This window comes from Raphanus sativus, chromosome 9 (genome assembly GCF_000801105.2).
Source record: "Raphanus sativus cultivar WK10039 chromosome 9, ASM80110v3, whole genome shotgun sequence".
NCBI lineage: Eukaryota > Viridiplantae > Streptophyta > Magnoliopsida > Brassicales > Brassicaceae > Raphanus > Raphanus sativus.
This window is the reverse complement of record NC_079519.1, coordinates 5,718,541-6,000,483: the sequence shown is the minus strand read 5'-3', so window position 1 is coordinate 6,000,483 and position 281,943 is coordinate 5,718,541. Positions and strand designations below refer to the sequence as shown.

At 33.5% G+C, this 281,943-nt stretch overlaps 43 protein-coding genes, 2 long non-coding RNA genes, 3 other non-coding genes and 1 pseudogene across 58 annotated transcripts; 29 read left to right on the top strand and 20 right to left on the bottom strand.

Annotated features, from left to right (window-relative positions):
* Positions 1–7,714: 7,714 nt before the first annotated feature.
* On the bottom strand, positions 7,715–10,624 carry LOC130499637 (uncharacterized). Of its 2 annotated transcripts, XR_008938529.1 has the most exons (5): positions 10,464–10,624; positions 10,124–10,218; positions 9,958–10,011; positions 9,744–9,880; positions 7,715–8,368 (listed from the first exon to the last, which is right to left on the bottom strand). It is a non-coding gene; the product is annotated as an uncharacterized LOC130499637 (long non-coding RNA). The 2 variants fall into 2 exon arrangements; XR_008938528.1 differs by having other exon boundaries at positions 10,124–10,624.
* Positions 10,625–14,037: 3,413 nt separating this feature from the next.
* LOC108826453 (subtilisin-like protease SBT4.13) lies at positions 14,038–17,371 on the top strand. The gene is made up of 10 exons (XM_018599836.2): positions 14,038–14,220; positions 14,331–14,425; positions 14,529–14,620; positions 14,704–14,956; positions 15,080–15,566; positions 15,647–15,744; positions 15,838–16,053; positions 16,146–16,257; positions 16,336–16,543; positions 16,646–17,371. The coding sequence occupies exons 1-10, from the start codon at positions 14,119–14,121 to the stop codon at positions 17,191–17,193; spliced, it is 2,211 nt and encodes a 736-aa protein (XP_018455338.2). The 5' UTR covers positions 14,038–14,118; the 3' UTR covers positions 17,194–17,371.
* A 5,313-nt stretch (positions 17,372–22,684) lies between these two features.
* Positions 22,685–24,184, top strand: LOC130499785 (uncharacterized). Of its 2 annotated transcripts, none has more exons than XM_056994181.1 (4): positions 22,685–23,214; positions 23,307–23,349; positions 23,451–23,575; positions 23,716–24,184. In XM_056994181.1, exons 1-4 carry the CDS (start codon positions 23,083–23,085, stop codon positions 23,797–23,799), a joined length of 384 nt encoding a protein of 127 aa, XP_056850161.1. In that variant the 5' UTR covers positions 22,685–23,082; the 3' UTR covers positions 23,800–24,184. The 2 variants fall into 2 exon arrangements, with proteins under 2 accessions (XP_056850161.1, XP_056850160.1); XM_056994180.1 differs by having other exon boundaries at positions 22,703–23,214; positions 23,820–24,184.
* A 1,021-nt stretch (positions 24,185–25,205) lies between these two features.
* On the top strand, positions 25,206–26,178 carry LOC130499713 (uncharacterized protein At1g65710-like). The gene has a single exon (XM_056994058.1). It carries the CDS (start codon positions 25,712–25,714, stop codon positions 26,123–26,125), a length of 414 nt encoding a protein of 137 aa, XP_056850038.1. The 5' UTR covers positions 25,206–25,711; the 3' UTR covers positions 26,126–26,178.
* Positions 26,179–27,483: 1,305 nt separating this feature from the next.
* Positions 27,484–29,458, bottom strand: LOC108851457 (60S ribosomal protein L18-2-like). Of its 4 annotated transcripts, XM_018624892.2 has the most exons (7): positions 29,156–29,458; positions 29,051–29,088; positions 28,802–28,891; positions 28,566–28,709; positions 28,304–28,486; positions 28,064–28,216; positions 27,484–27,821 (listed from the first exon to the last, which is right to left on the bottom strand). In XM_018624892.2, the coding sequence occupies exons 2-7, from the start codon at positions 29,051–29,053 to the stop codon at positions 27,735–27,737; spliced, it is 660 nt and encodes a 219-aa protein (XP_018480394.1). In that variant the 5' UTR covers positions 29,054–29,088; positions 29,156–29,458; the 3' UTR covers positions 27,484–27,734. The 4 variants fall into 4 exon arrangements, with proteins under 4 accessions (XP_018480394.1, XP_018480391.1, XP_056851378.1 ...); XM_018624889.2 differs by having other exon boundaries at positions 29,051–29,457; XM_056995398.1 differs by having other exon boundaries at positions 28,581–28,709; positions 29,051–29,456.
* Positions 29,459–30,850: 1,392 nt separating this feature from the next.
* Positions 30,851–34,940, top strand: LOC108851176 (protein disulfide-isomerase 2-3-like). The gene is made up of 5 exons (XM_018624591.2): positions 30,851–30,992; positions 31,168–31,304; positions 31,439–31,501; positions 31,798–31,957; positions 34,921–34,940. The coding sequence occupies exons 1-5, from the start codon at positions 30,851–30,853 to the stop codon at positions 34,938–34,940; spliced, it is 522 nt and encodes a 173-aa protein (XP_018480093.2).
* A 1,255-nt stretch (positions 34,941–36,195) lies between these two features.
* On the top strand, positions 36,196–39,407 carry LOC108848856 (uncharacterized). The gene is made up of 5 exons (XM_018622308.2): positions 36,196–36,552; positions 36,637–36,849; positions 37,019–37,229; positions 38,566–38,673; positions 38,927–39,407. The coding sequence occupies exons 1-5, from the start codon at positions 36,325–36,327 to the stop codon at positions 39,070–39,072; spliced, it is 906 nt and encodes a 301-aa protein (XP_018477810.1). The 5' UTR covers positions 36,196–36,324; the 3' UTR covers positions 39,073–39,407.
* Positions 39,408–43,040: 3,633 nt separating this feature from the next.
* On the bottom strand, positions 43,041–45,220 carry LOC108815183 (uncharacterized). The gene is made up of 3 exons (XM_056993859.1): positions 44,304–45,220; positions 43,360–43,580; positions 43,041–43,292 (listed from the first exon to the last, which is right to left on the bottom strand). The coding sequence occupies exons 2-3, from the start codon at positions 43,474–43,476 to the stop codon at positions 43,053–43,055; spliced, it is 357 nt and encodes a 118-aa protein (XP_056849839.1). The 5' UTR covers positions 43,477–43,580; positions 44,304–45,220; the 3' UTR covers positions 43,041–43,052.
* Positions 45,221–47,568: 2,348 nt separating this feature from the next.
* LOC108855380 (copper transporter 1) lies at positions 47,569–50,010 on the top strand. Its single transcript, XM_018629187.2, has 2 exons — positions 47,569–48,132; positions 49,732–50,010. The coding sequence occupies exons 1-2, from the start codon at positions 47,658–47,660 to the stop codon at positions 49,788–49,790; spliced, it is 534 nt and encodes a 177-aa protein (XP_018484689.2). The 5' UTR covers positions 47,569–47,657; the 3' UTR covers positions 49,791–50,010.
* Positions 50,011–59,272: 9,262 nt separating this feature from the next.
* LOC108826730 (protein TOC75-3, chloroplastic-like) lies at positions 59,273–62,281 on the top strand. Its single transcript, XM_018600103.2, has 6 exons — positions 59,273–60,505; positions 60,587–60,808; positions 60,890–60,997; positions 61,076–61,270; positions 61,351–61,854; positions 61,935–62,281. The coding sequence occupies exons 1-6, from the start codon at positions 59,381–59,383 to the stop codon at positions 62,172–62,174; spliced, it is 2,394 nt and encodes a 797-aa protein (XP_018455605.2). The 5' UTR covers positions 59,273–59,380; the 3' UTR covers positions 62,175–62,281.
* LOC108826063 (pumilio homolog 18) lies at positions 62,239–63,579 on the bottom strand. Its single transcript, XM_018599436.2, has one exon. The coding sequence runs from the start codon at positions 63,433–63,435 to the stop codon at positions 62,371–62,373; it is 1,065 nt and encodes a 354-aa protein (XP_018454938.2). The 5' UTR covers positions 63,436–63,579; the 3' UTR covers positions 62,239–62,370.
* A 628-nt stretch (positions 63,580–64,207) lies between these two features.
* On the bottom strand, positions 64,208–65,536 carry LOC108824244 (ubiquitin-conjugating enzyme E2 7). The gene is made up of 6 exons (XM_018597625.2): positions 65,378–65,536; positions 65,191–65,293; positions 64,978–65,075; positions 64,804–64,904; positions 64,640–64,717; positions 64,208–64,549 (listed from the first exon to the last, which is right to left on the bottom strand). Exons 1-6 carry the CDS (start codon positions 65,517–65,519, stop codon positions 64,472–64,474), a joined length of 600 nt encoding a protein of 199 aa, XP_018453127.2. The 5' UTR covers positions 65,520–65,536; the 3' UTR covers positions 64,208–64,471.
* Positions 65,537–71,402: 5,866 nt separating this feature from the next.
* On the top strand, positions 71,403–72,161 carry LOC108826060 (CLAVATA3/ESR (CLE)-related protein 46). The gene is given in 4 exon segments (XM_018599433.2): positions 71,403–71,439; positions 71,442–71,537; positions 71,677–71,744; positions 71,827–72,161. Coding segments are annotated over 4 exon segments (270 nt in total). The 5' UTR covers positions 71,403–71,417; the 3' UTR covers positions 71,911–72,161.
* Positions 72,162–85,906: 13,745 nt separating this feature from the next.
* On the bottom strand, positions 85,907–87,196 carry LOC130499639 (WUSCHEL-related homeobox 2). Its single transcript, XM_056993905.1, has 2 exons — positions 86,845–87,196; positions 85,907–86,361 (listed from the first exon to the last, which is right to left on the bottom strand). Exons 1-2 carry the CDS (start codon positions 87,143–87,145, stop codon positions 85,907–85,909), a joined length of 756 nt encoding a protein of 251 aa, XP_056849885.1. The 5' UTR covers positions 87,146–87,196.
* An 8,862-nt stretch (positions 87,197–96,058) lies between these two features.
* On the top strand, positions 96,059–97,292 carry LOC108826246 (uncharacterized). Its single transcript, XM_018599633.2, has one exon. It carries the CDS (start codon positions 96,351–96,353, stop codon positions 97,209–97,211), a length of 861 nt encoding a protein of 286 aa, XP_018455135.2. The 5' UTR covers positions 96,059–96,350; the 3' UTR covers positions 97,212–97,292.
* Positions 97,293–109,268: 11,976 nt separating this feature from the next.
* On the bottom strand, positions 109,269–110,264 carry LOC108826195 (cyclin-dependent protein kinase inhibitor SMR14). The gene has a single exon (XM_056994367.1). The coding sequence runs from the start codon at positions 110,092–110,094 to the stop codon at positions 109,636–109,638; it is 459 nt and encodes a 152-aa protein (XP_056850347.1). The 5' UTR covers positions 110,095–110,264; the 3' UTR covers positions 109,269–109,635.
* A 1,364-nt stretch (positions 110,265–111,628) lies between these two features.
* LOC108824595 (uncharacterized) lies at positions 111,629–112,327 on the bottom strand. The gene has a single exon (XM_056994678.1). The coding sequence runs from the start codon at positions 112,325–112,327 to the stop codon at positions 111,629–111,631; it is 699 nt and encodes a 232-aa protein (XP_056850658.1).
* A 9,927-nt stretch (positions 112,328–122,254) lies between these two features.
* Positions 122,255–122,972, top strand: LOC130499501 (actin-4). The gene is given in 6 exon segments (XM_056993621.1): positions 122,255–122,408; positions 122,411–122,622; positions 122,624–122,702; positions 122,705–122,786; positions 122,788–122,843; positions 122,917–122,972. Coding segments are annotated over 6 exon segments (606 nt in total). The 5' UTR covers positions 122,255–122,287.
* Positions 122,973–124,550: 1,578 nt separating this feature from the next.
* LOC108827237 (methyl-CpG-binding domain-containing protein 6) lies at positions 124,551–125,664 on the top strand. The gene is made up of 3 exons (XM_018600597.2): positions 124,551–124,819; positions 124,949–125,074; positions 125,155–125,664. The coding sequence occupies exons 1-3, from the start codon at positions 124,691–124,693 to the stop codon at positions 125,428–125,430; spliced, it is 531 nt and encodes a 176-aa protein (XP_018456099.1). The 5' UTR covers positions 124,551–124,690; the 3' UTR covers positions 125,431–125,664.
* A 363-nt stretch (positions 125,665–126,027) lies between these two features.
* Positions 126,028–126,100, top strand: TRNAG-UCC (transfer RNA glycine (anticodon UCC)). The gene has a single exon. It is a non-coding gene; the product is annotated as a tRNA-Gly (tRNA).
* Positions 126,101–126,506: 406 nt separating this feature from the next.
* Positions 126,507–129,310, top strand: LOC108827239 (protein INVOLVED IN DE NOVO 2). Its single transcript, XM_018600598.2, has 8 exons — positions 126,507–126,654; positions 127,049–127,400; positions 127,464–127,754; positions 127,832–128,001; positions 128,079–128,147; positions 128,223–128,504; positions 128,593–128,820; positions 128,892–129,310. The coding sequence occupies exons 2-8, from the start codon at positions 127,049–127,051 to the stop codon at positions 129,135–129,137; spliced, it is 1,638 nt and encodes a 545-aa protein (XP_018456100.2). The 5' UTR covers positions 126,507–126,654; the 3' UTR covers positions 129,138–129,310.
* A 108-nt stretch (positions 129,311–129,418) lies between these two features.
* On the top strand, positions 129,419–129,490 carry TRNAG-UCC (transfer RNA glycine (anticodon UCC)). The gene has a single exon. It is a non-coding gene; the product is annotated as a tRNA-Gly (tRNA).
* A 150-nt stretch (positions 129,491–129,640) lies between these two features.
* On the top strand, positions 129,641–131,508 carry LOC108825683 (uncharacterized). Its single transcript, XM_018599013.2, has 7 exons — positions 129,641–130,038; positions 130,129–130,191; positions 130,262–130,348; positions 130,590–130,830; positions 130,913–130,986; positions 131,062–131,160; positions 131,249–131,508. Exons 1-7 carry the CDS (start codon positions 129,802–129,804, stop codon positions 131,339–131,341), a joined length of 894 nt encoding a protein of 297 aa, XP_018454515.2. The 5' UTR covers positions 129,641–129,801; the 3' UTR covers positions 131,342–131,508.
* A 598-nt stretch (positions 131,509–132,106) lies between these two features.
* LOC108824596 (oxysterol-binding protein-related protein 3C) lies at positions 132,107–136,280 on the top strand. Its single transcript, XM_056994443.1, has 10 exons — positions 132,107–132,315; positions 132,668–132,761; positions 132,851–132,967; positions 133,047–133,119; positions 133,191–133,309; positions 133,412–133,533; positions 133,718–133,894; positions 133,977–134,121; positions 134,204–134,382; positions 135,780–136,280. Exons 1-10 carry the CDS (start codon positions 132,218–132,220, stop codon positions 136,018–136,020), a joined length of 1,365 nt encoding a protein of 454 aa, XP_056850423.1. The 5' UTR covers positions 132,107–132,217; the 3' UTR covers positions 136,021–136,280.
* Positions 136,281–139,347: 3,067 nt separating this feature from the next.
* On the bottom strand, positions 139,348–140,688 carry LOC108819735 (uncharacterized). The gene has a single exon (XM_056994677.1). The coding sequence runs from the start codon at positions 140,686–140,688 to the stop codon at positions 139,348–139,350; it is 1,341 nt and encodes a 446-aa protein (XP_056850657.1).
* A 178-nt stretch (positions 140,689–140,866) lies between these two features.
* On the bottom strand, positions 140,867–143,663 carry LOC130499438 (spermidine synthase 1-like; annotated as a pseudogene).
* Positions 141,258–142,172, bottom strand: LOC130499996 (glutathione S-transferase T3-like). Its single transcript, XM_056994676.1, has one exon. It carries the CDS (start codon positions 142,170–142,172, stop codon positions 141,258–141,260), a length of 915 nt encoding a protein of 304 aa, XP_056850656.1.
* Positions 143,664–152,046: 8,383 nt separating the features above from the next.
* On the top strand, positions 152,047–155,529 carry LOC108838768 (telomere repeat-binding protein 1). 3 transcript variants are annotated; one of them, XM_056995040.1, is made up of 10 exons: positions 152,047–152,283; positions 152,883–153,038; positions 153,114–153,666; positions 153,748–153,876; positions 153,957–154,019; positions 154,105–154,184; positions 154,273–154,463; positions 154,554–154,865; positions 154,954–155,017; positions 155,088–155,529. In XM_056995040.1, exons 2-10 carry the CDS (start codon positions 152,964–152,966, stop codon positions 155,259–155,261), a joined length of 1,641 nt encoding a protein of 546 aa, XP_056851020.1. In that variant the 5' UTR covers positions 152,047–152,283; positions 152,883–152,963; the 3' UTR covers positions 155,262–155,529. The 3 variants fall into 3 exon arrangements, with proteins under 3 accessions (XP_056851020.1, XP_056851018.1, XP_056851019.1); XM_056995038.1 differs by having other exon boundaries at positions 153,111–153,666; XM_056995039.1 differs by lacking the exon at positions 152,047–152,283 and adding an exon at positions 152,290–152,427 and having other exon boundaries at positions 153,111–153,666.
* A 7,361-nt stretch (positions 155,530–162,890) lies between these two features.
* Positions 162,891–164,217, top strand: LOC108824073 (thymidylate kinase). 2 transcript variants are annotated; one of them, XM_018597415.2, is made up of 4 exons: positions 162,891–163,035; positions 163,200–163,538; positions 163,625–163,901; positions 163,983–164,217. In XM_018597415.2, the coding sequence occupies exons 1-4, from the start codon at positions 163,010–163,012 to the stop codon at positions 164,097–164,099; spliced, it is 759 nt and encodes a 252-aa protein (XP_018452917.2). In that variant the 5' UTR covers positions 162,891–163,009; the 3' UTR covers positions 164,100–164,217. The 2 variants fall into 2 exon arrangements, with proteins under 2 accessions (XP_018452917.2, XP_018452915.2); XM_018597413.2 differs by having other exon boundaries at positions 162,894–163,035; positions 163,194–163,538.
* A 5,858-nt stretch (positions 164,218–170,075) lies between these two features.
* On the top strand, positions 170,076–172,095 carry LOC108827320 (scarecrow-like protein 11). Its single transcript, XM_018600693.2, has one exon. It carries the CDS (start codon positions 170,217–170,219, stop codon positions 171,984–171,986), a length of 1,770 nt encoding a protein of 589 aa, XP_018456195.2. The 5' UTR covers positions 170,076–170,216; the 3' UTR covers positions 171,987–172,095.
* Positions 171,954–173,496, bottom strand: LOC108827324 (uncharacterized). 2 transcript variants are annotated; one of them, XR_008938789.1, is made up of 6 exons: positions 173,312–173,496; positions 172,972–173,072; positions 172,777–172,858; positions 172,596–172,681; positions 172,262–172,515; positions 171,954–172,089 (listed from the first exon to the last, which is right to left on the bottom strand). XR_008938789.1 is itself a non-coding variant. In XM_018600697.2 (5 exons), exons 1-5 carry the CDS (start codon positions 173,351–173,353, stop codon positions 172,338–172,340), a joined length of 489 nt encoding a protein of 162 aa, XP_018456199.1. In that variant the 5' UTR covers positions 173,354–173,496; the 3' UTR covers positions 172,147–172,337. The 2 variants fall into 2 exon arrangements, 1 of the variants encoding a protein (XP_018456199.1); XM_018600697.2 differs by lacking the exon at positions 171,954–172,089 and having other exon boundaries at positions 172,147–172,515.
* Positions 173,497–175,649: 2,153 nt separating this feature from the next.
* LOC108824597 (uncharacterized) lies at positions 175,650–179,984 on the bottom strand. The gene is made up of 3 exons (XR_008938367.1): positions 179,887–179,984; positions 176,374–176,471; positions 175,650–176,287 (listed from the first exon to the last, which is right to left on the bottom strand). It is a non-coding gene; the product is annotated as an uncharacterized LOC108824597 (transcript).
* Positions 179,985–180,778: 794 nt separating this feature from the next.
* Positions 180,779–182,519, bottom strand: LOC108833117 (suppressor of disruption of TFIIS). The gene is made up of 7 exons (XM_018606556.2): positions 182,360–182,519; positions 182,196–182,261; positions 181,997–182,094; positions 181,747–181,872; positions 181,430–181,654; positions 181,277–181,342; positions 180,779–181,138 (listed from the first exon to the last, which is right to left on the bottom strand). The coding sequence occupies exons 1-7, from the start codon at positions 182,406–182,408 to the stop codon at positions 180,977–180,979; spliced, it is 792 nt and encodes a 263-aa protein (XP_018462058.1). The 5' UTR covers positions 182,409–182,519; the 3' UTR covers positions 180,779–180,976.
* Positions 182,520–185,159: 2,640 nt separating this feature from the next.
* On the top strand, positions 185,160–186,632 carry LOC108833112 (uncharacterized). The gene has a single exon (XM_018606552.2). It carries the CDS (start codon positions 185,282–185,284, stop codon positions 186,455–186,457), a length of 1,176 nt encoding a protein of 391 aa, XP_018462054.1. The 5' UTR covers positions 185,160–185,281; the 3' UTR covers positions 186,458–186,632.
* Positions 186,633–187,039: 407 nt separating this feature from the next.
* LOC108827326 (small polypeptide DEVIL 18) lies at positions 187,040–192,094 on the top strand. The gene has a single exon (XM_056994493.1). It carries the CDS (start codon positions 191,420–191,422, stop codon positions 191,843–191,845), a length of 426 nt encoding a protein of 141 aa, XP_056850473.1. The 5' UTR covers positions 187,040–191,419; the 3' UTR covers positions 191,846–192,094.
* A 2,059-nt stretch (positions 192,095–194,153) lies between these two features.
* On the bottom strand, positions 194,154–195,644 carry LOC108827322 (E3 ubiquitin-protein ligase RDUF2-like). Its single transcript, XM_018600695.2, has one exon. The coding sequence runs from the start codon at positions 195,460–195,462 to the stop codon at positions 194,260–194,262; it is 1,203 nt and encodes a 400-aa protein (XP_018456197.2). The 5' UTR covers positions 195,463–195,644; the 3' UTR covers positions 194,154–194,259.
* Positions 195,645–200,788: 5,144 nt separating this feature from the next.
* LOC108857251 (uncharacterized) lies at positions 200,789–201,678 on the bottom strand. The gene is made up of 2 exons (XR_001950328.2): positions 201,197–201,678; positions 200,789–201,125 (listed from the first exon to the last, which is right to left on the bottom strand). It is a non-coding gene; the product is annotated as an uncharacterized LOC108857251 (long non-coding RNA).
* A 9,235-nt stretch (positions 201,679–210,913) lies between these two features.
* Positions 210,914–211,435, top strand: LOC108824598 (uncharacterized). The gene has a single exon (XM_018598022.1). It carries the CDS (start codon positions 210,914–210,916, stop codon positions 211,433–211,435), a length of 522 nt encoding a protein of 173 aa, XP_018453524.1.
* Positions 211,436–212,814: 1,379 nt separating this feature from the next.
* LOC108823697 (UDP-glycosyltransferase 76E2) lies at positions 212,815–214,498 on the bottom strand. The gene is made up of 2 exons (XM_018596964.2): positions 213,911–214,498; positions 212,815–213,841 (listed from the first exon to the last, which is right to left on the bottom strand). The coding sequence occupies exons 1-2, from the start codon at positions 214,398–214,400 to the stop codon at positions 212,958–212,960; spliced, it is 1,374 nt and encodes a 457-aa protein (XP_018452466.2). The 5' UTR covers positions 214,401–214,498; the 3' UTR covers positions 212,815–212,957.
* Positions 214,499–216,178: 1,680 nt separating this feature from the next.
* Positions 216,179–217,984, bottom strand: LOC108823696 (pentatricopeptide repeat-containing protein At5g59600). Its single transcript, XM_018596963.2, has one exon. The coding sequence runs from the start codon at positions 217,937–217,939 to the stop codon at positions 216,335–216,337; it is 1,605 nt and encodes a 534-aa protein (XP_018452465.2). The 5' UTR covers positions 217,940–217,984; the 3' UTR covers positions 216,179–216,334.
* A 182-nt stretch (positions 217,985–218,166) lies between these two features.
* Positions 218,167–219,403, bottom strand: LOC108824599 (putative pumilio homolog 20). Its single transcript, XM_018598023.2, has one exon. It carries the CDS (start codon positions 219,370–219,372, stop codon positions 218,338–218,340), a length of 1,035 nt encoding a protein of 344 aa, XP_018453525.2. The 5' UTR covers positions 219,373–219,403; the 3' UTR covers positions 218,167–218,337.
* Positions 219,404–220,684: 1,281 nt separating this feature from the next.
* Positions 220,685–221,802, top strand: LOC108823700 (pumilio homolog 18-like). The gene has a single exon (XM_056995254.1). The coding sequence runs from the start codon at positions 220,685–220,687 to the stop codon at positions 221,771–221,773; it is 1,089 nt and encodes a 362-aa protein (XP_056851234.1). The 3' UTR covers positions 221,774–221,802.
* A 781-nt stretch (positions 221,803–222,583) lies between these two features.
* On the top strand, positions 222,584–223,648 carry LOC108823698 (pumilio homolog 18-like). The gene has a single exon (XM_018596965.2). The coding sequence runs from the start codon at positions 222,584–222,586 to the stop codon at positions 223,646–223,648; it is 1,065 nt and encodes a 354-aa protein (XP_018452467.1).
* Positions 223,649–229,888: 6,240 nt separating this feature from the next.
* LOC108834691 (uncharacterized) lies at positions 229,889–232,504 on the top strand. The gene has a single exon (XM_018608017.1). It carries the CDS (start codon positions 229,889–229,891, stop codon positions 232,502–232,504), a length of 2,616 nt encoding a protein of 871 aa, XP_018463519.1.
* Positions 232,505–236,339: 3,835 nt separating this feature from the next.
* On the bottom strand, positions 236,340–238,086 carry LOC108834690 (DNA repair protein recA homolog 3, mitochondrial). 2 transcript variants are annotated; one of them, XM_056995538.1, is made up of 7 exons: positions 238,029–238,086; positions 237,697–237,914; positions 237,447–237,534; positions 237,178–237,359; positions 236,939–237,085; positions 236,728–236,862; positions 236,340–236,648 (listed from the first exon to the last, which is right to left on the bottom strand). In XM_056995538.1, the coding sequence occupies exons 2-7, from the start codon at positions 237,865–237,867 to the stop codon at positions 236,361–236,363; spliced, it is 1,011 nt and encodes a 336-aa protein (XP_056851518.1). In that variant the 5' UTR covers positions 237,868–237,914; positions 238,029–238,086; the 3' UTR covers positions 236,340–236,360. The 2 variants fall into 2 exon arrangements, with proteins under 2 accessions (XP_056851518.1, XP_018463517.2); XM_018608015.2 differs by having other exon boundaries at positions 236,345–236,648; positions 237,187–237,359.
* A 15,192-nt stretch (positions 238,087–253,278) lies between these two features.
* LOC108850728 (probable LRR receptor-like serine/threonine-protein kinase At5g59680) lies at positions 253,279–255,160 on the top strand. The gene is made up of 2 exons (XM_056993744.1): positions 253,279–253,486; positions 253,796–255,160. Exons 1-2 carry the CDS (start codon positions 253,308–253,310, stop codon positions 254,235–254,237), a joined length of 621 nt encoding a protein of 206 aa, XP_056849724.1. The 5' UTR covers positions 253,279–253,307; the 3' UTR covers positions 254,238–255,160.
* A 1,143-nt stretch (positions 255,161–256,303) lies between these two features.
* LOC108848989 (probable LRR receptor-like serine/threonine-protein kinase At5g59680) lies at positions 256,304–260,586 on the top strand. The gene is made up of 13 exons (XM_018622470.2): positions 256,304–256,446; positions 256,559–257,099; positions 257,455–257,930; positions 258,049–258,193; positions 258,294–258,365; positions 258,454–258,525; positions 258,617–258,685; positions 258,769–258,935; positions 259,003–259,253; positions 259,354–259,480; positions 259,559–259,624; positions 259,705–259,894; positions 259,997–260,586. The coding sequence occupies exons 1-13, from the start codon at positions 256,368–256,370 to the stop codon at positions 260,409–260,411; spliced, it is 2,670 nt and encodes an 889-aa protein (XP_018477972.1). The 5' UTR covers positions 256,304–256,367; the 3' UTR covers positions 260,412–260,586.
* Positions 260,587–263,863: 3,277 nt separating this feature from the next.
* On the top strand, positions 263,864–267,976 carry LOC108853864 (probable LRR receptor-like serine/threonine-protein kinase At5g59680). Its single transcript, XM_018627314.2, has 13 exons — positions 263,864–263,971; positions 264,114–264,642; positions 264,859–265,337; positions 265,445–265,589; positions 265,696–265,767; positions 265,872–265,943; positions 266,010–266,078; positions 266,170–266,333; positions 266,441–266,661; positions 266,767–266,893; positions 266,968–267,033; positions 267,125–267,314; positions 267,415–267,976. Exons 1-13 carry the CDS (start codon positions 263,890–263,892, stop codon positions 267,758–267,760), a joined length of 2,562 nt encoding a protein of 853 aa, XP_018482816.1. The 5' UTR covers positions 263,864–263,889; the 3' UTR covers positions 267,761–267,976.
* An 8,180-nt stretch (positions 267,977–276,156) lies between these two features.
* Positions 276,157–280,095, top strand: LOC108850106 (uncharacterized). Its single transcript, XM_056994675.1, has one exon. The coding sequence runs from the start codon at positions 276,157–276,159 to the stop codon at positions 280,093–280,095; it is 3,939 nt and encodes a 1,312-aa protein (XP_056850655.1).
* Positions 280,096–281,943: the final 1,848 nt, after the last annotated feature.

The window sequence follows — 281,943 nt, the reverse complement described above, 5'->3', positions numbered from 1 at the left end:
TTATGATATATTTGACATTTTTAACAGCAGCACACTATGAATTTTGTTTTACAAAGATCATTTTCTATACATTATTTGTGAAGTGATTTGATACATGTCATTACCACGTCCAATTTCAACAAAAAAAAAAGATGACATAATTTACAAAAAATATGATATGACATTAACTTAATTGTGACATTGCAATTTTCCTTATAAAACTTTAAAATCTTGGTAAGATTTTTTTAAACATGGCAATTGCTATTAAATATTAATTCATATATCATCATTAATATTAACTTTCTATATAAATATTCTTTTTTGCATAATTATGAAAATATATTAATAACTAATATATTTATTTTTAATATTAAAAATTATAAATATATTTATTCTGAATATTACAATTTTAGAAATATTATTAGATTTATGTTTTGAAAATTATATATCTAACAAAGCTTTCTCTTAAATTTTATAGAATTTGATTTAAATTAAAAATTAAATAAAAATTTATTCATTGTATCTTAATTTCTACATATAATTAAAATTAAAATTTATTTTAACTATAATTTAAATTTTAAAAAATTTATTTCTGCACATGGTGCATGAAAACACCTAGTCAAATATTAAAGTATTCCAAATAAATTTTAATGTGAATTGCAAAATTAAGAATAGCATTCGTCATATTAAGATATTTTCATAACTTTTTGTTTGTTAATTCATGAGTTTAAATCTTGGGTAACAAACAAAATCAATAAAAATGGCCAATAAAATCGTAAATATCAATTTTAATTTCTTTAATACTAGGTGATTTGCCCGCACATGTGGACATAATCGTTTTACTAATATTTTTAACATATTTATTATGATTTGAACACCATGATAACTTATTTTCTATATTATTAATCATTTTAGTTTTCTTTGATTTTTGTTTTGGTCTACGTCTCCTAATCACAAAGGAAAACTATAAAACTATGAGAGCATAATTACATATAAAATATTTTACACAATAAAGTAAAGTAAGAATGTGTTGGTATTTCTTAATCTACTTTGTATTTTGAATCAGAAATATGTATTAAATTATCAAAACAAAACACTAAAATACATAAAATCCAAGTAAGAAAAAAATTAATAAAAAAATAAAATGAAGTTCGATGATAATTTAGAAGAATTAAAAAAAAATGAATTGAGATGATGACAATATTTCATTGGTTTACTTGATCAATACATACATTGATTTATCTTAATATTTCATAAGTTTACTTTTAATAAAAGAAAAAACATATAATGATAGTTTTATTATTTAAGTTAATTTATGGTTAATTATATAATGATAAATCTAATTATTCATTAAAAATATATGTATTTTAGCCATTTGAAAACTAAAGCATTAAACACATGTTCATAACATGATTACATAGACAATTCTCTAAACTTAATATCAAAACATATTTTCTTATAGATTAAACAGTAGTAAAACATACACGTGAAATAACTACCGATATAATTCAGAATGCCTAATTCATAATTTGAAACTCCATGTAATAAAACCGATTTGTTCATAGTTTTTCAAACTCAAAAAAAAAATGAGAAAATAAAACTATAAAGTTTAAAACATCTTACATCATATGAAAATAATAATTGGTGCTAACTTGTTTAAAATAATTATAATTGTAATTTCAATTAGAAGTTTAAAATATTTATATTATCTAAACTAATAAATTAATGATTTAAGCGAAAAACTAATAAGAATATTGTGAAAGTTAAAATAATTATAATCATAATTCCAATTAGAAGTTTTGAAATATTTTTACTATTTAAATTAATAAATTAATTAAAATTTCGAAACATTTTTATTATTTAAATTAATAAATTGATGATTTAATCTAAAACTAATATGAATATGACAAATAATCAAATTAGCTAAAATTATAGAGAATGTGACAAATCAGTATAATCACTTTATAAATAATAGTATAGATTTGCACACTCCGAAAATTCTTGCGAGTTTAACTTAATTAACTTGGCCAACCATCTGAGACGTATTTAGAACAAAAACTCCGAATGTATAAAAATATTTAATATATGTTACCAAAATATCTCACCCAATTTGTTCATTATTAATATATGATCCGCAAAATATGAATCTTAATAATAATACTAACAATATTTTGATTCAGAAAATCTGTTAAATATATATTTTAAATATTTTGCACCAGTTTCCCCAAATACACTTTTAACCTAAACACCTAGAGTCTAACGGGGAGCCATCACAGAAACACTGAGAATAAATAGAGAAAATAGTGAGTAAGAATAAAATCATAGGAATGATCAGAAATAATAATTCCTTATCAAAATTAATGATAATTTTTTTCTATTAATCATCTACAATAAAAGAAATGAGATGAAATATAAAATAAAAAGTATTCCTTATGTATAGTAAACTAGGGCCGGCCCGCCCTACGGGCGGGATTATAATTTGAAAATAATTTAAATAGTTAGAGTAAATATTTTGTTTTTTGTTTAATATTTTTTTATTTTAAAATGTTATATTAATATAAATTAATTTTTATTAAATGAATTATGATTACTTTCTTTGATTTTATGATAAAAATGACAAAAAAAATTGTAATCAATTATTCATATATATATATATATATATATAACACTTCACTTTTATTAATAAAATCAAGAGTTGACATAATCTTCCTTTGAAGATTTGTTATAATCTGCGAACTGAAATTATAGTATTTATAAAGAGTTGAATGAATTGTTGTAGCCTTGGCTAGGAAGATGTGTTCCTAACCAATAACCTGATTTAACTTAGTAAATATTATTCATATATAGCTTTTAAAAAAATAGGCTGGCAGCATAAAATTTGATATTGTTTTTTTATTGTTTAATATTTACAAATATATGTTAGGTTATATATTTATGTATTATTATCTTTGAGAAAAGTATATTCATGTTGTTTTTTTATGTTTCTTCAAACCCACATTAACAAAATTTTGAAAATAATGAATTCTGTAAATTTTTTTTTTTATTACCAAAGTTTAGGCTAAACCAAAAAGATAACAAACAATCAACTATATGATGTATTGTTAGTTATAAAGACTATATGATGTATTGTTAGCTATAAAAATTATTTATGGAGCATTCGCTGTATTGTTAATATATGTGGTTCAATATTCAAATGTTAAAAATGTGAATTTTATTATACATTTTAAAATTTTACACTGATGTATCATGTTTTCTTTTCTCATTTGTTGAGATGGTGGGAAAAGTTGTTCGAACTTATAATATTACTTATTTTATCATGATTAATGATTTAATTAAGTTTGGACTTATCCAAGATATTTTTTCGTATTATATTATTCTTACTATCTTTTTTTACAATTTTTACTATCTATTATATTATCATTGTTAGAAATCATTTAGTAAACTTACCACCAATTTATAATTATTTTATATTGTCATCAATATTTTTATTTTTGACCTTTTTAAAAATGTTAGTCAACTGTACTTTTTCATACATTTTTCTGAGTTTTATATGCATATTTTAGTTCATAATGATCATTTTAGGTTGCATTTAGATGCATAATTGCATATTACAGGGTTTTAAAGTGCACAATTGGAAGTTTTGGGGGGCATTGCAAGGTTATTTCAGCAAATCAGAAACATCTGAGGTCTAAACGAAATAAGATGAAACCACACGACCAGTGTTGCAAATTCTGGATACTCGTTGGGTCTAGATTGCATGATCAGAAATGTTTGGGGCGGCATCAATAGGACGTTTCTGCACGTGTTAAAAGTTCAGGGGCCTAACTTAAAGAAGCCAGAAGACGAAGAGCCAGATGTGCAAAAGAGGAAGAAATAGCCATTAACGTTGCTCGATCTTCTTCTCGCCGGATCTGTTGACAACGACGATCCTTACCAGAGCAGAGCACGACTCCGGAACTTCAAGATGCCTTATCCATGGGATCGAGATGAGGATTAGTGACGGCTTGGGCGGTGCTATCACAATGGCGTGGAGCTTTGATTCCGGTGGGTTGTGTGGAGGAGATGCTTGGGAAGGAGAGGATCTTCGAACGCGAGCTGAGATCCCACGACAATCCACACGATGCGGAGGAGCATTGGGCCAGACACAGCCAAAAACACAACACATAAACAAAACTCAATAGAAATGATGCGCAGCGTTTAAATAAATGAGGACACGTGTTGTCCTGTGGTCGAACAACTTAGTGACGTGTCATCCTATGTGTCAGCAGGAGAGAACACACTGTACTTTATATATATAGATTTGTTAAAGTCTGACCAAAAACAAAACTCAATCAACACGAAGCCCAAAAGCATTTTGTTTTAATTCATTTAGTCATCATTTAAAATCTAAATTTTAGTATTTTAGTCTGACCAAAAACAAAACCCAATCAACACGAAGCCCAAAAGCATTTTGTTTTAATAAACACTAAACCTATCTTAAACCCATAATTAGTGATTTTTAATAAAATTTAATTTTTATGTATTAATTAAAATATCTAGAATGATAAACATAAATGTTTATTAAATCTGTAATATAATAGTTTATTGATAAATTAAATTTAAAATATAATTATATTTATTGATCAAATCTTTTTAAAAAATTAATTAGTATTTTGGAAACATAAACAATATATATAAAATAATAAAATAAAAGAGGACAATTTTATTGAAATTGGATATAAACAAACATAAAATATACGCAAAACAATAATAGTAAAGAAAGAAGACAATTTATTGAAATTGACAATAAACAAAAATAAAATCTACGAAATATTAATTTAAACAAATCTAGTTACAACATTAATTGAGCATCATTAAAACATGTGAACTGTGTTATCATTATAATAGTTTTAATCTAAATCTATACTATGTTTTATTAAATAATAATAAATTAATTAATAATTCAAAAAAAAATAATTATTTTTAAAATAAAAGTTAATTATCTAATGTGATTAAAATAAATATGATATATTACTTAGTAATTTTAAATGATTAAAATTTAATATCAATTGGTCTATTCTCTGTTATTTTCTTTAATTATATATTATTCAAATAAAAAAAATATTTTTTTAAAAAAAAAATCTGTTATATTTTGAATTTTAAAAACGATTATAAATTATTGAAACTGTTAAAAGTCACATTCAAAATTTCTGATCAACAATTTAATTTTTGTTTCGTTATAACAAGATACAAATGATTATAAAATTATACGAATAGAAGTTTCATTTAATATATATTGAGATCAAAAGTATATTTTTATTTTACTATTGTTTTTATTGAATTACATATCATATAAAATATTTTAATTTTGAAATAATACCATATTTGAATTGATAAAAATTATATATTTTAGAATTTTAATTTGATCAAATCATTTAATACATTTTTTCATTTTTTACTATTAACAAAAACATTTTCTAAACATTTCTTAAAAGATAAATGTTTTAAAATTAAATTTTGTTTGAAAAAGATGCATGTTTTAAGTTTTTGATGTAATTTTTATTAGTTGAAATGATGAATTTTAAATTAAAAAAATAATTGTACTTTTAAAATTACTATTAGTTTAGAATTATGATAAATAAGAAAAGTATTTTATAAAACAACACATTCGGCAGAGAGGGTAGATTATTGAGAAATTGCCAAAAATACCATTTTCATAGTACCACTTTTCATGTTTACACTAACCACTTTTACCACTACTTTTAATGAAGAGTTTAGATTTGAACGTTTAGGATTTAGGGTTTAGATTTTATGTTTTAGGGTTTAGATTTGATGTTTTAGGGTTTAGGGTATAAAGTTTAAGGTTTAGAGTTGAGGATTTAGGGTTTATAGTTGAGGTTTCAGGGTTTAGGGTTTAGGATATTGAATTTATGGTATATAGTTTAGGGTTTAGGGTTTAGAGTTGAAGATTTAGGGTTTAGGGTGTAGAATTGGGGGTTTAGGATTTAGAATTTGGGATTAAAATTTTGAAAAGCATATAAAAACAAAGATATAAGAGTCTTTAACATTTTAATAAATAAGATATTTTTGAAAATGTGTACTTAGTGGTGGTAAAGATGAATAATGGTACCTTCAAAATGGTATTTTTGAAAATTCCCCTAGATTATTACCTAATTCATTTTAATTCAAAATAATTTACTACCTCGTTTCTACCGTACTAAATAACATTATTTCCATTATGTTAACAATTTCGTCGCAGAATATCCCAAAAAGCATTAAAAGTTTTGGACACATTTAACAGCGAAACAAAATTTGCTAAATTTGAGTGATTTGATTGATATAGATTGTAACAATTTTGTTCAATTTTGCTGTTATATGTTTTACTGCTTTTACCCTTACTTTTTTTTGGAATACAAGCAAATTTAAAATTAAAATAATTTTAATTTTAAATGCCTGATGTACTGTCACTATGATCTCTTTCACAAAAAAAAAAATTGATGTATGGTTTCAGGAATAATTTTCACAAAAAAACATGTACGGTTTCTTTTTTGATAACCTATGATTTAGTCCCCGGAAGCTGGGAGGTCCATGTGAATATCCCAGTGACCATGCACTGTGATAATATGAATTTACATGGATTCGAACTCAGGTTCCGTAGACTCTATAGAATGCCATGCTAACACCCGACTATTAACGTGTAGTTAATAACATTTACGTTACCATCTATGTTTTCACAAAATGCATTAAACAACATTTTTACATAATTAATTACAATAAATCACATCAACATTTTATTCTCAAAATTTCCTTAACCAAAATTTTCATAAACAGTATGCAGTCGCAGTACATTTTCCATATATATATATATATATATATATATAGTTTAAAGAATAAAACTATATCTAATATAAAATAGATATGAATCACTACAATCGCCCAACATTTTATTTCATAACTATTATAGTTTTAGACGTAACCAAACATAACTATAACAATTTTGAGATGTATAAATAAGCATTTGTAGAAATCCTTTGGAAAAAAAAACTATAAAATACACCTGCCTACATATAGTTTATGTTAATTATAGTGATCTTTTAATCACTAACTGTCTATTTAATTTGAACGTATATTGTTTTTATTTATAATTTATTGAAAAATTTATAATAAGAAGAGAATTTTTTTGCTTAGTAATCATATTTCGAAATTTATGAATACATGTCATCATTGCAAATAATAGAAAAAGTCATCTATGTTTATTTAAATTTTACATCCATCATTTTGAACGGATTGTATTTTAAAAACATAATCTAAACTGATTTAGTCTAAACCAAAATCAATATTCATAATTGTGTTTCCTTGTGTATGTTAATTAATAGAGAAAATATTTAAATTCCATAAGCAAGCTTGGAGAATTTGGGACCTATGTTGCACCGGGACGGATACGGGCACAGATACGGGGACGGGAGCGGAGACGGGAAACGGTTAAACTTAAAATTTATGGATACGGGTACGGCATGGATACACCTATATACATATATATAATATATATATTCATAAATATTTAAACCAAATCATAGTCATCATATAAAAATAAAACATCACTATGTCATAATATAAAAATAAAACATCACTATAATATCTTATGTACGTATGATTTGAAAAACCATGAAACAACACACATACGTAACTGACAAACCAAAAAACAGAGTTTGTTATAGTACTTACTGTGTTTCTCTAAGAGATGATGAGAATCTAATCTATTAAAACTGAAGTACAAAAATAAAATTACCATTAGTTTTCCTCAAAATTTACCAATCTATGCCACTAAGTTTAAAACACAGTGTTTTGTCTTTTTTTTTAAACCGAGAGTTAATCTATTGAACCCTGCGTGATTACTAAACCATAAAACAAACATTTACTAAACCATATAATGTTATCTACTGAAAATCGATAGTCTATTGAAGCCTATGTAATTACAAAACCATAAAATAACAAACCAATTATAAACCACATGAGTTGACTTTGCTGCTGTTTATAATTATGAAATCAAAAAATTTGAAACCATTACTAAACCACATGAGTTGACTTTGATATCTATCGCTGTTTATAATTATGAAATAAAAAAATTACAAAACTATTACCGAACCATTACTAAGCCATAACATTACAATTCCAATTACCAACATATTGTTGAATAACATTCCCAAAAACATAAACATCTAATCTAAATTGTTAAATGATCTTAGTTTATCTTCGTCTACTGAATCAAATGTGTCAATACAGACACTCCTACGTAGCTTTTCATTATCAAACTTTAAAAATCCACTTACATTGTGGTAATACTGAATTGGTTACTCTCGGTTTGCTGAAAATATAACCAAGTCCATCTCATTGCAGTTGTCAATAAACCCTGAAAATGTAAACATTAATACCATAAATTATATTATTATATATCAAAATTCTTTATTTCTCGAAATACTTTATTTCGAACTGTTATCACTAATAATAATTTAAATTTTAAAAAAATTCTAATAATTTATTAATTTCCTAAACGATTTTATCTTCCAAAATCTATTCCTATATTTAATCAATCAGCATATCAATTAGAATCGAAATTCTGTAATTAAAAATAACAACTCTACCTATAGAAATTCGATCCTATCATTATGAATAATTGATTTCAAAATCAAATCTAATAATTTTTTAATTTCCTAAACGATCTTTACCTTCCTAAATATATTCCTACATTTAAGCAATCACCATAACAATTACATTCGAAATTATTTAGTTTTAAAAAACAACTCTAAATACAGAAATACAATATTATCATTACGAATCAATTAATTCAAAATATATGCTGCAAATCACGTTTAATATCTAATCATTAAATACAAATATTCATGTTATGTTGTTAACTGTCTAACAAACAAATCAGAAAAGAATATTCGCTTTAAATTTAAAGAAATTCCGACTACGTAATTATTAAATATTTATATTGAATTTACCCTACTCTAAACTAACTACCTATATATACATCTTACCCAATAACGTGAAAGCCATATCACTCTACACATATCCTCTTAAAATGTCTGAAATTACTACTTTTCATCCTCTCACAAAACTCAGGCCTTACAAGAATAATTGGCCATCACTATCTAAAGTAGATCTTTATTTGCCAAGACATGTCTTCTCACATGGTCAGTTATATGTGGTTGTGTCTAGAATGACTTAAAAAAAAGATTAAAAATTTTGATACTAGATGAAGATGGCAAACCTCAGAAAAAAACTATGAATGTAGTTTTTGACAACCCTAAACAGTTAAGATCATAAGGTATGTGTTTTTGACAGTTTAGCTTTCATAGTTTACGTTTGGATGTGCTATTTAAAAAAAAAATTTGATGTGTTTATTGATCTTTGCAGATTTCGAACTGCTTTGGATGTTTACTCTGCTTGAAGAATGCTTGCTGGTTCAGAATGTTGAGATTTAATTTATGCAAAGGATGTTTGGTTTTTTTTTTCCAGAGATTCATGAAAATAAGATTGCAATTTTGTTGATTTCTACAAATCTACGCTCTCTCTACTGTCATTTCAAACCATCTCGAATTTACTTGGTGTTATATTAGACTATCATCAACATAAATTGATTTATGCATCACTGAGGCAAGTAAAACTCAAACATCTAAACTATAGTCCGGGTTCTTCAATCTAATAACTTTTTCCTACACTGCACTTTCCTGACACATTACATAATACATATTAGTTATAGACAGAGATGTTAAACTAACCTTATTATAAGTCTGTTGTCCCGTCAAGGTAGTTGTCTTCTTTTGCAACTTGATTACATGTACTTGTGATGCAATAACACTTCAACAGCGTTTGTAGCTGATGCAAACTGTCCAGTCTGGATACTCTGCTTCACAACCTATAGAAGACACACATGGGAATGTCACTTGATGAGATTCTATTACACGACAGGATCAGAGAGGGAGCTATTTTTACCTCACTAGGCACGCGAATCAGAGAGGCAGGAAATCCACATATGGCCCCTGCAGTCTGTGGAATTTGATACAAGAGACAAGATTATTGTTCTTCTTCACTTAAATCAACGATTTTAAAAAGCAGAGTTGCTTAATAATTATATGAAGAAAAATGCAGTCTCTCTCACCAAGTGAGCAACTGCGCTTAAATTAAAAAGAAAGGTCTTCAGCAGTTTCTACACTGTCTGTGAATTCATAAACTCCCACAAATAAAGCAGAAGCCCTATGATGAAACATTTTCAAAATAACCAGAATCAAGACAAGCCAATTATAGAATATGATAACATATAAAAGGGACAAGGAAAATAAACTATTTGACATCGCCATTGATCCTTCACTGAGTTGTAACATGCAACAAGGCTCTGTCTAACCTATTAAATGTTCTTTTCCTGACCTTACATGATGTTTAAGCAAATCAAAACACAGAATATATATTGAAAAAAACTATTCATAAATAAACATCATCACCTGAATTGAGATTCTCGAACCTGGATCCCAAATTCTGCGTAATAGAGCTATCAATAGATCTTTCTTCAGTCATCCCTTCAGTCTAAACGTACCTTTAATTGATTCTGGTCAAAACACGAACGGACACTAAATTAGAGGATAAAGGAGATAGAAAAACTGTACTTTCATTAGAAAGGGAAAATGTTTTTTTTTAGGTAGACGTCGAAGGAAGCGTTTTTTGTTGTTACCTTCGCGGAAAAAAATATTAATGGGCTTCAAGATTTGTTTTCAGTTTAACGTTTTTCTAAAAAGTTATATAGCCAATTATAATTGAAAAAGATCTGGCCCAAATGTATATATCTTACTGGGCTTGCTGGCAATTTCTATTTTTTTTTTGTTTTTTTCTGAATTTTTATTTGTTTATGTAATTACTGTTTAAAAACTCTACATTTATAACTTTAGAATGTAAATAAAATCCCAAAAAATTAGTCTCATTTTACAAAATAACTAACAACCTATTTTTCTATTAAAAGTAGATTATTTACACATATTAATGTTTATGTTAGCAAGTCAAATGAAAGGTTGTACAAAAGCAAAATAATACATCCTCATTGTTAGACAATGCACACTGAACAAAGTGCCCAAGATAAATCAATCTCAAAATAAATTAACAGATAATACTAATTTTTAACATAAGGTCAAATAGAACATTCACCCGCGCGGGCGCGCGGGTCCAAAATCTAGTTGACAATTAAGATAGAAGATGAAGACAATAAAAAAAAAAAAAGAAGATGAAGACAAAAAGAGTTTGTTTAAGATTAAAATCAAAAAATGGTTTAGAACTTTGTAACCCTGATTGTTTAACTAAATGACGTATTTCCTTTTTTGTTTTCCAAAAAAATATACTGAGTTTACATAAGAAACGTTTCAAAAACGTTTCCAAAACTTAACTACGCCGTTTCCACAAATCTTTGCCGTCTCCACCGACTCTGAAACGTTTCGGAAACGTTCCCACGCCGTCCCCACCACGTCCCCGTCCCGGAAACGCCGCTGGTACGTGAGACGGCAGTGAATTGCCGTCCCCGTGCTTCATAGTTTGGGACAAACCGGAGTCACTAGTAACGCATATCCTGAAGCATCGGTACTTTAGAAGAACTGATTTCCTGGACAGTGTAGCAGGATCACGTCCATCTTATGCATGGCGGAGTATACTACATGGTAGAGATCTACTAAAGCAAGGCTTAGTGAAGGTGGTGAATTCTGGAGAAAATACTAAGGTATGGCTTGATAACTGGATCATTAATCCTCTCCCAAGGCCACCTTGTTACAACCCAGACGCAATGGTTAACTTGACGTTGAGGGTTTGTGATTTAATGGAGGAGGGTACAAACAGCTGGAACCTTCGGAAGCTAAGGGAGCTTTTTGTTGAAGATGACGTGCAAAAGGTTCTGCAAGTGAAACTGCAGAGAAATAAAGAAGATTCTCATCGATGGGGTTTCTCAAAGAATGGCATATATAACGCCAAGAGTGGATATCAACTGCTGGAAAGCATTGTCGATATGAACTCAGATCAACCTACCATCATGGCTCCATTGGAAAAACAGTTGTGGCGTGACCTGTGGAAGACAAAAACTTCTCCTAAGCTGAGACACTTTCTGTGGCGTATCATGTCAGGAGCACTTGCAGTTAAACAACAGCTGTACTCTCGCGGGATTCCGGTGGAAACAAGATGCCCTCAATGCCGTCAAGGTCCAGAGACAATCTGTCACATGCTCTTCACCTGTCCAAAAGCGAAAGAAGTGTGGGAGCGGTCGTCGTTGCCTCTACCTCCAGCGGGGTTCTCATCCTCCTCGGTGTTTTTGAACATCCACTACCTCCTGGCACTTGGGAAAAAGAAATCAGTGGAGCCTAGAATCCGCTTGATGTTCCCTTGGTTACTGTGGAATATATGGAAAAATAGAAACTTGTTCTGTTTTGAACATCGAAGTGTTGATGCAGATACCACAGTGTTCAAAGCTCAAGATGAATCATCGGTATGGCTTCAGATAAATGGTTTCATCCCCGCTGATGCTCCAGCAGTAGTAGTGGAAGTGAGTCAAAAGAGATCATGGGAGAAGCCACCACTCAATACCGTTAAATGTAACATAGGCTCTGCTTGGTCAGCAAGTAATGGGAAAGCAGGGGCGGCATGGATCCTACGGAACTCGGAAGGACGCGCAATGCTTCACAGCAGAAGGTCATTTGTTGGTATACGGTCCCAACTAGAAGCTGATCTAACTACCATGGTATGGGCTGCAGAAGCTCTATGTGACATAAAGGCGAATAGGGTTCTTATGGAAACATCAATGCTTCACTGGCGAGGTGAATTTTCTCCATCTATGCTTCATTATACCCTCCAGCCCCTATGGAGAAGGTTGAGAAGAGCTCTGGATCATCTAGAGATAAACATAATTACAGTGATCCACAAAGAGTGCAATATGGTGGCCATGTCAATCGCTACTAGTGCCCTGCAAGTTCAATGGCAACAGTCTTATGTGGCGAATAATGGGCCTATTTGGCTGCAATCTCTTATCACGAAGGAAGCAGCAAGTACTGCCTAATGAGTTTGCTATGAAGTATCTCGGAGCTCATGATAGCCACCGAGCAAGAAGATCTTGAATCTTTTTCCCTGTGTGTTAGGGAAGTCGATGCCTATTGGTATCTTATTTATTTGCCTTGTTTTGTTTTGTTCCCCAAACTACTTTGGTTGGTGGTTGCAGAAGTTTATCGTAATGACAAAAAAAAAACTGATTTAGTCTAAACCAAAATCAATATTCATAATTGTGTTTCCTTGTGTATGTTAATTAATAGAGAAAATATTTAAATTCCATAATTACATAGTCAAATATCCATACAAAGTTTTATCTTTGACCAAGTTCATCTAATTAAACTGTTTTATTATAAGGATCTTCTGCAAAAAAATTCTTCAATGTAACTTTTTAAAAATTAATTCACGAACTTAAACGGGTCTCAGTTAAATTGCAATATAAAATACCCATGTATTAGTGACATGACTGGAACGTAGAGATATTGACATGTGAATTTTTTAGCTCGTGGATTAATTTGCAAAAAAACTATATTGAAAGTATGTAAAGTCGATGACAAAAAAAAATATATTGAGAGTATTATTTTGCCAAAACCCTTCTTATAATAAACTCCAATTAATATATTTGACTACGTGGTAAAAGATGTATCTAGTCTCACTTATGTTTAGTAATTGAAACTACAAAAATAAATTGTAATTTTATTTTAGCATTTTCCATTTACTATATTATATTTTAGCAAATGGAAAATGCTAAAATAAAGATAAACTGAGAACTCAATTATTTAGGATAGGGAACTATGATATCCTGAACTAGTTTAGTTTTTTTTTATTGGCTGAGTGCAATTTAGCCGATGGAGACCCCATCCTAAAAGTGTGAACAAAATGTCACAATTTAATTGATACAGATACCAATATAATCATTTATGGTAAGACTATTAAAGGCACAAAATCAGAGGATTGAATTGAATTAGATTCTTTTAATTTGATACCATGCATGTATTATCTCTCGTATATATGTACATCATTTCATCTTGATCTCAACAGAAAGTAAAAGAAAAAACTGCAGTGACCTTTAATTCAATTTAGAAGAAAATGGGAAAATTACGAGCACCTTCCTCTTCCCTCCTCTCCTGTCTCCTTGTCCTATTCTTGAGTTCAGTTTCAGCAGTTACAGATGATCCTCAAGATAGACAGGTATTATTATTATTAGGACAGAATGTTTGTCCCTATATATAACATGACCATCCGTTATGACATGAACGTTGTGCTGATGAATTATATGATTATATTGATTATGAATAAAGGTGTATATCGTCTACATGGGTTCACTTCCCTCTCGAGCGGACTACACACCAATGTCCGATCACATGAGTATTCTTCAAGAGATCACAGGAGAAAGGTGTGATTTCTCTTTAATATATGATTCTATAATCATAATGCGTTATCATCAATTTAATTTTATGATTTATGAAGATGCTAACACGTGATAAGATAAACTCTAGTTCGACCGAAGGTCGTTTGGTGAGAAGTTACAAGAGGAGTTTTAACGGATTCGCTGCCCGACTCACTGCATCGGAGCTCGAACGAGTAGCCGGTGAGTGTTCTAGAAACTAGACAGATTTAATGATATAAAAGGTTAGACAACTAATTTTTTATTTATTTTTATGAATTACTTAGAAATGGAGGGAGTTGTGTCTGTATTCCCGAACAAAATGTTACAACTCCAAACTACTGCGTCATGGGACTTCATGGGTTTAAAGCAAGGCACGAGAACGAAGAGGAACCCAACCGTGGAAAGTGATACCATTATTGGAGTCATCGACAGTGGGATCACACCGGAATCTGAGAGCTTTTCCGGCAAAGGCTTTGGTCCTCCTCCTACGAAATGGAAAGGTGTTTGTTCTGGCGGTGAAAACTTCAGATGCAACAAGTAATTCTCATAAGCTATTCTCTCTTTAGAAATTAGTACTATTGGTTTTAATTTCTGCATAAAATCAATTAGTTACAGAATAAAAGTTAATATTGTGGATCTGTTTATTATTATTTATTTCAGTAAGTTAATTGGGGCAAGAGACTACACAAGCGAAGGTGCTAGGGACACTGAAGGCCATGGTACACACACAGCGTCCACTGCGGCTGGAAACGCAGTCGCGGACACAAGCTTCTTTGGGATCGGCAATGGAACCGTAAGGGGAGGCGTTCCAGCCTCTAGAATAGCAGCTTACAAAGTCTGTATCCCGACAGGATGTAGCTCGGAAGCTCTCTTGTCTGCATTCGATGATGCGATTGCTGACGGTGTGGACCTCATCACCATCTCTATCGGCGGTAAAAAGGCGTCCATGTTCGAAAATGACCCGATCGCCATAGGGGCTTTTCACGCTATGGCCAAAGGAATTCTCACTGTCACTGCTGCTGGTAATAGCGGTCCGGATGATAGTACAACCTCTGCTGTGGCGCCGTGGATGTTAACTGTTGCAGCCGGTACCACAAACCGTGGGTTTGTCACCAAAGTTGTTCTAGGAAACAATAAGACGCTTGTCGTGAGTACCACGTAACACTCTTATTTTTTAGCATCGAAGTATCTTTTTACGTTTTAGTTACCAATGATTGTTATTAACAGGGGAAGTCAGTGAATGCTTTTGATATGAAAGGAAAAATGTATTCACTGGTGTACGGAAAATCTGCTGCTTCCTCTTCTTGCGATGCAGAAACCGCAGAGTAATGTCTTTCCTGAAAACACTAAATTGTGATTTTTTTTTGTTTTTTTTTTGCAAATTTCTAATGTGGTTTAGATCAATTTGTTTTTTTCAGGCTTTGTAAGCCAGAGTGTCTAAAAAAATCACTTGTGAAGGGAAAGATCTTAGTGTGTAGTAGTCCGAGTGGTTTGAAAGTGGTTGGATCACTTGGAGCTATTGCAATCATTTACAAAAGCCCTAAGCCAGATGTGGCCTTTGTTCACCCTTTACCTGCTTCTGGTTTGCCAGAAAAAGAATTTGAATCTCTAGTCTCTTACATTGAGTCCGAAGAGTAAACACAATCATCTTCTCTATGCTTTATACATTTTACTCCCAAGATTCTTCATCTATATTTTAACATGTCTTTTATTTGTTTTCTCTTAGTTCTCCACAAGCGGCTGTTTTAAAAACAGAATCAATCTTCAATCGTACATCTCCTCTAATTGGTTCCTTCTCTTCTCGTGGTCCAAACACCATCGCTGTGGATATTCTCAAGGTAAATTTACATAATATTTATAACAATGGTTATGTTTAATTCTCCGGTTTGAGAGAAATAAGGTGGATTACTTTGCAGCCGGATATTACAGCACCAGGAGTTGAGATCCTTGCGGCATATTCACCTGATGGTGAACCATCTCAATATGACAATAGACATGTGAAGTACTCTGTTCTCTCAGGAACTTCTATGGCTTGTCCGCACGTTGCAGGTGTGGCTGCATATATCAAAACCTTTTACCCTAAATGGTCTCCCTCCATGATTCAATCTGCTATCATGACAACCGGTAAGAAGAAATATCATCTGAAATTTTGTACTTTCTTGTCCCACAAGTAACGTTTTATTTTGTTACGCTGCTCTTATATGGTCTCTTAACTAATCTTTGCAGCATGGCCGGTCAATGCTACTGGAACTGGCATCGCATCGACTGAGTTTGCTTATGGATCTGGACATGTCGACCCAATAGCCTCTCTGAACCCTGGACTTGTCTACGAATTAAACAAAGTAGACCACATCGCCTTTCTATGCGGCATGAACTACACTTCCAATGTCCTTAAAATCATCTCTGGTGAAACTGTCACTTGCTCCAAAGAAAAACAATTTTCAGCCAGAAACCTCAACTATCCTTCAATGTCGGCTCGGTTGTCAAGTTCTGATAACTCCTTCACCGTCACTTTCAACAGAACCGTCACTAATGTTGGTAAACCGAATTCAACATACAATTCAAAAGTGGTCCCTGGTCATGGATCTAAGCTCAGCGTGGTGGTCACTCCTAGTGTTGTGACTTTTAAGACGGTCAACGAGAAGCAATCGTTCAAGGTAACTGTAACCGGCAGGGATCTTGACTCAGAACTGCCTTCGTCTGCAAATCTAATCTGGTCTGATGGGACACATAACGTTAGAAGTCCTATTGTTGTTTATACTGACGCTTACTAAATGAGGCATCATCAGTTCGCCAGAGTCATAACAAATAAATCTTTCTGGTTGTTGCTATGCTTCTTTATTTTATTTTCAGCTATCTTGTTGCTCTATATTGTCTCGGCTTCAGTTGAGTTCTTTAAAATATAAAAATGGAAGACGACGTGGCGTGAATTACGGTTCACATATTTTACCCATTTGTTACATTTTATGAGTATATCTAAAGGATATTTGTTTCTTTGCTCGCTATCAATTTGGTTTGAGTTGAAACTTATTGAGTTGGAGAAGTCATCCAAAATAGATAAAATACATAAGTTACTTACCTAACTTTTAATTTAACAATCATAACTTCTCCTTTTACAAAAAAAACATCATAACTTCTTAATTCTTTGTTTGGGCATTTGTAGCTTATATATACGTTATGAAAGGCTTATATTAATTTCTTATATAAATAACTCTTTATATTCATTAAATAAACGTCAATATGTAAATACTGTCCGTTGCTTACGTTTTGTTTTGGTCTATATAAGTCCACTCGCTTCCTATCCTCCAGAATGATAAACACGAAAACATCAAATTTGTTATTGAAAAAAAAAACAATAAGAGAAGAAAACAATGAACAAGGTTAATATCTTCTTGTGTTTGTTTATGTTTTTTATGATCACCTCCGCCCAACCCAGGCACGATGGAAGAAAGGTATTATTTATCGAAATACGTAATATATTAAAAAGATATATATAACAGCGTACGTAAGATGGTAATCAAGGGTGGATACTGGATAACGCAGGTCTACATCGTTTACATGGGAGCATTACCGTCAATCAACGACTACGTCGCTATTAACGATTACCATTTCTCATTGGTTCGAAGTGTCACCGGGAAAAGGTAAACTATTTTCATATCAAGGTCCGGTGTGGGGTCAGGGTCTCTCGATTGAACAGGCTCATATTTTTTTAAAGAACCGGCTCATCATAATATATAATATTCTTTGTTTCTGCTACACACAATCTAACTAGTTGAGGTGTTTACATTTACTAATCAGTTACACACCAAGCCTAATTGTCTCCAACTACGGGGCGTCCTTCGACGGGTTCGCTGCATTGCTCACTGAGGAAGAAAGCAAGAAGCTTTCAGGTAGAAAAGTTTCCAACCTTTTTTGAAAAAAACAAACAAAATCAAAGAGGATTAACAAAGAGGGTTTAATGTGGAAAAATAATATTGTAGATTTTTAGTCACTGACACATTACTTAGATTGAGCATTTTAGTTGAGCACAAATTATAATACTGAAATTCATGTTAAACGAATCAAACTAAATCTGAAATAGAAACCGAATATGTTCAACCAGATCGAATTTTGATCGAATAACCGTAATTTTTTTTTTTTGAATCAATACTATTAAAACATGAACATGACCTATTAATATAGATTTGGTCTAACAATTATTTTCACATGTTATCTATTTAAAAAGTTAAATAATATAAATATAACTATCTTTTACTATACATATCTAAACGTAACATTCATTCTAATCCCAAATTTTTAGTAGTTCACTTCTCTAAATACATTTTTAAATTACAGTTATATAAATAACAAAGTAAAGTGAATAGTTATATCGTATTTGATATTAACAGATATAATACTTTTTAAATACGGTCAGAATCTATTAGTATAACTAAAATTTCACCAATTAACACACGAGTCAGACCAATTTTTTTTAATGAATTTCCATATGTTAAATAAAGCAGCTTTGTCTGGTTTTTAGTTTACATAACTACATTCGTTACCCAAAATTTTGAATAGGCAATCTGTCATAGAGTAAAATGTATAGCTTGTGTATCTATAACTAATGGTAATTTATTTTGTATTATGTTCCTCTCTGCTTAAAATTGTTTTATAGTCATGCCGGATGTGGTTTCGGTTTTTCCGGACAAGATGCTATATCTGGGCGTGATCAATGACGATGGCATACACTAGAGACTATGGACTCGACATTTGTAAACTGTAGCCATTGATTTTTTGTACTAATCATACATACTTTGTATGAAACTTCATACGATTACTGAATCTTTAGAAGAAAAATGAGTATTTCAAGAAAAGAAAAAGAGTATTTCTATTTCATAAGAAGGGGCCGTGACTATTTAATGTCGTTGTCAGACCATCTCCAAAAAAAACATTCTATTTTGAAGTTTTAAGCTAGTTTTCTGCAAAAGTAAAACTTCAACCTTAACTTCAAAAAAATTTACTAATTTAAATTCATAAACTTTATAAATAAATAATACATATATAAAAACATTATAGAAATATTAATTAACAAAATCATACAGTAAAATATATAATTTTACATAGAAATACATAATTAAAAATTAAATTACAAGTAAAATACTACATTATTCTATAAATGTATTTTCATAAATGATCAATTAGTGCATTTGTTAAGTTTTGTTTTTAATATTGTTGTTATCTAAATCTATTTTTGAAAATAAAAACTTAATTTAAAGTTTTTATTTAGTTTTATTTGTAAAAATTAAAATTATAAAAGAAAATTTTAAATATTTATGAGTTATAAAATTTTGAAAGATTAAAAAATTAGAAAACAAAATATTTAAGAATTATAAATTGTAAAGACCAAAATGCAATAAAAATATTAAACTTCAAATTTAAAGTTTTGAATAGTGACATTTTATATTTGAAGTTTCACTACTCAAAATTTCAAATTTGAAGTTTTGAAATTCCTTTTAGAGAGAAAAAATCATATTTGAAATTATAAAGTATCTTTGGAGGTACTCTTATAACGTGTTTGCGTTATTATTTAAACTAGACTTTGACCCGCGCTTTGGAAGCGCGGAATATTTTACGATGAAAAATTTCATTAATAACTTAACAAATATTTTGATAACTTTTAAAGAGTGTGTATTTAAAATATTTTTGCATTTAAATCAGTGTTTTTAAATTCAACATGATTGTGATTATACCGGTTAATCCGGAGATCTGACAATTCAATTTAGGTTTCTAAAATATTCATATTAAAAAAAAATCAGTAAAACCTGAGACTAACCGATTGAACTGATGGATGACCGATATGTAATCTAATTGGATTTAAATTGTAATAGTTTCATAATTTGTAATCTTATAATCCAAATTTTAAAGTTCATTATTTTGCAATTTATGAAATTATGACATTTCTACAAAATTTTAAAGAAAAAACGATAGATATAAAATAAATAAGATTAATTATTGTATTGTTTGGAAACATTAATAGTAGTATAAAAAATATATTGTTTGGAAACATTGATAGTAGTATAAAGAAATAAGTATATTGTTTGGAAACATGGATAGTAGTACAAAGAAAGAAACATTAGTGATTTAATGTAGGTTTAACTATAAAGTATAAAGGTGTATTTAATTTAAAAATTTACAAAATAAATGTTAGGTCCAACAGAATGTTTGTGTTTTAATAAGATAGATTCATTGACCCACACTTGCTCAAAAAGAAAAGTGCACATATTAATACTTCTTAAAGTTCATCAGTTGAAAACGTAACCACCTGGTTATGCTACATTGGAAGCATTTCTTATTAAGATCCACGAGAAGAGATTTTTGTCACATTCTGGTATTCAAGATGTTAAATGGAGACCTAGTTATCTTCAGTGATGGAGTTATTTTTTTATTACGTGAACTTGAGTGATTGTGCAACTCGGAAGAATATCAAGTGGGGAGGCTCTGACTTTGATCATTCAAGACAGAATGCGCTTTGAAGCTCTGGTAATTGTTACATCACAAGAAGACTTGTAAAATGTCTTCTTTTTTTATTCCTTTAGTTTTGATGCTTCACAATTGTCAGAAGAGACCACATTCTTTGATTCTTGTGAGAAGAGTATCTAGTGGGGAAGTCTCTGACTTCATAATTGGCAGAAGAGACCACAGTCTTTAAATCCTTTTAGGATTCACACTGTGCGAATGTATCAATTGACAAATGTCAATGCGTATTAATGTAGCACATATATACACGAATATTTTGGTGAAATAAATGTATATATTATACAATGTCAATTTTATTTATGTAAATATATACACGAATATTTAGGTGAAAATTTATGTAAATGTTTTGCAAATGTCAATGCTTATTTATGTAAATATATTTAGGTGAAAATATATTTATATATTTATACAAATGCCAATGCTTTTTTTGGTAAAAAACAAATGCCAATGCTCATTTATGTAAAATATATACATGAATTTTTAGGTGAAAATCTATGTGTATATTTTTAAAAATATTGGTAATTTTATGATGCGTTGAAATCTACCGGAAAGGACCATATGTACAAAAATTTTAAGGCATTACCTTTTATCTCCAATTTGAGGTAATTGTTGTAGACTTGTAGTATATGATGAGATATTCTTTTGCATCTTATTCCCCGAAGCGGGATATCTCTTCCCAACAACGTGTAAACAACGAGTATAATTCGAGGTAATTTTAAGAACATAACCAAATATATTTTTTTGGTAAAAACCAAATAAACTGTTCATTCTTTCATACTGTTTTCTCTTGTTTTATTTGCTCTCGTTTCTATGTACATGATTTCTAGTACTTTGGGATTTTTTGCCAATGTGTATATGTATTTATATGTTATGATCGCGTACTAAATATTTAGAGGACATTATTTCTTATGATTTTTTCCAGGAATTATCATACTTTGATAAAGAGTTCAAACTACTAGTACAAAACAATTTTTGAAATGTAATACCAAGCTATAGTAATAAATAATTGCATTATTAATTAAGCAATATAATAAATTCTCTACAATGAAGAGAACTAAGACTTAATATGCATGGAACTAAAACAAATTTACATTATAAACTACTTTTATTGTTAAATAAACTTCGAGATCAACTATTTCAATATTGTTACAAAAAAACTATTTCAATCTTTGTAATTTCTTTTTGAATTGGATATTTGTATTTTTTTCTCCAAAGAGTTATTGATTAATATGTGTGAGCCTTCAGCATAAAGAAGAAGAAAACGAATAAACTTCACTGAGTGGAGAATTTTTGTGGACCTCGTCTCCCCGTCTTTGATCATATGTTCTTTTCTTAACCAACTGAAGATATTAAGTTGCATATTTAACCAATATTAATAATTTTGTTTTGGGCATATTACCTTTTTAATTATTTTAAAACATAAAAAGGTGACTATTTCATATCCAAGAAACGGATCAGATGAACATGCGTGGAATTTGAAGAAGATCAAGTTCATCTTCTGTTCTCTTTTCCACTTTGGCCCTATGTCATCAAGAAGGGTCGGCTACTTATCCTCTTTAAGATATCGTTTTGGTTATTACAAGGGGAATATTGAACACTGAATCAGTTCAAAAAAAAAAATATTAAACATTGAATATTGAAATTTTTCAAAAAAAAAATATTGAACATTGAAGTCTTTGAAAAATCTCACTGTTTGTGTTATCCAGAAGAGAGAAGAATCCAAATGTGTCCATAGGCTTTACAACAAAATATACAAATCGTTACAAGTTGAAAAATAAGCAGTAACCAATAAGAATGGCAAAGAATAAAAGATAGCGAAGCTTCTAATTTTCTCTAACAAGGAAAGTAAAATTGAAATAATTTATAAGCAATAGTCTTTTCAGCATCAAGAAGAGAGAACATTACCCATAATAAACTTCTTTTTCTTGACGGATGGTGACCATGATAATGATCATGATGGCTCCACTTTCTCCATAACCTAATCCCTTGTAGCATTATGTTATATATAGCCCCATTGCGATCTTTCTTCTAAATACACAAACCTTACAGAACTCCTCTTCTTCACTCTAGTTCTCTTACATAAGAAGAATCACAAAGAGCTAGAATCTGTTTCAAAGTGATTAGAGTATAAGCTTTGCAGTTTATTAATGGAAGGTAAAGGACGAGTCGGATCATCAACTTCTTCTTCTTTAACCACAGAACTCTTCGGCTCCAGGGATCCTTCACCGCCGTCTTCTTCCTCCGGAATCTTCTCCTCCATTTTCCCTCATCCCTCTAAGGTCATATTACCTTTCTTTTTTTTCTTTTTTGAGTGACCTCACCATAATGATTCTTGAAGCTTAACCTTCGGTTTCTTGATTTGATTTCTCAGGGTGTAGCAAGAGATGGGCCAAACTCCAAACATAGCTCACAAGGTCAGTGAATAAAAACATCCTTCTTCGTCTTAATTTGCTCAATTTTTCGTTTAAAGTTGGTTCTGTTTTTTTTTGTAATGAATATGTTTTCTTTTACATAGCTCAACGTAGAGAATATTCAACTGGGCAAGAAGACAGAGTTGAGCCATGTCATCTAAGCTCTTCTCTTTACTACGGTGGTCAAGACGTATACTCTCGATCCACCAACAACCAAACTTACCCTACAGTGAGTCTTCATAATTTACCTACACTTTGCTAATCGCAATAAATAAATAAATAAATAAATAAATAAATAAAACTATTAAACTAAGCACTTAAACTGATTTTTTTTTTTTTGTCAACTGGTCACTTTTGAACTGAGGTAAGTGGGGGTCGAACCCCCGACGTCAGGGCCCGAAGGCAGAGCTCAGCAGCCACTTGGCTACGAACAACCCGACGCACTTAAACTGATTCAAGAAACCATTTTTCAGGTAAGAAACGAGCGTCCAAGAAGCGGAGAAAGCGATGCTAATGGACAGAACTCACAAGATGTTTCAAGGGGAAACTGGTGGCAAGGTTCTCTTTATTACTAAAGAACCAGTTCCTTTTAGTTTCTTTGTAAATCTCTCCAGAAACCCATGAAGCTCAAGCCACGTACTGATTATCTACCGAGCCAATACTTTGTATAAATAAAGTGTATGCAGAAAAGGGATAATTTATTAGGAGATTTTGAAGATTAAAATTGATATCCTAGCCAAATTGTATTGAATAGTACCAAACGCAAACATTGCCAAAAATGTTTTTAGTCGTTACTCCATAGTAAACCTGAGACCAAAGCATGTTGGACAATCTTATTTTTACGAAAAAAAAAAAATCTATCGCGTTTGCCACATACAAGGAATAAGAGGGATGATGAATTGGTGGCGGGATTGATGAGCTTCACGAAATGAGCTTCGTGCCAGTGTTTGATTTCAGGTATACATTTGAATTGCGTGGCGTCTCAAGCGAAGAAAAACGGCGAGATGTTGACCTGTGAGATTATGCTTCAAACGACGACGTTTTCATGGAAGGGTAAGAAAACATAAAATTTTACGCCGTTGCCGGGATCGAACCCGGGTCACCCGCGTGACAGGCGGGAATACTTACCACTATACTACAACGACATTTTTGTCTGTGTAAAATATTATAAACTAGATATTATTAAGATAACTGCTTGAAGACAATGTCTCAGGTATATACGTACAGCCGTACAGGCGCTGATCTACTCTATGGAGTGCACCCACTCATAATTTAATGGTCGATGTAATTTTGTTAAATTTCATTTTAATGCACCCACGCTAGAAGAGAATATTGCACCTGTTGTTTTTCTTTTTCCTTACAATCAAAATTTAGAGTTTATTTTATAATGGATATTTGATTATAAGCATAGTTCTGATTAACTCCATGTATTTAATGTCACACATAGATGTATAATTTACGTCCGGAATATATTTCTTGTAATTTAAGTATTGATTAATGGTATGAATTTAGAAATAGAAAAACAAAAATACTTGAAAAGGTTAAATAACTAATTTTCTAAGAAAATATTTTCTACATGCATACCTGATTATTAAATTTAAAATTTGGTTTAGAAAATTTAATTTAGTTTTATATGATGTACATAAAAATTAATATTTAAAAATAAATAAATTATATTTTTAATTTAATATTAAAATTAATAATTAATATTTTGCACCCAATCAAAAAATTCCTAGATCTGCCATTGATTTGTATTGATGTACAATTTATGTTTTCTACGGCATGCCTGAAAAATTCTAATTAAAAAGGTTTTCATTATTTCAGCCATAAGAAATATGTCTTTCAGCCATAAGAAATATGTCAGCGTTAGAAGTTTGATTATCCTGTACTCAAAGGCTAATTTATGTGGTTAATGGTTGTTAGATAAAGGCTTTACCATAAGGGGAAATTTTATTTGTACACTTTTCTTGGTACCACTTTTCATATATACACTAAGAAGGAGAACATTTTCAAAAATACCTAAATCATTAATTGATAAAAGACAAGAACACCCCTCTCACAATCTAACCTAATTTCTTATCATTTTCTTTGCCGAGAGAAATCTTCGTCGAGCTCAACGACAGAGACGACAACGCGACGAGATTGAGTGATGACGATGGCGACGCGACAAGACCGAGTGACGACGATGAGATCGAGCGACGACGGCGAGGATGAGATCGAGCATCGACGGCGAGGATGAGATCGAGCGAAGACGGCGGCGGTGAGGACGAGATCGAGAAAGCCATTGGAGGAAATAAATCAGAACGCGACTAAAGGAGACAACAAGTAGAAGATGATAAAAAGAGAAAATGAATCTGCTTAAGTCATGAAACCTCAAGTGATAAGCAGAAGCAGATCGTTGAGGAAATCACGGGACTTCCATTTCAGTCTAGAACTATTGTTGTTGCAATCAAAGGAAGAAGACGACAAGAGCAGTTACACAGCGCTGTTGCTGAAAGATATCAAGAATTTCCATGGGGGGAAGAGTAGTCACGATGATGAGGAGGAGGATCTGTTTAGTCTTCTTCCGTCTTGTGTTACAAAAGCTTGCTCCATTGTTGAAGCAGTCGCCGATCTTAACTCCACCAGCTCAGATTTGAACCAGTTTAGATTCACTTCTACGGCGGTGAAGAAAGCAGATTTGATGGAACCGAGCTTTGAAAAGTATGTGACTGTGAAGAGAGGAGGTTGTTTGTTGGAGTTGCAAGAGTCGTCATGTGCTAGCAACAATCTTACCTGACCAGGCAGAGTTCGATTTCTCAGGCAGACAACTCTCTGTGTTATCGCATTTCAACTTTAGTCTAATTGTTTCTGTTTATTGTATTCCTTCATGTTTTCTATTCAATTCAATTCAATTGAATCTACTCCTCAAAGTTATGTTACTTTTGTTGAGATACTAACATGCATAAATTACATGTTGTATTGAAAAGAAATCAGTAGAAGATCTTTAAATCCGTTATAAGAGCTTATAACCATTTAGAAAGGCTTATAAGACAATTTATAAGGTTTGTAAAGGTATGCAAATAATTTATAAGGGTTTATAAAACATTTAAAAAATTCATATAAGTTTTTATAAAGTTTAGAAACCATTTAACCATTTAGAAAGGTTTGTATAATAATTTATAAGAATTTATTAGGGTTTATAAAAATAATTTATAAAATTTATACACCATTATAAAATATTCTAAAACTATTTATAAGGGTATTTAAAATTTTTACCTTATAAGGGTATGTAAAATTACTTGTAAAAGTATATAAACCATTAATAAATGCATATAAAACAAGTTAAACAAATATATAAACCATTTATAAATGTTTATAAGAAAGTTTATAAATAATTTATAAGGGGTATGTATACTATTAATAATGGTTTATAAAAACTTTATGAAAGATTATATTCAGTTTATAATGGGTATTATAAGAGTTGTATATGTTTATAAATTATAAAGTTAATACACCATTATGAAGGATTATAAAAAAATTATAAGGGTATGTAAAATCAATGGTAAGAGTATATAAACCATTTATAAAGGCATATAAAACATGTTATAAAATCTATAAACCATTTATAAATGTTTATAATAAAGTTATGAAAGTTTATAAATAATTTATAAAGGGTATGTATACTACTAATAAGGGTTTATAAAAACTTTATGAAAGCTTATATTCAATTTATAAAGAATATTATAAGAGTTGTATAAGTTTATAAATCAACTAAAAGAATCTATAACAATTTAAAAAGACTTATAAAATTATTTATAATTGTTTGTATAATAATTTATAAAGGTTTATAAAAGTATGTAAATAATTTATAAGGGTTTGTAAAATTAATTTATAAAGTTTATACACCATTATAAATGATTATAAAACAATTTTGTTTGCTAGATTGTGTTAGCAATGAGATATCTGCAGATACAGCAACCACAGTAGCACCAAACAAGATCAGATTCAAGGTTTATAAAGGTATGTAAATTATTTATAATAGTTTATAAACTATTTATAAGGTGTACAGATGATTTATAAATATTTATAAAGTCACTATAAATGATTTATAGTCTTTTATAAGGCTTTATATATTACAAAGGTTATTTTTAAAAGGGTTTATAAAACTATTTACAAGAACTTATAAGTTATTTATAAGAGTTTATACATTTGATGTAAAAAAAAAAGAGTTTATACATTTATTTATTGCAGATGTATACATTTATTTCAGGGTTAAAGAGTACTTTGACGGTGGTGAATTTGCTGCAGATGTTCTACATCTTCTAGAGGTTGTTGTAATTGAAGATGCTGGTCACTTCGTTAACCAAGAGAAACTCAAGAGGTCACTGCGCACATCAGTGACTTCTTCACCAAGCTTCAGGACAACAACAAAAGCTTCTAGGGTTCTTGGCTGTTGCGTTGCCTCTCAAATAACATTCTTGTTCTTGAAAGTGCTGTACTTCGAGCAGATTATGAATAAGATTTTGATATTATAAAAGCTTAATGTAAGTGACTCAACACACGATGAATCCAGTAGAAACAAAACCTAAACATATTGTCTGAAACAAGCACACGAGAAGCAACAATTCACTAATGAGAAGCAAATGAGAAGCAACGAGAATAGAGATTTAAGTAAAGAAGCAAACAAACACTCTGAGAATCAAGTTCAAAGACGCAGAGATAATGTTTCTTAAACCTTGAAACCACAGCTCTTCCTCTTTCCTCTGGCCTTCTCAAACTTCCTTCCCTTGGACCGAACATACGGCTTGGAGTGACTGTGTGGCACACCAGGAGCAGGGCCGAAATGCTTCACTGCCTCATGTGAGTTCTCAGGTCCCCTAAGAAGAACCTACACACAAGAAAAAGTTAACTATTAGATGACGTGGATTTTGATAAAATGAAGAAGATCAGTTTTGGTTGAGAGAGATATTATTACAGTGTTCTGTCCCAAAGGAGCTCTGATAGCAAGCTGGTAAAAGGTTAAGCATTCACCACCAGCTTTCTCAATGCGAGCTCTGGCTCTCTCAGTGAACCTCAAGGCAGTAACTTTGATAGCTGGGATCTCGTGTACCCTCAGATCATCGGTTATGGTTCCAACCAAGACAGCAATCTTATCTTCCTACGATATCACAAGCATCCGAGATCACACTCAAAAACTCATAGCTAGTAGATAATCAAGACCAAACTTTGATCCAAACATGAAAAAATGGAACTTTGCCGGTCATAAACTCGACGAGCCTGGAAAGAGAAAGAGGAGCCTTGTTGACTTTGCTCATGAAAAGCCTCTTCAAGATCACTGCATTGAACTTGCTCTGTGTTCTCCTTACCAGAAACCTGTAAAGCTGCAATTTTTTCAATTACAAAAATGTCAACAAGATTCACTCAAAATAAAAATCTAAAAGAAAATATTCGTTGTTGTTTCAAAGTTTGGGACCTTGACGGTAAGCTTGAGGTAGACATCGTCCGACTTAGGAGCTTTCCTTTTGCTCTTCTTACTCTTACCTCCTGCGATCAAATCAATTCCCTGCAAAACACATGCCCAAACTGTCAATCAAATGTCGCAATCAAAGATACCTGAAACACAAAATCCATACTCGACACAAACTCTAGAACAAAATTCAAAGCTACAAGAGAGAGAGAGATACTCCGACACAAAGTGATACAGAGAGTGGGATTGTAGTACCATTGTAGCGTCCGGGGATGTGGTGCCGCTGCCGTTACCTGAAATGAGAGGCGTACTCAATTGCGATTGCGATCTCACAGTCACCGATCAGATCGGAAACGATACCTCCAGCGAGAGAAACCTGTCGTGGCGGAGAACAGAATCTGATACTAAACGGAATAGCTCATGAACGGATTGATCGACGACGGTGATAGATTCGGAAAATCGTTTGAGGCTGTAGTCCTCGTCAATTCTCGTCGGAGAACTAGCCAGGAACTTGTCAATGTCGTCAAAAGTTGCATAGAACTCTCTAACATCGTCGAATCTCGCCGGAGTACTCGTCAGAATTGGTCAATTTCGTCGGATTTGATCATCGGATATATTCAATTTTATCGATCTGAGATCTGAAGACGTCGCAGGTAAAAGAAAAAAATGTAGTTTAGTTTCAAGTTGTTAAGGGTATAATAGTATTTTGTCTATTAAATTTTTAGTGGTAAAATTGGTTAGTGTAAAGATGAAAAGTGGTAATTTGAAAATGGTATTAGTGGCAATTTCTCTTACCATAAAGGGATATTAGACCTGCTTTTTTTTGAGAAAGATATTAGACCTGCTTTCTTATAATAAAAATAATAATTAGCGAGTAAAACGTCCGTTCAAAAAAAAAGCGAGTGAAACGTTGCAAAATCCGAAAAGAAATTAATATATTTTCTCATATAAAATGTGAATTCTAAAAGCAATTAGCTAGTGGTAGCAGGTACTATTTATAGTAGTTATACAGTTATACCAAGAAAAAGTATGTATGCATACTTACGTTTGGTCAGGTCTTTAAGGGTGAACCTAATCTTCCCTAACATTTGTTACTTCAAAACATCGCATAGAAAAAAGAAACATATACTATATCTTGTCTCTGAATCAAACATCTCAACCTGCATTTGTTTTTTTGATAATCCAGTATCCGACCACTAAACGTGATCGATTAATCTACCGGGCTTATGCCCATGCCATTACAGAATTTTTAAGCCTTCACTTAAGGGCTCCTGGTTACGCGAAGTGGTCTGAAAGGCGAGAGAAGTCTATGTAAATTCTCTCGTGGCCAACGCGGATCGAACTCAGGACGGGCACTCCAACCGGAGATCTTTTAACATTAGGCCAACACGCGTTGGTTAAACCCCAACCTGCATTTGTTGACTTAATTAAACCACATTATCCCAAATAAATCACTTAAAACGGTTAAACTAATATGATATGTTACTCTGTATGGCTAGCGATCATGATATATGTATATATCATAGATGGAGTTTCTGTTTCTATTAAAAAAAGAAATAATTACATACTATGTCACTTTTCTAGTTATAAATATCAAGATAAGTCACTTGCTTATACTAAAGCACTTTTTTTAAAGATCAGTTAGAAATCGAATGAACCAGCTTTTGTAGTTAACTCTCAACCAATGAGAATCTCTAACTAAACAAGACAATTGGCGGGCTCTTATCTCAGCCATTGATCTTTAAAAACTAATAGATATCCCAGATTAACTTTCCCAAATTTACCTAATTAAAATTCTTTTTTTTTTAAGATTCATCCATGCGCCTCCAAAGTCGTTGCCTTTTTCAATTTTATTTTTTTGAATCTCAAAAAACCAAAAAAAAACTTTTCCATTGATCTATTGATTTTAGTTCTCTCCTCTCTCGTATTTCAGACAGATCGGAAAAATTAATGGTGAGAAAGAGCGCTTGACTTACAGAGAGCAAGGAAGAAGATGATTTGTGCTCAGTCCGAAATTGAGAACGAAGAAGCGTTACCGCATACTCTGTTTGCGCCATGGCTCTCAATAACACCAGATCTGCTTTAAACATTGCTCACCCTCCTCTCTCTGTTATTCAGATTCCTCTCTCTGTTATTCGGATTCCTCAATCTCACCAACACTCTTTACGGATCTTCCTCTCCTGTGGTTCAGCTCACTGTTTCTAACTTCAAATCCAAGGTAAAACATCCATTTTTTACAGTGATCTATGAACTGTGGTTTACAGATCCAGTCTAGTTTTTTAATGATTTAACAAATTGTTATTTGGGTAAACCAGGATGAGGAAATTTATGTTGTTAAAATGATTGTCATGTACTTAATTCAAATGGAGTAGTGTTGGTAGAGTTCTTTGCACCATGGTGTGGTCATTGCAAATCTCTTACACCAACATGGGAGAAAGTGGCTTCTGTTTTGAAAGGTGTTGCTACCGTTGCAGCCATTGATGCTGACGTTCACCAGTTTGTTGCTCAGGTTTGTTGTCTTGTGAACTAGTCATCTTCCAAAGCTTCTAACTTTCTTTCACTCAACACAATGTACTCTACTACTATGTACATGATTATGGTATTCAAGGATTCCCAACCATTAAAGTATTTGTTCCTGGAAAGCCTCATGTTGATTACCAAGGAGTTAGAGATGCTAAATCCATTGCTAATTTTGCTTACAAGCAGGTTTTTGTTCCTTTCTTGATTCTTATTTACTTATTTTTTTTCTATTTATTAAGAGATGATTGAGTGAATTTCAAGTTACATAAGGTACTAGTTGATGATCTAAATGGGTTCAACATCTTTAAATGCAGAACATTTTCATATTTTCTCATGGTTTTGTAGCTGTTTTAGTAAATATAAATTGAAGACCCATAAGTGGCATTGTGTCAGTTTAATTTGCTTTGCACATATAACATTTCTATACCAAACTCGTATGTCCTTGCACTCAGGAATGCTGATTGATGTTAACTTTTTCTCAGATTAAGGCTCTTCTGAGTGACCGTTTGGAAGGAAAAAGTAAGCCAACTGGAGGAGGATCTAGCGAAAAGAAGTCAGAGCCTAGTGCATCAGTGGAACTGAACTCAAACAGTTTTGATGAGTTAGTCATCAGAAGTCGTACATGCTTCTACGAGTACACTTGTACATATGGACATCAGCATTTTTGTGTACACACATATGAATTTATGTTTGTGGTCTACATGTACACAAACTTATAAGATGCTAACACCATAATTGTTTGCCGTATTCATGGACACTATCATTTTTGTGTATATATGTACAATGTCTTGTTTGTTGTCCACATGTCTACAAACTTATAAGATAATTATGTACAAGTCTACACTTAATTTCATGTACACATGTACAATGTCATGTTTGTTTACATATACAATGTCATTTTTGTGTATACATGTACAATGTCATGTTTGTTTACATTTCCCAAGCGTCTGACCAAAAACATATAAATTCAAATCAGCAGTATACAAACGAAACACACAAAAACACTATTGTTTGAAGGAATCACTTTGTTTATATTTCTCAAGTGTTTCACATTAGGCCAGCCTCCTCTAATACAACTTAACTACAACTATCTTGCCTAGCTACAACGCTAAATCCGCGTATCAATTTGGCCAATGGAATATATCCTTTTTTTCGGTCTACAGTTGTACAAAAGTACGACTCGATATAGTTGTACATTTGTACGATTCGACGTAGCTGTACATATGGACGCCAGGATAGAGTTGTACATAGGTACGCCTCGACATTATTGTACATTATAGCATGAACCCAGCAGCCTCTTCATATCAGGGGTACCTCCAAGTACATCCCTCATAACCAGCAGGTTCTCCAGCGACGAGTAAACATTCAAGCGCCCACTTGGGTAATGATTAGTAGCAAATAACCTCCTAGGGAGTTTTGAATCCGGTTCATCAGAGTGGTTTTCCTCCTCTGCAGAATAAAAAAAACTGGTTCATCATCCATACAACACAGAAAAAAGCATGCCAGTCTTGATCCCAAAACACCTCAATAACCCCAAAATCAAACCCCGACAAAAACCCTAGCTCGAAAATTAGAGTGACCAGGATCCCTCTCCGCAAAGGAACACAAAACATCCAAAATAAATCCAAATCCGTTAAAAAATAAAAACCTAGCGATTCAAATTTGTGAATTTCGAGAAACCAACACAAGTAAATGGGCAACAGACGATGCAACAGACAACCAAAAACAGGGGAAGGAGCAAAACGAAACACTAAACCAACGATTGCAACAAACCTTTGTCGTGGCGGCGCGCACTCCTCCTCATGGTGGTCTGTGAACGGAATAAGCCAAACGGAACCCTAAAACAAAGTCTCTTTCTTTCTATACGGTTTATCGGCGATTAATGGGGGAACAAAGCCTCCGCCTCTGGAATTATGAATAGAGATAATATCGATGCTGGTGGGGAGGAAAACTAAAAATATCTCACGCCTTTTCAGTTTTTTAATATTAAAAATAAAAAAAATAAAAAATTTGAAATTCAAAACAGAAACGAGACCTAACTGCTCTTTCTAACCAGAACGAAATTCCGAAACTAGTTGGGCCTTTGCTTAGAGGAAAGTGTCTTAGTATAGGAAAGTGACTTATTGTCGTGGTTAAAGTCAAAAAGTGACTCAGAGTGTAAATATCTCTTAAAAAAATCAGTGCGAATCTTACACATCTACTTGTTTCAAAAACTGTTTTTTTTTGTTTGCTAAAACACTTGTTTTAAGAACTGTATTGAGATATAAAATCGTATTTTTATATGGCTGACAATCATAAAAATATGTATGTCTGAAATGGATGATAATGGAACCTTACTTTAATTGGTGTTAATCTGGTTATAGTTAGCAGTTCTTCAATAATTAGATGCTAGAATAAGAATAATATCGTGTGTCCTACCTACCAGAATGTGAGGGATACACGACACATAACTTATAGAAGTTAGACTGCGCAATTGTTTTTTAGAATTAATTTAATTTCATTAGAAATAGATAAACTTAGTATTTTCAGTCGATCTGATCATGACAAGTTTTTTTTTTCAATGTGTCCTTTAGTTAGTTTCATCTGAATTCTTACATTTTGTAGTTTCCCTTGTAGTTAAATGGATATGATTAGTGAAATAAAAATGTAATAGATTTTAACAAAATTAGATAGTATATACGTTGTGCAGATGGACTAATAGACCATAAATATATGAAATATCTCTTCAGAATGACATATTGAGGATTTACCATGGTCGTTGAAAAACATGGTTCGATTTTTCCACTTCGAATTCAATAATGATTAGAACATATAGATGCCTTGATTAGCAAGAAATCCCTACTTTCACAGGCTCTATATTTAAGCTGAGAATTTCTCAAATTAACCACAAGAAACTATAACTTTATATAGCTGAGGACATGATCTTATCAAGAAATACACGTATGTAAACTAGTTCAGAAATGAGCTCTATAGTTCTTCACTTGAAGATCAAAGTATTATACAAGGTTAAGCGTGGCAAGAATCGTTATTTCTTCGACGCTCGATAACTGGTTAAGTCTAAGAAAGCATAGCTTTCTTCCTTCCTTTTGCTGCGATTCAGTTTGTATACTATTTTGAGTAATTGTAAGAATTTTATTTTGAGGTTAGCGAAAAATGTGTAAGTCCTCACTTCCAAGACGTATATTACTGGCTTGGCTATCGAACTCGTGAGATTGGTCGAATTGTTTTTAACAGTTTTTAGTTGTTGTTCACTCGTGAAAAATGTTGAAGAAAAAAGGTTATTCAGAAGCACCCAACGTCAACAGTGGTTAGATAATTGTGTACATTAATTTTGAAAATTTGTTTACTAGTTCACCAACTTTAAAAAGAAAAAAAAAGAAGCTAATTTGTATAAACAACCCAATAATATCAGAGATCCAAAAACTTCCAAAGGTTTCTATAAAGTTAATTTGGTACATATCATCATCATAATAAATTTGAACACTAAACATGGAATATAGACTTTAAAACATCGTTTGAAAAATTTTGTAAACTATAAAAAGCTAATTTATAACATTATTACTATGAACTATCTAAAACTTTCACATATTTGCTGTAAATGGCAGGGGAAGTCATTTTAGGTTGATTCCAATGTCATAAATAAATGGGTGTTTCAAAAAAAAAATGCATTCATATTTCACCCAAAGAAAAAAAAAGAAAAAGAGAAAATTACATATGTATATATTTTTAATATAGCTTTCCTTAATCCTTAATCTCTCGTGACTCGCAACAATTGGCAGGTGATCGCAACGCCTTCCGCTTAAAGCTGTCCATCTGTACGGTCTTCTTCTTCTTCCTTTTTTTTTTTTCCCACAAAGTTTTATATTGATAAAGGGCCAAGCCCATAACACGGCCGAAGCCCACGGATTACATCAAAAAGCTAAAGCCCAAAACACTACAGGCTAGCATTCAAACTACAAATCGGCCCATAGGCCCAACCCACAGAAACCGGTCGGTTTTGACCGATCCACACGTCAGAGAGGGGAGACACGTGGGTGAATCCTCACCGTCAGCACGCCAAAGCGTTGTCCTTGCCTCGATCTGACTGTGTCCGCCACAAACCGCCGCCGGAGCACCACGAACCACCTACGAACTCGATCGCCAGATCTCAGAACCGCCAAGCCTCCAAACGACCCAACACCGTTCTTTACCGTTGTCTTCACGCCGGAGAGGTCAATCGAACATCGAGATCTCCTCCGGCTTTTCACCACATCACACCCTAGACACGCGGATCTAGAACCCTGCTTACTCTCCTTTAAACTCGTCACCTCACCGAAGCGTTTCCTCGTCTCACGAGACCTCCTCCGCCGTGACCAAACCCAAACTACACGGCATAAACGCCGACCTTTACCCAAAACGAAACCTAGAAACTTTCACCCAAACGAAGACTGGGTTCCAAAGCGGCAGCGCGGAGCTTTTGGTAGCCTCCGCTCTCCGTAACCAAAAGCCGACGAAGGTGGATCTGACGAAGACCCCTTCCCGGAAGCTAGATCCGGCGACTGTGGAGCTAGATGAGCCTCCATATCCCGGAAGAAAACAAAACCGACATGCAGACCACTCTCTCTCCACCGAAGACCTCCAGACGACAGCGTCTTTGTTCCAAAACCGAACCGACGAAAGAGGTGAGATCGGAATCAGAACTTGGACAAGGCGATCGTTGAACGGACGGTAGTGAGAGAGCGGAAGGGACCAAGAACAACTTGCTTAGGAACCGACTCCGGCGCCGGTACGGCACTCACGCACCGACCGCGCCGGAATCAAAAGAAAATCTCACTTCTCTCTCTTCTCTCTCTCTTCTCTCTCTGAGGCGCCCTCCTCCTTCTTTATATATCTCTTAACTCAAACCTTTTCTGTCTACTTGCTCTCTCTCTCTCTCTCTCTCTCTCTCTCTGGTTCAAGTTCTTTTGTTCTGTCTGTATCTATCCAAAGATATTTTCTCTGTTCTTCTAGACAAATTAAGATTCATCAACATGGAATCTACTGAACTACAAGACATGGATTTCTTTAGCTCCTTTTCCGACCACAACAGCCCAACTTTCTTCACTCCAACAACAAGCTCCCTCCGATCCTATACCGTATCCGAAGACCCGGATTCACCAAGGCCACAAAACAAGGAAGAAGAAGAAAACGAGTATGTCGAAGAGTTGACTCGCCGGATGACTAACTATATGCTTCAAGATGACGAAAAGCATCAGAAGGTACACAACTCTTTTCTTTTGTAACCAAAAAGATTCAATTCTTCTTTCTTTTTTTATTTAATTATTTTTCTACTTTTTGATCAGTCTGGTAGTGGTGGTGGTAGTGGTTGCTCTGGCTCGCCCCAGTCAACTCTTTGGTCACCTTTCGCCTCCGGTTACAGCAGCCCAATCGGTCCTTCCCGAGAGCCATCGCCGCCGCTAACTCCGGCAAAGGCGGTGGAGACAAAGCCTGTTATGATTCCTCTTCAGTCAAAACAGGCTTTAATCGATGACCAGATCCGATCTATTCAAGCTAACGTGAGCTCATGTGTAGTCATATCTTCATTTTAAAAAGAAATATCCGTCGGTTATAAAATTCACGGTTGAAAATTAACCTTAACGAAAACAGAGTTTGATAGCCACCGTCCGATGCATCATCTTTTATTTATTAATAAAGAGATTGATGTTAATTTTCTTTTCTATATAGTTCCATAAAATCAAAAAGGAGAAAGATAAGCAACGAAACGATGACGTGTTAGGACACAAAGCAAAGAGCTACCACCACCTCCAACAGAGACCAAGGTCAGGCGTGAAGGCGGTGTTCGTTGAAGGGTCAGGTTCCAGAAGCGGGTCGGGTGGAACTGGAGTGTTCTTACCGCGTAGTCATGGTACTGTCGTGGAGACACGCAAGAAATCCGGTTAGAGCCAATAGTAACTCTAATTTCATTGGTTTTTAAAAAGGTTACGTATGATAAAGGACAAAGAAAATAATTAAAGATTGAATGACGTCGTCTTAGTACTTTGAGATTCCTACTTTGTTTTTTAGGGGTTGACAAAGTGGGAATCTTGCGTATATGCATTAGATAATTTCATAATTCGTATATGCATTAAATTAAGACTGTGTAATTCTTTTTCTGTGGTAGAAGAGATGGATAGGATTTCATATCCCTGCCATGAACTTTCAGAATCGACATTTGGTGTACCATAAATTCCATTCGTTCTAATTTTGATAAAGTTCTTATCATTTACTCAAAACAGTTTTGTTTGTTCGAGTAATTATAGGTAAAGTGAAAGCGCTAGAAGGATTCAAAAGTTGTCATAGTTTTAACTGAAATGGTTAAGAATTTAAGATTAGGTTGGGTTAGTTTAGCAATCATCTCAAGCTCAGACTCAATTATTTGGGAAAAATATATAATAACCTTTCTCTTACATTATTACATTGTTTGACTGAGTAGATTCCAAAGATTCCTTCTCACCTATTAATCTCTTTTTATTTTTAAGATTTTGTGTGGATGTAGAGTTGACAGATATGCCCTCCTTAAATAGAATCTTGCCTCAAGTTGTTGGCCCCCATTGTTAGTCCATTTCAATTTCACCAAAAATAAAATCATATAGGTTCAAAAATCATTATCATTAAGTTTTTCTAGTGACCCCCACTTGTTTCATTCAATAAGTGGATTATAATCTAAGATAACCGTAGATATTTTATTCATCTCATGATTCTTTCTAATGTCACCGTTCGATCATTAACACCCAAGGCTATAACCGAACCACATAGTGTAAACTTTTTTTCTTTCTAAATATATTATTATATTCGTTTTCGAATTGAATATATACTTAAAAGTCTCATACCCACGTGAAACGTTAACCAAGGTTGTATGTTCTTAGAACACAAAGACTTGTACATAACATACCAACGTTAAGAATCCCTGATTGTTTATTTTCAGCTCTTAACCGTTACCCAATCTAGGAGTCGGTGTTTGTCAACAAATATCATCGACCTTTTTTTATAAAAAAATGTTATATGCATCATTTGATTTAATCTGGCTTTAGATATCGGTGGAGTTGAGACCATTCACTATCTATTATACTGTTGTTATTAAGATTTGTTGTCGTTCTATGAAACTGATGTCTCAACCAAACAGTTTTTTGAAGTTATGACTCAGGATTAAGTACAAGTTCGATTTAGTTTGGTTTAGATGTGAGTTTAGTTTGGTTCTGACTTTGTGGCTGAATTTTTTTTTTTTGTTACAGGATGTTCAACAGTAATAATACCAGCAAGAGTAGTTGAAGCCTTGAAAGTTCACTTTGACAAATTGGGTGTTCCTTCTACATTCTCTTCTGATATCCCTCCTTTTCATGGTACCAAGCCCACTTATCTTTTTCCTTACTCACTCTTTTTCTTTTTTTACTATTCAATTTTCTGTCTACTATACTTCTGAATAAAGTAATGATTTTACAATAAGTAAAAACCCTCTCAAATTGAATCATTAAAGTCGATCTGTGAGAAATTCATTACCGAAGTACTTTAACACATATGTTAAAGTATTATTTTAATTGATATTTTTTTAAAAAAATATTTAATTGATATTTCTTGATTTTTTTTACCATATAGATGCTTTGTTGGTGTCCATGAAGAACAAAAACAACAAAAGTAGTTCATCAACTCGGCCCCAAAGTGGACCACCGTACATGGCGGAGACGTCGGCAGAGAGCCACCAAGAACCACCGGCGGATCTGCCACATGAATGGACGTACTGATCAAAACATTGGCACATGCCCTTGGTTGCTGAAGTTATAGGTTTCCAATATAGTGGGGTCAAAATATAAAATAAATAAAAAGCTTTAAATAATCATTATTTTTGGAAATATGTAGATTTTAATCGGGGGTGAATTTGTTCTTTTATTATTGATAGTTCTATTAGCTGGTTCAGGTAAAATAAATAGTTCTTGTGATAAAAGAACAATGAAATATGCATGCGTATGTTTATATATTTGCATGTCTATTGTATAAAGGTGATGTGTTGTTTTTGGTAGGATTCCTTGTAATAAAAGCATCGCCAGTGTTATAAAAATAAAATTTGATTTTAGTATTACGCCTTAGTTCTTACATCTAGTTCGCTTGCTTAAACTCTCTTATTTACAAATTGCGCTTACAGAATTGCAGCCATGGTTTTCTGAATAAAACAGTATTAGTTTTGTATGAATGCATGTTTCAAAAATGTTATCTAAAACAGTATTAGTTTTGTATGAATGCATGTTTCAAAAATATTATCTACGGAACGCGTTTAGATGTGCGGAAATGTGAAAAGATATGACATGCTCGTGGCCTCGTGAATGGTCTTAAATCCGCCGACTTATCGTAATGTGCAAGAATGTCGTTGACTTATTCTTCGTACTTTATAAGGTTCATGTGCACTCACGGTTTGTCATTTATTCATATTAATTCTGAGCCAGTGACGGTGTACACAATACATTTCTCCACTCGAGTGATGTGACTTCTCTTTCCAATTTGGGTTTTAGGTATTCGTGCTACAGCATACACCTTTACAAAACTAAAATGATATAGCATTAGTTAGGAAGAACCGACTTTGATTGAACTACGAATATTAAAATTTTGACCGAGCTGTAGTCTAGCAAAGTAGCAATATATACACTAGTGCTGTTATCGTGTTAAAAATCATGTCACTTTGTTGATTTCCAAAATCTAGTTATCATCTTTGTTGGACTCTGTTATATGTTCTACTAAAACGCAATACATTAGTAAGAAGTAAGATATTGGTTCTAATTGGTAACGTTGTGGAACGGCAAAATTGCATTTTTACACGATTCTACAAGTATTTTACTAATCAAGAAAAGTTGCGGAATGAAAAAAATAGGTTTGCATTTTTGCTAACAGAATTATAAAAAAAAAAGTTTCATCAAGTGGAATAATAAGTTTTAGTAGATTATGGTGGAAAAGATTATAAATTCAACACTTTCATATTATTAAATTATATGTTAATACCATTTTAAAATTTTAAATAATTTTATGATAAATATTTATGTTAAAAATAAATGTTATATTATAATATGTTTTATAAAACGTCAATCTGTTATTAAATCATATTAAAAGAGAAGTTAAATATTTATAGTAAGAGCTAAAATTATTTTAATAAATTTTAGTTACTTTTATATTATGTAATAGTTATTTTTATTATTAATATTTATTTTTCTTATAAAAAGTGAATACTATCTAAAATATTTTAATCAATAAAACATTTATTCCATCATTCCACAAACTTTAAAGTTTTCCCTAGTTTAATTAATTTTTCCGAAGCGGAAACTATTTTTTCCGCGATCCCACCATAAACAATAGTTGCCGATGGGAGCCATTATTCCTTTTAGGTCAATTGGTCAAGTCCGTTTAGACTTTTTTTTGCACCATCTTAAAAGAACCTTATACTAATTGATTTTGACTTGATTTGTATATCAAACGATGATTGTTTGCATTTTCTGATATGGAACTCAGAATAATATCAGAGCCCAACAATTTGTTTACCTAGTCTAGTTAAGTAGGTTAAAGGTTTGTTAAGTTCCGGTTAAAGGTTATCACTTATCAGTTTCAGTTTATCTTTTTCACATAGTAACAAACTTGTTCCCTGTAGCCATCTGTTAATATATCTTCTTTTTCACATTGGTGATCCAGGTTAAGTAATCCATTCGCTAAATCGTCATGTAAAATAACCTAGAATTTCATGGTCTAAATTTGTGGAGGTTCCGGATTCAATTCCTGTCTTTGTATTTCGGGTTACCAAAGCCCACAACACCAAACATGGGTTTTGTATAATCTCTAGTAAACAAAAAAGAAACTGAAACTCCAATGTCCATGTGTTAATAAGTCTGATCGCTACTCAGCGTAAATGCGTATGCAACGAATATGGAAACAGTATGGAACACCTTTTAAATAATACAGACAATTTATGTATGTATATATAACTTCGATATAACAGGATCCACAAATCTTTTTTTAACGCCAAATATTATAAAGAAGACAAAGCCAACCAAGCTAGTTGGAAGGAGCAGAGTATAATACAGACTTGGCAAAGAAATCTACCAAAGAGTTCAAATTGCTCGAAATAAAGTTAAAAGAAATGCAAGAAAAACAAGATGACAGAGCTTCTATGTCCCGAGAGATTCCGTAGAGATCATTTCAAGGAAATAGCAGCAATAAGTGCTTGACAATATGATTTTATACAGATTTTCTGAAATTCCAGCTTGGAGAGCTTTCGGATTTCACGAATCTATTCTTCTTATTTTTTCCTTTTAGTTTTACACACAGTCACTTCTTTTCTTCTATAAATTTAGCTTTTACAGATGAGATTTCTCTAACTAATGAAAATAGGTAAATATAACAATGTCCGTTTTTACAAGGTACTCTTTTGGTTATCAATGAGATGGGTGATTGGGAGTTGGGACGAACACAATCTTTTTATAGACCCACGGGTAGATACATAAACACAATCTTCTTAATGCAAGCGATTCCAACCACTCCTTTACGTCCAGCTAGTAACCAAAAAAAAGTTACCAATTTGCTAGTCTCCTCCTATATGCGCATTCAACCTCAAAATAAAAAGAAATTCCTTATATATTTGTATACTTATCTTTACCTTAAGTATTTTGCTCGAATAAAATATTACCTTAATATATTTCCATCTAAGAAAACAACTACACCTTTGCTGTTCGTAGTCCAGAACCGTTGGTAAAAAAAACTTGTCATACTATCAGGTTCGGGTTCTTTCCAGGACTTTTTATAGAAAAAGTCATCTCACGTATCTCCTCATCATGAGGAATTCTAAGTAACGCTGGTTCATTTTCTCATTCACCGATGCGGCAATGTGCCGGATTGTATCATCGATGGTGATTGGGTTCGATGCGGTGAAAGCTGTTGAAAGTAGGACGTAGCTACCTCTTTGATACCCTCTTTCGTTTCCACCCACTGGTTCATCGAGTTTTTTAGCCTAGTTATCCAATTATTGGCTCTTCTTTGCTTAGTCTTTGTATGAAAGTATCTTGTATTTCAATCTCCTTCTCTAAACCATGCATACAACTTTTTTGTTTCCAAAAAAATCCTCCTCTCTATAGGCAGTACAAAGCTTTCGTTTGAGCACTACAAGAAAACATGGGGATACTGACGGACAAATTCGTCAGAATGTCGTCGGAATAGGCATATTTTGACGAATTTCTGACGAAACCGTCCGTCGGTATCATTTCGTCGGTATTTTCAATTTCGTCGGAATTTTGTCAGACATACCGACGAACTTCTGACGAATACCGAGAAACCATATACTGACGAACTTGCGACCACATTCCGAGAGCATTTTCGACAACATGTTTCATCGGAAATCAGAACGAACCGACGAACCAAGTCCTCAGAAAATACCGACGACACTTGGTTCGTCAGAAAATACTGACGGACTAAATCCTTGGAAAATACCGACGAACTTGGTTCGTCAGTATTTTCTGACGAACCATATGTCGTCGGTATTTTCAATTAAATAAATAATTAAATTTTTCATTTTTAAATTATTTTTATTAGAATTAAATTTTGCAATTTAAAAAAAAATAATTAAAACAAATCTAAAAGTGAAAATTAATAATATTATAGAGTTCAAAATTCATACAAACCGAAATAGAAAAAAAACATTCAGAAAGTTTTAAATTCAGAAAAAACTAAGAACTGATCGAAGGAAACAAACGGTTTAGCTTCTCCATGATCTCTGCGTGGTCTTCTTTTGCGATGCCAGCTCAGCAAGGATGGTTTGGTTCTCGGTAAGGATAGTGGCGTTCTGCTGCTCCAATGCCACAATCCGTTCATCTTTGTCATGCAGCTCCTCGAGAATCATGGGAACGGCATACGGAGCTTGCGAAGAAGATGTCGGATACGAAGAAGCACGGCGGGCCAGCCCAACTAAACGGTCTCCTTTCCTTTTAGGAATGGCCTACAAAAATATTTAAAGTTAGTTATAAACTACCTTATAAAATAAACTTATTAATTTTGAAATTTACCTTTTCAACCATCTCATTGATTTGCAATCGAGACAAGTTGGTTGACGCTCCTGTAGAATCGCCGTCATCAGAGAGAGGCTGAGACTGAGACTGAGATGCTATTTCAGTTTCCACCATCTCAACGACACCTTTGATGACAACGTCTTGGATTTGACCCGTCTTCTTGTTAGTGTGAGCCACCTTGATGAGTTGGAGATTATCAACGGGATTACCCTCATTTGCTTCGATCAAAAAACCGCCATTATTAGACATGATTTATACATATATATGTATAAAAATTATAAAATATTAAAATTTATATATATATATGTGTATAAGAATTATAAATATTAAAATTTTATATATATATATATATGTATAAAATTATAAAAAATTGTTAAATTTTTTATTATACATGATTTATACATATATATGTATAAAACTTTATAAAATATTAAAAAATATATATATATATATATATATTATATATATATATATATGTGTGTGTATAAAAATTATAAAGAATTCTATATATACTGTAAACTTGAAAAACGTTTTGAAAAAATCATAAAAACATTTTTAAAAATCATATACACGTTTTTAAAAATAAAAATATATTAAAAAATCAAAAAACGTTTGAAAAAAATCAAAAAACGTTTGAAAAAATCATAAAACGTTTTTATAAATCATATACACGTTTTTAAAAATAAAAAAACGTTTAAAAAATCAAAAAACATTTTAAAACTTGAAAAACGTTTTGAATTTTAACCAAAACACCAAAAAAAATCCAAAAAAATAAACAACAAACCAAACAACAATCCAAACATATATATCCTAAACTATCCATTCAATCCTAGAATTTACAATCAAACAACCCAAAATTCAGGTTTACAATCAAACAACCTAAAATCTAAAAACCAAAACCCTAAAAACTTGAGATTAGATGAGGAGGGGATGATTCTTACATGATTAGGGGTTTGGAGAAGAGATATGAGGATGAGGAGGTGATTCACCGGTGAAGGGAGCTTGAGTTTGGCCGGAATCGCCGTCAGAAGGAGAGGAATCGCGGAGAGGTTTGAGAGAGAGGCGGTGATAACGAAGAAGAAGAAGAAGAAGAAGGGTTTTTTATATTTAATAATTCTGACGGACGAAGTTCGTCAGTATTCCGTCAGAATCATTAAATATATACGAAAAGGCGGTTCGCGAAAATTTTCACGCGGTTTGGTTTTCCCGGGGAAATTAGAATACCGACGGATATATTGTCCGTCAGTATTTTTCGACGGAATACTGACGACCCATTCTGACGGAATTCCGAAGACTTAGTGTTTAGGGGTTGGTTTCAAGTTTTTAAATGTAAAATCCAAATCTTTGATAAGAAATATAGTATTTGCATAAAGATTTAACAATAAATATATTTTTATAACATGATTTAACACAACAACATTTTTTTGTAGTGTAAGATTATAAATATGATTGTATAAGTATATGAATGTTAAGATGAGATGTTGTGAAAACAATGATATGCATACATAAATATTTAAATAAGTTGTTATATTTGAACGGTTGCGATCTAATACTATACTAAAGACTTATTATGTGTTATTTTCATACTTTTGGCATATAAATTTGTAGATTTTTATGTTTAAAATTTTGTAGAAACACATGTCCTCGGTAATCCGTCAGAAAATACCGACGACATTCTGACGGACTGGACATGTCCGTCGGAATGTCGTCGGTATTTTCTGACGGATTACCGAGGACATATCGAAAATTCAATGAAACCATATGTCCTCGGTAATCCGTCAGAAAATTCTGACGGAATTCCGACGACTTAGTGTTTAGGGGTTGGTTTCAAGTTTCTAAATGCAAAATCCAAATCTTTGATAAGAAATATAGTATTTGCATAAAGATTTAACAATAAATATATTTTTTATAACATGATTTAACACAACAACATTTTTTTGTAGTGTAAGATTATATATATGATTGTATAAGTATATGAATGTTAAGATGAGATGTTGTGAAAATAATGATATGCATACATAAATATTTAAATGAGTTGTTATATTTGAACGGTTGCGATCTAATACTATACTAAAGACTTATCATGTGTTATTTTCATACTTTTGACATATAAATTTGTAGATTTTCATGTTTGAAATTTTGTAGAAACACATGTCCTCGGTAATCCGTCAGAAAATACCGACGACATTCCGACGGACTGGACTCTGACGGATTACCGAGGACATATCGAAAATTCAATGAAACCATATGTCCTTGGTAATCCGTCAGAAAATACTGACGACATTCCGACGGACATGTCCAGTCCATCAGAATGTCGTCAGTATTTTCTGACGGATTACCGAGGACATATCAAAACTTTTATGAAATCTTATGTCGTCGGTATTCCGTCAGAATACACCGACGAATTTCCGACGACCCCAACGGTTATATATGTTGATCGAAATATCGTCGGTATTCCGTCAGTATATTCTGACGGAATACCGACGAACCATGTTTTATCAGAATGTCGTCGTAATATCGTCGGAATATACCGACAGACCTCTTTTCCTCGGTATTCCGTCAGAATATATTGACGGAATACCGACGACTTCATATTTTTCGTTTTCGTCGGAAATCGGTCTGAAAGTCGTCAAAAACATCCGACGACTTTTGTGTCCGTCGGAACCGCCGTCGGAATTCCGGGTGTTTTCTTGTAGTGGAGCTCCAATTGCTCCTCGCTTAAGATTGATTCATCAGCTTGTGCCTTGTCCAATTTTTCTTTCAGCTCTGCTTTGAGGATCTCATAATTGGAAGGCTTATGTCTTTTCCATCGTGAGATAGTACCCCTTGTCCTACTGATCTTCTCATACATGCTCGCATGACTATCCCTCGCTGGTGATTCCCAATTGGCCGTTACTACTTCTCTAAAGCCTTATTTCCTCATCCATCGTTTATCAAATTTAAAGTTTCTTCTCTTCTGTTTTTCATTGGAAAAGAAACGCACAAGTATGGGTCTACATTAACAAAATCTCCGGTGAACGTACCGAAAATCTTTTGCATCTTAGCTAAATAAATCAAATCATCAAAATTTGTCTTCATATATCTGAGATTTGATAGGCTAAAATGTGTACCAATTCAATTAGCAAAAGTAAGGGATAGGCCCATAATACACTCGCTCTCGGCCCAGACTCAAGATTGGAGCCCAGGTCATCGGTTGAGAGACCCAGAATACAGAAAGTGAATATGGCCTCACCAGAATAGCCAGGACATACGTGAAATATGACAGAAAAGAAGTAGATCCGACGGTAGTGCAACAGTTCTCGCCAAGACAGTTAGTGGTAACGATGTGAAAAGTCGCTCGTCCTAATTACACAAGCTCGAGCTTTCACGAACTTGAAATTCCACAGACAAATGTCGTCGGAACATTAGGAACTTTTTTTTTTTTTTTTTTTTTGTAAACTACATTCTTAAATTAAATAAAAGACCCAAAATGTTTTACAAAAGCTCTTGGCTTTAGTGTCCTAACAAGTCCATTAAAATTTCCAGCCCAAAGTAGAATTTCACATAGTCAAGCCCAGTTGAGTGTTAATAGTCTATTCCAGAGAATTTCTACCAAGTCCATACCCTTGGTTGGAGACAGAAGGAAGTAAGAAGCGGAGTAGAAGTATTAAAAACTTTAATCAAACTACTGGATTAGGGACTTATACAGTGACTGATTAACAACTCATGCCAATAATATTTTAGAAGATAGTAATACAAAAGTGGCTTCCTTGAAAAATGTAAATTAGTTATGCGAATAACCCCGAAGCGGTTTTTAGACGTCACCGTCTGCATCAGTGAGTTTCGTCAACGTAATGTTTACAATGCATTAACTGAAAAGGTCCATACGGTTCTCTTTTATATGAGTCTCGCATCACACTACTATCTTCTTTTGTATGGTTGGTTACTTGTTTACGTGTACGCTATAGCCTATAATATCCGAATCACAAAATTGATTTAGCAAATTCTGAGAATTCCAAGAATGGTAAAATATTTATAAAAGATTATGATACACTCCCTGTAATTCCAAACCAAATATAGTAATTATAATTAAAATTAAATTTTGTACTATCAATATATTCCCCTTTTTGTACGTTACAAAGTTTGAAAAGTCAAAAAACAAGTTGTACTGTAGTACTATAACATCGTTACTCTTATCTCCACACAAACCCAAACAAAAGAGGAATCTCAATAAACGCGTCAATCAATAAATATCAAGCCAGTGCCCTTCTAAGTTCTAACATTGTTATTCATTCTCCTCTCAAAGCAAAGAAATCATGGATCATGGTAACATGCATGACATGCCTCCACCATCAACACCATCCATGATGAATAATGGATCCATGAACGGAGGAGGACATCACAAGATGATGATGATGCACATGACTTTCTTTTGGGGCAAGAACACGGAAGTTCTCTTTTCCGGTTGGCCGGGAACAAGCTCCGGCATGTATGCTCTTTGTCTCATCTTTGTCTTCTTCCTCGCCGTCATCACCGAATGGCTTGCTCACTCATCTCTCCTCCGTGGCACCGCCGGAGATTCCGCTAACCTCACCTCCGGGCTCGTCCAAACCGCCGTGTACACCCTCCGTACTGGCCTCGCTTACCTAGTCATGCTCGCCGTCATGTCATTCAACGCCGGCGTGTTTCTAGCCGCCCTCGCTGGTCATGCCATCGGCTACATGTTGTTCGGAAGCCGAGCTTTCAGAAATCCCTCCGGCGACCGGAAAACTAACGATCCTCCGGCCTCAGGTTGTGCTTGTTAATTGTCATATATGCACCGACTGAGATGCGTACTTATATTTTTAATCAAAGATCTAGGGGTTGTAGTTTTCTTTATTGTTCTTGAGGTTAATGTGAGGAGGAATATTTGATATTTTCTATTTGTTTTGCTTAAAAGAAATTATTTCCTTCTTGTTAATATGATTAATGGCGACAGCTGAATACATCGATTTGCTAAATTTGGACACCGGTTTGTTTTCTCTGAGATTTCATATACAACTTTCTTATCTTACTATAACACTGCTATGGACAAAAAAAAACACTGCTATGGACAGTACTATATGTACTAGACTTGCTTATGCAGCGCGACTATAATCATTTTGAAAAATAATATAGTTTTATCTTGAGGTCACACTTGTGTTTATATACATGGGTTTATCTCCCTCGTACAATAATCAGATTCGTATTCATCTGCAACTTTAGATTAGCATACTGTATTTCATCATCTTACTTTAAAATCTTTTGATCTTTTTTACTAATTATCTCTATTGTAATGTGTCTGAATCCTTATAAATTCTAACCCACAATATTAAAAAGCCTTTGAGTGGCGAGTCTATATCACGCGCTTCTCTCTTCTCTCTCCTCTGTTCATCTCGCGTTGGGTGGAGACGCCTCAGATCCGGTGACTTCGTCGACGGTATCGCGCTCTCCCACCCCCCCCCCCCTTTTTCGGCTTCTGAGCTTAAGTGTTGGTGACGCTTCAGTTTCGGAGCTCCGGATGGCACCTCTCCTTCTCCACGGCGAATCGGAAAGGCTTCTTGAAGCGGAGGCCTCTAAGACAGACTCTGGTTTCTGGTGGTTCGTCGAGATCCATGGCTCTGAAGCTTCGTTTGAGAACCGCGGAGCCGGAGCCAAGTCTCGCTAGTCAGCCATCGGGATCCAGATCTCGTACCGGTTTTGTGGAGGAACCGTCGGAGTCAGATCTAAGCTCGGGGATGGCGGTTTCTCGGGTGGTGTTTCTCCTCCAGCGTTCTTCTTCTCTGCCGCCGTGTCGGAAACAAGCGGTGTGTGGCTCCTCGGACTTGTGAGATGGCGGCGACACGAGGTGAGTTTTGCGGCGTTTAGGGTTTCAGTTGTCGGATCTTCTCCTGTTTCGGCGTTTGTGGCCGCGGGACTGCTCCGTCGGAGAGCTTATCGTGACGGCGAGTGTCGATGGTCCCAAAACCAGCTTGGACACCTGGTTCAGGGAACGTCGCGACTGTTCAGATGGTGTCTCTTCGGTGTTCAACGGAGAGGGTAGCTCCGCTATCCTAAGTCTTCTCACCCACGCTGAACTCTTTCTCTGTAATAAAACCTGTTGTATGTTGTTACTTAGATCCATGTAACCTAGGGCTTTCTGTTTTGTCCGGTTAACCGGAATTGTAAAAGTCACCGGATCCCCCTTTCGAGGGAAGATTAATATAATATAAGAAAAAAATGTCAAAAAAAAAAAAAAAAAAAAATTCTAACCCACTTTGAATTTATCTCTGTTAGTTATAATAAGTTTTTGATTTCCTCTTCTCATAGTTATGTGGTAGGCCATAACTTGCAGATGTAGTAATTTGCTTCTTCTTTTTTCCACTCTTTCAGAAAGAAGTAAAAACGGATCGGTTTCGTCCCGTCAAAACTATAGCAAAATTAGAATCTGAGTTGATGATTGGGCCAAGTGAATATGGTCATCGACAAAGTCGTTCTTTACTCCAAGTGTTGTTTGGCTTTAGAAGAGTTTTTACATCCCTCGTTGTCCATCAAAGTTCTTCGAAACAATCCACTATTCGTACTCTTATAACTCTCCTACATCCCACAAATCTTCTAACAAATTAGATCTAGATATAATATTTATCTTTAATTTAAATAAAGAGTTGTCTATGCATCTTGGGTGAAAAACTCAGACTTTGTTGGGGGTGGTTGTATTATTGAAACCGAACCAGAGATTATCATCTATGGTTCTTTCGGGATAGACCAAGTTCTATCCTCCTTGCATGCCGAGTTTAATATCTTGCTGTGTGTAATGGAAACTGCGATGCAGTTGGGATATACATCAATATCCTTTCAATCGGACTGTCTACAGCGTGTCAAACTGTTAAATGAGGAAGAAGAATGACCGATATTGGCATCAGAGTGGAATGAATTCGATCCAAAAGAGCTATGTTCACTGATTTTTCTATTTCTTTTATTGCAAGAAAGCATAATGTAAGGGCCGATCTCCTTGCCAAAAGAGCTCGATCCAAGAATTCTCTATTTTCTCATGTAAATCCTGTAATTTCGAGTTGGCTAGTTTCACAGGCTAACCGTTTCGCTTTGAATTAATAATACGTGGTGTTCGAGTAAAAAAAATAAAATAAAGAATTGTCTACATATTTGTCTTTATCACATAAACACAACGCTTGACAAGTCAAGTTGTTCTGTAGATTCACAGTCCCCAAGTTAACTAAGACGACTTTTGAAAAATTATATGTCAACAGATAGGGATGGACAAAATATCCGTAAATTTTGATTCGATTCGTTATTCGTTTCGATTCGATCCGAAAATTTCGAATATCCGTAACTTAACAAATCGAAGCAAATACTAAAATCCAATATCCGTCAAAGACGAAGCAAATCACAAATACTAATATTTTTAGAAACGGATATCCGATCCGATCCGTTATATAAATATATATGTATACATGTTTATAAAATTATATAATATATATACTTTTATATCTCTATATAAGTTTTATAATGTTTTTATTCACTAAATTAATTATTTAGTTATTAATTTTTTTGAAAGTATATGGTTTTTTTGGAAAATTATGATGATATATTATTATTTTATTATATTTTCTTCTTTTTCTTTTATTTTTATTTATTTTTTTAATTTTTATTATTTTTTTACGGATCGAATCGGATAACCGGCAAAAATTCGGATATTCGCGGATATCCGGTGCACCGGATATCCGAAGAGTTACGGATCGGATCGAATCGAAAAATCGAATATTCGTAAGGAACGGATCGGATCACGGATATCCTTAAAAATCCGGATATCCGCTCCGTGCCCACCCCTATCAACAGATACTACCAAATAACCATTTCCTATATTTTCCCTACCTCCAAAAATGCATTGATCATGATCACATGCTGTGAGAAAACTCAGACTATGTAAAATAGTTTTTTTTTCTTTTTTTTTGGAACTATGTAAAATAGTTTTCCTGTCTGTTTCTGTGATAATAGAGTGCGAATGCTCGCCGTTATGTTGTTTAACGCCATCGGTTTTATGATTTTTGGAAGTTAAACCTTCTGAAATTCCTCTGCTAACCGGAAACTAAAGCATCTCTAAATCTCTAATGTGGTATTCTAGTTTCTACTTCATAAAGCAATAATTCCTAAATTTTATATCATTAACTTGTTTTTTATCTAGTCCCCTAGACATTATTTGCGAAGTGATTTGCCACATGTCCTCTCTACAATCGTTTTCGCAAAAAAAAAATGTGACGTGGCTATTAAAATTGATGACATGTCATATGGTTAAATATGACATGGACAATTACAATTAATGCTGATATATATATTTTTGGAAAACTTTTTAAAATATGGCAGGAACTCATATATTACATTTAATCTTGATTTATATTTTTGGTAATTTTTTAGAATATGGTAATAATTCATAAATCATCGCTAAAATAAATATATTCAAATATGACATTTTCAATTTCGAAATATTATTTAATTTTACTTTTATAAATATAAAGTTTTTATTATCTAAAATTTTCTGCATTTAAAAAAAATATAAATTTTAATCGTAATATCATTAGCTTTTTAAGATATCTAAATTTTTTATATATATATTTTTAGTTTTAGTCTTTGCTAACTATACAATTTTTCTATGATTTTCAGTAATTTTGTACAAGTTGATATAATACATTTAACCAAAAGAAATAGATAAAAAGATTATCTAAGATTCTAATTTTAAATATATAAATTGACAATAAATTGAATGAAATCATGACTAAACATATATTTGATTTTTACATACCCCTTATTAAAGGCACAACTCAATATATGACCATTAATGAATTAGAAAATCATCACGTAACATATATTCTTTTCACGTAATACTAAAATTCATATTTAGTTATGGATGATCATAATTTATTTTAATTTATTTACTTAAAGACTAGAATATAAAATTATGATTGATGAATCTCTCTAATATTATTTGAAAAACTATTTTTTAGGTATTAGTGCTCACGATGATTATTGCGACAGTTAATTACAAAATTATCATTAATGAATTAAAAGTATCATACTTAATTTTTAACAATATATAAAAAATTAGTTTCCGTTTTTCTATATATCTTTTCAATAATGAAAAAGTGTTAAAAAGAAAATTATAAATTAAAAAAAAAAGCGAAAAATAAATACCATACATAATTTGGTTATATAAAAAAGGAAAGTTAACAAAAAATAATCTTGATATTAAAAAAATATTCCATTTTAAACATTATCATAAAATAATAGTAAATATTATAACAGTAATAACAATATTTTATTTATATTGATCTATTTTATTAGATGATTAAAGATAATATTTTTCAATTAATATTACTGGGTTATTTACTTATTTTCTTGCAAATTTTTTTTTATTAAATTACAAAGTTTCTTTTACAGTTTCTTTATATTTTTATTAAACTATACAAATTTAAAAATATATGAATTCTCAAAGTAACTTAATATTTTATTTATATAAAATGATTTCTCAAAAGTAATTCACAATAAATGTTTTGGGTATTTATTTTTTAACATTTGAAAAATAACTTAACAACCATTTAAATGCAAATGACAAAACTTAATCTATTAATAACAAAAAAAAATTATAGTTGAAATTTGAGAAGTAGATCCAATCCAATAGATCCAAACAATAACCAAATTGACTGGACATTATATATGTAGAATCATAAGTTTAATTAAAATAATATAATATTATTTATAACAAATCATATATATAACATAAAATTATTTTAAAATAATATAAATCAGTTATTATGATATTATTTTTAACACTTATACCCGTGTATGAGCACGGAAGAATCACCTAGTTGACAAAATAAAAATTGTTTTTATCTAAAAAAAAAATAAAAGTTAAGCATGATTGAGTTGTCGGTAAAAGATAAGTAACTTGTAGAAAAAATGACTTTTGTTGCCATAGAAGTGAGAATAAACACACACCAAGATGCTAATTGCAAAACTAGTAAACATGTCTTTCCACCTTCCTGTCCTGATCAATACATACATTGATACCTTTTACTAAAACATGCATCAACACATAATATATTCAAATTTCATACATTAATTAACAAAAATTGGTTTTTACATACATTGACCGTTTATCCGTTAATCAAAAAAACGGAGTCTAAATTATCCGTTAAATATTGATTACGTGGCTTTTTATATTTTAAATAATTAATAATTAATAAAAATAAATTCTAACTAAAATGGAGGATAAGGGGATTCAAACCTGGGTACCAAAAATATATTAACATGTCCTTTAACCACTGTGATCGAGTGTATGTACTGATCGGGACCGCGGTCTTCTGTTGATGTATGAATTGACCGATTTTCATAACATGGATCATCGGGCGGAGGTGGTTCCCACATGCTGAGAGACAGCAGAGGTGAAGCCCACGGGCCTGGATCAACAATAAAAAAACTATAAATAAGTATGTTATATGCATCTATACTATTAAAGTAGAAGCACATTTGGATTTTTACTCTGTTTATCCCTATTAAAGAGGCTTTCTTTTGTATTCATTAATGACATTTTGGACATTTTGCATTGGTTTCTTTTTTAATTGTTTTTGGTTTGTCATTAACCACCGGTTTCCTAATTCAATTTTGGTATGTGATTATTCCGTGTTTGATACTGCATCATTTTAATATTTTTCCAACCGGACATGTTTGAAACTACATCGTTTTTTCTCAAACTATTTAATGGTTTGGTTTTAAACCGCTTTTTCCTAAATATAATCCCAACTATCTAACAAAATTTATTTATAAAAAATAAAAATTGTTTATTGGTTCAACCAGTGGTTCAACCAGTAACTGAATTTCGATTTTAGTAGTTTTTATTAGATTTTTAAATTTTTTTTTTCAAACCCGAACTGAATTTATCTTTGATCAACCGGTAATCTGTTCAACCGCAGGTCTCAATCGAATTTCAAAACACCGATCAAAACTATAAAATTGTTATATTGATTTATATTTAAAATATCTAATTCAAAATTAAAAACCTAAAAATACATGTATAATATAATTTTACCGAACATAAATCTGGATATAAAATACATATATGAGACGGATTATATAAATACATATACAAGACGGATTATATAAATGTGATTATATAAAATTTTCACCAAACATAAACCCGCGCTTTGAAAGCGCGGGTCAAAATCTAGTTTCTTAATTAAATCGTCCAACCGGAGAGAGATCGTAAATACGCTGAGAAAGCATCGGCCCATCAAGAAAAAAGAACAAAAATTAACGAAATATTATAGAATTAAAAGTATATTATTGATTTCTATTGTTGAGATGGTGATAAACTTCAAGAGAAAGTGGATAGAGAAACAAAAATAATAACAAAGATATATATCCAATTGAGAATGTTGTTACTGTGGTTGATAATTCTAACTCCTCTCCGTCTTTGATACCATTTGTTCATGACAATTTATTTTGCGGTATTAGATAGTACTGATGCCAAAGAACCATCGAATGTCCCACCAGCCAAGGAACTTTTCTTCTAAAATTTTCCATTACCATTCACTTTTGTCTTCATGATACTTCCACAACACATCTCCTAGACCCGTTTGTAGATGATGAATCAACACTAAGGTCACGAGGTGGTAGACCCTTAAAGCCATGTCAAAAGCTCAAGGAGATGGAATGGTTTACTGTTACAGGGAAAGAAAAGAGAGGTCAAGGAAGAGGTTCTCATCCCTAGGTTCACATCAAAATTTTGTTAAGTGCTGCCTCTATTCTACTAAGTTGCTTGTTTGTTTCATCTAATCTATTAAAGCTGGACTGATTTTTTCTATTTATTTACATACTCATGTCATTGGCCCTATCATCTGTCGTTTCATTAAGTTCCTTATCCAACTTTTTTCGGTGAAATCACTAAACCGGCGACATATAAAATTAACGTAAACAGACAGAACTTCACTAAACCAGCGCAAACAAATTAAACGTAAAACCAAATGGACCAAGTTTAATTTAACTCTTCCCCTGCGTCGCTTTACCTTGCTCTGCAAACTAAACATCTATACTATTAATTATTCAGTATGACCAGTTGATATTAGTTGTGCCCATTTTTTAAATTTTACTTTTTAATAACTAACTACCATTAATCACATATAAATATACTCCAATACCTACACGTAATTTTTCAGTTTATTAAAACTTCTCCTTCCTATATTCTAGGGAAATATTTTTTATTCAATTTATAACCCACGTTTTTAAATAACAACCGCCAGTGTTTGGCATGTAATTATCTATAACTATTCTTTGATTCCCCATGCCTCATACCATTATGTATATATATATATATATAATATCAATAACAATTAATAGCATTTATATTACTATGTTTACATATAAATAAATAAATATGCCAACTTTTATTTTAAATTTATGGATAAAAATATTTGGGTAATTTGATTAATAAATAGTATTTTAGTATATATAGTTATTTAGAAACTAAATATAATTAATATTTGTGGGTATATAATTTTATTTTAAAAATTTGGATGTATTTGGTTTACGGTTTAGTTCCGGTTCAAAAGGCGGGTATATTTGAAAAAATCGATTTGCGGATACGGATTATGAATATTTTATTTGGAAGGGTGCGGGTTGGTAGATTTTGGATTGCAGGTACCCGCCAACCCGAAAAATATTTTAAAGAATGAAAAGAAAAGTAATTTTTTTAAAAAAAATATGGTAATTTGAAAAAAAAAAAATTAAAAATATATAATTTTTATTATAAATATATAGTTTATAATAATTAAATTAAATAATTATTTTATAAAAATTTATAACCCGCTGATAACTGCCAAATTAAATGGGCGGGTGCCAATACAAATTATTTGTTTGCAGGTTGTTCAGGTCATATTTTTGACCAAAACAAAATTGAAATCCGCGGGTTGGCGGGTTCGACCGACAACCCAACCCTAAAAGAGCGTATACCGGATCTGCCAAATTAAATAGGAGGGTTCCAGTAAAAATTATTTGTTTGCGGGTTGTGCGAGTCATATTTTTTGACTAAAACAAAACTAAAACCTGCGGGTTAGCGGGTTTGACCGGCAACCAGCCCTAACAGAGCATATACATGATCAATTTTTAAATTTCTATTATTTAATAAAATATATTTTGATTAATATTTATACACAAATATGACTACAAATAGAAAAAATAAATATTTAATCACAAAAACACACAAATATAAAAATTAAATTAAAACAAAAAATATACCCGCCCTTTAAAGGGCGGGTCAAAATCTAGTCAATATTATTAATTCTCCAACATGTCCAATTGATATGGGTTAAGTCCAATTTAAAAAAGTAGCATCCAAATATAACTAACTAAAGTAACCATATAATAATAATAAGAAAACTGCATAACTTAATATATAGTCAACCTCCATAACCACTAAATCCTATTTTTAAAGGCTACAAATATTGCAACATAAATGTACGAATATATATATTTTTGTTTCATTTTCCTTACTCTTTTACTTCACCTATTAATTATCCTATATCTAATTCCAAAATCATAGTATTTATTTAACAACCAAAAATATTCAGGAATCAAAATATAACCGCCTTCTACATATATGATATAATTTATGTATTTTTTCCTTACTCCTATTTTATAAAATATAGAAAGTGGATATGTATGTATACGGATAGGTTTTCTATGAAAGGCTCATATGCTTGAACTAAATTTTACAAAATATTAATAACTTTTTAAGTATTTAAATGTCTATTGTAAATAATAAAATTAAATTTTAAATCTAAAATAATCTAAAAGTAAAACATAAAATTATAATTGATAATTGATAACAAAAATAAACTAATACCAAATCACAACAATTAGATTTGTTAATAGATTCATAATCCACAAGATCATATATATATATTTTTTATATAAAAACCAAAAATCTAATTTCCTAATTAGAATACAAACATATTCTAATAATATAATTAAAAATCTAAAAGTTAATAATTAAAAATTACGTATTGGTTTAACCAGTGGTTCAACTGGTAACCGAGTTTTGAGTTTTAGCGGATTTCCATGGGTTTTACCGGGTTTCCGTGGGTTTTACCGAGTTTCGTGGGTTTTACCAGATTATTAAACAATGATGTTTTTCCTAAAACTCAAACTGAATTACATACCAGATCCACGGGTTTGCCGGTTTAATCGCGAATCCGGATCGGTTTCAAAATATTGTGTACAAGTGTATAGTTATATAACATCACAAATTCAATATAATTATCAAAACTTTTAACTAATAATTTTTAAATATAGTAAATATGATTATAAATAAAACACAAATAAAAAATTATAAACAAAAAATATACCCGCCCTCTGAAGGGCGGGTCAGAATCTAGTAAAATATATAAATCATTAGCCACGTAATTAAATTCAAAATATACAATTCTTAAGACTGATGGTGTAATATACATTTTTCTACTATCATGTAATTTTTTTTAAGTCGAATACATTTTGGAAGATGAGAAAAACTATAAAATCATTTTTTAAAAAAATTCAAAATATACAATTCCTAACATTTTTACTAAAATATTTTCTAACAACCATTATTAAATAAATGTTTTCAATATATATAAGAAAAATACAAATAAACAGTTTCATATACCAATTTAAATTATGGTTTTGTATTTCATATTCAAATTTTAAAATATAATATATACGATGATACATATAAAATATTATTAATTATATGGTTAACTTATATGATGACACATATAAAATACGATTAATTATATGATGACATATATGATATATAATAGTTACTAAGGGTAGGCGTTTAGGTATCCATTCGGATTTGGTTCGGATCTGTTTGGGTTTCGAGTTTCCGAGATCAAATATTTCAGCCTCATTTAGATATTTCTAAATTTTGTTCATGTTCGATTCAGATCTTTGCGGGTTCGTATAACCCATTTAAATTATTTTAAAAATTCATTTTATACTTTAATTTCTAAAACTCGATAAACAAAATAAAATATTACATATAAATTTGAATAACATATGTTAGAATACCTAAACTTAACATATAAATTGGTTTGATTTAATATTTGGATAGAAAATCAATTATTATTTTAAATATTTTTGATGTTTTGAATATATTTTAACTATTTTAGAAATTTACTTTTAACTATTTGTATATATCTTCAAGTTTTTAAACCAACTTAAAAGTATCATATATATTTTGGATGTTTTATATACTTTAAATCTAAAAATAATTAATATATATATATATATATATATATATATATATATTTAAATCTATTTCGAATACATTCGTGTACCCAAAATACTTTCGTTCAGATCATATTCGGTTATCTAAATAACAAAATTTTAAATAATTCGAATATCTAATCAATTTCAGTTTGAGTTTGGTACTAACTTTCGGATCGGGTTCGGTTCGGTTCTTCGGATTTTTTGTTGAACCCTAATATTGACATAAAAACAAATAACAACATTTTTGAAAAAACAAATCTACGCAGACGCGCAGATCAAAATCTGGTTAACTTTAAAACTGTTTATACTATTTTATCTTTGAATTCTAAGGTCCTTAAACCTTATCTATATATCTTTCTAGTATTTAAATTGAAAACTTTTTTTCAAAAAAAAAGATATATATCCAATGGTTTTGGTAAGTAATTTTATTATAAGTAATCTTTAAATTGAATAATATATTTTCGAGAAAAAGAACCTATTCTATTTTTTTGACATAAAAAGAACCTATTCTGGTTACACATTTTCTAATAATTAACACAATTAAATAAAAATAAAATTGTTAATATACATAAATAAATTCTAATACATAACTTTTATGACCTAAATAACTTTTGTCTGATCCAAGATATATGCTAAAGTGCTAACAATAATTTTAATACACAACTGTTTCACCAAGAGGTCAATAGCTTTCCCCGCAAGTCAAAACCTTCTCTCTCTCCTCTCCGCCATGTCAAAATTCGCCATCAACGGGCAGCTTATCTTGCTACCGGAGGTTTCAACCACCAACTCTCATCTCCCCACTCCCCGCAAACACTCAGCTCCTTCTTCCTCTCACGAACTCCTCAACAACGCTCCTTCCCCTCGCTTCCCATCTCTTATATGTTGCTGCAGCTCACCTAACCGGAACACGGAGCCTTCCTCTAGCGGCCATCTCCTCAAATCGCTGGGAAAGTCTCTTTTCTTCGGCTCGATTTCGCCCGCCGCGTCTCAGTTCTCCTCGACTTTCAGCGGCGGAGGAGGAGGAGGAGATGGTGGCTTATGGAGGGACTTGTTCTCTCTGGCGACTCCAGTGGCCGTCGCAGACGAGAAACACTCACCGGACTGGGATTCTCACGGGTTACCGGCGAACATTGTGGTTCAGCTGAACAAGCTCAGTGGTTTAAAAAAGTACAAAATCTCCGACGTTCTCTTCTTCGACCGGCGGAGCAAAACCACCGCCCCCGCGGAAGACTCACTCTCCGAGATGGTACCGATTCATCCAGGAGAAATCCACACAAAAGCTCAACTTCAGAACGACCTAGAAACCCTAACTTCTTCAGGTATGTTCGAAAAAGTCGATCTCTTGGGGAACACGAAACCTGACGGAACCCTAGGTCTCACATTCTCTTTCGTGGAGAGCACGTGGAAATCCGCGGAGAGGTTCCGTTGCATCAACGTCGGGCTAATGACACAACCTAAGCCCGTACCCACTGACTCGGATATGACGGATAGAGAGATGATTGAGTATTATAGGAACCAGGAGAAGGATTACAAACGGAGGATCGACAAGGCGAGGCCTTGTATGCTTCCAGGACCGGTTCAAAGAGAGATGATGCTTATGCTTAGGGATCAGAAGAACGTTAGTGCCAGCCTTCTGCGGAGGATCGGTGATAGAGTTGTGAAATGGTATCGAGACAATGGGTACGCGTATGCAAACGTTACCAACTTTGGGAGCTTGAACTCTAAGGAACTTGTCTGTGAAGTCTCTGAAGGAGACATAACAAGGGTTGTTATCCAGTTTCAAGACAAGCTTGGTAATGTGGTTGAAGGTCACACACAGATTCCTATCATCCACAGGGAAATTCCCAAACAGGTATTGTATCTACTTTACTCAATTCTTGGAAGTTTAAACATTTTTGGTTAATGGTATATTGTGTTTGTTTTTGGTTGACAGCTACGTCCAGGTCATGTGCTCAACATGAAAGCTGCGAACCAAGCTGTGAAGAACATTTTTTCTTTGAACTTGTTCTCTAACGTCGAGATCATTCCCCGGGCCGATGAGAAAAACGAAGGAGGTGTTATTGTTGAGATCAACCTTAGGGAGGCAGATAAGAAATCAGCAGAAGTCAGTACAGAATGGAATATTGTACCTGGACCTGGAGGAGCTCCTTCATTGGTATTCATTTATTGCATTGTCTAGTTATAATTTGGAACCTTATAAAGTTTTCCAATGAGGTTTTCTATGTCCATTGTTTAGGAGTCGTTCCAGCCAGGAGGATCTGTTAGTTTCGAACACAAAAACATCCACGGTCTTAACCGAACCTTCATGGGTTCAGTGACCACTAGCAACCTCTTAAATCCTGAGGTACGTACACTCGGTTTCTATATGATTTTATTCTGATACATATCTGGTCTGTTCAAATTGTACATTGTTTTCTCTCAGGATGATCTTGCGTTTAAGCTCGAGTATGTACACCCACATCTGGACGGTGTTTACAATTCTCGAAACCGTATCTTCAAAACAAGCGCCTTCAACAGCAGAAAACTTAGCCCAGTGTTCACTGGGGGCCCCGGATTTGAGGAACTAGTGCCTCCATTGGTGGTGGACCGAGTTGGACTGAAAGCTAATATTACCGAGGTAAAACTAGGTCTCCTATGGTCAACTTGTTTTTCTTGTCTTACAAGCAACTTAATAAATCACTGTTTTTTTTTGTGCAGAACTTCACCCGTCAGAGTAAATCCACTTATGGACTTGTGTTGGAAGAGATAACAACCAGAGATGGAAACATTCAAATCTGTAAAAGTGGTATGAGGTTATTACCTGATGGAGGAACCAGTGATGATGGACCTCCAACAACTCTAAGTGGCACCGGTGTTGACCGTGTAGCGTTTCTACAAGCCAACGTAACCAGAGACAACACCAAGTTTGTGAATGGTGCCATTGTTGGAGATAGGACTGTCTTTCAGGTGGATCAAGGATTGGGTATAGGAAGCAAGTGCCCTTTCTTCAACCGCCACCAACTAAGTTTGACAAAATTCATTCAGCTGAAACGTGTTAAAGAAGGATCCGGTATACCACAACCGCCTGTGCTAGTCCTCCATGGCCATTACGGTAGCTGTGTAGGTGATCTTCCAAGCTACGAATCTTTTGCTATTGGTGGACCTAACTCTGTTCGTGGCTACACCATGGGAGAGCTAGGTGCGGCGAGAAACATTCTCGAGGTAAGCAAATACTAACAAACTCAAATACATTAATCATTTATATCTTTTATTCCCTAAATTTCTGATTGGTGGTGTTATAGTTGAGTGCTGAGATTAGAGTCCCTGTGAAGAACACACACGTGTATGCATTTGCTGAGCATGGCAACGATTTAGGGAGCTCAAAGGACGTGAAGGGGAATCCAACGGCGGCTTACAGGAGAATGGGACATGGCTCATCGTATGGTTTGGGTGTGAAACTAGGCCAAGTACGTGCTGAGTATGCTGTAGATCACAATCGTGGAACCGGCGCTTTCTTTCTCCGGTTTGGAGAGAGGTATTGAAGTTAAACCCAAAAATAATAAACCTTATGTAATCTGAACTTAGCCGTATGAGGAGCTTAAACTATAGTTTTTGAACGATTTTACTGAAAACAAATCAGACTATTCATTACACAAAACAGTAGCTGAAAACTTCAAAACACACAAAAAAACTTCTACGAGATTTCGTTAACTACTTTAAGACAAAAGCTAAGCTACTTCAGTTTTCACGAACCGACTCCAAGAAGTCTGCAATGTTGCTTCCACGAGATTTGCGCAAGAAAGTGAGAAAAGGCATGAGCTTCTGCACCAAATCACGAAACAGTTCAACCCTAGCCATCCTCTTCTGCGTGACTCTCAATGCCTTGGCAATCACGTAATTCCCAAACTCACTCCTCGCCAGCCTCATCAGCCTGTCTCCATCGCTCTCCACAAGCTCCATCACCACCACAGCCACCGACTCGTTCGCGTCCAAAAGCCGCTCCACTATGTAGCTCCCATACTTCTTAAACGACAGATCGATACAGTGGCCACGTAGACTGAGCGCGACGTTGCGCGTGGTTCGCGGATCGTTTAGTTTAAGCGCGTGCTGTATCACAAAGTTGCCCGAGGCATCGTGGCTTAGCGAGAGAGCGTCGTGCGCGACCACGTCCAGCAGCTGGTTCCTGTAGTAAGGATGGTCCAAGTCGGTTAGCATCTCGTTGAGCGCGACGCAGCCGTGTCGGTCACGCGCGATGAGAAGCGCGTTGCGGATGAGTTCCTCGCACAAGAACTCTTTCTTCTTCCCGGCGAACACTCGCAACCCCCGCGTCGCCACGTAGGACGGGTGCTTGTCCGTCATGACGTGGAGGAAACGGTACAAGATAGCGGCGCAGATTAGCTCGTCCACGTCGTCCGATTTTCCGATGAGTCTCTGAAGGCGGTTGGAGCCGTTCTTGTTTCTTGCGATGGCCAAGAAGTAGTCGGGGTCTGACGTCAGCAAAGACGCGATCCCTTGAAGATCTGTTTTGCTCAGCTTCGAGATGAACTCCTTGAACGGATACGCAGCGTCTTCTTCTTCGCTCCTGGTCATCAAACGGAACATCCACTGCGAAGGCGTCTCGTCGCAGAATCCGCAAGGGCATGGATGATAGGTCGGTGGAGGTGGAGCGTATCCCGGAGGAGTGGCGAGGGTGACGACGCCATACGGCGGAGGAGGAGGAGGAACCGCCGGATTCTTCTTCTCGGTGTCTTGTAAAGAATTGAGCATTGTTGACATTGAAAACGGATTGTTGTTGTTTGCCATTGATTCTTCCGAATGAGATTTTACTCTTTGTGTGATATCTTGAGAAGGTGTTGAGATCTGTGGGTGTAACGATGTGTATTTATAGGGTCTTGTTTTCCTAGTTACAGCTTACAAAGCAAGTAATACTAAGGCTAGTACATTTGAGAAAAGGAAATTTATCATGGTTATCCTTTTTTTTCGTTTACAGAGTTTCCTTATCTGCAATTGTTTTTTTTGTTATCTAGTAATTTATTCAGTTAATTAAAGTGTGATATTGTATACTACTCAGTCATATGAGATGGTCCAGAAGATGCCAAACTATTTAAACCGGTATTATTTTTAGTTCCTTGAACCTATTGATATATTTTGGTATAACAAACCCAACACAGTTTCATAAATCGGTATTCTTTTTAGTTCCTTGAACTTCAAGAACTCATTATGCAAAAAGAAATAAGCATTGTTGCCGGGTGTAGACTGTTCGGGCTGGTTAGGTGACGTACTTAACTGAAATTCAGCTATATATTGTTTAAAATCAGTATTAAGTAATTATCCCAATGGAAAGGTCACACTCTCCAATATGCTAGTTATGGAGAACTGGCAAAGCTTGGATGGAGGATGTATCTATAGTAAGGCTGTTGTCCCCACTTAAGATTCCTTATAAAGATGCATCTCAAGATCACTTGGAGCGAAGGCATAAGATTCTACAAAAATAAAACGCTACTGTCTGAAGCACATAACACCGATGTAGTTCAACGTTGGGAAGAACAAAAATGTGAACGGCAGCCGTGCAAAATGAGAGCGCAAATGAGTCTGTGACGTTTAAAGGTTAAGAGCAAAGAAGCATTATTCTTAACGAATACAAGTTTTTATCATTATGATAACCAGTTACTCAAGAATTCAACAACACATTTCAGAAAGCTCTGCGCAAGAAAAATAAAAATGTAAAACCAGGTTGTGTTTGGGCAGTTTTTTTGAAGGGTTTCAGATAAGGGGAACATGAAGAACTTTGATGAAACTCCAGAGAGATATCATAATTGTGGAAAAGTTCGTAGTTTGTTCATAACATTTCTTGAGACTTTCTCACACACCGGCTCACTTTCTTCTTGAACTCGTCTCTCTTCTCACGCCATTCTTTCTACGCAAGACCAACAACAAAACATGAGCTAAAACCTGCTCTTAATTTTTCCAAGCTAAGTAAAGAGGTAAATCAAATCGAAATACTCACAGCAGCTTCAACGTTTGCAGGAGACTCGTCGTTTGGACCAGAAAGCATAGATATAATACTCAACATAATACTCTCAACCTGAAACACCACAAATTTAAAAACACCACTCTTAAAATCATCTACTACAATCTGAAGCAACGATCTCAAGTTATTGATAAACATACAGTGTGAACAGGGGTCCAGCGCTCGCTAGCAAGCTCATAACCACTTGGATCATCACCAGGAGGGTGCAGGATCGAAATGCAAACACGACCATCAGAATAAACTGCGTAAATGAAAAGCATCAAACAGAGTCTCTTCCGATTCATACTGTCCTCAAGAGAAGAAACAAAACTAACCATTAGGATGCCACATATCTGAAGTAAACCTCACGGTTGGTGGACTATTAGGATAATTCTGAGGGAAGCTCATTATAGCGTTAAAGAATCCTCCTTCACTGCACCAATAAACACAGACCAAATAATAATGATTCCATTCTCTTAAAAATCTAATTCAAAAATCAATTCGATTACTGTTTGATCTACAAATGTTTTCAAATCTCAAAAGCGTACTAGAGAGTATCTGGAGGTCCGATGATGGTAACGTTCCACTCGAATATATTCTTCTCGTCGACGAGCCCAGCGGAGAATCCATCAACAGGATGCTTACACAGATCTGAAATCAAAAAGAGAAATCAAAATTAAGAAACTAAGCAATCAGAAGAGAGAACCATGGATTTGTGCGTGCGTGCGTGCATGCCTTTCAGTTGTTTCTGAAGGAGAAGGATAGCTTGCGAATTCGAGGCCATGGACGATGATGATAGAGAAGATCGAGCTTGAAACTCTAGAGATTTGAGAGAGAGAGAGATTTGAGATAGAAGAAAGGTTATGAAGATCATCATGAGAACAGATTGAAGGAGATGGGATCAGCTACGGACAGTCTATTGTGTACTTTACCTTTCTAGCCAATAGGCTTTCGGTACTTTCTATTACCTTCGGTTTACTTTTCTAAATTCTATTTAGACCGGTTTTGATTTGGTTTGATAGATTTTTGGTTCCTGCTTCGTTTTTAGTCTAATTTACTGGGCAAATAAACCGAACCCGAAAATCCGAACCGAATCCGATCCGGTAAAAATGAATCCGAACCGATTCGAACCCGACATAAATCCGAATAGATTTTGTTTTTTGGTATTTCGAATTATGAGTATTATCCGAACCGAACCCAAATCTAAATAGATATCCGATAGAACCCGAAACATTCAAAACTCCGGAAAGATTTTATACCCAACATAATCTCAATTTATAATATGTATTCAAAATACATTAAGATATATTGAACATCTGAAATATTTATCTATTATATAAAGGTTAGTGGTTCTAATACATGAAGATTGATGATTAAAGGTAAGATGTTGAATTTTGAAATATTTAGATTTAGATTTAGATTTCGTTTTCAGTAAAAAATGTTTCTCATTTCATAAGGTCGTAATTTTTGTTTTATGATTTTCCTTTCGTTTGATTTTGAATGATCATGGTTGAAGTTCATTTCTTATTTATAAATCGATTTTATTTATATTTTGATTACAAAAAAGTACAAATTAGGTATTCGAAACCAAAACAAATCAATTTTACTTATGTTTTGGTTATAAAGTAGGTATAAATCAGATATTTTTAAACCGAAGAACCGATTGGGACTCGAACCCGAAAGTACATTGAGTTGTACTGATTCTTTGAAGATTTACTAACCCCGACCCGAACCCGATAGAATCCGAACCGGTACCGAACCGAACTTTTAAATAATCCAAATGGGCTGATTTTGATAAACCCGAAAAACCGAAACTCGATTGGATAAAATCGAAACTCGATTGAGACCCTGAATACCCACACCTAGTCTAAATCGGAAGAACGATTTGACTGGACTAAATAAATTCAAGATTTAATAGATTTTTGATACTTATCTTTTTTTTTATACTAAATTCAACCGAATCAGAATGAAAAATTTATATCAAATCGAATTAAACTAATACCAAAATAGATTATTAGGTTCTTATTGGGTTGGTATATTTCGAAAATCGAATATTTACCCTTAATACGGATCAGGTTCTTTTTCATATATCTAAATTTGCATTGATTTAAGGTTTTTGTAGTTTTTTCTTAGCAAAAGCCATCAATAGATTATTTTTATAAGTTTAATTCCTTTTGATAATTTTCGATATATCAAATCAAGTTGTCATCATGAATGATCTGGACTTTATGTATGCAGGGTCCGTGACTAAAGATACGTTAATCATCTTCAAAATTGTCGTGATCAATAAATTACAAACGCACAATATTAAAAATAAATTTATTAATCAATTGATTCGCATCGACAAATGCAAATCAACCACACGAAAGTTAAACACACAAGTGGTAATAGTCTTACATATTGTAGAGTTAGTTCTAGGAGCTTGTAGTTACACCAAATCGCTATCCACGACACAAGATTAAACCAGGAAGAGTTGCTAGATTTTGTTGTCTTTTTGTTGGTCCATATTAAAATGAGACTCTTTCAGTGGAAAATGCTGATTAAGATCTACCCAAGACGGACTGACCGACAAAATACAAAAATCTACTTGATGATAGCTGAACGTAACATCGGTAATCTTTGAAACATTTTTTTTTGCAAGAATGGAAATATATTTCATGAAATGAAAGTTGAGATTTTACATAGTGGGATAAACAAAAATGTAGAACTATTATTCTTGGTGCCACGGCAAAAGAAAAAAGATAAAAAATACTTGACAAAATATGGAATTGATATAAAAAATATATATATATGGAGTTGCTACGCAAGGCAAAAGAATGAAGCCTACAAGCTGGTCTGAATAGTATAAACCAATTAAGATATGTGAAATAAGCGATAATATTTTTCTTATTTGCAAGTGAGAAGTGTGGTTGCATAGGATTCCAACGAATGACATTTAACCAGGGAATCTTACCTGGTTTTTTCAAATGAAGTAATCATTACGATTCTCCAAGGAGAGTACCAACTAGATGTGACAAATTTGTTTCATCGCCCTCTGTTACACATAGCCCTGGGCATTCGGATCCTCGGGTCGGGTTCGAGTCGGGTCTACTCGGGTCCGGGTCCTTCGGGTCTTCGAATTTAGGACCCAATCGGGTAATTTGAATTTATCGGTTCGGGGTCGGTTCGGGTCTTGTCAGGGTCGGGTCGAGTCGGGTCAATGTTTCAAAGAACCGTAAAAAACCCGTTATTTTCGGTTCCTATCGGTTCCTTTCGGTTTCGGGTCGGTTTCGGGTAAAAATCATCATTTTCGGGTAAAATTTAAAAATATCGGGTCGGGTCCTACGGGTTACCCGAAACTTACAGCACTAAACCTTGACAATGTTGACATAACCTACTTTAAAACCTACAAATTTAACCACAGAACAAAACTCAAGAACCTAAAATATAAATAAACGTTCAAACACATCAAATTAAAGCTTCTATGTTCCACAATCCAACAAACAACCAACATGAAAAAAGCAAAAGTCAAACAAAAACCGAAGTACCGAACAATGTCATCACAACTGAAAACACAAAATCACAAACGAAACTGAGACTGAAACTGACAACTTCTCCAACTCGAACTCAAGACTCCAACTCCAACTCTCTAGTCTCTAATCATCTGAAACACAGACACAGTAAGCAGTGAGAATGTTGAGAACATTGAGAACTCAAGAAGTAAGAACCTACTTTCAGATTAAAGAGTTCCAAAAATCAAACTTACCATAGCTATTTCTTCACTCATTCGTAAATCTCAAACTCAAAGACTTCTGAAGTTAAAACCAGGTTCAAATTCTAATAAAAATGAAACAACTAAAGGTTAGTAATCACAAGTAGCAAGCTTAAATAAAACTTTGAAAAAAGTAATAGAGATTTGAAATTACCTCTCATCAGTTCATCTTCTGCCTCCACCTCCTTGAGTAATTGTTCTTGTCTTATGATACCTCTGCCAGATGCTTTAATTTCACATTTGAGCCATTGCTCAGTGCACATTAACACTTCTATTATGTAATATGTCAAGCAGCTTCTACTTGGATCCAAAACTCGACCACTTGTGCTAAAAGCAGACTCAGATGCAACAGAACTCACTTGCATTGCAAATGCATCCCTAGCTAGTAGTGATAGAACCGGATACTTACCAGTATTTACCTTCCACCAAGAGAGTACATCATACTCTGTACCATTCATCACATGATGATTCTCCACATTCTCTTTCAAATAGAGATCCAACTCGTTTGTTGTTTCCTGAAAACCAGCTTCTTGGCCAAGCTCATCATAGATGTCATTCATGCTTTCATATGCAACACCATTCCCGAGTACTGTTCTCTGAGATACTTCTTCAACAGACTGATCTTGAGACTGAGAAGAGTAAGCTTGAGACTGACTATGAACAGACGCAGAATTAGACCCTGACCCACCATTCTTGTTAGCATTGTAACTGTTGTTGTACTCATTGAACAAACTCCTCAAAATGTCTTCAGTTTGCTTACTTAACTGAGTCGCCTTAACACTCTCCTTTCCATACAAATTTTCAAAATATTTATTTATAAACTTCATCTTCTTGGTTGGGTCAAGAACACCAGCTACAATGATGAGTTTATTCATCTCTACTTCTTCCCCGAATGGATCCTAATACTTGCCTAATTTTCCTAACATAGATGCAGCTTTAGATCTTAATATTGCATCAGGACCAGGAGCAGTGCTTAATCCACTAATATTTCTCGTGACTGTGTATATTGCATGATAAAACTTGTGCGCACAGACTGAAGTAGAAGCTGACAGAACCAATGTAGCTTGGTAGAAAATGATTAAGAATTGGACTAACCTGTCAACAGCTTCCCAATCCTCTTTAACTGGTGGTCCAATTCGTTTCACTCCTTGCACAAACTCATTGAAATAGTCATTATATGGCTTGTCTTTAACTTCCATCTTATTAAAAGCCACTCTGAACTTCATTGCCTGTTCTAGCATCAGATATGTAGCGTTCCATCTTGTGCAGACATCCAGAGGCAAACTTCCTCTCTGAATTCTTCCTGACTCAACACGCTGTTCAAAAGATATATGTCTCTGCGTTGAAGACCTCACGAACATAATGCCATTTCGAATTGCATTTATACTGTGGTCAGCTTCCCGCAAACCATCCTTGACAATAAGATTGAGAATGTGAGTAGCACAGCGGATATGTAGAAACCGACCTTCTAAAACCATGGCATCATCTCCAACCTCCTTGAAAGCTTCCTTAAATCTTGTCATAGCTGAGCTATTAGCTGTAGCATTATCAACAGTGATGCAAAACACTCTTTTGATACCCCAATCTTCCAAACAATCAAAAAGAACCTTTGAGATTGTGGATCCTTTGTGATCAACAACGTTCTTGAATCCAATAATGAGCTTCCTTAACTTCCACCCAGCATCTATGAAGTGAGCTGTGATTACCATGTAGCTTGCTCTTGTACAAGGAGCCGTCCAAATATCTGTAGTTAATGAGAGCCGTTGCTTGTTCTCTCCAAGTATCTTCTTCATCGCCTCTTTCTTTTTCACATACATCTCTACTATATCTCGCCTGGCAGATCTCCTAGAATGAGGGGTGTAGAGTTTCGTTTTATCACAGAAATGTCTCCATGCTAAGCTGTCTACCCAAGACAAAGCTAACTCTCCCAAGACCATCATCTCGTTTGTAGCTTCTCTGAAGACTGATTTAGAGACCTTACCCACCCTTAGATTACCATCTTCACCACTTGGAGATAACACACCTTGTGTACCAAACTTATTCGCTGCTTGCCAGACCTGGTAACTCTTGCAGGCGAGATTCAGATGCTTTGACAAGCTAGTTGTTCCAGACTTGCTCGCACTTGCCATCTCTTTCCCACAGTGGTTGCAGTTAGCTCTGTCCTTGTCTTCTTTCATTTTGGTGAAATGCTCCCAAACCCATGATCTACCCTTCTTTGAACTACCGGCTTCGGCTTCATCTGTTTCTTTACGCTTGTTTTTTCGAGAACTTGGAGTCTGAACTTCATCTCCGGAACCATTACAATCATCATCAGACATTGGATCAACTCTCTCCTCTGGTTCTTCACAAGACGCCATCTATATGATTCACAAACAACAAAACATAATTACAGAGTTATTAGCGCTAAGAGTTATGGTGAAAGTTTCAAACAAACCAAACTAAAAGTTGAACACTTGAAGTCTTGAACTTTAAAAAAAATATAGAAGAGATTAGAGAAACATGCTTCAAATCAAAATGACAAAGTCATAAACTATCAAACTAAATCAAACCGAAACAGAAACTATCAAGCAAAGAAGTCAACCTGTGATCGCGATCGAGTACGAGACCGAGACGCCTCTGATGGAGGAGACGATGTTGAGCTTCGAAATTGATCCCGTGTTTCCAGTTTGTGGTTGAATTAAGAGATAGACGAGATTTAATTGAGAATCGCTATAATTTTGGGAAGTGGAATCGCAAAAGTAGGGAAGTGGAAACGATTTGTGAGAGTAAATGGGAAGTACAATATTCAAGAATCAAATTAGGGTGACATACTTTCGGTTCTTAAAAAACCCGACCGGGTATCGGGTAAGAACCGGACCCGAACCGGTACCCACGGGTCTTCTATATCAATACCCAATAGGGTAATTTCGACGGGTCGGGTATGGAACCGAACCGGTTTTTTCGGGCCGGTATCGGGTCGGGTCGTCGGGTCCGGTTATAATGCCCAGGGCTAGTTACACAGTGTATATATGATGATGATCCTACATGAAGAAAATAAGCTTTCTCTACCTAAAAATATGAGAAGACACGCTGTATTAATCATCAAGTTTCTCCTTCTTACCTGCCTTTTTCTCGGCATAATTGTGACTCAGGAATGCCAAGAAGGTATTTCATAACTCGTTCTCTGTGTTTGGTTATGCATGAATTACGGTAAAGAGACAAGAAATTTTAATTAACACGTTAACATTAGATCATAATACTTTGGGACTCTAACATGCTAACCTCTGCTGTCTGCCTGTTTCAGTCCATTTTAAGAGTGAATCAGAAATGATCAGCACAAAAAAGAATTACGAAGGAGTGATGCCAATTTGGGTAAGGAGATCAAATTTTGCTTTTGATGTAACCATTAGAGAAGGGAGAGCATAAAGGTGTGACATCTATCTTATGGAAACAGGTTGAAGAAAAGACGGGGCATAAGCACCCATCAGGACCTAACCCAACAGGAAATCGCCACCCACCGGTCAAAGTCAAGCCCTGAGTCGATAACAGTTTAACTATTGCAATACAGCGGATCTATGTCAATCTCTTTGATATATATCTAGTATAATACATAGGGAACCGACGTATGATGATGGAGATTCCTTAAAGTTATAGTTCCAATGTAAGTGTAAAACATATGTACTCTGATCAGTTATATCAGTTCCAATGAAAATAAATTCCATAGAAGAGTGGATGGGCATAAAAGATGGAACTATTTGTGAGGAGTTGAATGATACTTTTGTTACCTTACCTATATTCATGAAGACTATACGCTTTACAGTTTAAGGTGGGAACATATTTGTTTTTACACTTTATGCAGAGATAAATATGTTCTATACAACCGATTTCATCTTATCCAAAATGAATGAAAGAAACCTAAACACAAAGCACAGATGCACTCTGATCAATTATATCTCTCTGTTATTATTGGTTATAGTAGTCTAATTGACTGTATAACTAGTATCTACGAAGGAATTGGAGAAATATATAAAGAGAAGATGATCAATAAGATACTATTATCATATCTTAAACATAATTAAAATTAAGATATGATGCAGATAAATATTTGGAATATTTTCAAATATATAAATATTTATTTAATTAAATTTTTAGATAATTATTTTAATGTTTTAATGTTTTATGGTTTTATTATATATAGTTTTTTAGACTCTATGGTGGTATTCAGTTTTTGATGATTTAATAAAAGGAGTTTTTCCAGAAAAGGTTTTGATAAACCACTGAGAAGAGTATTCTCAAACCTTAAAAGCTTTTAATTAAGCACTGTGAAGAGTATTCACAAACCCTAAGAGCTTTTAATTAAGCACTGTGAAGAGTATTCACAAACCCTAGATTCGTGTATTCATTGAGCACTAACATAAGATGATGGTCAAAGAATTTAGAACCTCTTTTGTCTCCGTTTTTCTAGATAATGAAGATTTTATAATGCTAATTCCACTAATCTTGACAGTATATAAAATTTTAGTAAACTAAATATTAAAAAATTAGAATGGTTTCTAAATACCATGAAAGATAGTTTAGAATACATTAATTCAAATGTAAAATGCGGTTTGAAATTTTTAAACTAAAGTGAAGAGTATAAACTTCAGTATATAGAGCATTTACCGAATACTCAATATTTTTGAAAGGGTTAACCCACAGATTTTGAAAAAATTCACAAATATGAAAATCCAGTTTTAGTGTATAGTTTCATCGAGCACTGACATAAGATGCTGGTCAAAGAGTTTAGATACTTTGTAGTCTCCATTTCTCTAGATAATGAAGATTTTATAATGGTAATTTCATTGATCTAGGCAATATATGAAATTTTACTAAACTAAATATTAAAAAACCCAGAATGATTCCTATATACCATGAAAGATAGTTTAGAATACATTAATTCAAATGTCGAATGTGGTTTTAAAATTTTAAACAAAATTGAAGAGTATAAACTTCAGTATATAGAACATTTACCGAAAATTACCCCACGGATTTTGAAAAAAATTCAAAAATTTGAAAATCTGGTTTTAGTGCATAATTTCATCGAGCACTGACATAAAATGATGGTCAAAGAGCTTAGAACTTTTGTAGTCTCCGTTTCTCTAGATAATGAAGATTTTATAATGCTAATTCCATTGATATAGGCAGTATATTAAATTTTAGTAAATATAAAAAAATTAGAATGATTTCTATATACCATGAAAGATAGTTTAGAATACATTAATTTAAATGTCGAATGTGGTTTGAAAATTTTAAACAATATTGAAGAGTATAAACTTCAGTATATAGAGGATTTACTGAAAACTTATCATTTTGGAAGGGGTTAACCCAAATATTTTGGAAAAAATTCGGAAAAATGAAAATCTGATTTTAGTGTATAGTTTCATTGAGCAGTAACATAAAATAATGGTCAAAGAATTTAAAACCTCTGTTGTCTTCATTTTTCTAGATAATAAAGATTTTATAATGCTAATTCCACTAATTTAGGTAGTACATGAAATTTTAGTAAATTAAATATTAAAAAATAAACTAAATATAAAAAATTTACTAAATATTCCTATATACCATGAAAGATGGTTTAGAAGACATTAATTCAAATGTCGAATGTGGTTTGAAATTTGTAAACAAAAGTGAAGAGTATGAACTTCATTATATAGAGTATTTACCAAAAACTCAATATTTTTGAAGGGGTTAACCCAGAGATTTTGAAAGGTTAACCCAGAGATTTTGAAAAAAAATCAAAAATATAAAAATCTGGTTTTAGTGTATAGTTTCATCGAGCACTGACATAAGATGATGGTCAAAGATTTTATAACCTTTGTAGTCTCCGTTTATCTAGATAATGAAGATTTTATAATGCTAATTCCACTGATCTATGCATTATATGAAATTTTACTAAACTAAATATTACAAAACTCAGAATGATTCGTATATACCATGAAATATAGTTTAGAATACATTAATTCAAATGTCGATTATGGTTTGAAAGTTCTAGACAAAAGTGAAGAGTATAAATTTCAGCATATAAAGTATTTACCGAAAACTCATTATTTTTGAAAGTGTTAACCCACAATTTTTGGAAAAAAAGAATATATATTAAAATCTAATTTTAGTGTATAGTTTCATCGAGCCTAACATAAGATAATTGTCAAAGAGTTTAAAACCTCTGTTGTCTCCGTTTTTCTAGATAATGAAGATTTTATAATGCTAATTCCACTAATTTTGACAGTATATAAAATTTTAGTAAACTAAATATTAAAAAATTAGAATTGTTCGTAAATACCATGAAAGATAGTTTAGAATACATTAATTCAAATGTAAAATGCGGTTTGAAAATTTTAAACTAAAGTGAAGAGTATAAACTTCAGTATATAGAGCATTTACCAAAAACTCAATATTTTTGAAAGGGTTAACCCACGGATTTTGAAAAAAATTCAAAAATATGAAAATCTGGTTTTAGTGTATATTTTCATCGAGCACTGACATAAGATGATGATCTAAGAGTTTAGAACTTTTGTAGTCCCTGTTTCTCTAGATAATGAAGATTTTATAATGTTAATTCCATTGATCTAGGCAGTATATGAAATTTTACTAAAATAAATATTAAAATATTAGAATGATTTCTATATACCATGAAAGATAGTTTAAAATACATTAATTCAAATGTAGAATGGGGTTTGAATATTTTAAACAAAAGTGAAGAGTTTAGTATATAGAGCATTTACCGAAAACTCATTATTTTAAAAGAGGTTAACCCACAGATTTTGGAAAAATTTCAAAAATATGAAAATCTAGTTTTAGTGTATAGTTTCAGCGAGCACTAACATAAGATGATGGTCAAAGAGTTTAGAATATATGTTGTCTCCGTTTCTCTAGATAATAAAGATTTATAATGTTAATTCCATTAATCTAGACAGTATATAAAATATTAGTAAACTAAATATTAAAAAATTAGTATGGTTCCTAAATACCATGAAATATAGTTTAGAATAAATTAATTCAAATAAATTAATTCAAACGTAAAATGCGGTTTGAAAATTTTAAACTAAAGTGAAGAGTATAAACTTCAGTATATAGAACATTTACCAAAAACTCAATATTTTTAAAGGGGCTAACCTACAGATTTGTAAGAAGTTCCAAATATATAAAAATCTGGTTTTAGTATATAATTTCATCGAGAACTGACATAAGATGCTCAAAGAGTTTAGAACCTTTATAGTATCTATTTCTCTAGATAATGAAGATTTTATAATTTTAATTCCACTAATCTTGCCAGTATATAAAATTTTAGTAAATTAAATATTAAAAAATTAGAATGGTCAAAGAGTTTAGAACCTTGGTAGTCTCCGTTTCTCTAGATAATGAAGATTTTATAATGTTAATTCTATTGATCTAAGGCAGTATATGAAATTTTACTAAATTAAATATTTAAAAACTCAGAATGATTCCTATATACCATGAGTGATAGTTTAGAATACATTAATTCAAATGTCGAATGTGGTTTGAAAATTCTAAACAAAAGTGAAGAGTATAAATTTCAGTATATAGAGCATTTACCGAAAACTCATTATTTTTGAAGGGGTTAACCCACCGATTTTGGAAAAATTTCAAAAATATGAAAAGCTGGTTTTAGTGTATAGTTTCATCGAGCACTAACATAGATGATGTTCAAAGAGTTTAGAACATCTGTTGTCTCCGTTTCTCTAGATAATGAGATTTATAATGCTAATTCCATTAATTTAGACAGTATATAAAATTTAAGTAAACTAAATATTAAAAATTAGTGTGGTTCCTAAATAACAAATATAGTTTTGAATACATTAACTCAAATATAAAATGTGGTTTGAAAATTTTAAACTAAATTGAAGAGCATTTACCAAAAACTCAATATTTTTAAAGGGGATAACCTACAGATTTTTAAAAAGTTCCAAATATATGAAAATCTGGTTTTATTATATAGTTTTATCGAGAACTGACATAAAATGATGGTCAAAGAGTTTAGAACCTTTGTAGTATCTATTTCTCTAGATAATGAAGATTTTATAATTCTTTTTTTTTGTCATCGACTTTACAGACTCAAGAGGACTCTGTAAACCAAGCTGGTAACTCTGCGTCCATATGCACGACAAAGGTCGGTTGCTGCCTAGCACATTTTGACAAAGGTCCATAATTCTAATTCCACTAATCTTAGCAGTATATGAAATTTTAGTAAACTAAATATTAAAAAATTAGAATGGTTCCTATATGCCATGAAAGATAGTTTAGAATACATTAATTCAAATCTCGAATGTGGTATGAAAATTTTAAACTATAGTGAAGAGTATAAACTTCAGTATATAGAGCATTTACCGAAAACTCATTATTTTTAAAGGAGTTAACCCACGGATTTTGAAAAAAAATCAAAAATATGAAAATCTGGTTTTAGTGTATAGTTTCATCGAGCACTGAAATAAGATGATGATCAAAGAGTTTATAACCTTTGTAGTCTCCGTTTCTCTAGATAATGAAGATTTTATAATGCTAATTTCATTGATCTAGGCAGTATATGAAATTTTAGTAAACTAAGTATTAAAAAATCAGAATGATTCCTATATACCATGAAAAATAGTTTAGAATACATTAATTCAAATGTCGAATGTGGTTTGAAAATTCAAACAAAAGTGAAAAGTATAAATTTCTGTAAATAGAGCATTTACTGAAAACTCATTATTTTAGAAGGGGGGGTTAACCCACGGATTTTTGGAAAATTTTCAAAAATATGAAAATCTGGTTTTAGCACTAACATAAGATGTGGGTCAAAGAGTTTAGAACATCTGTTGTCTCCGTTTCTCTAAATAATGAAGATTTATAATGTCAATTCCATTAATCTATACAGTATATAAAATTTTAGTAAACTAAATATTAAAAAATTAGAATGGTTCCTAAATACCATGAAGTACACTCTAGAATACATTAATTCAAATATAAAATGTGGTTTGAAAATTTTAAACTAAAAGGAAGAATATAAACTTCAGTATATAGAGAATTTACCAAAAACTCAAAATTTTTGAAGGGATTAACCCACATATTTTGAGAAAAAATCAATATATGAAAATCTGGTTTTAGTGTATAGTTTTATCGAGCACATACATAAGATGATGGTCAAAGAGTTTAGAATCTTGGTAGTCTCCGTTTCTCTAGATAATGAAGATTTTATAATGCTAATTGTATTGATCTAGGCAGTATATGAAATTTTACTAAACTAAATATTAAAAAACTCAGAATGATTCCTATATACCATGAAAGATAGTTTATAATACATTAATTCAAATGTCGAATGTGGTTTGAAAATTCTAAACAAAATTGAAGAGTATAAATTTCGGTATATAGTGCATTTACCGAAAATTCATTATTTTGAAGGGGTTAACCCACGGATTTTGGAAATTTTTCAAAAATAAGAAAATCTGGTTTTAGTGTATAGTTTCATCGAGCACTAACATAAGATAATGGTCAAAGAGTTTAGAACATCTATTGTCTCCGTTTCTCTAGATAATGTAGATTTATAATGCTAATTCCATTAATCAAGACAGTATATAAAATTTTAGTAAACTAAATATTAAAAAATTAGAATAGTTCCTAAATACCATGAAATATAGTTTAGAATACATTAATTCAAATGTAAAATGTGGTTTGAAAATTTTAAACTAAGTGAAGAATATAAACTTCAGTATATAGAGCATTTACCAAAAACTCAATATTTTTAAAGTGGTTAACCTACGGATTTTTAAAAAGTTCCAAATATATGAAAATCTGGTTTTAGTATATAGTTTCATCGAGAACTGATATAAGATGATGGTCAAAGAGTTTAGAACCTTTACATTATCTATTTCTCTAGATAATGAAGATTTTATAATTCTAACTCGACTAATCTTGGCAGTATATGAAATTTTAGTAAACTAAATATTAAAAATTATAATGGTTCCTATATAACATGAAAGATAGTTTAGAATACATTAATTCAAATGTCGAATGTGGTTTGAAATTTGTAAACTAAAGTGAAGAGTATAAACTTCAATATATAGAGCATTTACCGAAAACTCAATATTTTTGAAGGGGTTAACCCACGGATTTTGAAAATATTTCAAAAATTTGAAAATCTGGTTTTAGTGTATAAGTAAATCGAGCACAAACATAAGATGATGGTCAAAGAGTTTAGAACTTTTGTAGTCTCCGTTTCTCTAGATAATAAAGATTTTATAATGCTAATTCCATTGATTTAGGCATTATATCAAATTTTTATAAACTAAATATTAAAAAATTAGAATGATTCATATATACCATGAAAGATAGTTTAGAATAAACTAATTCAAATGTCGAATGTGGTTTGACATTTTTAAACAAAATTGAAGAGTATAAACTTCAGTATATAGAGCATTTACCGAAAACTCATTATTTTTGAAGGGGTTAACCCACAGATTTTGAAAAAATTTCAAAAATTAGAAAATCTGGTTTTAGAGTATAGTTTCATCGAGCACTGACAGAAGATGATGATCAAAGAGTTTAGAACCTTGGTAGTCTCCGTCTCTCTAGATAATGAAGATTTTATAATGCTAATTCTATTGATTTAGGCAGTATATGAAATTTTAGTAAACTAAATATTAAAAAACTCAGAATGATTCCTATATACCATGAAAATAGTTTATAATACATTAATTCAAATGTCGAATGTGGTTTGAAAATTCTAAACTAAAGTGAAGAGTATAAATTTCAGTGTATAAAGCATTTACCGAAAACTCAATATTTTTGAAGGGATTAACCCACAGATTTTTTAAAAAATCAAAAATATGAAAATCTAGTTTTAGTGTATATTTTTATCGAGCACTGACATAAGATGATGGTCAAAGAGTTTAGAACCTTGGTAGTCTCCGTTTCTCTAGATAATGAAGATTTTATAATGCTAATTTCATTGATTTAGGCAGTATATGAAATTTTACTAAACTAAATATTAAAAAACTCAGAATGATTCCTATATACCATGAAAGATACTTTAGAATACATTAATTTAAAAATTTCGAATGTGGTTTGAAAATTCAAACAAAAGTGAAGAGTATAAATTTCAGTATATAGAGCATTTACTGAAAACTCATTATTTTAGAAGGGGTTAACCCACGGATTTTAAAAAAAATTCAAAAAAATGAAAATCTGGTTTTAGTGTATAGTTTCATCGAGCACTGACATAAGATGTTACTCAAAGAGTTTAGAACCTTTGTAGTCTCTGTTTCTCTTGATAATGAAGATTTTATAATGCTAATTTTATTGATCTAGGCAGTATATGAAATTTTACTGAACTAAATTAAAAAATTCAGAATGATTCCTATATACAATGAAAGATAGTTTAGAATACATTAATGCAAATTTCTAATGTGGTTTGAAAATTCAAACAAAAGTGAAGAGTATAAATTTCAGTATATATAACATTTACCGAACTCATTATTTTAGAAGGGATTAACCCACGGATTTTAGAAAAATTTCAAAAATATGAAAATTTGGTTTTAGTGTATAGTTTCATCGAGCACTAACATAAGATTGGTGTCAAAGTGTTTAGAACCTCTTTTATCTCCGTTTCTCTAGATAATGAAGATTTTATAATGCTAATTCCACTAATCTTAGCAGTATATGAAATTTTAGTAAACTAAATATTAAAAATTAGAATGGTTCTTATATACCATGAAAAATAGTTTAGAATACATTCAAATATCGAATATGGTTTGAATATTTTAAAGAGTATAAACTTTAGTATATAGAGCATTTACCGAAAACTCAATATTTTTGAAGGGGTTAACCCACGGATTTTGAAAAAAATTTCAAAAATTTGAAAATCTGGTTTTAGTGTCTAATTTAATCAAGCATTGACATAAGATGATGGTCAAAGAGTTTAGAACTTTTGTCGTCTCCGTTTCTCTAGATAATAAAGATTTTATAATGCTAATTCCATTGATTTAGGCACTATATCAAATTTTACTAAACTAAATATTAAAAAATTAGAATGATTCATATATACCATGAAAGATAGTTTAGAATACATTAATTCAAATGTCGAATGTGGTTTGAAATGTTTAAACAAAATTGAAGAGTATAAACTTCAGTATATAGAGTATTTACTTAAAACTCATTATTTTAGAAGGGGGTTAACCTACAGATTTTGGAAAACTTTTGAAAATATGAAAATCTGGTTTTAGTTATAATTTCATTGAGCAGTAACATAAAATAATGGTCAAAGAGTTTTGAACTTCTGTTGTCTTCGTTTTATAATGTTGATTCCACTAATCTAAGCAGTATATGAAATTTTAGTAAACTAAATATTAAAAAATTAACCAAATACTAAAAACATTAGAATGATTCCTATATACTATGAAAGATAGTTTAGAATACATTAATTAAAATTTCGAATGTGGTTTGAAATTTGTAAAGAATAGTGAAGAGTATAAACTTTAGTATATAGAGCATTTACCGAAAACTCATTAATTTTGAAGGGGTTAACCCACAGATTTTGAAAAAAATTCAAAAATATGAAAATCTGGTTTTAGTGTATAGTTTCATCGAGCACTAACATAAGATGATGGTCAAAGAGTTTAGAACCTTTGTAGTCTATGTTTCTCAAGATAATGAAGATTTTATAATGATAATTCCATTGATCTTATTTTTTTCAAAAAAAAAAAAAAGTCAATTGATCTAGGCAGTAAATGAAATTTTACTAAATTAAATATTAAAAAAATAAAATTTATTCTATTTACCATGAATGATAGTTTAGAATACTTTCATTCAAATGTAGAACTTGTTTTGAAAATTTTAAACAAATTTGAAGAGTATAAACTTTAGTATATAGAGCATTTACCAAAAACTCATTATTTTAAAAGGGGTTAAACCACAGATTTTGGAAAAAAAATTCAAATATATGAAAATCTTGTTTTAGTGTATAGTTTCATCGAGCACTGACATAAGATGATGGTCAAAGAGTTTAGAACCTCTTTTGTCTCCGTTTCTCTAGATAATGAAGATTTTATAATGTTAGTTCCACTAATCTAGGTAGTATATGAAATTTTAGTAAATTAAATATTACAAATTAGAATGATTCCTTTATACCATGAAAGATAGTTTAGAATAAACTAATTCAAATGTCGAATGTGGTTTGAAATTTTTAAACAAAATTAACGAGTATAAACTTAAGTATATAGAGAATTTACCGAAAACTCATTATTTTAGGAGTTAACCCACGGATTTTGGAAAAATTTCAAAAATATGAAAATATTGTTTTAGTGTATAGTTTCATCGAGAACTGACATAAGATGATGGTCGAAGAGTTTATAACCTCTGTTGTCTTTGTTTCTCAAGATAATGAAGATATTATAATGCTAATTCCATTAATCTAGGCAGTATATGAAATTTTAGTAAACTAAATATTAATTTTTTGAATGGATCCTATATACCATGAAAGATATTTTAGAATACATTAATTCAAATGTAGAATGTGGTTTGAAATTTTTAAACAAAAGTGAAGAGTATATAAAGCATTTACCGAAAACTCATTATTTTAGAAAGTGTTAACCCACGTATTTTGGAAATTTTTCAAATATATGAAAATTTGGTTTTATTGTATAGTTTCATCGAGTACTAACATAAGATGATTGTCAAAGAGTTTAGAACCTCTTTTGTCTCCGTTTCTCTAGATAATGAAGAATTTATAATGCTAATTCCACTAATCTAGGCAGTATATAAAATTTTAGAAAACTAAATATTAAAAAATTAGAATGGTTCCTATATACCATGAAATATAGTTTAGAATACATTAATTCAAATGTCGAATGTGGTTTGAAATTTTAAAACTAAAGTGAAGAGTATAAACTTCAGTATATAGAGCATTTACCAAAAAAACTCATTATTTTAGAAGGGGTTAACCCACAGATTGTGAAAAAATTTCAAAATATTAAAATCTGTTTTTAGTGTATAGTTTCATCGAGCACTGACGTAAGATGATGGTCAAAGAGTTTAAAACCTTTGTAGTCTCCGTTTCTCTAGATAATGAAGATTTTATAATGTTAATTCCATTTATCTAGGTAGTATATGAAATTTTACTAAACTAAATATTAAAAATTAGAATGATTTCTATATACCATGAAAGATAGTTTAGTACTCTTCATTTTTGGTTAAAATTTTCTAACCACATTCTACAATGACCGCTTAACAATGACAAAACTAAAAAAAATCTTTAGCAAAATAGTAACAGTACTAAAACCTAAGATGCTACACTTACTCAATACCGTTTCTAATCTATACAATATTCATATAATTTATGGTACAATTAAATCATAAACATAAAAGAAATATAAACCAATTACAATAAGACACATTGCAAAGGAGTCCATCATCTCTTCCTTAGAGCATCAATATTGGGCAGACCTTAGCAAAACCCTTAAGAGAAATAACGCGGGGACCGAGAAGAAAGAGAGTGAGAAAACGTTTATTTAAGGGCGTGCCCTTACTCTCTACCGAACAAAAAAAAAAAGAGAAGAAAGCCCTTAGTTAAGGGAGAGAGAGTGGACACCAATAATGATGGTCTTAAAACTCTCTTCTACCATAAACTTAACTCTACCTTTCTGTTTTTTTTCTCCCTCTCTCCCATTTTACTCTATTTTTCCAATATAATAATCAAAAAGACTTGTTGACATATCTTTGTTGCCGATGTTCTAAGTGGGGTTATTGATAGACAAATTTTTGATTTGTAAAATTTTAAAATTTCATAATTATTGGTTCAAATCTTAAATACATTGTTATTGATTTGAGAATTTTTAAATTCCATTCAAATTCTTTGTTATTCAAAAAGTCTAGATTCATTGATTTTGTAATTCTATTGTTATTAGATGTAAATTCTCTATAGTTTTACTCATAAGATTATATTTGGAAAATATCATGTTTACACACAAGATTTTAAATATCCATCGTGATAAAAACATAACCACATACAAACAAATCTTCCGCTCATCTCTTCTCATCTTTCATTCATACATCAACAATGATACATTATATCAATTTTGAGAATTGTTTTTTACATTATGAAGTTGTTTTCCTTTGTCTACTTTTGTTAATTTTTGAATGTGTTTCTTAATTATGAAACCTAAAGGAAGAAGATGCTGGTGATGTTCTTGTGTGTGTGTGGGTGTGTTTTGTGGGTATGTTTTATATTAAACAATTTTGGAAATTTTATAAAAAAACTTGTATATATTATCTTAGAAGGAATTCTTTTGAGAAAGATATATAAAAAATATTTGATTGTCAATGACAATCAATGATAGTCAATAAAAATATTTGATAAATTTGATACAAAATCTGTTAAATTTACATGGTTTTTTAATTATATCAACTTTTAGAATTATCAAACTCCACATAAATATTGGTTCCAATAACCTAAAAAAATAATCCGCTGTATAATTAAATCAAAAGCGTGGCTAGAATATATTTTATGAATAATACAATCTCCTCTACTAAAAAGAAGTACAAAAAATATATTATACAATAGTAATTGAAAAACCATTTCATTAATTTATAAATATGATATATTTTATTATTTACATTAATCAGTTAAATACTATTATTTCTTCAAATTAATAATCAATAAAGTTATTAATGATAAATAAATTTTGACTATTTAAATTTTATTTATAATTATAACAAAGTCTTTAGAGAAAAAGTCTAACAGGATATTACCATATTTTTTTTAAAAAAATTGTGAAATAATATAATAATTAATTGTTATGAATATAATGTTATAATATTATTATCAATTCATTATAATAAAAATAATAATTATATGCTATATTTTATAATTGTAGACTATACTATATTAAAATAGAAATATCGTATGAAATAAATATAATTTTAATTAAAATGGTAAATTAGCATATTTTATTTTAAATTTTCATTTAAATTAATAAATATGTAAATAAATAAATATCATTCACTGTTAGAACATATTAAAATTCGTAAATCATCTAATATTTTATATTTTCTAAAAACAGTTATATATTCTTATTTTTATTTATTTGTCGACAAAAAAAAAATCTTAATTTTATTTATTTTGAAACTCACAACAATATATTATCTAAATATAATAATATAAAAGTAAATATTATACAGATAACCTTTAACTCATGTTTTATTAAAAGTATGCTACTAGAAAACTTTGAAATTTTAATATTCATTAAAAATATTAATAACAAATTATTTTAACATTACATTTATTGTTTATTTAACATTATAACAACATCTGTTGAAATATATAAAATAATTTACCTAAAATTTCAAATAATGTGTTTATAATATAATGCATTAATTTAGTAATAAAAAATTTCAAAGTCATATAATCTTCTAAACTCAAAAATAGATGTGTAGTGTTTCAAATTTTTATTGACCATGCTTTTGTCTTACGGATGTGTAGAAGAAGGTATGTATGTTGACAAGGGGCAGAATTGAGAAAAGTAATCAGTCAAAGGGAAGAACTGGGAACAGAAGTAATTCAAGACTAAAAGGAAATAAAAAGAGCTTACTGGATATGTTGAAGCGAGGTTCATCTGAAAAGAGACAGTCCAAAACGAGGAAATGCAAGTTCAAGTCATTTTTAGAAGTGACAAAACAGAGGCAAGGGTGGGGAAAGCACAATGGTCTGAACAATTGATGCTAACAGCTTCTGAGGCATCTACGAGTGTGTATAAGATTCAGGATATTCATATCATTTTAATTATCATTCTGGAACAATCTAATGTTTGATGAAGAAGAAGTAAATGGCGGAACTTTTTAATGGGAAATGATACATATTGTGAAATCACTGCCATTGGGAAAAATCAATGGCAAAATCAGGATATACTAATCCTACTGCCAAAAGGAATTTGATTTAATTGGGAAAGCCATAATTTCTTTTATTGTTGTTGGTGGTCTTGTTATCGTTTTTGTTGGAAGAAGAGATTGTATAGTTGATTTTTTTTTTGTAGAGTTGATATTGTTTCATACCTAGATGAATAAAATTCGAGAGAGACAGAATACTAAAACTAATGTAACAAAACTAAACCACCGAAAAATAAATAAGAGAGGATGGGTGCAAGATGAAGGGTATGTATGTAGTCCTTTCTTTTGTTCTTCTTTCAAGCAAAGGTCTATGTTAAACTATAACAAAACAAAATCCAGATTACTTGACTACTCATATCTACGAACAAAAAAGGAGCTTCACAAAAAAGTTGTGACGTGAGTTGCACCCAACAAAACAAATTTAATATATGGGCCAACCAAAATTTTGGATACTCTTTGAAGTTTTTAGATTCGTTAAAATGACTTAGATTCGATCAGTTAGTTTTTCATCTCGTTTCAAATTAATGTCCATCGTTTTCCAAAACCTTTTGTTTAATAAATGATAAAAGAAAACGTTTATTTCATCAGTTCAAAAAAAAAACGTTTATTTTCATTTAAAACCCTTACAGCCCGTTTCCAAAATTATCGAACCTACTAGAACCACCAGAGAAGAAGTCAATAAACGACGGCCCTCGTCCACCATCATCGCCACAATAAGTCACCGGAGAATCATGACAAGGGGAAAAACTGGAATTTCCAGCAACATCGTCATTACTCGCATCCAGAGGCTGAAGTGGAAAAAGCGGAAGCGTCTTCAGTCCGTTGGTATTGACGTTGATGCCCTCGCCAAAATAACCGTGATCACCAAGGGAAAATCGATCAAATCTGAGTGAACTCGAAGACATTGATATTCTAGCTGTCGTTATGTCTGAAACATGTTTCTTATGATCTGTGATTGTGCGTTTCTCGTAGCCACCACTTGGGAGCATCACTTTGTTACTGTGAAGATCTTGTCTGTGTGAGCTTCCATGTTGATTATCGCTTACTTGATGTAAATAGTTCGGACTAACGCAGCCCACTTCATAACAACAACAAAAATATTACAATTAACACTTAGTAACATTTCAAAACGTAGAACACAAATGGAAAAAAATGCTTCTATATTTCAAAATGTATCATAGTTTGAGTAAATACACAAGAATTTTAATACGTATCATTGAAAACATAAAGTAAAAGTCACTAATTACCAGGAAAGCAATTGTTAAATAAAATTGATTAAACAGTTTTTAATAGAGTTATAATTAATTTAAATCAACAAACATTCTCTAAAACATCATAAAGTTTGAAACTGAAGATGTCTTATCTTGTGCTGAACAAAAATATACATGATCATCAAGAACCCTATTATATCGTCGTTGTAAGTTTTTTTTTTTTGTATAAGTATATCGTTGTAAGTTCTAAACCTTTTTTAATAAAGCTGTATTTTGTGATCAAGTAAGTACTTATAATATTTATCAATGTGTATTTATACAAACAAGAGTAGGGATGAGAAACTACGTGCCGTTTGAGCAAGGAATAGGTTGGAAGAAACGGGATGTTTTGTGCAGGAGACGACTGAAGGAAGCGATGCGGTCTTGTTTCTGCTTTTGGCGTTGTCTAGCCTTATGGTTCTGGAACCAGTAAAAGACGTTTTTACCCTCTATATGGCCGAACGCACGGAGCCTACCGGTGATCTGCTGTATCTGATCGGCGCTCGGTGTTCGTATCCCTTGCTTGTAAAGATTCTCAAGCAGCGTTATCTGTTCTTTCGTTGGGTTCCACCTTGGACTGCTTGTTGTTACTGCGCTGCGTTCGTTTTCCATTTATTTTATTTACTATTTTTTGTGAGAAAATTAGGGTTTTTAAGGTGAATTTCTGCATGTACTTGATGCATATATGAAAGTCATGGGGTGGCTCTCATATTTATATAAGAATTTAGTGAGGGAGTGGAACAGAGTCAGATTAAATGGAGAGAGAGAGAGAGAGAGAGAGAGAGAGAGAGAGAGAGAGAGAGAGAGAGAGAGAGAGAGAGAGAGAGAGAGAGAGAGAGAGAGAGAGAGAGAGAGAGAGAGAGAGAGAGAGAGAGAGTGTCTGTGTGTGTGCTGGAGACTCTGAAAACATGGCGTGGAGCGGCTGAGATGGTAAAAAAGAGGCTTACTTTTAATGAGAAAACAAATAGGAAGAAAACAATTAGGATTTTCTTTCTGTAAAATCAATCATTAGTTCAAAGATTGACAACATCGCTAATTATTTTATTATATGTATGTATAGAAAAGGATAACTCAGTTCTTGTTAATGTCAAAATGCTCTAAATTAGATATTTCCCCACGTGAAATTTGATATATGGTGGATATAGTTATTGGATTGGATTATGTGATTTTATTAACCTTTTTCCTATTCTTTATGGGGATTACGGATGTTTTTTCGAAAGGGCTTTAATGAAGGAGAGCCATAAGTCTTGGAAATGAAAGAAACAGTAAGGATAAATACGAACGTTAATATAATAGGGCGGCAAAAGATAGCTGGTTGGATTGTGTTATTTGTAGGTCATGAGAAGCCTATACATCTAGTTTGCTTCGGAAATTGACATATCTTGTTTTATGTCATAACTGAAATTATATAATTTATTTTTAGAACACGACAATTTGAAGTTCAGTTGCTTGGCTCTTCGATTTCTTAACGAGCAAATTTTTTTTCAGGAAGTTCGAGCAAAGAAACAAAATGTTAATCACATTTGGTAAACCGTCAGAAAAGCTGGAAAACTCTAGTTGTCTTGGTTGTTTTGCGTCGTGATGTTCGATCCTACTTTGCTTACTATGGAAGGTGATCAAAAGAGATGGGGAATTCAAGTGGGAGTATTATTGATATATGCAAGTGATACGACCAAGACATGTGTTTAGCTGTTTGTGTTAATGCTTGTTCATCTATATCTGGATCAAAACACTATGATATTGACAAATATATACTTATATGGCACGCTGTTATAAAATATAAGCCTTAAAATTAGAAAATAGTTTTTCAAAGATATTAAAAACTGATGAAAAATAATATGCTAACAGAATATTTAATCACAAATAATTTTATCATTTTTGATGGGTAAAACAGTTTTCATCTTTTAGGATTAAGTATTTAAATTTTAGCATCAAGATACTTCTTCGTTTTAAAATATAATATACTTTTTACCAAAACACACAAAAATTACTAAAGATCTCTTAAATATCTAATTTATTAATTTATGGTTTTTTTGGTCAAATTAATTTATGGTTTTATTTTGACTTATTTATAACAATCCTTTTAATATGCAGTTATGCACTATCGCCCTCCTTATACTTGATATAGACCAAAAATAATTAACTTAAACCAACTTTGATTAAGCCAAACATCATTTATCATTTTCATTTATTTCTTTTTTGTCACCTACTTCCTATTATTCCTATCACTAGCCTTTAAACCACGTTTCATTTAATTTACATAACATGGCATGTAAAGTTCAAACATAATGAATTTGGTTATGTAATACATAGAGTATGTTAAAGCAGATTCATATGTTAACTGACCATTTTCAGATTTTTGGTTATTTTGGTATAGGGATTCGCTATGGTATTTCTGTATTTCGAGCCGGGTTAAGATATTTTTAGTTCGGGTTCGATTATTTCGGATCGGTTTGGATAAATATATCTATATTATATGATCTTAAAATATGTTTAGCATAAATATAAATACTTTAAATAAAATAAGAGATTTAAAATAGAAATATAAAGTTAATTATATCTATGTTCGGTTATATTCAAATATCTATTCAGGTTCGGGTATTACCCGTTCGGATTCGTATATTCAATCTCTGCTAATTCAATTCCCGTTCGAATATTTTGTTACTTCAATTTAAATTTCAGATCAGGTTTTTCGTGTCAGGTTCGGATACGAGTTCAGATATCGAACAAAATGCCCAAGCCTAATTTCAGACTTGCAGGTTCATGCAGATTATTTATATTTATATTTACAACTATATTAAATATATTAAAAACTCATTCAACTTTCTCATTAATTGACAACACTATTCTAAATCCATTTTCTTATAAATAATTCCGACAATTACCAATATATATCAACATTTACCAGAAGGATAGTTACCTAATTTTTATTTAGACTAAAAATATTTACTATTTCAAAATGATATCTAATATATTCTGATCACAACTGTTGAATATATAGTTTATTTTTATTACACAAAAGTACAAATTAGCTTATATTTTTAATTTGGTATATAGCTTTCAGATATACTGATTCCTAAAAATATTTAAAATATAGAAATTCAATAACAAAAAAATAAAAACCAGAAAATGTAGCAAAAATATAGCTATCTAAATCAGAATCAAGATCAAAATTCCATATCCATATCAGGTTCATGTATTCAAATTAAACTTAAAATTTTATCAGGTTTCTAACATTGTTCTTTGAACCAAATCAAGAATCAAAATAACAAAACCCAAATTCGTAAATAACCAAACTATTACTATATTTCATGAACTGAAATCCAAAATCCACAATCGAACCGAAACCGAAAAAACAACAAAATATGGACACGAACCAAAATTTAAATATATAAAATAATTTTTGAAACTATAGTAGATTTCAAATGAAATGAATACTATTTAACATCCCAACTTTATACAAAATTAAAATAGTAATATCTTCTAGTGCAGTTTAGCTTCAAAAACTGAAATCTATACTAATCAATGAAAAAAATAAGAATTAAAATTTATCTTCTAGTGCAATTTACCATCCCAACTTTTGGTACAAAAATGTGTGAAAAATGAACAATATGTATATACTTGGATAGTAAGATTCTGTGAGAAATTGGCACTCGGAATGATAAAATGTGAAAGCAAAAGACATGCATTGCTTCAATTCGAGTCTTTTAGACACCTAGGAATCTATAGGAACAGAGATTTGTCTCGTGAAAGAGAGTGAGAGAGACATATTACAGTCCTCAATCTCTTCGCCAGTTCATTGACTTTCATGTTCTACTGAATTTGAGCCATTTGATTCGAAATCTCTTGTTTTCGTTAAATTCCAGATAAATTCGTGGTCACCATGGCATTTTTTTTTTACTATTTCTAAATACCACCATTCTATCTTTCATAAATAACACCATTTAAAATAATAGTTAACATTATTCAACACCCTGTTTTACATTTTTAATATTACACATCATCTTTTAAATTTATTAATTTAGTATTTATGAATTTTGACATTTACAATCATTTTAACAAAACTCAACATCTTACTCAATTATTTTAACTCATTTTTTTTTTCATTTTTTATATTTTGTATATGTAGTTTTAAAACAAAAGGTATTTTTTATATTTTATATATGTAGTAAAAATATATGTGGGTATATATATGCAAATATTCGAAAAAGATAAACAATTTACACTGCAATAAATTATTTTATGGTATTTGCATTCCCTACTCAAACTTTTTAGTGTATTTAGCTGTATATCCAAAACTACCATGTTCCACTATTTAGTAAATGTGTTTTGCTCTGCTATCTCTAAATGCTATTATATCCCACTATCTGGTGAATGCTATTAAACCAAATAAGAAAAAATTTGACATTTTCATTCTACTTTTTCAATTAGAAGCTCCACATAGTCTGTGTAGTAGTTTCTTAATTTCCACTCTGTTTTAGGATTTTCACCTTATTCACTCTATTTTATTTGGTTGTATTCTATTTAGAAATCGTATAACAAAAACATGACTTTATATAAATAAACAAGTGTTATATTTTGGTATTGTATCATTGCTATATATCGTTTTGGTCTATACTTATTGATCAAAATAGGTGATGGTTACAAGGTGTTTAATACTATAACCATCTACAACTTCAACAAAAATCTTTACTCCATTTTACTTTATAACCTCTCCAAAGCATCTCCAATATATTACTCCATTTTATAAAATGAAATTGTGCATTATTTCATTTTTACTCCAAAATATTTTCTAATGATTCTCCTTTTGTTTAGTTAATAATTATTGTTAAGACCTTCAACTTATAAAAATTAACAATTAACCCAACTATTTTATGTTTATAAAAATTTCCACAAGAATATATTTTATTTAAATAAAAATGTATTATTAAAAATATAAAAAATATATAAAATATATAAAATCCATATTTTATTTTAGTAATAAGCATTAAAATATTTTTCACAAATGATCAACTAATGTATTTCGTAATAAACAATGGCATTCTTTATCTTTGATTTTCTAAATTCAACCAAGAAAATTTTGAAATCTAACAGTTTCATCTTCTACAATTTCAATAACTACGGATGATACTTCTGTTCCAACTTCAGTTATACAATTTTTATCATATGCAATTCCTAATTCAAAAACAAAATTATAATTTTTACCTACAGAAAACAAAGTTTTATTTGTATTTTGAATTTCCTACATGATCCAAATGTTTATGCATATATCAAGCTCAACAAAGTAAAAATAGTGTCATATGAAAATGTTGACCGACAAAATAAACAAACTTATCTATTCCGTTTGAACAATAGTTCACCAAACTTAGTAGTTTCAAAAGCAATTTATCAGATCTTTAAATCATTTATGTTTATTTTTATTTTTATTAGTTTATGCCACTTTTATGTAAGATCTGATAAATTGCTTTTATTTTGTATATGCATATATCAAGCTCAACAAAGTAAAAATAGTGTCATATGAAAATGTTGACCGACAAGATAAACAAACTTATCTATTCCGTTTGAATAATAGTTCACCAAACTTAATAGTTTCAAAAGCAATTTATCAGATCTTTAAATCATTTATGTTTATTTTTATTAGTTTATGCCACTTTCATAAATCCTTAGAGTTTAGGGTTTAGTGTTATTCATATTTAGTTTTTAATGTTTATGATTTAAAGTTTATGATTTATCTAAAGATTTATGGTTTAGGATTTAGGGTCACCTAAGGGTTTAGATTTATGATTTAGAGTTTAGGTTTTAGTGTTTTGCTGACGTCGTTAACAATATTAATTTTTTGATAATTATTAATATTTCCTTATTTATTTTAAAGACATAAATAATTTGAATTTTCTTTATTATTTTCATTTTGTTTTCTTTTTGAAAAGATATTAAATCTAAAATAACTAATTTCTATTGGTTGGTGAATCTACTTGTTTACCCTAAAGGGTGAACCCAAGAAATTCTCTAAAATGATTACGCGATCTTTTTGAATATCATATTTGTATTTATGTTATTATATCATTTTAAATATTATTTGTATGAAATAAAAATATTCAAGATTAAAAGATTTTTTTATAATAAGTAAAATTCAACTCCAAAATAGAATAATATGTAGGATTACTCTATAAATGAAATAACTTTTAACTATTATTATATTTTGGAGTTGAATATGGAGTGGGATCGAGAATTATTTTACTCCAAATAGAATTTAGAGTCAAAAAATGAAATAAGGTTTGAGATCTATCCCCATTCCAAAACTATAAAACAGAGTAATTTTTTTTTGTTCATACTCTGTTTTCCACTCTTTTTAAAAATAATTTATAGAATGAGGACAAATATGCTATAATGCGTATACCACTAATTTACCTATAATGTTATAATTGAAAGACATGAACCTCTGATTAGGATCAACAAAACAATTTAGACTATAACTTTTTTTTGTCATAACTCAAGAGCATTACTAACAGTGATCTACATAGTCCTCTGCAATACTTCGTATTTATTAGGTTTTTATTTAGTATGACATCACCTCAAAATCAATTCCTCTGCCATTTCGTTATGTATGTTCATGTGCAAAAAGACGTATATGTATAACTGTCGTAAAAAGGCAATTTGTCTCTGTTGTGTGGTGTCGTCGTGTCTGGCCGACACTTGTAGCCAAAATTTTACACGTACATATCAGTTCATATTCTACATCTGTACACGTATCGTATTCATCTCTTTTGTTTGTATATGTTGTTTCCTTCGTGTGCTAGCTATGTTTACTATTTTATGTTGTTTCCTTCGTGTGCTAGCTATGTTTTCTATTTTTAGCATTCCGCCAAACTAGAGTTGTAACCCGTTGGCATTTCCGTGGTCCTTGTTCCTTTATCACACGGAGGTAAGATTTAAACTCTTTAGTAGGAATACAATTAAATGATATTAAAACGAAAAGTTCTGAAAAGGTACAGCCTGGAAGAGGTGGAGCCGTTCCTAGAATTTAGGAGAGCCGAGAGCTAACAAGATTTTTGTACTAATTTAGATTTCATCACATTATCTCTCGATCCAAAACCCTCTAAAGCGACAACCTTCTCTTCCCCCATCCCCATGGTATGTAAAAAATTACTTCTTTTTTTTTGCCATCTAAAGGTATTTTATTAAAGGGCCGTAGCCCAAAAACGAAGTACAAACAACCAAGGCCTAAAAACCCAACCGAAAAAGACCCAAACAAAAGAAAATCCGGGTCCAAACATTAACACCCGACAAACCATGGATCTAAAGCGAACACGAATCACCACGTATTAAATCCTCAACAGCGAGAAATAACATGTGTCACCAAGCCGAAGAGCTCACCGCTCCGAGTGATTTCACCGGAAAACGAACAATTACGCCCCGGAGACAAACGAAGCTTCCCAAATCTCCACCATCGGAGAGTCGAACCACGAAGAGAATCTATGAGCCTAGCTAAGATCTCATCCGGTTCCCCAAATCCACACGGGATAACATCCCGACACTACCACCGCCGTCCTCATCGCTGTAACACCATTAATGGAGAGCTTCATCGCCTGTCGAGATCTCATCCAACAGGAGCTACATCGTCGAAACGAAGACCAGACGATTTCATCCCTTTGCTTTCTTCAACGGAGAGTAACCATCAAACCATCGATATCTCTCCCTGAAGCAAAATTGCAAACCACCGACCAATACAACAAACAGATCGTCGGATTATCACCGGACCGTCACCGTACAGAGACCAAGCGACACAAGAAATCAAAGCCGACCATCCACCCTTATCGAAGCGATGCAATGCCGGAGTCAAAGCCGGACGTCCACCACGAGAAGGGCGCGGCGCCGGAAGCAGAGTCGCCGCCAGAAGACGACGAGTAGGAAGAGGAACGGGGACCACCGCGAGTCTCTCTCTCTCTTTTTAGAGAGAAGAGAGAGCTTCTACCATCCCTTTTTGTTGACCGACCCATGTAAAAAATTACTTAGATCTTTAACAGTTATTCTTTAAATTTTGAGGGCAGAAATCAAAAATGAAATATTTAAAAAAAAAAATTAAACCCCGTTTTAAGAATTGTATGGTGAGAAGAAAAATTAATATTATTGATAACTAATGATATTCCGGCGCGTACGTTATATTCTTATATGAATTTATAATTTATTATATGATTTTAGTAACTAAAAATATTCTAAAAATATGAAAATGAAAATATGTTTAAAATTTGATATTTTCTGATTTTTTTTATAGTTAGCGACCATAATATATTACTTTGTTTGAAATTGTTTATTTCAAAGTAGAATAGTATAAGTGGTTGTTACTTCCTGACTTGAAACATGGGAGAAGATTCCATAGATCACAATGGATCCTCTTTAGAGGCCTAGACACACGAGACTGAAAATGAAAAAAATTGTAATTTATTTGCTCTTCCCTACCTGACAAGTGATTGGTAGATAGGCTCCATTGCCAACCATCACTGAAGCATTTCCTTCATGAGGATGAATACCTTGCAGGTTAGTGGTAGACGATGTAACATGAGTTGTTGCTCCCAAATCAGGATATCAGTCCTTTGACTTCAGACACACGTAAAGAGGTGAAGGCTTCAGCAGCTTGATAATTGTTATTAAACCTGTTGTAACATTTGATTGCAGTATGGCCAACCCTTTCACATATCTGACAAGTTGGCCTCTCATTCTGAATGTTAATGTTAGATTGATGTTGTGAGAAGCCATGTTCCCTGCTGTAGAAACCACCACGACCACTGTAAGACCCAGATCTGCCTCTTCTTTTGTAGTTCGGGTTAGGGCTGGGCAAAAAAAATTCGAACCAAATCCGATACAAAAATTAGTATCAAAACAAATCCGATTCGGAAAAAATAGTATCGAAACCGAACTGAATTTGGTTAAATATCCGATCGGTTTCAAAATTTTGATATCTAAAAAACCGAAACTGAATTCGTTCCAAATTGGAATATTTTAGGTATTCAAATATATCTGAATCAGATTTATATACCTGAATATGTTAACTATTTTTAGATTTAATATCCAAAATGTATAATATATTTTAAAGTTGTCCAAATTATTTGAAAATATATGTGAATAGTCAAAAGTAAATATCTAAAATAGCTAAACAATACTAAAAAGCAAAAGTACTTAAAGAGCTATTAATTATCCATTCAAATATTCAGATCAAACCAATTTTGTATTAAGTTTAGGTATTTTATCATACATTATTCAAATTTATATGTTATATATTATTTTTTTATTTTTTTAGATTTTCAGAAATTTAAATTATGTATATATGAATTTAAATGGATTATCCGAACTCAAACCGAACCAACAAAAGTCCGAACCAAAATTTCTAAATATCCGAATGAATCTAAATTTTTAATCCCAAAAATCCGAAACCTAAATAGAGTCGAGTCAAACTAGAGTGTATACCTGAATGTCCGGTCGTACTCAAAATTTTGCGATAAAGGCCCAATGGTCCTTTTGTGCCAAGTATTACAAGGAACCTAACTTGTGAATCTAAATTGATTTTAGAGAGAAGTTTCTCTATCTATATCACACACACACACTCACACAAATCTATATTTATCTTTCAATGGTAACGTCTGCTCACCATCTAGGCAAATTTCTATATTGTGCTCCTCTAAAAATATCTCTTATTTGAACAGGTTTCTTACACATTTAGGTTTTCCTCAAACTTTGAAAAAGGGTAACCGAATCTGTACTTTCACACAACTTACCCATTTCTTTTTTCATGTCATGTGAGAATTTTGGATGAGAGAAGAAGATGAAGACTATAAGTGGTTTAGGGATAGGGTTGAGTTTGGTGTGTGGGTTTCTTCTATTAGCACTTGTTGCAGAAGTCTATTACCTTCTGAGAAGGAAGAAGAAGATCATAAGCCAAGAAAGCGAAGAAGAGAAAGAAGAAGACGAACAGGTTGGGTACGCTAAGGAACTTATCCAGCTGTTCTGTTTCAAAGAGCCTGAGGCCAACAAAGGCGAAAGAGAAGTGGAAATCTCGAGGAATCAAGATTTAGAACTAGGGTTTGAAGCAGAGCTAATGAAACTTCATAACCAAAGGTTTCTCTTCACAATCATAGAAGAGACAAAAGCAGATTTGGAATCTGATGATGGAAAATCAAGACTAGGCTCAAGGTCAAGAAGAAGGAGCTTGAGTAATCTTCCGCTGGGAGTAAATGACTGTACTACCCCTGGTTTCACTCCATTGACTTCTCCTACTACACTAACGTCCTCTCCCTTGGAGTCTTACTCACGCCACGGATACAATCCTCTGTTCGAGTCAGACGGGGAGCTTGAGTTTAATAAGTTTTTCAGGTCTTCTTCTTCTTCTTCTTCTCCTCCGCCTAAGTTCAAGTTCTTGAGGGATGCTGAAGAGAAGCTGAGGAGGAGACTGATCGAAGAGAAGCTGAGGAGGAGACTGATCGAAGAAGCCGAAGTAGGAGAGCAAAAACAAGAACTTTCGATTATATCGGAGGGTTCGTTTCTGAAGTTCATGAATCCTGCGATGGTGAACAGAGAAGAGAAACAGAGTAGTCAAGAATCTGATGAGACGGTCTCGTTTTCTCATTCTTCTTCTTCATGTACAAATCTTAGAACGTTAGACCAGAGGTCCACACTGGTTGTTTAGTAGTTAGACATCTCTTGCTCTACTCCTTACTTTTTTTGTTTGTTGAAATTTTTATAAGAATTTCAATTTTATTTGTGTGAATTATCTTTTCTTTCTCTCATTCTTATTCGTTGGGAATATTTTCTTTTTGAATGTGTTAAATTTTTATTCATCAAAAAAAAAAACTCTTTTACATCAAGTGCAAATTTTTTTTTTTGATCAACTGTACCATATTTAAGGCACCTGAAATCTATTGAATATTCACAATCTTGTACCAAACCAAAACTGTAAACCTCCCTCCATGCTTCTTATTCTCTTTGATCTCATCAAGCCCAGTTTGTTTCTCACACCTTTGTCCATCATCTTCTTCAATACTTCCATGGGCATAAGCTTCTCCCCATGTTTCAGCTTATTTCTTTCACGCCACAGAGCGTACATAGCTGCTTGAAACGTATATCTGATACAGAACAATCTCTTTTTTTTCCATTTTCTCATCAGAAATCAAAATCGGAATAGCATTCCACTCATTTGTATAAGAATCAAGCAGTAGCCCTTTAACGAGATACTCCCAAACCTGAGAGGAATATGAACACTCGAAAAATAGATGATCCTTTTGACTCTTGAGCAGTTTTGCATAAAGCACATATTGTGTCAAACTCCTTGCAGATGCTTGTTGTAGATAATCTGAAAAAAATTGCAGATGCTTGTTTTTATATACGTATTAATCTGAAAAAAAATTGCAGATGCTTGTTGTAATTTCCTTTGAGAAAAAAAAATTAAGCAAGAAAATTGGCTATGAAAATTTGTAATCATAAAGCTTTTGAAAAAATAACTTTAAATAAGTATATTAGGTTTTGGAAGTTGGAGTTAATAATTCAAATCTTTACGGCGCCACCAAGTTTGAAATTTTCAGCCTCCTTAAGTTTTTATAATCTACCAAGTCCTATCAAAATATTACTATTTCTTACACCAAAAAAAATATTACTATTTCAAGTAAACGATAAAAAGTGCAATGTTCTTTTCTTTTCATATAAATTGTGTAAATGCTATCAAGCCCGCAAATTACGGCACCATATAACATCATGCCTAAAGCTTTTTCATACACTTGTGATATATTTAAAAGGGAGGCAAACTTGAGAGAAAAAAATATATCGTTTTAGTATATGTTTAAACTAATTACAAACTTGGGAGAAAAAAAAATACCTTTTGTGTTGTCTGAACTAGAAAAGCTCATGGCATCACGCGATGCATCGCCGAAAGGGTTTGGTTTAATTTAGCTTGCCTTTTTCACACTTTTCCTTCAGGAATATACCAATATACAGGTGTGTCTGATTCCATATGGAAGCAACCAAAAATATAAGATAAAGGATCTCATTAATTGAACTATGTGCGGTTACTGTATATAACATCATTATCGAGTCGAACAGCAAAAAATACAAAATTTAAATTTGTAAAGTATCCAGATTGAAAGACTATACTTTTAGCATGAAAAGGTTAAATCAATATCATAATCTGAACCTGTAATAATTTTCATCTAAAGGATTGTTTATACCAAAAAGTGTTATTGGACCACGTAACTACTGATCGAAGTGTTGTTGAATTGGCAATGCGGCAAAGATACTGTAAAGTATAAATGTAAACCATATGTATAAAATGGAAATCAAAATGTATTTCTGTAAAGCGCACATATATATATATATATACTAATGCGCTGATATGGAACGTACAATATAGTAGTCTACACTATTCAGTAATCATGCTGTTCATACGTATTTATGTACATATTTGATGACGAATGTGAACATGGCGGCACGTGAAAGAACCGAGCTCAAAGGGGGTCCAAGAACACACGTCAACATCGTGTGGCCTACTTTTATTGTTAACTAGATCCAGATCCGCGCTATGCGGATATTAGTTGATCAAATCTTCATACAAATTATCGAGATTAGATTATATGTGTTTTTTTATTATATAACTTCTTTTATTATTTACTTTTGTTTTGTTTTGTAGATGTTATTTTTGATTTAGGATTAGTTTGACTGGATGGCAAACTATATATATTTTATTTTCGATCAAAACATGATGATCAGAAGCATGTCGTTTGATTCAAAACATCTCTTAGGTTCATAGAATAAAGTAGAGTTGATTGTTTCAGGTAAATAGATAAATAAAATGAATTTATTTTAGACTTCACGTACGAAATTCTATGAAAAATCAAATCAAAGGTAGTCAAACCAAAACAAAACAGTAGCACTCTACAAAGTAATAAAAAAAAAACTCGCTTTAACACACTTTCATCACTCCTCTCTTTTTTCAAAATTACTGAAAACTTTTTTGAAAACAACATTAGTAGTTTTCATTTGCGGCTTCCCATTTCTATCCACGATCAACACTTAACCATAGTCATTTGCGTCTCTTATTTTCTCGTTTGAGGTGTAGAAAGTATTAGGTAATGGAATATATTTTTTTAGTGATATCATTAGGATATTCTGATATCCGTATTTTATGAGATCAAAAGCAACTTTCGGTTCCCATATTTTGAGGAGCTGTTTTATGAAGTTAAGATGCAATCTTAAAAATTCTGGATAGGAAGATTATAAGTACGGTGCTTGGAATATTAGGAAGAATATTTTCAGAATTAAAAGGAACTAAGTTGTTAGAGATTTTTATTGTTAGCACGGCACGTTAATTAGTTAAGATTAGATTTATATATTCTTATTGAGGTTAGAATATTCTATCATATTAGATTATATGTATATAATTAATAGAAATATTAATAATTTGAATTTCAAAATTGATATGAACTGAAGTTTGGATTTATAATCTCTGCCGATTTATGTAATGTCAATGATGAACATGATCTAAAAACTATGTGATTGAAGCTTATATGCAGACTATATTTGTGTTCATAGTGTTTCGTATGGTTGAAGTTGAACAAAATTTTAAACAATTTGATTTCTTTCTGTGAACAGGTAGTGATCGGAGAAGACACATAAATGATCATGTATATAAACACTGCAGAGACGATCATGTATAGTCACATGAAGTCCAATTGAAGTTATTGTATTATTATTCAAATAGTTAGATAACGTACGTAGTTACGACGACCAGGAAGGAACCACGCTCTTTCAAAGACCTCGTATCTGTAGCTCTCTATCATACTTTCATAAACAACGTAGGTTCCAAAAACAATTTCCCAATTTGGTATGTACTAGGTGATTTTCTCGTGCTCATGCACGGATACAAATATTTATAAATTAAATATGTTACAATAGTTGATTGTTATTTAATTTTAATTTTGAATTAATTTATAATTTGTATGCATAATTTATACTAATAGTTATTATATTATTTTAATCAGACATGTGATTTTAAATAAGTTATCATTTGGGTATATTGGATTGCATCAATCAATTTCTCTAAATTCAACTAATATTTTTTATTTTAAATATATGAAAATTATGATTATTTGCTTTTACTTTGGTTGTTATCTTAGATATGTAAATATATTTGAGGAAGATTATGTATAACTTAAGATATATTTTGCTTAGAAAGAAGTAAAAATAAACTAAATATTTGATTCCAAATTACAAAAATTAAACTATATGTTGATTTTTAAAATAAAATATTAGAAAATAAAACGATAATCAATTGAAAGTTACTTACATAAGTAACTAATACTTTTTGGAAGCTCATGAACACATATCAATATTTACAATAACTAAAATATTTATAAATTCTAAATAATTTTATGTCTTATATATATTAAATGGTAAACTGAAATTTATGCAAATAATCCTAAAAATGAGAATTCAGATTTGCGTTGGTATTTTGATTATAGTTATATTAACTTTGACAAACATAAAACATAAAATTTAATATTAAAAAACATTTTTAATAATGATAATATATAATATATCTACCTTGTTAAATTATATAGTGTTATGTTAATTTAAAATATTTTAATTATTTGATCAAAAGTTAATTTTACTTTATTTTTAATATCTCTTTAAAATAAACAGTTTAATTTTTTGTGATTGTATTTTAGAAATCATATTATATAAGTAAAATATAATTTATATATTACGAAATCACATTATATACAAATATATATTTTCATCTAAGAAAATATAGATATAAATAAATATTTTATTACTTCAAAAGTATATTTTATGTTATTTAAAATAGTCTTAAATAGAATATTTCTATTTTGTGAAATTTCCTTTTTTTAATGAAATCATATTATATAAACATATATTTTCGTTTTTATTTTTTTAAAAAAACTTTATAAATGTTTCCTTTTTATTATATATGTTATTTGGAAATTTTTAAAAGAAACTAAATAAAATTTTCAATAATCTCTATAATATTATTTGAGAAGTCAGTTTCCTATGTGTCGCGATCATATTAACTCTCACGATGGTTAATTACATTGATACCCTTAATAAATTAAAAAAAATTACATTTAAATACTATTATTGAAATTTTTATTTAGTTTTTTTAAAAAAATTTCCAAATAACATATATAATAAAAAGGAAACATTTATCAAGTTAAAAGATAAAAAATAAAAACGAAAATATATGTTTATATAATACTAGATATGGACCCGTGCGTTGCACGGGTTTATTTGATGTTTTAATTTACGAACACATAAAAAGATTAGAAATATTTTTCTCACGTTAGTTCTTGGATTTTCAGTATATATTGGTGATATTTTAATAACAATAATCTGTTTTCTTACATAATTTTTTTGATTGATATTCTATTTCAATAATAATGGTGTTTTAGTACATTGATATTTTTATTTTTTAATAAATACTTCACTTTTTATTATTTTTCAAATTAGCTATAGTTAATTGAAATATATAGAACTGTGAACTCTCTATATTGTTTATATTGTGTAAGACAAACTAAAAGCGACACAATTAAAAATATTAATATTACATAACACCAGTTAATATGTTTTATCGATAGTCAGCTAAATATTGAATATATTTCTAGATAAAACATCAAATTTATTTACTTTAACATTCATGGTGTGACTTTAACATCTTTTCTGTATACAATATTTTGTAAAACACTATTGTTGCTATGTTTTAAAAATTTGAAGTTCTCCGGTTGTAGTAACTCTTGATAGTGCAACATATAATTGTAAGACTGGACTTGACAAATAGACCAACTTTTTAAGCTTTGACCTTAACTCTGGTTGATAGTCATTTCATAGAACACTCTTATAGAAAATTGAAATCTTTTCATTTTGAAAGGTCATCTTGCATACGTCGGTATGAGACTTATTCTAGGAATACAAATCTGTTTTTCCACATAACTTCCGGTTAGGATTTCGGCTTCAATATTCATGTTGTATAGGCGAGTTATTCATAACATTATTCTATTGGAAAGTCTTCCTTTTTTATTTAAATTCCTTAATATCATGACCTACAACAATCCATTGGAAAGTCGTTCTCTTTGATTTAAATTTCATAGTAGCATGATCTACAACAACATAACCAATTTTTATATGTTGATAAGAATAAACACACATAATCATAATCACATTAACTTAGTCACAATAGCATAACAGCTGGACCAAATATCCGTAAATTTTGATTTTATCTGTTTCGATTTGAACCAAAATTCCAAATATATGTAACTCTACGAAGCAAAGAAAATACTTATATGCAATATCTGTAAGAAACGAAGCAAATCACAAAATACTAATATTATTAAGAATGAATATCTGATATGATCCGTTATATGAATACATATACATGTATGTAAAGACGTATATATACATAATTTATATAAATATTATATTGTATATAAGTTTTATAGTACTTTTTAATAAATTTATTAAGTTATTTATTAGAAATTTAAAAGTAATAAATATTTATTTTTGTAATAAAATGTTATTATTATTTTATCTTATTTTTGGAATTTATGATTTATTTACTAATTTTAATTTATTTTTGCGGATCGAATCGGATATCCTGTCGAAAATCTAAAATTATCTGAATATCCGGAGTACCGAATATCCGTGTGGCTACAGATCGAATTGGATCAAATAATTGATTATTATAACAAAATGGATCGGATCAGAATATCTCCAAAAATTCGGATATCTGATTCATGTTCACCACTACATCTATATGTACAAACGGCTAAGTATAATTGTAACAATAACTAATGTATAAAAACATGACAATTATATTCTTTTTAGAAAAATTTCAACATCAGTTTAATGTGAAGATCATGATATCTAGTTATTTCCTCATGTGACACCAAAAAAAAGATAACACGCGAAGATGTGAAAGAACATACAAAAAAACTGACCAGATATTTTTCTTACTTAATCCTGCAAAAAATTACTTTTTAAAACACAAATTGTTTTTATTATCTTCCTATATAATTTATTAATCATAAGATATTTTAACAAATGTCAAAATTTTATAAGGAAAATTAATATCAAATAATATTTTACAATTATCTTTTTTTGGATTTTGGAAAAGGAAATTAGTATTAAATAAGTTATTTTACAATCTTCTCTTCTTTAAGATTTGTAAAAAGGAAAATTTCTAAATATTACTATTAAATAAATTTTAAAATTAAATTTTACAATTTAATATTTTTTAAAACTAAATTTTACTATTAAATTTACGAAATTTATTTATTCAATTTCTTTTAATTTGATTAGTATATATATTTTTAATCATGAGATATTCTAAGACAACTTCAAAATATTAAAAGAAAAATTACTATCAAATAATATTTCTAGAAGAATATTATTAAGTAATTTTTAAATTTTCTTTTTTACTATTAAATAATTTCAAAATTCGTTTTTTGTTTTTATTCTTAGTATATATTGTTTTAATCATGATATATTCTAAAACATGTCGCATTATTAAAAACGAAATTACTATTAAATAATATTTTGTTTAAAATTTTTAAAATGGAAATTTACTATATAATTAATTTCACCAAAAATTGTTTTTATTATCTTATATATTTATTTTAAATGATGAAGTAGTTTAACACATATCACAATTTTAAATATATAAATGTCATATGTCACAATCATGTTAATTAACAACTTTGAAGAACCAAGTTTCCTATTAAGTAATTTTAGAATATTATTAAGTATTTTTAAAAATTTCCTTTTTACTATTAAATCAATTTTAAAGTTAATTTATTTCAAAATTCGTTTTTTGTTATCTTAGTATATATATTTTATATCATTATAAATTTTAACCTCTTTTAAAATATTAAAAGGAAAATTACTATCAAATAATTATTTACAACTATGTTTTGTTTAGGATTTTAAAATGGAAAATTACTATTAGATATACTTACAATTACTTTTTAACAAAATTTGTTTTCGTTATTATCTTAATATATATTTTTAGTTATAATATAGATTAACACATGTCCCAATCTTAAAAAATTAATGACACGTGTCGCGATCATGTTAATTAGTAACTTTGAAGAACCAAGCTTTAAGATTTTTAAAATGGAAATTTACTATATAATTAATTTCACCAAAAATCGTTTTTATTATCTTATATATTTATTTTGAATGATGAAGTAGTTTAACACATATCACAATTTTAAATATATAACTGTCATGTGTCACAAACATGTTAATTAACAACTTTGAACAACCAAGTTTCCTATTAAGTAATTTTAAAATATTATTAAGTATTTTTTAAAATTTCCTTTTTACTATTAAATCAATTTTAAAATTAATTTATTTCAAAATTCGTTTTTTGTTATCTTAGTATATATATTTTATATCATTATAACTTTCAACCTCTTTTAAAATATTAAAAGGAAAATTACTATCAAATAATTATTTGCAACTATGTTTTGTTTAGGATTTTAAAATGGAAAATTACTATTAGATATACTTACAATTACTTTTTTAACAAAATTTGTTTTTGTTATTATCTTAATATATATTTTTAGTTATAATATAGATTAACACATGTCACAATCTTAAAATTATAATTGCCACGTGTCGCGATCATGTTAATTAGTAACTTTGAAGAACCAAGCTTTATATAATACTAGATATGAATTTGTGTGTTGCAAGGGTTTTCAATTTTAAATTTTAAATTAGAAAACAAAATTAGTATTAAATAAATTATTTGTTAAAACATAATTTTAAAAAGAGAAAAGTAGAGAAAAATACTATCAGATAATCTTTTACAATTGTCTTATCTTTAGGATTTTAGAAAAGGAAAATTAGTATTAAATAAATTATTTTTCTAATATTTTTTTCTTTCAAATTTTTGAAAAGGAAATGTTATAAAATTTACTATTACATAATTTTAAAAATTAAAATTTTCAAGTACACCCGTTAGCTCTTCATTTAGGCAAGATCAAAAAGGAAACTTTTTCTGAGGGAGAATTCTTTACACACCTTGAGGATATTTAAAAAGGAAAAATACTATCAGATAATAATTATAACTACTTTTTTGACAAACTTTATTATCTTAGTATATTTATTTTTAATTATGAGATGGATTCACAAAAAGTGGAAAGTTACTATTAGATAATAATTATAATAACTTTTTAACAAAATTCGTTTTTGTTATTATCTTAAATATATAATGGATTTACACATATCACAATATTAAATATATAATTGCCATGTGTCGCGATAATGTTTATTAGTAACTTTGAAGAACCAAGCTTTATATAATAAGATGATTTCATTAAAAAGGAAATTTCACAAAATAGAAATATTCCATTTAAAACTATTTTAAATAACATAAAATATACTTTTGAAGTAATAAAATATTTCTTTATATCTATATTTTCTTAGATGAAAATATATATTTGTATATAACGTGATTTCGTAATCTATAAATTATATTTTACTTATATAATATGATTTCTAAAATACAATCACAAAAATTAAACTGTTTATTTTAAAGAGAGATTAAAAATAAAGTAAAATTAACTTTTGATCAGATAATTAATATATTTTAAATTAACATAACACTATATAATTTAACAACGTAGATATATTATATATTATCATTATTAATTTTTTAATATTAAATTTTATGTTTTATGTTTGTCAAATTTAATATAACCATAATCAAAATACCAACGCAAATCTAAATTTTCATTTTTAAAATTATTTACATAAATTTCAGTTTACCATTTAATATATATATAAGACATAAAATTATTTAGAATTTATAAATATTTTAGTTATTGTAAATATTGATATGTGTTCATGAGCTTCCAAAAATGTATTAGTTACTTATGAAATTAACCTTCTATTGATTATCTTTTTACTTTCTAATAATTTATTTTAAAAATCAACATATAATTTAATTTTTGTAATTTGGAATCAAATATTTAGTTTATTTTTACTTCATTCTAAGCATAATATATCTTAGTTATAAATAACTTCTTAAAATGTATTTACATATCTAAGATAACAACAAACGTAAATGCAAATAATTATAATTTTCATATATTTAAAATAAAAATATTAGTTGAATTTAGAGAAATTGATTGATGCAATCCAATATACCCAAATGATAACTTATTTAAAATCATGTCTGATTACAATAATATTATATTATTAGTATAAATTATCCATACAATTTATAAATTAATCCAAAATTAAAATTAAATAACAATCAACTATTGTAACATATTTAATTTATAAATATTCGTATTCGTGTAAGATCAACTATTGTAACATCAAGCTGTATTTTAGATTTTAATTAATGTGAGAAATGGCGATTGAGAGACTTGTTTTGAATTATCAACAAACGATTTTATGTTGAAAACTTGGACTCTATACTACAATAACATCACATGTCATGTACTATCTTATAGTTGACAGGCCGAACACGAGCTTCCTAGAACGGCCTAACTCGGGCCTCCAAATCAAGTGAAGATACAGTAATTTTCTTGAATGCTTTTACCATATGACAACTTGTCTATCAAAATGACGACTTTTATAAAATGTTAGAAAACTTTTCTCAACTAATTCTACATCAAATTTAAAGTAACGGTGGAATCTTTAGAGGCATAACTAATGATAGAAATATGTAACATGTAAATTTTTTACTTCATTAAGGGTATCAGCGTAATCAACCATCGTGAGAATTAACGTGAGCACGACACATAGAAAACTGACTTCTCAAATAATATTATAGAGATTGGTTTCTCAAGCAAATAGTTGTATATTTACGAGTTTAGAACTTGTAGGCGTAAGCAAGGACACATCTCAACCTTCCTTGAAACAAAATAACAAACGATAACAAAAAGACTCTAGAGAAAAGAATTATTAGAGAACAATTCAGTCATGAGGTGTTAGAGAATAAGTTTCGCTCATAAGCCCAATCTGAGCTCATCTCATTGGGCCTATGCCTGTTCTAACTCTCAGTGTTCAAGTCCCGGATCTTTGGATCTTTCGACATCATTGTAAAATTAGGAAGTTAAAATTAGGAAAAGTGTTTTTTTTATACATGAAATGTTCGGATAGCTCCACATAAAATTCTCTCGTGTGATTATAGAATAGTCACTAGGATATAACTTTGCAATTGAATCTTTGAGTAATCAGTGACTCATCACCGTTGTAACTTGGGAATTTAGAAACCTACAGACATCTTTTGATCAAAAAAAAAAAAAAAAGAAACCTACAGACATCTAAGTTGTAGTTGACATCTTTTGATCTTATTGATGTATTAGTTAGGAAATAAAGATTTAATGGTACTATATAGTATTAGTGTACTAGTCGATGATAACTGTTCTAATCAAGATTGTTGTTGATGATGTATATAATTAGTGTCTATACAACAGTTCTGTTTCTCACCTCTACTGTCATACCGATACAACGTATCTTCAGGTTAAGCTTCTTATATACAAATGTACATATATTATACAGCTGGTTTAGATAAATAATAGTAACAAATTACACTGAGCATGTGCACTTCAATTATATATAAAAAGTAACAATACATAATATTATATAAACTATAAAGTGTAATTTACCTCGAGAGAGGAATATTTTCATAAGAATAAGATAACTATGGGTAGGAGTTAGGGATGATCAGTTGACAAAAAAAAACTATGGGGATGATCAACACGGACGCATGTTTGCTTTTGTGGGAGAAGGGGGACAAAAGTCAAATTACACTGAAAATTTCAAGATTCAATATTAAAGTTCACTAACCCCCAAGACATTCAATAAGTCAACTTCTTGATTGAGATAGATTAACCATATCCATGGTTTTGTAGACACTAATTAGCTTAGGATCCTCCATTTATCCAAAAAGTAAGTAGGAAACGTGTACGGGCAAACATGGGTTTTGGACTCTTGGATAGAAGAAAAACATCTTACTCCCCTTTGATGTTAACTGGAATTTAGTATAAAGTATTTTCAAATGAACTAGACTACATAATTTTGTTTTTTTATAAAAAAATTTTTGCTATACTGATTTAATATTTGAAAGTAGGAATTGGAAATAAATTTGGCCTAAGAAGTAGTAAAATATCATTTATATGATACGATATTTTTAAAATTATATGATAGATAGAGTAGTTTCTGTCTACAATTGCGTATTTGTTCTTTCAATAATGTACAGATGATTTTGGTCGCCAATTTTAATAAAAGAACTCATGTGTATTATAGTTCGTTATTAATGTGCTAATTTAAACGTATATGATTCTTTTTTGATGAAAACATATATGAAATATTATGAGACAATATTAGAGATTATTTTGGCAGATCAATTGGAGAATCCGACGAACGAGGGTATAGAAAGAAATCCTATATGCAAAGGGTTCAATTAATATACAAATCACTACTGCAGATTACAGTTCAAAAATAAAAATTAATCTACCAATACTTTAGACAATAATGACTGCTATTCGAACTCAAACGTTGCGTTTACGTTGCATTTACAACTTACAAGTACGGTCGAACTCTGTTTTAAGTATTTTAAAAACTAGCACAAATTTTCATCATATATTTTGCACAAGGTAGGCGCAAAATAGTTTCATATTCTTCCCTTTACGTTTGGTTAATAAAAATTTAACTTCAGAAAGCAAGCTATGACAACATAAATGTATACAAACAATTAGATCCCAAATATTAACGTCAAATACTTACCCATCATTATCCAAATCATATACTGCAAACAATGTATTGCATACATATGGACACATGCTGCCGTAAATTAACAAAATCCTATTAGACAAAAGCGTATAGAACATGGATCAAGAATAGTTCTCTCAATATTCCAAAAGAAGTCTTCAACACCAACGGAGTTTGATTTCATAAGTTCAATGAAAACACTAAACTTTTGCTTTTTGTGGGGGGTTTGTAACACAATAATATATCATATAAACTTATAGGTAATGCAAACAGACAAAAAAAAAATCAAACTATGGATATATAGAGTATCTAAAGAAAATTGATCAATATCTAGCTTTTTTGATCTTCTTACCGAAATCTTGAAGAACAGACGGAGGAAACATAGATTCGACCTCTCTTGATACGTCCAATAAAACCACGGATCTCTTTAACCACATGGGTCTCCCTTTCATGGCCGGACTAGCTTTTGGCTTTCTTGGCGGCCGAGGAGGACAATGAGACCTTATGTTTGAATTCCTCGGCGTCTCTAGAATCTCTACCCGAGAAGTTTCGTCATTATATTCCCATTTTCGTTTACTTCTTGATTCATACTGGAGCTTTTCTTGTTCTTGATCTTGTTGCTTGTTGTTTCCATCACTTCTAGAGTTATATTCTTGAAGACTTGGAGATAATGATGATTTTGGAGGCTGAGGTTTTGATGGAACTAGGAGACTATCAGTACTTTGCATGGCTGCGATATCTTTGTCATCAGGCAACAACTGAAATATCTTTGTGTCTGGCATCTTATCACAACCAGGGAGAGGAATAGAAAAAGAAGGGTGAAATTTAAAGACAACCTAATGACTTTGATATCAGAGACATCGATAAAGCCTCGGTATATATATTTATATTAATGTATACAGTGTGTGTGTGTGTGTGTGTGTGTGTGTGTGTGTGTGTGTGTGTGTGTGTGTGTGTGTGTGTGTGTGTGTGTGTGTGTGTGTGTGTGTGTGTGTGTGTGTGTGTGTGTGTGTGTGTGTGTGTGTGTGTGTGTTTTGTAAATTAATAAGGAGGAAAATAAATTGTCACTAAGATACTTGTCTGTGTGTGTTTGATATGTGTGTGTGCGCTTGATATATAGCAAAGAGTGACACCTCCAAATCGACGATGCAGCAAGGCATGCAGACCGTAAAAAGAGAAAGGACTTTTCTTATTTATATTTTTGCTTGTAAAAGTTACACAAGCAGAAAGAGAAAAAAACTACTACTCACCGAGATATAATAAATAGTGTATTATGTATAAATTCTATTTAACCCCAGAACTCTCAGACTAATTTAGAATGAGAAAACGAGCATAACCAACATAATCCATTATTTTTTCAAAAATAAAACATAATCCATGACAAATATTCAAAAGTATGATCTTTAAATCAATTATCACAAAGAATAAATGTCCAAGCTAGCGTTTTGCTAATCCTAATAAAAATTTGCCTAAATTAAATGTTTTGGTATCATTTGATGAACTATAGGATCAAGATTAAAGATATAATAGCTTGAATGCAAACCTAAGCAATCAAAGTTTTGGAAACTCCAAATTTCAAATGGATCTAGGGTTTGTATAATATGAATGAACGCTCGTAATTAATGAGATATTTATTGAAAGCATAGTTTATCATTAACAAGAAAACATTATTTACGAGTAGGGTTTGAATACTTTTTAAGTAATATCAAGTTCGATCCACTCTACACTGATATATTATGGACATCTCTTGAGCTTATATATGAGCATCAGTATAATTTTATATAAAATTATGTGGGTCCTAACTCCTGACCACAAAGAAATTGAAATGGAAACGCACTTTGTGCGAGGGATCCAATGTATATGCTTCATATATTTCTGCTTTCTTTTTTGAAACTATTATTTATTTTTTTGCATTTACATACAAGCCACACAAATATAAATTAATCACTGTCTCTTAGCTCTTAGTATAAGTAATTATTAAAACTTTAGCGATAAAGGAAACCCTCCCGTGTTTCAAAAAAAAAAAGCAACCCTCCTTTCTCCATACTCAGATTCATGTCTTTTCATTCTTTTACCTCCAAGAATATCAACATAAAAAAATAGCGAATGCTCAACGACAATATTTATAACTTATTTCTTTTAGATTTTAGCAACTTTTGTATCTATTAAATTACTAATCAAATAAAACTAAATGATTTTATTTTCTCTATATATGTATATAAGGTATGTTCTTATATATTCTAGTTTGTTTATTGTATTTGTAGCGGGCTTTTTTTTTTTGATCAAACCAAGCTTTCCATTACTTTTAAAACACAATCAGTCTATAGAGTTTCCAACCACAGAGGGGTTGTTTGACAAAAGGAACAAAGCGTTCTTCGCTAACAGGTCAGCCGGACCATTACATTTGCGAGAAATAAACTTAAAGGAGATAGAGGAGAAGGAGTTACTCAACACGCCGAGGTCATGGAGTATCCCTCTAATAACGGTCACGTTCTTGTTTCCTGTGATCGCGTCAATAAGAACCTTAGAATCTGAACAACAGATTACGTCTTTGATGTTGGAGGAGATGGCCTTTGAGAGACCGGCTTTCAACGCTAGTGCCTCTGCTGTTAGAGCTGAGGATACATAGCGTCGGGACTCGGTTCCTTGGAAGGTAACTGTGTTTGCAGCATCCTTACAGATCCAAGCTAAGCCCCCTTGAAAAGAAGACCCGTTCCAGGCAGCATCTGAGCACATGAGGTGACAATGTGCTGGAACCTGAGGTAAAGAGTTCGATGGGTGACAGTCTTTAGGTGAATCAGAGACAAATTTGCGGTCCGGGAGTGAGGCCTGCCATTCCTTAGCCGCTTTGATAGCTTTTGCCACCATCTCTGTTTCCGAGAAAAACTTATCTTCGAACAGCAATTGATTCCTGCTAGTCCACAAAACCCAAAAAATCCAAGGGTATAGGAGAATTGTCAGGCCCGTGGAAGGTAAGTTGATCATTCGAGCGCTGGCCTTTAACAGGTCTTCCATCGTCTGTCCCACGCTACTGGTTGGCTTCAGGTGAGCTGGAACCAGATTCCAAACTCTTTGCGGGCTAATCGACCTAAAATATCCATTCCAGAACGTACAATGCATGTCAGATCATCTCAATTGCGGGACTCCATATTCATATATATCCAATTGGTAGTTAGCCAAACAACGCCTGAATAGACCAATAATTTATTAAATATAAGATAATATACTAATTCAACACGAATTGTAGCGGAAAAAATAGTTACAATGTATACTTCTTGAAAAATTTGTATACTTTTTTTTTTTTGTAACTAAAAATTTGTATACTTGGGTTATGAAAGGTCTACATATATACACAACCTAATTTGGGTGTAAATTTTCATAATAACGCTCATGTGACTCGTATACTTAGTTTTTATTCTTCAAAATCAGATCACGTGATTATATAACTAACATCTGCTGCATCTTCGTTTGTTAAAGTATCTGCTGCATCTTTTGTGGAATCTTTTCTCTTTTTAGCTTTATAATCACTTTTACATTCTTAATCCTATTAATTACTTGAAGCTTTCATGTGATCGCGATGCCACTTGGTATATTTTTATCCAATATTCACGGTTAACAGAATAAAAAGTTAATGCAATATTTCATACTACTTGTATATATATTAACAAGCATCAATTGGGTTTTTAGTTATGTAACTTTATATGTATGACATACATATTATATTAATAATGATCACCAATGATAGAATATACTATCTATGTTTCATAATAAGTGTCATTCTAATCTTTTTTGTCACACAAGAAGTGTTTTTTTTAATTCCAATGCAAATTATACTTACTAAAAATGAATTGCAAATTGCATTGATTTTATAAATAACTTTATTTATTTCAAATACTATTGGTCATAAAAATGTAATTAATAACAACATATATATATATATATATATATATATATATATATTTCTGTCACTTTTTAATGTGTAAAAATATCAAAGTGACATTTATTCATAAACGGAATGAGTACATAATATTGCTGCTTCTGGCATATAGTCCAAGGTCTCTTGTAAGTGGTAAGAGTGACTCCTAGGATTCCTTCGGTTCGAAGAGTTGTAGATTTGATACTACTTGTTTGTTATTTACTCAGTTTCATGATATTTCCCAGACCGGAAATTCTATAGATAATACATGCTTTTCTTTTATCCAAATTTAATCATTTTAAATGGTTGCAAAAATAAAATTTTGTTTCTAGTCTTATCGAAATCTGTTTTTAAATTGGTTACAAAACAATCTATCTTATTAAAACAGAAACATTCTGTTGGACCTAACATTTATTTTGTAAGTTTTTAAATTAAATACACCTTTATACTTTATAGTTAAACATACATTAAATCACTAATGTTCCTTTTTTATACTACTATCCATGTTCCCAAACAATATACTTATTTCTTTATACTACTATCAACGTTTCCAAACAATACACTTATTTATTTATACTACTATCAATGTTTCCAAACAATATATTTTTTATACTACTATCAATGTTTCCAAAATAATACAATAATTAATCTTAATTTAAATTTTTGTAAAAACGTCATAATTTCATAAATTTCAAAATAGTGAACTTTAAAATTTCGATTATAAGATTACAAATTATGAAACTATTACAATTTAAATCCAATTAGATTATATATCGTCATCCATCAGTTCAATCGGTTAGTTTCAGGTTTTAGTGATTTTTTAATATGAATATTTTAGAAACATAAATTGAACTAGATCTCCGGATTAACCGGTATAATCACAATCGGGTTGAATTTAAAAATACTGATTTAAATGCAAATATTTTAAATACACACTCTTTAAAAATTACCAAAATTTTGTTAAATTATTAGTGAAATTTTTCATCGTAAAATATCCCGCGCTTCAAAAGCGCGGGTCAAAATCTAGTCTAAATTGAATTAGAATAGATATATTTGAAGTCGTTCCAGTACTAGTATCACAAATCATTATCTATATAAAAATGTGGGTGGATAATACCGAACTTTTCAGAAAAATATGGTGTACGTACAACCATAGAATATCAAAATCAGCATGGTATATATAGAAAATTATTGAACCCGCGCTACGTATTTTCAAACAATTTGTCCTTACAGTGATCATTTGGATATAGAAATTCATGACTATGCAACAAAATTATGTAATGAAAAGAAAAAAATTCTGTAGTGAAAGGTGGAGAAAAAAACTATTTTGGAATTCTTTGGAAAAATAATAATTCAAAAGATGACAATATGTCACCACGCTGGGACCCATTCGAGATTGCTTGGGTTTCACCGCATCCTAAGTTTATTATTGTTGACATTTGTTTCACAAATCACAACTCCTATTTTTCATTTTATTTTTGAATCCAGCGCCCATGATTTATGATGCGACAACATAAAATAAACTATATTCATAAACAAAAGGCAGAATTTACTAGAAGAAATATAAAAGTCTTGAGCAATTAATTACACATCCTTATATATATTATTCCCTCTGTTTTTAAAAGATGCATGTTCTGGAAAAAAAAAATTGTTTCAAAAAGATGTATTTTTTATGTTTTCTATATAAAAATTGCAAATTTCAATAAAATTAATTGAATTTATTGAAAGACTATTGGTTAAAATGCATTGAAATTTGATAATTTCTAAAAACAATGCATGATTAATGTGTTTTCTTAATATGTGTAAAAACTCTAAAACATACATCTTTAAAAAACAGAGGGAGTACAATTTTCATAGATTAGTCTCATTTTTGGGTTAAATTTTTGATTGATATGTTATTTTTTTTGGTGTAATTGATATGTTATATTCTTACTGAAAGAGGATAAGAGAGTATTTTGTAAGCAGTGGTCACGGTATTATAAATATGGTGTGATGGGTAAACATTATCTAGAAGTTGCAATCATTTTTTGAGTAAATTAGTTTCTTTTCCTATATATATTTTCAATGGGTTAATCGTAATTCCAGTATCTCCAAATACAGAAGAACAGTTAGAATTGGTACAAATTCATAAATGTTCCAGTATTAGTTTCTCTATTACTAGTTGGTCAATATTCTTAGTATAGCTTTAGTATTTAAGTCTCTATAGTATTACCGATCCTGGTCTTCATGTCACTACATTTAATTGTTTTTAAGTGCACTATTTTTAACCATCACTTGGATTTTCATAGTACACCACTGTTATTAGCGGCATGTTATACTACTATTTCTTATGTCTAAATAGAAGTCTGTATAAAAAAAAATCTTTTGTTTTTAATTTATTTCAGTGAAATGGCATAGAGATACAAGCTTCCTTGAATCTAAATCTGCTTAAGCAAGCAACTACCTATTCAAGGATCCCCAAAAAAAGATAAAAAGATCCTTAAATACATAATTATGTCTAGTCTTGCAAAAAAAAAACTATGTCTAATCTTATTCTAGTGAATGAAGATTAAAGCTACAAAGAGAGATCTTTCGGACAACTACATAACTAGGTGTAAACTATTTCTGACGTATAATATAACTGTACTGTAATGTAGTTCAACGCAAATATAACTATATTTTATTTTACATATATATATACCAAAATAAAACCAGCACTTTGCGCAGAGTGAACTTATATAGTAAAAATTAAAAATATATATTATTGACAAATTAAATATGTATATGTGTTTGAGTTTTTTTTAATATGCATATAGTTATGTTTTTTATATAATTATCTATATAAATGCATGCAGTTATGTTTTCTTTGCGTAGGATGAGCTTTTTTTTTTTTTGAAACACGCGTAGGATGAGCTTATATTGTAAAAATTAAAAATATATAGTACTGATAAATTAAATATGTATATGTGTTTGAATTTTTTAATATGCATACAATAATGTTTTCTTTATATAATCATCTATATATTGAGCTAGGTATTTGTAATCGTAGTTGTGGAACAAAATCTATCTTGAATTTATTTATGATGAACCTAATCGATTTGAGTTTAAAACTTTTATCTACCCCTATAAAAATTGTAATGTAGTCATCAAATGAATTTTTAATACAAAAAGGTTTTACAATTTTTTTAATAACTTACTTTGACATCATTGAAAACCATTTTAATGATTTTATCACCATGTTTCCAAAATCGAATTACCTTGACCTTAGTCTTCTACATAGTTTTGAAGAGTTTCGACTGGACAACTAAATTTATGCAACTCATTTTCTTGCTTTAAGTCGTTAGATGAATATATTATTTAATTTGAATATTTATTAAATAAAAATCCATATTAATACAATTTTATGATCATTTGTATCTTGTTATTACAAAAAAAATTAAGTTATTGATCACAAAATTTTCAAAGTGGTATTTTAAAATTTCTAATAATTTATAGTCGTTTAAAAAAATCAAAATATAACATAAAATAAAAAATCTAATTTTTTATTATATGGTTAATGTGATTGTTTAATATCTTTAATAATATAAAATCAAATAAAAAAAAACTAAGATACAAAATTTTTAATCAAATATTTACTATTCATAATCATTAATTGTCATAAATACGTTAATCATATTAGGTAAAAATGCAGTTTTTATTTAAGGAAAATACGATAATATTTTTTTGTATACTATTTATCGATTTAATAGTTAGTTTAATAAAATGCATAATATAAATTAAGATGGATGAATCAACCTATTTTTCTAATGGTGACACGTGTCTATAAAACAATGTTGTATTGTTTCTTGATTAATATAATATACGAAAACAGACGACACACTCTCATACCAAATAATTACATCTCATGCTCATGCTTAATTATGCTGCTTCCCCACATTCAATCATCATTACACCATTTTCTCAATCTCCGTCAACTTTTTCAGCAAATACCCTACTTTGTTACAAGTTTTATAATCTTACCTTTTTCTCTATGTAGAGCTTTTAAGTCCCTTGGGGATTGGGTATGATACTCCGGTCGGCGTTTCATTAATAGCCCCAAAAAGTAGACATAATTTTCTGGAGTGGGGTTAAAAGTAGGCCTGGGCACGGATCGGATATCCGGGTTTTTGAAGGTATTTGTGATTTGCTTCGAATGTTACGGATATCTAATTTTCCGATTTGCTTTGATTCGGAAAAATACGGATATTCGGAAAAACGGATATCCGGAAAATAAATAGATATTTGCGGATATTTGCGGATATTTACGGATATCTCATTTGTTTTGATTAATACAAATAATCTTAAAAATTTGATACAAATTTGTTTTGTAAAATATTTTTTCACATGGTATAAAAGATAAAAAATTAAAAGATATAGTGAATCTACATATTTTGTAAATTTTTAAACTTAGTTAACAATTATAATAACACAAAACTTAAGAAAAATAATAATTGTCATAAATGTTTTTTTTTCTTTTATGTAATACTTTTATATAAGTAATAATGTGAATAGAATCTGTCAAATCATATGTTAGAATAATAATTATATAATTTTATACATTTAAAATTTTAAATATAATCAAAATATACATATATTTATATATTGACGGATCGGATCGGATATTCGCTTTCCAAAATTTTAATATTTGTGATTTGCTTCGATATTAACGGATATTGAATTTTAGTATTTGCTTTGCTTCGAAAGCTTACGGATATTCGGAATTTTCGGATCGAATAGTAACGGATAACAAATCAAATCAAATTTCACGGATAAAATGCCCACCCCTAGTTAAAAGGTCTTCAGGCCACTCACCTTTGCAAAAAAAAAAAGTTAATCGTAAAAAAGGTACATATAAAATAAGGTTACAAATCCTAATATCAGCAGGAACAAAGGATGTTAATAGTTGTTTCAGTCATATGTTGTCGCAGAAACTTGGTTATTAATAATGCTTATTTACCTACCACATATGCATCGCTAAGTACATGATTGTAGAAGGCATGCAATCTAAAATAGATCAAATGGTACATATTTACTTTATAGATTAGTCGTTTTTGGGAAATTTACATAATCGAATAAAAAATAACAACTTCAGAGTCGTGAAGCAAACAAAAATATGCGTACATTCACCAGTAAGAATGCAAGATGAATTGTTTTGTTTGTGTTTCATGTTTCACGTTTTAATTCGTAAGATTATATAACATTTCAAATATGTGAACCCATTCATAATAATGAAATACGTCACATGACATATGAAGGTAGTTGAAAGGATGTCACCATTATCATCTCTAAAATACTCTCGTTACTCAATGACCCATATTTTGAAAAGCCCAATTTAATAACAAAGTTTTCACTGACCCGATTCTTCCGGAAACCGTAGTTTTCGTTCAGGTGGGCCTGTAATGTATCATTTGCCCAAAAATAGGTGGCCATGTGTCGTCACAATCATAGAGCATCTCCAATATAAAACACCATTTTTTCCTACAAAATAGAGTAAAAGTGATTATGAAGTAAAAATGCTTCAACCACACTTCATTTTTCACTCCATAATAAAGTGATGAACAAAAAAAATTTAGATTACTCCATTTATGGAGTAAACTCTATTATAGAGTAAGAAATATAGTGGAGTTGGAACATTTTCTACTCCAAACTCACTTTTACTCTATTCTGGAGGAAAAAATAGAGTTAGATTGGAGATAGTCTTAAATATACGTCCAGCGAAAAACTAACGGCCAAGATCTGTTTGGACTCGAGCGATATAAAGGAAAGTTTTTGTAAAGAAAAAAAGAAAGATAATAATTGGAGCATGGCACCGTTAACAATTGAGATGACATGGAGAAGATTTGGCATCACACTCTTACAACGAGCTTCGTGTCGCTCCTGAAGATGACTCATATTATGTTTGAGACATTCAACACTCCTGCTATGTATGTTGCCATTCAAGCTGTTCTATCACCATACACTTTAATTCTTTTTCGAACATTTGTAATGGTTCATTAGAGCAGCTCTATCAGCCATACTCATATAGTTTCTTAACTATAAAAGAAAAAAAATAATAATTACAGAAATTAAGAAATAGACACAATCCTATCTTAAACAACTTATTTTTAGAACCTCAAAGCATCATCAACCGTGAGTTGTTTAAATGAGGGTGCTTAGGAATTCTTTTTAATATTTTTTCCGGAAAAAAAAAATAAAAAATTGAACCAATCGCGGACTGCCACGTGATCAGTGGAGCCCGCATACAGTTGAAACAACACAGCCTTTTGACGTTTAATTAGGCGCTCCTTGTGTGACAAAAAAAATTAGGCGCTCCTTCTTTATCTACTTCTTCCTTTTTCTTTTTTTTTTAATTAAAATATTACCCCTTAACCAATTGGGTTAATGGTGCTCTCACAAATACTTTTTATACCATATGTACGATGGTAGTGGTTAAACTTTTAAACAATTAACTAGATTTCGACCCGCCCTTAAAAGGGCGGGTATATTTTTTGTTTTAAATTTAATTTTTGATATTTGTTTTTCTTTTTCTGATTATATTTGTATGTTTTTAATCATATTTGTCTATAAATTTTAATAAAATATACTTTATTAAGTAATAGAAATTTAAAATTGATATGGTATACTCACGGTTAAGGCTGGATTGCGAGTCAAATTCACCCCGCTGACCCGCCAATCCGCGGGTTTTCAATTTTGCTTTGGTTAGAAAATATGACCCGCTTTGGTATATTTTTAAATGCTATTTAAATTTGACCCTCCCTCAATACTTTTTGTTTTACATATTTTTAAGATATTTAATTTTCATATTTGTGTCTTTCTTTGTAATTATATTTTTATTTTTTTATAAACATATTGTGTTTTTCTTTGTAATTATATATGTGTAAAATATTTTTTTAATCATTACTAAGAATTTCGATAATTATATTAAATTAGTGATGTTACATAACTATATACATATGCCATAGCCATTTCATATTTTAACATTTCATCTAAAAATCAATATCTGAATAATCGGAATCGAATCCGAATTTTTATATCTATAATTTGAATAGAATAATATATGGCTATATCTTCCGTTTTAAACATACTTAATTGAGTCTGTTTTGTTGATGACAAAAAAAAATATTCATAGCATGATTAATTGAACAGTGTTAATTCTTTTAAACCTATACTATTTAATTAAGCATGCACTTAACATCAAACAGTCATATAACACATAATAATCACTGAAATACAGGAACAATAAAAAAGTTGGGTGGTCTAGAGAAACACCACACGTTAATACGTTATAATAGGAAATTATTAGGTATCCCTTTCTATTTGTATATTAAATTAACTTCCGTTCAATGTTTGATTAAATTAGATTTTTTTGATGCAGTTACAGAAAGTAGCCGACAATTATGCATCAGTTTAATTGGTGGTTACATTAAGAAAATATATTCCGTTGCTTTTATATTAAAAAGTGTGTATTATTAAAATTTTGAATTGGACATAAACTTTATCAACTGGTCATACATGAGAATTAATAGAATAGATGACCAAAATTATTTATGTAAAATTATTTCTATAAATACTATAGAAAATATAGCAAGTGTGTATAATTAAAACAAAATAACTGTGAGTAAGGAAAAAATGATTTTGGTTTCCTATTACAAACGACTAAAATCAGGAACTAATCAAGAAATATCGTTTATGGTAATTATTAAGAATCAAAACTAATCTATTATGCTTGGAATTGGTTGAACCGCGTTTTGTAATTAATAAACTTGGGAAATATTAAATTCCTTTGGCCTGGTGGCGAATTTCCCGGATTCTATACGTATTGCATTTTTGTTTAATTTGTCTTTTTTAATCAGTGGCATAGTTGTAATTCTTTCATCATCTTCCCCCAAATTCTTTTTAGGGTTTCGACTCTGTAACTCTATTTTTATGGCGGTCATCAACTATTTACCTGTAAATTATCAGATTGTTGTGTGATTAGGTATTATTTATGTCTTAAATACATAGATATGCCATAAAACATTAGTTCTAAACATTCAAAACTCAAAAAAAAATTGCGACCTCCGATTTGCTTGCCGCCTCTGAAGAAATCGCCACGCCCAAGCATCGTCCAACGTCTCGCAGGAACTTAATCGTATGCCTTACCCGCGTTTTCAAACAGGGCCTTTGTCTTAATTTTTGGAGTCTCAGACCAGTCAGTGGAATAAAGGAAAGCAGCTACAAAGTAATTTCAGAAACCACAAATGGATCTAGATCGATTGTAACTTGGACTCTGTATTTGTGCTTTGTTCTTTACGATTGTAATTTGGACTCTGTATTTAGGAACAAAGTGGAAGTTACAACTTACAATACCAATATCCGTAATAGGTTTGATTAGTGGCAGTTAATATTTTTAAAATAGGTTTAGTAATATTTTAAAGAGTAATAGGATTAAATAATTGGACATAACTTCATATCAATTGGACATGTTGAAGAATTAATAGAATAGATAAAACAAAATTTAATAAGTCAGTTACACTTAAATATTAATATTATTTGGATAAAACCTCTTTTTAACATACTCACCCGAGAAGGGTGCTCTTAGCTTTGAAATCGATTGATTAGTTGGTTATATGTTTTTATATTTTTTTGTCATCATTTGTTTCATATGTTTAGTGAAACCTTTGTTTAAGCTAAAACCAAATACTGTATGTTTTTGGATTTGGATTGCATAAACAAAATGAAAAATATTGTATTGATAGTTATTATTATTTTTTTGCTAGGAACGTATAAAATAATTGGTTTCTTATTATATGTTGATTTATATATCTTTGGATGCTCATCTATCTTCAGGATACTTAAATGTATTTTAATATATACTTAACCAGGAAGTATATTTGTAATGAATTGTTGTGGTTTATTTAATTTGGTTTAAAAAAATTTACTATTAGGTTTAAACAAAATTCAGTATGGTTTTAATTTAGAAAGAATTTCATCATCTTTTTGTAATTGTTGGTTTAGATATTGTTCTGGACTCTGGAGATGGTGTGAGTCACACTGTACCAATGTATTATGTTCTTCCACATGCAATCTTACGTGTTGACCTAGCGGGGCATGACCTAACATACCACCTCATGAAAATACTGACAGAGTGTAGCCATTCCTTCACCATAACTGCAGAGCGTGAGATGTTAGGGACATGAAAGAAAAGCTCTCTTAAATTGCTCTTGACTGTGAACAAGAGCTGGAGACTTCCAATACAAGCTCATCTGTTGAGAAAAGCTTCGAGCTTTCTGACGAAACCATAGGAGCAGAGAGGTTCTGGTGCCCAGAAGTTCTGTTTCAGACATCAATGATTGGAAAGGAAAATCTAGGAATCCATGAAGTCACATATAACTCTTCTCATGAAATGTGATGTGGATATTAGGAAAGATTTGTATGGAAACATTGTGCTAAGTGGTGGAACCACAATGTTTGGTGGATACGTGATAGAATGAGCAAAGAGATCACAGCTTTAGCACCTAGTAACATGAAGATTAAGGTCGTGGTTCCACCCGAGCGAAAGTAGTGTTTGGATTGGTAGTTCTATATTGACTTCGCTCAGCACTTTCCAGGTGGAATTTGGAAACATAAATAACATTTTTCTAATTTTAGTATATACACTTATCACGTTTTGATTTACGTATTTTAATGCGGATTGTGAAATCGGAGTACAATGACTATGGACCGTTAATTGTACCGAGGAAATAGAAAAAAAATGACCTATTTCAAATCCAAATTTTCGGGTAGTTCCTATTCCATTGTAACTTTAGTATAGTGACTATTACATCATGAATTCAACAAAATATACGAATAAAAAGCTTCAACTTATCTGCCACGTGGATTCGAAGTGAGTTTTATTCGCTAGGACATGGGTTCGAAATCTATAAGATTCAAAATTTTAATTTTGTGATATTTACAAATCATATCGTTTTAACGAAAAATATCATATCAGCTATCTACTCATCCATTGACTAACCAACATTATAGTCAATATATATATATGCACATTTGTGAAAGTTCGTGCAGACATTTTAAAATGTTGTTGAGTTCATGATGGAATATGCATTATGATAAAGTTTATGATGGAATAGGTACGATTCTGAAAGTTGAGTTTGAAATATGCCATTTTCCTTAAGAAATGCTTCTAATCACAGTTTATGAAAATGAAGATCATGGAAGTAATGTCCCTACTCAGAGAAAATTTGGAGATGACTTATCCAGCGACTACTGCCTATACAAATCAATGGAATGGTATCCTTTTCCACTGTTAACGGCCCAACATCTGAGCAAAACTCAACCTTCTTCTTCCGCTATGGTTTCCAAGCTTCACTATACGCTTTGTGGAGAGAACGCAACTCCGAAAGCATATCAAGCCTCCACTTCCACCACCGAAGTTGATTACACTTGTAGACAAGAACGTCCGTAATCGCATCTCCTCCTTCTGGGAAATGGTATTCACGCATATAATGATGCTATGAGTCTTTGATTCACAGGATGAAGGCCTCGAAAACTTTCTAGTATGATTCATGCGGTACACTATGCTTCAAAGATACTTTTATTGTACACAGTGGCGGAGCCACATGGAACAAGCTGGGGTCATTGAACCCAACAAGATTTAAGAAATTAGTGCAAATTATTAAGCCTGATTTTTTTTCCAGTGTAAATATTTAGTTTGATATAGATGTCCCCAACAAAATTATATTTTGCCTCCGCCACTGATTGTACAATGGTTTTTTTTTTGTTCGACTATATATAACATTCTTTCAAATTTTTTTTTAACTAAACTAAATTGAATCGAACCAGCAAACCCAAACCAAGTATATGTTTCAACTATTCAATTTAAAGTTATATCAATCCAGATAATTTGGTTCGTTCAGTTATAAAATAAACCAAACCGAAAACTAATATGTTTATTTGGTTAGATTAATTAAATATACTAACAATATTAAGTTTTAAGATATTTATCCATAATAATCTAAACAACTAACCATAATTTTATACATTTTATTTTAAAATAATAGAAAAACATAATTAACAATAAAATAAAAAACATCAAAACCGAAAAAACTATATATGATATTTTATTGGATTGTATCTTTATATCCTTTTAAAAATAGTGTTTTTTTTTAATACTACGTGAAATAATAATACGGGATAAGGTCGTAAATAATAACCGAAATAAATTCTCTAATTTTATGTCGAATTTGGTTTTTACAAAGGAAAAAGGATTACTTAATTTCGGTTTACCTTAAACCGAATGGAAACCCATAAACAGAAAAAAAAAAAAACAACAATTTTGAAGCATCACAAAGATCCTTCCTCGAGATCGCTGCCGACAAAATCTGCAAATCTCATTACTGACGAGCAAGACTCCCTTACTTCAGGGGAACAAATTGACTGAGGGGGAGAGAGCCGTACGAATCGGGATGTCGTCGAACGGTACGGATCAGTCGCGGAAGCGTGCGGCGCCGGGAGACAACAATTGGTTGCCTCCTGGTTGGAGAGTTGAAGATAAAGTTCGAACCTCCGGTGCTACTGCTGGTTCCGTTGATAAGGTCTTTAACAATCTCATCTCTTTTACTGCTACAGTGTTTCGTAGTTAAGAAAGATGTTGCCCTTTAGATATGTTTAGAAGGAAGAGAATCGATTGGTATATGAGTTTAGATATGTTTTTGTTATTGCAGTACTATTACGAACCAATCACAGGACGTAAGTTTCGATCCAGGACCGAAGTGCTCTACTACTTGGAACATGGGACAGAAAAAAAGAAAGGAAGCAAGAAACCAGACAACACTGATTCCAATTCAGACGTGAGTTCAAGTTTGAACCTTTCTTTCCACCGTTTTGTGTTCAAACTCGTGATACAATATGGGAATCTTGTGTTTTGTAGAATTTCGAAGGGCAAGGAAGCAATAAATCCAGCAGAAAAGCTAATAAAGAGCAGCCTCCTCCGCCGCCGCGGCCACCATCGCCGCCGTTGAAGTTTGATTTTGAGAATCCGCCGGAGAAGGTAAGCTGGTCTGCTGCGGCGAAAGCAGGAGAGGAAGCTTGGACACCTTTTGTTGGGGACGACAAGGTTCAAGATTCGTTGAGAAGAGAATGGTGCACTGCTTTTAACGTTATCACGACCAAGAACCCAACTAAACTGTCGTCGTTGAGACGATGATGATGATAAACAAGGTGGCGTTTTTTTTTTTGGTTGTTGCATCTGTTGTAACGTAGACGGGGATGGATGGTAGGAGTTTATTTAACCAGGTGATGTTTGCTTGGTGTTCACTTAAGTTATAGTTAGTTTTGCACTCTAATTTTTCCTAGCTTGTTTTTGAGGAATGTGATAATGGGATACACATATCTGCGTTTGCGTTTGACACTCTATGGACATCGCTTTTTTTTTTGCTAAGACGGACATAGCTTTTTGACACATATTGATAAGCAAAATGTGTAAGCTTGAAGTCAGAGTACTACGGTTGAAGAAGTTGTACATGGAAGTGGTAAGACTAGAGATAGATGATGTAAAGCAAAAGGCAAAGATGGAGGAAACAAATGAGCTTTGATGATGAAGCTACTATTTAGTAACAAAAGAGGTGTTGACTGTTTCACTTGAATGATACGCGAGAATGGTTTTGCTTGCTCTTTCTACAACAAAATCTCCACATATGAGAGAGGATTTACTCCAAAAAAAGTGTGTATAAGGAAAATGAACGTCAATTCAATAGCCAATACGACATAACAGAAACTTTACAGTTTACATGTAACACAAGAAGCGTCTGTAGTCCAACAGTTTAGGATAATTGCCTTCCAAGCAATAGACCCGGGTTCGACTCCCGGCAGACGCAGTTAAATTTTTGCCAATTCTTTGAATAAGTTTTCCAAAGTTTGAACAGTGCCACGGAGGATTTTTATATATCCTTTTAGTAACGAAAAACAGTCAGAAATGTGTGTTTTCGTGGGTGTAAGCAATAAAAATCTGGTGGAAGTTAAGCTTAAATTTGAATGGTTACAACTTTTTCTTTTCTGACCTTTAAAGCTGTATAATAAATTAGTACAGAGACAGGTGAATACCAAATTAGTAATTTTTTGGGTCTCTAAAACCTTCTCAACGCCCTAGAGGCTTCCGTTTTTGTCTTGTGCAACAAGCTTTTTATAAAAGTTAAAAACAAAGGTTTTGTACGTCGTGTTGGTGTTGTCAATCTCTTACCCTCTCTGTTTATCCAAAACCACAGGACTGCCACTGAGGTAACTTGCAATATAATTGCACTGTCTTCTTCTTCTCTATCTTCAACGTCCCAACAATTTACTGAGGGGGGAAGAGAGAAAAAGACTTTGAGAGAGAAAAATACACACAGTTTCTGTGATTTCACTAGCAAAGAAGCACATCGGAGAAAAAAAGGTGTTTGCTTTCTATTTTAGTATGCCCTTCTCTTTCACATCCTCAAGTGTTTTTTTTGTTTCCTCCATTCTGATAAAATCTAGAAAATAGTCTCTTCACAACAAGTCATCTCCTTTTGTTTTCTACTCGCTTTCATGTTCGTAGATGTGTTAAAAGATCAAACATTTCTTCATTTTTCTTTGTCCTGATACAGAGTATAAGAAAGGTTGTTGCTTTAGGTCTTTGTTGCTTTGGATTATCTGTTTCTGCAAAGCTTTTTCATAATAAAACCCAAAAGTTTTGTCCTTTACTCATAGTTCATGCAAAAAAATCAAAACTTTGATCTTCTAAAAACATGAAAGTAACAAAGTCTTTTCATTTTGAAATGAAATCTCTTTTGTTGAACCTCTCTTAGATGGAGAAGCAGAAACTTTCACTCGGAGATTCGTCAGGAGAGACCTCGGAGGTGAAGAGAAGCGTGTGTACGGAAGAGAAGTTTGTGTGGCCATGGGTTGGTCTCGTGGCCAACATACAAACGGAGGTTGATAAAACTGGTCGGAGAGTTGGCAGAAGCGGTTCAACGTTACGTGACGAGCTCATCCAAAAGGGGTTTAATCCAACGAGAGTCCAGCCCATCTGGAACTTCAAGGGACACTCTGGTTTCGCCTTGGTGGAGTTCACCAAAGACATCAAAGGGTTCGAGAACGCCATGAACTTCGAGAGGAGTTACAAATCAGACGGCCACGGCAAGAAAGACTGGGAGAAAGGTAACAACTTGTTGTTTAGTTTTGCTATGACAATTAAAAAAGTTTCTTTCTTTTTTTGGAAAGGTGTTCACTTGAGAGATGATAAGCCCTACGGATGGGTTTGTAGAGAGGACGACTACAACCGGAGTGGGATTGTTGGCAAGAACGTTAAGAAGAAGAGAGACTTGAAGAGTGTGTCACAGCTTCAAGAAGAGGAGGAAAGAAAAATGGTTCAGCTTGTCGAGAACATGTCTCAGTCGATTGAGATGAAGATGATAAGCAAGCAAGAGCTCGAACACAAAGTAGATGAGACTTCTCGTGTTCTGCAGAGTGTGGAGTTTCATAACTATCAGCTAAACCAAACCTACAAACAAGGTATGATGATGATGAAAAACACATCAGAATGTATATGTTTTTGTTGTTGACATTTCTTTGGTTGTGTGTCTTCTAAGAGGTTGAGAAGATGCAGACGAACTTGCATGATCTGTATCAGCAGATTATAATAGGACATGAAAAATCTATGTCTGACCTGGAGACAGAGAGGGAGAAGCTGGAGAATCGTGCAAGGCAGATCTGCATAGACGAAGCTGAGATGGAAAAATCCAGACTTGAAATAGAAATGGTGAGATGATTCTTTCCTTACAAATTAGAACAAAAAGATCATAAAACACAATCTGTTACCTTTTTGTTTTTTTGCAGAATCAAAAGGCTATGCTGGAGCAGAATGAAGCGAATATGGAAGCTATGAAGCTTGCAGAGAAGCACCAGGCAAGTAGTTCTTTTAGGTGGACTGAACATATCCTAATACCTTTTGAGTGTCTCAAAACATGACAACATTTGCAGAAAGAGAAGGAGAAGCTACATGAGAAGATAATGGAAATGGAAGCGAAGCTAAATGAAACGCAAGAGCTGGAGTTGGAGATAGAGAAGCTGAAAGGCAGCAGCAATGTGATGAAGCATATGGCGGATGGAGATGTAGATGTAGAGTTAATGGAGAAGATGGCCAAGACTCAGATGGAGCTGGAGGCTAGAGAAGCGGCTCTATATGATAAGATAAAGTCTGTGACACAGAAAGAACGCATGGCCAACGACGAGTTTCAAGAAGCTAGGAAAGAGATGATTCAGGTTACAAAACCAAAAAAAAAAAACAATATATAAATCTGTGTACTGTATGTCATTTTTAACTAAATCATATTTACTTTTTGATGAGCAGTTCTGGAATGAGAATGAGGATTTGGTGAGTGGAGAGAAGATAAGAGTGAAGAGGATGGGTCAGTTAGACACGAAGCCGTTTGTGGTAGCAGTGAAGAAGAAACTTAGAGGAGGTTCAAGAGCAAAAGCAGAGCTAAAAGCTATGGAGTTGTGTTCATTTTGGGAAGGACAAGTTGGAGATGTGCATTGGTATCCATTTAAAGTGGATGAATCTGATGGAATCGCAAAGGTATGGATTTTGAACATTTTCCTTTTTATTACAAAGTATCTCAAGATCTCTCTTACATGTGAGATATGTAGATTGTGGTTGATAACAAGGATGAGAAGCTGATTAAGCTGAAGGATGCCTACGGTGAGGAACTTTACAAGGAAGTGGTGAGAGCAAAAAGGGAGATAGTGGAATACAACCCGAGCGGTGGCTACGTGGTTTCAGAGCTGTGGAACTTTGAGAAGAACCGAAAGGCCACAATGGAGGAAGTGACGGATGTGATGTTGAAGATAAGGAAGACGGTCGTGGCTATGAAGAACAAGCGAAAGAGGCGTTGAGATTTTGATGCGCAAATAATAAGATAGAACTTTAAAGAAACAACGTGAAGTGGTTTTTGCCTTTAGACATTGCTATGCTCCTTTTTTCTTACAGACAAGTTTAAATTAATTTTGCTAGTACTGTGACTGATGTTGGCAGTTTCTTTAATGGTTTATCTCCCAATTATTTTTGCGTTGTTCTCTCTGTTTATAACTTGAGGCACAAGAATTGTTTGGTTAATGCGAGCTCGTTCCTTTTATTCATTTAATAAATTAAGAACTTAAATTACGATAAACAACAAGCGTCTGTAGTCCAACGGTTAGGATAATTGCCTTCCAAGCAATAGACCCGGGTTCGACTCCCGGCAGACGCATTTTTTAATTTTAATAACCATTGATTGACGTCAAACGAAACGCTGTCGTATTACCCGTCAAAATCGAATCACACCGTTCCAAGGGTATAATGGTCAAATTAGATATTTATCCATCGTTATGATAGACTCGACTCACAGGCCGCACATATTAGTAAACGCATGTTGCGTGCACGCGCCAAATCGTATCGTGTGGCCACCATTTCTCGAACCGAACAGCCTTCCCACCACACGCTTTCTTCTTCTACTGTTTGTCTTTTCAATAGTGTTTTTTTTCCGGCGAGGGTGTAGATATTTTTTTTGTTGTCTATCTCATGGCTGGCACTTGCAGCTCGGTTAGGCCTCGCATCATTGGTGCTTCTTCGTCGACTGTTAGGTTGATTAACGGAGCAGGAGTTCCTTTCTCCGTTAGGATCTCTACCAGAACAAGAAGCCACGGAGGTGGTTTCACCGCATCTGTTTCGTCGTCACGTGAGGAAGGTCCTTCTTGTATCTTCGTCGGTCCGATTGATTCCGCAAGAAAAGAAACTCTTGAAGCTCTTTACCGCCAAGTAGGCCTTACTTACTCAACTCTGTTTCTTTCTTGATATTCGTCTCTATGGTTGTGTAGTAAAGTGAGTTGTTTTTTGTAAATAAATTAGGCGAAGAATGCTTACTACAATGGTAAGCCGTTGATAGTTGATGACATGTTTGACAGAGTCGAGGTATGATAATTAACAGTTTGGTGTTTATATAGTTTCTAGCAAAGATAACTGTTATTAATTTTTCTTGCAGCTGAAGCTTCGGTGGTATGGTTCGAAGTCTGTTGTCAAGTACCCTCGTTGCAGCCTCCTGCGACAGTCAACTTATGCTGATGCAGAGGTACACTTTGGGTAGTTCATGTTTCACTTCACTTCTCTTGAAACATATATATATATATATTAAGAAACAATTGATATCTCCTTGTGTTCATGTACCATTTGTTATTATAGTGTGAAAGGCATCAATCAACTTCATTGTTTGCTAGGATTAGTATTATGATAAAAAAAAAATTTTTTTTGGTGTGGTGAAAAATGCTTTTTGGCAAGGGTTGATATTAAGTTGAATCCTTTTTTTAGGACAGGATGATGCATCACAAGTTCTCCTGTTAGCTACCATATGGATCTTGATTCTCTTGTTTGGTAGCTCAGCATGCGTTTTCCCCTCCATGTATGGCCTCGGCTTAGTCTATGGAGGAGATCCGTTTGACTCGGGGCTTGTCTATAGCAGCAGCTCCTCTTCTGTGCCTCTTCTGACAAAGCTGAACGGCATCCTCCTCACCGTGCTAGGACCTGCTTTTGGATATCCGATTGCATCTTCTGCAGGTATACCTTAATAAAGTTTGCAGTTTCTATTCAAATATGGTAAAATAGCTTTTTATTTATTTGTACTGAATGTTGTTCTCAGTAAGGGTTCTTAAAGGGCTATGGAGAAATGACTTAACGGCTCTAAAGGGAGACTGCCCGAACTGTGGGGAAGAGGTTCAAATCTTTGCAGCAACAAATATTTCGAAACCGTCTTCTTTTCTTTATCAGTTCTCTCCACATTTTGTGTAGGTTTTTGCGTTTGTGAGATCGGATCAATCAAACAGATCAGCTCACAAAGCCGACTGTCATGTCTGTGAGTGCACCCTGGAGTTCCGTACCAAAGTGGAGGTAAAGAATGACATGGAACCAATCACTGCCTTGCTTGGATAGCTTTGTTTCTAACAGTAATGACTGGTTTTGGGTTTTGATGCTTCAGAAATCTGCGTCGCTATTGGGTAGAAAATGGGTGTACGGCAGGATATACCTTGTTTCACGGCCTAGGAGAGGTCGGCGTTCCAAGTATCCATAGCTCTGACAAAGACAGAGAAATTTTGGGGAATGGTTTCTACTCAATTGTCTATTTATTTCTAAAAGAAGGTTACTAGAAGCTAGAAAGCTTTTGTAACATTCAAAAATCTCATAAAACTGTAACTATAAACTTTTCTACACACTTGAAAGTATAGTATTTTTAGAGAATTTCTTGGATATAAAAAAGTATTGCTTTTAGAGAAACAAAAAAAAGTATTGCTTTTAAGTTCAATCATAATTTTTGGGATGAGCTGTATAACACATTTTAGATCTGATGCCTTACTCAAAATTATTGTTTTTATATTGTGAACTTTTTTGTATAATTAGAAAGCTTCAGTTCAAAAAAAAATCTTTTTTTGTAGAAAATTCAAAAAGCTTTCCTTACTATTCAAAAAGAAAGAAAAGAAAAAGAAGGGTCAGTGTTTCACCAAAAAAAAAAAGAAGGGTCCAATCTGGCGACTAAAAGCTAATTCTAATTTTTTTTTGTAAGCAAAGCTAATTCTAATTTAACTCAGTGATCCCTAACATTAATGATTATGATAATAAGATTTGTGTTGTAAATAAGGTGTTTTATCCATTGGTAAGCTTTTTTTTGTTCTATGTATCCATTGGTAAGCTTAAGAAAATAAAATAATTGCCATCTCGCTCCCTCCTAAATTAATAAGCCTAAAGTCTTAAGCCAGGAGATTAATTAACTCCAAACAATTACAGCATTAAATCCCCCATATTTACTTTAAATTACAGATCAAACCCGTTTCTCCTTCTTCTTTTAAGTCTCCCCCTTCCTCTAAAGCTTCCAAAGCTTCTTTTTATGTCATAGAATTCTCTGGAAATCAAAACGCGTCAGGGATCGGATTTGAGAAAGAAAGAAAAAAAAATGGGGAGTCCAAAGAAGAACGAGAACAAGGGCTTCTTCGCCGCCATGACCTCCGGTTTCTCCATGTTCGGCAACGCCATGTCTAGATCCGTCAACGGGTCAGTTTCCTTTATTAACAACTCTTGTTTCCTTATCTCTTTCACAGTTCTGCATGATATGTAGAATCTGTGGCTATAACTATTTGTGATTCTTCAGGTGTTTAATTTTGTTGACTTTTTTTAATATTACAAAACATGGAGATATGTAATGAATACTATAATTAATTCTTTCACAAGTCAACAAAACAGATCATGTTTTGTTAACTTTTCTTGTCTGAATAATTTTCTGCATATTCTCCTTACTGAATTATGTGTTATGGAACTGAAGATCCTTCTGATTGAGTGTTTCAATTCATATTATTGGCTTTTGGCTAATGGATGTTTTGATTCATTTAATTTTTTTCCTTCTCAGGTTGATTGCTTATGAAGGAGTTGAGGTCATAAATCCAGAAGGTGGTAAAGAAGATGCAGAAGAGGAAGCTCAGAGAGGAAGGTGGAAAGACGAGGTTTTTACACACTTAAATACTTTTTTGTTCTTTTCTTTGATTGAAACTTTTGCGGAAACTTATCTTTTATCATTTTGTGAGTTTAACAGGAACGTGATAGTTACTGGAAGATGATGCAGAAGTATATAGGTTCGGATATTACCTCAATGGTCACACTTCCTGTTATTATTTTCGAGCCCATGACTATGCTCCAGAAGATGGCTGAGGTTAGTACTGTTTGTAAGTTTTCTTCTTTCTTTCTCGTAGCAACGTGTAAAGATTTCTATAAACATTTCTTGCATGCAGTTAATGGAGTATTCCTATTTGCTGGATCAAGCCGATGAATGCGAGGATCCGTACTTGCGTTTAGTATATGCTTGTAAGTATATACACTCCTCTACATCTTGTTTTCACTTCCAACTCTTTTAAGACTTCTTTTTCTCTGTTCAGCATCATGGGCTATATCTGTTTACTTTGCCTACCAACGAACCTGGAAGCCTTTCAATCCTATTCTTGGTGAGACGTATGAGATGGCCAACCATGGTGGTATTTCCTTTCTTTCCGAGCAGGTGCATCATCTATACGCTTCATTGCTATCAGCATACAAGCTAGTGTGCAATTAAGTTGTCTATCTTGACATAGTTATTATATAAGTTACTTTTTTATTTCAGGTTAGCCATCATCCCCCAATGAGTGCTGGTCACGCCGAGAACGAGCACTTCACTTACAACGTCACCTCAAAGTTGAAAACTAAGCTTTTGGGTAACTCTGTTGATGTTTACCCTGTTGGCAGGTAATTTTTGTTCCTCTCTCTCTCTCTCTCTCTCTCTCTCTCTCTCTCTCTCTCTCTCTCACACACACACACACACTTTGTTAAGAGGCTCTCTGTATCATGAACGAGACTTCTTGCTGCACAATACTCTGTCTATTATGTTTTCATCTAAAGCTCATGATGCAGCCTGTCTATCGTCTTGCAGAACGCGTGTAACCCTCAAAAAAGATGGTGTGGTTCTGGATTTGGTGCCGCCTCTCACTAAGGTCCACAATCTAATATTTGGACGAACTTGGGTTGACTCACCCGGAGAAATGGTCATGACTAATTTAACCACCGGAGACAAAGTTGTTCTTTATTTCCAGCCATGTGGTTGGTTCGGGTAAATTGACGACACATAATACTCTATTCACGTGATCCGGACATGCTTATTGATTAAAAGTGTGTACTTCCTTTGATCTCAGTTCTGGTCGCTATGAAGTGGATGGATACGTTTACAGCGCAGACGAAGAACCTAAGATCATGATGACGGGAAAATGGAATGAGAAAATCAGCTACCAGCCTTGTGATACTGAGGGTGAACCCCTTCCTGGCACTGAGCTTAAAGAGGTCTCTCTCTCTCGTTTATTTCCCTTTTAGACTTTAGTACCATTTCTTATACTCTTTTTCTAATCTTTATTGCATCCTTCAGGTATGGCATGTGGCTGATGTTCCCAAGAATGACAAGTTTCAGTACACGCACTTTGCTCACAAGATAAACAGCTTCGACACAGCTCCTTCTAAGCTCTTGGCTTCAGACTCACGTCTCCGTCCCGATAGATATGCCCTTGAGCAGGGTGACCTTTCTAAAGCTGGTTCCGAGAAGCACAGGTTCTTCATCTTCACTTCCTTCTTACTCGCTTGTTTTGTTTAATTGTCATCAATGAATCCTTGTTAGAGCACACAAGACCATGATTAACCCCAGTCTTTTAATTGGGGTTCTTAGCTTCGGCTAAAAGGCTTCGGCTAAAAGACGGTTCTTAACTTTTTTTAGATTTTAACTAAAAACTAGATCTTGACCCGTGCGACCGCACGGGTATTAATTTTCAGTTTTAGTTTTTTTTATACTAAATAATATATTTATAATATTTAATCGTTTTATATTGACTAAGTTAGGGGTGGGTATTTGGGTATCCACTCGGATTCGGTTAAAATCTATTCGGATTTGAGTTTTTTGAGTTTAAAGATTCTACCTTTATTCGGGTATTTATAAACTTTGGTTCCGGTTTGATTCGGATCTTTGCGGGTTTGATAACCCGTTTAAACTATTTTTGAATTTTCAAAATTTATATATCTTTAAATTTCCCTAAATCTAAAAATAAAAATAATATAACATGTAAATTTGAGTAATGTAAGCCAAAGTACCTAAATTAAAAATTAAAATAGGTTTAACTTGAATATTTGGATGAAGAATAAATATATATTTTAAATATTTTTGGAGTTTTGATTATTATTTATCTACTTTAAAATGTTTACTTTTGATTATTTTTTATATTTCAAATATTTTAACCAACTTAAAATAGCTTATATCTTGGATATTAATTCGAAAAATAGCTAACATATTGAAGTATATAAATATGATTTAAATACATTTGAATATCCAAAATATTTCGTTCGGATGAAGTTTGGTTATGGTTCTCTAGATACCAAAATGGTAAATCCGATTGGATATTATCTAGTTTCGGTTCAAATATGCTAATACTTTTTCGTTCAAATTTTTTAAATGAAGAGTTGATATTATAATTTCCAGAATCGTTTGTCTAATAAAAATGTATTTTTTTTAATTTGACATTGATTTAATGGAAAAGTTAATGAAGTGTATTTAATTTAAATTTAATTTGGAAAACACATTAATTGAAGTGGAAAAGACATCATTAGAATAAGAAATATTATTTAATGTCAGTGGCATACCATTGTAAATAAAAGTGAAAACTAAAGGGTATTTTATATGGGTACTTCTCTTTTAATAATATAGATTGGGGTTCTTAGCTTCGGCTAAAAGGCTTCGGTTAAAAGACGGTTCTTAACTTTTTTTAGATTTTAACTAAAAAAGGCTAAGAGCAGTCTCTTAAATAAGAGATACAAGAGCCGTTTTTTAGACGAAAAATATAAAAAAATAAAAAAATGTCAAATTATGAGTTAACAACACCGGCTAAGAGACCGGGTTAATCATTCCCTTATACTCTCTGCTTACTGAGGTTCTTCGTGTTGTCTTTTTTTTATCACAGCCTTGAGGAGAGACAAAGGGCAGAAAAGAGGACACGAGAGACAAAGGGACAGAAGTTCACACCAAGATGGTTCGATCTAACGGATGAGATCACATCTACGCCATGGGGAGATATTGAGATATACCAATACAACGGGAAGTACAATGAACACCGAGATACAGCACCGAGCTCGAGCAGTGAAGTGGACCTCAAATCGATCGAGTTTAATCCTTGGCAATATGGAAATGTATCAAGCGAATGAGGCAGCAGCGGTTCATAATTTAAATATATGACAACATCGACATACTCGATGGATGGTGTGGTTCCATGGACTCGTGAAGATGAGTTCAAAGTTGTTTTATACTTTTGATTACGTAGTTTGAGTGGTGAAACATAAGATTGTGTTTATGTCTTATTGTATGTATCTTTGTTCCATCTCGATTCAAAAGTAATCATGTTTGTTATGCTTATACTTTTTTTTATAGATATGTTGTCTTTTATTTATTCCATTTAAAGTTTCCATTTCGAGCAGATTAGTATTTTCTTATCTCCATATTGATTAGATTTTTTACAAAATTCTCTGATAAATAAACATAATTTGGAGGTGTTTTTGAAACATTTGATGATCGATTTTAAATTAATAAATTATCAATACGTTAGGAGGTAGGTGGCTTTAGTCTAGAGCGATCATGTTTAGTGGAAACTTCATAACATAGATTTTAAATGTGATATTGTAACGAAATTCAACGTATTGAATCGACTACTGATCAGTGGTATGCTTTCACTAAAAATAATATATATAGATGGATAACATCATGTGATGATGATAGACGAATAAATAGCTTTAACAGAAAAAAAAAACATTAACTATGAAGCCTTAGACGTTTTAGAAAGAGATTTATTCTTTCGTTTTCTCTTATCAATGAACATAAATACAAAGAATACATAACTAATTAATATGATTACATCATGTGCTATGTTTGTTATAAGAAAAAAAAAGGTTTTTCCGAGTTTTTCATTTATGACACTGGTCATGAGTTTTAATCGGAGGAGGGTGTATTGTTATGAGCCGCCTTGTGAGCATGCCGTCATATTTGATAGTTACGTAAAACATATTCCCTCCGTTTCATAATACTTGATGTTTTACCTAATGCACAAAGATTAAAAAAATTATATTTTTTTAATAAAAATATTTTAAAGATATAATTTTAAAATCAATTAACCAATAGTAAAAAAGACTGTAAAACCTAATTGGTTGAACAGTTTCCAATAAAATTAAAGTAATCTTAAAATCTCAAAACTTTATCTAATTTGAAACAAAATTATCCTTCTAAAACATCATCTATTATGAAACGGAGGGAGTATGTAGAAGTGATGTGAATCATGTCTTCTATGTCGACCATGTCCTCCTAAAGTCCCTTTTTCTTCATACGTCAAATGGAATTATCCTAACTTTTGTGGTCTTAATTTCTCTAAGCCAAGACAAAATTCACAACCCAAATTGCTAACGGCGGTTTTGCTGCCTTTTATAAAACGGAAGATTACTAACATTGAATCGTCTATATTACAAAATTACTGTACTATACGTCGCTTCTATTTTTTCGATATTCAACTACCATATATCAGCTATTTTGTAAAAAAAAAGCTTAGGTTTAGAAGTATCACCGGGATCCAGCTACACAATTAGTTTAGTTTAGTTTAGTTTTTTTACACAATTAGTTAAGAAGATATAAAACAAGGATACCAAATTATTTATATATGTAAGAAAAGAAGCTAAACATAATAATATACGATAGTATGAGCAATGAAAAGATTCTTATTAGGTTCAAATTCAGTAATATTCTCATGTATTTTCAATGTGTTAAAGTCTCAACGTAAGTCATGCAAACTCTACAGAACATTTTTGTAAACAAAAGAATTTGGTTTCTACGTGCTTGGCGCAGTTTTACCATAACTCGTATTCTTTCATAATCTGGCCAAGATGTTAGACAGATTCCAGTATCAAAAATATCAAGAAAATTCGGACTAGTACGTACATGTACATCCAAATAGTAATCCTAGTATTGGATTTTCAGATCGATGCCTAGTATCAGGGTTTTAGCTCATAGCCAATCAAAATATAGGTGCATTTATCTTTACAACCGTTAAATAATTATTTAAATAGATGGGCCAATATGATAATAAAGCTCTTAATTATTTTAAACTTTATTTTAGTAAAAGAAAATTAAAAAAATATCATTTATTCATCTTATCCTTTCGAAGGATAAAGCGTGAGTGGTTTCGAAATCTTATCATATAAAATTACAGACATCGCAATCCAGCAAAAGAATATACTATAATGTATATAAATGTGATAAAACAAAAATAGATTCAAAAGTAACCAAAACGTGGCATTAGTGTGCTTAGCTTAAACATGTAACATTCTTCTTCCTGAAATTAAAATCAAGTAAACAAGAAGTAGAAACCGAAGCAATTCAATCACCAAAAAAATGCTCAGATTTTAATTTTTCGAAGGGAACATTGACCAATTAACGTTTAAAAGCTGGTTAATGGCATCTTGAACGTATCGCTAGATTAAAATATTATTCCCTCCGTTTCTTAAAGAGTGTCGTTATTACATTTTTCACACAGATTAAGAAAGTTGTTGAAATATATATAAGTTGTAATTAATTATACCTCTTTGACCAATAGTATTTTAGATAAATAAAATTATTTATAAAACCAATGCAGTTTGTAATTAATTTTCAGCTGAAAGTTAGTATAATTTACATTGGAATTGTAAAGTGACACTCTTTGTGTAACAAGAAAATGAGCTCAGAGTGACACTTATTATGAAACAGAGGGAGTAACAAATATGTTTGCCACTATGGATAATAATCACTGTCATATAATGAGGTCCCACCAGTTAGGTCTGTGGACCCGAGTAGCAACCCAAGCTTTCTCCTTTCTTATCGCCTCACCGAACCTTTCAATGCCGTGAATTCGACGGTGGTTATCTATCTATCCTTCCCTACGAGTTTAATTTCGACGGCTCTTGTTGTATTGAGCTTGAGAAAAAGTTTCTTTTCGTACTCTACAAACTGACTAAAAAGTGCAACAGAGACTCCTTACGTTATGAGAGATTCTCTGCCGTTCGATTGAATCAAAACAATCTGAACTGCAAAAAAAAAAGGAAATAACAAATTAATAAGCTTTTTTTTTTGACAACAATAAAACTAAAATTAATAAGCTAGATTGGCCAAGAAAAAAATAAAAAATAGTTTAGAAGTAATTATTATATCCCATTAAGATATGAATATAAGAGCATCATTAACCATAGCACCCCTAATGGGGTGCTTAATCATTTTTTTAACAATAAATGTGTGTTAAGCAATTTGCTTAAGCAACACCTAATTAATAACCTCCAATGCAAGTATCTTATTTATGAGTTCTTAAAAAAAAAATTAAACATTGATTTATTTAAGATAAAATTTATTTATTTATTATATAAAACATATTAAAAGATAACATTTAAAACATAGATTTAAATAAAAACATAAAAACAAACATTAATAAATAAACGAGAATAATTTGAAATCTTGTCCCGAGATCAGTTGTTGTCTCCATCATGTCCAAATCTACGCCATATATTTTCTACCAAATCAGCTTTCAGTTGTTGATGCATTTGTCCATCACGAATTGTAGTTTCCATACGCATCATATCAGTGATCCTTGAAGGGGTATCTGTAGAAAACGTGAGATCGATATCTGAACTTCCAGTGTCTTCTCCTTGTTGGAACCCTGAAACATCATAATGAGTGTATACATCTTGTTCGTCTACTACTATCATATTATCCCGTTCATTTTCTACTATCATATTATGGAGTATGATACATGCTCTCATAATCTTTCCAACTTTGACTTTATCCCAAAAAAGTGCTGGATTTTTAACAATAGCAAAGCGAGCTTGCAAGACTCCAAAAGCACGCTCGACATCTTTTCGGACAGCTTCTTGACGTTTAGCAAATAAAACTGCTTGCGGACTTTGTGGTAGTGGAATAGATTGAATAAAAGTTGCCCATTTCGGATAAATACCATCGGTGAGATAATAAGCCAAATGATACTCTCTTCCATTGACGGAGTAAGTGACTTGCGGAGCTTGACCGTTAATTATGTCATCAAAAACAGGTGAACGATCAAGAACATTTATATCATTTAAGGTACCTGGAGGCCCAAAAAATGCATGCCATATCCAGAGATCATATGAAGCAACCGCCTCTAAAACGATAGTTGGTTTACTCGAACCTCGAGAATATTGCCCTTTCCAAGTGGTGGGACAATTCTTCCACTTCCAATGCATACAGTCGATGCTTCCTATCATCCCGGGAAATCCACGTATCTCTCCAATATAAAGTAGACGTTGAAGATCAGCCGGTGTTGGTCTTCTTAAGTACTCATCGCCGAACAATTGAATTATTCCTTCCACAAAATTCTCCAAACATGACCGACTTGTAGTTTCAGCGAGCCGAAGGTATTCGTCGACCGTATCAGCCGCACTACCATATGCCAATAAACGAATGGCTGCTGTACACTTTTGGAGTGTTGAGAGACCAGACCTTCCGAGACCATCTATCTTTTGACGAAAGAAGTCAACTTCGTTGGCAAGTCGATTCACAATGTGCGTGAATAATGGCCTGTTCATTCTAAAACGTCGTCGGAACTGATTATCAGAATACGTTGGAGTTTCACTGAAATAATCATTCCATAAACGTACATTTCCTTCCTCCCGATTTCTTTCGATATAAGCTCGTTTTTTCCTTTTCTTCTTTCGTTCTTCTTGATCAGCACGGATGGTTAAATTCTCAAGGACTCGATCAAAGGCTTGATCAAATTTTTGATCAAACTTTTCATCAAATGCATCATCTAAAGTGTTTTGAGATGAAGAAGCCATATATATGGTGATTAAAGAGAGAAGACGAGTTATGAGTAAATGAGATTAAAAAGAAAACTTGAGATTAAATGAGTAAAGAACAAAGGTTGGTGTTTTGAGATAAGAGATGAGACGAGAGAATATGTTGGTTTGAGATTAAATGAGAAGCACGATGTATTTATAAAGAGAGAAGCATATAAGAGAGAATGAAACAAGTACATATCTGTGACACAAGCAAACAAGATTCATACAAGAGTCATAATACATGTCTGTGACACAAACAAACAAGAACATTGACAGAAGCATAAGCACTCTACAATCCGTGATACAAGCAAACAAGATAAAAGGAAACAAGTACAATCCGTGATAGAAACTAACAAAACACAACAGAAAATGGATGCTCCAACACCACACGCATGCTCCAACACCACACGTATGCTCCATTCTTTCACCTGACAACAATAACAAGATCAACATCAGAACACGAAACATATATATTTAACCACATAAACTACTTAAACAGAACACGAAACATATATATATTTAACCACTTAAACTACTTAAACTACTTAACAGAACAAGAACTAATTTTACATCAACTCTTCACTGAGTTTCTTCTTCAAAGCTTCTTCATAATCCGCAAGAGGTTCTTGTTTAGCATAGAGACTGGCGAGTAGCTTCATCTTGGACTTCCTTTCATTTATCTTGGACATCCTTTCTTTCACCTCTAAATCCTTCATCTTGATGCCCCACATTGTCTGAAAATCAGATAGCTCCTTCCCATCATCCACTGTCTTCTTAGACAGCCTTTCTTTAAGGGCTTTCTTTGCTGCCTTAACACCCATGGGACGTTTTGTTGATTCATCATGAAGAGAAGAATCTTCTTCTGTTGCTTTAGAGTTTGCTGATTCTGAACCATCCTCACACCTCTTCTTCTTCGAGCTTCCATCTTTTTTAGCAGTAGACAGGGAACACCACTTCTGGTCATGACGCAACTCTTTCCAAGCATGCTCAAGAGTGAACTTCTTTTTCACTTTCGTGAAGTAGATTATGTGGGCTAGTCTGAGAACATCATTCTCATTTTGCCCACTGGTTCTCTGTCTAGTTGCAGCATCATATGCTCCGGAAAACTTGCATACATGGTCATTGATCTTCTGCCAACGGTTCTTGCAGTGAGATAACGCTCTATGATCAGAGCCCTTTCGACTAGCAGAGTAGTATGCAGCTACTCTTTTCCAGAAGGCATCACACTTTTGCTCATTCCCTACTATGGGATCCTTGCTCGTGTTTAACCACGAGCTGATGAGCACCACATCATCTTCAGGCGTCCACGTCCTTCTTTCTTTACGCACTGGTGGACTGTCCTCGGTGCCTTGACTTCCTAAGAAGGGAACTTGGGAGGAAGATTGCCCTACACTATCTGATAAGTTACCGAAGACAACATTTTGTTGACTGCTAAGCAGATCAACAAAGTTTGAAGGCTGAGTAAATGGATTGAAATCCATTTCCGAAGTGAATGAGGTGAGAAATCTCTTGGAGATGGAAAGAAGGAAGCAGTTTTAAAGATGGAAGATTGAAAGAAGGAAGGCGTTTTGCCTTTCTTTAATGGCAGAGTTTTAAAGACTCTAAACAACTAACAACAAACACATTCGAGTTGACATCTATCTAACTTCTATTAATAAACCTTTCACAACCATAATCAAACATAAAGCAAGTCATTTATTATCCACAATTCAATTCTCTTCAACACATTAAAGAGACAATCAATTCTACTTATAACACGGGTTCAATTCATTTTCAAAAACAAAGCAACTCATTAAACTACCTAACTCAACCACGCGCAATCTTTTTATCAATTCAACATCACTTCTATTAGTTACAAACATCAATGCCAACTAACAAAAGTATTAACTAGTATTGCTCTAGTAAATGCTAGTATTAACATCAATGCCAACTAACTAAAGTATTAACATCACTTCTATTAGTTACAAACATCAATGAAGACATTTACCTATATTGCTCTAGTAAATGCCATCCAGTAAATGTCATCCTCTCCTTTCACGATCCTTCCTCAGCGTCCTTGATCCATGGAACTCAACAGACAAATACACAGGAAAAAAAAATGAGTAATAGATCAAGGAATCAATTGAGACGAGAAGCTAATCTATCTATTCAACTCAGACAAGAACAACAATCAATTCATTTGAGACCACACAAGAGACAGAGACATTGACAAATTGAAACCTTCATATCTATTGATCCATAAATGGTAAGAACGTGTGACAGTGTACCTTTTTGGGTTAGGGATAGAGCACAAAGGAAGATGAGTGATCATCTCCTGATAATCACACTCGTCTCTCTCCGTGAGTTGGATGAATGGACGAAGATGAGTGATCATCTTCTTGAAACAAAACCTTCTCAACCTTCAAAGCGTTTGCCTCTCCTGCAATCATCAGATATAAAAAAAAAAATCTCAGCTTTTAATCAAAAAAGAATCTCTTTTTTTAAAGATCAAACAAGGAGAGGAGGAATGGACCTGGCCACAATGGGACTCATCTCAGAGAACCATCCGGGAATCACAGAGGAGAAACAAGCAAGCTCCTTTGTCTGATCTCCGTTCTCTGTCTCCATGGAAGCGGCGGCGGCGTTATCGTCCTCTTCTCTCGGGCACTTCAGATCGGTGGTGGAGGCTTCTTTGGCATCCATGGCTGCTGCTGCTGCTCTGCTCGGCGAAGAAGAGGAGGAGAGATGAGAGAGAGGGGTTAGGGTTTTTGTAGGGGAGTTGTTTTGATGCGTAGTGAAGTGGAGAGGTTGAGAGAAACACAGAATCGTTGAGGGAGAGAAAGAAAGAACCGGAGATGTCGAGGAAGAGAAAGAGACAAAGCTTTGCATTATTTGACACGTGTCCACGAAGCAACGCGTTTTGGTGCGCTTAATTAAGCAGCGTGGCTTAGCTTATGGCATTATTTTCTTTTTTTTTAAATCACAAAATCATTAAGCGTCTCCCTAAGCTACCGCGTTAATCATGCTCTAAGTAGTTTAGTGGTAGATCAACCTGCCACGTGACAGAATGTCGTATAGTTACAGCTAACAGGCTATCTCCACTAACCTAAATATTATTATTATATACTTTTAGTTGAAATTTTAGTCTAAGGTCATCTCCAATGTATTATTCCAAATTTTACTCCAAAATGGTTCAATTTCAAAATAGAGTGATGTTTTACTCCAATGTATTACTCCATTTTTTTCTCTAAAAATAGTTAATAATATTCTATACTTATAAAATTTTACCAATTAACTCCAACTATTTTATATTTGTAAAAATGCCTTAAAATATAATTTATTTTAATTAAATATTTATTATTAATATGTACAAGAAATCATAAAAATAGAATAAAACATAATATATAAGTTGATTCAATAATGAACATTAGAATATTTTTTCCACAAATGATCAACTAATGCATTTCGTAATGAAAAATGACATTCTTTATCTTTGATATTCCTAAATCGAGTAAGAAAATTTTGAAATCATATTTTCATCTTATGCAGTTTCGATCTCTGGAGTTAGAGTTTCTCTTGCAACTTCAATTGGTGCATCGAGTTTACGCTCATCCTTAATTATCATGTTGTGTAAAATTATACATGTAGTCATGATGTAATACACTCCTAGGATACTTCTCTGGATGAAAATAGGATAGATCCTTGCAAGTAGAGAATCAGTGACTCAATCTCCTTCAAGGGGGTGGATCGAATGGTGACACAAGAGGGATGATTGAACTCTTGATACTCCTAAGTGATGATCTCGGATATGACACACCTTGATAATCACTCTTATGGGTTTTGTTAGATATGACTCACTAACAAAGACTCAAGAACACTCAGACTACAAGGAACTCGCAGCCGTCAAGAGAGAACAAGAGTTTAGAATAAAGATTGGATAACTTCATTAGGGTTGCGAGACACCTATATATAGAGAGAGTAAGGAACATACTCCTTAGTCTCGAAATGTATCAAATAACAAAACCATAGTCTAAATAAAAACATAGGATAAATTAATAAGACATAGTCTTGAACCGAGATCATCAAGTGAGTGATATGGAAGCAACATATGGCCTCGTTAAAAACCTATCTTTGGAAAACCCAGTGGGACAAAACCAAAGATAGGGAAAAAGAGCACACATATGTTACTTGCTCACTTGATGTCTATCTTGGAGCTGAGATGGCTTGAATGGTAGTAAGTGCATCTTGGTTGATCAAGCTTCTTCCAAAACTTTCTTCTTGCTTCATGGATGTCTTAAGTAAGCCTCCAATGGCTTCTTTGAGTTGCTTGCTTCTGGCTCGAGTCATGGGACCCTTAGGCATGGTGAGAGCATCTTCATCTGCTGGTTCCTCCATGATCTCCTTATCTTCTTTGCTTGACTGGTCCATGATCATATCATCCCCTCCCTCTTGAAAAGGATTTGTCCTCAAATCTGGCTCATCTGCAACAAAAGAGATCAAGTCAGTAACATTGAAACTATTGCTTATATCATACTTACCTTGAAGATCAAGCTTGTAAGCATTGTCATTGATTTTCTGGATGATCTCAAAAGGGCCATCTATCCTCGGCATCAGTTTAGACTTTCTTTCTTTGGGAAACCTCTCCTTGCGCAAGTGAACCCACACCATATCACCTACTTCAAAGATCATCTCACGCCTGCCCTTGTTTGCTCTCTTAGTGTACTGCTTTGTCTTCTCAATAATGTTCTTTCTAGCCTTCTCATGAATCTGCTTCACCATCTCTGCTTTCTTTTTCCCATCCATACTGACCCTAGCACACTCAGGTAAAGGCATAAGATCCAAAGGAGAGATGGGATTGAACCCATAAACAATTTCAAATGGAGAATACTTAGATGCAGAGTGTTGAGCATGATTATAAGCAAATTCACAGTGAGGCAAGTATTCTTCCCATGATTTCAGATTCTTTTTAATGTATGCACGCAAGAGAGTTCCAAGAGTTCTATTAACTACCTCAGTCTGTCCATCAGTTTGTGGATGGCATGTAGTAGAAAACAACAGTTTAGTACCTAGCTTAGACCACAGAGTCTTCCAAAAATAACTAAGAAACTTAGTATCTCTATCAGAAACTATAGTCCTAGGCATGCCATGAATGCGCACAATCTCTTTAAAGAACAGGTTTGCAACATGTAAAGCATCATCAGTCTTATGACAAGCAATGAAATGTGCCATTTTAGAAAATCTATCCACAACCACAAAGATAGAATCCTTACCTGTTTTGGTCCTTGGCAATCCGACAACAAAGTCCATAGATATATCATTCCAAGGGTGAGTAGGAATAGGTAGAGGAGTATACAAACCGTGGGGTTGGACCTTTGACTTGGCTGCTTTGCAAGTTGCACACCTTCCACAGATTCTCTCAACATCTCGTTTCATGTGTGGCCAAAAGAAGTGATCCTGCACAACCTTAAGAGTCTTGGCAATACCAAAATGTCCCATTAAGCTTCCTCCATGGGATTCCCTGACAAACAAATCTCTTAAAGAACAGTTAGGCACACACAGTCTATTATCATAGAATAAAAATCCATCCTGCCTAAAGTAATGTCCTGCAGCATATTTCTCACACAATTGATAAGCTTCCTGAAAGTCAGAATCAGTTGCATACATATCTTTAAGTTGTTCAAATCCTAGCAACTTAGCATCAAGAGTATTCAAGAGAGTATACCTTCTTGATAGTGCATCAGCAACTATATTTTCCTTACCTTGTTTGTATTTGATCACATAGGGAAAGGTTTCAATGAATTCTACCCATCTGGCGTGTCTCTTGCTGAGTTTGCTTTGCCCCTTGAGATACTTGAGAGACTCATGGTCGGTGTGAATGACAAACTCCTTTGGCCATAGATAATGCTGCCAAGTCTGTAGAGCTCTCACCAAGGCGTATAGTTCTTTGTCATAAGTGGCATAGTTGAGAGTAGCTCCACTTAGTTTCTCACTGAAGTATGCAATGGGCCTTCTATCCTGCATCAACACAGCACCAATACCAATTCCTGAGGCATCACATTCAATCTCAAAGGTTTTAGAGAAATCAGGAAGTATAAGGAGAGGAGAGTTAGTAAGCTTCTCTTTGAGGGTTTGAAAGGAGGTTTCTTGTGCTTCTCCCCACTTGAATCCTACATCTTTCTTGATGATCTCAGTCAATGGAGCTGCTATAGTGCTGAAGTCCTTCACAAATCGCCTATAGAAACCTGCTAGCCCATGGAAACTCCTTACTTCATTTATGGTTTTAGGACTCGGCCACTCTTGTATGGCTTTCACCTTCTCCTGATCCACCTTTACTCCATCTGCACTCACAACAAAGCCTAGGAAGACCAAGTTATCCGTACAGAAAGTGCATTTCTTAAGATTAGCAAAGAGCTTTTCTTTTCTCAAAACATCAAGAACAGTCCTAACATGAACTATATGCTCTTCTAAACTCTTGGAGTAAACTAGGATATCATCAAAGTAAACTACCACAAACACTCCTATAAAAGATCTAAGCACATGATTCATCAATCTCATAAAGGTACTAGGAGCATTGGTTAAGCCAAAAGGCATCACCAACCACTCATACAAACCATGCTTAGTCTTGAAAGCGGTTTTCCACTCATCTCCCTCTTTCATCCTAATTTGATGATACCCACTCTTAAGGTCTATCTTAGAAAAGATACTAGAGCCATGCAATTCATCAAGCATATCATCTAATCTAGGAATAGGGTGGCGATACTTCACTGTTATGTTGTTGATGGCTCTGCAATCAACACACATGCGCCAGCTACCATCTTTCTTGGGCACAAGGAGAACTGGAACAGCACATGGACTCATACTCTCTCGGATATGGCCCTTCTCCATCAGTTCCTCCACTTGTCTTTGCAACTCCTTAGTCTCAACAGGATTGGTTCTGTATGCTGGTCGGTTAGGAAGAGTAGAGCCAGGAACAAAGTCTATCTGATGCTCTATCCCGCGCACTGGTGGCAATCCTATGGGGTTATCTTCTGGAAACACATCAGTGTACTCCTGCAAAAGAGATACTAGTTCACTAGGATAATCCTGTGTAAGATCAGTGACTGTTAGCAAGGTCTCTTTAAACATAAGTAAAACAATAGAGGATTGAGAGTAAAGAATTCTTTTGATATCTCCCTGTTTGGTATAGAGGCTGTGATGTTTCTGATCAGGCTTCAGGTTGATCTCTTTCTTTTTCTGAAGCTGGAGTTGATCTGCTTGAACTTCTTTAGGTGACAAAGGTACCAGCACTGTCTTCTTTCCATTGAACTCAAAAGAGTGCTTGTTACTGAAACCATCATGAACCACTCGCCTATCAAACTGCCAAGGTCTACCAAGAAGGATATGGCTAGCTTCCATTGGTAAAACATCACACAAGATCTCATCTTCATATCTACCAATGGCTATAGGGATCAGCACTTGATTGGAGACTCTCATCTCACCTTCTTCATTGAGCCATTGCAGCCGGTAAGGTCTAGGATGTTTCTGAACTTTCAAACCCAATTTCTTCACCATGGTCTCACTAGCTACATTGACACAGCTCCCACCATCAATAATAAGGCTGCACACCTTACCCTGAACCATACACCTAGTGTAGAAGAGGTTCTCACGCTGCTCAGTCTCTTCAGCCTTAGTTTGCAAGTTCAAAAGTCTTCTTGTCACCAACAATCTTCCTTTCACTGGTTCTACTTCACTACCTTCATCAGACCTGTCTTGATCAGACCCGGAGTGCTCTTCTTCTGATTCATACTCTCCATTCTCAAGTAGAATCATCACTTTCTTGTTGGTGCACTCATTGGCATAGTGTCCTCTGCCTTGACACTTGAAACACTTCACATCTCTAGTTCTAGAGCTTGTAGCTTCCGCCTTGCTTTTCTCTTTGCTGTATGGGATGCTAGACTTGGGTTCTTCTTTCTGCTGAGGCTTGCTATCTCTCATATGGGATGGTTTCTCTTCTTTAGTGTACTGATACTTGCTGGACCCATAGTTGCCTCGTGAGTGATGCTTCCTCTTAATCTGTTGCTCCACCAGGATAGCTTTGTGCAACATCTCTTCTATCTCAATGTAGTGTTGCATCTCCACACTATCTTGAATCTCGCGGTTAAGTCCTCCAAGAAATCGGGCCATAGAAGCTTCTCTATCCTCAGATATACCAGCTCTCAACATCAGCAACTCCATCTCCTGGTAGTACTCTTCCACAGTCTTGGATCCTTGTGTAAGTTTCCTCAATTTCTGATGAAGATCCCTGTGGTAGTGGTTAGGCACAAACCTTTTGCGCATAAGAGACTTCATTTCTTGCCAAGTCTCAACTGGATATTCTTGATTTATCCTCCTAGTAGTCACCAGTTGATCCCACCAACTCAGAGCATAGTCATAGAACTCAGTTGCAGCAAATTGAATCCTCTGAATATTGGAGTAGTGCTTGCAGTTGAATACAATCTCGATCTTCTTCTCCCATTCAAGATACGCATCAGGGTCCACTTTGCCATGGAAGGGAGGGATCTTAAGCTTCAAACCAGAAAGCTCATCACGGTAAGGTCTTCTTTCATCATGATCACGACGAGTTCTCCTTCTACTACCTCGTGATGCTGAGGAAGAACCACTCTTCTCACTTCGGTGGCGCTCATAGTAGTTATCAGTCTCTTGTGAACCACCATGCTCTTGCGGAGTATGAGTGTGACGGTTCCTCCTGCTCTCATTACTGTGACCTTGACCAGTAGCTTGTCTAATCTCCCTTCTGATCTCTTCCATGTTGTGTTTCATCATTTCATTCATGCTCTCCAACATAGTCTTATTAAGCTGAGCAGTCATAGCTTCCATCAACATCTTGTTTCTTCTCATCACTTCTGCTTCTTCCTCACTCTCGTTACCCATTGGTACCTGAGATCAAAACAACAAAACTCAGCCAGTAAGGGAATTCAAGGAAGAAACCAAATAAGGAAACAAAATCAAAGATAGACTAGGCGGCAAAAAGATTTTAATCAGGATTTGAAATTCTTTGTAACTTAGACAGCAAGAATGCCAAGAGTTACTCACTATCAATCGATCAAAACACCCAAGACTATCAGATTTCAACGACACAAGAGAAGATCTATCAGTTTCAAACAGATTAAACAACAGATCGGAAGTTAAAAGAGTAGAAACAACAGATCTAACACAATCACAATAAGAGATGATCAAATCTCTAACAGATCTAAAATAGAAACTTTTAACTCTAGCAATTTCGAAACTCAAAACAATAGATCTAGCAATACTGAACTGAAAGGAAATCAAATCGACAGAAACAATAAAGTGAAACTCAGATCTATCAATGGCTATGATCACCAAGAACAGATCGAGTGAAAGCTTTGAAGAAAACGAGCACTTCCCTATCCAGATTTGCTCTGATACCACATAATACACTCCTAGGATACTTCTCTGGATGAAAATAGGATAGATCCTTGCAAGTAGAGAATCAGTGACTCAATCTCCTTCAAGGGGGTGGATCGAATGGTGACACAAGAGGGATGATTGAACTCTTGATACTCCTAAGTGATGATCTCGGATATGACACACCTTGATAATCACTCTTATGGGTTTTGTTAGATATGACTCACTAACAAAGACTCAAGAACACTCAGACTACAAGGAACTCGCAGCCGTCAAGAGAGAACAAGAGTTTAGAATAAAGATTGGATAACTTCATTAGGGTTGCGAGACACCTATATATAGAGAGAGTAAGGAACATACTCCTTAGTCTCGAAATGTATCAAATAACAAAACCATAGTCTAAATAAAAACATAGGATAAATTAATAAGACATAGTCTTGAACCGAGATCATCAAGTGAGTGATATGGAAGCAACATATGGCCTCGTTAAAAACCTATCTTTGGAAAACCCAGTGGGACAAAACCAAAGATAGGGAAAAAGAGCACACATATGTTACTTGCTCACTTGATGTCTATCTTGGAGCTGAGATGGCTTGAATGGTAGTAAGTGCATCTTGGTTGATCAAGCTTCTTCCAAAACTTTCTTCTTGCTTCATGGATGTCTTAAGTAAGCCTCCAATGGCTTCTTTGAGTTGCTTGCTTCTGGCTCGAGTCATGGGACCCTTAGGCATGGTGAGAGCATCTTCATCTGCTGGTTCCTCCATGATCTCCTTATCTTCTTTGCTTGACTGGTCCATGATCATATCATGATGTAATGTAACAATATTTTTTTTCCAAAAACGAATATGTCCTTTCACAATAGCGAAACGCGAATGTCAGATTATTAAATAATGAAATATCTTGTTTTTCATGTTATTATATCATTTTAAAATATTATCTAAATAATAAATAAGAACATTAAAATTTTAAAAGACTATTTCATAAATAAAAAAAGTTCAACTCCAAAATGGAGTAATGTGTAAGATTACTCCATAAATGGAGTAACCCTAGCTATTACTCCGTTTTGGAGTAGAAAATAGAGTATTCCATATTCTACTCCATTTATAGAGTAAATGAAGTGAAAAATGGAGTGATGAACAAAAAATAAAAGCATTACTCCATAAATGGAGTAATGCTTTTATTTTTTGTTCAATACTCCATTTTCCACTTCATTTACTCTATAAATAGAGTAAAATATGGAGTGGGGATAGAGATGTTCTAATACTACGAACTAAACTATATTCCTAACAAAATTCTTTAATTTCTTTTATAAAATTAGTATAAAATACTATACCACTTTAAGTTGTGTTTAAGATTTTGCACAAATATTAAGAAAACACATTTTCTATAGATTTTGTCTTGGTTATTTAAAACATTAAATAAAACTAATTCAACTAATAAAAATAGTATTCTGTAATTGGTCACAAATTTTAAATACCATTAAATTTTGTCTAGAATAATGAGAATATCACTTATTATGAAACAAAATAAAAATCCTTAAACATCACTTATAGTGATACGGAATGAATATATAATAAAAAGTTAGTAAAAAAGTTCAATCTCTAATTACAGTTTCCCAATTAAAACTCAGATTTTTCACAGGAAATAAAAATGGAATACATTAATTGTAATAAATTGTTTAAGAATGTGCAAGTTAATAATTGCATATATTCTTTTATAAATAATCAATTATTTTCTTAATACATACAGAGTGAATGCTTTGACATGTAGACATCTCATTGGCTGGGTCCAAGAATCATGTGACTGTACACACATCGCCACGTGGTGAGATCTGGAGGGGGATTACAAGCAATGTCGAACCTGGTCTTCGAGTGAATGAGCCCGCCGGTTAAAAAAACAACGCGTAATACCGGTTCAGCCGGTGAAAAGGTCACTCAGTATATAGCTAGTCCTAAAGAAAGAAAAGGGTTTAAGCCAAAAAAAACGTGGGTCGTCCCGTCTTTCTTAAGGGTTTTTGGTTTTTAGGCGTTTCGGAGAGATAGAAGAGAGAGAAAAGAAAGAGAGATTGAGAGTTTGCTTGTGGTGAGAGGAGATCGCCATCGTGTGGGTAGCGTTTCAGACAAGTAAAAAAAATAAAAAAAAATAAAAAGAGTTTCCGTCACTTTCTCGGGAAAACGCATGTGTTAAGAAGACGAAGGGGGTTTTGGTGTGAGTCCCCTCTCTCCCGTCCTTTCTCTCCTTCGCGTTTCTCTCTCTTTTTCATTTCCGATCTTGCAATTGCCGGGTTTATTCGCCGGAATATTCTCCTTAATTTCTTTAATTCTAAAAACCTGAAAGCTCAGGGTTCTAAAGGTGGGAAGATTTAGAGTTTTCCGTCCTTTTTTACCTCCCTTGAATCTGTCGTTTTCTTGGAAAATTTCTTGAAATTCTTTTCTTTTTTTCCGACCTGAGATTTTCTGGGTTAAATTTTCCTGGAAAATTTTGTGGATCTGTGAACCCGATCTGAGATTTAGAACCCGTGATCTATTATTGGCCCTTTGATCCTGAGATCCATGTTTTTTTCTCAATCATTTTGTTAGGGTTTAGGGTTTTCCTGACGGTTTCGGATCTTAAGAGTTGATTAGGGTTTTAGAGTGGTTTAACCTATTTTCACGGATTTGACCCAAAAGCTTTCAGACAAAACCCCCCCTTTTGTTTTGTACTTTTTTTTCTCTTAACCGCAATTTTTTTGTGTTATCGTTTAATCTCTATACTCTCTTTATCTCGTTTTGTTGATCACCATGGCTCTCTTTTTTTTTTTTATACAGGTCTTGAAATATTCGTTGGTTGGTGTAGTGCTAAACCCATTGAAACACTAAAGCATACTCCTGTGTTATGCATTCTGAGAAATGGTGTCGCATAAGTGTGTAGAAGAGTTCTCTTTACAGTTCCCTGCCAATGCTCGAGCCCCCAGATCCGCTAGGGTAATAACAGCCTTACCCCTCCCATTCACTTCTTTTTTGTTTGGTTTTGACTTCTTTCTGTTTTTGGCCCAGAAGAGGCGCAGCTTCAAGGAGGAGGAGATAAGTGAAAATGATAGAACGTGTGCGATTGATCTACTGGCCACCGTAGCTGAAAACTTGCTGTCCGAGAGTGAAGGAGATCATTGTCTCGTGACACAAATCCACAGCGTGAAGGAGGAGTTCCCTGTGGAAGAAAAGCCTGCTACTTTACCCGATGTTGGTCCTTATCAGGGTTCAATGAGCCCTTGTGGATTCAGTTCTGTGATTAATGGCAAAGTAGAGATTGAGGCTGAGGGTTTTAGCAACTCTGGTGCTGTAGTTCTGGATGCGAGACCTAATGGTGTAGGTAGTTTAGGTGGTGGTAGTATTACTAGTAGAACCAAAGTGCCTTCAATGGGGGCTGCTGCTGCTTCCCGTGGTGCTTTGGATGATGTAAATATGTTTAGTAGAGATGATGATGAAAACTTTTCTGGGTATATATGCCCTCGTGTTACCAAAAAGTCACCTAGATCTGTGCCGCGTGTTGGAGACAGAAGAATCAGGAAGATATTGGCTTCTAGACACTGGAAAGGAGGTTCAAGACATTCAGGTAGTAGTAACCCACTCGCCTAAAGGATTCTTGTCTAGGTTTCAAATCTTAATTACTTGCATTTTTTGGTGGGTGTTGCAGAAGCAAAATCATGGAGAAGTTATTACTTGCACCATCAGAGGAGCTATCCTATCAAGAAAAGGAAATACTTTGAACACATTTCTGATTCTGTGTCTGATGATTATCGTCTGCGCTCTAAGATGCAAAGAGGTATCTTTTGTTCTAATCCCTCTGTCCATATCTTGTAGCTTTTTTATTTAATGTAGTAAGATGGAGTTTATGTTTTGCAGGCAGCAGAACTGTTACTACTATGAAAGGTCCAGGTGCATCCTTTGTCTCAAGCGACTCTCATGGTACCAAAAGAGTCTCTACTTATTTGTGAGAATGAAGACACTCTTACACTAACACTACAATGTATTTTGCTTTATTTTTTCTCAGTGAGACTGCGAATCAAGTCATTCAGGGTGCCTGAGCTATTTGTAGAGATTCCAGAAACCGCTACTGTTGGCTCCTTGAAGGTAACATCATTAACCAAGGTCTTTGATTTCTCCTTCCTTCTTATCATTTCTGTTGTAACTCACTTGTTATGTTGTGATGGGTCTTTAGAGAATGGTGATGGAAGCAGTGAGCACTTTATTGAGTGATGGACACAGAGTTGGTCTGATGGTTCAAGGGAAGAAAGTCAGAGATGATAACAAAACACTTCATCAGACTGGGATCTCTCAGGATAACACCCACTTGGACTCTCTTGATTTCAGCCTTGAACCCAGCTCAGAAGCGCCTCATCTGTTATCTAGGTTCACACTTCTATTCACAAACTTAACATTTAAAAAATACTCAAAAACAAAGTTTTGGCGTCTTATGTTCTTTGTTTTGCTACTTTCTAGTAACCCGTTGGGACATGTCTGCGAGGAACTGCCTATATGCCATGCTTCTGACATGGACACCGTGTTCAAATCTGAGCATGATTTAGCACTGTACCCATCTCACTCGTTTGACAAGGAAACCGCAACAGATGTTTCCAAAGCTCTGGTTCCTGCTGCTGCCGCGCTCACCGAACTGTCTCCTCAACCGCCTCGTCATAAATCTAAGCAGCAGCAGCAGCAGCAGCAGACTGCACAGCGAAGAATGCGTCGACCTTTCTCTGTTACTGAAGTAGAAGCACTTGTTCAAGCTGTTGAGAAACTCGGTACTGGAAGGTATAAAAACAGATTAATTTGTTAATATTTGTGGGTTAGTGAAGTAGAAGAGAGATGATACCATTTTTTTTTGGGGTGAAATCCGCAGGTGGAGAGATGTTAAGCATAGTGCTTTCGAAGATGCAGACCACCGCACTTACGTTGATCTCAAGGTATGTCACTTGTTTTTGACATCCGCATGATTAGACACGAGGCCAAACATGATTGGTTTTATTTGAGCAGGACAAGTGGAAAACGCTGGTCCATACAGCTAAGATATCGCCACAGCAGAGGAGAGGAGAGCCAGTGCCGCAGGAACTTCTAAACCGTGTCCTGAACGCTCACGGCTACTGGTCACAGCAACACATGGAGACAACACTGGCTCTGCCTAAACCAGAGTCTGTGCTGCTTCTCTAATCAAATGTGCTTTGCAGATCCTCTCTCTCTCTCTATCTATCTCTCTCCCCTTTGTGTATTGTTGTAAGATTCTGACGACATAGATGCACAAATTTAGTATCTGACTTGTCTCTTTGGTTTTTATTTCTTTTCTTTTTTTAACTTTCTCAATGTAAAGTTTTAATTGGAATAAGGTGGATGTTCCTGACCAATTTAGGGCTTTTTTTTTTGTTTTGTACATGGTCTGTTTACATTCTCAGTTTCTTTCTAAGACTTCTTTTAACTCTCATATTATTCTTTGTTCAAACGACTAGTCATAGGTATAGACAAGAATGTAAAATAAGTAAATCTTTCCATAATTACGGGATTAAAATACTACTAAACATTTTGATAATGATGTTAAAGCTTCAATGGTATGATGCAAATAATGCTATACTGATTTTTTTTTTTTGTCAACCATATAAAATTTCATTTCAAACTAAATGGGTTTCATACAAGCTAGCCTTAACGGCTAACCTTAGTGAACCTTAACTTCAAAGAAGCTGAAGCTTTGCACTCGTGATCGGGCGTCTTTAGCAAGACAATCCGCACGGACATTTGCAGAGCGAGAGATAAATTTAAAAGAAACAGCAGTAAAGATAGCAGACATAGCTCCAATTTCATCCAAAACAGAGTCGAGTGCTGGCCAAGGTTTCTTCTGCTGGAGAACGTGCACCAGCTGCTGGCAGTCCGACTCGAAGATCACCTTTGTTATGCCGCGTTTATGAACTTCCTTCATTGCCCAGCACAGTCCTTCCGCCTCTGCGTGTAGTGGGGATTCGACTTGTGATCCTTTGCTCTGTCCTCTCAGAATTTCACTTTCCTGTTCCAGCACTATGAGACCCATCCCAATTCCATCACACATCTCCACCCAGGAAGCATCAACTTGACACCTCCAGTGGCTCGACGTAGTATCCTCGATAGTAGGCGCCGCTTCCTGGAGGTTCTCTTATGCGGAGAATATTGTATCGGTTATTTGTGCCATTTTCCAGGCTTCAGCTTCTTGACAGGCGAGTTGCAGGGTTTCTATGGGAGGAGTATCTTTATTGTTGAAGCATTTGTTGTTCCTTGCCTTCCACTGGTACCACATGATCCATGAGAACACCCTCGAGACAACTCCAAGTTGATTTGAATCTTTTGAGAATTTCAGCAGGGTCTCGATGTTGACATAGAGGGAAGAACACGGGAAACACCCCAGAGAAGTCGGGATATCAGATAGGGCCCAACATTGCACTGCCGGAGGACATTCAAATAAAATATGGTTCACAGTCTCTGTTTCGGCTCCACACCTTTGACAAGTACTATCCGTTCCACAGTGTCGTTCTTTCAACTTACTTGCCGAAGCTATATATCCAGATAAATATTGCCATAAAAAGTGTTTGATTTTCCTAGACGTCTTAAGCTTCCACACTTCTTTCTTTAAGCTATTAAAACTCGGCTCCATCACTTCCCTGGGCATAGAGTTCCTTCTCTGTTCCACTGCCACTTTATATCATGTTCTCACTGAATAGCTACCTGACTTGGAATGTTTCCAGATGTAGCTATCTCTACGACCCGTCCGACTGATCCTCATCGCAAGGATACGAGGCACGTCTTCTGCTGCCACTAGTTCGTTGACAAACTTTTCTATCCACGTTTTCGTCTCAAAGTCTATAAGGTGGTGGACCTTCAAGTCAGGGTCAAAAGCCTGGATCCTGGGTTTCGCTGGTCTGGCAGGCTCTGTCTGTATCCAGACATCTTCAAACACTTTCGTTTCTGCTCCATTGCCAATTGATCTTTTGATTGATTTATCAAGTATGTGCCGAGATGCCATTAAGCTGCTCCAGCCATAGGAGGGGTTATTAGTTTTGCCTGTGATCATAGGTTGGAGTGTAGATAGTATCGTCCTTTCAGTACCCGAGCTAGAAGGGAGTCCGGGAAAATAAGGAGCCGCCATACTTGTTTTGCTAGGAGTGCTAGATTAAAATCATTGAAATCTCTAAAGCCAAGGCCTCCTTTTTCTACTGGAACACATATCTTATCCCAAGCCACCCAATGAAGTCCTTTATTGTTATTACTCGTACTCCACCAGTAATGCGCCACTGCGGCGGAAAGCTTTTTACAAGTATCTTGAGGCAATTTATTGCAGGACATAACATACGTCGGTACCGCTTGGGCAACTGATTTAATTTGAATTTCCCGGCCCCCTTTTGAGAGGAGTTTTGCAGACCAGGAGTTTATCCTGCTATTTAGTCTCTCTTGCACAAACGAGAAAACTTGTTTCTTCGAGCCACAAATCTTTTCGGGCATACCCAAGTACATTCCCATACCACCTTCTCTTGTAATGCCAAGTGATCTTTTCAGATCAGTTTTTGTGGACGCTATGACCTTAGAACCGAACAGAACTGAAGATTTTAATTTATTCAGTTGTTGTCCTGAGGCTTTCCCACAGACGTCAATGATTCGAACCAGTTCCTCGCATTGCGATTGCTCTGCTTTGCAAAACAAAAGGCTGTCATCGGCAAAAAGAAGATGAGAGATTGGTGGGCTACCCTTGGCGATCTTGATTCCAGTAATGGCTTTTGCGGTCTCAGCCTGGTTGATGTGCGAGATCAAGACTTCAGTGCATAGGATGAACAAGAAGGGGGATAGAGGGTCTCCTTGCCGTAATCCTCGCGTAGGCACTATATGACCTTTCGCTTCTCCATTTATCAGCACTTGGTACGAGACAGATGAAATACATTTCATGATCAGAGCCACCCATCGAGCATCAAATCCAAATTTCAGCAGTAAGGCCTCCATAAAGCTCCATTCCACTCTGTCGTACGCCTTGCTCATATCAGTTTTGATCGCTACAAATTTACTCTTACAGCTCTGGTTTGTTCTTAGGGCGTGGAACATCTCTTGAGCTATAAGAATATTATTTGTGATCAAACGTTCCGCCACAAATGCCGATTGTGTCTCTGAGATTATCCTAGGAAGGATGCGTTTCAACCTAGTCGATAGAATCTTCGAGATAATCTTATAGCCGACGTTGCAGAGGCTGATCGGTCTGAATTCCGTCATCGAATCAGGTCTGTCTGTTTTCGGAATTAAGCACAAATTTGTCTGATTGAGCCTATTGTCGAAGTCTCCGGTTTCGACAGTCAAAAATTATCCAATTATTTGGATTTGAATGTCATTTATTAGAATAAATTTATTAGTTAGGGCTATACGGATTCGATCCGTCAAAATGGCATAACTATCTCTTTCTCTTTACTAGGAGCTGCTTGACGCATGTTGAAGATAGTTGTTATAAAATTGATAGAACCTAAAATGGATGAAACACCAGATAGATGAAGACTAAAAATTGCTAAATCAACTGCTCCTCCAAAGGAATTGACGGGGGCCCGCACAAGCGGTGGAGCATGTGGTTTAATTCGATGCAAAGCGAAGAACCTTATCAGGGCTTGACATGCCGCGAATCCTCTTGAAAGAGAGGGGTGCCTTCGGGAACGCGGACACAGGAAAGCTCTGACCATCTCGCACACATCCTTGCCTATGTTACTCCAGATCCGTTGGTAGAAGAGGCTAGTCATACCGTCCGGTCCCGGAGCTTTTTCCGGGTTTATAGCAAAGGTTGCTTCTCTGATCTCCTCATCTAGAGGGATTTTTAATAAACACTGGTTCATGTCCTCATTAACTGACGCGGTAATATACCGGATAGTATCCTCTATCGTATCTGGGTTAGAAGAGGTGAAAAGTTCCTGGAAGTATCCCGACACCACTGCCTCTATTTCTTCTTCGGTGTGTACCCATTCACCCATAGAGTTCTTGAGTCTAGTGATCATGTTGCGTGCTCGACGTTGCTTGGTTTTAGCGTGGAAGTACCTCGTGTTCCGATCTCCTCCTCGGAGCCAGAGGATTCGACTCTTCTGTCTCCAATAAAGCTCCTCTTCCCTATAAGCAGCACATAATTTAAACTTTATTTCAAGCTCAGCTTCAGTGGAGAGGAGCTCGTCATTTTGTGCACTGTCAAACTGTTTCTTTAACTTCTCAATAAGCACTGCATTGTTGGTCGGGTTCCTTCGTTTCCACCTTGAGATCGACTGTCTCGTTTTGCTGATTTTGTCAAACAGTTCCATCGTTGGGTCCGCTCGTAGCCTCTCCCATTCCTCCCGAATTGTATAAGTGAAACCCTCCTTACTTAGCCAGTTCCGAGTAAATTTGAAATTTCTTTTGTTTTGACATTCCTGAGCCTGAAATCTTGCCAAGATCGGTCGATGGTCGGAACCCCATCGTAGCAAATACTCCACAAAAGTGTGGGAAAAGAGATTATGCCAGTCTTCGTTTCCAGCTGCTCTGTCTAGGCGGCATTGGACTCTTCCTGCTCGTGTTCTTCCTGCCCATGATAGAGAGTTTCCCACCGATGGGAATTCAATCATCCCATATCCTGCCAGCATATTTTTAAAAGGTAGAAATGAGGAGTCCGACCGCTTCTTGCCTCTTTTCTTTTCCAAGTTACTAGTGATCTCATTAAATACGAAGCAGCCTCTCCCAGACATTATCTTGGTATTCAATCACCGGATCACCGTACACGAAGGTAATAAAAACCTTGTGTCCTTCCATCTGTGCCTCTACGTCAATCATACAGTTATTAGAGAAATTAACGACCACATTAGAAGCATCCATATAAAACAAAGCCAGTCCACCGCTGCGCCCAATTAGGTCTACGGTGAACAAATGATCATAACCAAACTCAAACATAAAGTCTTGCAAAAAATAAAAATTATTTTTTATTTCAGAAAGAAAAAGAAAAGTAGGATGAAAGCAGCGATGCAACTCCTGTAAGTGTTGCTTTGTCAAGTAGGCTCCGGCCCCTTGACAGTTCCATGCGATTGCACTCATATACGCTTACTAGGTGGTTTCTGGGACACCACCGAACCTGGGAGAGACACTTGTTTTCCACCTTTCAAAGCGGAAGGGTACACCTCATATCGAGGGAGTTGCTTCATTGTTTGACTGGTACTTATGAGTGGCCGAGCTGGATTCATTGCCTTACTCTTTGGAGACATACGTCCCCTAGCATCCAGTTTCCTAGACGCAGCAGTACCTTTTGTATCAGGGCTTTGTGGCGTTACCGTCTTACCTCCTTTCCCATGAACTTTGAGTAGGCATTTCTGAGGTTTTTGGCGACTCTGGTCTTCCTTAGGTGGATTAATTGGAGATTTGTCCTCCTTGTTCGGCCTAACAGCTGTCTCTTGGGCTCTAGGGATCTCTTTCCTCCCAAGCTGAGCAATGGCTTCAATCTGTTCATAACCAGAGTGTGGTTCCTCCCCCTGCGTCTCAGGCACCACTATATCATCCAAAAGATCATCCTCATCGATCATCTCTTCTGTCATTCCGAGATCATTGTAATAATCTACCATCTTATTAAATTCTCCCTCCTCCATTGATTTATTGTCGTCTTCTTCATCGTCATTTCTTGTTTCACACGTCTTCTCAATCTATTTTGCCTTAGTCGCCTCAGAGTGAGGGATTGTTTCCGTGGGTTTCTCCTTATGCCCTCCCATTGACAGATTTTGCTCCAGCAAATTATGATTGGTTTCTCTGGTTTCTTGGTCTCTGATCACCAGAGGGCCATCCTTTGGGGGCATGATCACAGCTCGAGGTGATACGGCGTCCTCAGTCACCACACCCTTTCCTTTAATCCTTCGTCTTCTCTCCTCCTCTGTCTCTGTTTTTTCACTTCGACCTTGACCACTTCCCAGATTCTGTTCAGAGTGCCGATCAGACCTCACTTCTGTTGATCGTTGCACCGGTCTCCATTCGATTTTATTCCGGGTGTCTTTGCCGCTAGGTTGTTGATATTGTCTCTCCTGCCCTCTCCTGCTCCCTGGCTCGGTACCTCTCAGAGTTTCGCGTACGTCCCATGGTATCAGACACAGTTCGTTGCGAGTCCGGTGGTGAGCCGTTTCTTTTGTAAGAATTTCCAGTCTCAGATCTTCTAGACTGGTCTATCGGACTCTTAGCTCTCCACTCCAGTGGCGAGTTCTGTCTCTCTGCTCTGTATATTGGATATTCACGCCTATTCTGATAGGGATGGTATCTCTCCCGATCTCGGGGATAGTTTCCATTGCTTCCATTATCAAGTCTTTTCCACACATTCTTGGAGAGGATATCGCGTTTTTCAGAGATTGAATGTCGAAGGTCTTGGTTCGCCTTAGAGAAATCACTCCTTGACATCCTAGTTTGATACCGCAAGTCACTCTCCTTTTGGGTAATAGGTCGGCTTCTCTCATGTCTTGGAGATAGAGACCTCCCCTCCTTACGCAGATGTGGTAGCGAGAAAGCTTCTCTATTTGCGATCTCTTCTTTCTCCTTTGCCTCCAGCCTGGTAATTCTATTGCGTTCTCGTTGATCATCATTCAGCTCAGGGCATGTACCTTCTTCATGTGAGATTCTTTTACATGTGAAGCAGTAGCGGTGAAGGTCTTCATATTTTAGAGTCACCGAAACCACATCTCCATTACTAAAGCCAATTTTTCGTTCCACGTGGATAGGTTCATCTCCATTGATAGACACCCGCAGGCATTTTCTATCGACGTCCACCTTATCTGCACTACCAACAGCTTTCCCAATGCTCCAATAGGTTTCCTCCTTGTTATAGTGGCTTGGAATTCCTTCCACTTCAACCCAAAAAGTCATGTTGTTTGGGAAATCCTCTTTGATTGTTGGGATCCATCTCTCAAGGGAGAAGCTCCACTTGTTAAAGTGGCATGGTCGTTTAAGTAAGACTTTTTGGAGGTCCTCTTCTTTGTCAAAGTCCAGTTGGAACTTATTGTTCCCAAGATTGGTTCCTCTGACTCTTTCCTCAACGTCCCAGATTCGACGTCTAGGCATGTGCTTCAAGAAAGCATCAACACTTCTACCATCTTTATGAAACATACGCCCAACAAAGGTGAGTTTGAACTTTTCAATAAGATCAGAGTTGTCAAAAGCCGGAACCTTTATGATATCTGCTTCGTTTTGGGTTCGATCTCTCGCAGATCGAGAGGAGTCACCTCTGTATTTGTGATCCTTATACTGTGACATCTCAAAATCGCACCGGTAACACCCTATTGGAGGGGAAAATTCGTAGCGTGTCAAATCTGATGTTAAACTTAGGTTCCGTGTTGAGTACGCTTACGACAGAACTTATTCGAAAACCTAGATTGTTAGGTATGAGAACTCTGTAAAGGATATGATTTTGGTTCCGAGAGGAGTGTGGTAGTCTCCCTCTCCTTCCCAGCTTTCCGATCGCTCAGTAGCTATCCACGGTGGTGAGATCGGTCAGATCCTGCGCCGTTTTCAAAATCGCCCTAAAATCCTAGCAGAGCGCTGTTTTTTATTTATGTATAAATGTATGGAACCTAGGTGTTTTAATTATTGATGTTGGATCAAATAATGCTATACTGATAAATCTCTCATATACTTAAGAAATGTAATGTTGCTTGATGGCGATAATGCTATACATTTTCGAACCAAAATCGGACCTGCTTAGCTAGTTGAAAATCCGGTTCAGGTTTTAGCAGAAAACCAATGTTACAAACCGGAAAATAGATTCAACGGCCGGTTCTTGAGTCAGAACAAAACCCTCTGAACCACCTGAAGGGTTTCTTCAACTCTACCAAAAACCTAAGCCTCACTCTCTCCGACTCTTTTTTGTCGATCTCCTTCTCCAGCAGCTACAATCCGGCGACATTTCACCCTCCTCGACGAACCTCCTGTTGATGTTTCGGACGAGTATTGGTTCCAGGTGAGACGAAAGGCCTTTCCTTTCGTTATCATATGAAATGTCTATTTCGATTTCAAATTTTCTGATGGGATTTTTAGGGTTTAGCGTATCTTACTAGGGTTTTAGGCTGTGAAGGAAGGGCATTTAAAAAGGGATCAACTTTAATATGTTTTATTTAGTTTCAGAGCTTTAGCATTCCCGCCAAGATCCTTCAACTATCTCCCGCGTTCACCACTCAAGCGTTCATCAGTTCGGATGGAGAATCTCACCTTTTCTTCCGAACCTACCGCGAAGCCGAGAGGTGCTTTGATAGTCGTAGAAGGTCTTGACCGCAGCGGCAAATCAACGCAGTGCGCTAAGCTACGCTCTTTCCTGGAGAGTTCAGGTCATCCGACAGAGCTCTGGAGGTTTCCCGACAGAGAGACAAGTGTCGGTCAGATGATATCCGCCTACTTATCCAACAAGTCTCAGTTAGATGATCGCACCATTCATCTCCTCTTCAGCGCCAACCGTTGGGAAAAGAGGTTCTTCCTCCTCTGTTTTTTTGTTAATCTTTTCCCCTTGGCAGTTAGGTGATGACACGTCACCATTCATTTTTTTTTTGGTGCAGGTCGTTGATGGAGGAGAAGCTTAAGACGGGAACTACGCTTATCGTTGATCGTTATTCTTATTCTGGTGTGGCTTTCTCATCGGCTAAAGGGCTCGGGATGGAGTGGTGCAAGGCGCCGGAAGTCGGGTTGCTGGCGCCGGATTCTGTGGTATACCTTGACATTTCGCCTGAGAGAGCTGCTGAGAGAGGTGGATATGGAGATGAGAGGTACGAGAGAGTTGATTTTCAGAGGAAAGTTGCTGGCTTTTATCAAACTCTACGTGATTCTTCTTGGAAGGTGTGAGAATGGATCAAGACTCTCTTTCTTTCTCTCTTTTGTTTTTTAAACCTTTGAAAAATGTTTTGGTGGTAAATGCAGATTATCGATGCGGGGGAGAGTATGGAGGAAGTAGAGAAGAAGATTCAACAGGTGGTGTTGGATAAAGTTCAAGAGTGTGCTCATGGAAAGTCTCTTTCTCTCCTCTGGTCATCTTGATGATTTTTTAACAGGAAATCCAGTCTTGTAGAATGTTTGTGTTATGGTGTTGATTATACCAAGTTTGTGTGATTTTGAAAGACTACTATTATATCAACGTAATACGTATTTTGCATAACTGATTCCATTGAGGGAGATTATAACACATATCGAATCTTGTAAGAATGCCAATTTACTATTTCAAGGTTGGTCTTTACATTCTGTTTCATCTCAAACCTATAGTGTCTAATTGAAAATATCCTATCTTGTTTACTACAACAATATTCTTAAGAAACATTATGGTTGATCCCAGTTGATAACGGCGGTGGTTAAGCTTATGATTCCTAACAAAAGCTATGAGACTATCCATGAAATCGAAACACGACGAACAAAAATATTGGGTAGATATCTTATTGTGACTCTAAATGGGGAACTCACATGGAGACCCCTCTTTTACCAACCTCTGAGCTCATAAGAGAGTCAAATTCTACTAACCAACTTTTAAGTTCTCTGTATTGGTTCATTGGAGCAACAATGAGGAGCTAATATCAAGACCTACGCCTTCGGAACCAGCCCAAGATCACAGAGAATGTGTATTCCTTAGCAAGCATTTTGTGTAGTTGTATTTTGATATAGTATTTGGGCCGTACAAGCCCATTAACAGGCTCATATGTCATTCATGACGCCTTTTTAATCAATTACTACATTGCATTTAGCGACGTTAAAGAAAGGACAATCATTAAAGGATACTGCAATAGGTTTAACTAAACCCAAGTTGAAGAATAATCCAGTAATTAACAATAGTATCAGTAGATTAAATCATTAATCATGATGTCTCCAAATAAAAGCAACATACAATGTGAGACGAGGTCAGTGACGCGCTCTCGGTGATGAGTTCCCTAGTAAGCTTGGTATCAAAGTTGTGAATGGTTCGTGTCAATCACACGCGTGTGGGTTTTTGCGCTTGAGAGGTTAATGTCTGTGAGATCAGCATATTGATTGATACTACTGGCTATTCTCCCTTCATGGTCAACTCAATCGAATTTTAACATCTAACTAGATATTGACCCGCCCTTGATCAACTCAATCAAATTTTAACATCTAACTAGATATTGACCCGCCCTTAAAAAGGCGGGTATACTTTTTTGTTTAAGTTTAATTTTTATATTTGTGTTTTCTTTGTGATTATATTTGTACTTTGTAATTATATTTGTCTATAAATCTTAATAAAAATACATTTTATTAAATAATAGTAATTTAAAAATTGATTCGGTCTACGTTCGGTTAGGATGGATTGCGGGCCGACCCGGTCCGCTGATCCACCAACCCGCGGGTTTCAATTTTATTTTGATTAAAAAATCTGATCCGCACAACCCACAAACAAATAATTTTGTACTTACTTCGTTTAATTTTGGGGTTATCCGCGGGTTTTATTTTTGAATAAATAATTATTTAATTTAATTATTAAAAAATATAAAAGTATATTTATAATAATTTTTTATATATCATCAATTTTTTTATCTAAATCATAGTTTGTAATCATCATATCTAAATCATAGTTTTATTATCTATGTTTTGGCTTCCTAAACATATTTTAAATGATCCTCTACCACGAACACATCCTTCGTGAACAAAAATAAATGTTTAGATTAAGATTTAGATTTTGATTCGCCTTTCAAAAGGCGGATATATTATTTTTTTTTTAAAAAATTTCTAGAAAAGTTTAATTTATATTTAAGTTTTTAATCATATTTGTAGTTAATCCATTCTATTAATTCAGCATCATGACCAATTGATAAAAAGTTGTATCTTTTAATAATTAAACTTTTATATTTGTGCTTTTTAGTTATATTTGTATTTTATTAGTATAATATTTCTCTTAAATATTTAATAAAAAGTTTTAATCAATACTATTAAAATATAAACATGATCTATTGATATACGCAAAAATATAGCCATCCTTAAAACATGTATATTATTGGCTTTACATTTATATTTGTGTTTTAATCATATTTATATTTTTCTTTGTATAATATTTTTTTTAAATGATTAATAAGAAATTTTAATAATTGTATTTGGTAAATAAAAAATAATTTGTATATTAGTTTTTTCAGTTGTAAATAATATTATATCGATATATATTACGTAGTACTTACGGTTTTCTTTTGTTGTCCGATAATTAAGTTTCATGTGAGAAGAAGTTCAAAGAAACGGGTCCCACCCATTCGTATGAGTCATATAGAAATCAAAGAAAGTTTATGTACGGTTACATTGTTTGGTTTAACCAATCCAGTTCATGGATATTTTATAAACGAAATATTTGTGAGTAAGTTGTAAATGATAAAATTGAGTGGCCGAGATTAATAGGAAAAGGAAAAATAATCTAGTGGTTCCCGATCATTAAGGGTATAAAGTGGTGGTTACTAAATATATATATAGATATAATTATAAAATATATAGTTTAATTTTTTAGTAGATATCATGAAAAATAACTATTGGACACAACATATATCAACTGGTCATACAGAAGAATTAATAGAATAGATTAAGAAAATATATGTTCATACTTCATGGCACATGTAACATCTGTAACTCGAGAACGATAAAACTTTACGGCTGCCTTTCGCGTCTCTCTCCAAATTAGAAAACACAGAGCAGCCTCCTTCATATTGAAACCCTAGCTTCGGCCTGCCATCTGCGGTGGTGCCGGAGGCAAATATTCTTTCCCTTTTCTTATTTTCCCTTTGCTCTTCTTCTCCCCGATCAATCCCAACCGATATACTTGCCTCTCTGAGCCAGTTCGAGCCCTAGCGGAGACGCATTTCAGCTCGACGGTGACGGTTCCCGGCGTTCTTTGGAGAGGCGGTGAGGTTGTCCGCGAGACTGAGGAGAGTTGAGTCGGCGTTTTAGGATCAAAGAACTTGTCAGATCTGGTTTTCCCATCTTCAGACTTCGACAAGTGCTTCACGACGATGGCGCGTGTACCGGTCTGACAACTTCTCTATGACGGATCTAACTCCTAGCGTGGAGCTGAGACAGTTAGAAAAGAGTTTTTACAGTGCGGTGGATGAAGGATTGTACCCTGGTTCTCGGGGACATCACGCTCCAAGACACAAGTCGACGGAGTAGTTAACCGGAGGACTGGTTTTGGTCGGGAAGCGTGGTGGAGCTATACTTCCCTGCGCCGGTGTTTGGTCTGAGGTCATTCCGGTGGTATGAGTTTCGCACCTTCTAAAACCGTGATACGAAGTACTGGTCTTGTCAACCGTTCGTCAAGGTCCATCTTTCAGTCCGGATGCATATGTCTGGTTTTTGGCTAAGGATCGAGGTAGTGGAAGAAGACGGATATGAACTGAGGTTGGAATGCGCCTTTTAGGTGTTGAGTTCCAGTTCGCGTTCGCTACCAAAGCTCGATCTCTCATTTCGGATGGGTCTGTCCGGTTTTTGGCTGAGGATCAGGATGTTGAAAGCAGGTGATACAAAACTATTCAGGGAACGCGCCTAATGGTGGAGATGTTGTCTGGTCAAGTTTATCACGCCGATCTTAAGGGACCAACAGCCTGGGATAATCTGTAATCTCGGTTTTAGGCTTGTCTCATTATGTTAGTAGATGTGTCTGTATCATGAGGTTTAATTAGGTGGTTAAGAGACGGTTCCTCTCGGGTCATGGGAAGAACTCGTCTCATTGTGGTGAAAAATACACCGATGAATTAGATTGGGTAGTCTAGGATCCAAACCAGTTTCGACTCTAGTGTTCCTTAGGCGATACTAGATCTCGTCGGTTGTATGTTGAGTTTAAAATCTCTTGAGGTTGTAATCATGTATTCACATTTGGTTAATGAAAAGTTGATGTTGAATTAAAAAAAAAAACGATAAAAATTTACTTTTTTTTTCATAACGCCAAGTTAAACTTCTTTTTTTTTTGCTTGAGAATTTTATATAGCCGCCAACAAAAGGTTCATGTTTTTTCTACAAAAACATTTTTTACCTTTTTAATATGATTTTCGTATTAAAAATTAATTTAATAATTTTTTATTTTATTTTAAGTTAAAAGTTGGGAGATAAGTTGAATCTGGACAAACAAGTCCCAATCATCTTTAATACTTTATCTTTCCCTCTACCTTTTCTTTCACATGACTAACTGTATACGTCGTTCAAGAAGAAAAGAAAAAAAAGACTAAGGGGGTATATTCAATCTGAAATTTGAAGTGATTTGGTTTTTAATGAGTTTTTAGATGATTGTAGGAGAATTAGAGAATTTGGTGTGATTTTTGTTAAAACACTCTAAAATCTCATCTAAAACAGTGGGATTTGTATTTTTATTTTTATAACTAAGGAACTCTCTTCAAACACTCTAGAAACATTTAAAACACTCTAAAATCTCTAACTTAAATTTTTTCAATAACACTGGATTTTAGAGTGTTTTATAAAATGTCAAGTTCAATAACACTGGATTTTAAAGTATTTTTTAAAAACCACATTTGAATAACAGTGGATTTGTCATTTTAATATAAATCACTTCAAACCCTTAGTTGAATACACCCCCCTAACTGTATACAGAAAATTATGTGCCAATTAGATTATTAATCATTAATCATCTTCTCTATAGTTTAAAAACTAATTATATACTCCCTATGTTTCCAATTATAAGATTTTTTGGATGTTTCACACAAATTAAGAAATAATGAATACACACATTTTAATCAGTTGTGTTTAATGTTTTACTCAAAATATTATTTTTAATTGTTGTAATTAAACCAATTTCCACTTAGCAACATTCAAACCTCCTCCTTAACAATTCACATTTGTAGAAAAGTAAAGTTGTCTTTACCCAAAAACTTGTATTTAAATAAATCATTGTAAAAGTAATTGTAAATTATTTAATTTATGTTTCTAAAAAAATATTAATGTACAAAATTCTTTTTTGTGGAACAAGATTAAATCCTAGAAAATCTTTTTTTGTGGAACAAGATTTAGGAACGGAAGTAGTATATGTCAGGGCTCAGGACCGTATTAAGGAACCTAATCGCATCGTCTTTTGAATTTTGACTATTCAAGGAATATAGACAGGGTCAAAGATATGAAAGGATATTGTGAATGATTAATTAATAATGTCAGGGTTGGTATCCACGATCGCTTCACCCAAAATATTTGTCCAATTCCTTGGACATCAAGATTTTATCTTTATGGTTTTTATATAATGTAACGTTAAAAGAATGATCGAAAACATCAACGTTCATTTAATTGCCAAGCACTAACCGATGTACTTACACCATCTAGCGCTTAAGCTGCTTAAACGATTTGCCTAAGATTCGAAGTGCCGTTTAGTTTTACACTTTCCAATTCTGTTTTGCTATATATACACACATATTTAAATATTGTATGTTTATATGAAGTTGAAATAAATATACACTAAAGTTTAAACAAAACAAAATAAGGACACCAGTTTCTCTTTCTTAAACATTCTTCCTGTAAATATTTGAAGAAAAATCTGATTGGAGGCTTTTTTTAACAAAAAAAAAAGATTAAAACAAAATAAGAGCGTCTAAGCTAGCTAGACATATGTTCAACCCAAAAATGGCTGAGTTTTTGTTTGCCAATTTTTATTTTCATGCATATGGTTAAAGTTAAGGATTTAAAAACACTATAGGAAACAAGAATCTATAGAGGAATTTGTAGTTGTTAGAAACTACATTAATATTTGAGTATTTAATTAATTAAAAGGTTTGAACGAGAAAACAATTATTAAAAGGTAGTAATTGACTTTAATTTGGGACCAAGCAAAGCAAAGTGGAAATGATCAAAGGAATAAGATAACAAGCTAAAAAAAAAGAACAAAACTCTAATAGTAGTAGTTAAGTAGTTGCAGATAGATCCGACACAAATTAAACTTAACACCATAGTGTTTTGGTAATAACTTGATCCACCTTTTGTGGCGGCTGGTGTTTCCTCGAAAGTTCCATTTTTTTCCTGTAAAATGTGTTAGTAAAAGAAAAAAAAAAACATAACCCCTCAAATATAAAGGATCTCTCTCTCTCTCAAGTCAAGCTCTCAACTGTGTTCACAAGAACTTTCCCCACCGCTTTCCTCTCTTCGTTGAAAAGTCTTTTCTTCGCCTTTCAAACTCTTTTCTTCTTCATGGACGCTATCCTCCAAGTTTCTGTTGATGGCTTCAGATTCGAAAACGGATCTGGATCCGGATCTTGCTGCAAACCAAGAAACAATCTCGAGACTCAGAACCAGTCTTCACCACCGACAGATTCTCCATCTCCACCGTCGATATGTCAGGACAACGCTCCTGTTCTCAAGTACATCAATGACATGTTGATGGACGAAGAAGACTTCGTTGAGGACAATTTAGCCTTGCAAGCTGCTGAGAGATCCCTCCACGAGTTACTCCACCAACCATCATCATCATCTTCCGAGTCTGATGATCACAGCACAACAACAACAACAACGACTTTAACAGATTCAGGAGAATCTCATAGAAAGTACCGCCATCGAAACGACGACGGAGATGATGATGTCGAGAACGGTAGGAGAAACAAACAACCTGCAATCTTCGTCTCTGAGATGGAAGAGCTAGCAGCAAAGCTCGAGCACGTGTTGTTGATATGCAAATCGAACCAAGAAGACAACTCTTCTTCTTCAACAACAACAACAACAACAAACAGAGCGAAAGGCGGCTCCTCATCAAACAAATCCAAGACTCTTAAACAACCCAAAGCCGTTGTAGATCTCCGTAGCCTCTTGACTCAATGCGCACAAGCCGTAGCGAGCTTTGACCACAGAAGAGCCACGGAGAAACTCAAGGAGATAAGATCAAACTCTTCAAGCAGCGGAGACGGGATCCAAAGACTAGCTTTCTACTTCGCAGAGGCTCTCGAAGCACGCATCACAGGCATCATCTCACCCCCGCTCTGCACTGCCTTCCCTTCGAGCACGACCTCCATGGTCGACATCCTCAAGGCTTACAAGCTCTTCGTCCACGTCTGTCCCATCTACGTAGCCGACTACTTCGCTGCAAACAAATCAATCTACGAGCTCGCCTTGAACTCAACTAAGCTACACATCATCGACTTTGGTGTCCTCTACGGCTTTCAATGGCCTTGTCTGTTACTAGCCTTGTCTAAACGTCCCGGAGGACCACCGATGCTACGTGTCACTGGAATCGAGCTGCCTCAGTCTGGTTTCCGACCTTCGGACAGAGTTGAAGAGACTGGTCGGAGATTAAAAAGGTTCTGCGACATGTTCAACGTCCCGTTTGAGTTCAACTTCATAGCCAAGAAATGGGAAAGCATCACTCTCGACGAGATAACCATCAATCCAGGAGAGACAACAGTCGTTAACTGCATCCACCGGTTACAGTACACTCCCGACGAGACGGTCTCGCTAGACTCACCGAGAGACACGGTTCTGAAGCTCTTCAGAGATATCAACCCTGACCTCTTCGTCTTCGCTGAGATCAACGGAACCTACAACTCTCCTTTCTTCATGACGAGGTTCAAAGAAGCGCTCTTCCATTTCTCCTCCCTCTTCGACATGTTCGACACCACGATACAGGCCGAGGACGAGTACAAGAACAGGGCGCTGCTGGAGAGAGAGCTGCTGGTGAGAGACGCCATGAGCGTGATATCCAGCGAAGGAGCTGAGCGGTTCGCGAGGCCTGAGACGTACAAGCAGTGGAGGGTTAGGATACTGAGAGCAGGGTTTAAGCCGGCGTCGGTAAGCAGAGAGATCTTGAAAGGTGCTAAAGAGATTGTGAGGAAACGTTACCATAAAGACTTCTTGATAGATAGTGATGGTCACTGGATGCTTCAGGGGTGGAAAGGAAGAGTTATCTATGCTTTTTCTTGCTGGAAACCTGCAGAGAAGTCAACGAGAGATGATCATATAATCATCGTTTGAAAAGTTTTTACTTCTTCTGCTCTCTATTGCTTCATTTTTTTTGTTTGCCAATGGTATTGTAGAATCTGCTTGTTTACAATGAATGGAATGCATCTCATCTTTCCTGCAAGTACATGTATAGAGTATTTGTTTCTCATAACACAAGCATACAACATCCAGATAGAAAATTCAAAACTTTTGTGCTGTAAATAATATCAAATGAGTTGCTACTCCACGTGAATGATGATGATACAGACAGTGAAATGAAGTATCTAGTACTAAATCACATATGGAACCTGTGTGAAGTAAATTTCAACTAGGTAGACAGACTGCAGTTAAGCTAATTTTTTGGTTTGAGGGTTTTGGTGGGCTTCAAAACGCTCCAGGCCGCCTTTTCCTGCTCTTGGGTTTCTTGAAACCATAGCCTTGTTTGTTGCTTGGTGATGGTTTGTCATTGCTCCGTGGGGACTTGGTTGGATGGTTTTGTTCCTCAGACTGTTTCCTTTTCAAGTCACCATTTGTTTCGGCGCTGGTCTCAACCTTGGATTCACTGAAAGAGGATGCCCTTTAGCTACTTAGAGTTAAAAGAACAAAAGAAAAGAAATATAAAAGCAAAAGGTACAGACAGACCTAAAGGACATCCTCCCTCCATTACTGCTAGAGCATGTGGGAGAAGCATCTGTTTTTTGACCGCTTATGGCCTCTTCATTCAGTTTCTAGGGAAAGAAGAATTCAATATTACAGAGAGTCAAAAAAAAATAGAAGAACATTAACTATCATAGGTTAGGCTCTAAGCGGAAGAGAGAGAAACCTGGATAGAGGGGTTGAAAGAGTGAAATGACAAGCGTCCTAACAATGTTCCTGGCTGAGGATCCCAGTCTGTTATGACCACACTGCATCGAAAAACCAAATCACACAATAAGAGCGTTTCCAGAAACACCTGCCTGACAACAAAAAACATAAACATAAACATCAAGCAAGTAAGTAAGAAGAAAGAAACGGGTACCACTTCTTTTTAACACAACTGGGGGAAGGAGTCAAATTCGCATTAGGCTCATCAATCTTCTTCTTCTTGTCCTCCTCTTTTAAGGCAGACCTTTGCATAAACTATAAACAAAAAGCACCATGATTGATGATGTAATTTCTTAAGAGTAAAAATTGAAACTTTAGTCCCAAATCAATGCTATAACTGGTTGCTAAGCTCTAATCTTTAAGCTTTTAGATGCAAAACAAAACAAAATAATAATCAAAACTAAAAGCTAATTTCAAGCTCGAATTCACCTAATAATAATAACCAATCCTATCCCACACTCTAATCATATGATTATTTGACTTCAAAAACATACCTTAAGATTTCTAAGAGTGCTACTGATCTCTCTCTTCGCCATTGTTATAGCTTCTTCTCTCAGATGACAGATTCTTTCGCCCAACACGAGATTTCCGGTAACTGGAGAGAGGTTTTGAACAAACAAATCAGAGCGTTTTCGATTTTAGGTTTAGTTATTAGTTTCTGATTCAGATATTTTACAAAAAGAAATTTGACTACGCTTTTCCGGTTACCAATATAAACCGTACCAAATTGAAATGATGATTTCCAAACCAAACTTTGTTTTGGTTTAGTTTTGGGTCATTGCAATTTGCAACTAAACCCGAATCTAATCTGAATGCACCCCGTTTAGTAATATGATTTTATGGTAATAACCCGTGCCCTGCACGGGGTGAATGAATTTAAATAGATTATAACTTTTAATCTATAAATATCATCAAAGTAAAAGTCATAATCACAAAATATTGCATTTCATATAATGAAAGATTGGACGGAATTTTATATATTTATAGAAGGAAAGCTTCTTCGCTTTTATATAAAATTATGCTAATGGTTTTGTGTATTTGAAATATAGTTCGTTGAAGTGAATCTATAAGAATAATAAAAGTTTCATATAAAATTAGTTATTAGTTTAAAACAAAACGAAACATAGACAACAAAATAATTTCTTTCATAATATAAATTATGAATATAGGATAAAAGAAAACATATGAAATAGAATACTAATATTTGAAAGAACATATAATGATGAAACTAAAAACTGAAAACCACAACTGCTGTGAAAAATTATAGCAAAAATGATTAATAAGGTAATGATGATTTGAGAAGAAGAGTGTGGTGATGAGATGTGCTATCAGCACCATATTTATATATGTCTTGAAAAGAGTCTAGGGTTAATTGAAATCAAGAAATCACCAGTCATAAATTCTTTATTTCACCAATTAATATTCAAAACTTGCGCTCCAATGCATAGTTAAAAATTACATTAGCAATTCTTGCTAATAAATTAACGCATATAAAATTTGGATATATAATCTAACTTTCGTTTTGTATGCCCCTAATTGGCGAAATTAATGATATGTTAAATTCCTAAATAAATGAAGATTATAAATTGATTCAGAGATTAATACCAAAAATTTGAATTGATTTAAAAGTTTTATTCCCGTTTTGAAATATAAGGAAACCAAAAATGTAAATTAATTATCAAAATCAATCAATCAATAATCAATAAAAATTATGACTCCATAAAACAATCACAAAATTATGACCCCATACCAAAATTGTGAATTCATTTAAATATTTTATTCCCGTTTTAAAATATAAGGATACCAAAACTTTAAATTGATTACCAAAATCAATCAATCAATAATCAATAAAAATTATGACTCCATAAAACAATCACAAAATTATGACTCCATACCAAAATTGTGAATTGATTTAAACGTTTTATTCAAGTTTTAAAATATAAGGAAACCAAAACTGTAAATTTATTACCAAAATCAATCAGTCAATAATTAATAAAAATTATGACTCCATAAAACAATCACAAAAATTTAAAGACTGTGTAAATATCTTAGGTTTTCTTAAATCTGTGGCACAATTATAAGTCCACTAAATCAAATGTATGATAAAGTTTCATGTGTAATATAAAGTCAAATAGATGTATAAATACTTTTAGAAACTGGCAACAACATATACATGTATGTTTTGAACATTCAACACATACATTTAAAAACTGAATAAGGTATTAGCATTATTGACTAATAATGTAAGTTTCTATAGCATTAAATATTGATAGTTACCAAATTGTATTATGACTAATATTGAAAGTAGAATGTAAAGAATGTGATAATTTGTGGATTATACTATAGTTTGTGTCGAATTTATCTAAATTTATTAAAAAAACATGCAGTAAAACCAAAAAAAAAGAAACACATGTTTCTTTATATTTTCTTTAAGAAAATCTTGTTAATAGAAATCATGTATATATTCTATATGTTTTATCATAATATGTAGAAGATATATATGTTGTTTTATTATTATAACGAAAATATTCAAAAAGCATAACTCCATAAAACAATAGACAATAAAAAAAATTATGTCTGATCTATAACAATGATACATGCTTTGTTATTTAATAATTATGAAGCATAATGCATATTATTTGAAACTACAATTTAATGACCAATGGCAATATATGTAATTAGTCTAGTAAAAAAAGGACTTTTAACTATAGGATGTGAGGATGATTGTGGTGTTGCCACATTGGAAATGACAATTTGGTTAATAACACATGAGAGCAAGGTTAGTTTACATTAGTGCTCCTCAAATAATAAGAAAGGGATTTTATGGGAATTGTTCTTGCTTTCCTTACGCATGGAATCATCATGGATCATGAGACAAGTGAATGATAAAAAAAGATCATGAAATTTATGTACTTATTTAGCTTTTTTGTAAAATAGATTAAAAAGTTTGGACTCATTTTTAATATATTATTAATTAAATATACTCGACTTGGTTTATGTTCTCTCTCTCTCTCAATAAAAGCTTTAAACTACACTTATGATTATTTTCTCTTCCAAGAGTGAGTAGTGATAAAGTAATGGTTTCGTGCTATGTCTTTGTGTTACTATATGAGCTGTGAAATGTTTTGGTTTAAGCAATGGTTTCAATGGCGACCTTCTGCCTGGATTTAATCTCCTCGGCTTTGTCGTCAACAAGGAAGCTTTAGTGATTAGGCAAGAAAAACAAGAGAGAGATTTTGATTGTGTTCTTACTGTCTTGTGAGGATTGATGTTGGTCATCTTGAAAACATGTTCGAATTGCTACTTCAAATGGTTTGCATATAACCGGAGTCTTTGGGAGTTGGATGCTTGGATCAGGGTTCGCAATGTAACTGCTTATGTCGAAGATTTCTCAAGATCAGGGAAATCTCAAGATGGTTAATTTTAGAGTACTGATGGAAATCGTCGTAATCAAAGTCACAACCCACAGCCTGCAAAAAAAAGAAACACACACAACGGGCATGTGCATTAGCAACAAACGTAAAGGAAAATACAAAAAAAAGGATGGAAAAGAAACCTTGAGACCAGCCATAGTGGTTCCATAGATTTTGTAAAGCTCAAGGCACAGTTCTTGAAATTTATCTTCTTCAATACCAAGTTTCTGAGTCATATACTCTACAATGGCAGCAATAACAACAATAAAGAGAGGTTCGTTTATAACATGAGCAACCAGAACTGATCAAGGTAAAGAGTATCATCTGTTTAACAAATTCCTTGGTCATACAATACCGAGACCCGACAACTACAAGGGCTCTCCATAATCAGCTATTTCTAAACAAATATCAAAACACTTCAAATGCCCAAGTTTTGGGAGACTACACACATATATAAATAAACTCAATAGGACATTGGTGTCAAAACAAGCTAAGGGCTATGGCTACATGAGAAATGGTCTCCAGTGTGCAAATATAAAATATAAATTCAATCATACGAAGTAAGTTTACTATAATATTTATCTTATATACAAAGAAGACTTCGAAAGCTAAGGTTTCGACATCACAATAAAGAACTGGATTATCTACATTATCCAAAGAATGTAAGAAACATATATTAATTCCTTAGTCATACAATATGCAAACTTGTTTTCGGAAGACCATTTCAACTGATGTAAACTGTTATATATAATCATCTTTTTAGCAAATATATTAACTGGTCACTTTTCAATGCTTTCTGTGATTAATTTCCCAGACATTATTGGCAGTTAAATACTTAAAACCGATCAGAAGAGCAGCGAGACACAATGATACACATTAATTATCTTGAGAAAAAACTATAATCCCTGGTCACCTATACATTATTATTTGAAAAAATGATTTGCCAAATAAACTACTTTCATAAAAATATTACATGGTTACTAAAATTGATGACATAAATTATTGTTAAATATGATTGGATAATTACATTTAATATTGATTTATATATTTTGTAAACTTTTTAGAACATAATAATAACACGAACATTATATTTAATACTGATTTATATTTTTGGTAAATATTTTAGAATATGGTAAAAATTCAGACATCATCATCAAAATAAATATATTCAATTATGAAATTATAAATTTCAAAATATTATTGATTCTACTTTTTATTATTATACAATTTTATTATCAAAATTTTTTAAAAATGTATACAGTTTATAAAAAATATAATTTTTAATCGTAAAAATTAGTTTCTTATAAATATTCAAATTTTATAAAAACTGTTCAGTTTTAATTTTTGATTATTATAACTTTTATATCAATTTTTATTAATTTTTTGTCAGCACTTTTTATTATTTTTATACAAGTTGATTAATATATTTAACCAAAAGAAATAGATAGATCTGAGATTATAGTTTTAAATATATGCATATATACTCTTAAAGATAAAATAAATAAAATTATTTGTATCATAAAGAACCCAAGCTAAGTTCTTAGTAGCTTGTTTTATTTCCGAGAAAGAGAATTGACGACAACCTGTTACATCAGTTGCAAGCTCCTTACGTTTAAATTTGTAAGCAACTACTATCACAGAACCAACGATAAGACCTAAAAGAACCACTAGAACAACATACAACATGTTCTTGGACTGACCACGAACTCGTTGGACTTTGGATGGAGTTGTTGAAATGACCCGTGGATTAGGCACATGATTACGACCGGCAAGATTGCCATCAGAAGCGTTGATCTTGAAGATCTCAACTCCATTAAGGATTGAGTCATAATACTCGGGTTTCTCCTTCTCATTGGGATGAATAGCAAGCCACATACACAGAGATTCAGAATACAATCTTTGTGCCAAGCAATTACATTCCCTCCCCTCCAGCCTACCACATCAGCTTTAACCTTGGCTGTGAGGTTGTTGATGTGAATTGTAATAACGGAACATGTGAAAATTTTGATTAAAAAGGTTTTGCTTTTAAATCAAATAATAAAGTAAATAAGGTAATATTATGATTGAATGAAAACAATTATAAATTAATTTTGGGTTCATTTATTACTATTTATAGAGAGAAATAAATATTTAGCAGAAATATGTAAAAAATTAGGAAAACATTAGCAAAAAATTAATAAAAAGAACAATTTGTTTAGGAAGTGTTGAGCAAAAAATAATAACAAAAAATGTCAAAAAATGCATAAAATGTGTTGAGGAAATTAATGTGATAATTACATATATAATTTCACAAGTATTTGTTATTACTAAATATTCAACAGTTATTTTTATCAATTCTATACATAATATACATTTACATATAATATTTATATACGTGAATTCGCAAGCAACCACCTAATTTATAATTAAAAGTATGGTTGTTTGCGATAATACCTGAATAGATCAGTAGCAAGCAACTCGGGGTTGGGAAATTATGAAAGCTTAATTTATATTGAAAAAGAAAAATCTATTTATCATGTGTTAGTCATTTGTTAATGTGGGTTTATTTTGGTTCATATCAATACTGTTAAAAAAGAATCATGACCACTTAAGAACTTAAGATAGGTATGTCCAATTCATTTTTACACACTATTTTATTTTTTTCAATTATCAAGACCCACTTCTATAAGAATCGTTAGATGCAACGGCAGTTATGCTTTTATAAAAAAATCACTAGACATATTAATCATGTTTGATTCAACGATGTACCATTGCACCTGAATTATCGGACGTAGACATACTTAAATTATCAAACCCACAAAAGAATTTATGATTATATATAATTTTTACATACAAAAATTTATCTACATTACCTCAATTATCAGACCCACTAAAGAATTTTATGATTATATTTTTTAGAGTATACAGAAAATATACCCATTCTTTTGAATGATGGATCAGAATCTTATATATTCTATTAAAATAACATCATAATCAATTGATATAGGTATACTCCAACTATTCTAATACAATTATTAAAAAAAAATTATTAATCAATTAAGAAAAATATTATACAAATATAAACATAAATATAACTAAAACACACAAATATAAAAACAAATTAAAATTGAGTATTTGAAATTGGCCCGAATGGCTCAAAAGAAAAAAAAATTGCAAATAGTACATTAAGAAAGTTCATAGAATTAGTTGAAAGAATTAAAGAAAAATTGACATATCATTTTATAAAAGATAATATCGGCTTGTAAAACACCGATTCAATTTGTTAAACAAAACTGGGATCTCAATATCTACTAACACACAACATTTAACCAAAAAAATTTTAACAATGACATCAGATCCCAACAAACTCATCTAGTTTACTTCCATTACGTCATTACCGACATCATACACATGTCTATATATCAACTGAAACCATAACTCGAAATAAATAAATAAAATTCAGGAACACTCAACGAAAGATCGAGATCATCAAAGGAAGAATAAAACTGAGAATTAGTCAAAAAAAAAAGAATAAAACTGAAAATGCTATAAAATGTAACCAGTGACTATAACAGAAGCGAAAAGAATCAATCCATCCAGATTAGACTATAATATAGTGAAGACAATGAAAACAAACTGAAACCTGACAAATGAAGGAGGGAAGCGAGTGAATTTACCTTTTTCAGATCAATGGAACTCCAAGGGGAATGAGAAAAAATATCGAGAAGAAGAAGAAATGAACGAGGAAATAATTATAAATAGAAGTTGAAAATTTAGCTAAAACGTCTCAATGGGTACATCCACTGGTTGCCGTTAAATATGGAGAAAGATTTCGCTCACGTCCACATTAACGATCTCTCCACGTGGTCTTTAACTTTTCCAAGCGAATCACCGGGCGACACTAATTTTAGGAGCCGACAAACAACACTTTTTCAAACTATAACGTGAGCCTTAATTCAATTCCTCCATAAAATACACTTTTTTTATATACCTTATCAATTGGTCCGGTCGAATTAGAAAAAAAAAACTTTTAGTTTAGTGCCATTGAGTTAGAGTGGTTACCAAATTGATTGATCCGAGTTTGGTATGTTTTCCGATTGACAATAAAATAAACATATCATTTGTTACTAAACATTTTTTTTTGTTACTACACTACCATGTAAGTTATATGAACCGAAGACAAACGCAAACTGATCAAATAACATCAACTTTTGTTCTCAGCTCGATTTGAATACAAGACAGATGAGTTTACACCGTGTCTCAAATTAACCTTGGCCCCTAAACTATCACTAATTAACTCTAAATCCGTATTTGTTTAGGCTACACTCCTGGAATCGAAATACACATTTTTGGTATAGTTCAGGATGCATGACTGCATATATAATATTTCTTACTTAGTAATGTACGAAAGAGCATGCCATATGTAATCAAATAAACTTTATTTAAATAAACCACAAATACATGTTTTTTTTTTTTTGAATTAAATGTTAAATTTAATTCAAAAGAAAAAATAAATTGTTACATCTATGTGTGAACTTTTTAGATATTTTCTATACAAGCTTTGTAAAGAAAATAAAAAACCAAACTTGCTTCCATGTTTGATACAGTTTGACAAAAAAAACACACACAAATACATAGCTAGACACCATATATACCAACCGTTGCCGCAACAATGAACGGCGTATATGTTGGATATTTTATTTTATTATACATTAGTTTATATAATTAGATGTAAACTTCTTCAGAAACTACACAAAACATGTAAAACTAAGCATGAACATAAGTTTCAATCGAGATTTGTGTGGCGTAACCAATTCTTTCAGATTCTTTGTTGTTGGATTCCGACCATAATTCCGGAAAGGCTTCTTTCATGTTGTGAATGCTTTTTAAGGCGTGATCACTTCCTTCCACTTTTTCCGATTTACCAACCTAACATTATATATTTCAAATTAATAACGTTTTCGGTTAGGATTTTTCTATAAAGTCTGGTTAAACATGCATGTATATGTTCAAGCTCAACCCATGTTGGTTTAAGCTGCTTTGTTCAAAATTTTGACCCGTTCTTACCAGGACTGTATGGAGACCCATGGCCTTTCCGGTTTGGATGTTACGGATACTGTCGTCAAAGAACAACTGTACAAGAAACATAACCAACATTAAATCATGAGATTAAAATAAAAAAATTGTAGGTATTTTTAGTTCTTAGTTCTAGAAGCTTACGGTTGTCTGAGGATTGAGTTGTGCAATGTGGAAGGCTTTCTCGAAAGCAATCTCTGCTGGTTTACAGATAACCGGAATCTCTGGAAGGTAATCTTCGAGAGAAACCTCAGTCTCGTTGACCTTAGGATTCAAGGACTCGAAGCTTATGATTCTCTCAAAACAATCTTTGATGCCGAGTCTCTTTAGAGCCTTCGTCACATGAACTTCATCTCCGTTCGAGAAAACCTTACCAAAAGAAGAACGCAACCCATACCTTTACTAATATTATATATATAAACAAAAACCAAGCAAATACATAAATAAACAAAGCTATATACCAATTTTCGTAAAGGTAGGCGAAGGAGGAGATTTCTCAGAACCGGGTCTGGTTTAAGGTTTTCATAAGGTAATCTTCCATGAACAAATTTGTGGTACTCATCATTGTCGAATTCATAACCTACAGCCTGCATTAATTATCAAGTTTAGTTAACTAAAATTAACGATGCATTGTCAATTAGTGTATGTATGAATCAAGTGATAATCCATTTTCGTGTTGCTTAGGTCAACATATTTATGATGGTAAATTACCTTAAGACCAGCCATTGAAGTTCCATATTTCTTGTAGAGAATTTGGTTTAGTTCAACTACTCCATCTTCATCTATCCCAAGTTTCTCAACCATGAATTCTACGTATGGGCAATTCCGATAATATCATGTAATTTATGTTATATTTCAAACATCTAAATTAGTAATTGAAATATAAATGTTACAAAAAGCTATAGCGTACCTATGATGTTGTTGGTGCATGCTTCTGATAAACCAGAGCTTAATGGATAAAGAGTATCATCCAAATCTATTGGAAACATAAATAAAGACAAATCAATAAAATTTGTTAAATAATTGCTTGTAATTTTCTATAGGTTTATACAGTAAACACACAGCAGTTCTTACCAAAGAGGAGACATTCATATCTTAGTGTAGAACTGTTCACAGATTTCATTTTTCTAAAGACTGCCGAGATCTGGGGGTTTGGAAGAAGAGGAAATGGCTCAAATAACAGAAGAGAGAAAACAGTAGACTTGAGAAATGATGTTATAGGAAGAGGAAATATTGATGAAGAGAAGAAGAGAATGCAGATATGTTTATATAAGAAACAACTAAAACGCGTGTGGATATGAAGTCACCAATGAAGACCAGCTTTTCTATTAATTAATAATGATAAACGATAGGCACATAACCTTTGTTTAATCGAGTGCATTATTGCAACTATAAAGTTTAAACTTTAATTCTAGTAAATTAAGATTATAAATATCGCTATCGTGATTCCCGTTGATGTATGATTCAAAAACTAATAATTAAATATAAACCATTCAATAGGCATGTTATAAAGTCTATTTTTACCCAAAAAAGGTTATAAAGTCTACGCGTCAATAAATACTCGTGTAACGTTTTCATTTAAGACAACATAAAATAAGAAAGACTAGCGAGTTATTCTTGACCACGATTTGCTTTTCCTTCTGTTTATTAATAAGACGTGACGGACCGTGGACGAACCGTTCGACACTTAAAAAAGACCCAAGCATTTACTCTGTATAAGATCTCTCCTTCAGTACATATATACATATATAATCGAACAAATATATCATACTTCCTCTGTTTCTATAAGATTCACGTTCTGAAAAAAATATTCATTTCAAAAAAATACAATTTTTTGTGTTTCAATACATTGATTAACTAGTATTGCGCCCATGCTTCGCATGGAAATATATTTGCTTACAAATAAAATAAAATTTTAATTATATATAACTACAAATAACATGTATTATTTACCTTTGATTTATCAGAAGGATATGTGTATATATAAGAAATACTAACACACTTACCATTTTTGTTTGTCAACACACTTACCATTGTTTAACCACAAACATACTATAAATGAAGTTAGATTTATTTAAATATTCATACATTGATTTAGTTAGCTTATTGGATATAAATATTACTTTGAAGCTTTCCCGTTTTACTACTTTTTTGTTTCATTATTTTTTCCTAATTTTTGACCTTGACCTGCAATTTTATTGTTTCATTCAGTATGTTAATTTACGAACAAAACTAATATTATAAATCTAATAAAACAATAAAAATAGAATGTAACAGAGAACACGTGATCCTTTTTTAAACATGTGATCTCTATGCTTAATGTATGCTACTATGCTTTAAAGTCTATATGATCATTTTACTAAAAAAATCTATATGGTCATGGTCATGGATAAAGAAGAATGATCATGGGTAATGTAGTGGGGTTTCACGAAACTGTTATACGGTTTTCCTAATTGTTGATACTTTTTTTTTCTTTTTTCTCGGTGGAGTGGCATCGCATCATTTATTAATCATGAGATGAGATATGATTTCTTCCAAGTTACAAAATCAAAACAGAGTGTTTTATAAAGAGTAACATAAAAGAGTGAATCAAATAACTAAACATACCATTTGTTTTTTGATTGAGTACGGTTCTACTTTAGTTCGAAGTTTGTTGCGGAGAAAGCTTGTTTGTCTTTTGTCTTCTTCCTTCATTGCTAGCAAATCTCTGATTTTCCAAAACAATTAAGAGGTTATTAAAGGAAAATAATATAAACTGAATCTAAATTAAGAATAATTATGGAGTTCTCTATCAGTTGAAGGACTCAATTGAAAAAGAACCATGACGCTATGGAGAAGAAAAGAGAGATGAAGAAAAGAGAGAGAGAAAGATTAGTGAATAAAATTTTGATCAGAGGTACATAAATGATAAAACAGTTTCAAATCCAGAACTCATCTATGAAGACGATGCTTTTGTGAGAGTACAATTAAGAAAAGTAGACTAATTTATATAGAGACACTTACAAAAACAGTTTCAAAAAGTATACGACATGAAACGGTTTCAAAAAGTATAACGTGGGTTTCTGAGAAAAAATAGGATAGTTTTTTGAATTTGGATTATATAAAAATAGGAAACTAAAAAATATATATTTTCAAAAAAAAATTCCACATGTCAAGATTTAATTCGTTAGGCGACTTGCGCTTTAGTATATAAGGATAACAAATTGTACATTTCAAAAAAATATAATTGTATTTATTAAAATTTTATTGGTTAAAAATTATGGAGAATAGTTCATTAAAAAAAATACATTTTGTTTTTCTTAAATGTGAAAACTTAAAACATAGATCTTTTAAAAGGAAGAAGTAGTAAATAGCCATCCTCTTAATTTCACTTTCCAATTCAAGTTTCTTTCTTTTACTTAACTATATTTATCTCCAATTCTCCACTCCATGACAATTTTTTACCCCATAAATAAGTCTAAGTTATTTTATTTGCATTCTTAAAAATTTCAATATCTAATTTTTATTGCTACTTTTCCTGATTTTCTGAAATGAGAATTTGCTTACCATTACTTATTGACTCTTTTCATACTTCTTTTATTTTCAATAACAGAGATGTAAAAAGTCACATATTTTTCCTTGCAGGGAAACAATTAATACTCCTTAGAAACGACTTCTCTTCCAGCGGCTCCATGTGCTACCGGTCGGTTTCCACGGCAAAGACCCCGCAGGCGTTAAGTCCACATAGAACCTTCGTCAATTCATCAATGTTGTCCCACATCACATGACTTGTCAGAGCCCATTATAGGTCTTTTCTCTCTTAAAAGGCCTTACATATTATTAGCCCAATGGACCATATTTATCACCGAGCACATAAGTAAAATAGGCTCACTTCTCTCTCTGTGCCATGTTTATCTGTTCAATCCGGTTTTCGATTCGAAGCAAACACAGTATGAAGCTGAAAGCTTTCTCCTGAATCTCGTCTTTGTATCCGTCTTTATCGAACTTCTTTTCTCCATGGAAGCATTGCTTCTCTGCTCAAAGGTCGTCCCTCTAAGGACGCCGTTGGAAGGAAACCGAAAGTTTTCGTTCAGGCATTTGAACAAACACCTTAAGTGCAATTCTCTTCCTGCTTCTTCCAGAAACGCTCCGTTACTCCGCAGCTTTGAGGCCATCAAGGGTCCGTCCAGCTTGAGATATCCTCCGTCCCCAGTGAGAAAAGGTTTATCTTTTCTGCCCAGATGCTCGATTTCCACCTCAACCGTTCCCGATTCCGACAACCCTTTCCTTAGCAAGTTCCGACAGCTTCTCAATAAAGTATCTCAGCTGAAAGTGAAGCCCTTTGATGCTCTCAAGTTAACTCTTGTACTATCAATCGCGACTCTGGCCGCGAAAAAGATTGTGACTTTGGCCTTCAACCCATTCTTCTGGATGTATTTCAGCTGGACGTGGCTCTTCTGGCCTTGGTTTATCGCTCTTGGTCTCGCGGGCTACGGTGTTTACTGCTTCCGTAAGCATTGCCTCGGCGAAGCCAACGCCTTTGAGCAGCTTGGCGTCGTAACTTCACTCTTCACCTGGCTTACACTCGTCCCTCCTGCTTACTTCAACGGCTATCTCGAAGGCTGGCCCTTTGTCTTCTTCTTCGCTTACCATTACTTCTTCTTCTTCAATGTAAGCGTGAGGAAACGCCTCTATGGAGATTACTACCCACGCACTCACGATCCCAAATGGGATGTGGAGACGCCTCTGTGGTCTCGTGTTTCGTTTGGTGTTGGCGTCGTGGTTGGACACTGGCTCGCGGCTTTCGAAGGCCCCGAGCTCCACCGTTTACCAGGTGGTTGGGCTAATGTAGGGATATGGGGTTTGATTGTGGTTACAATGCTTATGCATTATGATTCGACGCTTTATCTAGCTAGATATTCAGAAAAAGTGGTTGTTCCGACGGATGTTGTGCAGTTTGGTCCTTATAGATGGATCAGGCATCCGATATACGCTTCTACGATGCTTCTTTTCTCCACGTACTGCACCGCGCTGCGTGCGCCGTTGAGTCTGTTGTTTCTTGTGGCGGTTTGTTTGGTTTACTACAGCAAGAAGGCGAAGCTGGAGGAAGAGTTGATGGTGGAGAGCTTCGGTCAAAGGTATTTGGATTATGCTGGTAAGGTTAGGCACAACTTCATTCCTTTTGTTTACTAGTGCGTTAGAGAGGGAGAACATGTGTTGTTGTGTCTAAATTATTATCTGGTATCTATCTATCAGTCAAAGATGTATGAGTTGGATTGTTCCATTTTTATGTGGAAATGTTAGGCATGTGAAAAGGATATGCTGTTATGTTATTTTGCGACTCTCCTTAAATCTTAAATTCAAGATATTTCTCATTGTTATTTTAATTTAGAGTTCAGCACTTTAGGTTAGAACGAATCTGAAACTTGATTGGCTTTTAAGAAAACCAAACGACCATTCACATCATCTTTGATTGCTTTTGTAGCTGTAGCTTATGAGTGCTAATTTATTTCCTAACTCATGTATTGATTGAGTGCTTTATACTATTATTGCCTTGTCTTCTGTCCTTTGATGGAGATCCATTTTTTCTTATTTTTTTCTTGGTCCATTCAAATGGGGTACATGTGACGCTAAGATCTAAATCTCCTGATCTTACCTGATTCACTAACTTAAAAAGTATATGGAGTACCTCCAGTTAAAACCTAAAGCTATTTGCTTTTTGAGTTTTTTTTTGCCTTTACACGTAAGGAACCGCACAGGGAACAATCTTAACCATGATTAGTTTGATAAAGTGATCATTATTAATCTAATAATATTCCTAATCCCACTTGTTCTATACTAATCAGTCATGATTAGCTCAATTAAAATTCTTCCATCCTGATAAAACTTTATTCTATAGTCCATTGCATTTGCAACCCATTAACCTTCTCCACCTGGAAATGTTTCTTTAATGACTTCTTCATGGCACTTTGGAGAAAAAGGTTTGTGTATAAAAATACTTGGAGATTTCAGATATTTCCATATGAAAAAACTCTTTAGCTTTGGCGTCTATTCATGATACTTGTGTAGTGTAGTGAAGTGGGTTTGTGTTATATTGATGTGATCTCTCTTTCTCTCTCTTTTTCTCTAATCAAAAGTTAATTATGAGATAGGTTTTCTCCTGATGCTAGTTCTGTCCCTTTCTAAGTGATTTTACATCGACCAACTATCTTTCTTCATTGTAGTGTATATATTTATGCACCTCTCCCTCTTATTTGCTTACCCCCAAAAATCATATTACTGGTTTAATTTGCTTTCTGAATCCTCTTGCTTTCCTCTTTGCTTGTTCATTTGGGGGGATGGTCATAAAAGTTCCAAACTCTAGAGCTCAAACCGATAAGGGTCTTTTGTCTGTGGTTGCTTTATTTGGTTTCTTAATTTAAAAAAAAAGGGCAAAAGAACATGATAGTTGCTAACAGCCGGTAGTTGCAGATGCAGTATCATTAAGATTCACAAGAGATGTGGTTTCCCTTTGTTTGGGCTCGTTTCGAATGGGAATCTTGATGATGCTGCATCAGCAAATACATGGCTACTCTTCTCAACTTTTATTTCCTTCTCCAATGATGAAAGCAAAGATGTCTTGGCAATGATTTTACAAAGGAAGCGAAAGCAGAAGGTAAAGTCTCTTTTCTTGTTTCTACTGTTGACAAATTCTTGATCACACGCATGTTGTCGAGCTTTCTTTCTTGCTTTTGTTATTAGCAAAACCATTCACGTGTAGAGCTTTCAAAAGGATCCCACATCTATACTATTAAAGCATGATACTATTGTGTTTTTTACTAAAAATACCATTTTCTTTACTAACATTCATATTTCATTAAGGATAATCAAGTAATATTAATAACACATCTATATTGGGTCTTTTTTTCTTATCCAGCCAACTGTCCACATCATATCTCTCTTGGGCTATTTGGGCCGATTAAGAAATCAGATCCAATTCTTATTTTTTCTTCAAGTTCAAATAATTTCTTTTCAACAATTCTTAATATTTTGTGTAGTGAACAAAAATTAATCACTTAATTATTATGTTTTTTCTTTTTTTTAATATAATTTAAGCATTCATAAAAAAATTGAATTTTTCATTGAAAAGTATAAATCTTTACTAAAAGTATATAATTTTTATTAAAAAAATTAACCGCATAATAAAATTAATTTATAGAAATATACCAACTTAATTCATTAAAATAAAGTTTAATTTTCTAAACATAAATACTCATTAGACCTGGATGTTCGGGTACCTATTCGGGTACGGGTCAGTTCTTTCGGGTATCGGGTTTTTCGGGTTTTGAAATTAAACCCCATTCGAATATTATAAAATGTTGGGTCGGGTTCGGGTAGGATCTTTCCGGGATTGGGTGGGTTCGGTTCTCATGCATGAGAACCTGAAAAATAACCAAATAACCAAAGTATCTAAAACGGGTTCGGTTATTTGTACTCAAAGTAACCAAAGTATCCGGTTCGGTTCAAATTTTTGTATCCAAATTACTCAAAAGTAACCAAAAGTGACCAGAAATATCCATACTATACAGTTTTTTGGGTAAACTTTTATCCAAACTATCATATTTTATCCAAAAATACCCAAAAGTATCGAAAATAACTACTATAGTTAACTTATAATATTAACTTAAAATATTAAAATAATTATAAATATAATTATAACATATATTTTTAGATATATATTCACATTTCGGAAATCTTCGGGTACTCATTCGGTTCTTGGTTCGGGTCGGGTTCAGGACCGATTCTTCGGATATAGCAATTTAGAACTCTTTCGAATATTTATCCCGAGTCTGATTGGGTTTGGAACCCTGGTTTTCGGGTTGGTTTTTCGGGTCTGGATATTGTGCTCAGACCTATACTCATTTAAAATGAAATACGATAAAAAAATAAAAAGCTTAAATCTTTTATAAAAAATAAATATATGAAAATATGATATTTACTAAATATTTGTCAATATAAAAAAAATAAAAAAAAATAAACTCGCGCTTTGAAAACGCGGATCAAAATCTAGTATACTTTAAAAGACCAAACAAAATCGTGACGATTATATTTGTACACATTAAATATTTTAATAAGTAGGACTTTGATACGTTTCTAAGATGAATATGAACAGTGAGACCTCAGAAGTTAGAAGTCTCTTTGTGGTTATGGGTTTTGGGAACTCACATGGTCACATGTGTTAGTGGTCCATTAAGTGTTCTTTGGTCAATTCGTTGCCTATGGTCCCAAGTTATATCGTGTATTTATAGTTTCTTTGACCCGAATAAGAAAAAATACTATTTTCCACATGGATCATATGAATCTCGAGGCATAGTTTCCTTCCAAAAACAAATTAGAAAAAAGTATAATGAATTTTCAGAGTTTACATTAAATTTTTTTGACTGAAAGAGTTTACATAAATTGGTGGGTTTAATCGTAAAAATTAAAATTTAACTTGATGTTTGTTTTACATATCTATAAGGTATTTGTTGGTGATTTTTCTTTAGCTAGATTGTTTCGAAAACCCTAACTTCGAAACAATTATTTAATCCGATATTTGTAAGCTTTTGAATAAGTAATTAACGACGACAAAAAGTGTGTAATGACGTCGATAACGAATACTAGAATAAGTCTCTGTGCTTGGTAATTTTATATGAAGATCTAGCACGATAAACCACAATATCGATTAATTAATGACATGTTAACTGTGTCTGTGGAGAGAAACGTATAATATATTTGAATTTATATCGAAACTCATTTTTTCTTGTTTTTATTCTTGGCATGAAAAAGATTAGGTGATGAATGATAGTCTAGATCACTTTTTCTTGTTTTTAATCATTATTTTTGCATAAATTTTGTTCAGTTAAAATAAGTATAATTGTAACGCCCCGACCGCCCACGGCTAATGGGCCACCCACGCCCGCTCTCTCGGCCCGTGGGCCCCATCCCATCCGACGGTCGGTCGTTAATTTTCTAAGGCTCAGAATCATTGTTTACTGACCCTACAATCACCACCCGACCTTTCCCCGTGCTTTGGCCTCACTTACACGCTATCGCGAATCACTTCCCGATAGGTCACCCATCCTTCCACTACTCCAGCTCAAGCACGCTTAACTCTGGAGTTCTTTCAGGATGTGCTCCGGAAAAGGTAAGTCAACTTTGGTGACATAGGTAGTCAAATCAATTCTCTTAAGCCTTTTCACATATCACAACTCGGGATGTTACAATTCACCCCCTCTCAAAGAACGCAACGCCCTCGTTGCGTCCCACGACAGGTCTCAAGACGCCTCTCAGATCAGAACTGAGACGGCTAACCAGCTCTGATACCACTTGTAACGCCCCGACCGCCCACGGCTAATGGGCCACCCACGCCCGCTCTCTCGGCCCGTGGGCCCCATCCCATCCGACGGTCGGTCGTTAATTTTCTAAGGCTCAGAATCATTGTTTACTGACCCTACAATCACCACCCGACCTTTCCCCGTGCTTTGGCCTCACTTACACGCTATCGCGAATCACTTCCCGATAGGTCACCCATCCTTCCACTACTCCAGCTCAAGCACGCTTAACTCTGGAGTTCTTTCAGGATGTGCTCTGGAAAAGGTAAGTCAACTTTGGTGACATAGGTAGCCAAATCAATTCTCTTAAGCCTTTTCACATATCACAACTCGGGATGTTACAATAATGCTCGACCACCATCTCGTTATCATCTAGTAGCAGCACACATGTGATGACTTATATATTTGTCCGTTTTCTTTGTAACTCTCTTCAATTAATTTTACCAAAAGAAAAAAAACTCTCTTCAATTAACGTAATATGAAGATGTAAATCTAAAACTCTGCGTGCCTGAACGTACTTCAATGTGGTTTGTCTACAAACATGTCTCAAGATTAATAACTAAAATACAATATTCAATATAAGAAAAGCATATTATTAAAATATATGTGTATGTATACATTTCTCTATACTATTATAACTTATAAGAAGCGTCTTAAAAGCTTTGACCTATTTCATTCCAAGCTCTCTATCATTTCTTAGCTCTTATCTATAAACATCAAACACACGCACGCACATTCTATATTGGTGCAGCCCTATATATAGAGTTAGATCAAAAGAACCGAGAATATACACTCTTGATCAATGGATGATGAAAAGTTATGGAGAGTTTCCAAGAAAGATTCCATCTTCGAAACGACTCATTTCTCTTCAAAACCCGACGTTTTCACACGAAGCTTCTCAACAAAAACTTCTTCTTCATCTTCAAAACCCATCTTGACAAGAAGTTTCACAACAAAACCTACTTCGTATCCTTCCTCGGAACCCATCTTTAGACGGAGTTTCTCTGCTAAACCCACTTCTTCAAAATCTCCGTTTCTGTCAAGAAGTGGTTCCACTAAATGCCAAGCTAACACATCTTCCACGAAGTGTTCCATCTCTCGCAGCTTGTCTCATAAAGGCGCTTCCGTGACCCGAAAGTGTCGTGATGTGGCGAAGGAGCACAAGTCTCGGTTCTACATCATGAAGCGCTGCATTTTGATGCTCGTTTGTTGGCACAAACACGCCTAAGATTCACTATAGACGTGAAAGAAGATTTTGTTAATTATTTACAGTGTATTTAATTACTGGTTTTATCTTTTCATCTTTTCACTCATCCATTATTGTTATTTTATATATTTTGTATTAATATACACTTCATCTGTTTCAAGCAGTTTGGTTTCAAGTTAAAATGTATTTTTTTTTTTTTTTACTTTACAGAAGTGTTGTGATATATTTTTAGTAAATTTGAAGAGAATACAAGTTTTGCTATGAAACGTACATGAAGAGGTAAAATTAGACACTGTGGTACTTCACAAGTGAAAATGGTAAATAGCTTTTTTTAGCTTTGTTTAAAGTATGTGTAGAGAATCTAAGACTGGTACACTAATTTGAAAGACATTATTTTATTGAAATTGTATCTAACTCATGATTTAGACTGTAATTGGTTTTAAGTGGAGTAAAATAGTAAAGATAAGTAAGAAGAGAGAGAAAGAAAAATATTTAAAAAGTAGAATAAAATTTTACCCTCGTTAAAACAAGTGAGAGTATTTACATTATTTCCAGTTGTATTCAAAATAACATTTTCATGATTGATAAATATTGAGCCGAAGTTTATAACACTAAAGTGATTATGGGATTGATTACATAGTGGAGTAAAACGGTGAAAAAGCAAAGTGGAAATGAGATCAATAAAAATAATAAATTTGAAGTAAATTATTTTATCTCATAAAAGTTAAGAGATGATTTATTCTATTTTCACATTTTAGAGTAAATTAACTTAAATCATTCCCATTTAATTGGATAAAATCAAAGGAAATAGACTTAAATAAATTTGAGCCTACTTTATTTTACTCTAATTATACAATACAGTCATAGCCTTAGTGTAATACAAAGATGATGGTCAAACTGTATTTTCAGTGCGGTATTTGGATACTTTCTAACCATTTTTGTTTTAATTATTGTGTGCTTGTATTGAAGTGAGAGAGATTCCTTCTGAAACATTGGGAATGAAAAGACATATATAAACAAAACTGTACCAGTGTTCCAGCTCCACTGTTCGCATTTATACATGTCGGTCCATATTACAAATAAAATAAATGAAGTACTATCCCCTAGATATTACTCTTACCAAATTAAACCGCATTGTGTTCTCTTTTCCCTTTGGTCGAATCGCATTGTTGGGCTTTAAGTCACTTGACATTTGCCACATAGTTTTGTAATGGACCTTGAAGAAAATATCGTAGGGATACCATTTTTTGTTGTCAACGATTTACATTGTACTAAATTCCTGGAAAATGAACCTGTAAGAGAATGAGAAACGAACTAATTAATGGAACTGAAAGTGTCGACAAAATTAATCCTAAATATAGAGAGCAAAGTAGCGCCACGCAAGACATCAAGAAACTTGTAGATTGGCTTGTCGAAGTAACACTCCTCACGAAGGTTATCCTCTTTTGAGATAAGGTGGTGAATCGCAACATACACAAGAGTCAAGACTCCACACGCAATGCTCATTACATAACACTAAAGTTAAGTCTGTTTCCGTCACCTGCAAATCACTGGGAGTTCCTCAGGAGTTGGAGCATCTGGAGCAATGTAACAAGAGAAAGAATATCTCCAGTTTAGTAGAATGCGAACTACTGTATAGACCGAAATTACCATTGTAAACAAATCGTTTTATTGACCTCAGGACTTCCTCGTGAAACCTAGGAACTCCATCTTTGTCTAATGAGTACATTGCTAAACATTAATTACAGAAACTCTAAGGCTTAAAAGTTAAGGAGAGAACTGTTTGTGTTTACATCTACGGAAAATGGATTTACCATTCACGTTAACTCATTGTTCAATAATGTGTGTTTGACCGGGTCAACAAATCGTTTCAAACCAAAATCTAACTGTGTAGTCAAGGTATAAATTAAAAGGTGAATTTAAATTCAAATACCGCAATGGTGGTGAACAAAACAAAAAAAAAAAATCCAAATATCGCAAATTAACCATTAAAGACTTGTAGTGAACAAAACAAAAAAAAAACCATTAAAGACTCTGTCTTCTTTTCTCATTTTTGTACAGTCTTCCCAGCTAGGTCCACTCATTTAGCATCCGAGGAAAAAAAAGGCTTAAAGAACGAGCATTCTTTTACTTTCTCGGAAACCCAAACAGCCAAAATCAATGGAAAAAAATGGAATTTTACTTTCGAGGATGTGGATCCAACATCAAGTTAAGGGAAAAAAATGTGAGGGCTTGAATGTAAACATTACACAATTTGATGTAACGTAACATACGACGAATCAATGGAATTTTTCTTTTTTCTGGACAACACGAATCAATCCAATTGTTAAAAATAAAAAAAATGGATCGTTCCAATCTTAACTTTTTCTGAATCCTTATATTTACATTTTTGTTGAATGAACAAACATATATATATATCATCATCAATCAAATTATCAATGCAGAACTGAATTACTTCTGTTTCTCCCGAAGTATCTTCTCATCACTGAACTCGACCGTTCCAAACCCCTAGGTTCTACTTCAATGTCCAAATCCACACGATTCAATGAAGAGGAGGTAGAGCCACGGTTTGGTCTCACTCTCCTCATCAACGACACCATCCCACGAACCATCCTTCTCAATCTACCTCCCGATCCGGAGCCACCACCACCATTGCTACTACTATCTGACTCGACCGTCCCCTGTGCTCTTACCCACGAGATCCGTCTCGGACCCTCGCTGCTGTTCCCACCACCAATCCCACTACCATCCATCTCGGTCAACACCACAGGCAACACTCTCTCCCCCTCTCCCATCGCTGCATTAAACCTCCCCACCGCGAATCCTCCTCCGGGAAGTCTCCATATCGTCATCCCCACAGCGTTATTATCACCCTCCTCCCTCTCGCTGCTCCCTCGGTTAGGCTCCGAAGGCAGCTCGAACCGGCACACCGGGCACGAGTTCCGGATCGACAGCCACGGCGTGATACAGTCGCCGTGGAAAACATGTTTGCACGGCATCTCACGCGCCTCCGTCTCCTCCGCCTCGAATACCTCCGTGCACACGGCGCAGTTCGCCTCCGCGGACACGTGTCGATCGGAGATCTCGACTCTCGGCAGCGACTCGATCGCCGATTTCGACGCCGGAGGGTTTCCGGATCTCCCGATTCCGCCCGCTCCCGACGCCTCGATCTGGCTCAGCTGCTCGAGCAGCCGCTCGAACCCCGATCCCATCAGGATCTCGGATACCGAATCGGGAAGGGGACGAAGACCCGATCCGGATCCGTCGTCGTAGTAAAACTCGAACGCGCCGCGTCGTTCTCCTCCTTCTTCCGAATGATCTCTCTCTCCCCCGCCGGCGCCTCCTTGGAGGACGATGACCGGATTAAACGAAGGACGACGACCGGATCTCCGCCGTCTGATCACGGATCTACGGGTGTTATCGATCGATCTAACTTCGGTGGAAGGTGGGGTAGCTGCGGCGGAGGAATCGGTTACCTCTTCGATGAAACCGCCGTCGCAGTGGGGGCAAGCGACGCTGACGGTGGTGCCTTGTTCGGATTCGGTCCAGACGCTGACGAATCGGGTGCAGCTGTAGCACCAATAAGAAGCGGTTACTGGCGGTGTTGTAGTCGTCGTTGTTGGCGACGATGAAGGCATCTTCTTCTAAACCTTCTGACTCGGTGAGAGGATCTTTTGAGAGGAATCGCTGACCGCTGTTAAAAATGAGAGGTTGAGATGGGGGAAAATGTAGACGTGGTTTTTAAGGCGTTCGTTGGAGCGGAATTAACGGCGTTGGATTAGACGGTGAATGGACACGTGGTGTGTGTTTGACTGGGTAGAAGATAGCGGAGGTGTTAACGGACGTTATGTGAGCGTTCAAACGTGTTTGACCCAAACGCGGAAAGTGGAGACGCCGAGAAAATTCAAAAGAAGCGCCGTGTCTGACTTATGTGGAACCCATTTGATCTCCGTTCTTTCTGGGAAAAAGTCAGTAGACGACGTCGTTTCGGTTTGTGAATTATGCGAGAAGCAAAAGCGTGCTGACTGCTTAGTAATTAAAGTCCTTTTTGTATCAAATTCAGTGTTGTATTTTACATTTGTTGTTGTTAGTTACATAATTTGTGACATATGCTATTATGTTTGACAATGAGGTGGGGGGTAGGATCTTTAGAAAACTATATTTTCTTACACGTTGATAGCTAAAACCAATTATTGGTGCCAAGTTGATAAAATACAAACAAGAACTAACTTGTATCTATAAGTATTTGCTTTCATAAAAACCAATTATTGGTGCCAAGTTGCTCAACTAACTATTGTCTGTGTTTCTCTCATTTTTTTTTTTTCTCAAATTGAAATATTTATATATAAAATGGGCCAAGCCCAGGTACATACAAAAGGAAGGCCCGCGGCCCAATTCCTAAACCCACTAGCAGACAAATAGTCTGGGCCTCAAGCCCACCCAAACCCACCGACACTGTCCAGAAGCGGACTAGCTGTCGCAAACCCTAATCTTGTCTCATCTCGGCGACTCCGCCAAAGCTTCTCTCATTTGTTTGCAAGTAATGGAAATAGACAAATCGCATTATAGAAACTGATAACCAACACTTTAGTCACCATAAACACAAAATTCAAAACCGAGGATATCAAACTTGGTGTGAAAAACTTACCGTTTGCTAAAAACAACAATAGAGTGAAAACATATTAAGTTGTGAAAACATATTCATTTCCTCATAGAATAATCCCTTTCCTTTATGGCTAAAATTATGCAGAACAAAAAATTTTAAAAATGCAAAAAACAATGATCTATAATCCCTCTGAAACCAACAATGGCAGCTCGGAATCTATATTGGAGCTAAAAAAATTTTAGGTTTTGGTTTTCTTCTCCCTTGTTTTCTTTTACTTGGTAAGACCACTGTCCACTCACCATCACTAGTTGAGTTTTTAACGGGTGCTCCCATAAGAAAAATGACCTAATTAATTACACAGGCCTTTGAAAATTAGGGTTTATCTACTATTAGATCCTGAAGAGTCTTTAAGTGAAGTTTTTACAATAGGGAGGGATCAACTACATATATCAATTCGATTTTATCTACTATGAGATCGATAAAAAAAAATTGGAATTACGGAACTTGAATGGAACTTACGAATAGAAACGAAACCAGAAGAGGATGATCGAATCAGCTTTGTGAAGCAACCGAGTGGACTCAATGAGACATTGGGGGTTGAGTTGAAACCGGCGGTTTGGCACGCGAAAGACTGATACTGGGCTGGAGAGAAGTTTATTGGGCCTATGGACGACCCATTAGTTAAAAGACTAGACTACATTTGGCGAAAGCCGCATTATACCACTATTTATTACACGAGTTAACATTTTTTGTCATTGACATTGCTGGGCTTAGGCATTTTATCCAGGTCCGAAAGTTCAATCGTTACCCGAATACTTGAAATATTTTGTATGTATGTATAGATATTTTAAATATATTTTCAGTATTATGGATATTTATTAAACTTTGGGTTTGAGTTGTCAGATGGGTTTGGGTAAATTTTCGGATTTGCTAGGAAAGTCTTATAGCGACTTTGGATACAGACAACAAGTTTCCCGATGAGCTAGTGTCTGGTCCGTAACGTCCATTCATGTAACTACGGCAATTAATTCTACCGCGCGCATCCTGGAAGTTTTCATGTTGTTTTCCCTTTCTAAGAAAATACCTTTCTTCAGGTACCGTATATTGATCAGGTATTAGTCGACTTTTTTTTTGCAACTAGGTATTAGTCGACTTGTATTTGCATTTTCTTGATCTTGACTGATTCTCGTTACAGGCTCTTCGCTTCTGGTTTATTTTCCCCTTCACCATGCCCTCGTGAATTTTCATTTCCCAAGTTCTCAATGCATTTTCGAGAAAATGATTCATGAAAAGCTTGAAAGGTCGCTAGGTATTATGGGAGAATAAAGCCATCTCTCAGAATGAACTAGCTAGTTTCATACTCATCTCTTAAGGTAAAGCTTATTTGCTTATCACTTGTAACTTACAAGTGGTAAGACAGCGTCTCATGTTTGCTCGACTTGTTAATTGCTTCTTTCTTTGGATAATGAAAACAGTATCAGATAAGATTCAAGATTGTCATGCTTTAACCTATCAGTAAATCATCTGATATTTGTCTGGATAAAAAAGTCTATCAAATCTTATAAGGGTTGCAAATTTATTAGAGTTAAATAGTCAGTCTGGTGGGACTTTTACATTCATTAGAAATGTCCTTTGATTGTGTTAAGAGGGTCACACACCAATTAACTTCCCAACCAGTGGAAGAAAGTGACATTCCAACAATAAGCCAAGGCATGTTTTTTTCCCTTTGTATCATTGTATGGCGAAGAAGAGTTCAGTGTTACTTTGTTATTTTAGATTTAAAGAGTTAGTAGTTTTTAGCTATTAATGTCTCATTTCTACAATATTTCTTTTCACATCATATGCTAGCTTATTATCTTCACTTTACATACGTGGGAGGGTCCCTTCCTAGAAATGGGAAGTATCTTGTATTTATTCGACATACATTCCTTCTTTCAACAACCAACAACCAAATGATAGAACTTGATCATAAACCTAAAAATATAGAAAACACTTGAAAAAATTATAAGAAAAATACTTAACTAGATACTCTTCTATGTCACAAAGAGGGCCTAGTCACTTTGGCACTTTGTTGTTACAGAAAATGTTATTTTATATATAAATCCAATGCAGTTTCTACCTAATTTCATTTCAAATGATTACAATGCATAGATTTTATAAATAATTTTATTTATTTTAAATATTAAACATAAGTAATTATTAAAAATAAATGAATTTTAATTATTTTTTAATTCGTGTGAAAATGTCAAATAATGTTTTTTATGAAACAAATGAGTATTTCTTAGAACTAGTACTTGAATGGAAGTTCACATAATAGTAGTATATTAGATTAAGATCCGTCATTTGAACGTAATAAATGTAATATATATATATATATAGTTATTTATTTGCATTTTTACTTATATTAAATTAGTGAGAGGTCAGAGATTATTACATATATAACTAAATTGGTGCCGACATATAAATCAAAATAATCATTTTTATTTACGATCATTTCCAAATAATAATATATAATATATAACTTAATTTAAACTATATTAATATGTATAATCTAATATTTATTAAATAACAAATCTTACTCATATAATTTATGAACATTTATATCTTATTATAAATTTAAATTAAACCATTGATCACAAATTTTCAAAATGAGATATTTTAAAATTTATTAATTTATATTAGTTTGAAAAAATCAAAATATAACATATATAGAAAAATCGAATTTTTTATTATTTGGTTAATTTGATTGTCTAATTTATTTTAGTAATATTAATATAGAGAAAAAATGATAGAGGATGTATAAATTATTCTCAAATCTTTATTGTTTAAAATCATTAATTATCATATATATATTTATATTGATCAGATTATTTAATTCCATATGTTATATTTAAAAAATAATGAAGAATATTTTTATATTAATAATTAATTATATGATTATGTTAATGAAAAATGTACTATATGTTCAGATGAATCAACTTATTTTTCTAAAGATTTAAAATTAATTATCGTGATGACATGTCATATCATGGTTTAAAGGATATAATGTTTTTCTTTAATATATAAGATATATTATTTCATTTGAGAAGACTAATATTGCTATCATTATTGTGAGTAAGTTGTACGAAGATCTTCATGTTTTTGTTACAAAAAAAAAAAAAGGGATCCTCAGTTGTGGAAAGCCTTTTGAGCAAGTTGTATATGTGAATTTAATTACTTTTTAATTTGTGTGAAAATATCAAATAATTTTTTTTATGAAACAAATGAGTATTTATTAGAAGTACTTGATTGGAAGTTCACATAATAGTAGTATATTAGATTAAGATCCGTCATTTGAACGTAATAAATTTAGTATATATATATATATATATTGTTATTTATTTGCATTTTTACTTATATTAAATTAGTGAGAGGTCAGAGATTATTACATATATAATTAAATTGGTGTGGACATATAAATCAAAATAATCATTTTATTTACGATCATTTCCAAATAATAATATATAATATAACTTAATTTAAACTATATTAATATGTATAATATAATATTTATTAAATAATAAATCTTATTCATATAATTTATGAACATTTATATCTTATTATAAATTTAAATTAAAACATTTATCACAAATTTTCAAAGTGAGATATTTTAAAATTTAATTAATTTATATTAGTTTGAAAAAATCAAAATATAACATATATATAAAAGTCGAAATTTTTATTATTTGGTTAATTTGATTGTATAATTTATTTTAGTAAACTGATGTAAACTGTTATATATAATCATCTTTCTAGCGAATATATTAACTGGTCACTTTTCAAATTTTTCTGTGATTAATTTCCCAGAAATTATTGGCAGTTAAATACTTAAAATCGATCAGAAGAGCAGCGAGACACAATGATACACATTAATTATCTTGAGAAAAAACTCTAATACTTGCCCCCCTATACACTTTTTTAAAGAACATTTTTAAAAACATATGAAATAATACGTAGTTGAGATTTTTTTTTTGACGAAAGGCTTTCAATTAAAATGCTAGAACACTACAAGAAAACATGTCTGTTGCAAGGGAAAAAATCATCGCAATTCTGTTGCAAATCGTCATTTGCAAGAGAATTGCGAGGAAAACACATTCCTCGCAAATCCTTACTCGCAAATTAAAAACGCTCGTAATTCCGTTGCAAATTTGCGAGGGAAAATAGTTCCTTGCAAATTTGCGACGGACCTCATTTCGTTGCAAATTTGCAACGAACTTCATTTCGTTGCAAATTAGCGAGAGATTCGCAAGAAAATAATTCTATTGCAAATTGCTTTACAAATATTAAAAAAAAATATATTAAAAAAAACAAAATCAAAATACAAATAAATATATAAAATATATATATTGAAACCAGTACGTACATATGCATACAAATACATATTTAAATACATGAATGGATATATTAAAAATCCTAAAAAAAAAAAGAAATAATACACTGGTTTAGTTAATTTAACCGGTTTAACTAAACCTAAAACTAAATCTAAACAAACCTAATTAAGCCTAACCAACCCTAATTGTAAAAAAAAACTCTTAACCCTAGAAGATAGTCAGCCGCCTCCACCGCACCACCACTGCGACTGCCGCACAACCACGCCCACGGCGACAATGGCTGGCCTTGTCACCTTAACCATCAGGCTTCTTCTCCATCCTTCACCTACATTTACCAAAACGAAAAAAAAATCAGATGTAAACACAGAGAGATGGAGAAAGAGAGAGAGGTTAAACCGTGGTGGTGTGGTTCCGGCCTCGTCTTGCCTTGCCTCCTCCAACCCTTAAACTAAATCAGTTCAAAACAGAGAAACAGAGAAACAGAGGGACAGAGAGATAGTAAGATAGAGGTTGGACCTTGGTGGTGGTAGTGTAGCGAGCGTCGCACGAGCTCTGTGGCCGTGAGATAAATAGATCCGGCAGTGAGAGAGAGAGAGGAGAGCTGGCGGTGAGGGTTCCGGCGCGTCGTCAGGAGCTCTGGCGAAAGGAGATATGGAGGCAAGGAGGAGGGCAAGGGAGGAGAGAAAAGAAAAAAAAATATGTTTTTTTTTACTTTGACGGCAGAACTGAAGAAGAAGATTAGGTTAATGTGTTTATATATTGACCTAGTTTCCGTTGCAAATCTCTCGCAAATTTGCAATGAAATTGCGAGAGTTTTCTTTTTTCAGGATTCCATTGCAAATCCGTTGCAAATCTATATCTATATATAATTCTCTGTATTTTAGAATTTCATTTGGGGTTTTATTAAGTTTTGGATAAACTAATATGTATTCTCTTTATTTAGTTTAAAAATATTTTAAAATTAATTTGAGAATATAAACTTGAAAAGTTCTAAATTTATATTTATGGTTTAGGTTTGGGTTAGGGATAACATAACTTGATTTAATATCATTTATAAATTTATTTAATTAGTGTATTATGATATAAGGTTGTTTTTTATGTAAGGTTAATTTGGAGTATTAGGTTTGAAGTTTAGAGTTTAAATTTAGGAATATTTTTTTAATATTTTAGATTATTAGTTTATGTTAATTTTTGGTGATTAAATTTGAAAATGTTAAATTTGGTGTTTGGATTTTATGATTTGGGGTATAAGGTTTAGGTTATAAGTGTATGGTTTGTAATATAGTGTTTGAGGTATAAATTTAAGTTTTGGAACTAAATTCTAAAAGATTAAATTTTAAAGTTAAGTTTAAGATTTGTTGTTTAAATTTGAAAATACTTGTTTTTTGTTTAGATAAATGATTTGGGGTATAGAGTTTATATGTAGATTTTAGGGTTTGAGATATAGTGTTTGAATTTAGATTAGTGATTTTTGTTTTTGAAATGTATAATGTAAAATTTTAAATTTTGTATTGTAGTTTAAGATATTATATATATATATATATACAGTATTATGTTATAAAAATTAGATTTTATTTAATGTTTGAATTGAGAAAAATAATTTTGCAAGGGAAATGCAATGGATCCCTCACAATTCTCTTGCAAATTTGCAAGGGAATTGCGAGGAGCCACTTGCAAAATCATTGCAAATTCATAAATAGTGTATTTTAGAGTTTCATTTAGGGTTTTGTTACGTTTTCGGTAGACTATATGTATTTTGTGATTCGGTTCAAAATAAATAATTAATAATTAATATGTTTTACATTTTCTGGAAATTTAGTTGACGTATATGAATTATATAAGTTATAAGGGTTTGATGTTAACATGCATATATGTTAACTAGAGTATAAGATACATGAAGCTATAAAAATCTTAGATAAACAATCTTACCATCATTCATATAAGAGGAAATGTGAGAAATAGCCAATGTTTAAATACACCAAAATCATTGATGAAACCCCAAACCTTTCTAAATGTTTGAAACAATGGATTTGCAAAGAAATTGCAAGTGGCCCTCGCAAATCCCTTGCAAATTTGCGAGGGATTCTGTTTTCCTCGCAAATTTGCAAGGGATTTGTGACGGATCCATTGCAATTTCCTTGTAAATTTGCGACTGTTTGGATTCGCTTGCAAATTTGCAAGAGAATTGCGAGGGATCCCTTGCAAATTCCTTGCAAATTCATAAGTCATTGATTTTAGGGTTTCGTTTGTGGTTTTGTTATATTTATTGTAGACTAATATTTATCTTTTAATCTTTTTTTGAAAATAATAATTAAAGTGAAAATTTGTTTCATTTTTTTAGAAATTTATTTGATGTGTATTTATTGTATAAATTATATAGTTTTGATGTTTAGTACTTCGTGATATTAGTTAAAGTATCAGAAAATATTAATCCTGTGAATATTAGTTGACTGATATTATAATTTTCCAAAAATATTTGTCGGTATACTTGTTAAATACTAAATATTTAAGTTTAATATTTTATTTATTAACTTTATTTGATTTTATGAGAGAAATGTGATAAAATTTATAAATATCACATAAATTCTTGCAAATTCCTCGCAAATTTGCGACAGTTTTGCAACAGAATTGTAAGAGAAAATAAAACCCTCGCAAATCTCTCGGAAATTTGCAAGGGAAAACTAATCATCGCAAATGAGCGAGGGATTTGCGAGGACTCTGTCACTTCCCTCGCAAATCGCTTGCAAATTTGCGAGGACTTGTTTTTCCTTGCAAATTTGCGAGAAATTTGCGAGGAATTTATTTTCTCTTGTAATTCCGTTGCAAACCTGTCGCAAATTTGCAATGAAAAATTTTACTCGCAAATTTCCCTTGCAATAGACTTGTTTTCTTGTAGTGGAAAAGTTATAAAGATATAAGGACCTTAGAGTTCAAAATAAAACCATCATACATAAAAGTTTCAATCTTGAGAAACAACGAAGGGTGTAACTGGTTTAAAATAAAAGGAATAATAGGAATAGTAGGAATCATTATTTATGGAATTAATGGAATGGAATCATCATTCCACTTGTTCCAAAACGTTTTTGATCTGGAATGATTTTTCAAATGAAAGTTATTTTTTTCTCTGGAATAATATGGAATGTTTGGAATGAAATGGAATGGTCTTTTCATTTTGTTTTTGTAACGGGTAAACAATTTTTGGAATACACATAAATTGAGCATTCAGGAAGTTTCTATTCCAAAAATATGCATTCCAGTTACAGCCGAAGCAACCCAGCAGAGAGTTCATCATAAAATCAAGTAAAGACGGGCGCGTAAGTACATGCGCTTCTCCCAAATCGAACTCAGGCGACTCCGTAACCCTAATACTTCTCTGCATCAAATTGACGGTTTCCTCCCTCCATCTCGAAGATCCCCTTGTGTTTTTTGAAGAATGGAAGCTTTTTCAACCGGTGACGGCGAAGCTCCCATACCATCCGACGCTCCTCCATCGCAGCTCACAACTTCTGCTTCTGCTACTCACAATCTCGACTCCACCCTCGTTGATTCCTTACATGACTCATCTCCTGTCGACGCCGTCACTGATGTCGATGTGGTTGCTACTGTTTCTGATGATGCTCGACCGGAAAGTTCCGAACTTGAAGAAGATGGGGAACAGCTTGACAAAGATGAGGGAACTACCTTCGTTCAGTCTTTTGGAGCGTGGTCCAGCCCCTTCACTACACACCCCCTCCGACCCCTCCGGATCCAGCAACTCCATGACTAGGAATCTCTGAGGCAGTTAAGTGTCAAATAGATTCTTTCTGGCCAATGATTGGTGAGGCTATCATCAATGGTCCCAAAACTAAGAAGGGACAATTGTCGTTCTCTGTACAAGCAACGCCACAACTACCAGTAAGAGAAATTCCACCTCTGGCACTTAAGGAAGATTGTAGTCTTCGATTCCCATGGGCTGCTTGTATGAACCAGTCCACTAGGAATCTCTTCCGTGCTACTGAACCGACTTATCGTCTAGATGGCACGCCTCGAATCACAATTCCCTCTAAGGTACTTAGATTAGGACCGGAGAATAAGGAAGAGTATGTGGTTGGACAGTTTCATAGGTGTTCAAGACCTCCTGGAGGTCTTATACATGCAATTCTTAATAGGTTATGGGGTCGGGAATGTAGGATTACATGCCGGAAGTTAGAAAACTTGTCATTTTTATTTCATGTTCCTCATGAAAATACTTGTAAATGAGTTATTCAACGGGCGTATGACATGTTGATGATTGTCTATTCTTTGTGGCCCCTTGGAGTCCTGTTAACTCTTTCAAAACACCTGAGATCTCGACCGTGCCAGTGTGTACCAGATTCTTGCTTCTCTAGACTTGGCATCAGTCACATAGCATCGGGTTTGGGAGAACCAATGCTTATTCACAAGCCTCATTTAGATCTAACAAACATGGGAGAAGCAAAAATACTAGTTGAAGTGGAGTTGGATAAACCGTTCCCGAAACTCATTGCACTGAATGACAAGCAAGGAAACATCTACTTGGTAGAAGTTGAGTACTCTTGGATTCCTAGTGGATGTGAAATGTGTGGTGCACTTGGTCATAAAGAGAAAAGGTGCTTATTACCACTTCAGCCACAAAATTTTGCTCCTACTACAAAGGAGCCTCAAGTTACAAATGAAAAGATTCCAATGGTGGACATTGTCAACCTGCTCCAAAGCTCACGCTCACCTACTACACGTCAACCACATGAGATTTCTGAAAAGTCAGTGGCCACCCTTCCTTCCGAGGGTGCATTTGCTAGTCTGATCACACATTCGCATGAGGTACACACTACCCCTTGCTCTCAGATTGATAACACTTTACCTCTGTTAGCAGCTGACGAAGCTGCGTCAACTCAGTCACTTATTATGGAAGATATTCCATCAAGTTCTATCATTTTGGAAGGCTTTCAAGCTTCTGAAATTGAGCAACCAGTTGATCCTCGTTCTCCTCTCACTCTTGATCATCATCGATTTCATATGGAGCCAGAAACTCCACTTGCATATGGGAAAGGTACTGGTTTTGATGTGGTAGGAGACTCTTCTAGTTACGCTATAACTTGAGGACGAAGGACAGTAAAACCAACACAAAAGATTCAAGATATGGGATGGACAAAAATTAGTGGAAGAGGTAAACCAGGTCGCCGAGACCGAGGGAACTACAATTACTAGTTAATATCTTCTTTTATCTTGCTTTCTAGGATTTGAATGTGAATCCTTATCTAGGGTCTCTTTAAACTCTTTTATTTGATGCCAACTTTATCAAACTTATCGATGAAAACTCATACTTGTATTTTCTTGCATTTTAATTTGAAAGTCTTTTTTGAAAAAAAAAAAGTGTGTTCATCATACTTAGTTGAGAAATTTTACTATATGTTCATCAAAATATAGGACACGTGTGTATGAAATTAAAATTGCTTTTGAGAAGTGTGCATGAAACTTTTAATCATTTTTATAGTTTATGGTCAAACTCAATAACGAACTGGTTTGTTTTGAAACTTATGTAGGCTATACCCGCAAAGTGTTTTTGTAAAAGAAAAGTATTTTTAAATGAGATTTTTAAAAATAACTAAATTATTTATATATATATATTTTTAATTATAAATATATTATTTTAATTATTTTTAGAAAAATTAAATTAAATAATTATTTTTTTGAAAAAATTATTATATGTGAACTTTTTTTGCGGGTTATGCATGTTGAAATTTTGAAAAAATGAATCGATTCGCAGATTAGCGATCAAATGGGTCAGTTGATCCATGTACCCAATTCTAATGACTATTATTTTTTGCAGTCCATGGACCGGGTAAAATGATAAAATCATCTTTAGACAATACAAAAACCTTAAGCTAAATTGGACTAAACTAAAATTATTTGATGACAAATGACTTGAGCTAAATAAATTTAGTAATTAAGATAACGTAGTCACCAAACTACGAACTTGATTGCAAATGTCAAAACTAAATACACTTGGTGATTAACTAAGATAACTTAGTAACAAATGAGTAAACGAAGGTATATTAGTGACTAATCAAGGTAAATTAGTAACAAACAACTAAAGCTTAGTAAATTTATTGTGACAAATGTCCAAGTTACTTTATGACTAAGTTTTGAATTTTTCTACAAATAAACATTTCTCCTCTCCATACAAGACAATGCATCAAATACATTCACAACAAAAAGATGCATGAAATAAATTTCCATAAACTTTCATACCATCTATACTCACTTTTCCAACAAATGTTTTTATGTGTGTCGATTAAATCACTAAATTATATCAATACTTATGCATAATATTTTACATAATAAACATAAGCAAAATATAAGAATTTTAAAGCAAAATATGAGAATATTACACTAAAAACTTTCTAAATTAATAATGTTGGGACTATAATAATTTATTAATTAATAGAGTAACTAATTTACAAAGTTTCCTTTTTTCTATTTTAGAATATTTTTTAATAATTGATTTTACTGTATTATATTAATGTAATTTAGATATTCTACATTCATATTGCTTATATCATATCATTTGGTGTATATAAAATATATTTCATAATAATTTAAATGTGTTTTAGATATAATTTTAATAATTATTATCAAAATATATCAAAATATTAATAAAATGTCCAAATAATTTCATTTTGAATATAAGCAAACATAAAATGGTTCGTTACTGCTTATACTTTTTTGTCAGCTTACTACTTATACAAATATATATATATTAGTTTATGATTTTAATAGGAACATATATTTCTATAAGTTTTTCTAAAAATATTATCTTACTATTTTATCGATGTGTCATATTTTGAACCGGCACAACTGATGATCGAAGAAATTTATTAATTTATAAAGTTTATTAATTTTGTGAATATTAATTTATATAATTTCTACTATATTTTTTACATATAAAATATAAGCAAAATATGAGAATAAAATATATGATAATAACTGGAAGAATAATAATTTTCCATGAGGGTGTAGTCAGCGGCTAAGGTCGAAGACGATAATGCTAGGAAGAGGAGGAAGATAAAGGAGAGAGCCTCCGTGATCTTCATCGATCAGAGCACCAAAAGAAAAACTTAAGAATCCTTCGCCAATGAAAAGTTACAGATAAAAAAAGAGTGGAAGTGAAGGTGGTTTGATAGTGAAGATTAAACATAAATTAAGATTCGGGAATTGGTGTTGCCTTCCTCAATGCGTTTTAGGTTACAGATCGAGAAAGAGTGGAAGTGGCTGGTTAGAGTAGTAGGAGAGTGAAGTTTGAACATACCTTAAGAAACAGACAGTTTACTTGCCTTCCTCAACACGGAAAAAAATCAGATTTAAAATTGGAAAAGTTAGAGATTGAGAAAGAGTGGAAGTGGAGCTGGTTTTGAGTAGTACGAGAGTGAAGTATGAACATACATTGGATTTAGGTACAAGGATAATAGTTCACGTGTGCATGAATGCAAAGAGAAGTTCATTAGAAACAAATATCTTACTATTTAAAACTTAGTTTTTCAAAGTTAGTAATTAATATGATCATGACATGTGTTAATAACTTTTTTTTAAGATTGTGACATGTGTTAATCTATCTCATAATTAAAAATATACTAGGTGATTTTCCTGTACTCATGCACGAATATAATATTTATAAAGTAAATATACTATAATAATTACTTACTATTTACTTTTTAACTTTATATTAATTTGTAATTGTATGCATAATTTCTTTTAATAATATTATATTACTTTAATTAGACATATGATTTTAGATATTTTATATGTTGTCAGTTTTGTTATTTTTACATTCGATTTAGTTATCATTTGGATATACTGGTTCACATTTATTTCTCCGAATTCGATTATAATATTTTTGTTCTAAATATATTAAAATTTTGATTAATTTTCTTATTTTCATTTAGGTTGGTTGGTTGTCTTATTATATGTAAATATATTTTAGGATGATTATTTATAAATTAAGATATATTGTGTTTAAAATGAAATAAAAGAAAAACTAAAGTGTAGGATTTTAAATTAAATAAATTAATATAACGATGATATTTCAAATTAAATAAATTAATATAACGATGATATTATGAAGTCTTATGAAGAACTAAATTGTACCAGTTGATTAATATTTTATTTTCATTTGTTAATATGTTTTGAATCATCCTATAATTTATATTTATAAAATTAACTATTACTATAAAATTATATATTCTTATTGTAGTTTAATATATGCTATTAGATATAAGTTGGATTAGTCGAGGTACTCATGTTGTAAGTATATTAAGTTGCATATAATCTTTCAAATTCAAACTGAAATATAATTATTTTTACTATAGTTAAGTCATATCAAATTTATCTTTTAATGTGCATGTATTTTCATATATTTATCAATGATCAATAGGAAGTTACATTCATAAGTAACTCATATATTTTTGGAAGCTCATGAATACATATCAATATCTACAGTAATTAAAATATTTTATAAATTCTAAATAATTTTATGCCTTAGATTTATTGAATGGTAAACTGAAATTTGTTATAAATAATCTTAAAAATCTGAATTCAATTTTTCTTTCGTATTTTGATTATAGTTATGTTAATTTCCACTAACATAAAAAATAAAATTTAAAATCATATTTATATTAAGAAAACATATTATTTTAATAATGGTAAAATATAATATATCTACCTTGTTAAAGTATATCATGTTATTTTAATTTAAAATATTTTGTAATTATTTGATCAAAAGATGTTTACTGTTAAAATCTATTTTTCATTTTCTAATATCTCTTATAAATAAACAGTAAAAAGTTGTGATTGTATTTGAGAAATTATATTATATAAGTAAAATATAATTTATAGTTATTTTTTGCTGTAATTGAAAGATATTATAGTCAGACAAATTTTGGAAATAAATAAAAACATTTCAATAATACTAATTATAAACTATTTTTAGTCAATTAAACATATATTTTAATGTTACTTAATTATTTTATGTAATCATCTAAGAAAATATATAAATATATAAAAGTATTTCTATTAATTTGAAATTGTATTGTTTAAAATTATCTTTTAAAATAAATAATATTTATTTTTCTAATATCAAAATTATCTATGTGAAATTTTTCTTTTATGAAATCACATTATATACAAATATATATTTTCATCTAATAAAATATAGATATAAATAAATTATTTTATTATTTGAAAAGTATATTTTATGTTGTTTTTAAATGAAATATTACTATTTTGTGAACTTTCCTTTTTAATGAAATCATATTTATATAGGCATATATTTTTGTTTTTAAATTTATTTTTTAAACTTTATAAATGATTCCTTTTTATTATATGTGTTACTTGGACAATTTTAAAAAGGAAACTAAATAAAAAGTTAATAAAATATTTAACTATAATAATTTTAATTCATTAAGGATATCCGTGTAATTAACCATCGTGAGAGTTAACGTAAGCGCGACACATAGGAAACTGACTTCTCAAATAATATTATAGAGATATACTAAGATAATAACAAAAATAATTTTTTAAAAACTTAATTGTAAGTATTACTATTATCTAATAGTAATTTCCATTTTAAAAATCCTAAACAAAAGATAATTGCAAAAGATTATTTGATAGTAATTTTCTTTTTAATATTGTCAAATAGGTTAAAAATTATAATGATATAAAATATATATACTAAAATAACAAAAAAAAATGAATTTTGAAAGTTGTTTCATAGTAAAAAAAAAAGAAATTCTAAAAACTGTTTATATAATATTCTTTTATAAATTTTCCTGTAAAATCCTAAACAAAAAAAAAGATTTGAAAAATAAATTGTAAAAGACTATATTAAGCTTGGTTCATGATTGTGACACATGGCATTTATATGTTTAAAATTGTGATATATGTAAAACTATCTCATAATTAAAAATAAATATGCTGAGATAATAAAAACAATTTTTGTTATAATATATAAAGTTTGGTTCTTCAAAGTTAGTAATTAAGTTGAGTTGAGGCCGTTGATTTGGAGGAAGCTCCTTAAGTTGAGGCCGTTGGCATATCAATTCATTCTTTTTGAGATCAATGATGGCCACTCTGCTTTTTTTCTGGTATGATAACTGGCTGCAGATGGGGAGGCTCTTGGATATAGCGGGTGATGTGGGCACATACTACCTTGGAGTATCGAGAACCGCTCGAGTTAGTGAAGCAGTTCTTCATCAGAGATGGAACATCACGGGGCATAGGAGCAGGCATTTTCATGATCTTCATGATCGTATCCAGGCAGAAAGGGTCCCTATGGACGAGCATGGAAGTGATGTGGTGCTCTGGAAGCATGCAGATGATACTTATAAATCTCACTTCTCATCGAGCAAAAGAGGGGATCAAATTCGAGTAAAAAGAGAAAAGGTGGTTTTGAGCAAGAGTGTATGGTTTCCACAGGGACTCCCTAGGTATTCTTTCATTGTATGGCTGGCGATAAAGGATCGTTTATCAACGGGAGTTCGTATGAGGGCTTGGGGTATTCAACAAGGATGCATGCTATGTGGAGAAAGAGATGAGTCGAGGGATCATATCTTTTTTGCTTGTCCTTTGACCTATACTGTATGAGACAGACTTGCAGGCTGATTATGTGGTAGAAGGACTAATCCCGACTGGCACCTCACTTTGCAGTTTATTACCAGTAACACTCTTAGCAGCAAAAACAAGGTACTTGTCAAAATGCTGTTTTAGACCTGCATTTATTACATGTGGAAGGAGAGGAATGACCGCATGCATCAGAAAGGCTCTCGCACTACAGAGCAAACTGTCCGACTCATTGACAAGACCTTAAGAAATAGAATCAGTTCTCTAAGATACAAGACGGAAGGCCCAGAACATAAGCTAGTGGGGCTGATGCAACGTTGGTTCGAGGTTTTTGATTACACAAATATTTTTTCTCGAGCACTTTCTTGTGTATAGCTCATAGTTTTTTTGCTCTGCCATTGTAAATGCCTATTCTTTATCTTAATCAATAAATTTTACATTTTATCCAAAAAAAATGATAGAGAATGTATAAATTATTATCAAATCTTTATTGTTTAAAATTATTAATTATCATATATATTTTGATCAGATTAATTAATTCCATATGTTCTATTTAAAGAAATAATGAAGAATATCTTTATAGTAATAATTAATTATATGATTAGGTTAATGAAAAATGTACTATATGTTTAGATGAACCAACTTATTTTTCTAAAGTTTTTAAAATTAATTATCGTGATAACACATGTCATGTCATGGTTTAAAGGATGTAATGTTTCTCTTTAATATATAAGAGATATTATTTCCTTTGAGAAGACTAATAGTGCTATCATTATTGCGAGCAAATTGTATAAAGATCCTAATTTTGTTGTTACAAAAAAAAGATCCCCATTTTTGTGGGAAGCGTTTAGATAAACTAATTTATTTTTCTATGAACTTTAAAATTAATTTTCGTGATGATACGTGTCAGGGTTAAAGCTTTGTAATGTTTGTCTTTTAATATATAGAAAATATTATTCATTTTGAGAAGGCGGCTAATGGTGCTATCATTATTGTGAGCAAGTTGTATGATGATCCTCATGTTGTTGTTGCAAAAAAAAAAAGGGATCCTCAGTTTTGTGGGAGGCCTTTCAAACTGAGGGGACTCCTCTTCATAAACCCCCCCCCCCCCCCCCCCCCCCTCAATTCAAGAGCAGATCAGCAGAGAACATCAACACATGCAACAACTGACTCTGACAGACAATTAGAGTTCCCTACAAAGTTTTACAGCCTTTCTCAGAAACTAAACTGGCCCTATTAGTTACTGTTGAGTGTTGACCTGTTTGCCGTGGTGACAAAGTCAGAGTAATTGAAGTTATTAATTAAAGGGTTCAAGTGATGGAACTTGTTGGTCTCAGCAACTTGCGGTGGAGAATCTCAAGCCTTTTATTTAGAGTAACCCGGACAAAATGCTCGTCTCCAAATAAGGAAAGTCTTTTATTTAGTGAAAGCTACTAAAACATTACACTTCAAATAGAAATACATGCCCTTTTTCCTATGATATTTTGGTAAATAATGCCAAATGACTAGTCTCTTCTGATACACCATTTTTTTTTTTACTTTGTTGCTATATGGAACTCTTCATCTTTAAGGAACTGATAAAGTCGTCTAATGAGCTGCATGAGGAACCTCCAGGTCTAACAGAGGATTCAAGCTTCTTTTTCAATTCAATAGCTCTTTTCCTCATGTGTGCTCCTTCTTCATCCACAAGCAACCTCTTCACAGCTCTCTCCACATCTTCTTTCTCAAGCTCTCCCTCCAATTGAAACCCAACTCTCCAAACACTCTGTAAGTACCTAGCATTGACTTTCTGATCTCCAGTAAAAGGCCTACATATCATTGGAACACCTTCCCCAATGCTCTCTAGTGTCGAGTTCCATCCACAGTGACTCCAAAAACCTCCTACTGCAGGATGTCTGAGAACTTCCATCTGTGGGGCCCATTTCACAATGTAACCTCTCTCTGAGACCAGCTTGCTGAACTCCTCTGGTAAGGACTCTGTCCACTCCGAGGAAGGAATAGAACCGGGTCGGATCACCCACAAGAAAGGTTGGTTGCTATTACTCAACCCCCAAGCCATCTCTAATGCGTCTTTGATTTCCATTAAAGCTAAGCTTCCTAAGCTTACGTATATAACTGATCTTGGTTTCTGCATGTTCAACCACTCGATGCAGCTTCTGTCCTCTTCAAGCAAACTAGAAGGTGCAGAAGCTGCGATGTGAAGCGGGCCTATAGGATAAACCGGAACTTGTAGTTCTCGTTGCAACCGCGCCAAAGTCGAGCTCTCTAGACAAGTCGATGTATTGATGATAACAGCAGAAGCTGTTCCAATGTTGACAGTTTCACTGTAAACACGTGGAATACTCTCTATTGGCCCAAAAGCTGAAGTTGGTAGGTCCTTGTACCTTAAAGGATGTAACCCTGGAAACAGCTTGTCTTGCAGTTCAAGATCTGCATAAACCAAATGGGTTTATTAGTCTTAAATGGATTCTGAAAGACTAAGGTAAGAATCTTGACTACCTTTCATGTCGGTCAAGAACTTATCTGCGTTGACTTTGGCAATAACAGAGCGGCAGAGAAAGGCAGTAGCACTTGTAGTACTGAAGACAACACTAGGAAGTTGAAACTCCTTAGCCGCAGCTTTTGAGAGAGACATGTACTCGTCGTAGATGACACAAGCAATCTCATCATCGTCTCCTTGTTCCTTCAGTAGCTGACCTAAACATTGCTTGAAGCTTGCCTCGCAGACTTGATTGAGCTTCAACATGAACTGGAGTGGCCCGAGGTTCTTGAGATCAGACTCTGTTAAACTACCTGGGATGGTGAGAAAGTTAAAGTCAGAGAAGTATTTGGAAGAGCTGACTCGGTTATACTGTGTCTGAACAACAGTGATGGAGAAGCCTTTAGAGTGAAGAGCTTTCCCTAGTTGCATAATAGGAGTGACATGTCCTTGTGCTGGTACTGGAACCAACACTATCCTTCTCTTCTTCACTACTAGATTTTGATCCATTATGTAGGAATGGAGACAGAGATGAGGATACTATTACATAGAGAGATCTGTTTCTGAATCTGATTTATAGTTATAAGACACGTGAGATATACATTCACTGTTCCTTTGGTCTTAAGATTTTATTTTATTTTATACATTCTTATTAGTTGGAAAATTCAGATCTGATGGTTAGGGGAAGCTTTAAAAACTTTTCGTAATTAATTGTGTGCAAGGACCAGCACAAGCACGTGGCCCGTGGCTTTTGGACTAGTAATAAAGTCTTACGTTTGTCTTCTTCTTATAAAGTCTATCTTCTCATTGCTGGATAATAGCAACACAAAATGTTGAAGAAAGTTTTCGGCGTTATCGGAAGACTTCGCGATAAAGTAAAAGAAAAGATGTTGACACATAGCTCAATCTTGTTGGCGTTTCCAGATCTGTTTAGATATATCTTGAAGCTTAATTATCACAGTTCACGAATCATCTGTCGTTTAGTTTACTTAAGTTATGTGACATACTGTATGCTTGTGCAAGTTCCATTACTTTAGGTTTAGTTTTTTTTCTGTCTTTTTGGTAGTTGGAGTAGCTAGTTTTGTCTTTTTCATAATTTTAGGTTTGGTTTTATCTTTTTTTTTGTAGTTGCAGTAGTTGGAGATTTCGTATTCGATTAGGTATGTCTATTTATAGTAATATTCCGAGTCGTTTTACCGAATGAATCATCCATGGCATGTGATGAGTTTTACCGAATCTTAATCATTTGAAGAATGCCAGTCTTGCCGTACTTTCATTCATTTAACCGGAGCAGTTTCATTACTTGTAACCAATTTGTAAATTTGTTTCCTTTGTTATGTATGTGTTGTTGTTATTAGACACTAAGTGTCCAATTTCGGTAGTTAAAAAAGAATCTTAAACGATATATATAATTTAGATGAGATACTTCTCTTAATCACCAATTTGTTTAAGCTGAAAGTCCATATGATTTAGTATGGTATTAAAGTCTGATTCACGTAATTCAACTCGATACACATCGATATCGTCTAAAGTTGGCCCATTGATTTTTATCCGAACATTTCGAAGTTAATGTTCAAAGAACAATCATTTCGAAAGGATGTATTAGAAACATTAGTTGGAAAAGATCATAAACAATATTAAACTAGATGGGTTATCAATTCTTATGTATATGTGTATATTTAAAAATTGTTATTTTGTAGAATTGGTTTACTTAGTGAATTAATTTGAAAAATATAAATGTATAAAAACTTTAAACATCACTGAATCAAGTTTTTGTTCAGAAACAACACAAAATGAAAAGAAAATCATTAAAATAGTCCTATTTATTTTTTATACTTTAGATTTGAATTTATTGATTATAGTTTAGGGATTGGTAATTATGGAGTGAGATTAAGATTCTGGTTTAGGATGTAGGATAATTCAATGTTTCTATTGATAGAAAAATGTTATTTTAGCAATTTTGTTTTTTTGAGTTCTAATTTTCTTATAAACACTAAAGATACTTTGTGAAAATGTTACTATGTATGTATGATACATATTGCGAAAACACTTGATTGGTTTGAAAAGATACTCTATAGAAAACCTATTTTCCATAAACTCAAAAATAACAAAACCTTAATTTACTAAATTTCTATGAGAAATAATTAGAAAAATATGATAAGATATAAAATTCTTTTATAGAAATTTCACGTTTTACAATTTAAAATAGGATAAAAATACATTAACATATATCAACATCGACCATTCAATTTATGTTTAGCATAGAACTTCATATCTTTGCATTTAACTTGACCAAACGATTATCTATCTAGTTTCTAGGAAGATACAGCCATTTGATAAAACATTCAGTGTTGTAATTCTATGAATTTTGATTATACATGAATATAACATTTATATCAAATCTAAGTCATATTTGATGATCAAATGCAGAAGGAGCCTTTGGATCAAACAGTATTTACCCAGCTGCTGCCTGGAACCCTACTCAACTTCCTCTTCTTTATCATCTTCTTCATCCTAACCACACTTCCCCAACTACCTGCATTGGCATACAAACTGGACAAAAGCAATCTATTCCCTGAGTTCACTGGTTCAAGCTCTGCTAATCGCTCTGCTGCAATCCTTGCAAGCTCCATGTTCCCATGATTCCTACACGCACCTAACAAAGCACCCCACACAAACAAATCCGGCTCCATTGGCATAGTCTTTATCATCTCATAGGCCTCAACAAGCTTCCCTGCTCGTCCCAAAAGATCCACCATACAAGCGTAATGCTCCAACCTCGGCTCGATTCTGTACTTGTTCTGCATCAAAAGGAACAACTTCTGCCCAAGATCTGTTAACCCGCCGTGGCTGCAGGCTGTGAGGATGGCCGTGAATGTTAAGTGGTCGAGTCTCTCCCCCGTTGCTTCCATCTGTTCAAACAGCTCAACAGCTTTTTCTGAGAGCCCGTGATTTGCGTAGCAGAAGATCATGGAGTTGAAAGTAACCGTTGTCTTCTTGGGAGTTTTGTGAAACAAGATCATCGCTTCTGATATGAATCCGCATTTCCCGTACATATCGAGCAAAGCACTTCTAACGAAACCGTGACCTTCAAGTCCACTGACCACCGAGTAGCCGTGAATCTCCTTCCCCTGCTTCACATTCGCGAGCGTGGTGCAAGCAGGCAAAAGGGTAGTGATCGTAGCTGAGTTTGGATACAACCCATGAGTTAACATCTGTCTAAAAGCACCAAAAGCTTTAGCGTTCTGAAAGTTATACACAAGGCCTGATATAATAGAAGTCCATGACACAACGTCAGGCTTGTGACCATTCAAACACATCATCTCAAGCATCTCAGATACTTTTTCTTCGTCTCCAATATTCGAGAAACCTGCGATCAGAGCATTCCAAGTGATGATATCAGGTTTTATCCCCACTAGTTTCATATCTTGCACCAAGTTTAAAGCTTCATCTGCTTGGCCATTGTTAGCATAACCAGAGATCATAGCATTGAACACAACCAAATCATGTTCAGACAGATCACTAAACACCTTCCTCGCATTATCTACCTCCCCGAACCTCGAATACATATCAATAAGCGAACTAACTATAAAACCATCAGACTCAAACGAACATTTGAGAACCATACAATGCATCATCTTCCCAAACTCTTGGTCAAGCAGATCACGGCTTGCTTTAAGAACACTAGGAACGATGAAAGCATCAAGCTTTAAACCTTCTTTGTTCATTTCCTTAAAGACACCCAAAGACTCCTGGTAATACCCGTTTCGAGCACAAGCCCCAATCATGACAACCCATCCACTAATATCTCTCTTGGGCATTTCGTCGAACACCTTCTTGGCATCTGTAATTTCTCCGCATTCCACGTAGAAAGACACAAGCTTAGCTGCGATTCTCGTCAAGCGAGCGATCCCGGATGTCACGAGATGAGCGTGAAGCTCTCTTCCTTGGGGCAAGAGTCGATCTCGACCGTTGCTTTCGATGAGTTGGACGTAAGAACCGATTGAACATAACCGAGAAGAACAAGGAATGGTGGAGAATCTGTTCATGAATAAGGATAAAAGGTTGAAACTTTATCAGAAACAGCATTACGATGGTACGTTCCAGTGAAGAAAGTAAAGTTTAAAAACAGAGGTTAAAGAAGCAAGAACAGAGTTGTACCAGACAAATGGTACAAACCGATTTACATTTAACGGTTAAAACATCGGTTAAACAAAAACCGGTTTGGATTGTCCAAAACAGGAGGAGGGCTTTTATATTATCGATTCTGTTCTAACAAATTATTGAATCTCTAATTGACTACAGTCCTGAGTGATTGAATCCACCAACAAGCTTTTTGGTTCTTCGCTACAGGACATCATTGCAAGAGTTAACTAAAAAAAACAACCATAAAATCTGACAACTTTCAGCATATATCATAGTGGCATTAACTAGTTAGTGACAAAAGCTAGCGAACTGACTCCAAGATTTCTGCAATGGTGGTGCTTTGGGGAGACGTACGTAAGAGAGGGAGAAAAGGCTTGAGCTTATTCACCAAACCCTTAAACAAATCCACCCGCGTGACTTTCAGTGCCTTTTCGACCACGAAATGCCCGTACACACTCGTCGCCAGCTTCACCAACTCGTCTCCTTGGCACTTCAAAAGCTCTTCCACTACCAAAGCCTCTGTCTCCTCATCCCTCTCCAAAAGCTTCTCCACGATGTGTCTTCCACCCTCCGTAAACGAGAGCTCAGCGTAGTGGCCACGGAGTCTAACACTAATGTTACGCGTGCTACGCAAGGCACCGTGTTCAAGCGCGTGTTGGACCACAGAGGTCCCATAAGCATCGTAGCTTAGCAAGAGAGCGTTGTACGCGAGTTTACCAAGGAGGCAGTGTCTGCAGTACTCAAAATCATCGTCGGTTATGATTGCTCTGAGCATGATGCTGCCGTGCCGGGTACGCGCCAGGGAAACCGCGTGGTGGAGAAGTTGATCGCGCATTGCCCTTTTCTTGTCGTGTCTAAAAACTCGCATCCCTTGAATGGCGACGACGTAGGACACGTTCTTGTCCGTCATGGCGTGGAAGAAGTGGCGCAAGATAGCGACGCAGATTAAGGCGTCGGCGTTGTCTGATTTTCCGAGGAGTTTGTGTAGGCGGATGGAGCCGTTCTTGTTTCTTGCTATCTCCAAGAAATAGCGATCGTCGGGTTTTAACGTCAGCAACCCGACCATCCTCCAAAACTCGGTTTCGTTTAGCTTCGAGATCACTTCTTGAAACAGAGCCTCGTCTTCGTCTTCGCTGCTAGTCATGACGCTGGTCAGGGATCGCATACACGTCTCGTATTCTTGAGGAGTGAAGGAGGTGGAGCGAAGTGAGTTGAGTAAAGATTGAGCCTTGTCGTCAGCAAGATCGGTTTCTCTTGGTGGAGGAGTGGCGGTGGGGGGAGGACGAGGAGGAACCGTCGGGTGCTCTTGTTTGATGGAATCGCCGCCGTTTGCCATTGTATTAGTTATTTCTAAAGTAAGTGTTAAAGATCTTGAAGTGATAATGCCTATATATATGTATAGGAAAGTAAAAATATATGCATGGCGACGTGGAGAACACCTTTTAAATTTGTTTTCTTTTTCTTTTGATGTTATAATGTTATCTTACAGATTTCTCTGGATTTGTTAATCGACTTATGTTTAGTCCACTTCATTCATATTTATTAGAACTTTTGTCATACTGTTAAGTGGCACCAAATGTTAATTTCTGATTTGTTAATTGACTTATATCAAGTCCACTTCTTCCTTTTCCCTCCAAGATCCTTCTTTTATCGGATAAATTTTCCTGTATCAGAGTGCTGCTATATATGGCAACCGAAGGAGTTGTGATCAAAGACGGAGAAATCGAATGATAGTACCGAAAGCTCGAGTCTCTCCTTACGAGGTTCTTGGTGTGTGGCTCCATCAAGTTATAAAGAGGGCGTACCGTAAACTTGCTCTCAGCTACACCCAAATCATGTTAATAACGGGGTACTTATTTTTTTGGTTAACTTTATGAAATTGGAACTCTGTATGGATGGATGCTACATATTTGTCTATGCATTCAAAGTTATGGACGTGTGATTATGTATGGTGTTTTCCATGTGTATAAATGATTATGCTACTTGGAGTTAGTTGATGGAATCCAATTTACTTTAGTACTTAATCTCTACCTGTTTGTACGAAAGCATCATTTGATGACGCTAACGGCTGTGGTTAGAAGTGTTATCTGTGTTGTCATCTTTTGTGGGTGGTATTTAGGTTGATTGAGGTCAGTGTGATCTTATGCACAGCACACTTTATCATGCAGGTGAAATTTTGTGGGATGTACTTCAAATAAGCGACCAAGACAATGATGGATCAAGCAAAAAGGAGAAAGATTTCATTTTGACGAATTAAAGCTCCTCAACGGACACGAAGAACAGTATACAAGTGAATATTAAATGAGATAGAAGCAACCCTAGCTCAATTCAAAAAAGATCTTGGCTTGCAATAACAGTCTCAGAAGGTGCATGAAAATGTCCTTATATTCTGATGTTTGTTTATTTCTAAGTGTACATGTATTTCTTATAGAATATTCTTTCATGAAAGCAATATGTTGTATAGATGAGATCATGATTTACATAAATATAATTGCAATAAGAAAAAATCAAGATATAATTGATAATTCACACCGAAAAAATACTCTGAAAAGTACTATAAATCCGAATCCATGCTCCACATATCTATCTCATCATTATTTTCACTCACAAGATTAGATATCATTCTGTAGAATCAAAGCATCTACAATATGGCAAACGCTGATCCCTTCTCAATATCTACACTACTCAGTTCTTTACAACATCTACGTTTCACCTCCGCAACACAACCCATGACGACTCCGGCCGTTCCTCCTCCTCCTCCACGTGGCATCCTCTTCACCATTCCTCAACCAAGATACGACCCTCAACCTCTAAACAACTCATTCCCCGGCGGATTCTTAACTCCTCACTACCTGGACTCTCGTTTGCAGTCGATGTTCAACCTCATGACTAACAGCAAAGAAGAATATAACATTGGTCCGTTCAAAGAAATGGTCTCAAGGTTGTCCAGAAGAGAGCTTCAAAAGATGGCGTATCTGCTGACGTCAGATCCCGACTACTTCTTGGAGATCGCAAGAAACAAGAACGGCTCTCACCGTCTACAGAGACTCCTCGGAAAATCAGACGACGCGGACAACTTATTCTTCGCAGCGATCTTGCGTCGCTTCCTCCACGTCATGACAGATAGGTACGCGTCCTACGTGGCACTTCGAGGGATGCAAGTTTTTGACGACAAGAAGAAAGAGTTGATGTATGACGCATACATTCTCCCCCACGCGCTTCAACTGGCCTGTGACAGACACGGCTACATCGCCCTCAAGGAGGTAATAACCGACTTGGACCATCCTTTCTACAGAAACCAGCTCTTGGACATAGTCGCTCTCAACGCTCTCTCCCTAAGCTACGATGCTTACGGGAACTATGTGGTCCAACACGTGCTTACACTGAATGACTTGCGTTGCACGTTAAACATTGCGGTTAGTCTCGTTGGCCATTGCGTTGAGCTCTCGTTCGACAAGTTTGGAAGCTACATCGTGGAGAAGCTTTTGGAGACGGAGGAGTCTATGGTTCTTGTGGTGGTGGAAGAGCTTTTGAAGTGCGGAGGAGATAGGTTGCTGAGGCTGGCGAGGAATGAGTTTGGGAGTTTCGTGGTGGTCAAGGCACTGAGAGTCACGCAGAAGATGAATAGGGTTGATCTGTTTAGGGGTTTGGTGCAGAAACTGATGCCTTTCCGCCATCTCTTGCGTATGCCTCGTGGGAGCAATACTATAGCAGCAATCATTGAGTCGGTTTGTTAGTTCTCTGTCTCAAACTAGTTAATTATGTTTTAGGGTTTAGATTTGGTTCATGTTACTACGATGCATGCTTAAAAGTTTACGCTTTTATGGTTGGCTAGTGAGGTTCGTCACGAGTGATGTAACCTGTTCAAATGGTTGCTTGCTTGCTGAAATCTATGGTTTGACCACAACAAGTTGTCAGTTAATCTTGTTCTTGTTTAACTATCCAATTTTGATTCAGTTATTCAACTGAATGCTTTATATAAACGTACAAGAGCTGTTGAGTCACACAGAACAGAACTTGCACTGTTCAAAAGTTGTGAAAACACAGAGAAGAAGCTAAACAGAGGTTAATAGCATCTAGTATTCTCTCGTTTATGTTATAAAAACATGATTGAAAGCTGAAGCACCTCACAACAGTTTCCATAAGGACGCTTTGCCTTCTGTCGTCTACATGTCATCTGTAAATTCAAAACATGAATTAACAATTTAAATTGCCATTTTCACTACATATAACATATTTTCCAGTGGCCTTAATTAGTCTATGGAAAAGAGTCAAAAGACCCAGCTAACAAAATCATGAATTAACATTTGGCGCCACTTACAGCATGACAATATTTATAAGAAATCTGAATGAAGTGGACTAAATTTATTTCAATTAACAAATCCAGAGAACTCTATAAGATAACAATAAAACAAAAAAAAAATTTAAAAGGTGTACTCGACGTCGCCAATCGCCATGCATATATATTTTTACTTTCCTATATATATATATAGACATTATCACTCCACAGATCTTTTAACAATCACTTAGAATTAACGAATACAATAATGGCAAAAGGCGACGATTCCTTCTCCACGTCCATCAAACAAGAGAACACGACGGTTCCTCCTCCTCCTCCTCCTCCACGTGAAACTCCCACCGCCACTCCTCCACCAAGAGAAGCCGATCTTGCTGACGACAAAGCCCAATCTTTACTCAACTCACTTCGCTCCACCTCCTTAGCTCCTCAAGAAACCGAGACGTGTATGCGATCCCTGACCAACCTCATGACTAGCAGCAAAGACGAAGACGAGGCTCTGTTTCAAGAAGTGATCTCAAAGCTAAACGGAATCGAGCTTCAGAGGATGGCCGCGTTGCTGACGTCAGAATCCGATGATCGCTACTTCTTGGAGACGGCAAGAAACAAGAACGGCTCCAACCGCCTACAGAAACTCCTCGGAAAATCAGACGACGCCGACATCTTCTTCGCCGCCGCTATCTTGCGCAACTTCTTCCACGTCATGACGGACGAGCACGCGTCCCACGTCGCCGTTCAAGGGATGCGAGTGTTCGGCGTCGAGAAGAGATTTGCAATGCGCGACCAGATTCTCAACCACGCGGTTCTCCTGGCGTGTGACCAATACGGCAGCGTCGCGCTCAGTGCAATCATAAGGGACGTGGCGTTTCTCTACTGCAGTACCGCCCTCTTTGATGTTGTTGCGTCCGAAGCTCCTTTGCTAAGCTACAATGCTTATGGGAGCATTGTGGTCCAACACGTGCTTAAACACTGTGGCTTGCATAGCACGCGTAACATTGGGGTTAGCCTCCGTGGCAATTACGTTGAGCTCTCGTTTACGGAGGGTGGAAGATACATCGTGGAGAAGCTTTTGGAGAGGGATGAAGAGACAGAGGCTTTGGTGGCGGCAGAGCTTTTGGAGTGCCAAGGAGACGAGTTGGTGAGGCTGGCGACGAGTGAGTACGGACATTTCGTGGTGGAAAAGGCACTGAAAGTCACGCGGGTGGATTTGTTTAGAGGTTTGGTGAACAAGCTCAAGCCTTCTCTCCCTCTGTTGCGTAGCTCTCATCACGCCACCACCATTGCAGAAATCTTGGAGTCCTTTGTTACAAACTAGTAAATGCCATGGTTCCTATTACACTATGATATATGCTGAAAGTTGTCAGATTTTATGGTTGCTTGTTTAGTTATCTCTTGCTCATGATGGTAACAAAGAGAGATTGACACTTTGACAGTATCTAGAATTGTCTCTTAATTCTATGTTTAGAGGAATAGTTTTGAAAGCTGAAGCATTCGCAATAGTTTTCATAAGTACTCTCTCTTTCTCAGCCTCTACACTAATTTCACATTGGTAATATAAATAATTTTGAGTTACAACCATTAACATATATTAAAAATTCTAGATTTATTTATGCGAAATCTAAACATTAGACTATTTTTATATTCACAAATACCATTTTCAATTAAACATAATCAAGAAAGAATTATTCTCTATATATTTACTACTATAAATATATAAGGAAATAATCTGAAAACTTTATACTTAAATCTTTGACCAAGAAAAATACTTATTTTGTTTATGTTTGTGTCACTATATATAGTTTTACTTTGATCAAAGAGAAACTTATAAAACAGACATAAAATATCATAACAATGGGTTTCACCATGAAAACCTTGGTCATATTTGTTATCACTGTAATTTACATCATATCTTTTGTGTCTTGTCGTCCAACAACTACTAATACTCTAGGTTGATCTTCTTATATCCACTCTTTAGTTATGGAGATTATTGATTATGTTTCTCTTTAATTGATTTTGTATTGTATCTAGGTTTTGGAATAAATGTGTATGCAAATCCTAATCTGAACTCTTTTTCTCTCTAGTTTCTCTCTAACCTCTCTCAAGAAAAGCACTCTCCGTGGTTATCGATTCCGGCCGATGGGTGGGCTCCCACAGCCACCATCGGTCCGGCCCCAGTTTTTTTTTTCTGTCTGTTTACTATCGTATCGGCTCGGGTTTATCCCGTTTTGACTTCGGCGGTGTTCTATCCGATTGAAGCCGTCCGGCTTTGACTCTGGCGCCGTTGACTCTTTTCTGGTGATGGCGGCCGGCTTAAGGTTTTGTTTTAACAGTGGTGGTGACGGAAACGGATGCGTTGCAGATGCATGCCGTGGTAGCAGTCCGGTGAAGCGCTGTATCGTTTGCGGCGGTTTTATCCGGGAGTTCAGTCACCGATGCAGCCCCATACCTTCAATACAGTCGTTGGAAGTGGGTTTCATCGGCAAAGATGGCGGAGACGAAGTTTCTCCGATTTGGTTTGATGCGAAGACGAAGGAGCGGCGACCGGAAGCTTTCTCCGGCGTTTGGACCCCGGTTTGATGCAAAGAAGACGCGTGTCCAGCGCAAAGATCAGAGTGGGACACGTGGGTGGTCACGCGCAAGCTTCAGACGTGTGGTTATAGGTCGCACCGTTTGGGTTTTTAGTTTGGGTTTAGCCCATGTTTCTCTTGCCCTTTATGTCGGGCTTTGATTAGTTTGTATTGGGCCGTCTTGGCCTTTTGTCTTTTTAAGTTTGGGCTGGGTCTATTAGACCTTGACCTTAATAAATTTAATAGACGGAAAAAAAGGTTTTGGAATAAATCGCGCTATGGTTGACTGTTATCTAGGAGTAGCATGTCAAAATGGCGGAGGGGACAAAGAATGCGATAAATATTGTCACGATAACCACCGTCGTAATTACCAATATGGCAAGTGTCAATCATATTATGGATGTTGTTGTCATTGGGTCCTAGATAATATGAGCCGAAGATAAGATATAATGAAATATTTATGTTTATATAAAATTACCATTTTATAATATTTCGAAGATGGAAAAATAAATATTTTAGAACTAGCAATTAAAAACTCTATGAATAGAGAAATTCTATCAATATAGAAAACATGATTTAAACATCAAAATAAAGTAAAATTTTAGAACTAGCAATTAAAAACTCTATGAATAGAGAAATTCTAAATTTAAAACATTAAAGTAAAACTGTTTAAATTTTAAATTTAAACTTATTCATAATCAAACATCAAATGCAATCCTAAGAATATAAAAAGCTCATATGTGACTAAACCAAAAAAATATATAAGAAATTTTGTATTTGAGTTAACTATTCATGTAATGGATAGTTATTTATGAATTAATTGAATCTTTGAGTATTTAAAGTATTTATTCGGTATTGGTTTCAGATTTGATATTTTTGTTGTTGAAATTTGTGAAATTTCTGGGTTATCTAGTTGAATTCATGTTTGGTCCAGATAAAATCCAAACCCAAACCCAAAAAAAAAAAAAAAAAAAAAGAAAAGAAGATACGCTCCCTGCTCCCTGAACGGCGACAGTACGGACAAACTGTACGGCTCCGCCATGACGACTCCATTGCGCCTGATTCCAACAGATCCGGGATGCTCTTGTGCTTCTGAGTCTTCCTAACCATCCCTTGTTACTTGTTTCTAAAGCGTTTGGAAGAGATCTGTGAATGCTCTCTGCAAAAAACCTAGTCAACTCTGCTCTTGCAACATCTTTCCCCTTAAGACAGCAGAAGAACGTCTTCCCTCTGATGTTTCCTTTCGAAGATATGCCTCTAACTACAAACCTCTGCTCAGCACTCTGACACTCTTCTCCTTATCTAGGTCCAAGCTCCTAGAAAGGAACTCTTGGGGGTGTTTAAGTTTCTTTGGTTTTCTTTCTCTTCTTACAGCTAGGAACAAGCTCAGTTACCTGCCTACTCTTTCATCACCATCACCAACATCCCGTTTTCCACAACAATGGCAGAAAATCAAGTCACAAATCTCCATGGAAACTCTTCTCGGGCTCAAACAGAGGAGGATGACGACCTGGTCATCTTGCCACACGTTGACAACTCTGAACTGATAGCTCAGTTTAAACTCAGTCTGGTTGGGAGGATTTTCAATACCGAACGCAGCGTCGAGGCTCTAATAGCTATCCTTCCACGACCTAATATATGGGATGTAGAAGGGAGAGTTAGAGGTCTGGATTTAGGAAACCAAAGATTCCAGTTTGACTTTGAGTCAGAGAGAGACCTTGTCAAAGTCCTGAACAAGAGACCATGCCACTTCAACAAATGGGCTTTCTCCTTAGAGCGCTGGATCCCTCATGTCGGAGACACCTTTCCCAACACTATGACGTTTTGGGTCAGCTTCATCGGTATCCCAACACACTTTTGGATGGACCCTGTCTTTGAATCTTTAGGAGGAAGGCTTGGGACAGTGGGGCCAATTGATGCTAAAGCTGCAAAAGTCCAAGTTGAAATAAACATGGACAGACCTTTGAAGTTTGCTCTACGGGCTCAAGTCCCCTCAGGTGAGATTGTCCCGGTTAAAGTTGTGTACTCTAATCTCCATCGCTATTGCAGACACTGCCGTTACGTCTCTCATGAGATTGACTCGTGCCCTCAACTCTCTGAAGCTGAAAGAAAAGAGAAAAGCTCAAGAATAGAAGAAGACAAGGATATATCTCTTTCAAACAGATTTGAAGATCCTAAAAATGGAGTTAACTCAAAGCGCTCCTTACCTCAATCTTCAAAGGATAGACAAGGTGGGGAGGACACTCATAGGGACACCCGGGATAGCGTTTGGAAACGCATTGACTCCCGGTATGATCCACGAGTTGCTTCTCGCCCATCTTCTCGCTATGATCACCGTGTTGAGCACATGCCTAGTGATCGAGATAGGGCTCCTGCTCAGAAAGAGTCATATAACAAACGAAGATATGCTGAATCTTTTGTCTCAAGTAAGCAAAGAGAAGCATCAAGAAGAGACAGAGAGAAAGGAAGGAGCAATGACGCACCTCCGATCCGTAAGGAAACTCGAGACCCGTCTAAAGAGACAGCTCGCAGCCCAGTGGGTGTTGCAGTTGTTCCCCAGAGATCAGTGTCAAACCTCTCAGCCGTTGCAGCAAAACAAGACACGGTTTCTCCACAGCATGTAAGGGAGAGACCTTTCAGATTAAATCTTCAACAGCGAGCCTCCTCTGACCTGAAACTCAAAGGAAAAATCTCAGAAATAAATGATGCTTCAGATGAAGGAAGCTCTGCTAGGAAAAGTTTAAACTTTAAAACTTCTTCAGACTCACCATCGATCACTCTCCCTACAGCTTTGTTTCAAGCCCCTTTGCTCAAAGATAATCCAAAAACCTGGTATGAGATGACTCTAGAAGATGAGGAAACTATGGCGGATGAAGCAGGAACATCTCATGATCCTCCGCTGTTTTTAAATGATTTAGAGAATGCTGGATTACCACTTACAGAGAGAATTCTTGAAGAAGAGGACTGGTTGGATGATGGCAATGATTTTGGAGATGCAGATGGGAATGATTTTGGGGAGGAAGATGCGGCTCTGATGGATGTTGATGACCTACTTGGCGAAGAGCTACAGAGCGTGGAAAAAATTCAACCAACGACTGATGCTCCGGGAATGGATCTCTCAGACACGGTGGCTGTTTTGAAAACCTCTGGGGAGTCTGGATCAGGGAAACCTGCTACCTCCACAACTGATACACGTTTAAGGACTCCCAGGAAGGCGATTGCATCTCCTTCCAACCGTAGTTTGGCTTCATCGGGAAAAAGTAAGAAAGCTTCGCGAAGTCCGGCGCTTGGAGTCTCTCTGAGACAGCGTCATCTTTCTGCAGGATTTGGATCTCCTAAGCCCATAGTTGCTGGACATGGGCTGAGTGTTTCAACATCAGAGATTTTGGGCCCAGTTTCGCCATTAGGAAAAAAAATAAACCGAGGAGCAGCATCAATCAAAACCAACAACTCTAAAGTGGCTAGCGGGAAGCCACCAAAAGCCCCGTAATGAATACGGTTGCTTGGAACTGTCAAGGAGCCGGAGCTCTTTTGACAAAGGAACACCTTCATGAACTATATCACTGTTTTTTCCCTAGGTTTTTATTTTTATCGGAGACAAAAAACAATCGGTCTTTTTTGCAAGATGTGCAAGTTTCTTTTGGTTATGATCGCGTCTACACCGTTGATCCATGTGGTCGGAGTGGTGGATTAGCGCTTTTTTATATGGAAGACCCAGCTGTTTCTATATTATATTCAGATGAACACATGATTGATATCGAATCTACTTTTGAGGGACACATTATCTATATGACCTTTGTATATGGTGATCCGGTTATTAAAAATCGTGATTTAGTTTGGGAACGACTAACACGAATGAGTTTAAACCGGAGCCACGCTTGGTTTATGATTGGAGACTTCAATGAGATTACAGGTAATCATGAAAAGAGAGGAGGAAGAAGGAGACCGGAAAATTCTTTCCTCCCATTCCGTACCATGTTAGATAATTGTGGAATGCTGGATTTTCCATACAAAGGGAATTCGTTCTCGTGGGTGGGAAAAAGACGCTCTGGCAAGGTTAAATGCAAGTTAGATAGAGCAGTTGCAAATGAAGAATGGCACTCGCTTTTCCCGGCTACAAGTGTGGAGTTTTTACAGTTATGGGGCTCGGACCACCGACCGGTGTTAGCACGCATACAATCTGTCTACAGAAGATCAAAGAAAAGTTTTAGATTTGATAAAAGATGTTTGGGGAAACCTGGATTTAAAGAGGCTATTGTTTCAGGTTGGGGCCCTTTCAGTGAAGCTCATGATATGGACTTTCACCATAAGGTGGTCTCATGCCGACGAAACATAATTTCTTGGAAAAAAAATAATCCGACCAATTCAGCAAGACTTATTAAAGAACTGAAAAATAAAATTGATTTAGCCCAGGAAGATGATAATTCTACCCTTGAAGAATTGGAAGACCTGAGACGTCAACTTATCAATGCTTTTAGAGAAGAGGACCAATTTTGGGAACAAAAGAGCAGAACACAATGGCGTCGAGCAGGCGATAGAAACACGAAATTCCACCACGCGATCACAAAACAGAGGCGAGCACGAAATCGAATAATTTGTATCAAGAACAAAGAGGGCAGGATGGTTGAGAGTGATCTTGGAATAGAAAAGGTGGCTGTTGACTATTTCCAAGAACTCTTTTCAACATCTATACCAACAGACATGGAAGCCTCACTGCAATATATAAAAAATAAAGTCTCAGCATCCACAAACGAGATTCTTACAGCAGAACCGACAGAGGAAGAAATAAAAAAGCTTTATTCGATATCAATCCTGATAAAGCTCCTGGTCCGGACGGCATGACGAGTAGAATTTTTCAGAGATTTTGGCAGGTCATGCAAAAAGATATCATCCGACTAGTACAAGATTTCTTTATTGATGGAAACTTTGATCCGAGGCTAAATCAAACTAATATTTGCTTGATCCCGAAGAAACAGAAACCGAGGGAGATGACGGAGTTCCGGCCTATTAGTCTTTGTAACGTCAGCTATAAGATTATTTCAAAATTGCTATCCAAACGGCTAAAGAGAGTTCTTCCTGATCTTATTTCGGAGACTCAATCTGCGTTTGTGTCACGGCGGTTAATCACTGACAATATTTTACTAGCGCAGGAGAATTTCCATGCCCTTCGGACAAACACTTGTGCTAGAGAAAATTTCATGGCTATCAAGACGGATATGAGTAAAGCGTATGACAGGGTAGAATGGAGTTTTATTCGATCCCTGCTGCTGCGTTTGGGTTTTGCGGAAAAATTGGTCGACCTTTTGATGTTTTGTATCACATCGGTCTCCTATCAAGTGATAATTAATGGAGAACCAAGGGGTAAAATTACACCCACGAGAGGACTGAGACAGGGTGATCCTTTGTCCCCTTTTCTTTTTATTATGTGCACTGAAGCTCTGATCTCCCTTCTTAAAGGAGCGGAGGAAGAGAAGCGCATCTTGGGATTACGAGTTGCCCGAGCCAGTCCCCGGGTCTCACACCTTCTCTTTGCGGATGATAGCCTTTTCTTTTGTAAAGCAGAAGTGAGTCAGTGTAAGGAAATTCTAGGTATTCTAGACACATATGGAAAAGCCTCGGGACAACAACTCAATGCAGCAAAGTCCTCTATTATCTTTGGGAATAAGATTGACCATAGCGTTAAACAAAATTTAAAAGGAGTTATGGGGATCACTACTGAAGGAGGCATGGGAAAATATCTTGGACTTCCGGAGCAAATGTGTGGATCTAAGATGAAAGTTTTCTCTTACGTACAAGATCGCCTCAATGGATGTGTTAACTCGTGGTCGGCCAGATTACTCTCGAAAGGAGGAAAAGAAGTCCAAATTAAATCCGTGGCGCAAGCTGTGCCGACATACAGTATGTCGTGCTACTTGCTTCCACAAGGCATTATTGACAAATTAGAGAGCGCAGTCTCAAACTTTTGGTGGAGTTCGAGCCAAAACAACCGAGGATTACACTGGATTGCATGGGACAAGATTTGTGTTCCACACGATCAAGGTGGACTCGGCTTCTTAGATTTACATGCCTTTAATATTGCATTGTTAGCAAAACAACTATGGAGATTGATACAGTTTCCTAATTCCCTCCTTGCCCGAGTTTTAAGAGGACGATACTATAACCGATCAAGCCCTTTGGAAGACCGCAAGGTATACTCACCATCTTATGGATGGCGTAGTATTATGGCAGCAAAACCGCTACTAAAAGCGGGTCTCCGAAAGACTATTGGGGCAGGATTAAACACTTTTGTTTGGACGGAGCCTTGGATTCCAGATATTGACGCTCGACCTCCGAGACCGTCTGGTCGAGTTACATATAGACACCCAAAACTACTTGTTCACTCCTTCATTAGGCGAGATACAAGGGATTGGGATACTAATCTTTTACTGGAACATTTCCACCCGGAAGACATTCCACTTATACTTAAACTAAGGCCAAGCAACACATGGTCTATGGATGGTTACGCATGGAATTATACAAAGTCGGGCACTTATACGGTAAAATCAGGATATAATCGACTACAGGAGATTAAGGCGTGTGATGCTGAAGCCCAGACTCTACAACCAAGTATCACTGGTTTACAGAGCCATGTGTGGAAAATCAACGCTCCCGGAAAGATGAAACATTTTATGTGGCAAGCTTTGACGGGATGCATTGCCACGACCGAAAGACTCGCTTATAGACACTTGGGCACCGATAGGAGCTGTCCTAGATGCGGTGATCCTGAGGAAACCATTAACCATCTTCTTTTTGAATGCCCACCTGCCATCCAGGTGTGGGCTTTATCGGACTATCCGTCCCTTCCGGGTTACTTCCCGAGTACCTCTGTTTATCAAAACATGAACTTCCTCTTCTGGAAGAAGAAAAACGTGGCCTATATGGAACCACTTATTGAGACCTTCCCATGGATCTTATGGTACATTTGGAAGGCACGGAATGATAAAGTTTTCAATGGAAAAGAAGTATCACCAGTTGACACTCTTCGGCTAGCTTCCATCGAAGCTGAATGCTGGAGAGCAGCAAACCTACCTCAGGAGGGAGAGGAAGAAGAAGCACAATCTGCTCACTTACTTAGCTCGCATATCCATGTAGACCTCCAACGCCCGACCTGCCAAGTCGATGCGTCATGGATCGATAATGGCACGGTCAGTGGATTAGGGTGGTTCTATAAGGATCATATGGGAGTAGAGAGATTTGGACTACAAGGATGCCGTAAGAGCCTATCTTCTCTCCATGCAGAGATGGAAGGGCTTATATGGGCGATGTCTTGTTTAAGAGAGTTTTCCTGCGACGTGATTCATATGGAGACGGACTGCTCCGATCTCGTGGACATGATTGCTAACCCAACCGACTGGCCGGCTTTCAATTCTGAGCTAGTCTCCTTCCGGCTCATACGAGCTAGGTTTTCGGATTTCAGTATTTCTCACATACCCAGGAGCAGAAACACGCGTGCAGATTCCCTTGCCAAAGAGGCGAGATGTAGTGGTGTTCTATTTACCCACATAGATCAGACCCAGCCGGACAGAGCGTTTCTTCGGAACCACTCAAGACCGACTACCACTTGATCTTAGAAGATGGGCGTTGACAAAAAAAAAAAAAAAAAAATATAGGTTTGATTCAGATTAATTTGTTTTGGATCCATGTGGTTCAAATTTTTGGTTTTTGTTTGTTGTCCACGCCTAAGCTTCCACGCAATAACCAGAGGAATGAGATGTCCAAAGCTAAACCAACCAAACATGAGCAACAGAATAATCTAAAAACCAAACTCTACCAGATAATAAAATTTTGATATTTATATCTTATATGTATATCTCGCTACTCTATAAATGATTTATCAGATTTTGATGTTACAATCATTTTCACAGTTTTGTAAATTTTTATATCAACTATTAATATAAATAATTTTGAGTTACAACCATTAACATCTATTTAAAATTCTAGTGTTTGAAACAAATGCAGAGAATCTCTATAATATTATTTGAGAAGTCAGTTTCTTAGGTGTCACGCTCACGTTAATTCTCACGGTGGTTGATTACATTGATACCCTTAATGAATCAAAAATATAATATTTAAATACTATAATTGATTTTTATTTAAATTCCTTTTGTAAAATTTCCCAAATAACATATATAATAAAAAAGGAAATATTTATAAGGCTATAAAGTGAATTTAAAAACGAAAATATATGTATAAATAATATAATTTCATTAAAAAGGAAAGTTCAAAAAATAGTAATATTGCATTAAAAATATTTTTTAAATAACATAAAATATACTAATAAAATACTTTCTTTATATTTTTTAAAGTAACAGAAATAATTTTTATATATCTATCTATTTTTAGATGATTACATAAAATAATTAAGTAACATAAACTGATATATTGACTATAGTACAATATTATTCGCAACTGTTAGCGTCTGATTAAAATAATATAATATTATCTATTCCTTTATATTTAAGTCGAACAAGTTAGCTTCCTTCCATACCCTCGCCTTCGAAGTTCTGGGATAAATTGGTTAACTGCTATCAAAATAACACCTCGTGGACGGATTGTTGCTGGAGAAGAACCACCTTTGCAAGAAGAAGATGCAATCAATGAAGTTGAGGTACCTGATCAACAAACTGATGAAATTCTTTTGATCGACCCGGATAACCGTCAATATGAAGATCTTCCCGAAGATGTGACGGATGAAGCACGTGAAGATGAGTTCAATAGAAGCGATGATGATTATTGTAGTGATGTTGATGAGAACTCAAACGATTCTTCATGATGTAAAATATGTAACAAATGTTGATTTTTATTAGAAGATCTTATTTTCATATGTGTATCAAATTCTATTTTATATAATATGCATTTAAAAAAAAATTGGAGTTTATGGTTTCAGTTGGAAAAAGAAGTTGAATGTGTAGAAGATATGAAAGTATAGATATGTAAGTTTGGGGTTTAGGGATTTTGATTTTCGGGGTTTCACATATTTCGTTGTAATTTCGTTGTAAAAAAAAACGCGGGCCTGGTAATTTCCTCGTAAAGTTTAGGTTCGTCGTAACTTCGTTGTAAACCATGAATCGGGGTTTAGGGATTTGATTTGTGGTTTCAAAGATTCGTTGTAAACACGTCGTAAACAAAAAAAGCGGGCCTGGTACATTCGTCGTAATTCCTGAAAGCACGTGTCCTCGTAAATTCGTCGTAAACTGAAACACGGGCCTGGTATATTCCTCGTAAACCCAAAAATGCGGGCCTGGTACTTTCGTCGTAAACCCAAAAACGCGGGCCTGGTATATTCAGGAAAAACGTGAGTATATTAAGTTGCATATATTCTTTCAAATTCAAACTGAAATATAATTATTTTTATTTTAGTTAATCATATCAAATTATTTTTATTTATCGTTTAATGTGCATGTATTTTCATATATTTATCAATGATCAATAGGAAGTTACATACATAAGTAACTGATATATTTTTGGAAGCTCATGAACACATATCAATATCTACAGTTATTAAAATATTTTATAAATTATAAATAATTTTATGCATTAGATTTATTGAATGGTAAACTGACATTTATTTAAATAATCTTAAAAATCTGGATTTATATTTTCTTTCGTATTTTGATTATGGTTATGTTAAATTACACAAACATAGATTAAAACATAAATTTTAAAAGCAAATTTAATATTAAGAGAACATATAATTTTAATAATGATAAAATATAATATATCTACCTTGTTAAAGTATATCGTGTTATTTTAATTTAAAATATTTTGTAATTATTTGATCAAAAGATGTTTACTGTTAAAATCTATTTTTCATTTTCTAATATCTCTTAAAAATAAACAATAAAAATGTGATTTTATTTGAGAAATTATACTATATAAGTAAAATATAATTTATAGATATTTTTGCTGTAATGGAAAGATATTATAGTCAAATAACTATATGAAAATAAATAAAATATTTCAATAATACTAATTATAAACTATTTTTGTCAATTAAACATACATTTTTATGTTACTTAATTATTTTATGTAATCATCTAAGAAAATAGATAGATGTATAAAATATTTCTATTATTTTGAAATTTAATTGTTTAAAATTATAAAATAAATATTATTTATTTTCTAATATCAAGATTATCTATGTAAAATTTTATTTTATTAAATCACATTATATACAAATATATATTTTCATATAAGAAAATATACATATAAATAAATTATTTTATTACTTCAAAAGTATATTTTATGTTATTTCTAATTGAATATTACTATTTTGTGAACTTTCCATTTTAATGAAATCATATTATATAGGCATATATTTTTGTTTTTAAATTTGCTTTTAAACTTTATAAATGTTTCCTTTTTATTATTTATGTTATTTGGAAATTTTTTTAAAATGAAACTAAATAAATTATATATTTAACTATAATAATTTTAATTCATTAAGGGTATCAGTGTAATCAACCATTGTGAGAGTTAACGTGAGCGCGACACATAATAAACTGACTTATTTTTATATGTTATACTTTTAAATTAATTTTTAGCATTTATTTTATAAATGTAAGTAAATATATGTTTTATTTTTAATTTTTCTAGAAATATAATTGGATATATTTTGTTTTATATTTTTGTTATAAATTTAATTTTTATATTTATATTTAAGTCATATTTATGTGTTTAAGGTCACATTTTTGTTTTTAATTGTATAATATTGTTTTAAATGATTAATAAGAGGTTTTAATCAATACTATTAAAACATGAACATTACCTATTGATATAAGTGTGGTCCAATTATTTTAATATAATTATTAAAACTTCTTATTAATCATTTAAAAAATATTATACAAATATAACTAAAAACACAGATAACAATTTTAAATTTAAAAAAAAAATATAAAACAAAAAAATATATCAATGTAAGTAATATAGGTTTTAGGGAACACATATAATTATTAATGTTTTAATAAATATTTTAGTTATTGTAAATATTGATATGTGTTCATGAGCTTCCAAAAAGTATTAGTTACTTATGTAAGTAACTTCCAATTGATTATCGTTTTACTTTCTAATATTTTATTTTAAAAATCAACATATAGTTTAATTTTTGTAATTTGGAATCAAATATTTAGTTTATTTTTACTTCATTCTAAGCACAATATATCTTAAGTTATACATAATCTTCCTCAAATATATTTACATATCTAAGATAACAACCAAAGTAAAAGCAAATAATAATAATTTTCATATATTTAAAATAAAAAATATTAGTTGAATTTAGAGAAATTGATTGATGCAATCCAATATACCAAAATGATAACTTATTTAAAATCATATGTCTGATTAAAATAATATAATATTATTAGTATAAATTATGCATACAAATTATAAATTAATTCAAAATTAAAATTAAAGAACAATCAACTATTGTAACATATTTATTTTATAAATATTTAGCTTGGTCATAAGCTCTTCTTGAACCGGCTCATTCAATCTCAGAAACTTCTTCAAAGCCTCTTTTCCATGGTAGTTCTTCCCGTTTAGATTGTAGAACGTTCCGTTTTTAGCAATGAACTTGTGCTTAATGCTCAGTTCAATTATCTCCGTGACCTTGCAGATCCCTTTCCCAAACTCGAGCTCAAACTGCGCTGTTCTAAACGGCGGTGCAAGTTTGTTCTTCACTATCTTTACAGCAACTTGACTTCCTATTGTCTGCACAAGTATACAAGTAGATGTAGTTTCTAGACAAAGCTTTAAACTCAAGATCTGTGAGCAAGTTTTGGATACTCACATCTTCGCCTTTCTTGACAAGTCCCACTCGCCTTATATTCAGACGCATAGAAGCATAAAACTTCAAGGCATTGCCACCACATGTTACTTCTGTTGGACCTCCAAATCCTCCGAATGTAGAAAGCTTTGCTCTCACCTGAGTAGAAAACAAGATACATTCTCATAAGAGGTACAATTTTATCTACAAATCTCAGCTACAGAAGTTCTATTACCTGGTTTATAAAGATGAGAAGAGTTTGCGATAACGATAAAGAGTGGCTCAGTTTACGCAAAGCTTGGCTCATCAATCTTGCTTGCATAGCCATATGAGCATCACCCATCTCGCCCTCAAGCTCTCCTTTAGGTACAAGAGCAGCCACCTGTCAGAAAAAAAAACACATGAAACCGTGAGGAGAGATCTATAGAGCTCGGACAAAGGCATTGATCCATTATTACATCTCATAAGAATCACCTTACTTACACTGTCAACAACAATAACATCAACCGAACCACTTCGGATTAAAGTGTCCACAAGACTAAGAGCCTGTTCGCCACAATCAGGCTGTGATAGAAGCAGGTTCTCTGTATTTACACCGATTGCCTTAGCAAGTGACGAGTCAAGAGCATGCTCAGCATCTACAAATACACATGTTCCTGTACACGCAAAGCAACATTCTTTAATCTTTAGAAAGCTCACACCTTCAACTCCCAATATGGTTCTGCAAAGAAACATGTACTAACCTCCTTGTTTTTGTGCTTCAGCAATAACATGAAGAGCAAGTGTTGTTTTCCCAGATGCTTCAGGACCATATATCTCCACAACACGTCCCTATATTGAGTGTACATAAGCATAACAATAAGAAGCAACCCAAACCTAAGAGACCAGTAATACAGGACCATCCAAAGGATACACAGACCAATCTATTTACCACTAAATAAACCAATCTAAATAACAAGAAGACATATTCTAGAGGAAAGAGTACTATCATACCTTGGGAAGGCCACCAACTCCTAATGCTAGATCAAGAGCAAAAGACCCGGTAGAGTAAACCGGGACATCTCTAGGAGAAACAGCACGACCGAGCCACATGATGGAGCCTTTGCCAAAAGAACTGGTAATCTGATCAAGTGCTTGCTGAAGAGCAATCTCCTTTTTCGACATACCTTCCTCAGACGATGCATTTCCATCTGACTTGGACTTCTTCTTAGCTTCAAAAAGAAAAAGAAAAAGAAAAAAAAAACAATGCCTTTTGACTGTAAGAACGACAATGAACTTCATCAAAACCAATTCAATAGACACAAAGGTAAAAGCTTTTAACTAACCTTTGGCAGCAAAACCTCGGAGCTGAAACGATGTGCCAACCACACCTCTAGTTACAATATCTCCAGAGATATTATATCAATATATCAGTTTATGTTACTTAATTATTTTATGTAATCATCTAAAAAATAGATAGATATATATAAATTATTTCTGTTACTTTGAAAAGTATAAAGAAATTATTTTATTAGTATATTTTATATTATTTTAAAAATATTTTTAATGCAATATTACTATTTGTGAACTTTCCTTTTTAATGAAATCATATTATTTATACATATATTTTCGTTTTTAAATTCCTTTTTTATTATATATGATATTTGGAAATTTTACAAAAGAAATTTGAATAAAAATCAATTATAGTATTTAATATTATATTTTTGATTCATTAAGGGTATCAATGTAATCAACCACCGTGAGAGTTAACGTGAGCGCGACACATAAGAAACTGACTTCTCAAATAATATTATAGAGATATTGATAGCAGTTCACGGTAACACAAATTCACCAACTATTAGTGTTAAATCCGATTTTAACTTACCATAGCATTACTGGGCTGAGTAAATTCAGAATTCGATTAGTCATATATTTATTTTAAATAATAAATTTAAATAAATCTTTCAGTACTAAACTACCACACTTGATTTTTAATTTCTATTGCCTTTGTTTATTTTTATAAAAATTAATTGATAAATAAATATAAGTATTTATAAAAAATATTTTTATATTATAAGTTCAATATTGTTTTCTATATTTTAAGAAATTTAAAACATCAATAGTATATAAAACATTTTAATCATGAAATATAAGTCTAATAATGATATATTTTCTTACAAACATTAAAATTTTATAAAATACCAATAAAATAAATATTTTTAGTTTCTTTGTTATTATCTTGTTTAGTACGTTAATCTTTTCGAATATTTATTTTTTGCTCATATTTTTGTTATTAAGGTAATAACTAATATATTTATTATCTTATATTTGACTTTTTATAATTAAATTATTTATTATATTCTTATATTCAATTTTCTATATCATAATTTAATCATGTATTATAATTGCTTCAAGCCATATCCTAATAAAACATGATCTATGTCATATTTTTCAGTAGTCATGTCATCATTTTTTTGTTTCAAATAATTGTGGTGATGACACCTAAAACATCACTTGATAAATAATGTATAGAAGATGATTATAAGGTTATTTCCGGAAATTAGTTAACTAACGATTTGTTCTTTCCCTTTGTAACTAATTTGGGCTCCATAGACAATTGATAATATTATAGGCCCTCACGTATTTGAATGTCAATATTTTAAACAGCTCTTCACTCACAATTATACTTTCTTTTCCTTTTTTTTGTCAATTTCTAGCTTTATTAAATATAACTTTTTTATACAACCTACACATATTACATCGAATGAACCACGTGTATCACAGCGTAATAATCTTCACCCACGTGACATAACTGGGACATGCTATCTCGATCATTCGTTTCACCTCCAGTACTGACCACTACCAGCGACGGAGCTTCAATCTTCCCATCTTCAAACTTTATTTCGCCTTGATTTTTTACTCTTCATATTCAATCTTTCGCTACCAACTACCGCTAAAGGCTTGAATCTCTTACAACCACTGGTGAATTAAAACTGAGAATCTCCAATTGATTCAAGTAAGAAACTCGTTACCAGACCATATGTGTAAAAGATGCCAATTTCTACTGAATCCTCCTTAAATCAATTGAATATATCTAAAATAACCACCGTCTTTTTCATCTGAGTTGCTCCATTTCATGTTGACATATCTAATCTATTAAAACTGAAGTACAAATATTATTTAATAAAACTGAAGTACAAATATTATTTAATCCTGAGTTTTGCACAATAATTACTAAGACATGCCATTAGTTATAATTAAAGCACTGTTATTTAATACATTTAGTAACCGATTATTCCGGTGGCCAATACATTATTAATGCAATCTCATTCGCCAGCCCATTTTTGTTTCACAGAACAACTACCAGCCCATTTATATTTCAAACCCATGAAAATTTATACGTAATCCAGTATATTTTGGAAGTGAAAGATTTTAGCACTATTAAATTTTGAAAGTCTCAGATTCTCAACGTCTGTTTCCAAATGAAGTACCAAACTAAATAATTATATTTTTAATTTTTATATATGAAGATGATCCTGGGCCATGCACGTGGAGACTTGAACAAGTTAAACATCATTACATTTAATTTCAACACAACATTGAAACTAATAATACTCTTTTCCTTTTGAATTCAAGACTATTAGAAAAAACCCATTCCTACTTCTACGCAATGACAACTAACTAGATTATACCATAATAAAATTAAAGCTTTATATATATTTCAAATCAAAATAATAATTTAAAGTTATATCAAAAATTGATTCAACATATGCATATATTAAAAAATTTACTTTTACTAAAATATTTTCCAATAACCATTATTGAAGAATGTTTTCAATATATATAAGAAAACTACAATAAAAAATCAAATTTCATATACCAACTTAAATTATGATTTTTTTCATTTCACATTAAACTTTAAAAATATAATATATGTAATTATTTGTATGATCGTACGTATAAAATACTATTAATTATATGTTTATTCTATTTTTAAAGGAAAAAAATAGATTCTGAATTAGGGGTGGGCGTTCCAGTACACATTCAGGTTCCGTTCGGGTCTGTTTGGGTTTCGGGTTGCCAGGGTCAAAGATTTCAATCTCATTCGAACATTTCTAAAATTTGGTTTGGATTCGTTTCAAATCTTTGCGGGTTCGTTCGGGTTCGGATATTTCAATCTCATTCGGATATTTCTAAAATTTGGTTTGGATTCGTTTCAAATCTTTGCGGGTTTGTTCAGGTTCGGATAACCCATTTAAACTATTTTAAAATTTATATGCTTTACATTTTTCAAAATATATAAACAAAATAATATGTTACATATAAATTTGAATAACATATGTCAGAATACCTAAACTTAACATATAAATTGGTTTGATTTAAATATTTGGATAGAGAATAAATAATTATTTTAAATCTATTTGGTGTTTTGAGTATACTTTAACGACTGTAGATATTTACATATGACTATTTATATATATTATCAATTATTTAAACCAACTTAGTATCATATATATATATATTCTGGATTTTTTTAAATACATTAAATATATATATATATATACATATATAAATCTATTTCGAATGCATTCGGGTATCTGAAATACTTGATTCAGATGGGGTTCGGTTTCAGTTCTCTAAATACCAAAATTTTGAATAATTTAGATATTTAATCAATTTCGGTTAGGATTTGGTACTTCTTTTTGGATCGGGATCGGTTTGATTTTTTGGATTTGGATTTTTTGTCCAACTCTAATATTGACATGGAAAAAAATAGTAACATATTTTATAGAAAATACACCCGCACGGGCGTGCGGGTCAAAATCTAGTCTATTATATTAAAATAGAAGTCACAACTTCACTTCATGTGTGATATTTTAAGTTGGACCATTATTTCAAAGATTTATAAAATACACATGACTTATCTATAATATCATTTAATATCTTCATTTTTATTTTTATTTTAAAGATTAATTTAAAAAAATTCTAACAAAATCTTTGAAAAATCTATTCAGAATCTTTTCAAAATTTATTTTTGAAAATTGATTAATTTAAATTTTAGTTGTCATAAAATATAATCAGAAATTTAAAATTAATTTAGTTTTGATTTATAAAAAAAAATAAAAAAATATATAAAATATTGTAATGATAATAGCCACTTAAAATGATTACTTTTCAAAAATAAATTTTACAAAGATTTTAAGAAAATTTTGTTGGATGCAATATCCATTTCTGTTTAATTATATAACATGTATAACTTGTCTTAAAATTTTATATATACAATAATCTATTATATAAACTGAATTAACAAAACAAATTAATAAAAAAAATCTAGCACTTTGAATTACGGGTCGGAATCATAATAAATTAAATACAAAATAATTTTGAAGTAAGCCATTTCTAACAAATATATCATTTTAATTAAACTATTATATTGAAGTAAATATGATAAAATTATATTAAATTGATAAGTTAGTATATTTTATTTTCATAAATATAAAACATTTATTCTAAAAATATAATATGTTGGTAGAATGAGTTTGCATTAATAACCTATATAATACATGCATAAAAATTAACTTTTCTTAAACTTTTATATATACAATAATTTATTATATAAACTGAATAAACAAAACAAATTTCTCAAAGAAATCTAGCTAGCACTTTGAATTACGGATCAGAATTATAATAAATTAAATATAAAATAATTCTCAAGTATGTCACTTTTAATCATCAAAATCAAATTCAATAGGAAAATTAAATACATCATAAAAACTATAAAATTATTGTAGTTGAGATAGTGATTTAAACATTTAAACTAGATTTTGATCCGCGCTTTCAAAGCGCGGATTTATTTTCTTTTATTATTTTTAAAAAATTGACAAATATTTACTAAATGTCATATTTTATATATTTGTTTTTTATAAAAGACTTAAACTTTTTTATTTTTCTTTATCGTTTTTCATTTTAAAAGAGTATAGGCCAGAGCACAATATCCGGACCCGAAGAACCAACCCGAAACCGACCCGAAAATCAGGATTCCGAACCTGATCAAACCCGGGATAAATATCCGAATGAATTCTAAATTGCTATATCCGAAGAACCGGTCCCGAATCTGACCCGAACCGAGAACCAAATGAGTACCTGAAGATATCCGAAATATATCTAAAAATATATGTTATAATTATATTTATAATTATTTTAAATTTTAAATTAATGTTATAAGTTAACTATAGTAGTTATTTTCGGTACTTTTTAGTATTTTTGGATAAAATATGATAGTTTGGATAAAAGTTTACCCAAACAACTGTATAAAATGTATATTTTTGGTTACTTTCGAATAATTTGGATACAAAAATATTTGAACCGAATCATATACTTTGGTTACTTTGAGTACAAATAACTGAACCCGTTAGATACTTTGGTTATTTGGTTATTTTGCAGGTTCTTATGCATGAGAACCGAACCCATCCGGACCCAGAAAGACCCGACTCGAACCCGAATGGGGTTTAATTACAAAACCCGAAAAACTCGATATCCGAAAGAACCGATCCGTATCCGAATGGGTATCCGAACGTCCAGGTCTAATGAGTATTTATGTTTAGAAAATTAAACTTTATTTTTAATGAATTAAATTGGTATAACTCTGGTATATTAATTTTATTATGTGGTTAATTTTTTAATAAAAAATTATATACTTTTAATAAAGATTTATACTTTTCAATGAAAAAATTCAAATTTTTTATGAATGCTTAAATTATATTAAAAAGAAAAGACATAATAATTAAGTTATTAATTTTTGTTCACTACACAAAATATTAAGAATTGTTGAAAATAAATTATTTGAATTTGGAGAAAAAAATAAGAATTAGATCTGATTTCTTAATCGGTCCAAATGGCCCAAGAAAGATGATGTGGGCAGTGAGCTGGATCCAAAAAAATGACCCAATAAAAAATTGTTATTTATATTACTTGATTGCTTTTAACGAAATAAGCAATGTTAGTTAAAGAAAGGACATATTTAGGTAAAAAAACACAATAGGATCATGCTTTAATAGTATAGATATATGAATAATATTAAAAATATATTATAATTAAATAAAAAAAAAAAAATATATATATATATATATATATATATATATATAAACATAAAAATAAATACCCGTACAGTTGTGCTGTTCAAAATCTAGTTAACTCTTATTTAATAAGAGAAACAAGAGCCTCATAGAAAAGGGATATGTGCCCAACCAACAAAGAAGTAAAGATTCTGACCCAAGCAAACGGAATATAAATCAATCCAGCGAAAGATTATTAAAACTCAACCCAAAATCAAAGAATATAACAGGGCGAACTTGAGTTGAAAACACCACAAAATCACCTATGCGAAAAGAGAAATCGCCAAAGCGAACTTGAAAATCCGATATACGGAAAGTATTATACAAACAAAAAAACAGACTCTTTCTCCCTCTCTAATCAATTTTTTTCCCTCTAAATGATAATAGTGTGGTAAGAACGAAAAAAAAATAGAGAAAATTTTCTAAAAAAAATTGCAACACGAGGACTTCCCATGAAATTTCTTTTCCAAATCAAACAACCACAATAACTAATCTAAACCGAGTAGAAATCATACTAAACATACACATGTCCTAGAAATTTGTGAAAGTAATATTGTTCTGAGCACAGGAAATTAATAATATTATTAAGAAATTTGATATACTATATATTTTTATACATGTGTATTATTGCTGACGTTATTCACAATTTTGATATATAAGTGAAAAATATTAAAAGTTACTAAGTGGTAATCTCTAGAAGTTGAATCTACCAAAATACATTACCTAAACCCTAATAGTAGTTTATAGTTCCCTTCCCTTGATAGACTACTCTAATTGTAACAATATTGCAGATGTTTGTCAAAAAAAAATACAATATTGCAGATGTCTTTTACAAAAAAAAAATATTGCAGATGCGAGAATAATTTTTTTTTTCAACAATAGAATCACCAATATTTTAAAGATATTGTGATTCCTATGGTATATTCTAAATTTGTTAATTGTTATACAAGTCGATATTATCTTCATAAAACGATATTCTTATTTTTTTATTTATTCTTTCATTTAATAATAATAATGATTTTAAAATTGTTACAAAACATTGATTTTGAAAATATTTGATTCCTATGGTACATTCCATAATTTGTCAATCGGTGTTTTACAAGCCGATATTATCTTTTATAAAATGATATGTCAATTTTTCTTTAATTCTTTCAGTTAATTGTATGAACTTTCTTAATGTACTATTTGCAATTCTTTTTCTTTTGGGCCATTCAAGCCAATTTCAATTACTACTTTTTATTTGTTTATATGAACCAAAATAAACCCACATTAACAAATGATTAACACATGATTATTAGATTTTTCCTTTTCAATATAAGTTAAGCTTTCATAAAGTATTGAAATTTCCAACCCTGAGTTGCTTGCTACTGATCTATTCAGGTATGATCGCAAACAACCATACTTTTAGTTATAAACTAGATTTTGGACCCGTGCGTCCGCACGGGTTTATGTTCTAAATAATTATATGTTGAACATTCATATTACTGACTTATAGTTTATATAGTTTTGAGATTGGTGTATTTTCTTCACTTTGTTCAGTATCCATTTTTAAACAATGAGGATGTAATTTTTTTGTACAACTTTTCATTTTGTTTGGTAACATAAATATTAAAGTGTAAAATATTTGAATATTAAGTTTATATTGTTTGTGTTTTTTAAACTATACTAAATTGGTTTGATTTGAAGTATATTTTTGAGTTATAGTTATACAGTTTTTAAACAGTACAATAAAAACTAATGAAAAGATACCAAAAAATACACCATATTTAACAAAAAAAACATGGAACCTGAACAAATCTTGAATCCTGTATAATTTTTTCCCCGTTAAACAAACAGAAAAAGCTTTTCCTTCTTCGACTTGTTTCATTCCAATAGAAAGTATTGTTTCTGTATTATCTCTTTTTCTTGGTGTCGTCTGTCCGTGTTTGTCTCTGATCTATTAAACGGCTTGAAAGTTTTCACTGAAAAGATGACTGAAGATAAATTGATTACTACTGAAGATTTTTTTAAAAGAGATATAAAGATTTATTAATTGTATCATTGTGTGATTCACAATTTTTTAACCTGATACATTTTAAATTTATTATTGTACGGGTAATAAATTTTAATTATGTTTTTGATGATTTATTAATAGATTCTGATTCGCGCGCCCGCGCGAGTATTTTATAAATTTTGGTATTGTTCATAATTTTGAATATTTGATTAGCTGTATAAAGTTATAACACTTACTATGTAGTCAATATTTAATATGATTTTAGTCTATATATATTGTACTAAACTAAAATATATAAATTAGTAAGTTTTTCTTTATGGTGGATCTCGGTTGCACACTTTTACATCTATTTCCTCGATAGAAAGGGTTATGTCTCCACAATGAAATAATTTTATTTGAATTTGCTATCCGGTTTTGAAAGGTTTTAAAATTTTTGAAAATAATAAAAGTTGTTTTAGAAGATATGTCGTTTATGTGAGAGCATGATCGGGAGTCAATTTTATAGGAATGAAATATATGTATATATATGAATGTGTAAGTTAAACAAAAAATCTTTGGTAAAATATTGCTCAAGTGTGATTTACACGTTTTCAAAAGGAAATATATTTTTAAAGTAGTTATAATCATTTTTGACAAAAGATTAGAGATATTAGATTTCTTAAAAAGGAAAGATTAGAGATATAGATGTGTAACAATAAAATGGCAAATGATTCTGATTTCTTTTACTAAAGAAATATTCATATATATTTAATTATATATACTCTATTTAGAAAATATATAAATCATTTACTTTCAAATAATGTTATATGAGGACTTTATCCGATATCCGAAGCCGCACCCGAACCCGATTCGAAAAACCCGAACCGAAATCTCAACCAAAGTAGAAAAATATCCGAATGGTTATTGAGTTAGAAAAGATTGAAATCCGAACCTGAACGGGTAATATCTGAACTCGAATATATGTCCAGAGATAATTATATATATATATATATATATTTAATTTTATATTTCTAGTTTACTTATCTCATTTTATTCAAAATATTTTTATTAATGTTACACATAGTTTAAGATCAGATAATATACATATAATTATGGATTGCTACTCACTCTTTCAACATGTCAAACTTTTTGTTTCGTGCATCAATAAAAATTATATCGAAAATTCCAAAACAATAACTAAATTAGTGTCTTTTTATTTTTAAAATTTATCTCCAAATATATTAATCATTTAATCAATTTAAAATTAAAGAAACCAGTTAAGTTAAAGGGGGATGAGCAATGAAAAATTCAACTTTTTATGTTCAAAATCTAAATACCAAAAATCGACTCGAAATAACCAAACCCAAACTAAAAATACCCGAATCTGATCCGAAGTACAGAAATACTCTAATGAATATTATTTCTCTATATCTAAATACTCAAACGCCCACCCCTAGATAGTATATAGGTATATTTGGTGTTTATTTGAAAAAAGATTGTGTTAAGAATGATTGATTTCATTATTTGTTAATGTGATAGCTGAAATATAGGCGTTGTTATAGAAGGTTATTGATTTTTTTCTGACCAGTATCGAACACATTTCCTTAAAGAAATTTGTAGTCAATTTACATTCAAAATACTTTCTTTTTAGATTGTAGAGCTAATTAATGATAACTAAAGAGGTTATATTAGCAAGCTCTTTTCCGAAAAGGAAAAAAAAAAACTGAAGAGGTTATACAAGTGATTGCATTCGGTTTGCTTCAGAATTATTATACACAAATCGAGATATTAATCTGATACTGGTGTAGTATATGAAAACACATTTTCCAAAGTTTGTAATTGTATTTGATTTAGTGTGTTAGATATGAAACTGTATTTAAATTTATTAATATGTATATTTTTATATATTAAAATACATTTAACTTTCATATAGGAAACAGAGGAGGTAAATGTATGATCAATTGGTTTAATAGACGTAGGAAACCGAGGAAGTTACGTTTCTGGTTAATTAAAAATCCAATCGTCAGGTGGGTTTAATTTAAAATCAAAACACTGTGTTTAACACCAGTGGCATATCATTGTAATTTTTGTGCAAAATTTAGGGCTAAATACTATTTGTACTTCAGTTTTAATAGATTAGATTAGATTGTTGCTCGCGAATTCGCGGATATAAATATTATATGTAAATATATATTATGTATAGAATTGATAAAAAAATAACTGTTGAATATTTAGTAATAACAAATACTTGTGAAATTATATATGTAATTATCATATTAACTTCCTCAACACATTTTATGAATCTTTTTGACATTTTTATTTTTTGGTTATTATTTTTTGCTCAACACTTCCTTAACAAGTTGTTATTTTTATTAACTTTTTGCTAATGTTTTTCTAATTTTACATATTTTCTGCTAAATATTTATTTCTCTTTGTAAATAGTAATAAATGAACCAAAAATTAATCTTATAATTGTTCTCAATCAATCTAATATTACTTTATTCACTTTATTATTTGATTTAAACGAAAAACCTTTTTAATCAAAATTCTCACATGTTCCGTTATTACAATTCACATCAACAACCTCACAGACGAGGTTAAAGCTGATGTGGTAGGCTGGAGGGGAGGGAATTGAATTGTTTGGCACAAAGATTATATTGCGGATCTCCCTAATGGTAAGGGTATGTGGCTTGCTATTCATCCTAATGAGAAGGAGAAACCCGAGTATTATGACTCCATCCTTAATGGAGTTGAGATCTTCAAGATCAACGCTTATGATGGCAGTCTTGCCGGTCGTAATCATGTGCCTGATCCACAAGTCATTTCAACAACTCCATCCAAAGTCCAACGAGTTCGTGGTCAGTCCAAGAACATGCTGTATGTTGTTCCAGAGGCTCTTTTAGGTCTTATCATTGGTTCTGTGATAGTAGTTGCTTACAAATGTAGACGTAAGGAGCCTGCAACTGATGTAACAGGTTGTCGTCAATTCTCATTTTCGGAGATAAAACAAGCTACTAAGAACTTCGCTCGGGTTCTTTAAGATACAAATAATTTTGTTTATTTTATCTTTAAGAGTATATATGCATATATTTAAAACTATAATCTAAGATCTATCTATTTCTTTTGGTTAAATATATTAATCAACTTGTATAAAAATAATAATAATTGCTGACAAAAATAATAAAAATTGATATAAAAGTTATAATCATCAAAAATTAAAACTTAACAGTGTTTATAAAATTTGAATATTTATAAGAAACTAATTTTTACGATTAAAGATTATATTTTTTTATAAACTGTATACATTTTTAAAAATTTTGATAATAAAAATTGTATAATAATAAAAAGTAGAATCAATAATATTTTGAAATTTATAATTTCATAATTGAATATATTTATTTTGATGATGATGTCTGAATTTTTACCATATTCTAAAATGTTTACCAAAAATATAAATCAATATTAAATGTAATGTTCGTATTATTACTATGTTCTAAAAAGTTCACAAAATATATAAATCAATATTAAATGTAATTATTCAATCATATTTAACAATAATTTATGTCATCAATTTTAGTAACCATGTCATATTTTTTATGAAAGTTGTTTATTTGGCAAATCATTTTCAAATAATAATGTATAGGTGACCAGGGATTAGAGTTTTTTCTCAAGATAATTAATGTGTATCATGTGTCTCGCTGCTCTTCTGATCGACTTTAAGTATTTAACTGCCAGTAATTTCTGGGAAATTAATCACAGAAAGCATTGAAAAGTGACCAGTTAATATATTTGCTAAAAAGATGATTATATATAACAGTTTACATCAGTTGAAATGGTCTTCCGAAAACAAGTTTGCCTATTGTATGACCAAGGAACTAATATCAATATCCATTGATAAAAGTTCTATCCGCCTTTTAAATTTTATAACTGCATCTAAAATATAACTGTATAACATTAAAATTAACTAATTATAACTGCATCCAAAAATCGTAACCACCTTGATTTTTTTTAAGAAAACGTAACCACCACTAAGCAAATATTTAATGTCAGGAAAAGTGATCAGAATCGAACAGATTAGTATATTATTTTATTTGGAAAAGTGATCAAACGTAACCACATTCAAATATTTTCTGCCCTTTAACCACATTCAAATATTTTCTGCCCTTTGACAATTAACGTACCATATACTGCCCTTTGAAAAGTGATCAGACGTAACCACATTCAAATATTTTCTTCATGTTTTACTAATGTATGCCTATACATTAGTATACTATTTTATTTTTATTGGTCATACACCATTTTCTAATATATTATAAATTTTAGAATAAATTTTTTAAATAATCTCTTATATGCATGTGGTACAAATGTATAATTATACAACTTGACATATTTAATATAGTAACCAAAAATTATATTAAACTAATATTAAATACAAATATGATTACAAAAAAATAACACAAATATAAAAAATTAAATTTCTCAAAAAGGTAAAACAAAGAATATACCACACTTTCAAATTAAAACATGAACATGCATTATTGATAATAGTTAGGTCCAATTTTTAAAAAAATGAAATCTATTACAACTGCTTTTATATGCCCACATATATAAATGTTTAGCCTTTAATCTTATTCAAAAACAATGCAAACAACAAACCGGTCGAGAAGACTACTATTTTTTAGGAATACGCAGATAACAACTAATTGGTATAAAAAAACAGTTACCCAACATTTTTCAAAAAGGTCCGAACTGACACCATCAGTTTATTGAATGGACGACAGTTTGTTGTTTTTTTGCTGGTTACAGCCTGGTATTTATAAACAAATATATTTCTTAAAAATATAAAACAAAAAGTATATCCATCCTTTTAAGGACGGATCATAAGTTTGGTCTAATTATTTGAAAAATCGATTTTCGGGTGCGGGTTATGAGTATTTTATGCAGGTGAATGTGGATTGGTGGATTTTGGATCGCGGTTACCCGTCGACCCGTAAAGTATTTAAAAATAAAAAAGTAAAAAGGTAAATATTTTTTTAAAAAATACAGGAATTTAAAATAATTTTTTAAAATTTAAATCATGTGTAAGTTTTTTAATATAAATATATATTTATAAAAAAATAAATTAATTAATGATTTTTAAAATATATATAACCCGCAGATAACCACAAAATTAAGCAGAACGGGTGCGAGTAAAAAAATATTTGTTTGCGGGTTGTGTGGGTCATATTTTTTAACCAAAACAAAATTGAAAACTCACGGGTTGGTGGGTCAGGGACGAGTTCGACTCTAAACCCAGATCAATTTTAAAATTACTATTATTTTAATAAAATATATTTTGATTAAAATTTATACACAAATATGATTATACAAAAAATACAAATATAATCAGAAAGAAAAACAAATATAAAAAATAAATTTAAAACAAAAAAATACTCGCTCTTTTAAGAGCGGATCAAAATCTAGTATTTTTCTTACATTCTTTGGATAATGTAGATAATCAAGTTCTTTATTGTGATGTCGAAAACTTAGCTTTCGAAGTCTTCTTTTTATATAAGATAAATAGTATAGTACACTTCGTATGATTGAATATATATTTTATATTTGCACACTGGAGACCATTTCTCATGGAGAAGGGACGTAAATATTTGGTCAGAGCTACCTTTGTGTATGGAAACTATGATGGTCAGTGCCAGACTAACTTTTGATACTGCCCCAATCAAAATTTAAAACTATATTCTTATACAAATTTTATCAATATCGTTATACAATAGAAAATAGCGTAAATATTCATTAAAAAAAATCAAAACCTACAGTCTGTTTATAAAAAATAGTGATATTATATACACTTATTGTTAGAAATATAATTTTACTTACATTTTTTTACAAAATCATGTATTAGAATCATATAGTCAAGTATTTAAACCATGACCACTTCAATTGATAGTATAACTAACTCATTTATTTTTTCTGGTTATATGGAAAACCACAAATAAATTTTTATTATCATCAATTTCGAAAGACTTCTCTCACCTGTGGTGACTACACCGAAATTGTCAACAATATACGATAAACAATTTATGTGTTTCGAACTTTTTCGGACATTGATTATCGAAAAATCTTTAATTTCTTAAACAAATTATCACTAATCTATACTATTAAAGCAGGATCCTATTGTGCTTTTTACCTAAACCTGCCATTTCTTTAACTAACATTGCATATTTCATTAAGGACAATCAAATAATATTAATAACACATTTATATTGGGTCATTTTTTTGGATCCAGTCTACTGCCCACATCATATTTATTTTGGGCCATTTGGGCCAATTAAGAAATCAGATTCAATTCTTATTTTTTTCTCCAAGTTCAAATAATTTATTTTCAACCATTCTTAATATTTTGTGTAGTGAACAAAAATTAATCACTTAATTATTATGTTTTTCTTTTTTTTTAATATAATTTAAGAATTCATAAAAAAATTGAATTTTTTCATTGGATTTTTTCCATTGAAAAGTATAAATCTTTATTAAAAGTTTATAATTTTTTATTTAAAAAATTAACCACATAATAAAATTAACTTATCAGAGTTATACCAAATTAATTCATTAAAAATAAAATTTAATTTTCTAAACATAAATACTCATTAGACCTAGACGTTCGTGTACTCTTTCGGGTATGGATCGGTTCTTTCGGGTATCGGGTTTTCGGATTTTGAAATTAACCCCATTCGGTATTATAAAATTTCGGGTCGGGTTCGAGTCGGGTCTTTCCGGATCCGGGTGGGTTTGGTTCTTATGCATAAGAACCTGGAAAATAACCAAATAACCAAATAACCAAAGTATCTAAAACAGGTTCGGTTATTTGTACTCAAAGTAACCAAAGTATCCGATTCGGTTCAAATTTTTGTATCCAAATTACTCAAAAATAACCAAAAGTAACTAAAACTATCCATTATATACAGTTTTTTTGGGTAAACTTTTATCCAAACTATCATATTTTATCCAAAAATACTCAAAAGTACCAAAATAACTACTATAGTTAACTTATAATATTAATTTAAAATATTAAAATAATTATAAATATAACTATAACATATATTTTTAGATATATATTCACATTTCGGATATCTTCGGATACTCATTCAGTTCTCGGTTTGAGTCGGGTTCGGGACCAGTTCTTCGGATATAGCAATTTAGAACTCATTCGGATATTTACCCCGGGTTTGATCGGTTCGGAACCCTGATTTTCGGGTCGTTTCGGATTGGTTCTTCGGATCTGGATATTATGCTCAGGCTTATACTCATTTAAAATAAAACACGATAAAAAAAGATAAAAAGTTTAAGTATTTTATAAGAAAACAAATATATGAAAATATGACATTTCTAAATATTTGTCAATTTAAAAAATAAAGGAAAATAAATCCAGGCTTTGAAAGCGCGGATCAAAATCTAGTTATATATTAAAGTTTGATCTGTACCTTGCACCTAATCCATGGACCACGATAGATTTGCAAGGAGATGTGGATAGCGGACGAGTGGAGATGTTTCAGATTCCAACGTCAAACTCGTTGCAGATTTGTCTAGTTAAGAACGGGACGACTACTCCCCTAATATCCACGGTGGAGATACGCCCTGTGGGAAATGATACTTATAAGACTGTGTCTGGTTCCCTTAATCTTTTATTTCCGTCATATCTCAACAAATCAGATACTGACATAAGGTAAACTTAACTTCAGTTCAATGTTTTCTGTTATTTCTGCTATGTGACTATGTTTTGTAAGTTTGTTATGCTCTGTTTCTTGTGGTTCTTCTGTAGTCTGTTCACCGGCGCTGTACTACTGTTTGCAACATATGGTTTTGTTTTTCTTTATTAATTGACTATTCATTCCTTGACATTAATCGATTATAAGATCACATAAACGAATGTCTCAGTTTTTTCAAGTGCATAAAATGATATCTTCCATCCTTTATTTGTTCAACATTATATCTTCATCTATTTATTGATTTCACCTCTAAACCCTATTTTCAGGTACCCGAGTGAAAGATATGACCGCGTATGGACCTCGCTCTTCAGAAACGAATGGACCCAAATTTCCACCACTCTCGAAGTGAACAATCTATACAACGTTTATGTTCCACCAGAAGCCGCGCTCACAACTGCTGCAACACCTAGTAATTCCAATTCTCCGTTGATAATCAACTGGACTTCGAGTAATGTTGATAACCAATATTACCTGTATGCACACTTCGCTGAGATCCAAGAGTTGCGGACCAACGATACCAGGGAATTCAACATGACTTGGAATGGAGTACACTATTATGGCCCTCTAGTTCCTCCAAAATTTAGATTATTTACTGTCTTTAGCCCTGAGGGGGTAAGCTGCAAAGGAGGGGAATGCAGTTTTCAGCTGACGAGAACCAACATATCAACTCTTTTTTTTTTTTTAACAGGGATGTTCCGCAACCCGTAGATCTGTAGACACTTCCATAGTTTTCCGCAACCCATAGGCCCGTAGTCACTTCCGTAGCTTTCCGCAATCCTTAGGCCCGTAGTCACCACTGGCCCGAAACCAGCCGTTACTAATACTCATTACCCAAGAGCCCAGCACCAACGCCGCGCTTAAATTTAAACTTAGAGAGGGTGTAAAGCATTTCGTGGCCACAAGGAGTATTCTAACCTGGATCCTTATCGGCGTTGGAACTGCCTCAAGACCACTAGCCCACCACCTTGTGGTTACCAACATATCAACTCTTCCACCTCTGCTTAATGCTCTTGAGGTCTACACAATTATCCATTTTCCGCAGTCAAAAAAAAATGAAAATGACGGTATGCTGTGTGCCTATAAGGTCGAAACTTTTGTTGTATGTTTATTGTTTAGTAAAAATATAACTCATAACCACAATAAAGTAGTAGAAGGCATTTTATCTATTAACTCAACTAATTTCATCTCATCAAGAAATATTTTGTCAGTGGTTTCTTTGCAAAACATCAAAACCACCTATGGAATAAATAGAATCAGCTGGCAAGGAGATCCATGCGTCCCTCAACGGCTTATGTGGGATAGCTTAAACTGCAGCAACACGGATATGTCTACACCACTCATATAACACAATGGGTCGGGTTTGAGCTGACTAGCGGAGATATTAGGACTATCATGGATCCAAACCTTCAAGGAGACTATGACTCTCACTCTGCCTGGAGAGTTCTTGAATTGTCAATGTCATGTACAAATCCTTCTTCCACAAAACGTCCAAGCATGTCTCAGGTTGTTGTGAAACTAAAGGAGTGTCTTGAAAACTCGAGGAGAAATATGAGGAGAGGCAGGATGGACTCTCATAGTCCCGCTAAAGTGAGCATGCTTATTGACACTGGGATGTTTCCTGTAGCGAGATAGTTTGAGCTGCTGCAAGTCACATGTAAAAAAAGTCATAGCACAAAACAAACACTGGTCAATTTGATTGATCATCGACATGTAGCATTTAATGAACCGTGAATGTGTGTTGTGTAAACTCTTGAGTGCCGTACTGTGAATGTTATTGGGATGATTATTATTTTGGATACAGAAACTATATGATGCAAATTAATGAGAGCCGTTATAAAAGAGAAAGGAAATTCATCTTGGAATCATCTTAGATAATTGATTCTTATTTCGCGTCCTCTTTGATAAACAAAATTCCCTCTTTCCTTTGTACTTTTGTAGTCACCAAATTTGAGTTCTAATGAAAAAAGTTGTGTTCCAATCTTTTTATTCTCATTCAATGTAAGATTTTATTTCTTAACGTGCTTCTTGGTCTGCTCCTTATTTTCCATATAGTGATGTTAAAACATTCTTGTCTTCTTATGCCTCTTCCGTTTCCCTTGGTGCAGCTGCACTAGAAAACACATTTACTAATCTACTAATTTCACCATTGACTCCAAGGAGTCTTTCTTCTGCCGTCCTGCATGGTGAAGAAAACACATTGACTTTCCAAGTCTTTCATTTAGTGTATGATTTGGGTTTGCTTTTGTAACATCCGACTGCCCCACTGCTAATGACCTCTAAGTCTGCTAATTCGACCCAGCGGACGGAGTTGAAGACCTATGGGGGCCTGTGCCCCGTATGATTTTGATTTTTCCTTCACTAATTAAATACTAAATTATCTAAAGTATCCTAATCTTATAACTACTTGTCCTTCCAATATTGCTTGACCTTGGAACTTTTTGTAAATAAATGATCAAAAAGATAAATAAAAAAGATAAATACTTTCTCCGTTTAATATTAGTTGTTTTTCTAGGTTTATACACACATATTAAGAAAATATTTAATTTTACATATTTTCAAAATAAAAATATCATTACTAATACATCACCATATTTCAACCAATAGAAAAATTAAGTTGAGAATATTGTTAATAAATTTTACATTAAAAACCGAAAATGACATTTATTTTGAAACAAAAAAAATTGAAACGGAAGGAATATATTTTAGTGATATATACATACACCACTATATTACCAAAAATTGGGAACATAAATTGGGGTGTTGCATCTATTTATTTGTTGTTTATCTTCAACAGTATAGCCACTAGTATCTTGATTTTTCATTGGGAGTTGAGGGAATATGGAGAGTTCGCTTGGGCTTTTGTTGGTGCTAATAAGTTCCGTGGCCATTCATATTGGTCAAGCTCAAGACCAAAAAGGTATCTGATATTTTATCTGTTCTATATACATCCTCCCTTCATGACAAACTTTGTATCGCAGAAGTGCACTTGTGTTAGTGGTGTGGTTAATGTTTACCATGTCTGTTAACAGAGTTCATCAGTTTGGATTGCGGGCTACCTGCGAATGAACTGTCTCCTTATAAGGAGGCTCATACTAAACTGTTGTTCTCTTCCGATGAAAATTTCATACAGAGCGGAAAAAATGGTCGAGTCCAAGCAAACCGAGAGAGAGAATTCTTGAAACCATACAGAACGCTGAGATATTTTCCAAATGGAACACGAAACTGTTACAGCCTAACTGTGGAGAAGGGCAGGAATCATTTGATAAGGGCTTTCTTTACCTATGCAAATTATGACGGTTTTGACAATAACCCTAATTTTGATTTGTATCTCGGACCTAATCTGTGGGAAACAATAGATTTTCAAGGACAAGTGAAAAGTGTACGGGCCGAGATGTTGCACATTCCAACATCAAACTCGTTGCAGATTTGTCTCGTTAAGACAGGGACGACTATTCCGTTCATATCCACCTTGGAGATACGGCCAATGGGAAATGATAGTTATGTCACTGATTCTGGTTCCCTTAATCTTTTCTTTCGGAGATATTTTACCGAGTCAAAGAATTACATAAGGTACCTCAACTTCAATTGAATGTTTTCTCTCTTTTTTCCCCTTTGTTATCTCTTGTGCTTTGTTTTTTGCGGTTCTGTTCACCTCTGTTTCAAGTAAAGGATTTAAGCAAGTACGTACAATACAAGAGAAACAATGAAGCATCTCCATACTTTAGAATTTACAATAAGTCTGATCAAACTACAACGCCCCAAGCAAATGAAATGATATATTTCATCTTTTTAAAGAAAATTAAGTTAGGTGCATTATAAAACAGATTACAATCATCACAAAATATCTTACTATTGAAAAGATATATTACATCTTATTTATATTACATCTTATTTATTAGTTCCATATCCAAAACCCATTTTTCAGGTACGCGAACGATATCTATGATCGGGCATGGCTTCCATACTTCCAGACGGAATGGACTCAGATTTCCACCACTCTCCAAGTGAACAATTCAAATTCTTATATTCCACCGAAAGATGCGCTCTCAACTGCTGCAATACCTACTAATTCTAGTGCGCCACTGACAATCCAATGGAATTCTAGTTACGTTAATAACCAATATTACTTTTACATACATTTCGCTGAGATCCAAGAGTTGAAGAAAAAAGATAGTAGGGAGTTCAACATAACTTGGAATGGAAAAGTCATACTCAGCTCATTTATTCCTCCAAAATTTCGTGCACATACTGTCTTTGCCGAGTCGCCGGGAACTTGTGATGGAGGGGATTGCAGTCTCCAGCTGATAAGAACTAACAGATCAACTCTTCCACCTCTGCTTAGCGCTCTTGAGGTCTACACAGTTATCCAGTTTCCCCAGTCTGAAACAAATGAAATCGACGGTATGTTATGCATGTAAACCTTTTTGTTGTATGTTTAGTAAAAAGAAATATAAGCCATAACAAAGTTGTCGAGTCTGTTTATATATTAACTTAAGTACTATTTTAAAAAAAAATTCAGTAATTGCTGTTCAAAACATCAAAATCACCTATGGGATAAGTAGAATCAGCTGGCAAGGAGATCCATGCGTCCCTCAATGGCTTATGTGGGACGGCTTAAGCTGCAGCACCACGGATATGTCTACACCACCAAGAATCACTCATTTGTAAGTCATAAGTTCACTAGTACACACGCTCTATAATATCTGTTTGTAGTCGTGATCAATGATCTTTACACTTTCAATGTGTTTCTGGACATATCACCAGAAACTTGTCTTCAAGTGGTCTAACTGGAACCATAACGGATGGCATTAAGAATCTTACATCACTAGAAACTCTGTAAGTATGTTCAGTGTTGATATATATAGGAGGCAGCAAATTGTTATAGGAGTTCATTTTTCCTTGCTAAAATTCTTGACAACATTAGGGACCTGTCAAATAATAATTTGATTGGAGAGGTGCCGGACTTTTTAGGCAACATGAAATCTTTGGTGTTCATGTAAACTTCTCTCTTTACATATTTCGGTAATATTTTCCAAAATTCAATTTCATGTATATGTATGTCCAAAGTATGGTCCTTTTTTTAACAGAAACATAAGCATGAATGATCTTAGTGGTCTGATTCCTCAGACTCTTCAGAGGAAAGGACTAAAGTTATTGTAAGAAACTTCTCACCTATAGTCTATTTTTCAGTTATTGTCCAAAACCCGTTAGTCTTGAAAATATAATTGTCTTTTTGCAGTTCTCAAGGGAACCCAGGACTTTGTCTCTCGGGTTCATGCCTACCTCCCAAACCCAAGTCATTTCCAGTGGCAATTATCGTATCAGTATTATCTGTGGCCATAAGTATCATTGGTATTTTGGTACTTACTTTGGTTTTAAGGAAGAAAAATCCATCAACTGTGGCAGGTAACTTGCAAGAAAACAATTCCGACTAGATTTTGTTCTTATCTCCTAAAGTATTTCTTATCTACAGCTCAGCGACGACCGCCTAGTATATCGTCTGTGAATGTTACGTATGCAAATTCACCTGCTTCGTCAATCCAAACCAATAAGAGAAGTTTTACATATTCAGAGGTCATTAGTATGACAAACAACTTCCAAAGGGTTGTTGGGGAAGGAGGATTTGGTATTGTCTATCACGGTGCTCTAAATGTGTATGGACAAGTAGCTGTTAAACTGCTTTCTCAATCATCCACACAAGGCTATAAGGAATTCAAGGCAGAAGTATGCATACCTGCTGCTTCTCTTTATTGAAAAGTTTTATGAGTTTCCATGGCATCACAAACTAATGGTTTACGTGTGTGTTTTCTCTATGGATGATTAGGTTGATCTTCTTATGAGAGTTCACCACACAAATTTGGTAAGCCTGATAGGATATTGTAATGAAGGAGATCACTTGGCTCTGATATACGAGTTTGTGCCCAATGGGGACTTAAGACAACATCTGTCTGGTAAACTTAAAAGATTTTCATATGTAACAATAGCTCGTGAAACCATTGTATAAATGGATCTTACTATTTAACATATAGGGAAAGGAGGAAGATCCATCATCAATTGGGGTACTCGGCTACGAATAGTTGTGGAGGCTGCATCAGGTTTGTTATAAGCGAAGCTAGACCAAGAGATAATTCTTTCTTCCATTCTTCAAACTGTAATAGATGAATCCATTCTTTAGGTTTGGAGTATTTACACACTGGCTGCATACCACCAATGGTTCATAGAGATGTCAAAACCACAAACATATTGTTGGACGAGCGGTTTAAGGCCAGGCTTGCTGATTTTGGGTTGTCGAGATCTTTCCCAGTTGGAAATGAATCTCATGTTTCGACGATAATTGCTGGTACTTCTGGATATCTTGATCCCGAGTAAGGATTGTTAGTTAACATCACAACATGCTGGAAAACGTTTTTTCTTCTTCTTCAGCTAATATGTTTAGATAACAGTATACCATTTCCATTGCCTTGTAGATATTACCGTACAAATCGGTTGACCGAGAAGAGTGACGTGTACAGCTTCGGGATTGTGTTACTAGAGATGATCACAAACCAACCCGTGATTGACCAATCCCGTGAAAAGTCTCACATAACAGAGTGGGTTGGGTTTGAGGTAAATAGCGGAGATATTAGGAGTATCATGGATCCAAACCTTCAAGAAGACTACGACTCTGATTCTGCATGGAGAATTTTTGACTTGGCAATGTCATGTGCAAATGCTTCTTCCAAAAGACGTCCAAGCATGTCTCAGGTTGTTGTGGAACTGAAAGAGTGTCTTGCGTCTGAAATATTGAGGAGAAATATGATGAATAGAGGCAGGATGGAGGCTCGTAGTTCGGCTGAAGTGACCGTGCTCGTTGACACTGAGATGTTTCCTGTAGCGAGATAGGATGACTCTTTAGGATCTAAAGAACCTTGTGTAGTAAGCTTTTGGATATACAAGTATTGCCCAAAAGAATAGAACAATACTCCCTCCGTTTCAAATTATATGTCGTTCTAGAGCAAAATTTTTGTTTCAAAATAAGTGTCGTTTTCGATTTTCAATGCAAAATTTATTGAAAATATTCTCTATTCTATTTTTATATTGGTCGATGTGTATTGGTAATAGTATTTTTATTTTGGAAATATGTAAAATTAAATGTTTTTTTAATCTGTGTGCAAAGACTTAGAACGACAAATAATATGAAACGGAGGGAGTACTTTATTTTCACTATTTATGAGTAAGATTTAAGAATTTGGGGGGGGGGGGGTGGGGGGTGTGACGGATCGCGTGCTGTACGGCTGTACTTTTATCCGGGGGATTAGGTTATAAAAAAAATATTTTAGGGGTCAAAAAACTAAAATCTACTTGCCCATTTTTTACCAAGAAAATTAGGAGTGGGTGTTCGGATACACATTCGAGTTCAGTTCGGATCTATTCGGGTTTTGGGTTTTCGGGGTCAAAGATTTTAGCCCCATTCCGGTATTTTTAATTTTTGGTTCGGGTTCGGTTCGGATCTTTACGGATTCGGTTCGGGTTCGGATAACTCATTTAAATTGTTTCTAAAATTTTAAAATTCATTATTATATACTTTTTTTCTAACATCATTATTATATACTTTAATTTTTTTAAAATCTATAACAAAAATTACATATTACATATTACATATAAATTTTAAAAACATATGTCAAAATACCTAAACTTAACATATAAATTGATTTTCTTTGAATATTTAGATAGAAAATCAATAGATATTTTAGTATTTTTGGTGTTTTAAGTATGCTTTTGCTATTTTAGACATATTTTCAAGTATTTTGGAAAACTTAAAAGTATGTTATATATTTTGGATGTTTTTACTATACATTATTTCTAAAAATAATTAATATATTTAGTTATATAAATTTATTTCGGATATATTCGGGTACCCGAAATACTTCGGTTCGGATCGGGTTCGGTTTCGGTTCTTTAAATACCAAAATTTCGAACCCGTTCAGATATTTAATCAATTTCGATTCGGATTCAGTGCTATTTTTTTGGATCGAGTTCAGTTCGGTTCTTCGGATTCGGATTTTTTGCCCAAGCCTAAAAAAAATTATAAACAGACGTATTGGAGGACGATGTCCCTAGTCAAGTTCGTTGCAATAGAATCACATATTTACTCTTTGTTTCCAGACTCATGCTATTTTACCATGTACGCCGTGTAGATCGATAGGATGTCTCTTTTGGATCTGAAACGCATGCATATGAGGCTTATAATCACTCAATGTACGGCTGTACCTTCACCCAGGGGATTAAGTTATAAAAAAAATATTTTAGGGGTCAAAAAACTAAAATCTACTTGCCCATTTTTTTACCAAGAAAATTAGGAGTGGGTGTTCAGATACACATTCGAGTTCGGTTTGGATCTATTCGGGTTTCGGGTTTTCGGGGTCAAAGATTTTAGCCCCATTCCGGTATTTCTAATTTTCGGTTTGGGTTCGGTTCGGATCTTTACGGATTCGGTTCGGGTTCGGATAACCCATTTAAATTGTTTCTAAAATTTTAAAATTCATTATTATATACTTTATTTTTTTTAAAATCTATAACAAAAATTACATATTACATATAAATTTAAAAAACATATGTCAAAATACCTAAACTTAACATATAAATTGATTTTCTTTGAATATTTGGATAGAAAATCAATAGATATTTTAGTATTTTTGGTGTTTTAAGTATGCTTTTGCTATTTTAGACATATTTTCAAGTATTTTGGAAAACTTAAAAGTATGTTATATATTTTAGATGTTTTTACTATACATTATTTCTAAAAATAATTAATATATTTTTAGTTATATAAATTTATTTCGGATATATTCGGTTACCCGAAATACTTCGGTTCGGATCGGGTTTGGTTTCGGTTCTTTAAATACCAAAATTTCGAACCCGTTTTGATATTTAATCAATTTCGATTCGAATTCGGTGCTACTTTTTCGGATCGGGTTCAGTTCGGTTCTTCGGATTCTGATTTTTTGCCCAAGCCTAAAGAAAATTATAAACAGACGTATTGGAGGACGATGTCAAGTTCATTGCAATAGAATTACATATTTACTCTTTGTTTCCAGACTCATGATATTTTACCATGTACGCCGTGTAGATCGATAGGATGTCTCTTTTGGATCTGAAACGCATGCATATGAGGCTTATAATCACTCAATGTACAAATCCTAGTGTCATGCAGTGAATGTTGATAATAATCATCTTTGTAAAACCTACAGAAGTCACAAATTAGTGAGAGCTGTCCAACACACAAAAAATTCTTCATTAATTGTCTTAACTAATCGGTTTCTTTTCATGTGTTTACTCTTGAGTGTCACGTCATGAAAGATCATAAATCAAGTATTCTAGAAAATCAAAGGAAAAGAATGTGAATTGTGAGTTCTTATTCGATTATCTTTAACCCTAAATGATTCTCAAATTAGTGAGAAAGAATGGAATTACTCCAGGACTTGTCAACTGATTCTCCTTTGATGTAAAATTTTGTTCCGTAACGTGCTTCGGGGTCTGCTCCATATTCTCTTGGTAAGTTGGTGATAGTGATGTTGGTACATTGTTGTCCTCTTAACCCTTACCTTCTTCCCTGGGTGAAGCTGGCACAAGAAAACACATTTACATATTTTCAACATTGGCGTGAAAAGTCTTTCTTTTTAGTTTATGATTTGGGTTTGGGTGTTTATTCGCTACTCTTTTCGTTATTCTTGTTGCATTGTGGACAGTGCCGATCCTGAAATATTCATGGTTCAATACGAAATACAAAACTGAAATTCCTATATAATATATAAAAAATATGCCAATTAAAAATTTAAGTTTATAATAAAAAAATTAAAATGTCCTCAAAACTAAAAAAAAACTTACCAGTTCGTAAATATAGATTTTTTGTATTTTTTATGCAAAATCATCCATCAAACTTTCATAATTAAGGTTCTTGATCGTATTTTTTTCAGTCGACAACATATCCAAACCATTTAATCTTTTATGTTGTCGTTATAATTTTTTCCCATTTTTGCCTTTTAATCCATTCATATTTAATAACACAGAATACAAGAAGTTTAATTATCTTTGTATTTTAGTGATGTCCCACAACTTACACATAACAAATTGTCAAATTGATAAATTTTTAAGTAATAACAATTAAAAAAATAGGCCCTAAATTTTTTACAAAAATAGTAGGGCCCATACGTACGTATCATAATGTTTTCGTTCAAGTCCGGGCCTGATTGTGGAAACAAACTATTGACTTGTAAAAATTCAGTCTTTTCTTTGAGTGTACAAATTGGGTTTTGTTTATTTTTTTCACTATTTATCTCTCACTGGTTTTCTTTATTATTTCCTCGGGAGTTAATACAATATGGAGAGCTCTTTCTGGCTTCTGTTGGTGCTGATTGCAACGTTGGCCATCATGCATATTATTCAAGCTCAAGACCAAGAAGGTATCTTAGTTTTTCTATATACATCCTCCCATACTACAGTTTTTTTCTTTTGCTTGACGAAATCTTTTACAAACGGTTTGGTTTCTCAGAAGTGCACTGATTTTCTTATTGTTAGTCTTTAATGTCTGTTAACACTCAACAGGGTTCATCAGTTTGGATTGTGGGCTACCTGAGGACGAACTGTCTCCTTATACTGAGCCTTATACCAAGCTGAACTTCTCCTCGGACGTAACATTCATCCAGAGTGGGAAAACTGCTAAAATTCCGGTGGATGTACTGACGCCGTACACAACGATAAGATACTTTCCAGATGGAATACGGAACTGTTACAATCTGAATGTGCAGATGGGAGATAATTATTTGATTAGAGCTTCCTTTATATATGGAAATTACGATGGTCGTAACAGGATACCGTTTTTCGATATTTATCTTGGAGCTAATCTCTGGGCCACGATATTATATTTAGACGCACAGAACGGTAGACGGGTAGATATTTTACACATCCCAACATCAAACTTGTTGCAGATTTGTCTTGTTAAGACTGGTGAGACCACACCGCTAATATCGGCTCTGGAATTACGGCCCATGGGAAATGACTCTTACATCACTAAATCTGGCTCCCTTCAACTTGAATACTGCTATTATCTTAGCAAGTCAGGTTCTGATATACGGTAAGTCAATACTCTTTTTTGTGAATGAATGTTAAATTAGTTCAGATAAAAATCTTTTTTACAAAAATTGTAACTATGGTACTTTTTAACTCTCAAGAGCTGATTTTTATCGTTTAAGCTATGGATATTGGCTTGTCAAATTCAACTGAACATATTAATGAAACTGTTCCCTGACATAACTACTCTATTGCTAAAACAATCGTTCCCACCCTCCAGGTACTCAAGCGATATCTATGATCGCATATGGGTATCGTACTTTCAGACAGAGTATTGGACCCAGATTTCCACTGATCTCGACGTGGTCAGCTCCAACAAACATGCTATACCCAAAGATGTACTAAAAAATGCTGCCACTCCCACTAATGCCAGTGCGCCATTGACGATAAAATGGAGTCCAGATCACCCTGATGATCAATATTACTATTACGCACACTTTGCTGAGATCCAAGACTTGCAGGCAAATGAAACTAGGGAATTTAACGTGCTATGGAATGGAGTACATCAGTCTGGCCCATTCATTCCAAGAAAGCGAATCATAGATACTATCTTTAGCACGTTACCCCAACTTTGCGAGGGAGGGGAATGCAGTTTCCAGCTGATAAGAACCAAGAGATCAACTCTTCCACCTCTACTTAATGCTTTTGAATATTACAAAGTTGTTAAGTTTACACAAACTGAAACAGATGAAAGCGATGGTACGTGACTTTGTTATGCAAATAAGGTTTATGCTTTGTTATGTTAGTAAAAAGGTAAACCATAAATACATTAGAGTACTAAAGAGTTCAAAACTTTTTTATGTCAGTGCGTGCTATTAAAAGCATAGCAGCCACCTATGCAATGAATCGAATCAGCTGGCAAGGTGATCCATGCGTTCCTCAACAGTTCATGTGGGATGGTTTAAACTGTACCAGCACGGATATATCTGTACCACCAAGAATCACTACATTGTAAGTCATAAGTTCACTAGTACACTGTACACATTCACGCACACTCACTCTATCTTATTAAATGTGATCTCAACACTTTTGAATGTGATTTTGAACATTATACTAGAAACTTGTCTTCATGTGATTTAACCGGAAGTATAGCCGATGCCATTCGAAATCTTACGCAACTAGAAACAATGTAAGTATTAATATTGTTAATTAAAGGCTAGAAATTGGTACGATATGGATTGGAATAAATTTGACCAACCTTCATTTTTTTTTGTTCTCTATTCCAAACATTAGAGACTTGTCGAATAATAATTTGACTGGACGGGTGCCGGACTTTCTAGGCAACATGAAATTGTTGTCAGTCATGTACGTTTCTCTCAGCACATTTTTCATGCTTATCAAATCCCACCTCAGATCATGGTTTTTTAACAGAAACTTAACCGGGAACAATCTCGATGGTTCAATTCCGCAAGCTCTTCAAAGGGAAGGACTAAAGCTATTGTAAGAAACTCTCCACATAGAATTGTGAACTTTTCTCGGTTGTTATCCATAGTGTTTTGTCCATTTACTGATGTCCCTTATCTTCTCTTAGCGTTGAAGGAAATCCAAGGCTTTGTTTCTCTGATTCATGTATAAAGCCACATAAGAAAAAAATAGTCGTACCAGTTGTTGCATCAGTTGCTTCTGCAGCCATTGTCATTGCTATATTGGTTCTTTTCTTTGTACTCAGAAATAAAAAGTCAACAATTTTACAAGGTATTTGTGCAACAGACGTCAACTAAGAATACCGTTGCTCTGTTGCATTAGAAGAAGAGAAATAAAAATGTATATATATGATAACATCCTTATTCTGATGTATATAGGTCAACCGAGGAAGTCAAGGATGAAGCTCAAGTTTGCTAATAAAAACAGCAGAAGATTCACATATTCAGAGGTCATACAAATGACAAACAACTTCCAAAGAGTTTTAGGTAAAGGAGGATGCGGCATGGTGTATCATGGTACTGTAAACGGTTCTGATCAGGTGGCTGTTAAAGTATTCTCTCAATCTTCAGCTCAAGGTTATAAAGAATTCAAAGCAGAGGTATTAATAGCTAGTTCTGAAAAGTTCCCATCTAAACAATGATGTGTTTCTAGTATCACCAATGGTTTTGCCTTTAAAGTTTTTCTTGACATGAGTCTACCTTAGGTTGATCTTCTTGTGAGAGTTCATCATACAAATTTGGTGATCCTCGTTGGGTATTGCTATGAAGGCGATCACTTGGCCCTCGTTTATGAGTTTCTTCCCAATGGAGACTTGAAACAACATTTGTCAGGTTATACTTTATAAATATTTCACGTGTATCATGAACTCATGAAACATGAATGGATATAATGATCGAATATACAGGAAAAAGAGGTAGACCCATCATCAACTGGAGTGTCAGACTACAAATAGCTCTGGATACAGCACTAGGTTCGTACTAAGTTAAAAATAATTGTAGGGAAAGATAGTATTGTTACAACTTGTGTTACAGCAACCAGTTGATAATAATTCCATTTCATAGGATTGGAGTACTTGCATATTGGATGCACACCACCAATGGTTCATAGAGATGTCAAAACGGCCAACATATTGTTGGATGAGAATTTCAAGGCCAAACTAGCTGATTTTGGGCTCTCGAGATCTTTCCAATGTAGAGGTGAATCTCAAGAGCCAACTGTGATTGCTGGTACTATTGGATACCTTGATCCCGAGTAAGCATCCTATATTTTTCACATACACACACATGTTGCTTGGAATCATTATATTCCTTCATCAGTTGTTACAGAGTCGTACCATCTCCTTGTCTTGCAGATATTACCGTACAGGTCGGTTGGCTGAGAAGAGTGATGTCTATAGTTACGGGGTCGTTTTATTGGAGATGATCACAAACCAACCCGTTATCTCTAAAGAGTGTAACATAGCAGAATGGGTTGGCTCTACGCTTAACCAAAGTGATATAACTGAGGTCATGGATCCAAACCTTGGTGGGGTTTATGAAACTAATTCTGCGTGGAGAGCTCTTGAGTTGGCAATGTCATGCGCTGATCCTATTTCCTCAAAACGACCAACCATGTCTCAGGTTATCATCGAGCTAAAAGAGTGTATTGCTTGTGAAAACACAAGGATGAATATCAATCAAGGCTTGGAGTCTCAATAAATGAATATTAGCTTCAGTAGTTCCTGGGCCATATAGTTTAGAGTGTTGTCAATTTTCCGTACCAATATAGCCAAAGAGTGTTGATTAAAATTATCATGGTTTTGATAAGATAACACTTTACTTTTCCTTTTATCATTAATAGATAGTAATATGCGCCATGCACGTAGTGAAATAACTAATTAGATTATTTATTTTAAATTGTATCTTATATTATGACTATCATTATAGAAGAATATTTATGTTATGGCTATGATTATTAGGGTGTCTCGATCTTAACCCTCTCAACTATAATACCGGGACTTAGACCACCAAGATGCAACCCAACGACGTCTTATTGCGTACAAGCCAGTGGAATATAACTGACGGTCCTATACCTAGCCTTATACCTCACCGCCCTAGGAACCGGAGGCGTGAAGGCAAGTGTCTCCGGTTTTGGGTCAGACCAATTGGATGAGATCGAACCTATACTTAGCCCATACTTAATGGACTTACGAATTAAGATATTCTTGTTAGACTTTGTCTCCTCTTATTCTTTAACGTACTGGCAGGGCCTGCTCCATATTTTCGATGAGTGAGTTTACTAAAATTTCATATATTTACTAGATTAATGGAATTAGCATTATAAAATCCTTATTATCTAGAGAAACGGAAATAACAGAGGCCCTAATTTTAAAATATTTAGTTTAGTAAAATTTCATATACTGCCTAGATCAATGAAATTAGCATTATAAAATCTTCTTTATCTTGAAAAACAGAGACTACAAAGGTTCTAAACTCTTTGACCATCGTCTTATGTCAGTGCTCGATGAAACTATACACTAAAACCAGATTTTCATATTTTTGAATTTTTTTTCAAAATCCGTGGGGTAACCCCTTCAAAAATATTGAGTTTTCGTTAAATGCTCTATATACTGAAGTTTATACTCTTCACTTTAGTTTAAAATTTTCAAACCACATTCTACATTTTAATTAATGTATTCTAAAAATATATTTAGTGGTATATAGGAATCATTCTAATTTTTAATATTTAATTTACTAAAATTTCATATATTGACAAGATTAGTGGAATTAACATTATAAAATCTTCATTATCTAGAGAAACGGATATAACAGTGGTTCTAAACTCTTTGAACATCATCTTATATTAGTGCTCGATGAAACTATAAACTAAAACCAGATTTTCTTATTTTTGAAAATTTTCCAAAATCCGTGGGCTAATAACCCCTTTTAAAATAACGAGTTTTCAGAAAAACTCTATATACTGAAGTTTATACTCTTCACTTTTGTTTAAAAATTTCAAACCATATTCAACATATGAATTAATGTATTCTAAACTATCTTTCATGGTATATTGGAATCATTCTAATTTTTTAAAATTTAATTTTCTAAAATTCAATATACTGGCTAGATTAGTGGAATTAACATTATAAAATCTTCATTATCTAGGAAGACGGAGACAACAGATGTTTTAAACTCTTTGACCATCATCTTATGTTAGTGCTCGATGAAACTATACACTAAAACCATATTTTCATATTTTTGAATTTTTCCAAAATCCGTAGGTTAACCCCTTCTAAAATAATGGGTTTTCGGTAAATGCTCTATATACTGAAGTTTATACTCTTCACTTTTGTTTTAAAATTTCAAATCATATTGGACATTTGAATTAATGTATTCTAAACTATCTTTCATGGTATATTAGAATAATTCTAATTTTTTAATATTGAGTTTGGTAAAATTTCATATACTGCCTAAATTAGTGGAATTACCATTATAAAATCTTCATTATCTTGAAAAAACGGAGACAACAGATGTTCTAAACTCTTTGACCATTATCTTATGTTAGTGCTTTGTGAAAATATAAACTAAAACCAGATTTTCATATTTTTGAAACTTTTCTAAAATCCGTGGCTGTGAAAATATAAACTAAAACCAGATTTTCATATTTTTGAAACTTTTCCAAAATCCGTGGGTTAACCCCTTCTGAAATAAAGGGTTTTCGGTAAATGCTCTTTATACTGAAGCTTATACTCTTCACTTTAGTTTAAAAATTTCAAACAACATTCTACATTTGAATTAATGTATTCTAAACTATCTTTCATGGTATATTGGAATCATTCTAATTTTTTAATATTTTGTTTACTAAAATTCCATATACTGCTTAGATTAGTGGAATTAGCATTATAAAATCTTCATTATCTAGATAAACGGAGACTACAGAGGTTCTAAACTCTTTGACCATCGTATTATGTCAGTGCTCGATGAAACTATACACTAAAACCAGATTTTCATATTTTTTGATTTTTTTTTCAAAATCCGTGGGGTAACCCCTTCAAAAATATTGAGTTTTCGGTAAATGCTCTATATACTGAAGTTTATATTCTTGACGTTAGTTTAAAAATTTCAAACCACTTTCTACATTTTAATTAATGTATTCTAAAAATATATTTAATGGTATATATGAATCATTCTAATTTTTTAATATTTAGTTTACTAAAATTCATATACTGACAAGATTAGTGGAATTAGCATTACAAAATCTTCATTATCTAGAGAAACGAAGACAACAGAGGTTCTAAAATATTTGACCATCATCTTTTATTAGTGCTCGATTAAACTATAAACTAAAACCAGATTTTCATATCTTTGAAAATTTTCCAAAATCCGTGGGCTAACCCCTTCTAAAATAATGAGTTTCGGTAAAAGCTCTATATACTGAAGTTTATACTCTTCACTTTTGTTTAAAAGTTTCAAACCGTATTCGACATTTGAATTAATGTATTCTAAACTATCTTTCATGGTATATTGGAATCATTCTAAGTTTTTAATATTTAGTTTATTAAAATTTTATATACTGCCTAGATTAGTGGAATTAGCATTATAAAATCTTTATTATGTAGAGAAACGGAGACAACAGAGATTCTAAACTCTTTGACCATTATCTTATGTTAGTGCTCGATGAAACTATACACTAAAACCAGATTTTGATATTTTTGAAATTTTTCCAAAATCCGTGTGTTAACTCCTTCTAAAATAATGAGTTTTCGGTAAACGCTTATATACTGAAGTTTATACTCTTCACTTTTGTTTAAAAATTTCAAACCACGTCCGACATTTGAATTAATGTATTCTAAACTATCTTTCATGGTATATATGAATCATTCTACTTTTTTAATATTTAGTTTACTAAAATTTCATATACTGCCTAGATCAATAAAATTAGATTTATAAAATCTTCATTATCAAGAGAAACGGAGACTACAAAGGTTCTAAACTCTCTGACCATCATCTTACGTCAGTGTTCGATGAAACAATACACAAAAACCAGATTTTCATATTTTTGAATTTTTTTTCAAATCCGTGGGTTAACACCCTTTGAAAAATATTGAGTTTTCGGAAACTGAATTTTATATTCTTCACTTTAGTTTAAAAATTTCAAACCACATTCTACTTTTGAATTAATGTATTCTAAACTATCTTTCATGGTATATAGGAATTTTTCTAATTTTTAAATATTTAGTTTACTAAAATTTTATATACTAGTTACATTAGTGGAATTAATATTATAAAATTTTCATTATCTAGGGAAACGGAGACAACAGAGGTTCTAAACTCTTTGACCATCCTCTTATGTTCGTGCTCGATGAAACTACACACTAAAACCAGATTTTTCATATTGTTGAATTTCTTCCAAAATCCGTAGGTTAACCCTTTCTAAAATAGTGGATTTTCGGTAAATGCTCTATATACTGAAGTTTATACTCTTCACTTTTGTTTAAAAATTTCAAACCATATTCAACATATGAATTAATGTATTTTAAACTATCTTTCATGGTATATTAGAATCATTCTAATTTTTTAAAATTTAATTTTCTAAAATTCAATATACTGGCTAGATTAGTGGAATTAACATTATAAAATCTTCATTATCTAGGAAGACGGAGACAACAGATGTTTTAAACTCTTTGACCATCATCTTATGTTAGTGCTCGATGAAACTATACACTAAAACTATATTTTCATATTTTTGAATTTTTCCAAAATCCGTAGGTTAACCCCTTCTAAAATAATGGGTTTTCGGTAAATGCTCTATATACTGAAGTTTATACTCTTCACTTTTGTTTTAAAATTTCAAATCATATTGGACATTTGAATTAATGTATTCTAAACTATCTTTCATGGTATATTGGAATCATTCTAATTTTTTAATATTTAGTTTAGTAAAATTTCATATACTGCCTAGATTAGTGGAATTACCATTATAAAATCTTCATTATCTTGAAAAACGGAGACAACAGAGGTTCTAAACTCTTTGACCATTATCTTATGTTAGTGCTTTATGAAAATATAAACTAAAACCAGATTTTCATATTTTTGAAACTATTCCAAAATCCGTGGGTTAACCCCTTCTGAAATAAAGAGTTTTCGGTAAATGCTCTTTATACTGAAGCTTATACTCTTCACTTTAGTTTAAAAATTTCAAACAACATTCTACATTTGAATTAATGTATTCTAAACTATCTTTCATGGTATATTGGAATCATTCTAATTTTTTAATATTTTGTTTACGAAAATTCCATATACTGCTTAGATTAGTGGAATTAGCATTATAAAATCTTCATTATCTAGATAAACGGAGACTACAGAGGTTCTAAACTCTTTGACCATCGTATTATGTCAGTGCTCGATGAAACTATAACACTAAAACCAGATTTTCATATTTTTTGAATTTTTTTCAAAATCCGTGGGGTAACTCCTTCAAAAATATTGAGTTTTCGGTAAAAGCTCTATGTACTGAAGTTTATACTCTTCACTTTTGTTTAAAAATTTCAAACCGTATTCGACATTTGAATTAATTTATTCTAAACTATCTTTCATGGTATATTAGAATCATTCTAAGTTTTTAATATTTAGTTTATTAAAATTTCATATACTTCCTAGATTAGTGTAATTAGCATTATAAAATCTTTATTATCTAGAGAAACAGAGACAACAGAGATTCTAAACTCTTTGACCATTATCTTATGTTAGTGCTCGATGAAACTATACACTAAAACCAGATTTTGATATTTTTGATTTTTTTCCAAAATCCGTGTGTTAACTCCATCTAAAATAATGAGTTTTCGGTAAATGCCTATATACTGAAGTTTATACCTTCACTTTTGTTTAAAAATTTCAAACCACGTCCGACATTTGAATTAATGTATTCTAAACTATCTTTCATGGTATATATGAATCATTCTAATTTTTTAGTATTTAGTTTACTAAAATTTCATATACTGCCTAGATCAATAAAATTAGCATTATAAAATCTTCATTATCAAGAGAAACGGAGACTACAAAGGTTCTAAACTCTCTGACCATCATCTTATGTCAGTTTTCGATGAAACAATACACTAAAACCAGATTTTCATATTTTTGAATTTTTTTTTCAAATCCGTGGGTTAACACTCCTTGAAAAATATTGAGTTTTCGGAAACTGAATTTTATATTCTTCACTTTAGTTTAAAAATTTCAAACCACATTCTACTTCTGAATTAATGTATTCTAAACTATCTTTCATGGTATATAGGAATTTTTCTAATTTTTAAATATTTAGTTTACTAAAATTTCATATACTAGTTAGATTAGTGGAATTAATATTATAAAATTTTCATTATCTAGGGAAACGGAGACAACAGAGGTTCTATACTCTTTGACTATCCTCTTATATTAGTGCTCGATGAAACTAAACACTATAACCAGATTTTCATATTTTTGAATTTCTTCCAAAATCCGTATGTTAACCCTTTCTAAAATAGTGGATTTTCGGTAAATGCTCTATATACTGAAGTTTATACTCTTCACTTTTATTTAAAAATTTCAAACCATATTCAACATATGAAATAATGTATTCTAAACTATATTTCATGGGAACCTTCACCATTCCATAATCTGTAGCATCACCACAACTCTTGAGAAGATTCAGAGGTTTCTCTGTACTCTCTAGACCTTTTAAGACTGTTTGAAATTTGTCTCTGGGGATTCCTGGAACTTTTTCACTTAAAATCCCTCTTCACTATCAACTAATCAATCACCGAGCTACAGAGGCACATACATCTCACTTTCACCGGAAGCAAAGCTACCCTGTAACCCTAGGTCGGTCTCAAAGGGTCTCCTCTAAGCAATAGACTACCTGATACGGTTCATTGAACCCTACTCTCATCCTGCAATCTGCTACACTTGCCTACTCTAATGGCCCATCGACGTATCTCCTCTGCGGAAAAAGGGAAGGCAATTGACCTCGGAATCCAGCAACCGGCTCGCGCTGCTCGAGTCAAAGCCCCCCTCCCTGACAACTCTGAACTGCTCCGCAAGCACTCCTTGACCCTCATAGGGAGAGTAACAAACAAATCGGTCCAAAAAGTCTGGTCTCTTATTCCCTTCTTCACTGAGCATTGGAAAACAGAGTTTAAACCGATAGGAGCGGACTTGGGAGATGGACGCTTTCAGTTCCAATTTGAACTTGAGTCGGATCTGCTAGCCGTTCTGGAGCAGCGCCCATACCATTATGCGAGATGGATGGTCATAATTCAACGTTGGGAGCCCACTATAGCCCCGACATTCCCTTCCTTAATTCCTTTTTGGATCAAAGTACAAGGTTTGCCAGTCCATCTTTGGACCGAACCCATCATCAAAGTTATTGGTGAGGACATTGGCATCTATGAGAAAGCTGATATCACCGCTCTGCAAGCCCGAATGAGAGTTCATGTTGACGGGCTATTACCCCTAATCAAACACTCAGTTGTGGAATTTCCAAATGGAGACGAGGTGCCTGCAACTCTGGTGTATGAAAGATTGGACAAGCATTGCACTAAATGCTTGAAACTTGACCATGAGCTTAAAGAATGTCTAGTGGCTAGGGCTGAAGCTAAAGCTGCTAAAGCAGCACAGGAGGAAGAAAGAGGCTCGATCATCCCCCAGAGGGAGAATGAAGCTAACCTGAGTAGAGAAATGTCACTTGCTTCTGTGAGAGTGGAACCAAACAACAGAGCAAGGGAGCATAGCAAGGAAGCACCTTTCAAAATTGGCGCCTCTCATCACAGCACCGTAAGCGGACGGGAACATGTACTGCAGCACACAAAAGCTCTTAAGCACAGAGAGTACAAACCCCCCTCCAAGAATTGGGACGAAAGAAGCTCGCACCGACGCTCCAGCCAAGCTATAGAACGCACCCGAAGGGAATATGCAACCTCTAACCGTTCCTATCGAGAGGCTACAGATCATAGACCACTACCAGGGCCACCAAAACGAAGCTACTATCGCGAAGTACACCGTGATCCCACAGGAACTAGAGACAGCACTTCTAGCTCTGCAAAAATCACCTCCAGATCAAAAGAACGGGGGATTCCCCAGGAAAAAGAGAAGTATCCTGCTTCCTTTCCACCTGAGATCTTGGAAGAAGCTCGCGGAGAGGCGCGAAATGCTATGTTACAGTACACAAAATGTGCTGAACCAAGTGAACGGGAGGCTAGAGTTGAACGATTGAGACAAGCGGAAGAAAGCGGCCAGCTAGAAACTACTGCTCTACGAATAGCCCGCCGAACTCTCAATGACAATGAGGAGCTACAAATCCCTGAATTATGCACATCTCCTGCTGAACACCGCAGCTTACCTATTCGTAAGGGCTCCCGTAACACTGAAAGGGAGATTGACGAACATCACTCCGGCCTAAGTGAACGGATACCAACCTCTCTCCGCTTGGGCCCATCCCCTGCAGTCATGAACATGGAGGATTCTCCAGGTGCTCAAAGTAATGACAGACTACCAGCAGTACAGAGGCTAGGCCCAATTCAACGAGAATCTGTAACAGGGGAGATTTCCCCTTTACACCAAAGCACTGAGAGAGTACCAGCCACCCTCCGGTTGGGTCCGGTTTTGCGTGATAGTGATACAGAGGAAGCACAATTGGAACAGAGAGCTCCCAAAAGAAAGCCAGGTCGCCCCCTAGGAAGTAAAAATGCTGCTAAGAGTACTAAGGTCTCTTCCAGGAAACCCGCCTCCCCTAAGACTGGCCCAAGTAGAAGGAAGGTGGCTCATCCAAAAGCCTCTCCCATCCGACGAAAAGTTCCTTCAGAAGTGAATATTAGGAGCAAGACATCGAAAGCAACCAAAACCAACAGAGGGGAGACGTCTAGAGCTGGACACAGACAGGACCGCTCGAATTCAGCATCAGAGAATGCTCCAATCATCAATATGATTCCGAGGTCTACTAAGCGCCGGGTGGATTTTCGGACTCCACCCCTCCCCGCTCCTTAGCTATAGTTAGCTGGAACTGTCAGGGGTTGGGGAATCCCCGAACAGTTCGACGGCTAGGAGATATATCTAAAAAGTATGATCCAGATATTATCTTCATTATGGAGTCCAAAAATCCCGACGACGTGGTGCGCAAGAAGCTCAAACATCTACTGACGCGATATGATAGCCATTATCTAGTCTCTCCGACAGGACATGGCGCGGGGGGTTTGGGTCTGTTCTGGAAACAGGAACTAGACCTTCAAATCTTAGACTCAAACTCTCATGTAATTGATACTCTCATATCTTTTGAAGGAAAAAGTTTTTTCTCCTCCTTTGTTCATGCTAGCACTGATCGAAACCAGAGGAATCTCTTATGGGACAGTTTGTTAGCCAAAGCTAACGGGCGCGAGGACCCATGGTTCGTAACCGGCGACTTTAATGATCTGATTTGTGGAGAGGAAAAGGATGGTGGCCCTGAAAGACCGGAAGGATCGTTCTCCGATCTCCGCACCTTTTTCTCAGAAGCTGATTTGTTTGACCTCCAGCACTCGGGAGATTTCTTGTCATGGAGAGGACAAAGAGGAGACCACCTGGTCCGCTGTAGGCTTGACAGAGCCGTATCAAACACACAATGGGCTGAGACTTTCCCTACTGCTCGCTGCGAGTATCTCGGTTTTGAAAGCTCGGATCACATGCCTATCATATCCTTTTTTGACAAAGGCAAACGTAGAAGGAGAGGCCTCTTCCGATATGACAGACGACTATGCAAAAATGAGGAAGCAAAGAAGGTCATCTCCAACTCCTGGAGTGCCGACAACGCCCAAACTGTCAGCGAGAAGCTCTCCTCTGCTCGGAGCGCTATCTCTGCATGGAATAAAACTCAGCACCGCAATAGCCAACGTGTCATAGAGCAAAAGAAATGGGAACTTAACAAAGCGTTATCTAGTCCAGCTAATGACACAGCCCTAATCCAAAACATCTCTGAAGCTCTCAATGCAGCTTATTTAGCAGAGGAAGAATATTGGAGGCAAAGGAGCCGCTTGCTTTGGTTGAAGCTCGGAGACCGAAACACCGGCTATTTCCATGCAACTACGAAGAGTAGAAAACGAGCAAACGGCTTCTCGGTCCTGGAAAAGGAAAATGGTGAAATGGTGTATAAGGAAGAAGAGATCATCTATGTCATTGGGAATTATTTCCAGACGATGTTCTCATCACAACCAGGGGACCGAGAAGAAGTAGTTAGACAAGGCCTGCACCCCATTGTTTCGGATGCAGAAAACACCTCCCTCACAGCCATTCCAACAGAGAAAGAAATCAAGGAAGCTGCATTCTCGATTCACGCGGATAAGGCACCGGGGCCCGATGGGTTCTCAGCGGGTTTCTTCCACACCCATTGGGAGGAGATAAGTCAGGATATAGTGCGTGAGGTGCAAGGATTCTTTGCGGGTGAATCACTACCGGAGGGGATTAATGACACGCATATACGTCTTATTCCGAAGATTTCCCTGCCGCAGAAAGTATCCGATTACAGGCCGATTGCCCTCTGCAATGTCTACTACAAAATCTACTCCAAGATTCTCACAAGACGACTCCAACCGCTGATGGAAAAGCTTATTTCTGAGAATCAATCCGCCTTTGTCCCGGGACGTGCGATCGGCGATAATATATTGATCACCCATGAGGTCCTTCATTATCTCAAAACCTCTAAGGCGGAGCAGAGATGTGCAATGGCGGTTAAGACGGACATGAGTAAAGCTTACGACCGACTCGAATGGGAGTTTATCTCGCTAGTGCTGCTTCGGTTGGGATTCCACCGAGACGTGGTTAGATGTATAATGCAGTGTATCACATCAGTTACATACTCCTTCCTCATTAACGGCTTGCCTAGAGGGATGGTAGTACCGAGCCGGGGTATCCGTCAAGGAGATCCCCTTTCTCCCTACATATTTATAATGTGTAGTGAAGTTCTCTCGGGATTATGTAACCGAGCGCAAGAAGAAGGGTCACTCCAAGGTCTTCGAGTGGCTAGAGGTAGTCCCCGACTAACTCACCTGTTCTTCGCGGACGATACAATGTTCTTCCTCCAAGCTGATAAGGAGAATTGTGCATCTCTTCAGACCATCTTACGTAAGTACGAGCAAGCTTCTGGCCAGTCGATTAGCAAGGCAAAGTCAGCCATCACGTTTTCCCGTAAAACTCCGGCGTCCTTAAAAGTGATGATCAAGAACGAGCTGCAAATAGAGAACGAGGGAGGAAATGGCAAATATCTAGGCTTACCGGAACACTTCGGCCGGAGAAAAAGAGATCTTTTTTCATCCGTTGTCGACCGTATAAAGCAGAAAGCACGAGGACGATCAAACAGATATCTCTCCGCTGCTGGGAAATTAGTGCTTCTGCAAAGTGTCCTTTCGGCCATCCCCTCGTATTCCATGTCTTCTTTTATGCTCCCAGTGTCGCTCTGTAAACGGATTCAATCTGCGGTGACTAGGTACTGGTGGGATAACGATGAAAACTCCAGAAAGATGGCATGGATCTCCTGGGAACACATGGCGAAACCAAAGGCAATAGGTGGGCTAGGCTTTCGAGATTTCCAAAACTTCAATATCTCGCTACTGGCGAAGATAGGATGGAGGCTTCTCCAGAACCCAAATAGCCTATTAGCCAGGACTCTCTTTGGGAAGTATTGCTCTGACAGCAACGTTCTCTCCGTCTCCGTAACATCGTCTTGCTCCCATGGATGGAGAAGCATTTTATTGGGGAGGGACTTGCTTATAAAGAACCTAGGTTGGACGATAGGGAATGGAACATCAGTGAACGTCTGGTCGGACCCTTGGCTCAGCTTAACCTCCCAACTCCTGCCAATGGGACCGCCGAATGAATCGCAAAAGGAGCTCACAGTCTCTGAATTTATTGACCCTGTCACTCGAGCATGGGACATCCCGAAGATCCGACATGTCATCCCTGAGTATGAAGATAAGATCATGTGTATCTATCCAAGTTTGACCGGGGCTCCGGATAAACTAATCTGGTTAGGTACTAAGTCCGGAGAATATTCGACGAAATCTGGTTACTTCTTTGCTGTTGATGATGCTGAAAACAGAGAACTTCTGCAACTCCAAGGCCCCAAGTGGAAATCAAGTGTATGGAACCTAAGTTGTGCACCAAAGGTTAAAATTTTTTCATGGAAAGCCCTTAAGGGAGCTCTTCCCGTCGGAGAGAGGCTAGCACAACGACAGGTCCCTGCCGATCCGAGATGTAAACGCTGTGGCAGCTCTGAATCTATTATTCACCTATTATTCCAGTGCAGGTTTGCGCAACAAGTCTGGCAGCTTGCCCCTTTAGCGACGACCCTGGATGTCAGTGGAACATTAGATTTATTGGCTAGCTGGGATGAGCTCTGCTCCATCAATTGCCTTCCACCTGCAGGAGTTACATCGAGCGCTCTCGTTCCTTGGGTTTGTTGGAACATCTGGAAAGCCCGGAACAAGTTCGTCTTTGAAGGTCACTCTGCCTCACCGGAGGAAACCCTATCCACAGCTATTGCACTTGCACGAGAATGGAGCTTGGAAGTGAAAAAAGAATCTGCAATCGGAACCAAGAAAACCCCACAACAGGTCACCGCTCCACCAGGAACTATTGTTATACGATCAGATGCTGCGTGGTCCTCAGTTACACGCAATGCGGGATTGGGCTGGGTTGTTCTTACACCAGACGGTAGTCGCTCTTTCAGCTCACCAAGACACTCTGTTCTCTCACCCCTAGTGGCGGAGGGCTTGGCTCTTCGTGAGGCTGTTCGTACTAGTGCATCTCTTGGCTTGAAGAAAGTGAGCTTTGAATCTGATTCATCGCAACTTGTGCAGGCAATGAGGACGGAATCGCTCTCAAAAGAGCTCCTCATCTTGATGGCTGATATATTCTCTTTTGTTTCAGCTTTTGAATTTGTATGTTTCTCATGGATTCCCCGAGAAAGGAATTCCATTGCAGATAGTTTGGCAAAGGATGCATTGATTGTATCTGAACTCCAAGTGGTTGGTGATGACTTTATAGCTCCCAACTAATTCCCCTTTTTAATAGAAATGTGTTTCAAAAAAAAAAAAACTATATTTCATGGTATATTGGAATCATTCTAATTTTTTAAAATTTAATTTTCTAAAATTCAATATACTGAATAGATTAGTGGACTTAACATTATAAAATCTTCATTATCTAGGAAGACGGAGACAACAGATGTTTTAAACTCTTTGACCATCATATTTTGTTAGTGCTCAATGAAACTATACACTATAACCATATTTTCATATTTTTGAATTTTTCTAAAATCCGTAGGTTAACCCCTTCTAAAATAATGAGTTTTCGGTAAATGCTCTATATACTGAAGTTTATACACTTCACTTTTGTTTAAAAATTTCAAACCACATTCGAAATTTGAATTAATGTTTTCTAAACTATCTTTAATGGTATATTGGATTCATTCTAATTTTTTAATATTTAGTTTACAAAAATTTCATATACTGCATAGATTAGTGGAATTAGCATTATAAAATCTTCATTATCTAGAGAAACGGAGACAACATAGGTTCTAAACTCTTTGACCATTATCTTATGTTAGTGCTCGATGAAATTATACACTATAACCAGATTTTCATATTTTTGAAAATTTTCCAAAATCCGTGGGTTATACTGAAATAATGAGTTTTCGGTAAATGCCTATATATTGAAGTTTATACCCTTCACTTTTGTTTAAAAATTTCAAACCACGTTCGACATTTGAATTAATGTATTTCATATACTGCCTAGATCAATGGAATTAGCATTAAAAAATTTTCATTATCTAGAGAAACGGAGACTACAGAGGCTCTACACTATTTGACCATCGTCTTATGTCAGTGCTCGATAAAACTATACACTAAAACCAGATTTTCATATTTTTGAATTTTTTTCAAAATCCGTTGGGTAACCCCTTCAAAAATATTGAGTTTTCGGTAAATGCTCTATATACTGAAGTTTATACTCTTCACTTTAGTTTAAAAATTTCAAACCACATTTTACATTTTAATTAATGTATTCTAAACTATCTTTCATGGTATATAGGAATCTTTCTATTTTTTTAATATTTAGTTTACTAAAATTTCATATACTGGCTAGATTAGAGGAATTAACATTTTAAAATCTTCATTATCTAGGGAAACGGAGAAAACATAGGTTGTAAACTCTTTGACCATCATCTTATGTTAGTGCTCGATGAAAATATACACTAAAACCAGATTTTCATATTTTTGATTTTTTTCCAAAATCCATAGAAAACCCCTTCTAAAATAATGAGTTTTCGGTAAATGCTCTATATACTGAAGTTTATACTCTTCACTTTAGTTTAAAATTTTCAAACCACATTCGACATTTGAATTAAAGTATTCTAAACTATATTTCATGGTATATTGGAATCATTCTAATTTTTAATATTTATTTTACAAAAATTTCATATACTGCATAGATTAGTAAAATTAGCATTATAAAATCTTCATTATCTAGAGAAACGGAGACAACAGAGGTTCTAAACTATTTGACCATTATCTTATGTTAGTGCTTTATGAAACTATAAACTAAAACCAGATTTTCAAATTTTTGAATCTTTTCCAAAATCTGTGGGTTAACCCCTTCTGAAATAATGAGTTTTCGGTAAATACTCTTTATACTGAAGTTTAAACTCTTCTCTTTTGTTTAAAAATTTCAAACCAAATTCGACATTTGAATTAATGTATTCTTAACTATCTTTTATGGTATATAGGAATAATTCTAATTTTTTAATATTCAGTCTGGTAAAATTTCATATACTGCCTAGATTAGTGGAATTACCATTATAAAATCTTTATTTTCTAGAGAAACGGAGACAACAAAGATTCTAATCC

Bases quoted from the DNA above. Each gene is read 5' to 3' on its own strand.
- LOC130499639 (XM_056993905.1), bottom strand. From the start codon at position 87,145: ATGGAAAACGAACGCAGCGCAGTAACAACAAGCAGTCCAAGGTGGAAC. The intron at 86,362-86,844 runs GCACGTAGTTTC...GTTGTTATGAAG, and splicing joins ACCTATTCCTTGCTCAAACG to TGGGCTGCGTTAGTCCGAAC.
- LOC108826195 (XM_056994367.1), bottom strand. From the start codon at position 110,094: ATGCCAGACACAAAGATATTTCAGTTGTTGCCTGATGACAAAGATATC.
- LOC108848856 (XM_018622308.2), top strand. From the start codon at position 36,325: ATGGAATCTACTGAACTACAAGACATGGATTTCTTTAGCTCCTTTTCC. The intron at 36,553-36,636 runs GTACACAACTCT...CTTTTTGATCAG, and splicing joins ATGACGAAAAGCATCAGAAG to TCTGGTAGTGGTGGTGGTAG. The intron at 37,230-38,565 runs GTTAGAGCCAAT...TTTTTGTTACAG, and splicing joins GGAGACACGCAAGAAATCCG to GATGTTCAACAGTAATAATA.
- LOC108838768 (XM_056995038.1), top strand. From the start codon at position 152,964: ATGGTGTCGCATAAGTGTGTAGAAGAGTTCTCTTTACAGTTCCCTGCC. The intron at 153,039-153,110 runs GTAATAACAGCC...TTTTTGGCCCAG, and splicing joins GAGCCCCCAGATCCGCTAGG to AAGAGGCGCAGCTTCAAGGA. The intron at 154,866-154,953 runs GTATAAAAACAG...TGAAATCCGCAG, and splicing joins GAGAAACTCGGTACTGGAAG to GTGGAGAGATGTTAAGCATA.
- LOC108824595 (XM_056994678.1), bottom strand. From the start codon at position 112,327: ATGGAAGACCTGTTAAAGGCCAGCGCTCGAATGATCAACTTACCTTCC.
- LOC108851457 (XM_018624892.2), bottom strand. The intron at 28,710-28,801 runs GTCCCAAACTTT...AAAAAATTGCAG, and splicing joins ACCTCAAGCTTACCGTCAAG to CTTTACAGGTTTCTGGTAAG. The intron at 28,487-28,565 runs GTTTGGATCAAA...GTGATATCGTAG, and splicing joins GCAAAGTTCCATTTTTTCAT to GAAGATAAGATTGCTGTCTT.
- LOC108833117 (XM_018606556.2), bottom strand. From the start codon at position 182,408: ATGAAATCTGTGAACAGTTCTACACTAAGATATGAATGTCTCCTCTTT. The intron at 181,655-181,746 runs GTATATAGCTTT...TCTTTTGGTAAG, and splicing joins GCCTACCTTTACGAAAATTG to GTTTTCTCGAACGGAGATGA. The intron at 181,343-181,429 runs GTAAGCTTCTAG...TTTCTTGTACAG, and splicing joins AACTCAATCCTCAGACAACC to TTGTTCTTTGACGACAGTAT.
- LOC108826246 (XM_018599633.2), top strand. From the start codon at position 96,351: ATGAAGACTATAAGTGGTTTAGGGATAGGGTTGAGTTTGGTGTGTGGG.
- LOC108851176 (XM_018624591.2), top strand. From the start codon at position 30,851: ATGGCTCTCAATAACACCAGATCTGCTTTAAACATTGCTCACCCTCCT. The intron at 31,502-31,797 runs GTTTTTGTTCCT...ACTTTTTCTCAG, and splicing joins CTAATTTTGCTTACAAGCAG to ATTAAGGCTCTTCTGAGTGA. The intron at 31,958-34,920 runs GTACATATGGAC...TGTAAATGGCAG, and splicing joins ATGCTTCTACGAGTACACTT to GGGAAGTCATTTTAGGTTGA.
- LOC108824599 (XM_018598023.2), bottom strand. From the start codon at position 219,372: ATGGCAAACGGCGGCGATTCCATCAAACAAGAGCACCCGACGGTTCCT.
- LOC108826063 (XM_018599436.2), bottom strand. From the start codon at position 63,435: ATGGCAAACAACAACAATCCGTTTTCAATGTCAACAATGCTCAATTCT.
- LOC108823698 (XM_018596965.2), top strand. From the start codon at position 222,584: ATGGCAAAAGGCGACGATTCCTTCTCCACGTCCATCAAACAAGAGAAC.
- LOC108824073 (XM_018597413.2), top strand. From the start codon at position 163,010: ATGTTTCGGACGAGTATTGGTTCCAG. The intron at 163,036-163,193 runs GTGAGACGAAAG...TGTTTTATTTAG, and splicing joins CGGACGAGTATTGGTTCCAG to TTTCAGAGCTTTAGCATTCC. The intron at 163,902-163,982 runs GTGTGAGAATGG...TGGTAAATGCAG, and splicing joins TACGTGATTCTTCTTGGAAG to ATTATCGATGCGGGGGAGAG.
- LOC108824598 (XM_018598022.1), top strand. From the start codon at position 210,914: ATGGCCACTCTGCTTTTTTTCTGGTATGATAACTGGCTGCAGATGGGG.
- LOC108833112 (XM_018606552.2), top strand. From the start codon at position 185,282: ATGGAAGCATTGCTTCTCTGCTCAAAGGTCGTCCCTCTAAGGACGCCG.
- LOC108834690 (XM_056995538.1), bottom strand. From the start codon at position 237,867: ATGTCGAAAAAGGAGATTGCTCTTCAGCAAGCACTTGATCAGATTACC. The intron at 237,535-237,696 runs GTATGATAGTAC...CACTCAATATAG, and splicing joins GAGTTGGTGGCCTTCCCAAG to GGACGTGTTGTGGAGATATA. The intron at 236,649-236,727 runs GTGAGTATCCAA...ATACTTGTGCAG, and splicing joins TTGTCAAGAAAGGCGAAGAT to ACAATAGGAAGTCAAGTTGC.
- LOC108850728 (XM_056993744.1), top strand. From the start codon at position 253,308: ATGTTTCAGATTCCAACGTCAAACTCGTTGCAGATTTGTCTAGTTAAG. The intron at 253,487-253,795 runs GTAAACTTAACT...CCCTATTTTCAG, and splicing joins AAATCAGATACTGACATAAG to GTACCCGAGTGAAAGATATG.
- LOC108823696 (XM_018596963.2), bottom strand. From the start codon at position 217,939: ATGAACAGATTCTCCACCATTCCTTGTTCTTCTCGGTTATGTTCAATC.
- LOC108827237 (XM_018600597.2), top strand. From the start codon at position 124,691: ATGTCGTCGAACGGTACGGATCAGTCGCGGAAGCGTGCGGCGCCGGGA. The intron at 124,820-124,948 runs GTCTTTAACAAT...TTGTTATTGCAG, and splicing joins CTGCTGGTTCCGTTGATAAG to TACTATTACGAACCAATCAC. The intron at 125,075-125,154 runs GTGAGTTCAAGT...TGTGTTTTGTAG, and splicing joins ACACTGATTCCAATTCAGAC to AATTTCGAAGGGCAAGGAAG.
- LOC130499996 (XM_056994676.1), bottom strand. From the start codon at position 142,172: ATGGATTTCAATCCATTTACTCAGCCTTCAAACTTTGTTGATCTGCTT.
- LOC108826730 (XM_018600103.2), top strand. From the start codon at position 59,381: ATGTCAAAATTCGCCATCAACGGGCAGCTTATCTTGCTACCGGAGGTT. The intron at 60,809-60,889 runs GTATTCATTTAT...TCCATTGTTTAG, and splicing joins CTGGAGGAGCTCCTTCATTG to GAGTCGTTCCAGCCAGGAGG. The intron at 61,271-61,350 runs GTAAAACTAGGT...TTTTTTGTGCAG, and splicing joins TGAAAGCTAATATTACCGAG to AACTTCACCCGTCAGAGTAA.
- LOC108850106 (XM_056994675.1), top strand. From the start codon at position 276,157: ATGGAGTCCAAAAATCCCGACGACGTGGTGCGCAAGAAGCTCAAACAT.
- LOC108825683 (XM_018599013.2), top strand. From the start codon at position 129,802: ATGGCTGGCACTTGCAGCTCGGTTAGGCCTCGCATCATTGGTGCTTCT. The intron at 130,349-130,589 runs GTACACTTTGGG...TTTTTAGGACAG, and splicing joins CAACTTATGCTGATGCAGAG to GATGATGCATCACAAGTTCT. The intron at 131,161-131,248 runs GTAAAGAATGAC...TTGATGCTTCAG, and splicing joins AGTTCCGTACCAAAGTGGAG to AAATCTGCGTCGCTATTGGG.
- LOC108827320 (XM_018600693.2), top strand. From the start codon at position 170,217: ATGGACGCTATCCTCCAAGTTTCTGTTGATGGCTTCAGATTCGAAAAC.
- LOC108827239 (XM_018600598.2), top strand. From the start codon at position 127,049: ATGGAGAAGCAGAAACTTTCACTCGGAGATTCGTCAGGAGAGACCTCG. The intron at 127,755-127,831 runs GTATGATGATGA...GTGTCTTCTAAG, and splicing joins AAACCAAACCTACAAACAAG to AGGTTGAGAAGATGCAGACG. The intron at 128,148-128,222 runs GCAAGTAGTTCT...CAACATTTGCAG, and splicing joins AGCTTGCAGAGAAGCACCAG to AAAGAGAAGGAGAAGCTACA.
- LOC108827324 (XM_018600697.2), bottom strand. From the start codon at position 173,353: ATGGCGAAGAGAGAGATCAGTAGCACTCTTAGAAATCTTAAG. The intron at 173,073-173,311 runs GTATGTTTTTGA...TTTTGTTTATAG, and splicing joins GCACTCTTAGAAATCTTAAG to TTTATGCAAAGGTCTGCCTT. The intron at 172,516-172,595 runs GTCTGTCTGTAC...ATCCTCTTTCAG, and splicing joins GGAGGGAGGATGTCCTTTAG to TGAATCCAAGGTTGAGACCA.
- LOC108824244 (XM_018597625.2), bottom strand. From the start codon at position 65,519: ATGATGATCTTCATAACCTTTCTTCTATCTCAAATCTCTCTCTCTCTC. The intron at 65,294-65,377 runs GCATGCACGCAC...TTTTGATTTCAG, and splicing joins CCTTCAGAAACAACTGAAAG to ATCTGTGTAAGCATCCTGTT. The intron at 64,905-64,977 runs GTTAGTTTTGTT...TCATTTACGCAG, and splicing joins AGATATGTGGCATCCTAATG to TTTATTCTGATGGTCGTGTT.
- LOC108826453 (XM_018599836.2), top strand. From the start codon at position 14,119: ATGGGAAAATTACGAGCACCTTCCTCTTCCCTCCTCTCCTGTCTCCTT. The intron at 15,567-15,646 runs GTGAGTACCACG...TGTTATTAACAG, and splicing joins GAAACAATAAGACGCTTGTC to GGGAAGTCAGTGAATGCTTT. The intron at 15,745-15,837 runs GTAATGTCTTTC...TGTTTTTTTCAG, and splicing joins TGCGATGCAGAAACCGCAGA to GCTTTGTAAGCCAGAGTGTC.
- LOC108827322 (XM_018600695.2), bottom strand. From the start codon at position 195,462: ATGCCTTCATCGTCGCCAACAACGACGACTACAACACCGCCAGTAACC.
- LOC130499785 (XM_056994180.1), top strand. From the start codon at position 23,083: ATGGAAGGTAAAGGACGAGTCGGATCATCAACTTCTTCTTCTTTAACC. The intron at 23,350-23,450 runs GTCAGTGAATAA...TCTTTTACATAG, and splicing joins CTCCAAACATAGCTCACAAG to CTCAACGTAGAGAATATTCA. The intron at 23,576-23,819 runs GTGAGTCTTCAT...ACCATTTTTCAG, and splicing joins ACAACCAAACTTACCCTACA to GTAAGAAACGAGCGTCCAAG.
- LOC108823700 (XM_056995254.1), top strand. From the start codon at position 220,685: ATGGCAAACGCTGATCCCTTCTCAATATCTACACTACTCAGTTCTTTA.
- LOC108827326 (XM_056994493.1), top strand. From the start codon at position 191,420: ATGGATGATGAAAAGTTATGGAGAGTTTCCAAGAAAGATTCCATCTTC.
- LOC108824596 (XM_056994443.1), top strand. From the start codon at position 132,218: ATGGGGAGTCCAAAGAAGAACGAGAACAAGGGCTTCTTCGCCGCCATG. The intron at 132,968-133,046 runs GTTAGTACTGTT...TCTTGCATGCAG, and splicing joins TGCTCCAGAAGATGGCTGAG to TTAATGGAGTATTCCTATTT. The intron at 133,120-133,190 runs GTAAGTATATAC...TTCTCTGTTCAG, and splicing joins CTTGCGTTTAGTATATGCTT to CATCATGGGCTATATCTGTT.
- LOC108834691 (XM_018608017.1), top strand. From the start codon at position 229,889: ATGACGGAGTTCCGGCCTATTAGTCTTTGTAACGTCAGCTATAAGATT.
- LOC108853864 (XM_018627314.2), top strand. From the start codon at position 263,890: ATGGAGAGCTCTTTCTGGCTTCTGTTGGTGCTGATTGCAACGTTGGCC. The intron at 265,768-265,871 runs GTAAGTATTAAT...TCCAAACATTAG, and splicing joins CTTACGCAACTAGAAACAAT to AGACTTGTCGAATAATAATT. The intron at 267,034-267,124 runs GTTCGTACTAAG...TCCATTTCATAG, and splicing joins AGCTCTGGATACAGCACTAG to GATTGGAGTACTTGCATATT.
- LOC108855380 (XM_018629187.2), top strand. From the start codon at position 47,658: ATGGATCATGGTAACATGCATGACATGCCTCCACCATCAACACCATCC. The intron at 48,133-49,731 runs GTTGTGCTTGTT...CCACTCTTTCAG, and splicing joins TAACGATCCTCCGGCCTCAG to AAAGAAGTAAAAACGGATCG.
- LOC108815183 (XM_056993859.1), bottom strand. From the start codon at position 43,476: ATGGTGGAAACTGAAATAGCATCTCAGTCTCAGTCTCAGCCTCTCTCT. The intron at 43,293-43,359 runs GTAAATTTCAAA...ATATTTTTGTAG, and splicing joins TCAATGAGATGGTTGAAAAG to GCCATTCCTAAAAGGAAAGG.
- LOC130499713 (XM_056994058.1), top strand. From the start codon at position 25,712: ATGAAACCTCAAGTGATAAGCAGAAGCAGATCGTTGAGGAAATCACGG.
- LOC108819735 (XM_056994677.1), bottom strand. From the start codon at position 140,688: ATGGCTTCTTCATCTCAAAACACTTTAGATGATGCATTTGATGAAAAG.
- LOC108848989 (XM_018622470.2), top strand. From the start codon at position 256,368: ATGGAGAGTTCGCTTGGGCTTTTGTTGGTGCTAATAAGTTCCGTGGCC. The intron at 259,254-259,353 runs GTATGCATACCT...ATGGATGATTAG, and splicing joins ATAAGGAATTCAAGGCAGAA to GTTGATCTTCTTATGAGAGT. The intron at 259,895-259,996 runs GTAAGGATTGTT...ATTGCCTTGTAG, and splicing joins TCTGGATATCTTGATCCCGA to ATATTACCGTACAAATCGGT.
- LOC108823697 (XM_018596964.2), bottom strand. From the start codon at position 214,400: ATGGATCAAAATCTAGTAGTGAAGAAGAGAAGGATAGTGTTGGTTCCA. The intron at 213,842-213,910 runs GTAGTCAAGATT...TGGTTTATGCAG, and splicing joins GTTCTTGACCGACATGAAAG to ATCTTGAACTGCAAGACAAG.